This window comes from Mus caroli, unplaced genomic scaffold, assembly GCF_978045245.1.
Source record: "Mus caroli unplaced genomic scaffold, Mus_caroli_1 scaffold_8, whole genome shotgun sequence".
Classification (NCBI taxonomy): domain Eukaryota; kingdom Metazoa; phylum Chordata; class Mammalia; order Rodentia; family Muridae; genus Mus; species Mus caroli.
The window spans coordinates 86877545-87165902 of record NW_028227263.1 but is presented as its reverse complement, the minus strand read 5'-3'; the positions used below and the strand labels follow the sequence as shown (position 1 = coordinate 87165902).

Here is a 288358-nt window from a genome sequence, read left to right as displayed (position 1 = left end):
CTGTAAGTCTCATGCTTCCACCGAGTCCATCAAAGTGCTATCAGTCCTGGTACACAGGTAAGTGTTTAAATGTGGTGCAATCTGACCAGTGAGGTGCCTGTCACCACCTCCATTGCTTAGCTCCTTCTCTATTTCCAAGGCAATTGCCCGAGAATCTTACAAGCCACCAGGGACACAGAGGCTTCTGTTCACCACCTGAACAGACCACAGTCACATTGTCTCAGTTACCTGCTACTGGGTCAAGCTACAATCTACCTGCAGCCTGAAATCTATTGACTCTCTAAAGCAATGCAACAGGGTTAAAATTCATATCAGGGCTTCTGAGAAGCCTGAATCCACTGCCAGATATTACCATGTGAAGAACCAAACTTTGGTGCCACTGCCACTGCTACTTTTGCCTAACAGTCTACTTTCCACAATGGCTTGGGCCCTATCCTTGGACCTAGCACGACTCCCTACTGAGTATCTGCCAAGCATCTCCTCAACAGCAAAGTGAGCATGCCACCTGAGCTTTAGGAGCTGCAGTGTCCTACGCCATGCTTTTTGGCAGAGTAGGGCAAGCACACACCTGTCTCTGCAGACTCTGGCTAGAGCCCGAAGATGTCACGAACAATGGAGTGGATGGGCAGCCTGTGCCTGACGCCCATAGCACCTGGGAGACCCAAGATGCTGGACCTCAGTCCCGATGAGAGTGGCGGTACAGAATTTTCACTCATTTTGTTCAGCTTTTCCAAGGAATGTTTGACTGGGAATCATCATAGATCCAAGCACATTGGAGTGCATTGCACAAAGTGGTTCCGGTACTCTGGAATGCTCTGGCTTTGGGGAGAGCAAGGGACTGCAAGACATTGCCCATACACTGCCAGGGGACAATGGGCCGAAGCTCCAAACCTGGGAGAAACCAGAGGCCCTAAGCATGCTCCATATCCCGAAGGGACTGGACGTACAGATGGCAGCAGTTCCCTGCTCCTCCAAGACCAGGACACCTAGAATACATGCAGCAATTCCCATGATCCTTACCTTTTAACTCAGGTGAACTAGGGCAAGTCAGCCACACCACAACCCTTTGCTGGAGACTCAGTTGGAAGACATCAACACTCAGCCAAAGTTGTGGGGCCATTTCCTCTATATGTTGCCATGGACCATGCTGGACTGGGAATGCAACCCTGTGAAGACAGCACAGAGAACATGCTACCATTACAGTGGGACCCATGCAAAACCAGATGGATTATGGGCTTACCATGTACTATGGGCTTGTCATAGCTCACAGGCACCCTCAACACTCCTGCTCTTACCAACCTCTTCACACTGCCCTTCCAGATCTCCTTTGCTTTTACTCTCAGGCCTTGGATGTGAACATGCCATGCCCTTGGCTCTCAGTGCTTGCTGGGTCCTCAGCTCACTCTAAGGACTTAAGGATGATATGTGAGCTGAAATACAGCTACTCAACACTTTCCCTAAAGTCCAGGCCATCAACTACCTCCACCAGTGTCCTGAGAATGTTCTCAAGGGAAAGAGAGCATCTCTCCAAGCATCCAGTCCGAAACAGCTAATAACAAGGCCAATCACTGGTCCACTTGGCTATGCTGAGGAACAATGAGGATGCAGCTCTGAATAAGTTCTCAGGCAAAATTGGGCCTCATTGGATATCTAAGCCAACTAATTTTGATCCTTTCATCATGGCACCAGTCCTTCTCTGATCAATACATCTGGGTCTTTGCATGAGGCAAAGTCAAACTCCTCTGAGGCTTCAAAATTCCAGCTCCTGGGTAGCAAGCTTAATTGGGCCCAGAAGATAACACTTCTCTCTCTCTCTCTCTCTCTCTCTCTCTCTCTCTCTCTCTCTCTCTCTCTCTCTCTCTCTCTCTCTCTCTCTCTCTCTCTCTCTCTCCCCCTCTCTCAGTCTTTTACCCCTTGACTTTTCCTTGCCCATGGAAGCTAGTACCTATTTATGTCCACCTGTCCAGTGCTCATTTAGTCTGTTGTGAAGACTTCCTCCTATCTCAAGAGATTGCTTTTGGCCATCCACCCTGCATTGATCTCTTCCTGGGAAAACTTCTCACACCATCCTGTACAGCTTCCCACACTGAAGCTCAAAAATCCCATTGTGCTGAACTATCCCAGGCCAGGGTACCACGTGAATGGAATCATCTTACTGTATCAAATTCACTCTGCATCCAAGAACTCATTTTCTCCTTGACATTTCCCATGAGTATGGGTCTAGGGTGGATTTGCAAAACACCATGTGCCCCATTGCAACCTCCTTCCTATGCACATTAGCAACTTGTCTTTCCAGAAGATCATGCCCAAAAGTCGAAAAGAAAGGTCCCACGACACCTTGGTCTCTAATTTAGAGGGTCTCTCAACAAGATGTTTCTCCTAAGGCTGTGGATGCAAGAACTGTTCCTAGACTTTCCCTTTGACCTTGCCAAGGAGGCTGCCAAGAAAGTCCAAACATTCCAAGGATATCCCTTCAACAACTTCCAAAGCAACAGAACCTACCCAAGAGGAGATTCCTACAAATGTTCTTTCAAAAAACCTATTGAGACACAGGTCTGTAAGTCTCATGCTTCCACCGAGTCCATCAAAGTGCTATCAGTCCTGGTACACAGGTAAGTGTTTAAATGTGGTGCAATCTGACCAGTGAGGTGCCTGTCACCACCTCCATTGCTTAGCTCCTTCTCTATTTCCAAGGCAATTGCCCGAGAATCTTACAAGCCACCAGGGACACAGAGGCTTCTGTTCACCACCTGAACAGACCACAGTCACATTGTCTCAGTTACCTGCTACTGGGTCAAGCTACAATCTACCTGCAGCCTGAAATCTATTGACTCTCTAAAGCAATGCAACAGGGTTAAAATTCAAATCAGGGCTTCTGAGAAGCCTGAATCCACTGCCAGATATTACCATGTGAAGAACCAAACTTTGGTGCCACTGCCACTGCTACTTTTGCCTCACAGTCTACTTTCCACAATGGCTTGGGCCCTATCCTTGGACCTAGCCCGACTCCCTACTGAGTATCTGCCAAGCATCTCCTCAACAGCAAAGTGAGCATGCCACCTGAGCTTTAGGAGCTGCTGTGTCCTACGCCATGCTTTTTGGCAGAGTAGGGCAAGCACACACCTGTCTCTGCAGACTCTGGCTAGAGCCCGAAGAAGTCAAGAACAATGGAGTGGATGGGCAGCCTGTGCCTGACGCCCATAGCACCTGGGAGACCCAAGATGCTGGACCTCAGTCCCGATGAGAGTGGCGGTACAGAATTTTCACTCATTTTGTTCAGCTTTTCCAAGGAATGTTTGACTGGGAATCATCATAGATCCAAGCACATTGGAGTGCATTGCACAAAGTGGTTCCGGTACTCTGGAATGCTCTGGCTTTGGGGAGAGCAAGGGACTGCAAGACATTGCCCATACACTGCCAGGGGACAATGGGCCGAAGCTCCAAACCTGGGAGAAACCAGAGGCCCTAAGCATGCTCCATATCCCGAAGGGACTGGACGTACAGATGGCAGCAGTTCCCTGCTCCTCCAAGACCAGGACACCTAGAATACATGCAGCAATTCCCATGATCCTTACCTTTTAACTCAGGTGAACTAGGGCAAGTCAGCCACACCACAACCCTTTGCTGGAGACTCAGTTGGAAGACATCAACACTCAGCCAAAGTTGTGGGGCCATTTCCTCTATATGTTGCCATGGACCATGCTGGACAGGGAATGCAACCCTGTGAAGACAGCACAGAGAACATGCTACCATTACAGTGGGACCCATGCAAAACCAGATGGATTATGGGCTTACCATGTACTATGGGCTTGTCATAGCTCACAGGCACCCTCAACACTCCTGCTCTTACCAACCTCTTCACACTGCCCTTCCAGATCTCCTTTGCTTTTACTCTCAGGCCTTGGATGTGAACATGCCATGCCCTTGGCTCTCAGTGCTTGCTGGGTCCTCAGCTCACTCTAAGGACTTAAGGATGATATGTGAGCTGAAATACAGCTACTCAACACTTTCCCTAAAGTCCAGGCCATCAACTACCTCCACCAGTGTCCTGAGAATGTTCTCAAGGGAAAGAGAGCATCTCTCCAAGCATCCAGTCCGAAACAGCTAATAACAAGGCCAATCACTGGTCCACTTGGCTATGCTGAGGAACAATGAGGATGCAGCTCTGAATAAGTTCTCAGGCAAAATTGGGCCTCATTGGATATCTAAGCCAACTAATTTTGATCCTTTCATCATGGCTCCAGTCCTTCTCTGATCAATACATCTGGGTCTTTGCATGAGGCAAAGTCAAACTCCTCTGAGGCTTCAAAATTCCAGCTCCTGGGTAGCAAGCTTAATTGGGCCCAGAAGATAACACTTCTCTCTCTCTCTCTCTCTCTCTCTCTCTCTCTCTCTCTCTCTCTCTCTCTCTCTCTCTCTCTCTCTCTCTCTCTCTCTCTATCTCCCTCTCTCAGTCTTTTACCCCTTGACTTTTCCTTGCCCATGGAAGCTAGTACCTATTTATGTCCACCTGTCCAGTGCTCATTTAGTCTGTTGTGAAGACTTCCTCCTATCTCAAGAGATTGCTTTTGGCCATCCACCCTGCATTGATCTCTTCCTGGGAAAACTTCTCACACCATCCTGTACAGCTTCCCACACTGAAGCTCAAAAATCCCATTGTGCTGAACTATCCCAGGCCAGGATACCACGTGAATGGAATCATCTTAGTGTATCAAATTCACTCTGCATCCAAGAACTCATTTTCTCCTTGACATTTCCCGTGAGTATGGGTCTAGGGTGGATTTGCAAAACACCATGTGCCCCATTGCAACCTCCTTCCTATGCACATTAGCAACTTGTCTTTCCAGAAGATCATGCCCAAAAGTCGAAAAGAAAGGTCCCATGACACCTTGGTCTCTAATTTAGAGGGTCTCTCAACAAGATGTTTCTCCTAAGGCTGTGGATGCAAGAACTGTTCCTAGACTTTCCCTTTGACCTTGCCAAGGAGGCTGCCAAGAAAGTCCAAACATTCCAAGGATATCCCTTCAACAACTTCCAAAGCAACAGAACCTACCCAAGAGGAGATTCCTACAAATGTTCTTTCAAAAAACCTATTGAGACACAGGTCTGTAAGTCTCATGCTTCCACCGAGTCCATCAAAGTGCTATCAGTCCTGGTACACAGGTAAGTGTTTACATGTAGTGCAATCTGAGCAGTGAGGTGCCTTTCACCACCTCCATTGCTTAGCTCCTTCTCTATTTCCAAGGCAATTGCCCGAGAATCTTACAAGCCACCAGGGACACAGAGGCTTCTGTTCACCACCTGAACAGACCACAGTCACATTGTCTCAGTTACCTGCTACTGGGTCAAGCTACAATCTACCTGCAGCCTGAAATCTATTGACTCTCTAAAGCAATGCAACAGGGTTAAAATTCATATCAGGGCTTCTGAGAAGCCTGAATCCACTGCCAGATATTACCATGTGAAGAACCAAACTTTGGTGCCACTGCCACTGCTACTTTTGCCTCACAGTCTACTTTCCACAATGGCTTGGGCCCTATCCTTGGACCTAGCACGACTCCCTACTGAGTATCTGCCAAGCATCTCCTCAACAGCAAAGTGAGCATGCCACCTGAGCTTTAGGAGCTGCTGTGTCCTACGCCATGCTTTTTGGCAGAGTAGGGCAAGCACACACCTGTCTCTGCAGACTCTGGCTAGAGCCCGAAGAAGTCAAGAACAATGGAGTGGATGGGCAGCCTGTGCCTGACGCCCATAGCACCTGGGAGACCCAAGATGCTGGACCTCAGTCCCGATGAGAGTGGCGGTACAGAATTTTCACTCATTTTGTTCAGCTTTTCCAAGGAATGTTTGACTGGGAATCATCATAGATCCAAGCACATTGGAGTGCATTGCACAAAGTGGTTCCGGTACTCTGGAATGCTCTGGCTTTGGGGAGAGCAAGGGACTGCAAGACATTGCCCATACACTGCCAGGGGACAATGGGCCGAAGCTCCAAACCTGGGAGAAACCAGAGGCCCTAAGCATGCTCCATATCCCGAAGGGACTGGACGTACAGATGGCAGCAGTTCCCTGCTCCTCCAAGACCAGGACACCTAGAATACATGCAGCAATTCCCATGATCCTTACCTTTTAACTCAGGTGAACTAGGGCAAGTCAGCCACACCACAACTCTTTGCTGGAGACTCAGTTGGAAGACATCAACACTCAGCCAAAGTTGTGGGGCCATTTCCTCTATATGTTGCCATGGACCATGCTGGACAGGGAATGCAACCCTGTGAAGACAGCACAGAGAACATGCTACCATTACAGTGGGACCCATGCAAAACCAGATGGATTATGGGCTTACCATGTACTATGGGCTTGTCATAGCTCACAGGCACCCTCAACACTCCTGCTCTTACCAACCTCTTCACACTGCCCTTCCAGATCTCCTTTGCTTTTACTCTCAGGCCTTGGATGTGAACATGCCATGCCCTTGGCTCTCAGTGCTTGCTGGGTCCTCAGCTCACTCTAAGGACTTAAGGATGATATGTGAGCTGAAATACAGCTACTCAACACTTTCCCTAAAGTCCGGGCCATCAACTACCTCCACCAGTGTCCTGAGAATGTTCTCAAGGGAAAGAGAGCATCTCTCCAAGCATCCAGTCCGAAACAGCTAATAACAAGGCCAATCACTGGTCCACTTGGCTATGCTGAGGAACAATGAGGATGCAGCTCTGAATAAGTTCTCAGGCAAAATTGGGCCTCATTGGATATCTAAGCCAACTAATTTTGATCCTTTCATCATGGCTCCAGTCCTTCTCTGATCAATACATCTGGGTCTTTGCATGAGGCAAAGTCAAACTCCTCTGAGGCTTCAAAATTCCAGCTCCTGGGTAGCAAGCTTAATTGGGCCCAGAAGATAACACTTCTCTCTCTCTCTCTCTCTCTCTCTCTCTCTCTCTCTCTCTCTCTCTCTCTCTCTCTCTCTCTCTCTCTCTCTCTCTCTCTCTCTCTCTCCTCCTCTCTCAGTCTTTTACCCCTTGACTTTTCCTTGCCCATGGAAGCTAGTACCTATTTATGTCCACCTGTCCAGTGCTCATTTAGTCTGTTGTGAAGACTTCCTCCTATCTCAAGAGATTGCTTTTGGCCATCCACCCTGCATTGATCTCTTCCTGGGAAAACTTCTCACACCATCCTGTACAGCTTCCCACACTGAAGCTCAAAAATCCCATTGTGCTGAACTATCCCAGGCCAGGATACCACGTGAATGGAATCATCTTAGTGTATCAAATTCACTCTGCATCCAAGAACTCATTTTCTCCTTGACATTTCCCGTGAGTATGGGTCTAGGGTGGATTTGCAAAACACCATGTGCCCCATTGCAACCTCCTTCCTATGCACATTAGCAACTTGTCTTTCCAGAAGATCATGCCCAAAAGTCGAAAAGAAAGGTCCCATGACACCTTGGTCTCTAATTTAGAGGGTCTCTCAACAAGATGTTTCTCCTAAGGCTGTGGATGCAAGAACTGTTCCTAGACTTTCCCTTTGACCTTGCCAAGGAGGCTGCCAAGAAAGTACAAACATTCCAAGGATATCCCTTCAACAACTTCCAAAGCAACAGAACCTACCCAAGAGGAGATTCCTACAAATGTTCTTTCAAAAAACCTATTGAGACACAGGTCTGTAAGTCTCATGCTTCCACCGAGTCCATCAAAGTGCTATCAGTCCTGGTACACAGGTAAGTGTTTACATGTAGTGCAATCTGAGCAGTGAGGTGCCTTTCACCACCTCCATTGCTTAGCTCCTTCTCTATTTCCAAGGCAATTGCCCGAGAATCTTACAAGCCACCAGGGACACAGAGGCTTCTGTTCACCACCTGAACAGACCACAGTCACATTGTCTCAGTTACCTGCTACTGGGTCAAGCTACAATCTACCTGCAGCCTGAAATCTATTGACTCTCTAAAGCAATGCAACAGGGTTAAAATTCATATCAGGGCTTCTGAGAAGCCTGAATCCACTGCCAGATATTACCATGTGAAGAACCAAACTTTGGTGCCACTGCCACTGCTACTTTTGCCTCACAGTCTACTTTCCACAATGGCTTGGGCCCTATCCTTGGACCTAGCACGACTCCCTACTGAGTATCTGCCAAGCATCTCCTCAACAGCAAAGTGAGCATGCCACCTGAGCTTTAGGAGCTGCTGTGTCCTACGCCATGCTTTTTGGCAGAGTAGGGCAAGCACACACCTGTCTCTGCAGACTCTGGCTAGAGCCCGAAGAAGTCAAGAACAATGGAGTGGATGGGCAGCCTGTGCCTGACGCCCATAGCACCTGGGAGACCCAAGATGCTGGACCTCAGTCCCGATGAGAGTGGCGGTACAGAATTTTCACTCATTTTGTTCAGCTTTTCCAAGGAATGTTTGACTGGGAATCATCATAGATCCAAGCACATTGGAGTGCATTGCACAAAGTGGTTCCGGTACTCTGGAATGCTCTGGCTTTGGGGAGAGCAAGGGACTGCAAGACATTGCCCATACACTGCCAGGGGACAATGGGCCGAAGCTCCAAACCTGGGAGAAACCAGAGGCCCTAAGCATGCTCCATATCCCGAAGGGACTGGACGTACAGATGGCAGCAGTTCCCTGCTCCTCCAACACCAGGACACCTAGAATACATGCAGCAATTCCCATGATCCTTACCTTTTAACTCAGGTGAACTAGGGCAAGTCAGCCACACCACAACTCTTTGCTGGAGACTCAGTTGGAAGACATCAACACTCAGCCAAAGTTGTGGGGCCATTTCCTCTATATGTTGCCATGGACCATGCTGGACAGGGAATGCAACCCTGTGAAGACAGCACAGAGAACATGCTACCATTACAGTGGGACCCATGCAAAACCAGATGGATTATGGGCTTACCATGTACTATGGGCTTGTCATAGCTCACAGGCACCCTCAACACTCCTGCTCTTACCAACCTCTTCACACTGCCCTTCCAGATCTCCTTTGCTTTTACTCTCAGGCCTTGGATGTGAACATGCCATGCCCTTGGCTCTCAGTGCTTGCTGGGTCCTCAGCTCACTCTAAGGACTTAAGGATGATATGTGAGCTGAAATACAGCTACTCAACACTTTCCCTAAAGTCCAGGCCATCAACTACCTCCACCAGTGTCCTGAGAATGTTCTCAAGGGAAAGAGAGCATCTCTCCAAGCATCCAGTCCGAAACAGCTAATAACAAGGCCAATCACTGGTCCACTTGGCTATGCTGAGGAACAATGAGGATGCAGCTCTGAATAAGTTCTCAGGCAAAATTGGGCCTCATTGGATATCTAAGCCAACTAATTTTGATCCTTTCATCATGGCTCCAGTCCTTCTCTGATCAATACATCTGGGTCTTTGCATGAGGCAAAGTCAAACTCCTCTGAGGCTTCAAAATTCCAGCTCCTGGGTAGCAAGCTTAATTGGGCCCAGAAGATAACACTTCTCTCTCTCTCTCTCTCTCTCTCTCTCTCTCTCTCTCTCTCTCTCTCTCTCTCTCTCTCTCTCTCTCTCTCTCTCTCTCTCTCTCTCTCTCTCTCCCCCTCTCTCAGTCTTTTACCCCTTGACTTTTCCTTGCCCATGGAAGCTAGTACCTATTTATGTCCACCTGTCCAGTGCTCATTTAGTCTGTTGTGAAGACTTCCTCCTATCTCAAGAGATTTCTTTTGGCCATCTACCCTGCATTGATCTCTTCCTGGGAAAACTTCTCACACCATCCTGTACAGCTTCCCACACTGAAGCTCAAAAATCCCATTGTGCTGAACTATCCCAGGCCAGGATACCACGTGAATGGAATCATCTTAGTGTATCAAATTCACTCTGCATCCAAGAACTCATTTTCTCCTTGACATTTCCCGTGAGTATGGGTCTAGGGTGGATTTGCAAAACACCATGTGCCCCATTGCAACCTCCTTCCTATGCACATTAGCAACTTGTCTTTCAGGAAGATCATGCCCAAAAGTCGAAAAGAAAGGTCCTATGACACCTTGGTCTCTAATTTAGAGGGTCTCTCAACAAGATGTTTCTCCTAAGGCTGTGGATGCAAGAACTCTTCCTAGACTTTCCCTTTGACCTTGCCAAGGAGGCTGCCAAGAAAGTCCAAACATTCCAAGGATATCCCTTCAACAACTTCCAAAGCAACAGAACCTACCCAAGAGGAGATTCCTACAAATGTTCTTTCAAAAAACCTATTGAGACACAGGTCTGTAAGTCTCATGCTTCCACCAAGTCCATCAAAGTGCTATCAGTCCTGGTACACAGGTAAGTGTTTAAATGTGGTGCAATCTGACCAGTGAGGTGCCTGTCACCACCTCCATTGCTTAGCTCCTTCTCTATTTCCAAGGCAATTGCCCGAGAATCTTACAAGCCACCAGGGACACAGAGGCTTCTGTTCACCACCTGAACAGACCACAGTCACATTGTCTCAGTTACCTGCTACTGGGTCAAGCTACAATCTACCTGCAGCCTGAAATCTATTGACTCTCTAAAGCAATGCAACAGGGTTAAAATTCATATCAGGGCTTCTGAGAAGCCTGAATCCACTGCCAGATATTACCATGTGAAGAACCAAACTTTGGTGCCACTGCCACTGCTACTTTTGCCTCACAGTCTACTTTCCACAATGGCTTGGGCCCTATCCTTGGACCTAGCACGACTCCCTACTGAGTATCTGCCAAGCATCTCCTCAACAGCAAAGTGAGCATGCCACCTGAGCTTTAGGAGCTGCTGTGTCCTACGCCATGCTTTTTGGCAGAGTAGGGCAAGCACACACCTGTCTCTGCAGACTCTGGCTAGAGCCCGAAGAAGTCAAGAACAATGGAGTGGATGGGCAGCCTGTGCCTGACGCCCATAGCACCTGGGAGACCCAAGATGCTGGACCTCAGCCCCGATGAGAGTGGCGGTACAGAATTTTCACTCATTTTGTTCAGCTTTTCCAAGGAATGTTTGACTGGGAATCATCATAGATCTAAGCACATTGGAGTGCATTGCACAAAGTGGTTCCGGTACTCTGGAATGCTCTGGCTTTGGGGAGAGCAAGGGACTGCAAGACATTGCCCATACACTGCCAGGGGACAATGGGCCGAAGCTCCAAACCTGGGAGAAACCAGAGGCCCTAAGCATGCTCCATATCCCGAAGGGACTGGACGTACAGATGGCAGCAGTTCCCTGCTCCTCCAAGACCAGGACACCTAGAATACATGCAGCAATTCCCATGTTCCTTACCTTTTAACTCAGGTGAACTAGGGCAAGTCAGCCACACCACAACTCTTTGCTGGAGACTCAGTTGGAAGACATCAACACTCAGCCAAAGTTGTGGGGCCATTTCCTCTATATGTTGCCATGGACCATGCTGGACAGGGAATGCAACCCTGTGAAGACAGCACAGAGAACATGCTACCATTACAGTGGGACCCATGCAAAACCAGATGGATTATGGGCTTACCATGTACTATGGGCTTGTCATAGCTCACAGGCACCCTCAACACTCCTGCTCTTACCAACCTCTTCACACTGCCCTTCCAGATCTCCTTTGCTTTTACTCTCAGGCCTTGGATGTGAACATGCCATGCCCTTGGCTCTCAGTGCTTGCTGGGTCCTCAGCTCACTCTAAGGACTTAAGGATGATATGTGAGCTGAAATACAGCTACTCAACACTTTCCCTAAAGTCCAGGCCATCAACTACCTCCACCAGTGTCCTGAGAATGTTCTCAAGGGAAAGAGAGCATCTCTCCAAGCATCCAGTCCGAAACAGCTAATAACAAGGCCAATCACTGGTCCACTTGGCTATGCTGAGGAACAATGAGGATGCAGCTCTGAATAAGTTCTCAGGCAAAATTGGGCCTCATTGGATATCTAAGCCAACTAATTTTGATCCTTTCATCATGGCTCCAGTCCTTCTCTGATCAATACATCTGGGTCTTTGCATGAGGCAAAGTCAAACTCCTCTGAGGCTTCAAAATTCCAGCTCCTGGGTAGCAAGCTTAATTGGGCCCAGAAGATAACACTTCTCTCTCTCTCTCTCTCTCTCTCTCTCTCTCTCTCTCTCTCTCTCTCTCTCTCTCTCTCTCTCTCTCTCTCTCTCTCTCTCTGTCTCTCTCTCTCTCTCTCTCTCTCTCTCTCTCTCTCTCTCTCTCTCTCTCTCTCTCTCTCTCTCTCTCTCTCTCTCTCTCTCTCTCCTCCTCTCTCAGTCTTTTACCCCTTGACTTTTCCTTGCCCATGGAAGCTAGTACCTATTTATGTCCACCTGTCCAGTGCTCATTTAGTCTGTTGTGAAGACTTCCTCCTATCTCAAGAGATTGCTTTTGGCCATCTACCCAGCATTGATCTCTTCCTGGGAAAACTTCTCACACCATCCTGTACAGCTTCCCACACTGAAGCTCAAAAATCCCATTGTGCTGAACTATCCCAGGCCAGGATACCACGTGAATGGAATCATCTTAGTGTATCAAATTCACTCTGCATCCAAGAACTCATTTTCTCCTTGACATTTCCCGTGAGTATGGGTCTAGGGTGGATTTGCAAAACACCATGTGCCCCATTGCAACCTCCTTCCTATGCACATTAGCAACTTGTCTTTCCAGAAGATCATGCCCAAAAGTCGAAAAGAAAGGTCCCATGACACCTTGGTCTCTAATTTAGAGGGTCTCTCAGAAGATGTTTCTCCTAAGGCTGTGGATGCAAGAACTCTTCCTAGACTTTCCCTTTGACCTTGCCAAGGAGGCTGCCAAGAAAGTCCAAACATTCCAAGGATATCCCTTCAACAACTTCCAAAGCAACAGAACCTACCCAAGAGGAGATTCCTACAAATGTTCTTTCAAAAAACCTATTGAGACACAGGTCTGTAAGTCTCATGCTTCCACCGAGTCCATCAAAGTGCTATCAGTCCTGGTACACAGGTAAGTGTTTAAATGTGGTGCAATCTGACCAGTGAGGTGCCTGTCACCACCTCCATTGCTTAGCTCCTTCTCTATTTCCAAGGCAATTGCCCGAGAATCTTACAAGCCACCAGGGACACAGAGGCTTCTGTTCACCACCTGAACAGACCACAGTCACATTGTCTCAGTTACCTGCTACTGGGTCAAGCTACAGTCAACCTGCAGCCTGAAATCTATTGACTCTCTAAAGCAATGCAACAGGGTTAAAATTCATATCAGGGCTTCTGAGAAGCCTGAATCCACTGCCAGATATTACCATGTGAAGAACCAAACTTTGGTGCCACTGCCACTGCTACTTTTGCCTCACAGTCTACTTTCCACAATGGCTTGGGCCCTATCCTTGGACCTAGCACGACTCCCTACTGAGTATCTGCCAAGCATCTCCTCAACAGCAAAGTGAGCATGCCACCTGAGATTTAGGAGCTGCTGTGTCCTACGCCATGCTTTTTGGCAGAGTAGGGCAAGCACACACCTGTCTCTGCAGACTCTGGCTAGAGCCCGAAGAAGTCAAGAACAATGGAGTGGATGGGCAGCCTGTGCCTGACGCCCATAGCACCTGGGAGACCCAAGATGCTGGACCTCAGTCCCGATGAGAGTGGCGGTACAGAATTTTCACTCATTTTGTTCAGCTTTTCCAAGGAATGTTTGACTGGGAATCATCATAGATCCAAGCACATTGGAGTGCATTGCACAAAGTGGTTCCGGTACTCTGGAATGCTCTGGCTTTGGGGAGAGCAAGGGACTGCAAGACATTGCCCATACACTGCCAGGGGACAATGGGCCGAAGCTCCAAACCTGGGAGAAACCAGAGGCCCTAAGCATGCTCCATATCCCGAAGGGACGGGACGTACAGATGGCAGCAGTTCCCTGCTCCTCCAAGACCAGGACACCTAGAATACATGCAGCAATTCCCATGTTCCTTACCTTTTAACTCAGGTGAACTAGGGCAAGTCAGCCACACCACAACTCTTTGCTGGAGACTCGGTTGGAAGACATCAACACTCAGCCAAAGTTGTGGGGCCATTTCCTCTATATGTTGCCATGGACCATGCTGGACAGGGAATGCAACCCTGTGAAGACAGCACAGAGAACATGCTACCATTACAGTGGTACCCATGCAAAACCAGATGCATTATGGGCTTACCATGTACTATGGGCTTGTCATAGCTCACAGGCACCCTCAACACTCCTGCTCTTACCAACCTCTTCACACTGCCCTTCCAGATCTCCTTTGCTTTTACTCTCAGGCCTTGGATGTGAACATGCCATGCCCTTGGCTCTCAGTGCTTGCTGGGTCCTCAGCTCACTCTAAGGACTTAAGGATGATATGTGAGCTGAAATACAGCTACTCAACACTTTCCCTAAAGTCCAGGCCATCAACTACCTCCACCAGTGTCCTGAGAATGTTCTCAAGGGAAAGAGAGCATCTCTCCAAGCATCCAGTCCGAAACAGCTAATAACAAGGCCAATCACTGGTCCACTTGGCTATGCTGAGGAACAATGAGGATGCAGCTCTGAATAAGTTCTCAGGCAAAATTGGGCCTCATTGGATATCTAAGCCAACTAATTTTGATCCTTTCATCATGGCTCCAGTCCTTCTCTGATCAATACATCTGGGTCTTTGCATGAGGCAAAGTCAAACTCCTCTGAGGCTTCAAAATTCCAGCTCCTGGGTAGCAAGCTTAATTGGGCCCAGAAGATAACACTTCTCTCTCTCTCTCTCTCTCTCTCTCTCTCTCTCTCTCTCTCTCTCTCTCTCTCTCTCTCTCTCTCTCTCTCTGTCTCTCTCTCTCTCTCTCTCTCTCTCTCTCTCTCTCTCTCTCTCTCTCTCTCTCTCTCTCTCTCTCTCCTCCTCTCTCAGTCTTTTACCCCTTGACTTTTCCTTGCCCATGGAAGCTAGTACCTATTTATGTCCACCTGTCCAGTGCTCATTTAGTCTGTTGTGAAGACTTCCTCCTATCTCAAGAGATTTCTTTTGGCCATCTACCCAGCATTGATCTCTTCCTGGGAAAACTTCTCACACCATCCTGTACAGCTTCCCACACTGAAGCTCAAAAATCCCATTGTGCTGAACTATCCCAGGCCAGGATACCACGTGAATGGAATCATCTTAGTGTATCAAATTCACTCTGCATCCAAGAACTCATTTTCTCCTTGACATTTCCCGTGAGTATGGGTCTAGGGTGGATTTGCAAAACACCATGTGCCCCATTGCAACCTCCTTCCTATGCACATTAGCAACTTGTCTTTCCAGAAGATCATGCCCAAAAGTCGAAAAGAAAGGTCCCATGACACCTTGGTCTCTAATTTAGAGGGTCTCTCAGAAGATGTTTCTCCTAAGGCTGTGGATGCAAGAACTCTTCCTAGACTTTCCCTTTGACCTTGCCAAGGAGGCTGCCAAGAAAGTCCAAACATTCCAAGGATATCCCTTCAACAACTTCCAAAGCAACAGAACCTACCCAAGAGGAGATTCCTACAAATGTTCTTTCAAAAAACCTATTGAGACACAGGTCTGTAAGTCTCATGCTTCCACCGAGTCCATCAAAGTGCTATCAGTCCTGGTACACAGGTAAGTGTTTAAATGTGGTGCAATCTGACCAGTGAGGTGCCTGTCACCACCTCCATTGCTTAGCTCCTTCTCTATTTCCAAGGCAATTGCCCGAGAATCTTACAAGCCACCAGGGACACAGAGGCTTCTGTTCACCACCTGAACAGACCACAGTCACATTGTCTCAGTTACCTGCTACTGGGTCAAGCTACAGTCTACCTGCAGCCTGAAATCTATTGACTCTCTAAAGCAATGCAACAGGGTTAAAATTCATATCAGGGCTTCTGAGAAGCCTGAATCCACTGCCAGATATTACCATGTGAAGAACCAAACTTTGGTGCCACTGCCACTGCTACTTTTGCCTCACAGTCTACTTTCCACAATGGCTTGGGCCCTATCCTTGGACCTAGCACGACTCCCTACTGAGTATCTGCCAAGCATCTCCTCAACAGCAAAGTGAGCATGCCACCTGAGCTTTAGGAGCTGCTGTGTCCTACGCCATGCTTTTTGGCAGAGTAGGGCAAGCACACACCTGTCTCTGCAGACTCTGGCTAGAGCCCGAAGAAGTCAAGAACAATGGAGTGGATGGGCAGCCTGTGCCTGACGCCCATAGCACCTGGGAGACCCAAGATGCTGGACCTCAGTCCCGATGAGAGTGGCGGTACAGAATTTTCACTCATTTTGTTCAGCTTTTCCAAGGAATGTTTGACTGGGAATCATCATAGATCCAAGCACATTGGAGTGCATTGCACAAAGTGGTTCCGGTACTCTGGAATGCTCTGGCTTTGGGGAGAGCAAGGGACTGCAAGACATTGCCCATACACTGCCAGGGGACAATGGGCCGAAGCTCCAAACCTGGGAGAAACCAGAGGCCCTAAGCATGCTCCATATCCCGAAGGGACGGGACGTACAGATGGCAGCAGTTCCCTGCTCCTCCAAGACCAGGACACCTAGAATACATGCAGCAATTCCCATGTTCCTTACCTTTTAACTCAGGTGAACTAGGGCAAGTCAGCCACACCACAACTCTTTGCTGGAGACTCGGTTGGAAGACATCAACACTCAGCCAAAGTTGTGGGGCCATTTCCTCTATATGTTGCCATGGACCATGCTGGACAGGGAATGCAACCCTGTGAAGACAGCACAGAGAACATGCTACCATTACAGTGGTACCCATGCAAAACCAGATGCATTATGGGCTTACCATGTACTATGGGCTTGTCATAGCTCACAGGCACCCTCAACACTCCTGCTCTTACCAACCTCTTCACACTGCCCTTCCAGATCTCCTTTGCTTTTACTCTCAGGCCTTGGATGTGAACATGCCATGCCCTTGGCTCTCAGTGCTTGCTGGGTCCTCAGCTCACTCTAAGGACTTAAGGATGATATGTGAGCTGAAATACAGCTACTCAACACTTTCCCTAAAGTCCAGGCCATCAACTACCTCCACCAGTGTCCTGAGAATGTTCTCAAGGGAAAGAGAGCATCTCTCCAAGCATCCAGTCCGAAACAGCTAATAACAAGGCCAATCACTGGTCCACTTGGCTATGCTGAGGAACAATGAGGATGCAGCTCTGAATAAGTTCTCAGTCAAAATTGGGCCTCATTGGATATCTAAGCCAACTAATTTTGATCCTTTCATCATGGCTCCAGTCCTTCTCTGATCAATACATCTGGGTCTTTGCATGAGGCAAAGTCAAACTCCTCTGAGGCTTCAAAATTCCAGCTCCTGGGTAGCAAGCTTAATTGGTCCCAGAAGATAACACTTCTCTCTCTCTCTCTCTCTCTCTCTCTCTCTCTCTCTCTCTCTCTCTCTCTCTCTCTCTCTCTCTCTCTCTCTCTCTCTTTCTCTCTCTCTTTCTCTCTCTCTCTCTCTCCCCCTCTCTCAGTCTTTTACCCCTTGACTTTTCCTTGCCCATGGAAGCCAGTACCTATTTCTGTCCACCTGTCCAGTGCTCATTTAGTCTGTTGTGAAGACTTCCTCCTATCTCAAGAGATTGCTTTTGGCCATCCACCCTGCATTGATCTCTTCCTGGGAAAACTTCTCACACCATCCTGTACAGCTTCCCACACTGAAGCTCAAAAATCCCATTGTGCTGAACTATCCCAGGCCAGGATACCACGTGAATGGAATCATCTTAGTGTATCAAATTCACTCTGCATCCAAGAACTCATTTTCTCCTTGACATTTCCCGTGAGTATGGGTCTAGGGTGGATTTGCAAAACACCATGTGCCCCATTGCAACCTCCTTCCTATGCACATTAGCAACTTGTCTTTCCAGAAGATCATGCCCAAAAGTCGAAAAGAAAGGTCCCATGACACCTTGGTCTCTAATTTAGAGGGTCTCTCAACAAGATGTTTCTCCTAAGGCTGTGGATGCAAGAACTCTTCCTAGACTTTCCCTTTGACCTTGCCAAGGAGGCTGCCAAGAAAGTCCAAACATTCCAAGGATATCCCTTCAACAACTTCCAAAGCAACAGAACCTACCCAAGAGGAGATTCCTACAAATGTTCTTTCAAAAAACCTATTGAGACACAGGTCTGTAAGTCTCATGCTTCCACCGAGTCCATCAAAGTGCTATCAGTCCTGGTACACAGGTAAGTGTTTAAAAAATGTGGTGCAATCTGACCAGTGAGGTGCCTGTCACCACCTCCATTGCTTAGCTCCTTCTCTATTTCCAAGGCAATTGCCCGAGAATCTTACAAGCCACCAGGGACACAGAGGCTTCTGTTCACCACCTGAACAGACCACAGTCACATTGTCTCAGTTACCTGCTACTGGGTCAAGCTACAATCTACCTGCAGCCTGAAATCTATTGACTCTCTAAAGCAATGCAACAGGGTTAAAATTCATATCAGGGCTTCTGAGAAGCCTGAATCCACTGCCAGATATTACCATGTGAAGAACCAAACTTTGGTGCCACTGCCACTGCTACTTTTGCCTCACAGTCTACTTTCCACAATGGCTTGGGCCCTATCCTTGGACCTAGCACGACTCCCTACTGAGTATCTGCCAAGCATCTCCTCAACAGCAAAGTGAGCATGCCACCTGAGCTTTAGGAGCTGCTGTGTCCTACGCCATGCTTTTTGGCAGAGTAGGGCAAGCACACACCTGTCTCTGCAGACTCTGGCTAGAGCCCGAAGAAGTCAAGAACAATGGAGTGGATGGGCAGCCTGTGCCTGACGCCCATAGCACCTGGGAGACCCAAGATGCTGGACCTCAGCCCCGCTGAGAGTGGCGGTACAGAATTTTCACTCATTTTGTTCAGCTTTTCCAAGGAATGTTTGACTGGGAATCATCATAGATCTAAGCACATTGGAGTGCATTGCACAAAGTGGTTCCGGTACTCTGGAATGCTCTGGCTTTGGGGAGAGCAAGGGACTGCAAGACATTGCCCATACACTGCCAGGGGACAATGGGCCGAAGCTCCAAACCTGGGAGAAACCAGAGGCCCTAAGCATGCTCCATATCCCGAAGGGACTGGACGTACAGATGGCAGCAGTTCCCTGCTCCTCCAAGACCAGGACACCTAGAATACATGCAGCAATTCCCATGTTCCTTACCTTTTAACTCAGGTGAACTAGGGCAAGTCAGCCACACCACAACTCTTTGCTGGAGACTCAGTTGGAAGACATCAACACTCAGCCAAAGTTGTGGGGCCATTTCCTCTATATGTTGCCATGGACCATGCTGGACAGGGAATGCAACCCTGTGAAGACAGCACAGAGAACATGCTACCATTACAGTGGGACCCATGCAAAACCAGATGGATTATGGGCTTACCATGTACTATGGGCTTGTCATAGCTCACAGGCACCCTCAACACTCCTGCTCTTACCAACCTCTTCACACTGCCCTTCTAGATCTCCTTTGCTTTTACTCTCAGGCCTTGGATGTGAACATGCCATGCCCTTGGCTCTCAGTGCTTGCTGGGTCCTCAGCTCACTCTAAGGACTTAAGGATGATATGTGAGCTGAAATACAGCTACTCAACACTTTCCCTAAAGTCCAGGCCATCAAATACCTCCACCAGTGTCCTGAGAATGTTCTCAAGGGAAAGAGAGCATCTCTCCAAGCATCCAGTCCGAAACAGCTAATAACAAGGCCAATCACTGGTCCACTTGGCTATGCTGAGGAACAATGAGGATGCAGCTCTGAATAAGTTCTCAGGCAAAATTGGGCCTCATTGGATATCTAAGCCAACTAATTTTGATCCTTTCATCATGGCTCCAGTCCTTCTCTGATCAATACATCTGGGTCTTTGCATGAGGCAAAGTCAAACTCCTCTGAGGCTTCAAAATTCCAGCTCCTGGGTAGCAAGCTTAATTGGGCCCAGAAGATAACACTTCTCTCTCTCTCTCTTTCTCTCTCTCTCTCTCTCTCTCTCTCTCTCTCTCTCTCTCTCTCTCTCTCTCTCTCTTTCTCTCTCTCTCTCTCTCTCCCCCTCTCTCAGTCTTTTACCCCTTGACTTTTCCTTGCCCATGGAAGCTAGTACCTATTTCTGTCCACCAGTCCAGTGCTCATTTAGTCTGTTGTGAAGACTTCCTCCTATCTCAAGAGATTGCTTTTGGCCATCCACCCTGCATTGATCTCTTCCTGGGAAAACTTCTCACACCATCCTGTACAGCTTCCCACACTGAAGCTCAAAAATCCCATTGTGCTGAACTATCCCAGGCCAGGATACCACGTGAATGGAATCATCTTAGTGTAACAAATTCACTCTGCATCCAAGAACTCATTTTCTCCTTGACATTTCCCGTGAGCATGGGTCTAGGGTGGATTTGCAAAACACCATGTGCCCCATTGCAACCTCCTTCCTATGCACATTAGCAACTTGTCTTTCCAGAAGATCATGCCCAAAAGTCGAAAAGAAAGGTCCCATGACACCTTGGTCTCTAATTTAGAGGGTCTCTCAACAAGATGTTTCTCCTAAGGCTGTGGATGCAAGAACTCTTCCTAGACTTTCCCTTTGACCTTGCCAAGGAGGCTGCCAAGAAAGTCCAAACATTCCAAGGATATCCCTTCAACTACTTCCAAAGCAACAGAACCTACCCAAATGGAGATTCCTACAAATGTTCTTTCAAAAAACCTATTGAGACACAGGTCTGTAAGTCTCATGCTTCCACCGAGTCCATCAAAGTGCTATCAGTCCTGGTACACAGGTAAGTGTTTAAATGTGGTGCAATCTGACCAGTGAGGTGCCTGTCACCACCTCCATTGCTTAGCTCCTTCTCTATTTCCAAGGCAATTGCCCGAGAATCTTACAAGCCACCAGGGACACAGAGGCTTCTGTTCACCACCTGAACAGACCACAGTCACATTGTCTCAGTTACCTGCTACTGGGTCAAGCTACAATCTACCTGCAGCCTGAAATCTATTGACTCTCTAAAGCAATGCAACAGGGTTAAAATTCATATCAGGGCTTCTGAGAAGCCTGAATCCACTGCCAGATATTACCATGTGAAGAACCAAACTTTGGTGCCACTGCCACTGCTACTTTTGCCTCACAGTCTACTTTCCACAATGGCTTGGGCCCTATCCTTGGACCTAGCACGACTCCCTACTGAGTATCTGCCAAGCATCTCCTCAACAGCAAAGTGAGCATGCCACCTGAGCTTTAGGAGCTGCTGTGTCCTACGCCATGCTTTTTGGCAGAGTAGGGCAAGCACACACCTGTCTCTGCAGACTCTGGCTAGAGCCCGAAGAAGTCAAGAACAATGGAGTGGATGGGCAGCCTGTGCCTGACGCCCATAGCACCTGGGAGACCCAAGATGCTGGACCTCAGTCCCGATGAGAGTGGCGGTACAGAATTTTCACTCATTTTGTTCAGCTTTTCCAAGGAATGTTTGACTGGGAATCATCATAGATCCAAGCACATTGGAGTGCATTGCACAAAGTGGTTCTGGTACTCTGGAATGCTCTGGCTTTGGGGAGAGCAAGGGACTGCAAGACATTGCCCATACACTGCCAGGGGACAATGGGCCGAAGCTCCAAACCTGGGAGAAACCAGAGGCCCTAAGCATGCTCCATATCCCGAAGGGATGGGACGTACAGATGGCAGCAGTTCCCTGCTCCTCCAACACCAGGACACCTAGAATACATGCAGCAATTCCCATGTTCCTTACCTTTTAACTCAGGTGAACTAGGGCAAGTCAGCCACACCACAACTCTTTGCTGGAGACTCGGTTGGAAGACATCAACACTCAGCCAAAGTTGTGGGGCCATTTCCTCTATATGTTGCCATGGACCATGCTGGACAGGGAATGCAACCCTGTGAAGACAGCACAGAGAACATGCTACCATTACAGTGGGACCCATGCAAAACCAGATGCATTATGGGCTTACCATGTACTATGGGCTTGTCATAGCTCACAGGCACCCTCAACACTCCTGCTCTTACCAAACTCTTCACACTGCCCTTCCAGATCTCCTTTGCTTTTACTCTCAGCCCTTGGATGTGAACATGCCATGCCCTTGGCTCTCAGTGCTTGCTGGGTCCTCAGCTCACTCTAAGGACTTAAGGATGATATGTGAGCTGAAATACAGCTACTCAACACTTTCCCTAAAGTCCAGGCCATCAACTACCTCCACCAGTGTCCTGAGAATGTTCTCAAGGGAAAGAGAGCATCTCTCCAAGCATCCAGTCCGAAACAGCTAATAACAAGGCCAATCACTGGTCCACTTGGCTATGCTGAGGAACAATGAGGATGCAGCTCTGAATAAGTTCTCAGGCAAAATTGGGCCTCATTGGATATCTAAGCCAACTAATTTTGATCCTTTCATCATGGCTCCAGTCCTGCTCTGATCAATACATCTGGGTCTTTGCATGAGGCAAAGTCAAACTCCTCTGAGGCTTCAAAATTCCAGCTCCTGGGTAGCAAGCTTAATTGGGCCCAGAAGATAACACTTCTCTCTCTCTCTCTCTCTCTCTCTCTCTCTCTCTCTCTCTCTCTCTCTCTCTCTCTCTCTCTCTCTCTCTCTCTCTCTCTCTCTCTCTCTTTCTCTCTCTCTTTCTCTCTCTCTCTCTCTCCCCCTCTCTCAGTCTTTTACCCCTTGACTTTTCCTTGCCCATGGAAGCCAGTACCTATTTCTGTCCACCTGTCCAGTGCTCATTTAGTCTGTTGTGAAGACTTCCTCCTATCTCAAGAGATTGCTTTTGGCCATCCACCCTGCATTGATCTCTTCCTGGGAAAACTTCTCACACCATCCTGTACAGCTTCCCACACTGAAGCTCAAAAATCCCATTGTGCTGAACTATCCCAGGCCAGGATACCACGTGAATGGAATCATCTTAGTGTATCAAATTCACTCTGCATCCAAGAACTCATTTTCTCCTTGACATTTCCCGTGAGTATGGGTCTAGGGTGGATTTGCAAAACACCATGTGCCCCATTGCAACCTCCTTCCTATGCACATTAGCAACTTGTCTTTCCAGAAGATCATGCCCAAAAGTCGAAAAGAAAGGTCCCATGACACCTTGGTCTCTAATTTAGAGGGTCTCTCAACAAGATGTTTCTCCTAAGGCTGTGGATGCAAGAACTCTTCCTAGACTTTCCCTTTGACCTTGCCAAGGAGGCTGCCAAGAAAGTCCAAACATTCCAAGGATATCCCTTCAACAACTTCCAAAGCAACAGAACCTACCCAAGAGGAGATTCCTACAAATGTTCTTTCAAAAAACCTATTGAGACACAGGTCTGTAAGTCTCATGCTTCCACCTAGTCCATCAAAGTGCTATCAGTCCTGGTACACAGGTAAGTGTTTAAATGTGGTGCAATATGACCAGTGAGGTGCCTGTTACCACCTCCATTGCTTAGCTCCTTCTCTATTTCCAAGGCAATTGCCCGAGAATCTTACAAGCCACCAGGGACACAGAGGCTTCTGTTCACCACCTGAACAGACCACAGTCACATTGTCTCAGTTACCTGCTACTGGGTCAAGCTACAATCTACCTGCAGCCTGAAATCTATTGACTCTCTAAAGCAATGCAACAGGGTTAAAATTCATATCAGGGCTTCTGAGAAGCCTGAATCCACTGCCAGATATTACCATGTGAAGAACCAAACTTTGGTGCCACTGCCACTGCTACTTTTGCCTCACAGTCTACTTTCCACAATGGCTTGGGCCCTATCCTTGGACCTAGCACGACTCCCTACTGAGTATCTGCCAAGCATCTCCTCAACAGCAAAGTGAGCATGCCACCTGAGCTTTAGGAGCTGCTGTGTCCTACGCCATGCTTTTTGGCAGAGTAGGGCAAGCACACACCTGTCTCTGCAGACTCTGGCTAGAGCCCGAAGAAGTCAAGAACAATGGAGTGGATGGGCAGCCTGTGCCTGACGCCCATAGCACCTGGGAGACCCAAGATGCTGGACCTCAGTCCCGATGAGAGTGGCGGTACAGAATTTTCACTCATTTTGTTCAGCTTTCCCAAGGAATGTTTGACTGGGAATCATCATAGATCCAAGCACATTGGAGTGCATTGCACAATGTGGTTCCGGTACTCTGGAATGCTCTGGCTTTGGGGAGAGCAAGGGACTGCAAGACATTGCCCATACACTGCCAGGGGACAATGGGCCGAAGCTCCAAACCTGGGAGAAACCAGAGGCCCTAAGCATGCTCCATATCCCGAAGGGATGGGACGTACAGATGGCAGCAGTTCCCTGCTCCTCCAACACCAGGACACCTAGAATACATGCAGCAATTCCCATGTTCCTTACCTTTTAACTCAGGTGAACTAGGGCAAGTCAGCCACACCACAACTCTTTGCTGGAGACTCGGTTGGAAGACATCAACACTCAGCCAAAGTTGTGGGGCCATTTCCTCTATATGTTGCCATGGACCATGCTGGACAGGGAATGCAACCCTGTGAAGACAGCACAGAGAACATGCTACCATTACAGTGGGACCCATGCAAAACCAGATGCATTATGGGCTTACCATGTACTATGGGCTTGTCATAGCTCACAGGCACCCTCAACACTCCTGCTCTTACCAACCTCTTCACACTGCCCTTCCAGATCTCCTTTGCTTTTACTCTCAGGCCTTGGATGTGAACATGCCATGCCCTTGGCTCTCAGTGCTTGCTGGGTCCTCAGCTCACTCTAAGGACTTAAGGATGATATGTGAGCTGAAATACAGCTACTCAACACTTTCCCTAAAGTCCAGGCCATCAACTACCTCCACCAGTGTCCTGAGAATGTTCTCAAGGGAAAGAGAGCATCTCTCCAAGCATCCAGTCCGAAACAGCTAATAACAAGGCCAATCACTGGTCCACTTGGCTATGCTGAGGAACAATGAGGATGCAGCTCTGAATAAGTTCTCAGGCAAAATTGGGCCTCATTGGATATCTAAGCCAACTAATTTTGATCCTTTCATCATGGCTCCAGTCCTGCTCTGATCAATACATCTGGGTCTTTGCATGAGGCAAAGTCAAACTCCTCTGAGGCTTCAAAATTCCAGCTCCTGGGTAGCAAGCTTAATTGGGCCCAGACGATAACACTTCTCTCTCTCTCTCTCTCTCTCTCTCTCTCTCTCTCTCTCTCTCTCTCTCTCTCTCTCTCTCTCTCTCTCTCTCTCTCTCTCTTTCTCTCTCTCTCTCTCTCCCCCTCTCTCAGTCTTTTACCCCTTGACTTTTCCTTGCCCATGGAAGCCAGTACCTATTTCTGTCCACCTGTCCAGTGCTCATTTAGTCTGTTGTGAAGACTTCCTCCTATCTCAAGAGATTGCTTTTGGCATCCACCCTGCATTGATCTCTTCCTGGGAAAACTTCTCACACCATCCTGTACAGCTTCCCACACTGAAGCTCAAAAATCCCATTGTGCTGAACTATCCCAGGCCAGGATACCACGTGAATGGAATCATCTTAGTGTATCAAATTCACTCTGCATCCAAGAACTCATTTTCTCCTTGACATTTCCCGTGAGTATGGGTCTAGGGTGGATTTGCAAAACACCATGTGCCCCATTGCAACCTCCTTCCTATGCACATTAGCAACTTGTCTTTCCAGAAGATCATGCCCAAAAGTCGAAAAGAAAGGTCCCATGACACCTTGGTCTCTAATTTAGAGGGTCTCTCAACAAGATGTTTCTCCTAAGGCTGTGGATGCAAGAACTCTTCCTAGACTTTCCCTTTGACCTTGCCAAGGAGGCTGCCAAGAAAGTCCAAACATTCCAAGGATATCCCTTCAACAACTTCCAAAGCAACAGAACCTACCCAAGAGGAGATTCCTACAAATGTTCTTTCAAAAAACCTATTGAGACACAGGTCTGTAAGTCTCATGCTTCCACCGAGTCCATCAAAGTGCTATCAGTCCTGGTACACAGGTAAGTGTTTAAATGTGGTGCAATCTGACCAGTGAGGTGCCTGTCACCACCTCCATTGCTTAGCTCCTTCTCTATTTCCAAGGCAATTGCCCGAGAATCTTACAAGCCACCAGGGACAAAGAGGCTTCTGTTCACCACCTGAACAGACCACAGTCACATTGTCTCAGTTACCTGCTACTGGGTCAAGCTACAATCTACCTGCAGCCTGAAATCTATTGACTCTCTAAAGCAATGCAACAGGGTTAAAATTCATATCAGGGCTTCTGAGAAGCCTGAATCCACTGCCAGATATTACCATGTGAAGAACCAAACTTTGGTGCCACTGCCACTGCTACTTTTGCCTCACAGTCTACTTTCCACAATGGCTTGGGCCCTATCCTTGGACCTAGCACGACTCCCTACTGAGTATCTGCCAAGCATCTCCTCAACAGCAAAGTGAGCATGCCACCTGAGCTTTAGGAGCTGCTGTGTCCTACGCCATGCTTTTTGGCAGAGTAGGGCAAGCACACACCTGTCTCTGCAGACTCTGGCTAGAGCCCGAAGAAGTCAAGAACAATGGAGTGGATGGGCAGCCTGTGCCTGACGCCCATAGCACCTGGGAGACCCAAGATGCTGGACCTCAGCCCCGCTGAGAGTGGCGGTACAGAATTTTCACTCATTTTGTTCAGCTTTTCCAAGGAATGTTTGACTGGGAATCATCATAGATCTAAGCACATTGGAGTGCATTGCACAAAGTGGTTCCGGTACTCTGGAATGCTCTGGCTTTGGGGAGAGCAAGGGACTGCAAGACATTGCCCATACACTGCCAGGGGACAATGGGCCGAAGCTCCAAACCTGGGAGAAACCAGAGGCCCTAAGCATGCTCCATATCCCGAAGGGACTGGACGTACAGATGGCAGCAGTTCCCTGCTCCTCCAAGACCAGGACACCTAGAATACATGCAGCAATTCCCATGTTCCTTACCTTTTAACTCAGGTGAACTAGGGCAAGTCAGCCACACCACAACTCTTTGCTGGAGACTCAGTTGGAAGACATCAACACTCAGCCAAAGTTGTGGGGCCATTTCCTCTATATGTTGCCATGGACCATGCTGGACAGGGAATGCAACCCTGTGAAGACAGCACAGAGAACATGCTACCATTACAGTGGGACCCATGCAAAACCAGATGGATTATGGGCTTACCATGTACTATGGGCTTGTCATAGCTCACAGGCACCCTCAACACTCCTGCTCTTACCAACCTCTTCACACTGCCCTTCCAGATCTCCTTTGCTTTTACTCTCAGGCCTTGGATGTGAACATGCCATGCCCTTGGCTCTCAGTGCTTGCTGGGTCCTCAGCTCACTCTAAGGACTTAAGGATGATATGTGAGCTGAAATACAGCTACTCAACACTTTCCCTAAAGTCCAGGCCATCAACTACCTCCACCAGTGTCCTGAGAATGTTCTCAAGGGAAAGAGAGCATCTCTCCAAGCATCCAGTCCGAAACAGCTAATAACAAGGCCAATCACTGGTCCACTTGGCTATGCTGAGGAACAATGAGGATGCAGCTCTGAATAAGTTCTCAGGCAAAATTGGGCCTCATTGGATATCTAAGCCAACTAATTTTGATCCTTTCATCATGGCTCCAGTCCTTCTCTGATCAATACATCTGGGTCTTTGCATGAGGCAAAGTCAAACTCCTCTGAGGCTTCAAAATTCCAGCTCCTGGGTAGCAAGCTTAATTGGGCCCAGAAGATAACACTTCTCTCTCTCTCTCTCTCTCTCTCTCTCTCTCTCTCTCTCTCTCTCTCTCTCTCTCTCTCTCTCTCTCTCTCTCTCTCTCTCTCTTTCTCTCTCTCTCTCTCTCCCCCTCTCTCAGTCTTTTACCCCTTGACTTTTCCTTGCCCATGGAAGCCAGTACCTATTTCTGTCCACCTGTCCAGTGCTCATTTAGTCTGTTGTGAAGACTTCCTCCTATCTCAAGAGATTGCTTTTGGCATCCACCCTGCATTGATCTCTTCCTGGGAAAACTTCTCACACCATCCTGTACAGCTTCCCACACTGAAGCTCAAAAATCCCATTGTGCTGAACTATCCCAGGCCAGGATACCACGTGAATGGAATCATCTTAGTGTATCAAATTCACTCTGCATCCAAGAACTCATTTTCTCCTTGACATTTCCCGTGAGTATGGGTCTAGGTTGGATTTGCAAAACACCATGTGCCCCATTGCAACCTCCTTCCTATGCACATTAGCAACTTGTCTTTCCAGAAGAGCATGCCCAAAAGTCGAAAAGAAAGGTCCCATGACACCTTGGTCTCTAATTTAGAGGGTCTCTCAACAAGATGTTTCTCCTAAGGCTGTGGATGCAAGAACTGTTCCTAGACTTTCCCTTTGACCTTGCCAAGGAGGCTGCCAAGAAAGTCCAAACATTCCAAGGATATCCCTTCAACAACTTCCAAAGCAACAGAACCTACCCAAGAGGAGATTCCTACAAATGTTCTTTCAAAAAACCTATTGAGACACAGGTCTGTAAGTCTCATGCTTCCACCGAGTCCATCAAAGTGCTATCAGTCCTGGTACACAGGTAAGTGTTTAAATGTGGTGCAATCTGACCAGTGAGGTGCCTGTCACCACCTCCATTGCTTAGCTCCTTCTCTATTTCCAAGGCAATTGCCCGAGAATCTTACAAGCCACCAGGGACACAGAGGCTTCTGTTCACCACCTGAACAGACCACAGTCACATTGTCTCAGTTACCTGCTACTGGGTCAAGCTACAATCTACCTGCAGCCTGAAATCTATTGACTCTCTAAAGCAATGCAACAGGGTTAAAATTCATATCAGGGCTTCTGAGAAGCCTGAATCCACTGCCAGATATTACCATGTGAAGAACCAAACTTTGGTGCCACTGCCACTGCTACTTTTGCCTCACAGTCTACTTTCCACAATGGCTTGGGCCCTATCCTTGGACCTAGCACGACTCCCTACTGAGTATCTGCCAAGCATCTCCTCAACAGCAAAGTGAGCATGCCACCTGAGATTTAGGAGCTGCTGTGTCCTACGCCATGCTTTTTGGCAGAGTAGGGCAAGCACACACCTGTCTCTGCAGACTCTGGCTAGAGCCCGAAGAAGTCAAGAACAATGGAGTGGATGGGCAGCCTGTGCCTGACGCCCATAGCACCTGGGAGACCCAAGATGCTGGACCTCAGCCCCGATGAGAGTGGCGGTACAGAATTTTCACTCATTTTGTTCAGCTTTTCCAAGGAATGTTTGACTGGGAATCATCATAGATCTAAGCACATTGGAGTGCATTGCACAAAGTGGTTCCGGTACTCTGGAATGCTCTGGCTTTGGGGAGAGCAAGGGACTGCAAGACATTGCCCATACACTGCCAGGGGACAATGTGCCAAAGCTCCAAACCTGGGAGAAACCAGAGGCCCTAAGCATGCTCCATATCCCGAAGGGACTGGACGTACAGATGGCAGCAGTTCCCTGATCCTCCAAGACCAGGACACCTAGAATACATGCAGCAATTCCCATGTTCCTTACCTTTTAACTCAGGTGAACTAGGGCAAGTCAGCCACACCACAACTCTTTGCTGGAGACTCAGTTGGAAGACATCAACACTCAGCCAAAGTTGTGGGGCCATTTCCTCTATATGTTGCCATGGACCATGCTGGACAGGGAATGCAACCCTTTGAAGACAGCACAGAGAACATGCTACCATTACAGTGGGACCCATGCAAAACCAGATGGATTATGGGCTTACCATGTACTATGGGCTTGTCATAGCTCACAGACACCCTCAACACTCCTGCTCTTACCAACCTCTTCACACTGCCCTTCCAGATCTCCTTTGCTTTTACTCTCAGGCCTTGGATGTGAACATGCCATACCCTTGGCTCTCAGTGCTTGCTGGGTCCTCAGCTCACTCTAAGGACTTAAGGATGATATGTGAGCTAAAATACAGCTACTCAACACTTTCCCTAAAGTCCATGCCATCAACTACCTCCACCAGTGTCCTGAGAATGTTCTTAAGGGAAAGAGAGCATCTCTCCAAGCATCCAGTCCGAAACAGCAAATAACAAGGCCAATCAATGGTCCACTTGGCTATGCTGAGGAACAATGAGGATGCAGCTCTGAATAAGTTCTCAGGCAAAATTGGGCCTCATTGGATATCTAAGCCAACTAATTTTGATCCTTTCATCATGGCTCCAGTCCTTCTCTGATCAATACATCTGGGTCTTTGCATGAGGCAAAGTCAAACTCCTCTGAGGCTTCAAAATTCCAGCTCCTGGGTAGCAAGCTTAATTGGGCCCAGAAGATAACACTTCTCAGTATCTATCTCTCTCTCTCTCTCTCTCTCTCTCTCTCTCTCTCTCTCTCTCTCTCTCTCTCTCTCTCTCTCTCTCTCTCTCTTTCTCTCTCTCTCTCTCTCCCCCTCTCTCAGTCTTTTACCCCTTGACTTTTCCTTGCCCATGGAAGCCAGTACCTATTTTTGTCCACCTGTCCAGTGCTCATTTAGTCTGTTGTGAAGACTTCCTCCTATCTCAAGAGATTGCTTTTGGCATCCACCCTGCATTGATCTCTTCCTGGGAAAACTTCTCACACCATCCTGTACAGCTTCCCACACTGAAGCTCAAAAATCCCATTGTGCTGAACTATCCCAGGCCAGGATACCACGTGAATGGAATCATCTTAGTGTATCAAATTCACTCTGCATCCAAGAACTCATTTTCTCCTTGACATTTCCCGTGAGTATGGGTCTAGGGTGGATTTGCAAAACACCATGTGCCCCATTGCAACCTCCTTCCTATGCACATTAGCAACTTGTCTTTCCAGAAGAGCATGCCCAAAAGTCGAAAAGAAAGGTCCCATGACACCTTGGTCTCTAATTTAGAGGGTCTCTCAACAAGATGTTTCTCCTAAGGCTGTGGATGCAAGAACTGTTCCTAGACTTTCCCTTTGACCTTGCCAAGGAGGCTGCCAAGAAAGTCCAAACATTCCAAGGATATCCCTTCAACAACTTCCAAAGCAACAGAACCTACCCAAGAGGAGATTCCTACAAATGTTCTTTCAAAAAACCTATTGAGACACAGGTCTGTAAGTCTCATGCTTCCACCGAGTCCATCAAAGTGCTATCAGTCCTGGTACACAGGTAAGTGTTTAAATGTGGTGCAATCTGACCAGTGAGGTGCCTGTCACCACCTCCATTGCTTAGCTCCTTCTCTATTTCCAAGGCAATTGCCCGAGAATCTTACAAGCCACCAGGGACACAGAGGCTTCTGTTCACCACCTGAACAGACCACAGTCACATTGTCTCAGTTACCTGCTACTGGGTCAAGCTACAATCTACCTGCAGCCTGAAATCTATTGACTCTCTAAAGCAATGCAACAGGGTTAAAATTCATATCAGGGCTTCTGAGAAGCCTGAATCCACTGCCAGATATTACCATGTGAAGAACCAAACTTTGGTGCCACTGCCACTGCTACTTTTGCCTCACAGTCTACTTTCCACAATGGCTTGGGCCCTATCCTTGGACCTAGCACGACTCCCTACTGAGTATCTGCCAAGCATCTCCTCAACAGCAAAGTGAGCATGCCACCTGAGCTTTAGGAGCTGCTGTGTCCTACGCCATGCTTTTTGGCAGAGTAGGGCAAGCACACACCTGTCTCTGCAGACTCTGGCTAGAGCCCGAAGAAGTCAAGAACAATGGAGTGGATGGGCAGCCTGTGCCTGACGCCCATAGCACCTGGGAGACCCAAGATGCTGGACCTCAGCCCCGCTGAGAGTGGCGGTACAGAATTTTCACTCATTTTGTTCAGCTTTTCCAAGGAATGTTTGACTGGGAATCATCATAGATCTAAGCACATTGGAGTGCATTGCACAAAGTGGTTCCGGTACTCTGGAATGCTCTGGCTTTGGGGAGAGCAAGGGACTGCAAGACATTGCCCATACACTGCCAGGGGACAATGGGCCGAAGCTCCAAACCTGGGAGAAACCAGAGGCCCTAAGCATGCTCCATATCCCGAAGGGACTGGACGTACAGATGGCAGCAGTTCCCTGCTCCTCCAAGACCAGGACACCTAGAATACATGCAGCAATTCCCATGTTCCTTACCTTTTAACTCAGGTGAACTAGGGCAAGTCAGCCACACCACAACTCTTTGCTGGAGACTCAGTTGGAAGACATCAACACTCAGCCAAAGTTGTGGGGCCATTTCCTCTATATGTTGCCATGGACCATGCTGGACAGGGAATGCAACCCTGTGAAGACAGCACAGAGAACATGCTACCATTACAGTGGGACCCATGCAAAACCAGATGGATTATGGGCTTACCATGTACTATGGGCTTGTCATAGCTCACAGGCACCCTCAACACTCCTGCTCTTACCAACCTCTTCACACTGCCCTTCTAGATCTCCTTTGCTTTTACTCTCAGGCCTTGGATGTGAACATGCCATGCCCTTGGCTCTCAGTGCTTGCTGGGTCCTCAGCTCACTCTAAGGACTTAAGGATGATATGTGAGCTGAAATACAGCTACTCAACACTTTCCCTAAAGTCCAGGCCATCAACTACCTCCACCAGTGTCCTGAGAATGTTCTCAAGGGAAAGAGAGCATCTCTCCAAGCATCCAGTCCGAAACAGCTAATAACAAGGCCAATCACTGGTCCACTTGGCTATGCTGAGGAACAATGAGGATGCAGCTCTGAATAAGTTCTCAGGCAAAATTGGGCCTCATTGGATATCTAAGCCAACTAATTTTGATCCTTTCATCATGGCTCCAGTCCTTCTCTGATCAATACATCTGGGTCTTTGCATGAGGCAAAGTCAAACTCCTCTGAGGCTTCAAAATTCCAGCTCCTGGGTAGCAAGCTTAATTGGGCCCAGAAGATAACACTTCTCTCTCTCTCTCTCTCTCTCTCTCTCTCTCTCTCTCTCTCTCTCTCTCTCTCTCTCTCTCTCTCTCTCTCTTTCTCTCTCTCTCTCTCTCCCCCTCTCTCAGTCTTTTACCCCTTGACTTTTCCTTGCCCATGGAAGCCAGTACCTATTTCTGTCCACCTGTCCAGTGCTCATTTAGTCTGTTGTGAAGACTTCCTCCTATCTCAAGAGATTGCTTTTGGCATCCACCCTGCATTGATCTCTTCCTGGGAAAACTTCTCACACCATCCTGTACAGCTTCCCACACTGAAGCTCAAAAATCCCATTGTGCTGAACTATCCCAGGCCAGGATACCACGTGAATGGAATCATCTTAGTGTATCAAATTCACTCTGCATCCAAGAACTCATTTTCTCCTTGACATTTCCCGTGAGTATGGGTCTAGGTTGGATTTGCAAAACACCATGTGCCCCATTGCAACCTCCTTCCTATGCACATTAGCAACTTGTCTTTCCAGAAGATCATGCCCAAAAGTCGAAAAGAAAGGTCCCATGACACCTTGGTCTCTAATTTAGAGGGTCTCTCAACAAGATGTTTCTCCTAAGGCTGTGGATGCAAGAACTGTTCCTAGACTTTCCCTTTGACCTTGCCAAGGAGGCTGCCAAGAAAGTCCAAACATTCCAAGGATATCCCTTCAACAACTTCCAAAGCAACAGAACCTACCCAAGAGGAGATTCCTACAAATGTTCTTTCAAAAAACCTATTGAGACACAGGTCTGTAAGTCTCATGCTTCCACCGAGTCCATCAAAGTGCTATCAGTCCTGGTACACAGGTAAGTGTTTAAATGTGGTGCAATCTGACCAGTGAGGTGCCTGTCACCACCTCCATTGCTTAGCTCCTTCTCTATTTCCAAGGCAATTGCCCGAGAATCTTACAAGCCACCAGGGACACAGAGGCTTCTGTTCACCACCTGAACAGACCACAGTCACATTGTCTCAGTTACCTGCTACTGGGTCAAGCTACAATCTACCTGCAGCCTGAAATCTATTGACTCTCTAAAGCAATGCAACAGGGTTAAAATTCATATCAGGGCTTCTGAGAAGCCTGAATCCACTGCCAGATATTACCATGTGAAGAACCAAACTTTGGTGCCACTGCCACTGCTACTTTTGCCTCACAGTCTACTTTCCACAATGGCTTGGGCCCTATCCTTGGACCTAGCACGACTCCCTACTGAGTATCTGCCAAGCATCTCCTCAACAGCAAAGTGAGCATGCCACCTGAGCTTTAGGAGCTGCTGTGTCCTACGCCATGCTTTTTGGCAGAGTAGGGCAAGCACACACCTGTCTCTGCAGACTCTGGCTAGAGCCCGAAGAAGTCAAGAACAATGGAGTGGATGGGCAGCCTGTGCCTGACGCCCATAGCACCTGGGAGACCCAAGATGCTGGACCTCAGCCCCGCTGAGAGTGGCGGTACAGAATTTTCACTCATTTTGTTCAGCTTTTCCAAGGAATGTTTGACTGGGAATCATCATAGATCTAAGCACATTGGAGTGCATTGCACAAAGTGGTTCCGGTACTCTGGAATGCTCTGGCTTTGGGGAGAGCAAGGGACTGCAAGACATTGCCCATACACTGCCAGGGGACAATGGGCCAAAGCTCCAAACCTGGGAGAAACCAGAGGCCCTAAGCATGCTCCATATCCCGAAGGGACTGGACGTACAGATGGCAGCAGTTCCCTGATCCTCCAAGACCAGGACACCTAGAATACATGCAGCAATTCCCATGTTCCTTACCTTTTAACTCAGGTGAACTAGGGCAAGTCAGCCACACCACAACTCTTTGCTGGAGACTCAGTTGGAAGACATCAACACTCAGCCAAAGTTGTGGGGCCATTTCCTCTATATGTTGCCATGGACCATGCTGGACAGGGAATGCAACCCTTTGAAGACAGCACAGAGAACATGCTACCATTACAGTGGGACCCATGCAAAACCAGATGGATTATGGGCTTACCATGTACTATGGGCTTGTCATAGCTCACAGACACCCTCAACACTCCTGCTCTTACCAACCTCTTCACACTGCCCTTCCAGATCTCCTTTGCTTTTACTCTCAGGCCTTGGATGTGAACATGCCATACCCTTGGCTCTCAGTGCTTGCTGGGTCCTCAGCTCACTCTAAGGACTTAAGGATGATATGTGAGCTAAAATACAGCTACTCAACACTTTCCCTAAAGTCCATGCCATCAACTACCTCCACCAGTGTCCTGAGAATGTTCTTAAGGGAAAGAGAGCATCTCTCCAAGCATCCAGTCCGAAACAGCAAATAACAAGGCCAATCAATGGTCCACTTGGCTATGCTGAGGAACAATGAGGATGCAGCTCTGAATAAGTTCTCAGGCAAAATTGGGCCTCATTGGATATCTAAGCCAACTAATTTTGATCCTTTCATCATGGCTCCAGTCCTTCTCTGATCAATACATCTGGGTCTTTGCATGAGGCAAAGTCAAACTCCTCTGAGGCTTCAAAATTCCAGCTCCTGGGTAGCAAGCTTAATTGGGCCCAGAAGATAACACTTCTCAGTATCTCTCTCTCTCTCTCTCTCTCTCTCTCTCTCTCTCTCTCTCTCTCTCTCTCTCTCTCTCTCTCTCTCTCTTTCTCTCTCTCTCTCTCTCCCCCTCTCTCAGTCTTTTACCCCTTGACTTTTCCTTGCCCATGGAAGCCAGTACCTATTTTTGTCCACCTGTCCAGTGCTCATTTAGTCTGTTGTGAAGACTTCCTCCTATCTCAAGAGATTGCTTTTGGCATCCACCCTGCATTGATCTCTTCCTGGGAAAACTTCTCACACCATCCTGTACAGCTTCCCACACTGAAGCTCAAAAATCCCATTGTGCTGAACTATCCCAGGCCAGGATACCACGTGAATGGAATCATCTTAGTGTATCAAATTCACTCTGCATCCAAGAACTCATTTTCTCCTTGACATTTCCCGTGAGTATGGGTCTAGGGTGGATTTGCAAAACACCATGTGCCCCATTGCAACCTCCTTCCTATGCACATTAGCAACTTGTCTTTCCAGAAGATCATGCCCAAAAGTCGAAAAGAAAGGTCCCATGACACCTTGGTCTCTAATTTAGAGGGTCTCTCAACAAGATGTTTCTCCTAAGGCTGTGGATGCAAGAACTCTTCCTAGACTTTCCCTTTGACCTTGCCAAGGAGGCTGCCAAGAAAGTCCAAACATTCCAAGGATATCCCTTCAACAACTTCCAAAGCAACAGAACCTACCCAAGAGGAGATTCCTACAAATGTTCTTTCAAAAAACCTATTGAGACACAGGTCTGTAAGTCTCATGCTTCCACCGAGTCCATCAAAGTGCTATCAGTCCTGGTACACAGGTAAGTGTTTAAATGTGGTGCAATCTGACCAGTGAGGTGCCTGTCACCACCTCCATTGCTTAGCTCCTTCTCTATTTCCAAGGCAATTGCCCGAGAATCTTACAAGCCACCAGGGACACAGAGGCTTCTGTTCACCACCTGAACAGACCACAGTCACATTGTCTCAGTTACCTGCTACTGGGTCAAGCTACAATCTACCTGCAGCCTGAAATCTATTGACTCTCTAAAGCAATGCAACAGGGTTAAAATTCATATCAGGGCTTCTGAGAAGCCTGAATCCACTGCCAGATATTACCATGTGAAGAACCAAACTTTGGTGCCACTGCCACTGCTACTTTTGCCTCACAGTCTACTTTCCACAATGGCTTGGGCCCTATCCTTGGACCTAGCACGACTCCCTACTGAGTATCTGCCAAGCATCTCCTCAACAGCAAAGTGAGCATGCCACCTGAGCTTTAGGAGCTGCTGTGTCCTACGCCATGCTTTTTGGCAGAGTAGGGCAAGCACACACCTGTCTCTGCAGACTCTGGCTAGAGCCCGAAGAAGTCAAGAACAATGGAGTGGATGGGCAGCCTGTGCCTGACGCCCATAGCACCTGGGAGACCCAAGATGCTGGACCTCAGCCCCACTGAGAGTGGCGGTACAGAATTTTCACTCATTTTGTTCAGCTTTTCCAAGGAATGTTTGACTGGGAATCATCATAGATCTAAGCACATTGGAGTGCATTGCACAAAGTGGTTCCGGTACTCTGGAATGCTCTGGCTTTGGGGAGAGCAAGGGACTGCAAGACATTGCCCATACACTGCCAGGGGACAATAGGCCGAAGCTCCAAACCTGGGAGAAACCAGAGGCCCTAAGCATGCTCCATATCCCGAAGGGACTGGACGTACAGATGGCAGCAGTTCCCTGATCCTCCAAGACCAGGACACCTAGAATACATGCAGCAATTCCCATGTTCCTTACCTTTTAACTCAGGTGAACTAGGGCAAGTCAGCCACACCACAACTCTTTGCTGGAGACTCAGTTGGAAGACATCAACACTCAGCCAAAGTTGTGGGGCCATTTCCTCTATATGTTGCCATGGACCATGCTGGACAGGGAATGCAACCCTTTGAAGACAGCACAGAGAACATGCTACCATTACAGTGGGACCCATGCAAAACCAGATGGATTATGGGCTTACCATGTACTATGGGCTTGTCATAGCTCACAGACACCCTCAACACTCCTGCTCTTACCAACCTCTTCACACTGCCCTTCCAGATCTCCTTTGCTTTTACTCTCAGGCCTTGGATGTGAACATGCCATACACTTGGCTCTCAGTGCTTGCTGGGTCCTCAGCTCACTCTAAGGACTTAAGGATGATATGTGTGCTGAAATACAGCTACTCAACACTTTCCCTAAAGTCCATGCCATCAACTACCTCCACCAGTGTCCTGAGAATGTTCTTAAGGGAAAGAGAGCATCTCTCCAAGCATCCAGTCCGAAACAGCAAATAACAAGGCCAATCAATGGTCCACTTGGCTATGCTGAGGAACAATGAGGATGCAGCTCTGAATAAGTTCTCAGGCAAAATTGGGCCTCATTGGATATCTAAGCCAACTAATTTTGATCCTTTCATCATGGCTCCAGTCCTTCTCTGATCAATACATCTGGGTCTTTGCATGAGGCAAAGTCAAACTCCTCTGAGGCTTCAAAATTCCAGCTCCTGGGTAGCAAGCTTAATTGGGCCCAGAAGATAACACTTCTCAGTATCTCTCTCTCTCTCTCTCTCTCTCTCTCTCTCTCTCTCTCTCTCTCTCTCTCTCTCTCTCTCTCTTTCTCTCTCTCTCCCCCTCTCTCAGTCTTTTACCCCTAGGTTTTCTTTGCCCATGGAAGCTACTACCTATTTCTGTCCACCTGTCCAGTGCTCATTTAGTCTGTTGTGAAGACTTCCTCCTATCTCAAGAGATTGCTTTTGGCCATCCACCCTGCATTGATCTCTTCCTGGGAAAACTTCTCACACCATCCTGTACAGCTTCCCACACTGAAGCTCAAAAATCCCATTGTGCTGAACTATCCCAGGCCAGGATACCACGTGAATGGAATCATCTTAGTGTATCAAATTCACTCTGCATCCAAGAACTCATTTTCTCCTTGACATTTCCCGTGAGTATGGGTCTAGGGTGGATTTGCAAAACACCATGTGCCCCATTGCAACCTCCTTCCTATGCACATTAGCAACTTGTCTTTCCAGAAGATCATGCCCAAAAGTCGAAAAGAATGGTCCCATGACACCTTGGTCTCTAATTTAGAGGGTCTCTCACCAAGATGTTTCTCCTAAGGCTGTGGATGCAAGAACTCTTCCTAGACTTTCCCTTTGACCTTTCCAAGGAAGCTGCCAAGAAAGTCCAAACATTCCAAGGTTATCCCTTCAACAACTTCCAAAGCAACAGAACCTACCCAAGAGGAGATTCCTACAAATGTTCTTTCAAAAAACCTATTGAGACTCAGGTCTGTAAGTCTCATGCTTCCACCGAGTCCATCAAAGTGCTATCAGTCCTGGTACACAGGTAAGTGTTTAAATGTGGTGCAATCTGACCAGTGAGGTGCCTGTCACCACCTCCATTGCTTAGCTCCTTCTCTATTTCCAAGGCAATTGCCCGAGAATCTTACAAGCCACCAGGGACACAGAGGCTTCTGTTCACCACCTGAACAGACCACAGTCACATTGTCTCAGTTACCTGCTACTGGGTCAAGCTAAAATCTACCTGCAGCCTGAAATCTATTGACTCTCTAAAGCAATGCAACAGGGTTAAAATTCATATCAGGGCTTCTGAGAAGCCTGAATCCACTGCCAGATATTACCATGTGAAGAACCAAACTTTGGTGCCACTGCCACTGCTACTTTTGCCTCACAGTCTACTTTCCACAATGGCTTGGGCCCTATCCTTGGACCTAGCACGACTCCCTACTGAGTATCTGCCAAGCATCTCCTCAACAGCAAAGTGAGCATGCCACCTGAGCTTTAGGAGCTGCTGTGTCCTACGCCATGCTTTTTGGCAGAGTAGGGCAAGCACACACCTGTCTCTGCAGACTCTGGCTAGAGCCCGAAGAAGTCAAGAACAATGGAGTGGATGGGCAGCCTGTGCCTGACGCCCATAGCACCTGGGAGACCCAAGATGCTGGACCTCAGTCCCGATGAGAGTGGCGGTACAGAATTTTCACTCATTTTGTTCAGCTTTTCCAAGGAATGTTTGACTGGGAATCATCATAGATCCAAGCACATTGGAGTGCATTGCACAAAGTGGTTCCGGTACTCTGGAATGCTCTGGCTTTGGGGAGAGCAAGGGACTGCAAGACATTGCCCATACACTGCCAGGGGACAATGGGCCGAAGCCCCAAACCTGGGAGAAACCAGAGGCCCTAAGCATGCTCCATATCCCGAAGGAATTGGACGTACAGATGGCAGCAGTTCCCTGCTCCTCCAAGACCAGGACACCTAGAATACATGCAGCAATTCCCATGTTCCTTACCTTTTAACTCAGGTGAACTAGGGCAAGTCAGCCACACCACAACTCTTTGCTGGAGACTCGGTTGGAAGACATCAACATTCCGCCAAAGTTGTGGGGCCATTTCCTCTATATGTTGCCATGGACCATGCTGGACAGGGAATGCAACCCTGTGAAGACAGCACAGAGAACATGCTACCATTACAGTGGGACCCATGCAAAACCAGATGGATAATGGGCTTACCATGTACTATGGGCTTGTCATAGCTCACAGGCACCCTCAACACTCCTGCTCTTACCAAACTCTTCACACTGCCCTTCCAGATCTCCTTTGCTTTTACTCTCAGGCCTTGGATGTGAACATGCCATGCCCTTGGCTCTCAGTGCTTGCTGGGTCCTCAGCTCACTCTAAGGACTTAAGGATGATATGTGAGCTGAAATACAGCTACTCAACACTTTCCCTAAAGTCCAGGCCATCAACTACATCCACCAGTGTCCTGAGAATGTTCTCAAGGGAATGAGAGCATCTCTCCAAGCATCCAGTCTGAAAGAGCTAATAACAAGGCCAATCACTGTTCCACTTGGCTATGCTGAGGAACAATGAGGATGCAGCTCTGAATAAGTTCTCCAGCAAAATTGGGCCTCATTGGATATCTAAGCCAACTAATTTTGATCCTTCCATCATGGCTCCAGTCCTTCTCTGATCAATACATCTGGGTCTTTGCATGAGGCAAAATGAAACTCCTCTGAGTCTACAAAATTCCAGCTCCTTGGTAGCAAGCTTAATTGGGCCCAGCAGAATAATACTTCTCTCTCTCTCTCTCTCTCTCTCTCTCTCTCTCTCTCTCTCTCTCTCTCTCTCTCTCTCTCTCTCTCTCTCTCTCTCTCTCTCTCTCTCTCTCTCCCCCTCTCTCAGTCTTTTACCCCTAGGTTTTCCTTGCCCATGGAAGAAGCTACTACCTATTTCTGTCCACCTGTCCAGTGCTCATTTAGTCTGTTGTGAAGACTTCCTCCTATCTCAAGAGATTGCTTTTGGCCATCCACCCTGCATTGATCTCTTCCTGGGAAATTTCTCACACCATCCTGTACAGCTTCCCACACTGAAGCTCAAAAATCCCATTGTGCTGAACTATCCCAGGCCAGGATACCACGTGAATGGAATCATCTTAGTGTATAAAATTCACTCTGCATCCAAGAACTCATTTTCTACTTGACATTTCCTGTGAGCATGGGTCGAGGGTGGATTTGAAAAACACCATGTGCCCCATTGAAACCTCCTTCCTATGCACATTAGCAACTTGTCTTTCCAGAAGATCATGCCCAAAAGTCGAAAAGAAAGGTCCCATGACTCCTTGGTCTCTAATTTAGAGGGTCTCTCAGCAAGATGTTTCTCCCAAGGCTGTGGATGCAAGAACTGTTCCTACACTTTCCCTTTGACCTTGCCAAGGAGGCTGCCAAGAAAGTCCAAACATTCCAAGGATATCCCTTCAACAACTTCCAAAGCAACAGAACCTACCCAAGAGGAGATTCCTACAAATGTTCTTTCAAAAAAACTATTGAGACACAGGTCTGTAAGTCTCATGCTTCCACCGAGTCCATCAAGGTGCTATCAGTCCTGGTACACAGGTAAGTGTTTAAATGTGGTGCAATCTGACCAGTGAGGTGCCTGTCACCACCTCCATTGCTTAGCTCCTTCTCTATTTCCAAGGAAATTGCCCAAGAATCTTACAAGCCACCAGGGACACAGAGGCTTCTGTTCACCACCTGAACAGACCACAGTCACATTGTCTCAGTTACCTGCTACTGCGTCAAGCTACAATCTACCTGCAGCCTGAAATCTATTGACTCTCTAAAGCAATGCAACAGGGTTTAAATTCATATCAGGGCTTCTGAGAATCCTGAATCCACTGCCAGATATTACCATGTGAAGAACCAAACTTTGGTGCCACGGCCAATGCTACTTTTGCCTCACAGTCTACTTTCCACAATGGCTTGGGCCCTATCCTTGGACCTAGTAAGACTCCCTACTGAGTATCTGCCAAGCATTTCCTCAACAGCAAAGTGAGCATGCCACCTGAGCTTTAGGAGCTACTGTGTCCTATTCCATGCTTTTTGGCAGAGTAGGGCAAGCACCTACCTGTCTCTGCAGATTCTGGCTAGAGCCCGAAGAAGTCAAGAACAATGGAGAGGATGGGCAGCCTGTGCCTGACGCCCATAGCACCTGGGAGACCCAAGGTGCTGGACCTCAGTCCCGATGAGAGTGGCGGTACAGAATTTTCACTCATTTTGTTCAGCTTTTCCAAGGAATGTTTGACTGGGAATCATCATAGATCCAAGCACATTGGAGTGCATTGCACAAAGTGGTTCCGGTACTCTGGAATGCTCTGGCTTTGGGGAGAGCAAGGGACTGCAAGACATTGCCCATACACTGCCAGGGGACAATGGGCCGAAGCTCCAAACCTGGGAGAAACCAGAGGCCCTAAGCATGCTCCATATCCCGAAGGGACTGGACATACAGATGGCAGCAGTTCCCTGCTCCTCCAAGACCAGGACACCTAGAATACATGCAGCAATTCCCATGTTCCTTACCTTTTAACTAAGGTGACCTAGGGCAAGTCAGCCACACCACAACAGTTCGCTGGAGACTCAGTTGGAAGACATCAACACTCAGCCAAAGTTGTGGGGCCATTTCCTTTGTATGTTGCCCATGGACCATGCTGGAAAGGGAATGCAAACCTGTGAAGACAGCACAGAGAACATGCTACCATTACGGTGGGACCCATGCAAAACCAGATGGATTATGGGCTTACCATGTACTATGGGCATGTCATAGCTCACAGGCACCCTGAACACTCCTGCTCTTACCAACATTTTCACCCTGCCCTTACAGATCTCCCTTGCTTTTACTCTCAGGCCTTGGATGTGAACATGCCAACCCCTTTGCTCTCAGGTGCTTGCTTGTTCCTCAGCAATCTCTAAGGTTTAAGGATGGTATATGAGCTGCAATACAGCTACTCAACACTTTCCCTTAAGTCCGGGACATCAACTTCCTCCACCAGTGTCCTGAGAATGTTTTCAAGGGAATGAGAACACCTCTCCAAGCATCCAGTCCAAAAGAGCCAATACCAATGCCAAACACTGGTCCACTTGGCTATGATGAGGAAGAATGTGGAGGCAGCTCTGAATAAGTTCTCCAGCAAACTTGGGCTTTAATGGATATCTAAGCCGACTACTTTGGATCCTTCCATCATGGTCCAGTCCTTCTCTGATCAATACTTCTGGGTCTTTGCATGAGGCAAGTCAAACTCCTCTGGGGTACAGAATTACAGCTCAGGGGAAGCAGTCTCAATTGGGCACAGCAGAAAAACAGTTCTCTCTCTCTCTCTCTCTCTCTCTCTCTCTCTCTCTCTCTCTCTCTCTCTCTCTCTCTCTCTCTATATCTCTCTCTCTCTCTTCCTCCCCCTCACCTGCTCTCATCTTTTACCCGGAGACTTTTCCTGGCCCCTGGAAGCTAGTACCTATTTCTGTCCACCAGTAAAGTGCTCATTTTTTCTGTTGAGAAGACTTCCTCCTATCTAAAGAGTTTGCTTTTGGCCAAACACCCTGCGTTGATCTCCTCTTGGGAAAACTTCTCAGACCATACTGCACAGCTTCCCACACTGAAGCTTGAAAAATGCCATTGTGCTGAACTATCCCAGGCCAGGAGGCCATGTGACTCTAGTCATATTAGTGTATCAAATTCACTCTGCATCCAAGAACTCATTTTCTCCTTGACCTTTCGCATGAGCATGGGTCTAGACTGGATTTGCAAAACACCATGTGCCCCATTGAAACCTCCTTCCTATGCACATTAGCAACTTGTCTTTCCAGAGTAGTCACGCAAAAACTACAAAAAGCAAGGCCCCATTTCACCTTGGTCTCTAATTAAGAGGGTCTCTCACCAAGATGTTTCTCCTAAGGCTGTGGATGCAAGAACTGTTCCTTGACTTTCCCTTTGACCTTGCCAAGGAGGCTGCCAAGAATGTCCAAACATTCCAAGGATATCCCTTCAACAACTTCCAAAGCAACAGCCCCTACCCAAGAGGAGATTCCTACAATCGTTCATTCAACAAATCCATTGAGACACAGATCCGCATATTTCATGCTTCCACCGAGTCCATCAAAGTGCTATCAGTCCTGGTACACAGGAGAGTGTGTAAATGTGGTGCAATCTGACCCGTGAGGTGCCTGTCATCACCTCCAATGCTTAGCTCCTTCTCTATTTACAAGCCCATTGCCCGGGAATCTTACAAGCTGCCAGGGACCCAGATGCCTCTGTTCACCACCTGAACAAAACACAGTCACACAGTCTCAGTTTCATGCTACTGGGTCAAGCTACACTCTACCTGCAGCCTGCATTCTATTGACTCTCTAAAGCAATGCAACAGGGTTAAAATTCATATCAGTGCTTCTGAGAAGCCTGAATCCACTGCCAGATATTACCATGTGAAGAGCCAAGCTTTGGTGCCACTGCCACTGCTACTTTTGCCTCACAGGCTACTTTCCACAATGGCTGGGGCCCTGTCTTTGGACCTAGCAAGACTACCTACTGAGTGTCTGCCAAGCATCTCCTCAACAGCAAAGTGAGCAAGCCACCTGAACTTTAGGAGCTGCTGTGACCAACGCAATGGTTTTTGGCAGAGGAGAACAAGCACACACCTGTCTCTGCAGATTCTGGATAGAGCCCGAAGAAGTCAAGAACAATGGAGTGGATGGGCAGCCAGTACCTGACACCCATAGCACCTGGGACACCCAGATGCTGGACCTCAGTCCCGATGAGAGTGGCAGTACAGAATTTTCACTCATTTTGTTCAGATTTCCAAGGAATGTTTGATAAGGAATCATCATAGATCCAAGCACATTGGATTACATTGCACAAAGTGGTACCAGTATTCTGGAATGCTCTGGCTATGGGAAGAGCAAAGGAGTGCAAGGTATTGACCATCCACTGCCAGAGAACAATGGGCCAAAGCTCCAACCTCGGAGAAACCAGAGGCCCTAAGCATGCTCCATATCCCGAAGGGACTGGACATACAGATGGCAGCAGTTCCCTGCTCCTCCAAGACCAGGGCACCTAGAATTCATGCAGCAATTCCCATGTTCCTTACCATTTAACTCAGGTGACCTAGGACAAGTCAACAACACCACAACTCTTTGCTGGAGACTCAGTTGGAAGACATCAACACTCAGCCAGAGTTGAGGGGCCATTTGCTCTGCATGTTGCCCTTGGACCATGCTGGAAGGGTAATGCAAACCTGTGAAGACAGCACAGAGAACATGCCACCATTACAGTGGGACCCATGCAAAACCAGATGGATTATGGGCTTACCGTGTACTATTGGCTTGTCATATCTCACAGGCGCCCTCAACACTTCTGCTCTTACCAACCTCTTCACACTGACCTTCCAGATCTCCCTTGCTTTTACTATCAGGCCTTGGATGTTAACATGCCAACCTCTTTGCTCTCAGGTGCTTGCTTGTTTCTCAGCTCTCTCTAAGGTATTAAGGATGATATGTGAGCTGCAATACAGCTACTCAACACTTTCCCTTAAGTACGGGACATCAACTTCCTCCACCAGTGTCCTGAGAATATTCTCAAGGGAATGAGAGCACCTCTAAAACCATCCAGTCCAAAAGAGCCAATACGAAGGCCAAACACTGGTCCATTTTTCTATGCTGAGAAAGAATGTGGAGGAAGCTCTGAATAAGTTCTCCAGCAAACTTGGGCTTTAATGGATATCTAAGCCGACTACTTTGGATCCTTCCATCATGGTCCAGTCCTTCTCTGATCAATACTCCTGGGGCTTTGCATGAGGCAAACTCAAACTCCTCTGGGGTTCAGAATTACAGCTCATGGGTAGCAGGCTCAATTGGGCACAGCAGAAAAACACTTCTCTCTCTGCCTCTCTCTCTCTCTCTCTCTCTCTCTCTCTCTCTCTCTCTCTCTCTCTCTCTCACTCTTTCTCTCTCTCTCTCTCTCTCTCTCTCTCTCTCTCTCTCTCTCTCTCTCTCTCTCTCTCTCTCCCTCTCCCTCCCCCTCTCCCTCTCTCATCTTTTACCCGGAGACTTTTCCTGGTCCCTGGAAGCTAGTACCTATTTCTGTCCACCCATACAGTGCTCATTTTTTCTGTTGAGAAGTCTTCCTCCTATCTGAAGTGTTTGCTTTTGGCCAACCACCCTGCGTTGATCTCTTCTTGGGAAAACTTCTCAGACCGTACTGCACAGCTTCCCACACTGAAGCTTGAAAATCCCATTGTGCTGAACTATCCCAGGCCAGGATGCCATGTGACTCAAGTCATATTAGTGTATCAAATTCACTCTGCATCCAAGAACTCCTTTTCTCCTTGATCTTTGGCATGAGCATGGGTCTAGACTGGATTTGCAAAACACCATGTGCCCCATTGAAACCTCCTTCCTATGCACATTAGCAACTTGTCTTTCCAGAGTAGTCATGCAAAAACGTCAAAAAGCAAGGCCCCATTTCACCTTGGTCTCTAATTTAGAGGGTCTCTCACCAAGATGTTTCTCCTAAGGCTGTGGATGCAAGAACTGTTCCTAGACTTTCCCTTTGACCTTGCCAAGGAGGCTGCCAAGAATGTCCAAACATTCCAAGGATATCCTTTCAACAACTTCCAAAGCAACAGCCCCTACCCAAGAGGAGATTCCTACAATCGTTCATTCAACAAATCCATTGAGACACAGGTCCGCACATCTCATGCTTCCACCGAGTCCATCAAAGTGCTATCAGTCCTGGTACACAGGTAAGTGTGTAAATGTGGTGCAATCTGACCCGTGAGGTGCCTGTCATCACCTCCAATGCTTAGCTCCTTCTCTATTTAAAAGCCCATTGCCCGGGAATCTTACAAGCTGCCAGGGACCCAGATGCCTCTGTTCACCACCTGAACAGACCAAAGTCACACAGTCTCAGTTTCATGCTACTGGGTCAAGCTACACTCTACCTGCAGCCTGCATTCTATTGACTCTCTAAAGCAATGCAACAGGGTTAAAATTCATATCAGGGCTTCTGAGAAGCCTGAATCCACTGCCAGATATTACCATGTGAAGAGCCAAGCTTTGGTGCCACTGCCACTGCTACTTTTGCCTCACAGGCTACGTTCCACAATGGCTGGGGCCCTGTCTTTGGACCTAGCAAGACTACCTACTGAGTGTCTGCCAAGCGTCTCCTCAACAGCAAAGTGAGCAAGCCACCTGAACTTTAAGACCTGCTGTGACCAAAGCAATTGTTTTTGGCAGAGTAGAGCAAGCACACACCTGTCTGTGCAGATTCTGGATAGAGCCAGAAGAAGTCAAGAACAATGGAGGAGATGGGCAGCCAGTGCCTGACACCCATAGCACCTGGGACACCCAGATGCTGGACCTCAGTCCCGATGAGAGTGGCAGTACAGAATTTTCACTCATTTTGTTCAGATTTCCAAGGAATGTTTGATAAGGAATCATCATAGATCCAAGCACATTGGATTGCATTGCACAAAGTGGTTCCAGTATTCTGGAATGCTCTGGCTTTGGGAAGAGCAAGGGACTGCAAGGCATTGCCCATCCACTGCCAGAGAACAATGAGCGGAAGCTCCAACCTCGGAGAAACCAGAGGCCCTAAGCATGCTCCATATCCCGAAGGGACTGGACATACAGATGGCAGCAGTTCCCTGCTCCTACAAGACCAGGGCACCTAGAATTCATGCAGCAATTCCCATGTTCCTTACCATTTAACTCAGGTGACCTAGGACAACTCAACAACACCACAACTCTTTGCTGGAGACTCAGTTGGAAGACATCAACACTCAGCCAGAGTTGAGGGTCCATTTGCTCTGCATGTTGCCCATGGACCATGCTGGAAGGGGAATGCAACCCTGTGAAGACAGCACAGAAAACATGCCACCATTACAGTGGGACCCATGCAAAACCAGATGGATTATGGGCTTACCGTGTACTATGGGCTTGTCCTAGCTCACAGGCACTCTCAACACTCCTGCACTTGCCAACTTCTTCACACTGAACTTCCAGATCTCCCTTGCTTTTACTCTCAGGCCTTGGATGTGAACATGCCGACCCCTTTGCTCTCAGGTGCTTGCTTGTTCCTCAGCACTCTCTAAGGTTTTAAGGATGATATATGAGCTGCAATACAGCTACTCAACCCTTTCCCTTAAGTCCGGGACATCAACTTCCCCCACAAGTGTCCTGAGAATGTTCTCAAGAGAATGAGAGCATCTCTCCAAGCATCCAGTCCGAAAGAGCTAATAACAAGGCCAATAACTGGTCCACTTGGCTATGCTGAGGAAGAATGTGGATGCAGCTCTGAATAAGTTCTCCTGCAAACTTGGGCTTTAATGCATATCTAAGCCGACTACTTTGGATCCTTCCATCATGGCCCAGTCCTTCTCTGATCAATACTTCTGGGCACTTTGCATGAGGCAAAGTCAAACTCCTCTGGGGTTCAGAATTCCAGCTTAGGGGTAGCAGGCTCAATTAGGCACAGCAGAAAAACACTTCTCTCTCTGCCTCTCTCTCTGTCTCTCTGTCTCTCTGTCTCTCTCTCTCTCACTCTTTCTCTCTCTCTCTCTCTCTCTCTCTCTCTCTCTCTCTCTCTCTCTCTCTCTCTCTCTCTCTCTCTCTCTCCCTCCCCCTCTCCCTCTCTCATCTTTTACCTGGAGACTTTTCCTGGCCCCTGGAAGCTAGTACCTATTTCTGTCCACCCGTACAGTGCTCATTTTTTCTGTTGAGAAGACTTCCTCCTATCTCAAGAGTTTGCTTTTGGCCAACCACCCTGGGTTGATCTCTTCTTGGGAAAACTTCTCAGACCATACTGCACAGCTTCCCACACTGAAGCTTGAAAATCCCATTGTGCTGAACTATCCCAGGCCAGGATGCCACGTGACTCAAGTCATCTTAGTGTATCAAATTCACTCTGCATCCAAGAACTATTTTCCTCCTTGACCTTTCGCATGAGCATGGGTCTAGACTGGATTTACAAAACACCATGTGCCCCATTGAAACCACCTTCCTATGCACATTAGCAACTTTTCTTTCCAGAGTATTCATGCAAACACGTCAAAAAGAAAGGCCCCATTTCACCTTATTCTCTAATTTAGAGGGTCTCTCAACAAGATGTTTCGTCTAAGGCTTTGGATGCAAGAAATGTTCCTAGACTTTCCCTTTGAAATTGCCAAGCAGGCTGGAAAGAACGTCCGAATATTCCAAGGATATTCCTTCACCAACATCCAAACAACATTCCCTACCCAAGAGGTGATTCCTACAATCGTTCTTTCATCACATCCTTTGAGACATAGGTCGGCACATCTCATGCTTCCACTGTGTCCATCAAAGTGCTATCCATCCTGGTACACAGGTAACTGTGTAAATGTGGTGCAATCAGACCCATGAAGTGCTGTCAACACATCCAATGCTTAGCCTCTTCTCTATTTCCTCGTCCATTGCCCGGGAATCTTACAACCTGCCAGGGATCCAAAAGCCTCTTTTCAATACCTGAACAGACCACAGTCACACAGTCTCAGTTACATGCTACTGGGTCAAGCTACACTCTACCTGCAGCCTGCATTCTATTGACTCTCTAAAACAATGCAACAGGGTTAAAATTCATATCAGTGCGTCTGAGAAGCCTGAATCCACTGCCAGATATTACCATATGAATAGCCAAACTTTGGTGCCACTGTCAATGCTACTTTTGCCTCACAGTCTACTTTCCACAATGGCTGGGGCCCTGTCTTTGGACCTAGCAAGACTACCTACTGAGTGTCTGCCAAGCATCTCCTCAACAGCAAAGTGTTCAATCCACCTGAGATTTAGGAACTGCTGTGTCCAACTCATTGGTTTTTGACAGAAGAGCGCAAGCCCACACCTGTCTCTGCAGATTCTGGATAGAGCCCGAAGAAGTCAAGAACAATGGACTAGATGGGCAGCCAGTGCCTGACACCCATAGAACCTGGGACACCCAGATTCTGGACCACAGTCCAGATGATAGATGTGGTACAGAATTTTCACTTTTTTTGTTCAGATTTCCAAGGAATGTTTGATAAGGAATCATCATAGATCCAAGCACATTGGATTGCATTGCACAAAGTGGTTCCAGTACTCTGGAGTGCTCTGGCTTTGGAAGAGCAAGGGACTGCGAGACATTGCCCATCCACTGCCAGGGAACATTGGGCCAAAACTCCAACCTCGGAGAAACCAGAGGCCCTAAGCATGCTCCATATCCCGAAGGGACTGGACATACAGATGGCAGCAGTTCCCTGCTCCTACAAGACCAGGGCACCTAGAATTCATGCAGCAATTCCCATGTTCCTTACCATTTAACTCAGGTGACCTAGGACAACTCAACAACACCACAACTCTTCGCTGGAGACTCAGTTGGAAGACATCAACACTCAGTCAGAGTTGAGGGGCCATTTGCTCTGCATGTTGCCCATGGAGCATGCTGGAAGGGGAATGCAACCCTGTGAAGACAGCACAGAGAACATGCCACCATTACAGTGGGACCCATGCAAAACCAGGTGGATTATGGGCTTACCATGTACTATGGGCTTGTCATATCTCACAGGCACCCTCAACACTCCTGCACTTACCAACTTCTTCACACTGCCCTTCCAGATCTCCCTTGCTTTTACTCTCAGGCCTTGGATGTGAACATGTCAACCCCTTTGTTCTCAGGTGCTTGCTTGTTCCTCAGCTCTCTCTAAGGTATTAAGGATGATATGTGAGCTGCAATACAGCTACTCAACACTTTCCCTTAAGTCCGGGACATCAACTTCCTCCACCAGTGTCCTGAGAATGTTCTCAAGGGAATGAGAGCACCTCTCCAAGCATCCAGTCCAAAAGAGCCAATACCAAGGCCAAACACTGGTCCACTTGGCTATGCTGAGGAAGAATGTGGAGGCAGCTCTGAATAAGTTCTCCAGCAAAATTGGGCTTCAATGGATATCTAAGCCAACTACTTTGGATCCTTCCATCATGGTCCAGTCTTTCTCTGATCAATACTTCTGGGTCTTTGCATGAGAGGGCATGAGAAAATACTAGAAAAAAAAACATTTAAATTGGGGGCATTTCAAGGTCAATATGGAAATGTAGTTCAATGGAAATTCCATGAAATCTATTACCATAACCTTAGCAAAGACTCCTAGTAATGAGGGACACAAGGCCTGAACTAGCCTCTTCTTAAAAAGGTAAGACCTAAATTTGGGTCCTGAGACATCAACATGATCACAAAACATTCAGCCTCTGGTTTACCCTTCCTCAAGAATATGATGACACCAGTGCATTGTAGAAAAAGGATCAAGGAGAACAGAGACATTTCATGCCGCAACTGATAGGAGCATATCACAACCAAATATTTGGCAGATCTTGCGAAGTCCCTCTAATAAGGATTTGAAAAATTAGGAGGATCGGGGGATAGACCAAGAGATTACACCCCATAGAATCAATGGACCAGGACTTGCGGGATCTTAAGGGATCAAGAACTTGAAGCGAGTAGGACCACAGGCCTCTTCCGGCCAGACCAGCACCGGGGTAGCTAAAGCGCTGGGTCGGCTGACACCCACCAGCTACCCACGACCCCTGCCACAGGATTTTGAGACTGCTGGTGAGTGGAACACAGCTTCTGCTCCAGTCCAATCACGCGGGACCTGAGACTGCTTTGGTTGGGGAGGCAGAATCCGGCCTCAGTAGGGCCAAAAGCCTCTCAGGTTAGAAAAGCGCCGGGATAGCTAGGGCGCAGGGTCGGCTGACACTCGCCAGCTACCCACAACACCCGCCACAGGATCTTAAGACTTCTGGTGAGTGGAACACAGCTTCTGCTCCGATTCAATTGCGAGCGGGACCTGAGACTGCATTAGTTAGGGAAGCAGAAAACCGGCCTGAGTAGGACCACACGCCTCTTCCGGACGGACCAGCACTGGGGTAGCTAGAGCGCAGGGTCGGCTGACACCCGCCAGCTACCCACGACCCCCGCCACAGGATTTTGAGACTGCTGGTGAGTGGAACATAGCTTCTGCTCCAATCTTTAAACAGTGACAACGACGACAACTAACCCCAGAGATTACCAGATGGCGAAAGGTAAACGTAATAATCTTACTAACAGAAACAAAGACCACTCACCATCATCAGAACCCAGCACTCCCACTTCGCCCATTCCAGGGCACCCCAACACACCGGAAAAGCTAGACAGGGATCTAAAAGCATATCTCATGATGATGGTAGAGGACTTCAAGAAGGATTTTAATAACACACTTAAAGAAATACAAAGGAACACTGGTAAACAGGTAGAAGACAGTAAAGAGGAAGCACAAAAATCCCTTAAAGAATTGCAGGAGAACACTGCTAAAGAGTTACAAATCCCTAAAGAAAAACAGGATAACATAATCAAATGGGTAGAAGTCCTTACAGAAAAACAGGAAAACACATCCAAACAGATGATGGAATTGAACAAAACCATACTAGACCTAAAAAGGGAAGTAGACATAATAAAGAAAACCCAAAATGAGGCAACACAGGAGATATAAACCCTAGGAAAGAAATCTGGAACCATAGATACGAGCATCAGCAACAGAATACAAGAGATGGAAGAGAGAATCTCAGGTGCAGACGATTCCATAGAGAACATCTGCACAACAATCAAGGAAAATGTAAAATGCAAAAAGATCCTAACTCAAAACATCCAAGAAATACAGGACACAATGAGAAGACCAAACCTACGGATAATAGGAGTGGATGAGAATGAAGATTTTCAACTCAAAGGACCAGCAAATATGTTCAACAAAATAATAGAAGAAAACTTCCCAAATCTAAAGAAAGAGATGCCCATGAACATACAAGAAGCCTACAGAACTCCAAATAGACTGGACCAGAAAAAAATACCTCCCGACACATAATAATCAGAACAACAAATGCTTTAAATAAAGATAGAATACTAAAAGCAGTAAGAGAAAAAGGCCAAGTAACATATAAAGGCAAGCCTATCAGAATTACACCAGATTTTTCACCAGAGACTATGAAAGCCAGAAGATCCTGGACTGATGTTATACAGACACTAAAAGAACACAAATTCCAGCCCAGGCTACTATACCCAACCAAACTCTCAATTAACATAGGTGGAGAAACCAAAGTATTCCACGACAAAACCAAATTCACACATTATCTCTCCACGAATCCAGCCCTTCAAAGGATAATAACAGAAAAAAACCAATACAAGGACAGGAACCATGCAATAGAAACTACAAGAAGGTAATCCCTCAACAAACCTAAAAGAAGACAGCCACAAGAACTATCAATCCTGAATATCTATGCTCCAAATACAAAGGCAGCCACATTCATTAAAGAAACTTTAGTAAATCTCAAAGCACACATTGCACCTCATACAATAATAGTGGGAGACTTCAACACACCACTTTCACCAATGGACAGATCATGGAAACAGAAACTAAACAGGGACACAGTGAAACTAACAGAAGTTATGAATCAAATGGATCTGGCAGATATCTACAGAACATTCTATCCTAAAACAAAAGGATATACCTTCTTCTCAGCACCTCATGGTACTTTCTCCAAAATTGACCAGTAGCCAACATCAAAGTAAATGGTCAGAAGCTTGAAGCAATCCCTCTAAAATCAGGGACTAGACAAGGCTGTCCACTTTCTCCATACCTATTCAACAGTGTACTTGAAGTCCTAGCCAGAGCAATTCGACAACAAAAGGAGATCAAAGGGATACAAATTGGAAAAGATGAAGTCAAAATATCACTTTTTGCAGATGATATGATAGTATATATAAGTGACCCTAAAAATTCCACCAGAGAACTCCTAAGCCTGATAAACACCTTCGGTGAAGTAGCTGGATATAAAATTAACTCAAACAAATCAATGGCCTTTCTCTACACAAAGAATAAACAGGCTGAGAATGAAATTAGGGAAACAACACCCTTCTCAATAGTCACAAATACTATAATATATCTTGGCGTGACTCTAACTAAGGGAGTGAAAGATCTGTATAATAAAAACTTCAAGTCTCTGAAGAAAGAAATTATAGAAGATCTCAGAAGATGGAAAGATCTCCCATGCTCATGGATTGGCAGGATCAACATTGTAAAAATGGCTATCTTGCCAAAAGCAATCTACAGATTCAATGCAATCCCCATCAAAATTCCAAATCAATTCTTCAACGAATTACAAAGTGCAATCTGCAAATTCATCTGGAATAACAAAAAACCTAGGATAGCAAAAACTCTTCTCAAGGATAAAAGAACCTCTGGTGGAATCACCATGCCGGACCTAAAGCTCTACTACAGAGCAATTGTGATAAAAACTGCATGGTACTGGTATAGTGACAGACAAATAGACCAATGGAATAGAATTGAAGACCCAGAAATGAACCCACACACAGGCGGTCACTTGATCTTCGACAAGGGAGCTAAAAACATCCAGTGGAAGAAAGACAGCATTTTCAACAAATGGTGCTGGCACAACTGGTTGTTAACATGTAGAAGAATGCGAATTGATCCATTCCTATCTCCTTGTACTAAGGTCAAGTCTAAGTGGATCAAGGAACTTCACATAAAACCAGAGACACTGAAACTTATAGAGGAGAAAGTGGGGAAAAGCCTCGAAGATATGGGCACAGGGGAAAAATTCTTGAATAGAACAGTAATGGCTTGTGCTGTAAGATCGAGAATTGACAAGTGGGACCTCATGAAACTGCAAAGCTTATGCAAGGCTAAAGACACCATCAATAAGACAAAAAAACCACCAACAGATTGGGAAAGGATCTTCACCTATCCTAAATCAGATAAGGGACTAATATCCAATATATATAAAGAACTCAAGAAGGTGGACTCCAGAAAGTCAAATAACCCCATTAAAAAATGGGGCTCAGAAATGAACAAAGAATTCTCACCTGAGGAATACCGAATGGCAGAGAAGCACCTGAAAAAATGTTCAACATCCTTAATCATCAGGGAAATGCAAATCAAAACAACCCTGAGATTCCACCTCACACCAGTCAGAATGGCTAAGATCAAAAATTCAGGTGACAGCAGATGCTGGCGAGGATGTGGAGAAAGAGGAACACTCCTCCATTGTTGGTGGGATTGCAAGCTTGTACAACCACTCTGGAAATCAGTTTGGCGGTTCCTCAGAAAATTGGACATAGTACTACTGGAGAATCCAGCAATACCTCTCCTGGGCATATATCCAGAAGATGTCCCAACCGGTAAAAAGGACACATGCTCCACTATGTTCATAGCAGCCCTATTTATAATAGCCAGAAGTTGGAAAGAACCCAGATGTCCCTCAACAGAGGAATGGATACAGAAATTATGGTACATTTACACAATGGAGTACTACTCAGCTATTAAAAAGGATGAATTTATGAAATTCCTAACCAAATGGATGGACCTGGAGGGCATCATCTTGAGTGAAGTAACACAATCACAAAAGAACTCACACAATATGTATTCACTGATAAGTGGATATTAGCCCAAAACTTAAGATACCCAAGATATGAGATACAATTTGCTAAAAGCATGAAACTCAAGAAGAATGAAGACCAAAGTGTGGACACTGTGCCCCTTCTTAGAATTGGGAACAAAACACCCAGGGAAGGAGTTACAGAGACAAAGTTCGTAGCTGTGATGAAAGGATGGACCATTTAGAGACTGCCTTATCCAGGGATCCATCCCATAAGCAGCTTCTAAATGCTGACACCATTGCATACACTAGCAAGATTTTGCTGAAAGGACCCAAATATAGCTATCTCTTGTGAGATGATGCCGGGGCCTAGCAAACACAGGAGTGGATGTTCACAGTCAGCTATTGGATGTATCACAGGGCTCCCAATGGAGAAGCTAGAGAAAGTACCCAAGGAGCTAAAGGGATCTGCTACTCTATTTTTGGAACAACATGATGTACTAACCAGAACCCCGGAGCTCTTGTCTCTAGCTACATATGTATCAAAAGATGGTTTAGTCGGCCATCAATGGAAAGAGAGGCCCATTGGACTTGCAAACTTTATATGCCCCAATATAGGGGAATGCCAGGGCCAAAAGAATGGGAATGGGTGGGTAGGGAAGTGGGGGGCGCTATGGGGGACTTTTGGGATAACATTGGAAATGTAACTGAGGAAAATATGTAATAAAAATATTAAAAATTAAAAAAAAGAAGACAGCCACAAGAACAGAATGCCAACTTTAACAACAAAAATAACAGGAAACAACAATTACTTTTCCTTAATATCTCTTAATATCAATGGACTCAACTCCCCGATAAAAAGACATAGACTAACAAACTGGCTACACAAACAAGACCCAACTTTTTGCTGCTTACAGGAAACTCATCTCAGAGAAAAAGATAAGACACTACCTCAGAATGAAAGGCTGGAAAACAATTTTCCAAGCAATTGGTATGAAGAAACAAGCTGGAGTAGCCATTCTAATATCTGATAAGATTGACTTCCAACCCAAAGTCATTAAAAAAGACAGGGAGGGACACTTCATACTCATCAAAGGAAAAATCCTCCAAGAGGAACTATCAATCCTGAATATCTATGGTCCAAATACAAAGGCAGCCACATTCATTAAAGAAACTTTAGTAAATCTCAAAGCACACATTGCACCTCATACAATAATAGTGGGAGACTTCAACACACCACTTTCACCAATGGACAGATCATGGAAACAGAAACTAAATAGGGACACAGAGAAATTAAGAGAAATTATGAATCAAATGGATCTGGCAGATATCTACAGAACATTCTATCCTAAAACAAAAGGATATTGCTTCTTTTCAGGACCTCATGGTACCTTCTCCAAAATTGACCACATAATTGGTCACAAAACAGGCCTCAACAGATACAAAAATATTGAAATTGTCCCATGCATCCTATCAGATCACCATGAACTAAGGCTGATCTTCAATAACAAAATAAATAATAGAAAGCCAACCTTCACGTGGAAACTGAACAACACTCTTCTCAATGATACCTTGGTCAAGGAAGGAATAAAGAAAGAAATTAAGGACTTCTTAGAGTTCAATGAAAATGAAGCCACAACATACCCAAACTTATGGGACGCAATGAAAGCATTTCTAAGAGGAAAACTCATAGCTCTGAGTGCCTCCAAAAGGAAACTAGAGAGAGCACACATTAGCAGCTTGACAACATACCTAAAAGCACTAGAACAAAAGGAAGCAAATTCACCCAAGAGGAGTAGATGGCAGGAAATAATCAAACTCAGGGGCGAAATAACCCAAGTGGAAACAAGAAGAACTATTCAAAGAATCAACCAATGAAGGAGCTGGTTCTTTGAGAAAATCAAAAAGATAGATAAACCCTTAGCCAGACTCACTAGAGGTCACAGGGAAAGCATCCTAATTAACAAAATCAGAAATGAAAAAGGAGACATAACAACAGATCCTGAAGACATCCAAAACACCATCAGATCCTTCTACCAAAGGCTATACTCAACAAAACTGGAGAACCTGGATGAAATGGAGAAGTTCCTAGACAGATACCAGGTACCAAAGTTGAATCAAGATCAGGTTAATGATCTAAACAGCCCTATATACCCCAAAGTAATAGAAGCAGTCATTAATAGTCTCCCAACCAAAAAAAGCCCAGGACCAGATGGGTTTAGTGCAGAGTTCTATCAGACCTTCAAAGAAGATCTAATCCCAGTTCTTCACAAACTATTCCACAAAATAGAAACAGAATGTACTCTACCCAACTCATTCTATGAAGCCACAATTACTCTGATACCTAAACCACAAAAAGACCCAACAAAGATAGAAAACTTCAGACCAATATCCCTTATGAATATTGATGCAAAAATCCTCAATAAAGTTCTTGTTAACTGAATCCAAGAACACATAAAAACAATCATCCATCCTGACCAAGTAGGTTTCATCCCAGGGATGCAGGGATGGTTCAATATACAGAAATCCATCAACGTAATCCAGTATATAAACAAACTCAAAGACAAAAACCACATGGTCATCTCCTTAGATGTGGAAAAAGCATTTGACAAGATCCAACACCCATTCATGATAAAAGTCTTAGAAAGATCAGGAATTCAAGGCCCATACCTAAACATGATAAAAGCAATCTACAGCAAACCAGTAGCCAACAACAAATAAATGGTGAGAAGCTTGAAGCAATCCCTCTAAAATCAGGGACTAGACAAGGCTGTCCACTTTCTCCATACCTATTCAACATTGTACTTGTAGTCCTAGCCAGAGCAATTCGACAACAAAAGGAGATCAAAGGGATACAAATTGGAAAAGATGAAGTCAAAATATCACTTTTTGCAGATGATATGATAGTATATATAAGTGACCCTAAAAATTCCACCAGAGAACTCCTAAGCCTGATAAACACCTTCGGTGAAGTAGCTGGATATAAAATTAACTCAAACAAATCAATGGCCTTTCTCTACACAAAGAATAAACAGGCTGAGAATGAAATTAGGGAAACAACACCCTTCTCAATAGTCACAAATACTATAATATATCTTGGCGTGACTCTAACTAAGGGAGTGAAAGATCTGTATAATAAAAACTTCAAGTCTCTGAAGAAAGAAATTATAGAAGATCTCAGAAGATGGAAAGATCTCCCATGCTCATGGATTGGCAGGATCAACATTGTAAAAATGGCTATCTTGCCAAAAGCAATCTACAGATTCAATGCAATCCCCATCAAAATTCCAAATCAATTCTTCAACGAATTACAAAGTGCAATCTGCAAATTCATCTGGAATAACAAAAAACCTAGGATAGCAAAAACTCTTCTCAAGGATAAAAGAACCTCTGGTGGAATCACCATGCCGGACCTAAAGCTCTACTACAGAGCAATTGTGATAAAAACTGCATGGTACTGGTATAGTGACAGACAAATAGACCAATGGAATAGAATTGAAGACCCAGAAATGAACCCACACACAGGCGGTCACTTGATCTTCGACAAGGGAGCTAAAAACATCCAGTGGAAGAAAGACAGCATTTTCAACAAATGGTGCTGGCACAACTGGTTGTTAACATGTAGAAGAATGCGAATTGATCCATTCCTATCTCCTTGTACTAAGGTCAAGTCTAAGTGGATCAAGGAACTTCACATAAAACCAGAGACACTGAAACTTATAGAGGAGAAAGTGGGGAAAAGCCTCGAAGATATGGGCACAGGGGAAAAATTCTTGAATAGAACAGTAATGGCTTGTGCTGTAAGATCGAGAATTGACAAGTGGGACCTCATGAAACTGCAAAGCTTATGCAAGGCTAAAGACACCATCAATAAGACAAAAAAACCACCAACAGATTGGGAAAGGATCTTCACCTATCCTAAATCAGATAAGGGACTAATATCCAATATATATAAAGAACTCAAGAAGGTGGACTCCAGAAAGTCAAATAACCCCATTAAAAAATGGGGCTCAGAAATGAACAAAGAATTCTCACCTGAGGAATACCGAATGGCAGAGAAGCACCTGAAAAAATATTCAACATCCTTAATCATCAGGGAAATGCAAATCAAAACAACCCTGAGATTCCACCTCACACCAGTCAGAATGGCTAAGATCAAAAATTCAGGTGACAGCAGATGCTGGCGAGGATGTGGAGAAAGAGGAACATTCCTCCATTGTTGGTGGGATTGCAAGCTTGTACAACCACTCTGGAAATCAGTCTGGCGGTTCCTCAGAAAATTGGACATAGTACTACCGGAGGATCCAGCAATACCTCTCCTGGGCATATATCCAGAAGATGTCCCAACTGGTAAAAAGGACACATGCTCCACTATGTTCATAGCAGCCCTATTTATAATAGCCAGAAGCTGGAAAGAACCCAGATGTCCCTCAACAGAGGAATGGATACAGAAATTATGGTACATTTACACAATGGAGTACTACTCAGCTATTAAAAAGGATGAATTTATGAAATTCCTAGCCAAATGGATGGACCTGGAGGGCATCATCTTGAGTGAAGTAACACAATCACAAAAGAACTCACACAATATGTATTCACTGATAAGTGGATATTAGCCCAAAACTTAGGATACCCAAGATATAAGATACAATTTACTAAACGCATGAAACTCAAGAAGAATGAAGACCAAAGTGTGGACACTGTGCCCCTTCTTAGAATTGGGAACAAAACACCCAGGGAAGGAGTTACAGAGACAAAGTTCGTAGCTGTGATGAAAGGATGGACCATATAGAGACTGCTGTATCCAGGGATCCATCTCATAATCAGCTTCTAAACGCTGACACCATTGCATACACTAGCAAGATTTTGCTGAAAGGACCCAAATATAGCTGTCTCTTGTGAGATGATGCCGGGGCCTAGCAAACACAGGAGTGGATGCTCACAGTCAGCTATTGGATGTATCACAGGGCTCCCAATGGAGAAGCTAGAGAAAGTACCCAAGGAGCTAAAGGGATCTGCAACCCTATAGTTGGAACAACATGATGAACTAACCAGAACCCCGGAGCTCTTGTCTCTAGCTGCCTATGTATCGAAAGATGGCCTAGTCGGCCGTCACTGGAAAGAGAGGCCTATTGGACTTGCAAACTTTATATGCCCCAATATAGGGGAATGCCAGGGCCAAAAGAATGGGAATGGGTGGGTAGGGAAGTGGGGGGCGCTATGGGGGACTTTTGGGATAGCATTGGAAATGTAACTGAGGAAAATATGTAATAAAAATATTAAAAATTAAAAAAAAAAGAACTTGAAGCTATCTCACCAAGTCCTCTAATCTATGCCATGTGTAGTCTTGTGGAAACACAAATCATAAGAGCAGGATCTGTCCCTGACTCTTTTCCCTCCTTGTAGGACCCTTTCCCCTTTACTGGATTGCCTTTCTAGCCTTGATATATTGGTATGTACCTGTTCTTATTATAGCTTCTTAAACCATATTTGGTTGGTACCCCAGGAAAGCTGTACTGGCTAGTTTTTTGTCAACTTGACACAGCTGGAGTTATCATAGAGAAAGGAACTTCAGTTGAGGAAATGCCTCCATTAGATCCAACTATAAGGCATTTTCTCAATTAGTCATCAAAGGGGAAAGGCCCCTTGTGGGTGGGACCATCTCTGGGATGGTAGTCTTGGGTTCTATAAGAGAGCAGGCTGAGCAAGCCAGGGGAAACAAGCCAGTAAGGAACATCCCTCTATGACCTCTGCATCAGCTCCTGCTTCTTGACCTGCTTGAGTTCCAGTCCTGACTTCCTTGGTGATGAACAGCAGTATGGGAATTTAAGCCTAATAAACCCTTTCCTCCCCAACTTGTTTCTTGGTCATGAGGTTTGTGCAGGAATTTAAACTCTGACTAAGACAGAAGCCTAGTATTATCTAAGGGCAGCAGAGGGGAATTTTGTGGAGAAGGGTGGAAAATGGGGAGTTTGGGGCACAGGGTGGAGACGAAACTGCGTCAGGATGTAATATATAAGAACACACACACACACACACACACACACAAAAGAAACAAGAAAAAAAGACCTCCCAGAAAACACTGAAAACTAAGTACACTATTAAGGGAGATCTCTTCCCAATATCTACTAGCCAGGAGCTAGAAATCAACACTCACCATGTTCACTAGTGAAACCATACCTTCATGAACAGCTCTTCACATTACTTGGGCTTCTGACTTCTCATTTGCTATTGTGTTCAAAACTCTGTCCTAGTAAAGGGAAATGGTTAACCTGCTCAGCAGCTTACTCTTACATTTCACCCAACAGTAATGAGAAGATTGTCTAGGTCAATTTGTCAACAACAATCTGCTCTCTTTCTGTTCCTATCATGCTGCTCTGTCTCTGTCACTTGCTCTGTCTGTCTTTCTCTGTGTGTCTCTCTTTGCCTCTGTTTCTTTGTCTGTCTATGTCTCTCTGTATCTTTGCTTCTCTGTCTCTCTGTCTCTCTGTCTCTCTGTCTCTCTGTCTCTCTGTCTGTCTCTCTCTCTCTGTCTCTCTCTCTCTCTCTCTTACACACACACACTAATACTCTCTCTGACATTGAAAAAAATTGGTCAAGCCTGTTTGAATGATCACTAGAAGTCAAGAAACTTCAAAAAGATTCTGAAACATTCAACATTTCTTATTGCCACAAGAGCCAAAGTCAAGTACAGCATCTTCTTAAAGATGTCAATGACCATGTGGTAATGTTCAAGCCTAGTCTTGAATCTGTGGCAGCTTGTGTGTCATTTGACCATCTTCTAATGAACCTATACCTAGCAACCAAACATACCTTAGGAACACACAGGATTACTCTTGCTCTCTTCCCAAGCAGGGTACATGGAAAAACATCCTGGTGGTCAGCACCACAGTCTGCCTACTCAGCTACAAAGGAAGTTACCAACATTAAACACACACACACACACACACACACACACACACACACACACTCACTCACTCACTCACTCACTCACTCAGGCCTTAAGAATTTATGCACCAGTGCAAATCACTCCTGTAGCCTTGATTAGAGTGTCTTTCTCTGAAGCAGCACTGCAGGGCTCCAATAAACTTCAAGGTTTCTAAGAAGACTACACACAAGGCCTAGAATCCCCTGAGTGTAGATTCAAGCTTTGGGAGCACTGCTACTCCTATTTATTTATTTATTTATTTATTTATTTATTTATTTATTTATTTATTTTTTATTACGTATTTTCCTCAATTACATTTCCAATGCTATCCCAAAAGTCCCCCATACCCCCCCCCACTTCCCTACCCACCCATTCCCATTCTTTTGGCCCTGGCATTCCCCTCAGTACCCCGGAGCTCTTGTCTCTAGCTGCATATGTATCAAAAGATGGCCTAGTCAGCCATCACTGGAAAGAGAGGCCCATTGGACTTGCTACTCCTATTTATGATTCAGAGTCTGACCTCTGCCTGCAGGCCACTCCTAGAAGCTACCAACACTACCATTTCTGTCTTGAGAATGTACCTCACCAAGAGCATGGGGATGTTACCAGCAAGCCCTATATGGATTGTTTTCATGAATACTACACATGATAGCAGAGTCCTAAAAAGATTGGCCTCTCATCAAGGTGTCTGACTATAAATAAAAAAGGACACAAAGTGTAATGGATTATAAGCCTATATGACTCCAGGGGATGTGGGTGACTCAATGTGATAAATCTCAGTCCGAAGAGAGTGGCGGTATTAAGTAATCAATCATTTTGTTCATCTTTCCAGAGAATCTTTTGGAATCATCATTGATCAAGACACACTATAGTACCCCTTCACAAAGATTTTCAAGTTACTATGAAGAGTGTATATATTACTGAGTATGAGAAATTCCAAAACTTTCATCATCAAGGGACTTTCATAGTCACTAAAACTGACAGAAAATGAAAAAAGCTTTCAAAGTCACTAAAAGTGCTGTAGGTCCTGACAGGAGTGGATAAAGTTATGGTACATCCTTGCAGTTCCAGCAAAAATGCTAGAATCATTAGTAATTAGAGAAATTCAAATACATCTTACCTTTAAACTCCATTGGTCCTCAGGTAAGACAGACATACCAAGCAACTTTTCTGGAGTCTTATTCTAGTATTCTCAGCCCGCATCCAAAGATGTTGACCATGTATCTCTTCACTGTGTCTATGGGCACCACAGAATGTGACCTTGAGAAGACAGATCAAAGCACATACCTCAGTTATATTGGGCCAAATGCAAACTGGTGTAACCCTGTCTCCATTCCTTGCCTTCAGGATGACCTCTGTACATATCTGCAGTTACAAAACTAATTCCAGGAGATAGAAGACATCAAATCACTCCAAACACCTACCTAAACTTGCAGAAAGACCACAGGCACTCCTACAAAGTCTTAATTCCTAATACATGCTGAGAAGCTTTAGACCAGTATTTTCAACTTTTTATCCTATTTTCCTTCTAGTTTCCCAGCAGTAAGTGGCATACTTTCTAATATGAACCAAACTCCACTCTCTTTGTCTTTATTTATATTGGCCTCTTTATGTCTTTCTCTGTATCTATCTACCAATATGTTTCACTAGGTAATTTTTCAATTGGCCACCAAACTGGAGACCAAACAACCCTTCTGAGACATATCACCAAAACTTCAGATCATAACAAAATATGTTGCCATTCTTCCTATAAAGTTCATTCAGACCCAAAAGAGACCCCCTGGCACAATGTGGGTGTGATAGAAAATACAGATCAGTCCCATTCTCTGGCCCAAATCTTGCCTTCAAGTTTTAAATATGCAAAAGGAGTGATGAATTCTAAATTGCTGGAACTCAGCAGCTATCATTGACATTCTCTGTCAACTTAGGCAGCCCCTATGAACTCTCCATGATAAAAAGGCTCAGAACAAAACAGAAATATGTACAAGGCCTATAAATATGAAAACATAGACATGTCACTATTCTGAGGTCCACATTATTAGGTAGCCTCACTGTGACAACCATCAAAATTTTTAAGGCTTGTTCAAGACATGTACTGTCACAATTTAATACAAACTCCATATCCATCACTCTCATATCTTTGTTTTGCTAGATTCCTAATGGAAGCCACTTTGGTGAGCCAAAGATTTCCAGGGAACTACCATGACTATGTTAAGTCGATATGTTATCTATATTATTTATATGGTCGTTATTATTTCTATACAGAATGATACACTTGCATCATACAGAAATTCACAGATCTTAATATTATTACCTGTTTACTCTGAAATTCAAGACTAAATTCTAGGTGCACATGTATTGGTGTAAGTCAGGGAAACAAGCATGGATATGGATGCCTTCCATGTTCCCCTTGCTCTCTTTTCAAGCAGTTTCACCTAACTATTTTCAGTTTTTCAACAACACAAACAGCCTATTTCATCACAGGACTGTTTTGGCCATCTGATAAAAAAGCACTCAACACAACAGGCCAAAGATTCCATGTCCCACAGCAGAGTCCCTCCAGACTTTACCAGCTTCAGACATGGTCTCTTGATCTCTTTTCATCTGTGGAGTGCAAATCATGTTCTGACATTCAGGGACCCACACTTTTCCTATTTATTACCAAGGCAGATGTAGCTCATCAATATGGATTACACTAATAATGCCCCCAATAAAGCAAATTCTAAGACAGAGTCTTATTTCAATGCATTTCTTTGACACACTACTCCATGGTAACTAACAAATTCAAGCCTGGTAAAATGTCCATACAGAAAATATATACTTTTAGATGGTAGGTAACTATGCATCTGCTGCTTGTGTTTGTGACTATGTTATCTTATTTCTTGCCACTTTTGCCTACATAGAAACATTACCACAGGGAGCTTCCTAAGTACCCAAAGTATGCTCACTTACTACAAACATGCCTGTTTATCAAGAAATGTAAAAACATAGGCCCTTCTGTAAGGTGACTTTGCCAAATCTGGTGGTCAGCAAGGGCAGTGCAATGACTTAGAAATATCTGTATGACTTGTACAGTACTTAGATGAGTAAATGTGCTGCATTTTAGTCATGATTATAATGGTGATAATGAGTAATCACTTATTTGGTTAGGCACTTACAAATGAATGTTTGACTGGAAATTACATTTTGGCCAACTAGCAATTGTTGGGTGCTTGCAATCAGGTGGTTGGTATACTCCTAAAATTGCAGAAATATGATAAGTATTTTGAAAATTAAGACCTTCCACTTTTCCAAAGTAGTAACTGTCAGAAGCTTTAAATGTGGGAGATGGTAGGATTTGACAAGTTTGTGCAATTTTAGGTCATAACACTTCTAGAAAAACCTTAAGAATCATGAAGTCTTTGAGAAATTCAAATAATGCTTACCAGTATCCTCTACTTTCTTCTGTGGAACCTGCACCTTGGACCATATTGCATGAGACACTATTAGGTGCCTTTCTCCATCCATAAATGATTGGTTCTTCCTCTTATTGGACTGAAGGTATGACTCATGGGAGTAAAAGTTTGAGGTGAAAACATAAGCATATACAATCTCTACAGAGGGATACATTGTGGTGGCGTTGCAATGCTCCAATCTGACTGGGAACACCAGGTAAACCTATTCCTTTCCTTCCCATGATCTCTCTACACCATTTTATCAGACTGCAATGTCAGTAATTTTCCCAAGGGTTTCTGCAGATGGAAGTGGTTTAGTCTCAAGGTCTGGCTCCCCAGTGGTCTCTCTGTCTATCCAAAAGAAATGTCTTTGTATCATTTTGACTGTAGTCACTGACAAAATCCTAAGGCTTCTAATACATCAAATACTTCCAACCAACACAAATGAGTACTAAATTTTCATCAGTGGTCTTCGTCTGACAATGTCTCTCCTATTCGATATTCATTCACTATTGGACTTTCCAAGGACAAGTTTATTAGGTTTCACTGACCTGTGCTATCCCCAAAGCAAGGCATTTCCCATAATGAAAATATCCAAAACATCACCTTCAAATAGTATTCCTCCATGTTGTCATTATCTCCAAATGGGTGAACATTTCTCTACCTTGTTTTATGGAGAATGGTCAGCCTGATACACTAGTAGCACTTCTACCTCCCTATCAATATTCTTCATACCATCTAGGTTTATGAGACACCAGAAATGTTTCTGTCTCCCTGCTGTCTCTTTGTCTCTCTTTGTGTCTCTCTGTCTCTATCTCTGTCTGTCGATCTGTCTGCCTGTCTCCTTTCCATCTTTGCAATCAATGCACAATTCATTAATTTGAGAAGACTGCAATCCATTAACTTCATAAAAGTTTTCTTGTCTATGGTGTCTCCCCACACCTGTAGACTTCTGAGTCTTCAACTTCTCAATACATTTTGGCACAGACAATGCTGCTTCTGGACCACTAAATTGAACTTGGTGTTTTAATATTCATGTGATGATATCTCTGGGATATCTTCAACTACACCTTGTTTGACAAGAAGCTGACTGACCAAGTCACTGAGGACTGCATGTTTCCAACTATCCTGCCTCCATTTCTCAGAGTAAATCATATTAATACTCAGTTCTTCCAATATAAACCTAGGGAAAGAGAAGTCAGGAAGGTATTGATAATGGAACTAAAAATATAGAGAAGGAGTATTTTCCTGCTAATAGTCTGCCTTATAGGTCCTCAGTACAATTAAAGGGCTATGTAAGCCAGGCCTTTACCTTCAGAGCTACTATATGACTGTCAATGATCTGCCTACTCAGGTTTTGGGGCTGACAATGACATGAAAGATGCACAATAGGATACAAAGACTACAATGATAGAAACAAAAATCTGTACCTTTTCCAGAGATCTATCTAAAGAGGATCCCTTCACAAGGGGCAGCTGGGTGCATTCATGAGGTATGTACAAAGCAATGATAGTTCTTCAGTGACTATGAAATTCCACAGTGAATTCCACCATGGCTGTACATATAAGACAAAAAGTATAGTTGGATCTCCGGGGAAGGCAGTCTCTAGATGGTCCATCCTTGCGTCTCAGCTCCAAACTTTGTCTCTGTAACTCCTTCCATGGGTGTTTTGTTCCCAATTCTAAGAAGGGGCAAAGTGTCCACATTTTACTTCCAATTGCTGACACCATTACACACACTAGCACGGTTTTGCTGAAAGGACCCAGATATAGCTGTCTCTTGTGAGGCTATGCTGGGGTCTAGCAAACACAGAAGTGGATGCTCACAGTTAGCAATTGGAAGGATCGCAGGGCCCCCAATGGAGGAGCTAGAGAAAGTACCCAAGGAACTAAAGGGGTCTGCAACCCTATAGGTGGAACAACAATATGAACTAACCAGTACACCCCCTCCCCCACCAGAGCTCCTGTTTCTAGCTGCATATGTATCAGAAGATGGCCTAGTCGGCCATCATTGGAAAGATAGGCCCACCGGTCTTGCAAGCCTTATATGCCTCAGTACAGGGGAACACCAGGGCCAAGAAGTGGGAGTGGGGGAGGAGGGGAGTGGGGGAGATGGTATGAGGGGACTTTTGGGATAGCATTGGAAATGTAAATGAAGAAAATACCTAATTAAAAAAAAGTATAGTTGGAAATGTTGGAAAATAAATAATTTCCATAACTATATTCACAATACTATCATCAGTATATAACATTTTTCTCCATATCCTTTCATATTGCTTCATGACATTAATTTGTACTGATGTACTCTAGTATCCCAAGGTACTTCTAGTTTACATTCCCCTGATGGGTATGGATATTGCATACTTTTAAAATAGTTATTGACCATTCATATTTCTTTCATAAACTGTCCTACATTCAAGGGTCTACTTTTAACCTTCCACAAAAGAGAATTAAAGATGTAACTAACATTTGTCCCAGCTATTTATCTCCTAGGTATATACCTAGAGAATGCCACATGCTATCATAGAAAATGGTATTTGACCAAAGAAGTGGAGCAAACCTAGTGGATGAAACAACAATGAACATTTGGTAAATTTGTTAAGGTTCATAATATGAGATAACCATTCGGGTTTTAAGAAAAATTAAATCAGAAAGTTTTTAGAAAATATATGTAAAATATACAATATTAAGTGAAGTTAGAGATATCATGAGGAAAAGGTCCTTAAGAACTATAGAAGCAAGTTATCAGCAAGTTCTTTACAGTTAAGTTTTAACTTAAAAATGAAAAAGGGTTCGAGTGAATAAGAAATGAAAGGTGAAAATAGTATCATCATAGAACATATATTTCAGTGATTAGCTTATGTAAAATCTGAACATAAGATAATGAGTTAAACTGGACAAAAACACATTGCAAGGTATGTTTATGGTATTTCCATCTGGTCAACTAAGTCTTCAAATATTTCAGAACTCCATAATAAGAGACTTAATATCAAAAAAAAATAATAATAATACAAGTGGAAGAAGAATGTGAAATAAAAAAAAAAGAGGAAAGAAGCAATAGAGTGAAATAGTGATGTCCCTACTTCATTTTTTAAAATGTTATTCTATTTGTGAGTATATTGGGGTGGGTGGGGGTGTAAGTAAAATTTAGGTTGTCAGTCTTGGTAACAAGTAGTTTTATCTACTGAGCAATGGTGCTCCATCTTCTTTTTATAGAAAGGAAATTACAACACAAAAATATAAATATGAGGAAAATAATGACAAGAAATCATTATAAATAATTTAAAATATCCATTTGAAAAAATTGGTTTATTTACCACATAAAGAAGCATATTCATGTAACATTTGATATGAATAAATACATCAATGTTTCAGACATAAATGGTTCTCAGCAAAAATGAATGAACTTTTCAATCTGGGACCTTTGCCAGCTAATTTTAACATACATTATCATAATAAGTAGACATAAAAAATTAGATAAATAAAATTATGATTGATAACATATATATTAATAATAACAAACATAATTATTCACTATGATAAGTACTCTTAATGCTTCACATATTTTAAACTTCAAATTACATACTATAAGTGATTTTCTAAAAGTAAAATCAGTGATAAAAATATGCTAATTTTCATCATATATCTCTATCTTAATTAGTTTTTCAATATTATCTGGAATTTAAATTGTTTAAATTTTGTTTGCAAATATTTCATTGAATCTCATAGGTGAAAAAAAAGAAAATTCATTTCTTAATATATCTTTTATAATTCCAATCTTATTTTATATGACAGTTAATCCTTTAGTAAAAAAATGTACATAATTGAATATATTTTTATGTTTGTGGCCATTTATAACACATTTATGAATCATTCATTTATGTACTTTTTCACTTTTTCCTATTATGCTTACTTTTCCAATTGATTTAAATGAACCTTTCACAAAATATGCTAAGCATATTTTGAATACATAATTGATGGAAAAATAAGACTTAGTTATAAGTTGATCTTAAATTAATAATTCTAGAACACTCTAGCATTAACCTTTAGAGCCAGACCACATAGAAATGAGGAAATTTGTAAAATAGAATATAATTAGAATGAATATGATGCATTGGTTGCATATATTGTTTAGTCTAAATTTAATAGGCTAAATATTTCCCTTTTCAGTAGTCATTTTGTTACAAAGTGTGTTAATCATTGTTCAAGTGATACAGATAAAAACAATATTGCTAAGAAACAAGACTTACATATAAATGTGATGAATAGAAAAATATAAAAAAAAAAGATAATGCCCATTAGATTAGGAACTTCAAAGAGCAATTGTGGTGGCCAACCAATAACTGGCACAACTTGAGCTATATCACATAGGCAAGAAAAAAACCCTAACACTATAAATGATATGGTTATGCTTATCGAGAGGAGCCTAGCAAAACTGTACTCTTAGAGTCTCCCCCAAAAGCTAACAGAAACAATGCAGAGACCCACAGCTAAAGATTAGGTGGGGTTCACAAAGTCTTGTGGAAGAGTTGTGAGGATTGAGGAACCCAGAGTGAGTAGAGAATCCACAAAATTGACCTGGAACATTCAGTGTTACAAGAGACTGAACCACCAGCCAAAGAGGCTGAATTTATTCCTCTGCCTCCTCACACACACACATGCTGCAGACATGCAGCTTGAACTTCATGTGGGTACCCCAACAACTCAAGTGGGTGGATTGCCCTGTCTCTGTTTTGACTTCATATCCAAGGTGGGGGAAGGACGGGGAGAAAAACCAGGGTGGGGACTTCCCCTTCTATGAAAAGAATGGGCAAGGTAATGGGTCAAGAGATTTGTCAGGGTAGGTTGTGGGAAGAACTACAGATTTGGGGTGAAAGAGAGAGAGGGAGGAGGAAGGAAAGAAGGAAGAAAGGAAGGAAGGGAGGGAGGGAGGGAGGGAGGGAGGGAGGGAGGGAGGGAAAGAGAGAAAGAGAGAGAGAGAGAGAGAGAGAAAGGAAGGAAGGAAGGAAGGAAGGAAGGAAGGAAGGAAGGAAGGAAGGAAGGAAGGAAGGAAGGAAGGAAGGAAGGAAGGAAGGTTGCCATGTAATAAGTTCTCAAAATAAGTCTCTATAAAACTAATTCCCTGTCAATGGAGCTCATTTCTCTAAAATCATAAAGGAAATAAGAAACAATCACAGAAACTAGTTAATGGATTTTTTTAGTTAAATAATAACTCATTTACTTTGTTAAAACCTCATATTCTGTTTTAACATGTAAAACGTCACTTACTACTACCTGCTAAGGCAACTACTCAAACAAAGAAATTAATACATTTTACCTATAGTATTTCACAAAAGCCACATAAGCATGGAATACATTCCAAAGATTCATGTTCATCCTAAACTATACTGAAATTCATCATCCAAAGGATGAGAAGAAAATCACATAAAGGAACATGATGTGAACAAGTATTTTGCAATAAATAACTAGCTATGAAAATCTTAAATTGGAGGAAAATGTTATGATGAACAAATATTCAAATGTTCTCAGACTTTCAATCAATGTTAACAAAATTCTATAAGCAGCAATTACCTTTAAAGTGCTATAGAAAATTTAACCATAAACTTATGTTTCAATAGTGAATTTAAAAGGGGAATATTAGGATAAAAGAGAGCTGATTGTTGGTACTGGCTTGCAAGCCTAGTATTTGGAAGCAGAGGCAGACACATTTTTATGAGTCTGATATCAACTTGGTCTACAGAGAGAATCTCATGCCAGTCAGGTCTACATAGTGTGACCTGGACAATCTTACAGAAAAAAATATTAAATATAACTAAACATAATTATACCCAAAAATCTTAGAGGCAAGCATACTGGCATACATTTGGAATCTCAGCACCTGGGAGGGAAGACAACAATTTAAATGTGGGCTACAAGGCCAGTGTGTGATACATAAGGGAAAGGCAGAGTGGGTATGAGAGAATAAGGATGAATTATATCACCTGAAATATCATAATAGACGATGTCTTTCAATAAACAATGAATTAGTATTTAAGTATGTTTACAAATTGAGAAATATCAGAAACATTAAATTTTTACTAAGATCTAAGTTCTAAAACTAGGCATTCAGGTGTCTCACAATTGTTTTAAGTATCAATGGAAGCAGCAAGAATACCCCTTCACTTTCATTGTTTCACAAAATTCCCAGAAATTTTTCCCTGACAACTTCATAAATCTGGAGAAAAACCTAAAGTGTCTTCTGTGATAAACTCTCAAAATTCTCTACTACGACTTAGAAGAGTTGGAAAAGATGTAGTTGTCAACAAGTAAGAATTAGACACCGGGGCTGGAGAGATGACTCGGCGGTTAAGAGCACTGACTGCTCTTCTGAAGGTCCTGAGTTCAAATCCCAGCAACCACATGATGGCTCATAGCCATCCATAGTGAGATCTGATGCCCTCCTCTGGTGTGTCTGAAGACAGCTACAGTGTTTTTACATATAATAATAAATAAAATAATAAATAAAATCTTTTAAAAAAAGAATTAGATACCAATTCACTAACCAAATATAGAAATAAAACTGAAGAGGAAAAAAATCACTATGATTTACAAGTTCCTCAAAATCCTATCAAACATGCATACTACTAGATGACTATAATTACATTTTTCATAATAGCATTTCTAACAAAACATAATTCTGCTTTTTACAAATGTTTTTTTCACTCCTTCCTTTATCATTTTATTTTGTAAACTTTAACCAAAATCTCTCCTTTGGAAATTACAGTGTAAGATAATAGAAAGAAAATGATCCCGGTCAAGTAGGAGTTCATTGTATTTCTTTTGAAGAAAGGGGACAAAATATTACATGTGAACATGAATGTTTAAAAACGTGAAGTAAGGAGTAAAAATGAAGAAATGACTAAATACCTACAATTATTTAAGGCATCTTGATCTTTCCTGTATTTTATATCTCACTGCTTTTCAATAAATCACACCCAATTATACAAAACCAGCAAAATGTCCCCAAACAAAAATTTCAACACTAGATATAAGAAGGACATGTATGGGATCCCACACAATATTATCAATGAAGATAATCATAAATTAATGTGAAATGTTTTAGTAAACCTGGTACTATTCAAAATTGAACTAAAAGAATCAAGTTTTACAAATGTAATATTAGGAAAATACTAATTTTACTTAGAATAGTTCATAAGACACCAATAAACTCAATGCATATAATAGTACCAAATTTGTTATATACTGCTTGTGTGGCATCTTGCTGTTTCTAGACTCTTAAATTTTTCCAAAAAGAAGAACATTCCTTCTCTTTTGGACAAACAACCCTTTTTTTTTCTTTGTCATATGGTATATTCATTTGAATAATTGTGGCCAACATAGATTCATGTTTGAATGATTGGGCCATAGAGGGTGGCCAACAATGTGTGGCCTTGTTGGAGTGGGTGTGGCACTGCTGGAAAGTGTGTAACTGTGTGGGCAGCCTGTAAAGCCTGGAGAATGCTCAAGCTACATCCAGTGTAGCACACAATCTCCTGCTACCTTCAGATCAAGATGTAGAACTCTTGACTCCTTCAACATGATATTTAGCTGCATGCAGCTATGCTTCAAACCATAATGGCAAAGAACTAAACCTCTGAAATTCTAAGCCAGCCCCACTGTATTTTTATAAGAGTTGCCTTGTTCATGGTGTCTCTTCATGGCAACAAAATCCAAACTAAGACAAATGGTATCTAATTTATAACACACTAGTTGCTGTTTTTTTTTGGGGGGGGGTTGTTTTGTTTTGTTTTGTTTTGTTGTTTTGAGATAGACAGAAACTCATTATGTTGATTTGACTGGACTCAAACTCACAGAGATCTGCCTGGCTCTGCAGTGCTGGAATTAAAAGCATGTGCCATGATAACCTACTAAGTATATTCTCATCTGTCATACATCAGTAGATGTGTGTTTAGTACTAGTTGAATTCCAATACTAAACACATGTACTGACTCAGAAAATGAAATGAAAATAAAGTACTTTAAGGAAATGCCTACCATGGAATGTGAGAAACCTTGGCAAATAAAGTTTAAAAACTTAGATCAGGGTTGGAGATGTGTGTTAGTAGATTAGAGCATTTCTTTTATAGAGCACATGACATCAGTTACCAGCACCTTTGTTGGCCAGCTCACAGCTTCCCTGTACTACCTGTACTCCAGATTCAAGTGCCCTGATACCCTCTTCTATCTCCAGAAGCACCTATATTTACACATACATAGATACAAATAATCATAAAAAATACTCAAGTAATTTTTTTAAAAGTTTAGGTCAAGAATTGCAATAAACACATAGCACTAAGTGACACATGAATAAAGTATCTGAAGTTAGACAGTGTTAGAAGTTGAACTACAGTGTTTGCTCTAAAGATTTTTAAAAAAAAGTATTCTTGGTGACATAGTGTGTCCTGCATTGTCTTACCAATGACTCATTTCCAGCCTTTCTACAATAACTCCCAAAAGAAAATATTTAAAATACAAGAGTTTAAGTAGAGCTAAAATGACTCCTTTAGTAGGGACCAAATAGCAAATATAAAAGAGGATAATAAGCAGAATATGTGATTTATATTTCCAGAGTTAAATGACTCTTAATTTGTAATTAAGAGCTCAAAATCTTTAGTCTTCTAAAAAAAAAGTAAATAAATGAAAGATAAAATGAATGAAAAAGAAAATTTGAGATATAATTCATATATTATGTGGTATAAATATTGATACTCTTTGAAAATAGGTACTCATTTATAAGCCACTAAGTAGAAAATAATTTATAATGCATTTCTGGAAATAAGGTTCACAATTTTCTTGGCTCACTTGACAAGAATATCTTCCATACACGTACTTTCGCCTAACTCTACTTATTACTGTTGGTCAGCAATAATATTCTAAACTAATGTGGACAAAATTCACCTTGCCCTACTAGAACTTCTATCAAATTCTTCCTTATGTACATTCTATACTGTGCTACTTCCTTGATTTCTAGCATCATATATCTTGACTCCTTTAGTCACTTATTAAAATTGGTAGTTTTCATTTTGGTTGACCTTTCATTCATTCTATTACTCAATAAATCTTCTTAAATTTTCCAAAAAAACATATTTTTAAACAGTGCAAAAACTATGCCTCAAAAATATAATTCAATGCATGCAAGAAGTAAAAGAAACAATGCAAATGGGAATAAAATGATATTAGATTAGTTTTAGAATATTGAAAGATTATTATAATGCTGTGATGTTAAATATACTCAGTTATATATTTATTTAACCAACATGGAATGCCAAAGGAAATGTGAAATAGTACACATGTAATATACTAATATTTTTGTATCTACTCAGAGATGAATGTGATAACATTTGGCGGATAAGGGTAGGAACTATCTGGGAGAAGTAATGGAAGGAAACATATTATCAAAGTTATTTAATTTTTTTATTGTCTTGCTGGTTGTTTTGGTTTTTTGAGACCTGGTTTTTCTATGTAATCCCAGATGGATGGGAAGTCATTCTGTAGACTAGGCTGGCCTTGAACTTAAAAAACAAAACAACAAAAAAAAAAAACCTGCCTGCCTTTGTCTCCTCAGTGTTCAGATTAAAGGCATGTGCCACCACCACCACCATCACCCAGATCCAAAAGGTTCTATATGGAACATCTAAGTAACTTTTTAAAAGAACCTGACAATATGTGAGCATATTTCTGGGCTATGATAATATAGATGACATCATCAAAGCATAATATATCTATTCAAAAGTATACTAAGATTTAAACTTGACCTTTTTCTCCCTTCTCTACACAACACTTTTACATAAAACAGTGATGTAAGCTATATTTGTAAACTATGTCTTTCATTGGCATACAAAATCTAAATACTATCCCATTACCTTTGAAATTTATTCTTAATATACCTTAATATCCACATATACCAGATTTTTCTGGTTTCAATGAGTAGATATGGAAAAATCAAGAACTGAGCTTTCACATTCTACAATGCAGACCAAAACAATAAAAGGGGAAACTGACATGAGGAAAATATACAAAGGAATGACTGATTTCTCAACTCCTTCATGCTAAAGTATCCATGGTAGTGCTTCAAGCAGCTTTTCCTCTTCTTATATCAACTGTCACTAGATCTTGTATTTGCTTGTATGATCACAAGTAAATCATACACTGAATAATACAAACTATTATTTCTCTCTCTAAACTATCAAGAGCTAAATTCTTACTTTAGAAGTTTTTGTTAAGGGATTAATATAATAGCAATCTCTCAAAATCCCTTTTCCTCTCTTTGTCTCTCTGTCTCTGTTTGCTTCTCTCTGACACACACACACACACACACACACACACACACACACACACACAAAATCAATAAACGAATCTTATCCAATATAGTGACAAGTAAATGATGTCAAATTTTCCCAGGTTTTAATGTTTTGGTTTTTATTATTTCTTAATAAATAGTATGGGTAGATATCCCTGTTACATATGAATCTCATGGTATTCCTGTCTTTGCTTCTACACATTAAGATAACAGGTATGTGCTAACCTGTCTGGCTGTTAACTCAGTTTTAAAGAACCTTGTAACATCTAGTAACATGGTAAGGGTGTATCTCAAAACAACAACAACAAAAACAAAAACAAAACAACATAAAAATAGCACAGACAAATGACTAGGTGATATAGTTTAAGAACCTGAAAAAATATGAATAAGTCACAATGGATTGTAAGAAAAATAAAAGCAAAAATAATATTTTAAAAATACACATATTTAATTTTACAGTATAAAAATAAAGCAGAAATTGATGAAGCATGAAAAAATATAATGGGTCAATGACTCATTAAGCTGAATTTTTGAAATGATGAACAAATTTAATGTACACAATTGACAAAAAGAAGAAAGTGATGGCCTAAATAACTAGAATCAGATATGATCAAGGAAACACATCAAACATTTAAAAAGTCAAGGATAATAATATAAGGGAACACTTTAGAAATATATGCTCCATTATGTCAGAACTTAAAACCTAGATCTAAAAGAACTGGGTGAATTTAAAATTTTTCCAGTCTACCAAAGTTGAACCAAGAGTTGTCTTCTTAACAAACTGGAAATACACTATGAAAGAAACAGTAGAATAAAACCTCTGACAATAAGAGATATGGGAGGATTTAGAAGAGGGAAAACTGTTATCAAAATGTATTACATAAAAATAAATAAACAAAATAGTTTAAAAAGCCCTGGATCAGATTTATTCATAGAAGAGTTCTACCAGATGTTCACTGAAAATGTGCTGTCAAATTTCTTATAGGATTCAAAAATAGAAACACAAAGAAAATTTAAATTGATAGGGTTAAAGTTTGATTATAAAGAAATCTATATATTTTCAAATGGTCATTGTATGTAATGTTTATTTAGAAAGAACTTCAACATTAGAGAAAGTTGTCACATTGAATTACACTAATGATCATCTATTTTGGGACAATAAGCATTTAAACTTGACATGATTTATTGAAGGTAACACACATTTATTCTGAAGTTTTTCTATGACAAATATATGTCCTCCATCCTTTTACAAGGAAAAAATCAGAAGCTGAGGGCTCTTGAAATCTAAATGGTGGTATTTTCAAGAAATTCAATGCTATGAATAACCAAAATAGTCTACAGAATTGATTCAGATTAAACAATATGAAAGCGACATGGCTTTTGCAAATTCTGTTTTATCCCACAGAATAAAACACAACTAAACCAACTAATGAAATGTAAATATGAGCAATGCATACGGCATACTCTTAAACTAGTCATAATGCATCTGATATTCTTAAATTTTATTCTGCTTTCTTTTATAGATATTTTCTCACAAAATATATGATAATTATATTTCTTCTCCCTCTAATTATGTTTCATCACCACTCCTTTTCTTAAATGTAACCACCCCTTTCTTTCTTTCTTTCATTAGAAAAGAAACAGGAATCTAGAGGATAACTATATAATATAATATAATCCTTACCAAAATACTATAATATATTATAACATATTACATTGTAATATATTATAATATAGTTAATATTATAGTTTAACAAGACAATCAACATTTCTTACATTTTAATCCAAGATTAAAGGAACATAAGCACACTTATATGGTTATAAAATAATCACAGAAAAATTTTGGCCAGTGTGAACTGCATATCTTAAATGAAAACAAAGTTCTGTGACATGTATAAACAGAAATAAGATGAGAAGAATAGGGAGGGAAAGAGTAATGGAAATAATAAGTGAAATGAATGCAGAGCATAAGTCAGATTATATAAGAAGCATGTGGTTCTATAATTACATCAAAATTAAATATAAAGAAAAACTTGTTACCATAGTGTATAATTAAGCAATTTATGAAAAATGCAAACATTGAGACAAGGTATCACTATGCAACCTTTGCTGTATCACTATGTAAACTTAGCAAAATTTGGAAACTTTATGTTGCTTCTACAACTAAAAATCTATTTAGTTTTATAAAATCATGGCCATTAAGCATTTAACTTAGTCTTAATTTAGGCTTTAAAAATATTATTTCACCTATTAGATTGGCTGTTATTTACAAAGCTATTGAAACTTAGTAAAAACAAAACTATGAAAATTAGCACTATATAACACCACTGCTCTGGCTTAACCCACAAAACATATGCAGGTAACTTCACAATATTGACAGAAACCAAAGACATATACAGATGATGATTTAATATTACCATACTTGGAAAACTATTATATAAGCAGGAACTCAAAAATATTATCATAGTTATATAATTATACACATCATCAACATCATCACAAGCATCAGCAAACATATTTTTGTAAACTCCATAAACCACTATGATAGATTAAATGGAAAAATCATTAATACAAAGATCTTACATCTAAAATCTCCATGTACATTTATATAAACATAAGAAAGTTACTGACTAGTATATACACCATGAACGTTTATCCCTTATTATAAGCTGCTATGGAACTGGAATAGCAGATTAGCAATTAATGACCAAAGAATTATTTAATCACAATACATGTTGATATTATATTGAACTAAAACATCTAATTTTAAAATAGTTAATATGACAGTCCTTTAATACATCTCTTCACATAATAGGGACCTCCCACCATCAAATTATTTTTAATGCTACTTCATAACTATGATTGTGCTACTGTTATGAATTATAATGTAAAATATCTGTGCTTTACAATGGTCTTAAGTGACCCCAGTCAAAGGTATATTCAACCCACAAAGGGGTTGGGACCTATAGGTTGAGAATCACTCATGTAGAGCATTCAGAAACTTGTACAAGAAAAGATACTCTTTCTGTACCTTCTAATCCTAAATCTACCAAAGTCTGTCTGGATGAAACTAGACCTATACAACTGACTACAGGTTAGACAACTATCTGCTAAAATATAAATATAACCCAAGATTTGTGTATTGCAACTATTTATGGGGGCATAGTTTAATGATTAGCCTTAATTGTTTTTGTACTACAAGAACAGATTCCTAGTTTCAAAAATATGGTCTGTAAATCTAGAGTTTTACAAAGTTTTGTGGCCCTTAACACAAACTGACAAGTTGTAGTGGTGTCTGATTAGTCATAAGCAATCTGACCTCAGAAAATGTAAACATGAGAGACTAATTGAAATACACTAATTTAACCTTGCAATTAAAACAGAAAAACAACAGTGCATATAAAATAAATGAGCATTATAAAAAGAATCCAGGATGCACCTCAGGATATCGCTAAAATGTAATAATAATATAATGAGTAAGGAGATATGGATTGTACTACAAATTTATGAGACTAAAAATAATCTGTGAAGTGTCCTGTTCTCAGCTATATTCTGTCTTACACATAACCTGGGTTCCAGTGATCCAACTGGAATTCCCAGTTGGCTTTTTCCATTGAGCTTTCTTACTGACACCTTTTAAGTAATGTGTAAGGAAACAATTCAAGCATTCAAAATATGATTATTATATAATCTTGAATTTCATTTCTGACTTCTACAGACACCTGACACACACATACACACATGCAGACATATATATCCAAACACTTTAAAATTCTTACCAATTATTTTCACTCTTACAATTATTAAAACCGATTGAGAAAGGCAGACAGTCGTTTTCAAATGAACTGGTGACTTATTGTCTAGAAACACACAACTAATATTGAAAACAATCACTACTTCACATTACTTAGTTTAAGGAGATTAACATAAAAAACCCACATTATACAGAAAACTAAAAATCACTTTGAAACATTGAGATTTTACTCACACCTGAAAAGTGATATCAAAAAAATATGATGCCACACATCTACAATATAGCATCACTATGTCTCTCCTTATTATTGCAAGGACATTTCTCAACCCACTCAGTTACAAGGGCATCAAAGTCTCCAGTAGTCATATTGGAGAAAAAGCAAACCATAGAGACGCATATTGCTGCCCTAGACAGAGACCTTAGTATCAGCAAAAATAGCACCAGAGCATCTTCTCTAAAGAACACCACTGTGCCAATCTTCTTTAGGGCCTGCCTAAAATCTGAGTTTCTTATTCAAAGGAGGAAGAGGATATCTCACAAATGATAACAAAACTGGTATAGAGGGAGATTCAATTAGTCAAGAAATGTTGCTATAATCTGAAGTATCATAAAAATGTTTATATACATTAGCTATGCAACCCACTTAGAAAAGTTTCTCCCATTTGCAAATTAAAATATGAATAAAAGATAATAAGCAACAAACAATATGAGAGTCCAAAATATACTGAAAACAGAAGTATTAAACATTTTAGGCAATTACTTGCCAAGAGCAGGTCATTTCTATTCCTTGGAAATCTTCTATACAATTTGTGAGATAATAAAGGTAAACTAATACTCCAGAAACAATAAATATATAATGGTATTTGGGAGATGCTGTAGATGAAACTTTCAGAAAGGCATATTTGATGTGTATCTGAAGATGTTCACCACCTAGGAGAGTACATAGAAGTAGACTTTAAGTGAAAAAAGTAACATGTTACCAGTTTTTCAATAAATAAATATCATCCTCAAGATTTTACAAGAATTCCACTGAAGCAGCATCTAGTTCTGAAGGCAATGACAAATTATATATATATGAAATGGCTGTTATCATTTTCCTCATTTATTTCTTATTTTACATATTTTATATGCTATTTAATCACTTTATTTTTTTACCCTAGTATTTTCAATATAGGACCCTTAGATTCTATATCCTAGCAACTAATAGATTAAAATATGTACTATATTCAATAATATTTTATGGAAATATTTTTTTAAAAAATACAAATCCTAACATCAGTGAATCAACAGCAAAAGGATTACTTATTGCTTGCAACCTATAGTGAACTCCATCTATTGGAAGAAAAAAAAGAGAGAGAAAATAAATATCTATTGTATCTGAAGTCCTAAAAGCTTCTTTCACAACCTTTGCAGTGATTTGAAGAATAATATCTCCTGCCAACTGCCATGCTTTCACCACCTAAGACCCTAATGAATGGTTTCTTTTAAAGTGGCCTTACTCATGGTGTTTTGTCATAAAAATCAAAATGCGACTAAGACAGAAGTTGGTACCAAGAGTGAAGTATTGCTCTGATAGTCCTTAGCACACTGTGTTTTGAAAGTATATGTAAAAATTTAAGACTTTGGACTTGGAAAGCAGTTGGATGCTGTAAGCAGGGTTTAACAAGTCATTCTAGCAGAAATTTGGAAGATAGTAGTGATGAAGGCAATGTGAGCTATGGAGCCCTATCAAAAGTTTACACAGTGGAAACAATATTAGCAACTAGTCTAGATACCATCTCATGTTATTTTGGCAAACAATTTGGTTATTTCCCTTTCTCATAAGAATCTTCCTGTGGGCCAAGAAGTGGGAGTGGTTGGGTAAGTGATTCGGGGGAAGGGCACGGGGGAACTTTTGGGATAGCATTGGAAATGTAAATGAAGAAAATACCTAATTAAAAAAAAACGAATCTTCCTGTGGCTGAACTAAAACAAAATTAGATTAATTTCTTTGCTAGAAGAGTTTTTAGGACAGCCTAATATAGGTTCTGTCACTTGGTTATTAGTGATTACTCTAGTATAGGTCTATAATGAGAAAGAACAAGCAAGACAAAAAAAATTAAAATAAAAACATAGTGTGAAGAGAAAAAGAGCACCAAAAAAAAATCAATATTGGAACTAAGGCTTGTACTGAAAAGATAAGGAGAGTCATGGAGGGAATTGAATAAAGGGTGTAATACCCCCAGGGTCTATCAAGCTAATACTGCAACTTGTGAAAGAAAAAGGCCAAGGAATTTTCTATTCCTAGGAAGCAAAAACAAATAAAAATGTGTGCAAATATAATTCAAAGGGGTCATACTTTATATCAAGCAAGTAGCTGAAGTAGGTAGTTTAGGAGATATGGTTGTGGCTTTAGAATCATGGAGAATACAGGAATAAAATGGTCACAGACTCTTCCTTCTTTGTTCTGGAAAGCAGCTGATGCCAGGCTCAAGGTACTATAGTCCCTGCAGTTTTGAGAGGCCATGGCATGAAGCTGTGAAAGTGAGACTGCAGGATATTAAAGGTGTCAGAACAATCATGGGCTTTCTGTCAAGCAGGGCTGCAGGCATGGAGTGAAACTAGACCACGAGAAAGAAGTATGCTTTATTCAACAAAACTTGGAAGAGAAAGGCATGTAAGCACTGTGGTATAAGACATGGAAGTATAGGAAATGTACTTTGCTGGGTTTCACTCTTACTCTGATCCAGTATTTTCTTACTATGCTTTCATTTCTCTACGTCTAGAAAGATAATGATTTCTGGAACTGTGTATTGGAAGCATATAACATACTTTTTGACATTTATAAGCTTTATAATTAAAAGAATGCCTTGATTTTCATATGAAACTTTGGACTTTTAATGTGTTAACACTGTCAAAGTCTATGAAGTGATTTAAAGTAGGAGTAAATTTTGAATTTTCATATAACCAGAAGCTTTTGTAGGCCAGAGAATGCAGTAGTTTAAGTAAGAATGGCATCTGTAGGTTCACATATTTGAATTCCTGATTCGTGTTAATTCCACTGGGCAAGAATAAGAGCTTTACCACAATTTTTGAGCTAAATCTGAAGCAATCTTTATTAAATACTGGTCACCATATCACAGCAAATTACATTATGGAGGAATTTTAAAGGTAAAACCCACAAAAGACTGTGTAATTCCTGCCTTTGTCCAATTAGTGGAAAGCAAACATCTAGATATACTTTCTGCCTCACTACCTCCTGCCTACATGTGATCAAGTATATGCTGTATAGTTGGGAAAACCAATATTGTTTATAGGAGCAAAAAATAAGGATTGTTATCATGAATAAACTACAGCCTTCAGTATTCCAAGAATTTATCTGTCCTTGAATAAGTGGGGCTAACATGTTAGAAACATTTTATAGATTTCTCAAGCAGAGTAATTTAAACTTAAAATATAATTTTATCCATTACATGCTCAGTTGGTGGAACTATTTAGAAAATATTGGGATGTATGCTTTTTGGGAGAAGGTGTGTCACTGGTGGTAGGCTTCTATGTGATACCTCTCTGCATTTTGCTAATCCATTCAGATATCAGATATCAGCTACTGCTCTAGTACCATGCCTGCCTGCTTGCTGCCAAGCAAGAATAATCATGTATTAATCCTCTGAACTATAAATGCTCAGTAAATTATTACCATTATAAGTTCCACTGGTCATGGTAGTTTATTCACAGCCACTGCAAAGCGTAAATCCCTAAGGGTAAGAAAATGTTTTTATTTCAAGTATCAAACTCATGACATGCTATCCTATAATAACAAAATTACTTTTACTAAAATATAGTTTATCAATATATTGGCCACAGTGTATGTTTATAAAGAAAAAATTGAACAGCTGCGGCACAAATATTTTGTTTTATTTTATTGAGACTGGTTGTTTTGGGTGTCTTGGAACTCTGTAGCCCAGGGTGGCCTTGAACTCAGTGACCCAAGAGTGCTGCAAGAGTATTGGGAATAAAGATATGTACCTACACTTCCTGCTATGTAATTACTTATAAACAATGTAGACAGGGGCTGGTGAGATGGCTCAGTGGGTAAGAGCACCCGACTGCTCTTCCAAAGGTCTGATGTTCAAATCCCAGCAACCACATGGTGGCTCAAAACCACCCGTAATGAGATCTGATGCCCTCTTCTGGTGTGTCTGAAGACAGACAGCTGCAGTGTACTTACATATAATAAATAAATAAATCTTAAAAAAAAAACAATGTAGACAAATAAATATAATATATGCCTTCATGATCTTTCCTATAGCAGGTGTTTATATGGTGTTTGCTGTTAAAAGAGGTGAGTAAAAAGAAATTAAAGCATGTTTCAAAATACATGAAGGATGTATTCATAAATCAAATAAAAAGGTATTAGCAAACTATTTTCACCTCAAGACCTGTGTACTACCTAATATGGCTAGCAGCATATAGAAACATGCACATGGAATTAATATTTAAACTTCAAATACTTCATGTTACATGTAGCAAATGTAATATCCCAGTACATTTTTTGACATATATCTATACTCCTTTCAGTTCTTCCTTTCAGTTCTGCCACCTAATTATCTTCTATTCATTTACAATAGATTTATTCTTAAACATATATTGATAATTAATATTTTAAATTTGCTGAGTATACAGATAAAAGATTATGGGCTCTATACAGATACTATCACCTTTTATTGTTGAGATGGGAAGAAGATGTTTCAGTGTTGTCAAGGTGACCTCAAATGTGCAGGCCTCCTGTGTTGTCTCTTAAGTAGATAGGAGTAGAGTTGGGCCACACTACTCCTGGATCAGAGAAAAACCACATTCTATAGAAATAACAGACAAATATAATGAATCAAAAGTTATATAATGTTCGTGTAGAAACTGAATCAAAGTTATGAAGCACTCCTTTCTTCTATTAAGACTGTAATCATTTCACTATCTCATACACAGTATGTTTAATGAAATTTAAATAGGATATGTTTTATCCTCAAATATTATAAATGTAGTAGATTTAATATAATACTAGACAAATATTTACAAGTAATACAACTGAGGTATTGATGCATGGCAGCTTTTTTGAAAAATAAGGTCTACACATAGTAAACATTCTAACATGGAAGTGACAGACTATAATCATCTATTTCTTGAGAGATGCTTTCTGGATGCAGTCTAGACTATTCTTGAATCAAAAATGGAACTGCATAATCCTCCCTGTATCTAAATTTCCAGGTAGACATGAACATATTGAACTTATTTCTTTTTTTTTTGTTTTTTTTGTTTTTTTTTTTAAAGATTTATTTATTTATTATATGTAAGTACACTGTAGCTGTCTTCAGACACACCAGAAGAGGGAGTCAGATCTCATTACAGATGGTTGTGAGCCACCATGTGGTTGCTGGGATTTGAACTCTGGACCTTCGGAAGAACAGTCGGGTGCTCTTACCCACTGAGCCATCTCACCAGCCCCCTTGAACTTATTTCTTATATTGAAAACCATTTGGGAAAGTAGAAAAGATGAACGAAAGTTGGTACATACGATGCCCAGAATGTAGTCAGAAAGTTGTTGACTGACATGCACAACATCTAAAGAAATATTCAAATTGTGATTTTATGTATTTATTATTGATCTATTATAGCTACTTTTATACATAGTCTAACTCTGTATCCAAGCCTAATCTGGAACTCAGTATATACCCCTGACTGTCCTTAAATCATCAGTGCTCCTTCAACCTTAGCATGCTGAATGTTGGGATTAAAGGTGGAAGCCACTATGTCATGTGGTTACATAGTTTAAAATGGCCTGGAACTCTTGTGATCTTTCTAGACTAACATCCTGAATACTGGGAATATGGGAATCAGCATGATAACAAGCTCTAAAATATAAAAGTTTACCTTTAGCTAGAGATATAGTAGTTCAGTTGATATAGAAGTTATCCAGCCTGAGGGAATCTCTGAATTTGAATGCCAGAACCAAATAAACCTGGTGTTCTAATATTTGACTGTAATCCCAGAATACTCCTAAAGTAGGGTTAGGGGAATCAAAAGTTAAAAGGTTATTCTCTGCTATATAATCCATTAAAGGTCAGCCTGGGATACATAAGAATATCCTCTAAATAAGTAATTATAATTTTGATCAGAAACAAAATCTTAGTTTGTGAATTAGCTAGTAATTTTTCTACTTTAATTAACTTTTTACTAACAAAATACTTTGTTTAATTAACACTTCTATGATTTCACTTTTTTAAAGATATCTTTATTTTAAATATGTGAGTACAGAGTTGCTATCTTCAGACACATGAGAAGAGGATATCAGATCTCATTACAGTTGGCATCGAGATTTCACAACATGAAAAAATGGCACTAAGCAACATTTAATCTGAAGATAAAAATGATCCCTTTATAATGATTAAGAAGCAATTCATGTATTATAAGTTAAAACAAGAAATTAATAGTCTCACAGCAAAACTAAAAGGAGAGAATTACATAAACATACTGCCATCTACAACAACAAAAATAACAGAAATTAACAATTATCTGTCTTTACATAAACAGACTCAATTTCCCAATAAAAGGCATAAACTAATAGACTGGATATGCAAACAGAACACAGCATTTTGCTGCAAATAAGAATCACACCTCATCCTTTTGTCTCAGCTCCAAACTTTGTCTCTGTAACTCCTTCCATGGGTGATTGTTTCCATATGTATCAAAAGATGGCCTAGTCGGCCATCACTGAAAAGAGAGGCCCATTGGACAGGCAAACTTTATATGCCCCAGTACAGGGGAACGCCAGGGCCAAAAAGTGGGAACGGGTGGGAGAGTATGGGGGACTTTTGGGATAGCAGTGTAAATGTAATTGAGGAAAATATGTAATAAAAAATATTAAAAAAACAAAAGAATCACACCTCAATAACAGACACTACCTCATAGTAAAAGTCCTGAAAAAAAATCTTCAAAGCAAATGGTGCCAAGAAACAAGCAGGAGTTGCCATTCTAATATACACCAGACTTTCTACAAAAGTTATCAAGCAAGATGAGAAAGGACACTTCATGTTCATCAATAGAAAGTCTCAACTCTGAACAACTATGCCTCAAATTCAAAGGTACATACATTCATAATAGAAACTTTACTAAATTCCAAGATTCATATTGAACCACATACAATAATAGGGAGAGACTTTAACACCCCACTCTCATGATTGGACAAGTCATTGAAACAGAAACTAAACAAACACACAGTGAATTAATAGAAGTTATGAACCAAATGGGTTTAGCAGATATTTACAGAACATTACCGCTAAAACAAAAGAAAATACCTTCTTCTCAGCACCTCATGGTATCTTCTCCATTATTGATCATATAATCTGTCACACACCAAGCCTCAACAGATACAAGAAGATTGAAATAATCTCGTGTATTCTATAAGTTCAACACTGACTAAAGCTAGACTTCAATAACAACACAAACAACAAAATACTCACATACCTGTGGAAATTGAACAAGTCTGTACTCAGTGATAACTTGGTCAGGGAAGTAAGAAAGAAATTAAAGCTTCCTGAAACACAAAGAAAATGGTAATACAGCGTACGCAAACTTATGGGACACAATGAAAGCAGTTGTAAGAGGAAATTTTATAACACTAAGTGCCCTGGTAACGAAATTGTAGAGACCACACATTAGCAACTTAACAACACAACTGAAAGCCCTAAAATAAAAAGAAGCAGACACCCCTAAGAGGAGTAGAGGGCAGGAAAGAGTCAAACTCAGGGTCAGACTCAACCCAATAGAAACAAAGAGAATGATACAAAGAATCAACAAAACTAAAAGCTGATTCTTTGAGAAAATCAACAAGATATATAAACCAGCAGGCAACCTAACTAAAGGGCCCGGAGATAGTATCCAATTTAACAAAATCAGAAATAAAAAGAGACATAAACTGAGGACATTCAAAAAAAAAAAAACCATCATATTCTACTACACAACCATATACTCAGCACAACTGGAAAATCTTGATGAAATATATAATTTTCTAGACACATATAACATACCAAAGTTAAGAGCAAAAAACCTACCTAAATAGGACCTATCCCCTAAGGAAATTAAAGAAGTTATTAAAAACCTCCCAATCCAAAAAAAGCTCAAGGCCTGATGGCTTTAGTGCAGAATTCTACCAGACCTTCAAAGTAGAGCTAATATCAACTCTTCTCATACTATTTCACAAGAGAGGGAGAAAAGCAACACTAATTCCTTCTATCAATATACAATTACTTTGATACCTAAACCACACAAGGATCCAACAAAAAAGAGAACTTCAGACAAATTTTGCTTATGAATATTGATTTAAAAACTCAATAAAATTATCACAAACTGAATTCAAGAACACATCAACAAAACCATTATTCATGATGATCAAGTAGGCACCATCCCAGGGATATAAGGTTTATTCAATATAAAAAATCCATTATTGTAATACACTATATAAGCAAACTCAAAAAAAATCACATTATCATCTCATTAGATGCTGAAAAGGCCTTTGACAAAATATAACACCCCTTGCATGTAAAAAGTATTGGAGAGATCAGGAATTCAATGCTGATACCTAAATATAATAAAAGAAATATGCAGCAAACCAACAAACAATATCAAATTAAGTGGAGAGATACTTGAAGCAATCACACTAAAATCTGGGACAAAACAAAGATGTCCATTATCACCATATCTATTCAATATAGTATTCTAAGTTCTAGCTAGAGCAAAAAGACAACAAAAGGAGATCAAGGAGATATAAATTGGCAGAGAAGAAGTCAAAGTATTCCTATTTGCAGATGAGAGGATAGTATATATGAGCAAACCCATAAATTCTACCAGATAACACCTAAACCTGATAAACAACTTCATCAAAGTGGCTGGATAGAATATTAACTCAAATGAGTCAGTAGCCTTCCTTTATACAAATGATAAATGTGCCAGGCAGTGGTGGTGCATGCCTTTAATCCCAGCATTTGGGAGGCAGAGGCAGGCAGATTTCTGAGTTTGAGGTCAGCCTGGTCTACAGAGTGACTTCCAGGACAGCCAGTGCTACACAGAGATACCCTGTCTTGAAAAAACAAAAACAAAAACAAACAAGTGAAAATGATAAGTGTGTTGAAAAAGAAATTAAGAAAAGAACACTCTTCCTAATAGTCACAAATAATGTAAAATATCTTAAGGTAACTCTAACCAAACAAGTGAAAGTTCTGTATGACAAGAAATTGAAGTCTCACAAGAAAGAAATTGTAGACCTCAGAAAATGGAGAGATTTCCAATGCTCATGGATTGGCAGAATTACCATAGTAAATATGGCCTTCATACCAGAAGCAACCTACAGATTCAACACAATTCCAACACAATTCTTCAAAGACATGGAAAGAACAATTTTCAATTTCATATGGAAAAAAAAAGTCAGAATAGCAAAATCAAATCTTAAATATAAAAGTTCTGGGGAAATCACCATGCCTGACCTCAAATTCTACTATAGAGCAATAGTGATAAAAACTGCATGGTATTGGTACAGAGACAGACAAGTTGTTCAATGAAATAGAATTAAATACCAGAAATAAAACCACACAGTTCTGGACATTTGATCTCTGACAAAGAATCCAAAAATATACAATGGGAAAAAAAGAAAGCAATTTCAATAAATGGTGCTGGTCAAACTGGAAACAGTATGTATAAAAATGAAAATAGGACCAATCAATATGGAAAAAAATGAAAATAGGTCCATATTTGCCAGCTTGCATAAAGCTCAAGTCCAAGTTTACTGAGGACTTCAACATAAATCCAGATAAACTGAATCTAATAGAAGAGTAAGTGGGAAATAGACTCAAATTCATTGGCACAGGAGTAAATTTCCCAAACAGAACTTCAAAGGCTCAGGACTCATAATGAGGGACCTTTGATGAAATGCTTAACAATAGGGAGAGGGAACTTATAGAGCCCACCTCCAGCAGGAAGACAGGAGGACATCAGGTGAGGAATGGGGTTGCCATCCCACAGTCACACCTTTGACCCATAATTGTTTCTGTCTGAAAAAAATTACAGGGATGGAAATGGAGAGGAACCTGAGGAAAAGAAGGTCCAGTGACAGGTCAAAAGTGGGATCCAGCTGAAGGGGAAGTCCCAAGGTCTGACACTATTACTGAGACTATGGAGCACTCAGAAAAAGGGATCTACCCTCCGAAAGACCCAACAAGTGGCTGAAAGTCAGATGCAGTTATTTGCACAAAAACAAAGGACAGAATCAGCCGACCCCTGTTGTTGAATTAGGGAAGACTGAAAGAAGCTGAGGAGAAGGGAGGAGGACCAGCTGTCTTAATTAATCTGGACCTATGAGATCTTTAAAACACTGGACCACCAGACAGCATACACAAGCTGATATGAGGCCCCCAACACACATACAGTAGAGGACTTCCAGGTCTGTGTTCATTAAGAGATGATGCATGCACCTAACCCTCAAGAGACTAGAGGCCCCAGGGAGTTTAGAGGTCAGGTAGGGTAGGGTGGGAAGGAAGTGTGATAAATGGGACCTCATGAAACTGAAAAGTTTATGTAAGAAAGAACACTGTCAATAAGACAAAATGGCAATCTACATATTGGGAAAAGATCTTAAAAATCCTACATCTGATAGAGGGCTAGTATCCAATATATACAAAGAACTCAAGAACTTAAGACTCCAGAAAACCAAATAACCCTATTAAAAATGGGGTATAGAACTAAACAGAGACTTCACAACAGAGGAATTTCAAATGGCCGAGAAGCACTTAACAAAATGTTCAAAGTAGTTAGCAATCAGGGAAATGAAAATCAAAATGACTCCAAGATTTCACCAAACACCCAACAGAATGGTTAAGCTCAAAAACTCGAGTGACAGCACATGTTGGTGAGAATGTGGAGAAGAAAGAACACTACTCCATTGATGGTGGGGATGGAAACTGGTACAACTACTCTGAAAATAAATATGGAGGTTCCTCAGAAAATTGGAAATAGATCTATTCAGCTATACCACTCTTGCGCATATACCCAGAAGATCCCCCACCATACCACATGGGTACGTGTTCCAATATGTTCATAGTGGCTATATTTGGTATAGCCAGAAGCTGGAAATTACCCAGATATCACACAACAGAAGAATGGATACATAAAGTGTGGTTCCTTTACACAATAGAATACTTTTCAGCGATTAAGAATGTGGACATCATGAATTTTGCAGGCAAATAAATGAAACTAGAAAGTATCATCCTGAATGCAGCAACTCAGATCCAAAAGTACATACATGGTATGTACTCACTAATAAATGGGTATTGGCCAAAAAATTATAGACTACCCAGGATACAATTCACAGAACTCAAAAAGGTTAACAAGCTGAAGACCCCAAGTGAGTATGCTTCAATCTCACATAGGGATAGAGAAGAAAGCAATCATGGGTGTAGAGGGAGGGAGGTACCTGGGTGTGAGAGGGAACAGAGATGGGAAAAGGGGAACAAGATCATGTATTATAGGAGGAATCTGGAGTTAATCCCTGAGGACAAGCAGAAAGAATGAAAACAGGCTACTTAGGTAGGTAGGAGGTGGGGTAGCCTTTAGAATGTACCAGAAACCTAAGTGGTGAGAGATGTTTAGGAATCAAAGAGAGGGACCTTAGATAAAATGCTGAACAGTGGGCAGTGGGACTTGTAAAATTCATCTCCAGTATAAAGACCTGGCATCAAGTGCAGGTATGGTGTTGCCATCCCACAGTCAAAAACTCTGACCCAGAATTGTCCCTGTCTAAAAGAACTGTAGGGACAAAATGATGAAGAGACTGAGGGAAAGGAGGTCCAGCGACCATCCCAAATTGGGATGCAGTTCAAGGGGAGACTATTATTGATGTTACAGTATTCTTACAGACAGGAGCCTAGCATGGCAGCCCTCTGAGAGGTCCAACAGGATGCAGAAAGAGTCAGATGCAGATATTTAACACGCAACCAATGGACAGAAGTTGGGTAACCCTATGGTTTAATCAAGTAAAGACTGGAAGAAGCTAAAGGATGAGGGAAAACCCATAGGAAGACCAACAGTCTCAACTAACCTGGATGCCTAATATCTCTCAGAAAATGAGCCACCAACCAAACAGCACACACTAGCTGATATGAGACCCCCCCAATACATATAATACAGAGGACTGCCTGGTCTGGCCTCAGTGAGAGAAGATGAACCTAATCCTAGAGAGACTTGAGGTCCCAGGGAGTGGGGAGATCTGATGGGATTGAGTGTTTGGGAACATCCTCTTGGAGATGGGGGAGGAGGAATGTAATAAGGAAGTTTTGGAGGGTGAACCAGGTGGTGGATAACAACTGGACTGTAAAAAAGTTTAAAGAATAATAAAATTTAAATTTATGCCCATATGTATATGTCCTTCTATATGCTTCTGTACATGACTGTAGTGCCCATGGAAACCAGAAAAGAGCACATGCTCTTGTCTGCTGAAACATCTCTCCAGCCTCTTTGTGTTTTGCTATTTGTAATTTATTTCTATTTTATGTATATGAGTACTTTCCTTGCAAGAATGTATATGCCTATATGGAAGACATAAGACTGCATAAAGGTATCCTGGGATTGGTGTTACAAGTGACTGTGAACTATCATATAGATGCTGGGGAAAAAAAAACCTAGATTCTGTGCAAAAGCAACATATGATGTATACATATGATGTGTACTTGTTGTCTTTGCAGAGTTAGCCTTCTAAGTGTTGGGATTGCAAATACAAATTATTACCCTCTGATGACCTTCCATTCCTATCAAATTCAATTTGAATCCTATAAAGCATCTATTCTAGTCAGCTTGAAGTCAAAGAAGCCTTTTATATCTACATATGATAAAATTAAATTATAATTCTAAAGAATACCCATTGACTCTCATAGCATCATTATTCCACGTGGTAATACATTATTCCAAAGCAATAATATTTTTGGTACCTTTTGTCAGTTATCCATTTAAAATGGGTTACCTACTTGTAACACCTATGATAGTCATCAGAACGACAAGATATTAGTAAGCATAAAATAAAGGATACTCACAAGTCGCTCTTAAAAACCAGCTGTCTAATTGAATTTAAGGCAGAGAAAAGAGTGAAGAAATTACAGGTACTGGAAAATTCCTGAATCAAATGACATTATTATAATTATTATTATTATTATTTGACTTTTTTGAGACAGGGTTTCTCTGTATCCCTGGCTGTCCTGGAAGTTACTCTGTAGACCAGGCTGGATTTGAACTCAGATATCTGCCTGCCTCTGCCTCCCAAGTGCTGGCATTAAGGGCATGCACCACCACTGCCCAGCCTCAAATGACATTATTATCCTCAGAAAAGAATCTTCTACTTCTACTACTACTACTCATACACACATGCATGCAATACACACACTGTGTGTGTAGAGATGTGTGTGTATATGTGTATGTATATTACATGCACATGTATATATGTACAAATGTATACATATATGAATAATATCATATGTGGATATATGTATGTGTGTGTATTTATATATAGATATACACACATATATATGAGATCTGATGTATCTGCAGATTGAATTTCAGGACAGCCTGGGCTACACAGAGATACTCTGTCTTTAAAATAAACTAAAAAAAGAATTTATAATTGCCATATGATTCAGCTATACCACTCCTGGGCTTATACCCATATGTATTTATCTATATATGTACTATGCATATAATTTTGGGGGTGCAGGTTGGGTGTGTGTATAGTTAGAAAGATTATATTTCACAACACAAAAAGGGCAACCAATATTGTGTAAATCTCATACACACTGTTGTTTTTTTGTTTGTTTTGTTTGTTTGTTTTTCGAGACAGGGTTTCTCTGTGTATCCATGGCTGTCCTGGAGCTCATTCTGTAGACCAGGCTGGCCTCAAACTCAGAAATCTATCTGTCTCTGCCTCCTAAGTGCTGGGATTAAAGATGTGCGCCACCACTGCCCGGGTTCACACTGATGTTATAAAATATGAACTATCCCAGACAACTTCCAAAGCACTCTGGTTACAAGACATACAACTATCAGCAGGGTAATTGTGGTGAACACTTTAATCACAACACTCAGGAGTATAGACAAGCAGATATGTGAGTAAAAGACAATTCATCTCTACAAAGAGAGTTCCAGGGCAGCAAGGGGAACACAGAGAAAATATACAACTGTCATATGATTTAGTTATACTACTCCTGGGCATATAACCAAAGAACTTTATGTAATACCCTAAGGAATATTTAGACATCTCTGTTCCCTGCTGCTCTATCCACAATAACTAGAAAGTGGAACATAGATGTTCATAAACAGATGAATGACAGGAGATGACTATTAAACCTGTACTACGGAATATTGGTGTTAAAGAAAATTGAAATTTTGTAAGTGATAAATAAATCGAAAGAATTTAAACAAGACTAAGTAAGATAAACAGAGTTTTCCCCTACATGACTACTATTTCTTGTTTGTGTGTGTGTGTGTATGTGTATGTGTGTGTTTAACATGGAACACAATTAAAGGTCTGAGAAAGGAAAAAGGCATTTGAAAGATAATATGTTAAGAGCTAAGGAGTAGTGCTGGCAAGATGGCTCAGCGGGTAAATGCTCTGACTGCTCTTTCCAATGTCCTGAAATCAAATCTCAGCAACCACATGGTGGCTCACAGCTACCCATAATGAGATGATGCCCTTTTCTGGTGCATCTGAAGAGAGCTACAGTGTACCATTTTATAGTTTTATTTTTGTTGTTTGTTTTCTTTTTCGAGATAGAGTTTCTCTGTATCACCCTGGCTGCCCTGGAACTCTGTAGACCAGGCTGGCCTTGAACTCAGAAATCTGCCTGCATCTGCCTCCCAAGTGCGGGGATAAAAGACGTGCTATAAACTATAAACAGGCTGGGCATGGTAGTTTTTAATAAATAAATCTTTGGCTGGAGAGAACAGGGACTGAGTGTGAAGGGCTGACCAGAGCAAGTGGGGCTGACTGGAACTAGTAGAGGTCCTAAAAGTCAATTCCCAACAACCACATGAAGGCTCACAACCATCTGTACAGCTACAGTGTGCTCACATACATAAATAAATAAATCTATAAAAAATAAGAGCTAAGGGGTAGAGGTTGTAGTAACAACAATAATTTCTGAAGTTTAATCCTGGTAGAGGAAAGGCCTAATCAGAGTATGTTCAAGTATAGAAAAATCAGGCTGAAGGAGGCACATAAATACACTTCACAAAAATATGACAAGAGATAGTAACAAATAATGTAGTCAGGAATACTGAGACTTAAATAGTTAAGCAGGACTCATGGGTTCAAAGAAGAAATGGGGATAGTGTGTGTTCAACAGACTAATGATTTATGAAAAAATATATTTAAAACACACTACTTAATCTGTAAGCATTCAAGGAAAATTACTTTTTATGGCTAAACAATGTTCCCATAAGATAGGGGTTGCTAAATGTTACTATCAGCACAAGATAGGATATGTCCCAAACAGTTAAGTCAGAAAGATCCCAGAGGTTTACAATCCAACACAGACTTTGGTAACCCACCATAATCACATGGAAAGACCTTATGTTAAAAGATAACACATACTTCAGGGAATGTACAGAGATATCAGTATCAAAGGAAATATAAAAATTTCTCCTTTATTGATAGTATTACTGAACTAAAATATTAAAAGTCATGGGATACAGCACTATTAATTATTGGCCAAAATGTCTCCAGAGCTCTAAAACAACAAAAAGTGACTGACATTTCCCCTAGTTACACAGAACTACTTTTTAAGACGCTACTGCAAATCACACATAAGACCAAATGGAAATCAATCTGAAAACTGGGAGACTTTGTTCATGCTGGCAATCTTCACTGTTGTTATAATGTTCTGCTGAGAGCTACTAGGGGAGAAAACATATCAACTATCCCACCCAATGGTAGACCCTATAGGCTACAGTATTGATCTTCAACAGCAGCATGACAATTACAAGCAAGTTGATAGACTGTTACACTAGAGGTAACTTGATGCCTGGCAGTGTAATCCTCAAAATACAAGAGATCTTAAGTCATAGGATACAAATGCTATTGCAGTTTTACTAAATAATAATTATGCCAAATTCTCTTTTGAATAGTTATCATTATGCTTACAAATTAAGGCCAATATCAGCTTAGGTCTGGGTAGTTTCTTTTTACAGTAGACAGATGTTAATGGAAATATATACAGTTTGTTTACATGTTGAGGATAAGAAAGACTGGATGCCCAGCTCCACATAGGACTAGTATATTATTACCACCTCCACCGAGGCTTATGGACATTACATAGAAGGAAACAAAAAGATATAACTGACAAGGTTGTAGAAGAGTATTGTGTAATTATTGTCTTGAGGTAGGGGGAAAGTAAGTAAAGAAAAAAAGAGAAAAAATTAACACTTATTAATTCAAAGAAGCCATGACTATCTGCAAAACATCAGTCCAGACAAAGTCTCACAATAGATGGAGTATATATAGATTATCTTCAAAGCCCAATAATTCCTGGGGTATTATTGACAGTTAATAATTGTTAGAAAAGGGCGAATAAAGATTTTCATAGTAAACACTAGAAGATTTCCCGTGCCTCATGGAAGGTAGCACACCCATTCACATCATAGGTTTTTGTAAGCTATATATCCAACTTTTTCTGCTGTATCTATCCTGTTTTTAATAACCAGAGTAATTGACCTTGCTCTTATCTTAAACTATGCTACTTTTTTTATTTTTTGCTTTTGTTCCTATCTTTCTCTTTTTTTCCTTTCCTCCTCTATCCTGTTTTTTCTCTAATCGTATGAGCAAATTACATATTCTGGCCATGGTCTTCTGGGTCGTTGTGCCTCACACTATCAAGAGATATCTGACTGCAAAGCTTTACCTCTAAATTTTGAGCACCTCCTTATAGTTACCTCTATTTTCATCTCTCCTCCCCTACTTTCATCATTTTCCTGCTGTTATATACCGTTTAAAATATTTTTCTTTTTTTAAACTTATATTCATTGTGTTAATATACATTTACTCCTTGAACTAGTGACTAAGAGATGACCTTTGTATTTTCAACTATTATTCTGTTTTCCTATTAAGTGAGGCCTTTGGCAGTCTTGCAAGTGACTAATATTATAGTGGAGGTCTGGGGAGATCTTTCCCTAAATAAATAAAAGTGAATAAATATTGAAACTCAAAAAGAAAACAACAAAGAAGATAGGATAAAATAAGTTAGTTAAGGATATATAATTTTATTAAATAAGGGCAAGTAATATGAATACTACAGAAAATTTAAATTATCCTAGAAATGAAGTACTAAACAAGTCAAATACAGAGTACAGTGAAAATTGCGATAGAAAATGAAGGCAAGGCGGGGCAGTGGTGGCGCTCGCCTTTAATCCCAGTACTTGGGAGGCAGAGGCAGGCGGATTTCTGAGTTCAAGGCCAGCCTGGTCTACAGAGTGAGTTCCAGGACAGCCAGGGCTACACAGAGAAACCCTGCTGCATATGTTGCAGAGAACAAATAGCCTTATCTATGGGTGGAGAGGTCCTTGGTTCTATGAAAGCTCCATAGATGCCCAAGTGTAGGGGAACTGAGGGTGGGGATGTGGGAGTGGGTAGGTAGGTAGAGGAACACCCTCATAGAAGCAGGGGAAGGAGAATGGGTTAGGGGGCTTCTGGGAGTGAAACAGGGAAAGGGGATAACATTTGAAATGTAATGAAGAAAATGTCCAATAAAAACAGGAAAAAAGCAAAAGAGAGGAGGGGAGAGAAGGGGAGGGGAGGGAAGGGGAGGGGAGGGGAGGTGAGGAATGAAGGAAGGAAGGCAGAAATTTGGTACATTTCAAGGAGAACTTTAAGTTTAAATATATATATATATATATATATATATATATATATATATATATATATATGTATCTTAAAGGTATGAATTATGGACATAGAAGAATGGAAAAAACTGCATGCAAAAAGAAATAGAAAATATTTTCAGTACTATCATTGTAAACAAAATTATGCTCCAATTGAAGGAAAGGATGTTTATTCTGAGACAAGATACATGTAGAACAGCAGATAGGTTTGTGACAAAAAACAAACAGAAAAATGGTATATTGAAAAATGAAATAGGGAAACATGAGGGCATATATAAAAATAGGCCTATCAGAAAACGAAAAAGCAGAATTGTGCTGAAAAATGCAATTCAAATCCTGAAAGGACACATTTGTGAAACCCAGCTATTTAGCTCAGCAAAATAACTATGACATTGGAATGGTAATTAAAACATTCTATGACATATGCAGATTAAAGAATTATATGATAACAAAGTTGACCCTATATAGGGCAGTAGAAGTAATCCTTATCCTAAAATGAAAGGTAAAACTACCCAAGAAGGCACAAAGAAAAAAGTAAATTATATAACAAAATGAGAACTAAGAAATTATCACAAACAATAAAATTATAGGAATACATGACACATAATAAACATAATGGTCAATTGTCCCCCAAGTGACTGAGCAGCACATAGCACACATATGACTGAAAAGGCAGCATTAATTGAACTTAGTATGCTAAAGTCACAAAGAGGACAAGATGATGGAAGGAGTTCATGAGACTAAATAGATATAAATAAGAAACATACTTTGTATTTATTCATGAACTATTATATTAATCAAAAGATTTCATCCAGTTGCAGTCTCCAAGAAACATATCTTGTCCTAAAAGACTGTTACTATCTCTGTGTATAATGTTGAATACCCTTACCAAAACAATGGAATGAATAAATTAATTAGCTGGCATAAAAATTAATTCTACAATGTGAAAAAAATGGTATTAAGCTGCTTTTAGTCAAAAGAGATAAAAATAGTTCCTTCAGAATGATTAAGAAACAATTCTTCATTAATGTATCATGAGTAAAACCAATAAATTAATTATCTCACAGCAAAAAACAAAAGGAAAGAATCACATATTAATCATGCCACCTACAACAACAAACATAACAGGAACTAACCATCATCTTTAATATCTCTCAATATCAACAGACTCAATTCACCAATAAAAGGACATAAGCTAACAGACTGGATACAGCAGGAGCCAGTATGTTCCTGCGTACAAGAAACACACCTAAATGACAAAAATAGACACTACCTCAGAGCAAAAGGCTGGAAAAGTCTTCCAAGAAAATGGTCCAAAGAATCAAGCCACAGTTGCCATTTTAACATTCAATAAAATAAGGGCCACAAGCCTCTTCCGGTCAGACCAGAACCAGGGTAGCTAGGGCACAGGGTCGGCTGACACTTGCCAGCTACCCACAACACCCGCCACAGGATCTTAAGACTTCTGGTGAGTGGAACACAGCTTCTGCTCCAATCCAATTGCGCGCGGGACCTGAGACTGCATTAGTTAAGGAAACAGAAAACTGGCCTGAGTAGGGCCACAAGCCTCTTCCGGTCTGACCAGCACCGGGGTAAGTAGAGCACAGGGTCGGCTGACACCCGCCAGCTACCCACTGACACCCGCCAGCTACCCATGACACCCGAGACAGGATTTTGAGACTTCTGGTGAGTGGAAAACAGAGTCTGCTCCAATCTTTAAACAGTGACAACGATAACAACTAACCCCAGAGATTACCAGATGGCGAAAGGTAAAGGTAAGAATCTTACTAACAGAAACCAAGACCACTCACCATCATCAGAACCCAGCACTCCCACTTCGCCCAGTCCAGGGCACCCCAACACACCGGAAAAGCTAGACCCGGATCTAAAAGCATATCTCATGATAATGGTAGAGGACATCAAGAAGGATTTTAATAACAAACTTAAAGAAATACAGGAGAACACTGCTAAACAGGTAGAAGACATTAAAGAGGAAGCACAAAAATCCCTTAAAGAATTGCAGGAGAACACTGCTAAACAGGTAGAAGATATTAAAGAGGAAGCACAAAAATCCATTAAAGAATTGCAGGAAAACCAGACCAAACAGGTGATGGAATTGAATAAAAACATCCAAGACCTAAAAAGGGAAGTAGAGACAATGAAGAAAACCCAACTTGAGGCAACACTGGAGATAGAAACACTAGGAAAGAAATCTGGAACCATAGATGCGAGCATCAGCAACAGAATACAAGAGATGGAAGAGAGAATCTCAGGTGCAGAAGACTCCATAGAGAACATCAGCACGACAATCAAAGAAAATACAAAATCCAAAAAGATCCTAACTCAAAACATCCAGGAAATCCAGGACAAAATGAGAAGACCAAACCTACAGATAATAGGAGTAGATGAGAATCAAGATTTTCAACTCAAAGGACCAGCAAATATCTTCAACAAAATTATAGAAGAAAACTTCCCAAACCTAAAGAAAGAGATGCCCATGAACATACAAGAAGCTTACAGAACTCCAAATAGACTGGACCAGAAAAGAAATTCCTTCCAACACATAATAATCAGAACAACAAATGCACTAAATAAAGATAGAATACTAAAAGCAGTAAGGGAAAAAGGTCAAGTAACATATAAAGGCAAGCCTATCAGAATTACACCGGATTTTTCACCAGAGACTATGAAAGCCAGAAGGGCCTGGACAGATGTTATACAGAAACTAATAGAACACAATTTCCAGCCCAGGCTACTATACCCAGCTAAACTCTCAATTAACATAGATGGAGAAACCAAAGTATTCCACGATAAAACCAAATTCACACATTACCTTTCCAGGAATCCAGCACTTCAAAGGATAATAACAGGAAAAAACCAATACAAGGACAGAAACCATGTCCTAGAAAAAGCAAGAAGGTAATCCCTCAACAAACCTAAATGAAGACGCCACAAAAACAGAACGCCAACTCTAACAACAAAAATAAAAGGAAGCAACAATTACTTCTCCCTAATATCTCTTAATATCAATGGACTCAACTCCCCAATAAAAAGACATAGACTAACAGGCTGGCTACAGAAACAGGACCCAACATTTTGCTGCTTACAGGAAACTCATCTCAGAGAAAAAGATAGACACTACCTCAGAATGAAAGGCTGGAAAACAATTTTCCAAGCAAATGGTAGGAAGAAACAAGCTGGAGTAGCCATTCTAATATCTGATAAGATTGACTTCCAACCCAAAGTCATCAAAAAAGACAAGGAAGGGCACTTCATTCTCATCAAAGGTAAAATCCTCCAAGAGGAACTATCAATTCTGATTATCTATGCTCCAAATACAAGGGCAGCCACATTCATTAAAGATACTTTAGTAAAGCTCAAAGCACACATTGCACCTCATACAATAATAGTGGGAGACTTCAACACACCACTTTCACCAATGGACAGATCATGGAAACAGAAACTAAGTAGGGACACAGTGAAACTAACAGAGGTTATGAAACAAATGGATCTGACAGATATCTACAGAACATTTTATCCTAAAACAAAAGGATATACCTTCTTCTCAGCACCTCATGGTACCTTCTCTAAAATTGACCACGTAATTGGTCACAAAACAAGCCTCAACATATACAAAATTATTGAAATTGTCCCATGCACCCTATCAGATCACCATGGACTAAGACTGATCTTCAATAACAAAATAAATAATAGAAAGCCAACACACACGTGGAAACTAAACAACACTCTTCTCAATGATACCTTGGTCAAGGAAGGAATAAAGAAAGAAATTAAGGACTTTCTGGAGTTTAATGAAAATGAAGACACAACATACCCAAACTTATGGGACACATTGAAAGCATTTCTAAGAGGAAAACTCATAGCTCTGAGTGCCTCCAAAAAGAAACTAGAGAGAGCACACATTAGCAGATTGACAACACACCTAAAAGCTCTAGAACGAAAGGAAGCAAATTCACCCAAGAGGAGTAGACGACAAGAAATAATCAAACTCAGGGGTGAAATCAACCAAGTGGAAACAAGAAGAACAATTCAAAGAATCAACCAATCGAGGAGCTGGTTCTTTGAGAAAATCAACAAGATAGATAAACCCTTAGCCAGACTCACTAGAGGGCCCAGGGAAAGTATTCTAATTAACAAAATCAGAAATGAAAAGGGAGACATAACAACAGACCCTGAAGAAATCCAAAACACCATCAGATCCTTCTACAAAAGGCTATACTCAACAAAACTGGAGAACCTGGATGAAATGGAGAAGTTCCTAGACAGATACCAGGTACCAAAGTTAAATCAAGATCAGGTTAATGATATAAACAGTCTCATATCCCCTAAAGAAATAGAAGCAGTCATTAATAGTCTCCCAACCAAGAAAAGCCCAGGACCAGATGGGTTTAGTGCAGAGTTCTATCAAACCTTCAAAGAAGAACTAATCCCAGTTCTTCACAAACTATTCCACAAAATACAATCAGAAGGTACTCTACCCAACTCATTCTATGAAGCCACAATTACTCTGATACCTAAACCACATAAAGACCCAACAGAAATAGAGAACTTCAGACCAATTTCCCTTAGGAATATTGATGCAAAAATCCTCAATAAAGTTCTCGCTAACCGAATTCAAGAACACATCAAAACAATCATCCATCCTGACCAAGTAAGCTTCATCCCAGGGATGCAAGGATGGTTCAATATACGAAAATCCATCAATGTAATCCATTATATAAACAAACTCAGAGACAAAAACCACATGATCATCTCGTTAGATGCTGAAAAAACATTTGACAAAATCCAACACCCATTCATGATAAAAGTCTTGGAAAGATCAGGAATTCAAGGCCCATACCTAACCATGATAAAAGCAATATACAGCAAACCAGGAGCCAACATCAAAGTAAATGGTGAGAAGCTGGAAGCAATCCCACTAAAATCAGGGACTAGACAAGGCTGCCCACTCTCTCCCTACCTATTCAACATTGTACTTGAAGTCCTAGCCAGAGCAATTAGACAACAAAAGGAGATCAAGGGGATACAAATCAGAAAAGAAGAAGTCAAAATATTGCTTTTTGCAGATGATATGATAGTATACATAAGTGACCCTAAAATTTCCACCAGAGAACTTCTAAGCCTGATAAATAGCTTCGGTGAAGTAGCTGGATATAAAATTAACTCAAGCAAGTCAATGGCCTTTCTGTACACAAAGGATAAACAGGCAGAGAAGGAAATTAGGGAAACAACATGCTGCAGATTATACCACATGTTTTTGGTATAGAACATACATATTCAACATGCAGAAACTGAAAAATGAATCTATACTGGCTTTCTTCAGGATGGAAAGTGCTATGTGCTACAAATTCATTCTTGTTCACAGCAAGCAACCAACCATACTTCCAAGTACAATGAGCCAAAGGGTACAAATATGGAATGAGTTAAGTTAAACAAGTGCTTCTAAATTTATTTCATGTAAGAGAAGCATCATTTTAGCATCAGTGAAACAGTCAATACTGAGCTGTAACCATCTTTGAGCAAGTGGCTTTGAAAGGTAAGTTTCAAAATTTAAGAGCAAAGTGCTCACAAATGCTGTCATCGGGACATGAAATGGCTTCTGTACAAATGGCTTCACAGCACCCATAGATGGGTAATGTAAAGCATAAATCTGTGTTCGATTATTTATGGGGTGTGTTTCATAGAACCGTACACTTCTTGGGAATCTATATGCAATCAACAGTTGCTAGGAAGAAGTGATACAGTGGCACAGCCTGATTTAAGTTAAAAAAATAATGCTGTAATCAGGATCACTAACAAAAATCAATAGACCAATAAACAAAAACAAAAGTAGGTAAGGCTTTCATGTTAGGAGAGCATGATAAAAGTGCATATTTTAAAATGAGGAATATAGAAATATTCCCAAAATATAAATCCCACATTTTTTACAAATAAGTTAAAATTAAATTGTATGTGAAAATTATACATAATTTACTTTTTAAAAAAACGGAAGAATGACACAACTGTTTTACTAATTTTTGATACATGTGTGTCAAATATGAATCATAAAACATCATTACAGTAGTAATAAAAAACTGAATAAGGCTCACAAGTATGAATAAGGCTTATTCATTAGTTAGTATTGATATATCAATATTATTTCCTGAACTTAGGTAAACACTTCAGCATATGATAAAGATCAAAACAAAATTCTGTACACAACTACTTTAAACTTTTATGTTTACTGCTCAATTTTGGGAGAGGCCTTCATCCAGTCTGGCATCAAAGTACTAATAGTCCTACATAATGATCAAAAAGAGGTTGTAAGTATATACCATTACACCCTTAAGTTTAACAAGCTATAATCTAATTAAACTATTCCATTTAAATAGTCTCAGGAAAAAAAAAAACACAGAAATAATGTCAAATACAAACATACAAAAAAATGCAGTTGCTTAGGAATTCAGACTTGTTAAATGGTATACTTTTAAATATTGCTACTATGTGCCTGTGTGGGGGATTGTGAACATGAGTCTAAGTTCCCAGAGAGGAGAGATATTGTATCTTGCAACTGTAGCTGCAGTTTCAGGCAAAGTGGAACTTAATCTATACAAGTAGTAATTACTCTGAATTGCTTAGATATCTCTCTAGCCCAAAGAATAAAATTGAAAAATACTCAACTCTCAAAAATCTTAACTTTATTTGAGGGAGGTTGTGAGGAGATGGATTCTTGCAAGTTCAATTTCAACCTGAACTAGATTGCAATGTGTCCCAGGCTATATTTTAAACAAGATTGTTTAAGTCCAAAAATATTTGAACCAATACAGACTTTGCAGAAAAAATAGTATGGAATATTAATAAGAAAATATAACAGTACTTCATGCTTGTATACTCTAGAAATAATTCCTAATCCATTTACTCATAATCAAATGATAGTAAGGATTTCACCATTTTAGAAATTCAATGGAGACTACTGGATAAAGATCTGAAAATGAATTTCATATACCAACATATTGACTTGATGTTATCAAACATTATACTAGTGAAATATATGGAATGCACAGGTACGAAATCATTTAGTTACAAAGAGAAAGACATACCTTGAGGTTGTAAATGAAGACTCAATTTAAAGCAATCTAGTCTCTAATCTAGTAAGTGTGATGCAAATAAAAGTAAAAGTGAATTTTTCCAACTTGACAAGTATTTGTAATCATCAACTCTGAGGAAAAAATTGACTACATACAGTGAATATTCTGAAAAATAAGAGAAAATAGTCTGAACTATATAGAACAGATAAAAATAGAAAGAAAACAGACATAACGCAAATTTTGTGTTCTAATATGCTTGAATTTGAGAAGTAATACTATTATTAAAATACGCATTATTAAATATTCTAGCACATTAATAATGAGGAAAAGGAGAGGGCAAAGTATCTGATGAAAAACTAGGGAGATAACACAAATAAGTATGATATGACCAAAAAGATGCTTACAAAAGAAAAACACAAAACTATGACATAAGAGAGAGAATATTTTGTATTTAATGCATAATTTATATACAACTTAGTAATAAAACAGAGAGTAGAAAACACAGTATTTTATCTGACATACATGATGACCTGCTTATAGACTTATTTACAAATGTACTTATGAATAACAAATAATTAGCATGGAAACTCAAACAATGAGCAGAAATGAACAGCATGATGATTTGATAATAAATAAATAAATAAATACATACATACATACGTACATACATATATAAATACACAAATGAGAGGAATGTTGACTAAAATTCCTTTAGTTTCAATGGCCATATTCATTAATCCTGCTAAGTCTACATTTAATCAAATGTAGACTTGATATACCTAGCCAATGTAGTTCAAAGTAATAGAATTTTGACACATAACTGTAATATTATCATCTCAACCCATAATCAGCTGCTCTTATAATATTTATAAATAAAATACAATAAAATGTACCAGAAAACCCCAAAACTTTGGCATGCACTATAAAAGTAAATCTTCACACAATACAGTCCTAACAGTACCTGGTATATTTCTAAAAATGTTACCACTCAAGTCAGACTATGCTACATATTACTTAAACCCTTTGAAAAATAGAAAAATCAATTGAAAAAAATTCTACAACTAACTTCAAAAGTACCATGAAATACACTTCATACTTATGACAACACTGAGACGATTCCAAAGTCAATTCAATCATACAGTTCTTCTCCATGTAGTAATATCTCCACTTCTTGGGTTAATGCAAAAGCAGCAATGAGAAAATCTTTATAAAAGTAATTGTCTTCAAATCAACATTCCAGTCTCTATCTAATTAGTTGAGTTCTATTATGATTCCTGAAAGTGTTCATGAAAAATATTCAACTTTTCAGATCATTATAGTGGCTGTAGAACCAACGGCTATTCAATTCGGCAACCACCTGAGAGAACACAGGAAGAAAACCACAACTATTATTTCATTATCAAAGAGCACCATTTATGCATTTTTATTATAAAAATATAATATTTTTAATGACACGAGATTATTATCTCATTTATTCAAAATGATTTTACTTATAGAGGTAATTTATAATATTACTCTTTAATGTTCTGATTTGGGCTGTCAGTTTTCTGTTTTGTTTAGTTATTTTAATTTTTTCATTGTATACAGTAATTATCCTTGCTACTTTGACAAAAAAAAAAAAACACTTTCAAGCTATACTTATGGATTATATCTTGATCCTATTTTTCCCCACTCATTATCCCTATGATCATTCTCTAACTTCTGGCTAAGGATATAAAGTGACCACCAGCATCATGCTCCTGGTGCCATGCTCTCCCGTAAGATTCTCGAGTGCCATTAAACTTTGAAGCCAAATAAATACACATTGCTTGGGTCAAGTTTTTAAATAATTATTTATTACTTTAATTATGTGTCTTTGCTTGTGCATATGTTTGATACTCAGGAGTTACAATGCATGGATGCTAGGAACGAAAATTGGGGACTGTGCACAAAAAATACTCACTAACTACTATCTCTAGAACTTTGTTAATCTTGTGTTTGCTTTGTTGTACTGTTAGATTTTTGAAGATTTTCTTTTATGTATGGGAGTACTCTATGGCTTTCTTCAGACACATAAGAAGAGAGTATCAGATCCCATAACAGATTGTTGTGAGCCACCCTGGGATTGCTGTGAATTGAACTCAGGACCATTGGAAGAGCAGTAAATTATCTTACCGCTGAGCCATCTTCTTTCCAGCCCTGTTAATGCATTTTTTTTTAACCAAGAAATAGGTGAAGTAACTATTGGAATATAGGAATATATTAAGACAATTTACTAAAGGATAACATGTATCCATGTATTGAATCATTATTTTATTATGATGAAAGTTCTGAAAATATTGCTAGCTGGTACTTTTTAGGAAAGAACAAATGCGTCAATTCCTGCAACTGCATAGTTCAGGAATGAGGATGTATCTCTCTAGTCCCAGTGTATGAGACTGGTAGGCAATGCTATCAGAAGTTTACATTTATCCTCAACCACATAGGGTATTTGATGATAGCCTACTACACCTTTCAAAAATTTTTAAAAATAATAAACTGATTCAAACTACAGTTGTAGTTTCTTTATGGAACTCTTGGTTTAGTATATGGGAGGCGCAAGTTCCACACCAGTCACAAAGAAATTAATTTAACTCAGAAAATTAGAATGCATGGGAATGTTTCAAATTGTATTTCCTTTCTTAACCTAATGGGGGAAAAAAAAGTCAAATCCTTTCTTACCTCTAGTTTTCAGGAATGTAAATTTTCTCAGCAGTTTGCAGGTTCGGACTAGTCATCATGAGCACCTGAAAAAATAAAGTACCCAATATAGAGTAGGATGTATATGAAAAAAATGAGAATTAGCCTGGTCTTGAAAAAAAAATTATATTTAATACCAAACACTTCTATCCATTTTCTGTTTGTTATGTGTATGTGTACCCTCATAGAGCAGAGGTTTCAGATTCTACAAAGATAGATGTGATTAGGTGTGGAAATCCTAACATAAGTCCTCTGAAAATGTAGTGTATGTTGTAAATTTAGCTTTGACCCTAGCATCTTACTTTACATTCAAGTGCATGTACCTGTACATGGGACAGGTGTCTGAGGCAAGATGTACCCTGGAGCTGTAGTTGTAGGAAGCAACTGATAGATGGGAACAGATCTAAGGTCATTAATAAATACAGTTGGTGTGCATAACAGCTAAATTATCTTCTTGAACACTCCAAGTTTTATTTAAATTATGTCACTATTTAAAGTGTCCGTTGGTACATTTGAAAGGAGTATGTATGTATGTATGTATGTATGTATCTCTCTATCTATCTACATCTACATCTGCATCTGCATCTGCATCTGCATCTGCATCTGCATCTGCATCTGCATCTGCATCTGCATCTGCATCTGCATCTGCATCTACATCTACATCTACATCTACATCTATATCTATATCTATATCTATATCTATATCTATATCTATATGAATATATACTGGAAATCCCTCAGGCAAATCAAACACATCCAACAAAGTAAGCACAATCCTGTTATTTAGTTATATAATTTATATATTAACAGGCTGGGCAGTGGTGGAACATGTCTTTAATCCCAGCACTTGGAAGACAGGGGCAGGCAGATTTCGGGGTTCGAGGTCAGCCTGGTCTAGAGTGAGTTCCAGAACAGCCAGGGATATACAAAAAGACCATGTCTCAAAACAAAACAAAACAAAACAAAACAAAACAAAACAAAACAAAACAAAACAAAACCAAAAAGTAATTTGGATGATTGGAAAAGTGGTTCGGCCTGTTTCTGATCCTGAGTTATATTCTAAGAAAATTGTAGTAGACAACTTGCAACTCATCCTAAATGTGACATAACAAAAACATAAGATACAGCATGATATATTCATAAGTATGACTGACATTACCAATATTTATTCCTGAATACTTTTTCGTTTCTATGTGTGATATTTTGAACAGGAATTGTCACGTAGATTCATGTGTTGTATGTTCAGTTCATAGGAAATGACATTATTAGGACATGTGGCCTGTTTGCAGGGGCAGGTTTTGAGGTATCCTATACTAAAGCAATGCCCAGCAGGGCAGCACTCCTTGCTGCCTACTGATCAAGATGTAGAATTCTCAGCTCCTCAAACACCATATCTGCCAGAACAATGCCATGTTCCCCATTATGAGAAAAAATGAACTAATTTTCTAAAACTGTAAGACAGCACCAATTATTCCCCTTTATAAGAATACTCACATTCATGGTGTCTCTTCACAACATTAAATCCTAGCTAAAACATTATATTTCACTCATGTGTCACTAATACTTACCAGAACTTTTATCTTCTCTTTTCCATTAGTTAATGCACTACTCTCTGCTGAAGCAGAAGACTCTGGAGATACGAACACTCCTCACAAATTGTTTGAAAAACCTTTATACAGAGTTGGATAGGCAGTCCAGCACTACCATGATGTCCTGGCACAAAATGTCTCTTTAATATCTTCTTCTTGTTTTTATGCTTATTTGCAAATACCCTCATAAAGTACAAAGACAGGCAAATGGCATCTTCTTTCTATTTACAAGTGTTAAAATTTTAACATTCTTCCTGAACATGTTTTCTGTTTACATAAACTGTTCATCAAGATGGTCCCATGTGGCAATTTCCAAGCATGTATAGTTTAATTAACTTGCACAAATCTTCAATTATTACTGTAAAATAATACATATTATGATACAAAAGTATTAACTTCCTAATGACACAAAATATGCATAATCAGGAATTTCTTATCTATTTTAGTATGAACTAAAGTATGTCTACAAGAAGGCAACTTGTTTCTTTTTTTTAATTTATAATACAACACCCCACTTCTAGAGAACATATCACTGTTAAATTACATTCACCTTAAGCTGCAATCCTTATGTTCATTTCGTAGATCTGGTATTTGACTATCTTATTGTCCAACAAAAAAATCAAATTACGTTTGAGAATCACAAATGATGAAATATTAGTAGATAACCTAAAATTTCAACAAAAATACATATTCTTACAATTCCTCTTGTGTTGAAGGGATGTGTTCAGCTTTTCTTTGTTTTCACACTTTCTTTTGACACAAGGCCTAGTGAGCCCAGGCTGTCCACAAACTGAGTGTGGAGCTGTGTATAATCTTGAAAGGTGCTAGGATAAATGTTACTTATCAATCCTAACTCTGATTTTAATTTCTCTTGATTGCTTTTAATGTGATACAGGCTGTTTTTTCGTACAGTACACTAGGTACTTATTTTTAATAATACTAGATGAAAATATACAAAATTTTAAAATTGCTTAAAGATATAAAAACACATAAAAACATTTAGAAAAGTTACAGGATATGTATTTACCACAAATTGAATTTAGCCATAACATTGAGATTGCAGAATTAACTGAATTATAAATAAAATACTATCTTTATAAGTTGTAAACCAGAATATAAATCAAAATCCACAATATAAACATAATTAAAAAGTATTTAATCTATATACTATGATAACTTAGATATGTGAATGCAATCACTGCAGGTAAAAGTAAATAAGTGTGCCAATGGTAAATCGTGGAGTAACAATGATTTTGAAAATTTTTCTAATTATCATAAAATTTATAAATAGTTTTTCAACAGTTTATCTATCTTGAGGATAAAATGCACCTAATTTTTTCTTGTAATTTTGCTTCATGTAAACAGTATAGAAAAACTGGCTTATTCTTCTCTACATGAGAAACTATTCATAAACAGGTTTTTTTTTATTTTTTTTATTTTTATTTTTTTTTGGTTTTTCGAGACAGGGTTTCTCTGTGTAGCCCTTGCTGTCCTGGAACTCACTTTGTGGACCAGGCTGGCCTCGAACTCAAGAAATCCGCCTGCCTCTGCCTCCCGAGTACTGGGATTAAAGACGTGCGCCACCACTGCCCGGCCATAAAGAGTTTTATACTTGATATTTTAATAGTATTTATCTATTCAATCGTAAAAGAATTTACTGGTATAATTTAATTAATGTTAGGTCACAATGAAATATTTACAGGCTTATATTCTGTTAAGAATGCATCTGTAAAAAAAGATATTTCAAATTGGCATAAATATATGTATATATTTACAGTATGTCTTGAATTCTGTCATGTACCGTAAATATAATACTGTAGTAACTCAATCACAAATGTAGATGGAACTCATCCAAGACATATTTCCTATAATGCCTAAATAGAAATGTTTAGATAATGACCTTTTATTACTACAACCACATGACTATAATGTATGCCATTATAAACAGTCTTGTATGTCCAATAAGCCTTACACTAAGGTTAATGAAATTTTTCCAGGAGATGCGTAGCCAGTGTTGAACTTAAAATACTTTTTCTCATTCTTCTATGCTATTTATTAACAAGTAACAAACAAGATAAATTTTAAAAAATCACACTCAAAAAATTTTAAAAAGGATGAAAGCTGATACTGATTTATTTACAAAATTATACCCTGTGACACTCTATACATCTAGAAATACTAGATGATAAAATTTTGTATTTGACTATTATTTACAAAGTTGTCTTGAATATTGTCATGCAATAAGGGAACACATACAAAATTTTATATGTGTTCCAAGAGGTAGTACAAAATCTTCATGAATGTTGATTATTAAAAAAAAAAAAAAATTAATCATTAGCCTCATTAAGTCTCAGAAAGCCAACTGAATACCCAATGTATCATTCTTTTTTTTTTTTTTTAAATGTGTAATTCAAATGACAAAACAGTCAACTGTTCTGAGAATAAATATATAGTGTTTATAAATTGCTCCTCTGGGATTCAAACAAATACGAAAAATTCTGAGCTCCATGATCGCTTTATAAACTCTCAATGTGTCATCTTCATTGTAAAAGACAATGAGTTACAATATATTTATAATTTTAAAAATCACGAGTCTCAATATTTCTGCAACTACTAGATGATTGGTATAAAAGCCTTACGAATTAGAAAGTTCCATGTTTGCCATGTATCAGATGACTACAAAGCATGTAATTCTGATATATCTTGATAATTTGGAAAAATAAATTATATCATACATTTTAGTGACTAGAAAAATAAAATGAAACTTCATGTCATTTATATAGCATACATACTTTTCAGAAAACAGTGACCCTATAATTCTTGTACTTGAATTATACTCAGAAATAACTACCTTGATGCCATTAAAGAATATACAGACACTATACATATATATATATATATATATATATATATATATATATATATATACACATATACATATGTATGTATGTATATAAAGAAAGAGAGAGATCTTTTAACAAAACGCTCAGGTACTTTAGCTTTTGCTGTCACACCACCACAATGAGCCTTACATAAATGTCAAGTAACATTTAACAGCAAAAATAAACATGTCTTTTCATACAGAACACTTAAAACCTGAAAACTGGCCAAATGTTTTTAAATACAGCTATCCATAAATACAAGAAATATAATGTATTAACATGTTCTCTATTAAGCAAGTTTTTTTAAACAAAGTCACTACACACAGTTCAAACATTTTACTCATTAAACATATAGAGTAATGTCATGTGTTTTATGGCAGTTGAAGGTACTTTTGTTTCTACAAAGATAGGAACTCTATAATTTTTCAGTTATCAATGCTTTCAGGTCTGATTTAAAATAAATACATGCAAAAACAAGCTAAGAGTTAGACTGATAAATGGACTTGACTAAATTGGCAATTTCAAAGTATGATCCAGCAATTCTAATTTATAAAATAATACCTTTCCTCTGCTTAGCAGTTCCTAATTTAACCCTTAACAGAGAAATGTTGCTGCATCATACTACTTAAGAATCCATATAATATATTCTGTTGATCAACAAAGTTCTAATCTTTTATTTCAGTGTCCAACTCCAATTTAAAATATAAATTTTTTTCTGTGATATAAATAACTGTATATTTGTATATAAAATAAATCTGAAAATAAAGTGTGACCAGAAATTTCTTATTCAATATAAATGCTTTTGTATCTTTTAGATATGCATTAGCATATTAAGGGTATAGTGTGTTAACATCGAATTCACTCACAATATTTATTGACTTCTTATTGGAGTAAAACTATGTGAAGTTGTCACATAGATCACCCCTTACAAATGGTTTTATGTCATGAATTTTCTTTACTTGCCATAAAACAAGAAAGTCTAGAAATTCCAGAACAAGCATTCTAGTAATTTTGTAATTTGTTTGTCTAGAAATTTCATTATCTTTAAGTATCTTGCAAAACACAATCCATTACTTTTCTTCACAAGATTAAATTAACATGGTGCACTAAAGGGTATGTAGGTCAATGTTACGCTATACAACAGTAGATGTCATAACAGGATGTATTTTGTAATTGTATCATGACAAAAAAAAAACTTCTCTTATATAAATTAACTTAAGATTCTCTCAAGAACCAAGAATTCTATTTATAAATAATGCTGAACAAAACTCCATAGTAACAAAGGTTAAAATATAATAATAAAAACTGTTCCTTGAAAGAAAGCCACACTAACCAGGTAAGATTATAATACTACAAGGATTCAACTTTTATTTCTTCATATCAAGAAAATGCCAAACTGCTCACTTTCTTCTTTCTTGCTCTCTTGTTTACTTGCTCTTCCCTTCCCCTCTCCATTCCTGCTCCCCCCCACCCTCTCCACATGTTCATAGCCTGGTTGGAGGAGAAGTAATAGATTCTTTTCTCCTCCACCCACTCTGCTTCTACCACCCTCTTACTTCCCCTCTTTATGCCCTGAATTAAACTCTATTACTTTCCAAAAAAAAAAAAAAAGAAAGAAAAAGAAAAACAGAAAGAAAGAAAATGCAACCCATAAAACTGGAATGACTTCTCAAATGTACTTAAAATGGTGATTTTTACTATTTATATTTAATACACATTATAGCCCCTTGTTTAACACTATTCTTAACTATTCAAACATTGACATGTCTCCCATAAATTTTATAAAATCATTTACCAAGTACATTATAGAAATTTCCCCTGTGATTAATTATAATAAGATCATTCAATTTAAAACACGTTAACCTAACAAATAGGTCAAAGTCTAACTGATTTTTACTAATTAACCAAAACGTAAAGTCCTACAAAAGTATGTTTCTAGCTTATCTCTGAACCATGTAAGATATTATAATCATCATTTCACATGTTTCACTAGATTATGTCAATAAAGTTATTATATATTTAAAATAAAGCTATATCACAGCAATAAATTTGCCATAACCAACAGATTAAGAATTGTTTTAAAATTATATAGGAAAATAAATCTATTGCTGTGTATGCATGTAGATATGCAAAGATCCAGAAGTAAGTATTACAAAGGCAGAAGGATACCACACAACAAGCAATCACTACAGCAGTAGCTAATATACAAAGCTCAGGAAAACTCACACTTCAGAGGAACAAAATCAAATTGGTATGCAGATTATCCTGACACCACCCAACCAAGTGTTTGAAAACAGGAATAGTAAGTGATCTCACTAGCAAAAAATTAAACAAAATTTACCAAATATTTCTCATATTCAGTAGTGGCAATTAACAGAGTGACTACTCCATCAATGCTCTATGATAAGAAAGATAGATTAACCTCTCTGGATTATCCTCAGCATTTGGACAAAACATAAAATTCCTATCTTACAAAAAAAAAAAAATCAATGAACAATACAGTCAAAATGACTAGGAACATGCTCAGAGAACTATCACACAGGGTACATTTTGGGTAACTGAGCGATACCCTAACTTTCAAGTTCTTTATTTCTAGAATTTATTATATGGAAAGGAAGGTGAAAAAGTTATGGTGTTTGAAACACAAAGGCACTTTACAAAAATAAAATGAAATAGGTTTAAAACCAATGTTGCTATATTGGAAAAATCTACAGCTCCAGTCTCCTTGAAAAAAATCTTGTTTCATATTCCAAGAACTTAAGTTGTTACCTAAGTTCTTAAACTGACACTTTGGCTAGACTTCAGAGTAATCATTTTGAGCATCATTTCATCATGCTCAGTAAACATAGCTCATCATAAGTCCAGCCAAAGTCCTTCAGAAGGGACTTTTTAAAAACTGTAAAAATGGAAAATGGTATATGGTTACATGGTACTGATATAGTAGGAACATGAGTTTGAGAGGCCTGTGTTAGAGAAAATACTCACGATTTAGGGGAACACTTTCATTACAAAGCTATTGCTTCACATAAAACTATGAGCTAGATTAACAGCTTAAAAATATGCAGTTTAGTTGTAAAATATGTCCTTTGGAGTTGTGCAGGGGGTGGGGGACACACAGATACACACTAATGAACGAGTGAATGAATGAAAAAATAGGTGTGTGGCGGTGAGCCTATAAAATAAGCACTTGCAGCATCCAGGCAGGAATATTGTGAATGGGATGCCAGTGTGACTCAGTTACATAATAAGACCCAGTGTCAAAAGGCAAAACAAAGAAACAAAAACCCAAACAAAACAAAACAATGAAACCAAACAGATCCACACAGCCGGACTTGTCAGTTTGATCCTAAGAAAGAAACTATATACAATGCCCTAGGGTTTAAACCTCAGCATAAAAAAATAGCCAATTTAACAAAGCAAACAATCTACCCTGTGGTATTTTTACCCACCTTGAAAAGTGATTCATTTAACACCCTTATGTCTAACTGAACATTTTGATGATTACAAAACTTTTCAAATGTGCTCTTAACAAATTACTATTTTTAAAAGATATGGATATCATTAATTATGCATGCCATTAATCCCACATCTCTGTAATTTCCACTGTCATTTTTAAACTACTACAGATATCGCAACAGCAACAATCCACTAGAGTCAGTATGACTGTTCTATAGGTAAATATACATAATCCTTTATCTGAAAAACTAAGTTTACTGATTCCAAGAACCATTCTTCTTTTTGCTTCTTAACTACTTTCTTAAACATCTTAGCAAATGGTTCTCTAACACTCCCTAATTAACTTACTTTGCTTATCAGATCGATCCTAGTTCCTACTACCTTTCTCTTTTAAGTAAAAATATCCCATTTAAGCTTGTAAAGATTCTCTACTCCAATAAAATTGATGGCATTTGTGTTATACCTATTAAACAACGATAACTAAAATATTCCTACCAATACACTGTAAATGTCAATGACAAGGTTTAAAAAAAAGTCACAGCACAAAGGCAGTGAAATATTTAAGCACTGAAAGAATTGTCAGCTAAATAATCAGAATATGGATGCAGCTACCAACTAGTCATGGGTTCTTAGTATTATATACCAAGAATGTATATAATACCTAAAATTTATTTTCTAAAATTAAAAAGACTTTCTAAAATAAGGAAGAACTGCTATATAGTCAGCTAATAATTCTACAGTGACACTGGCTAATCAAATGTAGCCACCAAAAGAACAGCTTGACATACTCACCACATTCCAAATGTACATGCTCCATAAACATTACCCTTTTCTCCTGATTGATATACCTTACAAATCTAGAAAGGTGCTCTCCATTTTTTTTCATGAGTTGGGAACGCCATTTTATGAGGATCCATGTCACCAGGCCTTGTGATCCAAGGACATTTCATTTTTGCTTTCAACAAATATAAAATGCAAGAAAAGCCCACACATTACTTTTAAATAGTTATATAAAAGATATTACAGAAAATAGAAAATGGCACAACTCCATTTTTTTCTGAGGATGCAATGTTCTCACTTCAAAACTGATTATTTGCTTTCCTTTTCTATGAGGGCCTGGAAATAACAATCTTATCACAGCATCCCAAGGGCTGTGACTACAAGTATGTACCACTAGAGTGAGGCACATTGACCAGATTTCAGTCACTGTAAGCTCAATTTTTGAAATCATTATATTCAGACAAGGTCCTATATCATCATAAATCCAGTCAAGGTCTCCATAAAATGTTCTTATTTTTCAACAAAAGATTACATTACCTTGGATGGTTTATGTTTCTGTCTTAAACTGCGATATTAGGATTTACAGCTTTGTTATAATACTACAGGGTGGTGGTCAAGTCATGAAACTTCATAACATTCATTGAAAATTTCTTTCTTCAGTCATGAACTAAATTGACAGAAGGACAACACATGAGACTAAAATAATATGAATACAGATATAACATATTTCAGAATTGGATACTGATCTACAAAAAGCAGGCTTTAATACATTTTATAAAATTCATGTTCTGATGACACATATAAAGAAAAAGAATGAACAGCTTCTTTGAAAGGTGATAAAAGAAATAAGAAGCAATTTCAAAATTTTAACTGAATGAACCTGTTTAAATCAGTAGATAACAGAAGCAAGTCTGTAAAATATTAGACAATTATTTCATTGTATCTTATAACTTGTGCAATTCACTTCCACCACCAATATCCTACTATACATAATAGTCTCTAGGAAACCAGTTTCCAATACATAAACAGACAATCTTTCAAAAATTAAGCTATAATAATTAATGACTAAAAAGTGGAAAATCTTTATTTTCCAAGTAATCCTCAAAATTCTGACGTTCAGACAGGGTTTCATTATATAGCCTTGAAACTACTGATCTCCTTGCCTCAATTTCCAGTATGCACCAATGCAATTGGTTTGTTTTTTTGGAATCAAACACACCTTCATACATGCTAGGCTGAACTATCCTACATACAAAAACTCGTTCCAATGTGTGTTTGTGTCATATTGTTTCTATAATAAGCTTCTTCATGCTCTGGTAAAGAAAGATAAATGATGTCAAATTATTTAAGGGTTCATAAAAAATAACTATGCATATTAAGAAATCAGAGAGCTAATATCAAACTGTTTTAGGACGCATGTGCTCATCTATATATTAGAATTAGGATGAAGTAGGGCATGATAGAAATAGCTGTAATACTAGAACTTAGTATATTGAGGCAGAAGGATGAGAGTGCAGTCATCTTTGCCCATAAGGGAAATGTGAGGTAAGGCTAGGCTATATGAGACCTTGCATCAAATTCCCCTAAAATGGAAACTGAAAGATGTCTCATCAAAAGATCTTCCATAGACATTTATAGACTGGCATGCTGATGTAAATTCTAACTTGTAAAAATTCTTAAGAAAAGTGTTTTTAATCATCTATAATCCATAGTTTAGACTGATATTTACACTAGCAAAACAATGTTCATTTCACAACTCACCTCTGAGTGGTCACTTTTAGCTCAAGAATAAGATCATAGATTTTCTTCAAATTTGTAGTCATCACTCACATCCAAATATCAGAGCCTCCTGTTTACCAACCTCCAGAATATGGGAGGGAGGGTTAATTAGCAACTCCTAGACATGAAAGAAGCTGCGCAATACCATCACCAGACATACTGACATGGATACTGGAAATTTCATAAGGCCCCACACACATGAAATATCATTCACTTCTGAGAATGAGTATTCTTCAGGAAAAACATTTTATAATTTATTTAATACTAATTAATGAACCTAAACAAATGTATGTACAAACTAAAACCAAAATGGACCCAGTACATGATAAATGTCTGTGTGTGTGCGTGTGCATGCATGGAATGCATGCGTATGTGTGTATATGGATGTATGTATATTTGTAAACATAGGATAGACTGCTAAGTAATAGAATATGTTTGGAAGATTGGAAAATACCCTGCATTCCATGTTTTAATTCATAAGCAATAATGACATACCAGTGCCATAAATGATGTGAATTTAAATATCTGATTAAGTATCTTCACACACCGTTAAGCGAAACATATTTAATTGACCGGAATGGCTTGTAAATCTTAGCAAATGGATCTTGATTTTTCTTATCTGTAAGGTTTTGAGCCAATGCTTGAAGTCAATGTCAGAAATCAGGAAAATATTTCAACCATCTGATCCTAAGAAACTAGCTTGAGCAAATGTCTTATCTGTGTTTAGTTAATATAAACTTAATATAGTAATCTTTAACAATAATTTCACCACTAAAACACATTTGGTTTCACTCTAACTAACAAAATCAGCAGACAAAGAAAAACCCCAAATGAATTGCTCTATGTATTTATTATCTATAGTTAATGCAGTAAGAGGGGTCAAAAAGCTTGCAGGTACACAATTTCACAAGAAGCATTGTAGGGGAAGAGAAGGGCTGAGATTTATCAACTGTATCTTAGGGTCTTGGTGGGCGCATTCCTGGGGGAGGTGGGCCTAGAAAGGAAAAATTAAAAAAAAATTCCATTAATGTTATTAAGAGCATATAAATACTGAAGGACCTGGATGTCCTAACATAACCACTAACCTCTAATTCCTGGTGGAGGGGGTCTCATTCCTGGAGGAGGCATGCCTATAGGTGTCCCTCGAGCAGGGGGAAGCCCAATGGGTGGGCCCATGGGTGGTCTCATACCAGGTGGAGGAGCCATAATGCCTGAAAATTTGACAAAAATAAGTAAACACTTCATGTCAGCTCAGTAAAGCTGTTACAATTTAGAACAAAACAGTGGTTAAAGAAATGAGCCAACAATGGGAATGAGAAAAGAAGTTTCTTATACTATAAAACCTGAGTGCCACATTAATAACAAATAACCTTTCATTTACAAAATGTCAACCAATCATCAACCAAATGATCTAAAAATGTGACATGGCTGAAAGAGGCACTGCTGTGATAGTGACAAAGCTTGTGGGAGTAAGCGTTATCTGACATGGTTTAAGTTCTTCTCCTTCAGATGAAACTAAGCACAAACAGCTCCTTAGATGGCCAGGAATCTGAGACTAAATTGGCTACAAACCTAGGGGACAACAAATTATTGGCTCTGCTAAAGGAATGTAGCACTAATGACATTCTGCCATACTGTTAGATCAGTGATTTGTGAAGCCATTAGAGAAGCTTCCTCAAATAGATGGAAACAAATACAGAGACCAACATGCAGCAAACGTGCACAGAGACCTTGGAATACTGGGCCTCCTTCAAATCCCTGAACTAAGTCCTCAGGAACCCTACTGAAGAGGAGGAAAGAGTTTTTTTTTTTTTTTTTTTTTTTTTTTTTTGGTTTTTCGAGACAGGGTTTCTCTGTGTAGCCCAGCTGTCCTCGAACTCACTCTGTAGACCAGGCTGGCCTCGAACTCAGAGATCCGCCTGCCTCTGCCTCCCAAGTGCTGGGATTAAAGGCGTGCACCACCACGCCCGGCTCAAGGAAAGAGATTTTAAGAATCAGTAAAGATGGATGACACCAAAGAAAGAGGTCTGTCTAGCAAGAAGACTGAAGAACAGGTAGTATTTTACCAAGCTTGCACTTGTCTAAGTAACACTGGGTCATCGTGGAAGTGAAAATAAGCTCCCATCCTACCCATTAAGTTATCTCTAGTTGGTAACCACTTGCAAAAAAAAAAAAAAAAGTCTCAATGGATATATCAACACACTTAAAGAGAAGCCCATGCCTATCTGTTGATGGCAAACAATACTATCTCTACAGTATATGTGGAGTTTGTCTCATAATCCTTTGTCTGAACTCCTACTACTTTTTATCTTTTGCTTAAATACTATATTTTCTGTTTTGTTTTTAATGGGTTTCCTATGTGTTAGAGGAATGTGTCTTAGTATATGTTTTGTGGGGTTTTTTTTGGGGGGGGGATACTTTGGCTGTTTCATATTCATTTTGGCCAAATCTGGTTTGCATTCTAATTGAGAATAAAGAAAGTGTGTCAATTTAGGTGAATGGAGAAACAGGAAAAACCTTCATCAGCATATATTTAGAAAGAACACTGTTTTCTCCAGGCAGTGGTGGTGCACACCTTTACTCCCAGTACTCAGGTGGTTGAGGCAGACAGATTTCCATGAGTTTAAAGCCAAACCTTGACTATACAGAGCTCCTAGACAGTCAGGGCTACATAGAAAACCTGTCTCCAAAAAACAAAAACAAAAAGCAAAAACAAACACATCTATTTCAATTCATAAGAAATTAAAAGTAGCCCTGAAATTCAATAGTTCCTAAATTCTTAGCAAGACAATGAGATGATGCCTTTTCCTCCATCAGAGTACTTAAGATGGTATTTCTTCAAGGTTATAGAATCAGAATCCAAATCATTCTATTATTCATCACAAAACCCTTACCTGGAGGTGGGGTTGCTCTGCCTACAGGTGGAGGTGGAGTTCCCCGTCCTGGCGGGTATTGGGTTGGGGCTCCTGCAATGCTAGCAGTAGCAGCAACAGCAGCAGCTGCAACAGTGCCTCTTCCTTGTGGGGTCATGACCTGTGAAGTTATGCCAAGAAGACAAAACACCTTTTTAAGTCTCTTTTTCCAAAAGAAGAGTATTAATACTAAATATGTTCTATTACAAATGTAGTTACTGTGTCTTATTTATCTTATTCTATTTCTTTTAAGTTAACAGAGAATAAATCCAGGGATTTATGCATATTATGCAAATTTATGCAAATGCCCGTTCTGAGTGCTGAGACAACAGTCTGGAACTTTTGTTTTGTTTGTGGGTTTCTGTTTGTTGGTAGGTTGTTTCTTCTGTTGTTTGTTCTTTCTTTGGGACAATGGTCTCTCCATCTAGTATTCCCAGCTATCATGGATTCCTTGAGATGTATCTGCCTCAGCCTTCAGAATGCTGACAGTGAAGGCATGCACTACTACATCTAGATTTAGTCTCATGTTTTTAAATCTTAGCATATTAACATTTTCTAAGCTTGTGATTTTCTTCATTCTGGCATATATAACTGAATATTTAATTACATAAAATCAAAGTTTTTTTTTAAGCTAGCAACTATAAGTCCCTTCCATTTACAGTTGAGTATCACATCTTTTTAGAACATATACAACTTAAATAGTATAGACATAGCTTCATGTTTCCACATTTGATCTTTCTCAGGCTCTACTTATATTTTCTCATTAATAGAAAACATTTTTGTGATTCCTACCTGCTGGGATGGGCCTCCAACTCCTCTGACAGGGCCTGCTAATCCAGCAGGAGCTTGGGGAATAGGTACACCTGCTGGTACTCCTCTGCCAGCTGCTCTTCCAACCCCAGGGCCACCTGCAGCGCCAGCAAGAGGCACACGAGCAATGCCAGTCTAAAACAAAAATGTATATAGCTTACATAGCAGGTTGAGTTTGTTCACAACTTCATTTATTGAAAGACAAATTCTGTAACTAATTTTTATAAAACACCTATCTCCAATCGCATTATATACAAATGAAAGTGATGTTCTAATACAACAAATACTCTTCTGCACCCTTCAGATTTTGAATATATACCCTAAGAGTGTATAATCTTGCATAAACATAAACAGGGCAAACCCTGAACAACTTCTTCCCCAAAAATTTCATTTATACTTCTGTCCTTTATAGATATTTCATTCACTTTACCTTCTAATAAATGTAGCCTGTTGCTATCAGAGGACAAGCATTGCTTTGGTCAAATCAAAATGCATGTGCTTTCTTACTACACTAGAAAAAAGTAAAGTATACAAGTTCAAGGCTAAACTTTAGTGATCTTCCATAAAGATACATGCAAATGTGAGTGGGTGTACAGGTTTTCCAGTGATTGGACAAAACATATTATGTGTTTGATAATTATTGACAGTTGTCCCACAAAACCTTGTGAAAACAGAGTAACCCTAAGGAATAAAAAAAACTCAATTCCTTACCATAACTTAGGGAGTATCCAGTACATAGGTGCATAGGTGGAAGCATAAATAAATCCTTAATTCCTAAGGCTACAGATGAACCATGTACTGGTATTAAGTACTAAGTATATTTTAGTGTTCTTCTACTGTATACCTTAAAATAACAATGTCCTCCACATTATAGATCAACCTTTTGTATATAAATTAAAAATGAAAGTCAAAAACATGCATGCCCTGTTCTGCATCTTCCTTACATCTTTAGGAGGTGGGCCCTCCACAGTCATGGAAACCAAGTTCTCCCCACGTAGCAAGACGAGACCCAAAACCCGTTTTTCTTCACGTTCTGGCTGTTTTGCATTCTTTGGCCTACACATCAGAAGTAAATAAACATTAGTGAAATCATTTTGTAATTCTTATCAAAGGTTTCATTTAAAATTCAATGAAATATTTCCCAAGCAATAGTTTATTTGCCTGTTTATTATGAGGACTTAGTCATGTAAAAATAGTAAAATTAGTTTTCTGTGAATGCTTGAATATTATAAAAATATGCAAAAATTACATTCTTTTGCACAATTTAGATACAGATTACATGACAGGACCTATTTAAATAGGCATAATTTAAGCCTCAATTATAATAAAATGATAAATCTATTAAAAATATAACCAAATAATATTGACATCAGATTTATTTTTGCCAGCATAATATGCATGCAATGCCTATGATGCAATGTAAGGATTTGACAGAATCCTGAGAAAGGGCTAATAGGTAAGAGCAAAACTGACACATTAAAGTGTCTGTATTCACTACAGTCACTCTAAGGTATATTGCTTTAGCTCAAAACTTCCCTCCATCTCCTTCCTACCTCCCACATCCATGACCCCAAACCGACTTACTTGATCTTCCTGAACTCATCACAATCACAGAGGATCAAATTCATATGCTTGTCAAAAGCCTTAAAGGTGCCAATGAAGATTCTCCCATCTTGCAGGATACATCTCATTCTATAGTCAATGTGCTGCAGCATCTTGCTACTCTTACCCACAGTCTGTCAATTAAAAGGGAACATCAATGTTAAGTGTATCTGTAACCCAGTTTTCTAACATTAGCTTATTCATTACCTACATTTATAATCATGTTTCTTCAATAGTTTTTTTTTCAAATGTTTTCCAATTACTGAAATATAAAATTGAATTAGGATCAATATAAATATCTCTACACTTCTCAGAACCTTAAAGTATTATCATATCTAGAAAGATTAATAGAATTTACTCCTAAATTGAAAACCTTTCAACCTAGTATCTTGTTATAGTTGCTATTTCATTCAATGTTCAAGCTTTCCTTCTAGAAGATTACATGAACTTCTAACAGAGCACCTCGTCCTGTGAATTATTTTGTAAACATAAAAAAATTACCTCAACAAATAACTATGAATACTAGCTCAATGAACTTACATTGTTCCATTGGAACCCCAAAAGGCACCCAGATCCATCAGACCCACATCACTATTATTAAAGAAAATTAAATAGGATCAGGGTTACAAGACTGATATTGGACTTCATACACACATAAAGATCATGAGCCCCTATTCTTCATGCCTCCAACACCAAAATGCTGGTTTTAGGCATGAGTCATTATGCTTAAATCTGAGAGTATCATCTTCTCCTTTATAAATCTGTGCCCTTGACTTTCAGAATCACAGTAATCTATAGGACAATTTCTCTTTATCCAACTGTATTTCTGTTAATTGAAAGCTGTTCTTTCCCAATAGGCTGTGCTTGTGATATGCAATTTGATCTCAGAGTCATCTATCTACAAGTTGGTCCCTTAAAAGATTTAGTCGTTGAATAAAAATTACATAATGTATGCATTCCTTGGTACTCTTTCCAAAGCTTTTAACCACCCTATATAGGGTAAGCATAGGTCATCTTTTGATTGATAAGCAGTGAAATAAGCATCCTTCTCTAAAGATAAATCCTTATTTCAAATTTTTTTTACCAAAATAAAAAACTCCATACATTGAGAAAACTATGATGTGGGGTCATTAAATTAGCTATCCAACCCTTTGCTTAATTAAATGTACAACTTACCATGATTGCTGTTCCACAATAGCCGTTGTCAACACTAAAATTTCAAGATCCTTAAAACTTGGGGAAGGGCTATAAATAAAGGTTCGATGCAGGCTATTAACAAACAATGTAAGCTTGACCAAAGTTTCACAAACAGCGGATGGGTCCTGCAGAGGAAAACATACATTTCTACCTCAATCCATGGCTTAAAGATCAACCATTTTCAAACAGTACAACTTCATAAATATCCATGCTCTCTCTCTTGTCCAACAATGAACAGTTCCAGTCCTCCATCGTAATACTACTGCTACCCAACAGATCTCTGACACCCATTGCCACCAGTATTGGGAAGGTTTCTGGGTTTGTTTCTGGGTGTATTTATAGGTCAAATAGCAGTGCTACCTTCCTTTGTGACTAACATGTGATCAGAGTATATGTTTTATGCTTGAGAAATCCACCTCTTGCCACTCAGCAATGATTTACAGATGTCGCCTATAATTTTATGTGTTTTGTCTGCACACTTATCTTTGTATTATGCATGATTTTTGTGCTCAAGGTTAAAAAAAAGGTATCAAATCCCTTAGAATTTAAGTTATAGCTAGTTATGAGGCTCCATGTGAATGCGAGAAAGGGAGTCTTCTACAGAACCCACTGAGACATCTCAAAACATTATTACCAGGTTTTTATACAATTGCTTATAAAATTAGATCCTCTTTCTTGGGAGGAGAACACTTATACTGGCCATCTTCACATTAAATATTTATTTTTATAATATTAGAATATTATATGTGTGTGTGTGTGTGTGTGTGTGTGTGTGTGTGTGTGTGTATGTGTGTGTATAAAACACCCACATTTTTCAGTTCCCAACATTTATCACTATCTCTACTTTTGGCCCCTCTTAAAGTCACGATGGATAACCTTCCTCCACAAATCAATGAGTGTGTCATTGAACAGCACAAATTACAAAAGCTGAAAACTGACATATAGTTACAATAAAAGTATACATAATGCTGAGGAAGAATTCAGTGGCTCTATGGCAGGAACAGTCTTACAGAAAGCTTGAAAACTTTTTAAGTATTAAAAAAATATAAATGTAAAATACAATAAAGGCCTAAGAATATAGCCCGTTCTTAGAGACTGCACGTTAAAGCATAAAAATTTTTCCCTTCCCTACCAAAAACAAAAACAAAAAAGAAAAAAACAAAAAGAAAACCATAACCAACACAACAAAAACTTATATGGTTAAATGCCTATGAGAACTTGGGAGAGGTAAGGCAGGATAAAACAATGCTTAGAATTCAATGCTAGCCTGGAGTACATAGGAAAACGTCTGGATATCTCCAAGCAAAACAAACAGAAAAGCTGCCAGATAGTTAAATGTATCAAAACAAATGTTTAAGACCATAATACTTCATATTATATTTTGGGGGAATTGTAGACTATCTGTATATATAAAATTATCTAGTTATAAAATTAGATGCTCTTTCTTGGAAGGAAAACACTTATACTGACCATCTTCACATTAAATGTATGTATGTATAAAATTTAAAATCTGTTACATTTTGCCAGGAAATGGTGGCAAATGCCTTTAATCTCAACACTCATGAGGCAGAGGTGAAAGGATCTCTATCTATGAGTTCAACACTATCCTCATCTACAGAGCAAGTTCCAAGGCAGCCAAGGTTACATAGAGAAATCCTGTCTCGAAATAAACAAACAAACAAACAAATAAGAAAGAAATCTGCCTGTCACTGAATTGCTATGATAAAAGGCATTTGCTACTATATGCACAGCTATGTCAAACTCCCAAAACTGCTTTTCTTACTCTGAAGTTTAAGTAGCTCTCAGTCTTGGATGAATACTTTTAATTCTTCCTATAGCCTTTTCTTTCTTATCTTCAAGTATCACTAGTAACTCAAAAAACAAATTTCTCTTTTGAGACATATTTCACAAACAAAGGCTAGCAAGCTGTCCTTCCATGTGACATTTTTCCTTGGCGTTTTGTTTTGTTTTTTGAGATAGCCCTGGCAGTTCTGAAACTCAAAGTAAACATAGCTGGCTTCAGAGATCTCACTGCCTCTGCCTTCTTTGTGCTAGCATTAATGGAAAGTATCATCAAGGTCAGCATGATCTTACCATTTCATATCATTAAACAGCCATAATGTTTAGAACTGCCAATGTTAATCCAAGTGAAGTCAAACTCATGGATAATGATGTGTGTGTAAAGGAATGCCTGTATTCCAAAAATGTATTAAAAGTTATTAGCTGGACAGAGGTGGTACACACTTTACTCCTAGTACTCAGGAGGCAGACTGACCTACATTTAAGACCAGCCTAGTCTTCCAAGAAAATTCTATTCTAAGACATCCAGGGCTATACAAAGAATCCCTGGTTAAGAGTAATATTACATACATTTAAAAATATAGCTATTATATAAAGAGGGATATATATATATATATATATATATATATATATAGAGAGAGAGAGAGAGAGAGAGAGAGAGAGAGAGAGTTAGCTAACCACAGGATATAAGGGATAAGGTTTAGAATGGCTCAACTTGGAAAGTACCTGCTCCCAAATATGAGGCCTGAATTAGGATTCCTAGAAGCCAATATAAATAATAATTGGGCAGGTGTGACAGCATACTCAAATTAGCAAAAAAAAAAAAAAAAAAAAAATACAAGGCACAATTTGAACCCCTCCTGTGAGGGGTTATTATTACTCTAACATCAAAGCCAGGTATAGACACACAAATAAAAAATGAATAGATCAAAATCCATAATAAACATGTGAACCATATACCTGCAAATCAAATAAAAACACACATCAAAAACATAATCCAATGCAATCAAGCTGGCTTTATCATAAAGCTATAGGTTCGATTCAACATACACATATCAATACATCTATAAATCTCCTATGTAGAGATAGACAAGTCACAGGACCATCTCAAAATATTTAGAAAATTCAATATCACTTCATGAATATATATATATATATATATATATATATATATATATATATATATATGTATTTTAAGGAACAAAGTTTCACAAAACAATGGCTATAACAATTTGACAATGAAAGCTATCTTAAATAGAGAAAAAATGTCAAAGCAACCCCAATCAATAAGAACAACAGGGTTGCCTACTATCTTCATTATTATTCAGCATGGGTAATTCACAGGCACTAAATGCATAGAGTATGTATATAAACATGCAGGTAAAAACAGTCATATACATTTAAAAAGAGAGAACCCAGTTATTAATAGGCTTTAGATATTAATAGAGTTCTCAAAAGAAACAGAAATATCTTTAAAAATCTTTAAGTGTTTAGCAGGCCTGCCAAGATGGCTCAGAAGTTAATTGCACTGGCTGTTCTTCTAGAGGTCCCGAGTTCAATTCCCAGCAATCACATGGTAGCTCCCAACCATCTATGAGATCTTTTGCCCTCCTCTGGCCTTTAGGCATACATGCAGGCAGACATACATACATAATATATACATAATAAATAAAAATGTGGGGGTATCAATCAGGAAAATGAAAATTAAAACCATTTTGGATTTCATTATGCTCCTGTCATAATTGCTAAGAGAAAACAACAAAAAAACAATGTGTAGGAAAGGGTTATTCAGTGCTGTCAGAGTGCAAACTACAGACAGCATGCCAAACAGGATTGTATTGCCTTTTAAATCTCTATTCAAGTATATAAACCTTAATGATCCTGCTATTCCACTCTACAACATATATGTGTACACTGTATCCTACACTCACTTGTTTAACAATGCTAATTGCTGGCGATTTCTTTTTCAGCTATAAAGAAAATGAAATTCACAGGGAAATAGACCAAACTGCAAAGAATAATAAAACATAAGTAGTACTCTGGTAATGCAGAAAACAAATCCAACAATCAATACTGCAATCTCACAAAACTACATAGCTTCTGTACAGAAAAGGACACTTAGTAGAATACATAGTCAGGTCTCAGAATTGCAAAATACCTTTGCTTGTCATATCTGACAGAAGAAAACTGTCTAGAATATATAAAGAACTCCAGAGAACTGAAATCAGTAAAATAAATGGTCTGAAGTGATGATTAAATAATCTTAAAGGACCTGTTTCTGGTCCTTGCATCCAAATGACACACCCACTTACATACACGTGTATGTGTATGTGAAATAAAACATTCATTTTGAGTTACATGGGTTTGAAGATGTTCCTTACCAAACCCATAATGTATCAAACAAAACAACCACTGTCAGGTGTGAATTACCTCCCCTTGAGTTGGTACAGTGTGGTGCAGACTATCTCCTCCTCAATATAATATACACTAATGTAATTGTTTTACATTTCCAACCAAAACCTGATAACAAGCACCCATTGCTTAAGATAACTACGTAATTTATTTGCAGAGAGCAGACATATCTAATTAGATTGTGCCAGAAGCTTCCTAACTGCTGGCTATACAGGATGCTGAAGAAAATCCATTCCTATTCTGTTGTGAATCCTGCGAGCTACAATAACGATATGTCTGTTAGGATATGACCATTGGTACAAGGATTTCATGGTTACTATGGGAGTAGTCAACATGTTTCTAATTTAGTTGTATATTTTTAATTGGCTAATTCTTTTCTGACACAGAGTCTCTCTACATAGCACTGACTAGCCTAAAACTCATAATTTAGGCTGACTGGCCTGGAACTTACATAGGTCTACTTGCCTTTGCCTCCTGATTGGTGAAATTAAAGGCAAGAGCCACCATGCCTAGCTTAATTGATACAGTTTTAAAAACTGAAAACAGGAAGATAATTGGCTCTCTGTTTATGAGATGCTACTGTACTTTTGCACAGGATCCTAGTTCAGTTCTCCTAGAACACCAGTTCTCTTAAAACACTGTCTACACCTCTAGTTCAGGGAATTGTGATACCTTCTCAGGCCACTATAGATTCCTATAAAAATACTTAATGTTTATTTTTTAAATTAATAAAATAGATGAATGCATGCAATACAGCTGAGAATACAGGCACTATAGGGGAAGTTACAACTATTGTTAAACTGGTATAGCATAAAATGACTGCCCTCTACATACTTTATACCCATATATTAGTTCATATCAGAAGATTCTCTCTACAATGAATGGTGCTTTATAGACTTGCAATTGAACAAAGTGCAGAAAATAAGTGAACTGGAGGGCTCTGTCATAAATTATATCACAGCACTACCACCCAAGTCTAAGAATCCATCACAGAGGGGCTGGTGAGATGGCTCAGTGGGTAAGAGCACCCGACTGCTCTTCCAAAGGTCCGAAGTTCAAATCCCAGCAACCACATGGTGGCTCACAACCACCCGTAATGAGATCTGATGCCCTCTTCTGGTGCGTCTGAAGATAGACAGCTACAGTGTACTTACATATAATAAATAAATAAATCTTAAAAAAAAAAAAAAGAATCCATCACAGAATGGGTAGAAAAATTATAAACCAGACATCAGTGCACTTCTGGGAAATAATGTCTTCTTGATATTGTAAGATTATTATACCTATGAACTATCACAATAAGTACGTATGGTTGCCTGCACAAAACTTAGCCAATCAACAGTCCAACATGCATGGGGTAGGCTTATGAGGCTGCCTCCTTAAATTAAATTACAGGTCAGCCAAGATCATATAATGAGATCTTGCCTGAATAAATACATTAAACCTGTAAAAAAAAAAAAAAACTCTAGTATGTATACACATATAGTAGTACAGATATATAACAGTTAAGTCATAGAAACAGAAAGATAAGAAATCCAGGCTTTCTTGGCCAAAGTGTGAAACAGAGTCTCATTTTAAAGTAGTTTATAACTCACTACATAAATTCAAACTGCCAGGCTGCTGCTGCCGAGAACATCATGGATACAAATGATACCTATAGCTGTAACACAGTATTTAATTATTTATTTGTTTGTTTGTTTCTGTTTCCTCTTAACTATACTTATGTCTCTTTTTCCCCTCTTCACATTTTTTATTTATATGCCAATTGTTATCCCTTTTCCCATTTCCCCACCTCCCGGAAACATTCTATTCCATCTCCCCTCCCTGTGCTTCTATGAGAAAGTTCCTTGACCCACCCATCCACTCCGGCCTCTGTGCCCTCAATTCCCCTACACTGGAGTATCTATCAAGCCTTCATAGAACCAAGGACCTCTCCTCCCATTGATGTCTGACAACTGATGCCTGACAAGACCATCCTCCAGCACAACATTTATAAATAAGACATCTGTTAACATTACTTCACACCATGTCCAAGAAAGCCTTGTACTCTGTGAGTACTGTATGCCCATGGAGGACAGACATACAGGTATAAAGTACCACACACACATAATATTCATAAATTAAATAAATTAATTGGCTTAAAAGAAAACCAAAGTACTACACTGTAAAATAGAATCTAAATAAAGTAAATCTAAATCCGTAAGTATTGCAATAACATTATAGATGATACTTTTATTACATGATATGCTGATTCAAAAGAAATAATTATGGTGAAATACTTTCTGTAGAATTCTATGCCTACTGATTCACAATTAAAATAATTCAGAATATTCATAAACATAATATTTTCTTGAAAGTAATAAAAGCTAATACAATACTATGTAAAATGTTAACAGGAAAATCTCACAAGAGGGGGTTCTATAAATTAACTAATAAATGAGTATATTTTTGTAAAGTAGAAAAAATAATCAATGAAAAAGAAAATAAAATTTCCTTAATGCATTCCAAAGTAGTATATGGAAACACAACATGTCAGGGAATATACATTAAGATTGTAGTTATACTGGTTTCAGTGTTATTTAATATGTGTATTTTAGAAAATCAGTGTACCTCATTCTAGGATATATATACACTATATAGAGAGACTATATATGTACTACATACACACACATAAATAATATATATATATTATACACATTTTTTTAAAAAGTAGTTTTATCAATTAAATCCTAGATACCTTATTCTTTTTACTTTTGTTCATTTTGGAATTAATTCTAACCTGTTTTCCTTGAATTCCACCACCTTGAAGTTGCAATACTGCTTTAACCACCTCTTGGTGTCTCAGCTAAGAATGCCTGTCTTAGTTCTGCCTGGAAATCCACCACAGGAACTTGCTGTTGCTGAGAACGTCGTGGGTACAAGTGACACCTACAAAGAGTACAATATTTTTAAATGACAGAAGGCATCTGTCTTTGTAGATAGCAATAAATAGGAAATTATAAACACCTTTGCTCTAAAAGAGCCTCCTTTAAAAAGTCTAACATTGTTTAAAGTATTGTTATTTAGGTATGAACATAACACTAAACAATTAAACAGGGATTTCTGCCAACAAAAATGGATAAACTACTAGATATTTGTTCAGTATGGGGATGTATCCTAATAACTAAAAAGCCAAGAGTCCTCATCTAGAAACTCTTAAGATACAACAGAAGAGGGCATCAGCTCCTGTTACAGATTGTTGTGAGCTACCATGTGGTTGCTATGAATTGAACTCTGGACCTTTCCTTGAAAGAGCAGTCAGTGCTCTTAACCACTGAGCCATCAATCCAGTTCGATAACCTTTTTTCAAAGTGTCTGTATACACATACAAGCACACACCCACAACCACATACCATAACCACAATCACAAATACAGATTAAACTAAAATAGTGATGGGCTAGACAGATGGTTTAACAGTTAAGAACAATTGTTGCTCCTAGGAAGAATGTTCAATTCCTAATAGCCACATGGTAGTTCAAAACCTTCTGGAAAATGTTAACTCCAGTCCTAGGAGACCCAAATGTCCTCTTCTGGCCTTGGATACTAGGTACATATGTTGTGCTGACATACATATACAATAAAAATAAACCTTAACAAAAATATATGCCCATGGGATGGCGAGATGGCTCAGTGGGTAAGAGCAGTGACTGCTCTTCTGAAGGTCCTGAGTTCAAATCCCAGCAACCACATGGTGGCTCACAACCACCCGAAATGAGATCTAATGCCCTCTTCTGGTATGTATGAAGTCAGTCACAGTGTACATATATATAATAACAAATAAATCTTTAAAAATATATGTCCATATATTTGACACCTAAAAAAGCTAAGTGCATTGCAATAAATGTAGAATTTTACTCAGTCATGTATATTATTGTTCTATAGAAAAAAAATTAGCAAAACACAAGAGGCATTTCCTGTCACATAACTATAATGTAAGTACTCAGAAGGCAGTGACAATTGGACTGCCATAAATTTGAAGTCAATCTGGTGTATGTAGTCAATTGTAAGACCACCAGAGATACCTGGTAAAACCTGAGAAACAGGAAACAAAATCAGAAGAAATGAACAAACAAATACCAAGAGATCTATATTCTAGTAGCACAGAACCTATGATTCTGAAGAACCTAAGGTAAAAGTGCTGCAGTTTCCAGTCCAGAGCCCATCTAATAACCCACTCCTCAAAACAGAAAAACCCAAGGCATCCTTCCCCATTAGCAAGATAGTTGTTGAAAGTTTACACACTATAAACAACATGTATGAGTCAATATTTTCTTATTTTCTCCTATTTTAAGAAAGCATTCTTAGCCAGGTATAGTGGTACTCATCTTTTATCCTAGAGGCAGGAGGTGATCAGTGAGTTTGAGTCCAGCCTGGTCTATATAGTAAGCTCCAGAACAGGCAGAGCTACATAGTGAGACCGTATCTCAAAAACACCATTTTAATCATGTCTTTTAATTGCACTGTATTTTGCATATAGCTTTAGAAGGATATATATATATATATATATATATATATATATATATATAGTATTAAATATATATATAGTATTAAAATAATTTACTGCTGTGTTGCCTATTGTCTGCAATTTTGGGGGAAAAGTCCTTTAGTATAAAGGATGCGAAACAGCAATAATATCTGCAGTATAATATCTGCAGAAACAGTAATAAATATCTGCAGTATCTGCTCCTGAATGCCAAAACAAACACCAAGTAGTCTCATAAGAAATAAATAGCCAGTCAGTGTTGTCCCACACCTTTAATCCCTACAGTTGGGAGGCAGAGGCAGGTAGATCTCTGAGTTTCAGGACAGCCAGTGCTAGTGCTACACAGAGAAACCCTGAATCGAAAACTAAAAAACCAAAACAAAAATAAATAAACAATAAAAAAAGAAATAACTATTGTTATAGCACTCAGACTCTGCATTCTATAGTCAATATACAGATGTACCAATGTAAAGGTAGCAATGGTACATTGAGAACTCAAACTTCATTTCTTCTTTTATACATCCTCAAAAGCACAAATGTAAATGCCATGAAAAAGCTCTGAAATGAGAACAATTTAAGATTATCTCTATGGAAAAAAGGAGAATGAAATGATAAGAGTTTTGAGACTAATTAAATTAAGAGTTTATACATCAATAATCAGTATATTTTAAATATGTTTAAGTTAAAGATCAAGATTCATTTATGTGTGTACATGTGTATATTCAAAGAATTAATGAAAATATTTTTAAAATTTTAGCTAAGATATACTATTCAATGAATCTAAATATATAGACAAGCATGGTAGGGTACACATTCAATTCCAGCACTTGGGATGTGGAGAAGGTCCAAGAGTCAAGGAGATACTCTGGTTTGTGATTTAATAAAAAAATAAATAAAAGAGAAAATTAAGGTTAGCATAGGCTCTCCATCTCAAAACTAATAAATTTCATTATAAGAAAGGACCAAATGTGTACATTAATGTCTCACACCAATGCAGAAAATTTTATAAGAATGCAAAATAAATACCATAACTTAGGAATTCATACTGTGAATATATAATTCTAATGGTTAAAAACCCTTATGCATGCAAAAATAAAAATAGAATACTTCTATAAATTGTATGATGCTCTAAGTTTAATTCAATCACCACAAAAATATGAGAAAGATGAAGGCAGCAACATTCCTATAATTGAAAAAGTCACATGTTGTACTGAATACCTTAATAAGGAGCCAGGTGTTTTGGTGTGTGCTGTTAATTCCAGCACTCCTAAAGTAGGAACAGGTATCATTTTAACCAGGAGTGGTTGAAATGGTAAAAGCTGACTTCTGTTCAAACAATACAATTACAGATTTTATTATTTTGTTACATCTTCTATATTAGGTATTCAATTAATATCATTGCAATCTCTTTTTTTGTATGATACTTTTCTGTTATTTGGTTCTTAACTCAGAATTCACATACTCTTGGTTGCTCAGTGAGGCTGTCCTTCGACGTTTGACCTGGACCTCGACCTCTGGCACGTGCTGTTCAGTAGTTCTTCTCAAGTGTAAGCGATCCCTGAAAGAAAAAGATGAATTAATTTATTAAAAATATTTAAATGCATTATGAGGGTTTAAGAGCTCTTGCCTTGGAATCAGGAAACCCTGGGCTCCATTCCCAGCTCTGTGTAAATAAGAGATTGTAGTACATACATTTAATCTCAGCAGTAATGAGATGAAGACAGGGTTTATGATCACAACAACCCTAAATTAAAAGTTTAAGGATACTCTCAGCTCAAGGCCAGCCTGGTCTACAGAGTTAGTTCCAAGACAGCCAAGGCTACAAGGACCCCCCCCCCAAAAAAAAAAGCAAATTTGGGGTCAGTCTAGGCTAAATGAATCCTTCCCCTGAATCATAAAGATAAGATTGATAAAATGGTTCCGTAAGTAAAGCATTGCCAGCTATGAAGACAAACTAGACAATCTGATCCCTGAACCCTTGAAAATGTAGAGAGAACCTACTCCACAGAACTATGTTTACTTCTGTATCTGCCATACCGGCATACTCCCTCCCCTTACCACAAAAAACAAACATTATACATTAAAAACAAAATAAAAGTTTGAAGGAAAAGATAAAGGCTTCACTTAGAATCTTTTTCATTTGCATAGTGAATATTAAAAGGTATTCATATTCTAATTCAAAAAAGATAAAATTATTAAAGTGTGCCTTTATTTCCAATACTCAAAAGGCAAAAGCAGGAACAAAAACATAAAAGGACAGATTTCTCTAAGTTTTAAAGCAGTCTGTTCTACATATAGAAGTTCTAAGCCAGCCAGGTCTAACATAGGAAGCCTGTGTTGTGATCAAAAAATAAGATACAATTAAAACATTAGAGTATTTTATAATTAAAAATATATTAGAATCTGGAGATGGAGATGGCTCAGCAATTACGAGCACTGTCTGTTCCTCCAGAGGTCCTGAGTTCAATTCCCAGGAATCACATGGTGGCTCACAGGCACCTATCAATATTGCAATCTGATGCTTTCTTCTGACATCCAGGTATACATGTAGATAAAGCATATGTATGTAAAATAAACATTTAAAAGATATTAGGACCTGAGATTTAAACATAATTAGGGGAGAACATTACATGAGAAAAATCTGGATTAAGATTGGGAAATGAAGTAAAAATATATTATTTCCAATTATAAATCTCAAAAAATATGTATATAGATGTAACACACACATAACCCATATATACATATACAATATGCGCCAGTCCTCTGTTCCAACAAAAATACAAGATCACTCCAAACTATTTGGGAAAATATTTTTAGATTATAATCCATTTATAAACCAGACTAACAAAGCATAAAAATTAAATTGGAAAATTATTAATTAAAATATTCATATGTACATGTAGCTGTCTTCAGGATTTATGAAGAAATAACATGTTCGCTTAAGGAAATGCTATAAACAGGCTGGGAAAATGCACTACCATGTTAAGATCTGGGAACACCTCACAAAATGGTCGTTCTGTCAAATTGAAAATAAGTAAGAGCCTCAGGGTGGCCATGTTAGGAACTGCAGAAACCATTCATAATACTGAAATTAGAAAAACACATGCAGAAAAGACAAATGGAAGGTCTTTGACAAGTCATGAAAGAATGTCGAAAGCAGAATCCAAATGCCAATTCTCTAAATTCTACCTATCTATAAAACTAGATCGATTAAGCACCTGACCAGTTAACAGTTGTTTTGTTTATAGAACCTTAACCTGTTCCAAAAAAAAAAAAAAAACAAAAAAAACTTAACTGTCCTTATGTTGGGGATGTGTGTGTATATGTGTGTGTGCGTGTACACGTACACACTTTTAAATGCCTTTCAGCAAAACTGCCTTGTAAAATCATACGACTTAGTAAACTGAAATGGGGTGATTTATTTCAAGACTAGCTTGGGCTACACAGCTATATTATCAAAATATTGCCTGAAAACAAAGAATTACTTATAAATTCTCTTACAATTATTTAGACAATAACATAAGTATAGTAATAAATGTAGCAAATTAACTTCAAAAGCTACATTTTAAATGTGAGTTTTTAAAGTGAAGATACATTCATGAAAAGAGGAAGGAATAAAAAAATCTAGATGAAAAAATCTAGAATGAAAAAAATGACCAAATTCAGTCATTTTAATATAAAGTTCTGTGAACAGAACAAGTAAAATAACACTTTTAATAACAATAAAGCTCCTTTAATTAAGATATGTTCATCTAAATTGAAGAAAGGACACCCAGCATTTTCCAACTCAGTATCTGGTACAGCAATAATCACAATAGTCAACTGTCTCTCGAGACTGCATTTTGAGTTAGACCCTTCCTTAAAACAGTAACAAAAGTAATCACAGCACCAAATCATTACTTAAGGCAAAGATACAGAACGTTCAGAGGCCTTGAAAAGGAGAATGCTTCATCAAAGAGATCTGATTCAACTAAGAAAATATAGTGGGCCATAATGAGCAGTTTTATAATAGTTACTAACAATAGCTGAGCCAAAATATTAGTTGAAACCCCATGTTACTAGAGTCTAAAGACTAAATTATATTATATACAATATTTTAAAGATATATTTTTGAAATCTGGCAATTGCAGTGAAGATTACAAGTTTAAGGTTAACCTTGGCTACAAGATCATACTGTCATGTCAGAAAGACAAACTTCTAAATCAAAGTCTATGTTCTAAAATTTAGCATTATTTAATATTACCATATATGACAACCATAAATACTACCTCCCAATAAATGTGAAAGAAAACAAGATTTTTTTTAAAAAAAAGCAAGCTCATAAAAAAAATCATGAAAAAATATTGAAAGTATGAAACACAGGAGTCACACTTGTGGTTTCAAGCACTGAAGGGAGAAGGTGGGGTGGATCACCAGCTCCATTGACAGTGGGATACATATCATGTCTGACACTAAATTGATTTATGTCAGAAACCTGTTTTAAATTTTTTTAAGTGTATTTGATAAAGAAATGTAAATGCAGTTATTTTGTTCATTATTCTTTCAAATTTAGAGTAGTTTCTATCAATAAAACTATCCAGTTTTAAAGCATGTACAATCCTGGTTTTTAAATTTCTGTCTTCTCTTAAAGAACGTACAACTTATATTTTTAGCTGCTACAGAGCGTTTAAATTTTTTTTAAGTAGGCATTAAAATATAAATATAAATTTCCTACCTGGTAGGTAAAGCTATCTTAACCATCACCAATAATAGGTGCTGACCTGACCTGGCTATATTGTTCTAAATTCTCACACCTATTCTACTACCAAAAAAATAAAAATAAAAATAGGGAATCACCTGCTCTGCCATACAGGAACAGGCCATACACACCTATAACCTCTATATTCCTTCTCCCCCTACCCCATCTTCCAAATACCAGAATTCATGGAAAAATTCAACTTCCTGCTTCCCCCCACCTTCCATTATCAAAGGTTTTGGAAGATAAGAATAAGACTGTGAAAAGGAACCTGCACAAACAAGTCTCCTTTTTCTCCCCTTTCCCTACTGTGACACTGCATTAAAGGAGGGGTAAAAAGATACACAGCTATCGTAGCACCAGGTTAAGGAAATGGTAGTCAGCCCCTTGATGCCAATACTGCACAATTCCTCTGCGAAGTCCCTTCTTTTGTCAATGCAGGGAGAGGTAGGTGTCACCTCTACTGCATCAGGTGCCTGTAGGGAGAGAACCAGTGCTCAGTAGGCTCAGTTCTCTAGGACCTTAAGAAAGGGTGTGGCTGAAATTCCAACACCGCAGAAATGACAAGTGTTGTTATCTCCTTAGGTTTGTAGCATAATGGGGAGGGGTCTACTGCCCTGTACACACCATGCTGCGCCTGCGCACTTCAGCACCTCTGCAGCAGCGGCCATCTTTACAGATCCTCACAATGGCGTTTGACAAGCGACAGGGCCCCTTGATAATACCAAGATGACTTTGATAAAATTCAGAATGCCATGAAAAAATAAAAGACATCGTCTTATTACCTCTACTCAATGAGTGGGTAAAAGCAAGTATTGCATAGACTTCATACATTAAACCCCCACTGTGAGGGGTGGGTGACAGTGACACAACAAGAAAATGGAACACTGAGACTAGCATCCCTATCTTGTAAATGGGAAGCAATTCTACAAAAGGAAACAACAAGAACAAAATACACAACCCAATCAGAAGGGAAGACTGCACGAAAAATCCTTAAGGTGAGGTCAGGCCATCCTACACAGGTTCTCTTCTCAACAACTCCCCCCTCCTCCAATATTGGTACATTCCGCATATCTACCTCAGTAGACCCCACCCTGGAAGCACCCTGAAGCCGACGGCCACTGGGCTGCAGGGCTAAAAATGACACCCTATGGCCTGAGTACCAGACTTTGTACATTAATTACTTCCATCCATGGGTCAGAGTTCCAAGGCCGCAAACCAAAAGCACTCTGGCCACCTGCAACCTGGACATACAATCACTTCTCTGACTTACACGTATCTTTTTGCCACTCAACCACATGACCTTGAGAAGTAGTTATAGAGGTCTCAGAGGAAATCACCCACTAACGCTCACCTTCCACCATACCATACCACCACTACACAGCTCTGACATCCTTGAAGCCACATGTAGCAGCAACAGAGCTCCCAGAACGCCCCCACCCACCCACCCACCTCGCGCGCACCCTCAGCCTAAAGGCCACAACAACAGAGCTCCCCCAAACACGAACTAAGAGGCCGCGGCAACACAGGCCGAGGCAACAGAGCTACTGCTCCCCCTACCCTAGGCTCACAGGCCGTGGCAATGGAGCTCCCACCCCCATAGCCCGCAGGCCATGGCAACAGCACTCCAGTCGCCCCCACCCTGAACACACAAGCCATGGCAACCAAGCTCGCAGCCCTCAGGCCACTGCAACACAGCTCCAGTTCCCCAGACCCCTGAAGGTGCTCCCATCCCCCCAGACCACACAAGCTGCGGCAGCCCAGTTCCCATGCCCTGTAGCACATTGGCTGTTGCTGCAATAGAGCTCCCACCCCCCAGAGAAAACAGGCTGCGGCACTGCGGCAGCAGAGTTCCCACGCCCTGTAGCCCACTGGCTGCATCAACAGAGCCCCAGCCTTGGACAACAGAGTGTCCACCCAGCCCCGAAGCCCACAGGCTGCGGCAACAGAGCTCCTGCATCCTGGAGCTCACAGGCCGCACAGTAACAGTTACAAAATCCCCGACTCTACAGGTTCCTGAAGCCGCAACAGAACTTCTACCCACACCCACCCCCAGAGCCAAAAGAGCTCGGGCATTCTGGAGGCCACAGGCCACACAGTTAACAGTTCCAAAATCTCTGGACGTACAAGTCGCGGCAACACAGCTCTGACTTCCAGGAGTCCAGAGGCCGCGACAAAAGAGGTCCCGCATCCTGGAGCCCCCATGCTGCGGCAACACAGCTCCTGCATCCTGGATCCCAGTCACAACCTCAGAGCACCATAATAAAGGCAACGCGTTACACGCAGGTGCCGCACTAACACACCCAAGGAGTCCGTCTGCCGGCTCCAAAGGATTGCTCACCAATTCTCAAAAATAAAGGTATCTGGGTTGTCAAAAATCTTAATAAGCCCAAATCTAGAATGTTTTGGTCAAATAGGGTGCACTTTCACTACTAGAATCCACAATCCCAGCTGACCTTCCTCGCTCCATTGCGTTGCAAATCACTCCTCAGAACCAAGCGTCTGGCATCTCGGGCTCCCTCTCCTCTCTGCGCTAGACTTGCCGCAATGGCTCAGGTTTATCACGCTGCTCGCTACGCATGCGTCCCAGGCAATGGCTGCACATGCGCACATTTTTGCCGCAATGCAGGGGTCTATGTCCCTCTGACCGGAATGTCCTGCCAAAAGGCAGCTACCAAAAGGAATGCTTGAGCATTCCTACTACAGAAATTTGAGCATGTATTTTTTTTTAAAAAAATTACTGTCAATCTGGAATAATGGATATAATTACCTAATTCTAAATACATTTAATTAAAAAAAATCGTTCCCAAGTGAATTCAAGTATCACACAGATTTTTACTACGTGGGAGAAGAAAAAAGGTTTGATCTCCAATATGAGGAAGACTGTGGTTTCTAGGCTATATCATTTTAAATAGTGTATCCCCCCCCACACACACACACAAAATCAAACATGAAGCCCAGCCAAATTGTCAGATGCTTAAACTTCTGTACAGAAAAAATTTATCCTGATTCCGAATTCTACATTCTACATTAATGTAGTATTACTTGTATTTTCTTTCTCTGTGTTAGAACATATGACTGGGGAGAAAAGTATTTTCTCCAAATCATGGTGTGATTAAATTTTAATAGAAAGACCATTCCATTATGAAACTTCTGTATCTGCTTCTTTTGTTGTTGTTGGTTTTGGAGACAGGGCTTACTAAATTTTGTTATGCCTGGGGCGGGGTGGAAAGTAGACACTATTTACTAACAAATATATGACCTCATAGAAATGCCATCCAGTAATTCCAGCTCTCAGGAAACTTATTCTAAGAAAGCAGTATTTTGCATACTCAAGGCCAGCTTGGGTTAAATTTGTGACAATATCTCAAAAAAAAAAACATTTTGTAGATTGTGGATACATATATAAGAATTTGTTTCGGTTACTTTTGACCTATTAATTTCCTGTCTGCCTAGTAAAAGTATTATTGTGGTAGTAACTTCAATATGCAATTATTTGTAGATTAGGAAAACAAAATGGCAAGAAGAAAACTAAGGAAGCTAAATTTACATGGGTTTAGCATACCTTAATGACTGCCTGCAAGAACTGTTAATGAGGTATTCTAACAAAGTTGAAGTTCTCTACTTCCCTTCCCCCCACTGAGCTAGCATCCAGTCCCCAAACATCCTAAATCCAACTTCAATGAAGATACATTCAGTTCTAAAAGTAACCAAAACCTGAACTTTCAAAAACAGCTGAAGAAATCTATTTACATATAACTAAAAAATTAGATGCTATTGTCAGTCACCATGGAAATGCAAATGAAAATCACAAGGACAGACTACTTATGGAAAAATGAAAAGACAATAGATTAGGGCTAGGAATGGTGGAATGTAGCTCAGCTCTGCTGGGTGTGTATTTTGTTGTTGCTTTTCTGAGGCTGGTTCTTAATCTATCCCAGGTGTGCTTGGAAATTCTTTTGTAGCACTAACTGGCTTAAAACTCAGAATAAGCCTTCTATCCTCATTACAGCAAGGGATTATCATGCCTGGTTTTGTTCTTTTGTTCTTTTTTTTTTTTTTTTTTTTTTCTGGCTGGGTAAAGGGGGTTGGGTGGTAGTAAAGGAGGGTTTTTTGTTGTTGTTGTTGTTGTTTTCCCAAGATGGGGAGATTTTGAAACAGGACGTGTCATGGTTGGGTTGGAATTTACCTTGCAGGAATTATGTGGTGCTAGAAATCAGACAGAGAGGGCACTTTGCAAGTCTGGGCCTCATTTCTGTTGTTTTAGAGGGTTGATTTTTGTTTCTTAGACAGTCTCATTATGTTGTTCTCACTGTCCTAGAATTTGCTATGTAGACTTGGCTGCATCAAAACTACTACAGTGCTTCCTAGTCCTGGCATTACAGATTTGTTAACCCTGAAAGACCCTGGTGAATATAAAATTAATGTACTTGAGTATGACAGAGACAATGACTAAAAAACTTACTACACGCTGATAAGAATGCAAACTAATGCAGCCATCTTGAGCTAAAAACACGGTGGTTTGTCTCTTTTATCCCAGAAAATCTGAGGCAGAAAAATTGCCATGAATTCAAGGGTTGCCTCCCATGAAGTTAGCAGTATTTTCCAGTTTAGACTGGACAACAGAGTTAGACTATCTTAAAACAAAACAAGCCAGGCAGTGGTAAATTACACCTTTAATCCCAGCAATCACTCACCCAAGTGAGGCAGGTTTATCTATGTAAGTTTGAATCCAGTCTGGTCTACAAAGCGAGTTCCAGGACAGTCAGGACGTTTACACAGAGAAACCTTGTCTCAGAAAAGGAAAAAAAAAAAAAAAAAACAAAGAACGAAAAACAAACAAACAAACAAACACAATTCCATAATATTTGAACTGAGTTTGTTAGAAGATTTAGGAAGACTACAGGTAAATTCTTATCACATGGCTAGTAATATTACAAGGCAGAATGATTATATATGAAGATAAAATAGAAAACATCAGCTGTCTCACAACTGCCTTTCAATCAGCCAAGTTCCTGCATGGCTCCCACATTATTAGAATCATTCAGCAATAAGAGAGATCATTTCTATTCCTGAAGTGTAGCACAATTGTCAGAAGATGCTTTATCCTCAAATTCTGTAACCCAAAAACAAAAAGAAAGAAGAAATTGGGATGCTGTGTGACCCTGACCCCCATCACTTTTACATTGTTTTAGCTTTGAAAGAAATGGTTTTTTTTAAAATCTTGCTGTATTTTTTTTTCATGGATTCCACTGCTTTTTCAAAACTTTCTTTTTAAAGCTTACTTTTGATAGCAACACTCTCATGCAATTTCAGCCACAGGTTTGTTGGATGATAGGGGTCGCTGTGGTTACAGCGTTGAAAGATTCCCAAAAATACAGTGAGGCATTTCTTTTGGGTTTTTTGTTTTGTTCTTTTTGAGATTATAATAGAAAATTACCATAGAGCCTTCCATTTCCTCATTCCAAGACCTCCCATGTACTTCCTACTCTCTTTCAAATTCATGACCTATTTCTCTTTAACTTTTGTTTAGAACTTTAAGGATCCTAAGTTTGGAGCTCTTTTGTCTCCTTCCTAGGGGGCAGTTTGATGACCTGCTGCAGGATCTTCCCATTAGATCAAAAGGAGTTTCTATCCAGATAACATTTTCTGGGGGAGGGGGTGCCTCTCTCTCTCTCTCTCTGTGTCTCTCTGTGTCTCTTTGTCTCGTCTCTCTAACACACACACACTACGGTTTATTTTATTACTTTATAAGTTTTTGCTTGTGCACCAGGGGCATGCCTCCTGTCCCCAGAGGCTACACGAGGGTGTCAGACACTCTAGAACTGGATAATTGTGACCTTCCATGTGGGTACTGTAAAGTGAACCTGAGTTCTCTGAAAAATCAGTCACTATTTTTAACCACTGAACCACTACCCTGGGAATTTTTTTTTCTTAATTGAAAGAAATTAGTTCCTAACAATATATTCTGATCATATGTTCCCCTCCCCCAATTCCTCCCAGATTCTCCCTATCTCCCTTACTTCATGCCTTTCATCTCTCTGTCTAAAACACAAGTAAAATCATAAAAAATGGAAAAAAAGATCATAACCAAAATATCCAAGCAAAGACCAATAAGACAAAAAATGTACAAATAAAACAATATAAGACCAATCATCCATAAAAGTACCACAATTATGTTTTGTGTTTTCCACCTACTCCTGGGCATAGGGCCTAGCCTGAGCTGGGGTTAACATATGCACAAGACTACACAGGTTCAAGCCAGATGGGTTCCCAGTGCTTAGTCAGAGAAATGCACAGTGGCTCCCACCAACTAGCTATTTGCAACTGATGTCCACTTGCAAAGGGAAATTAGTTTTCTCCAAAATAATGTCTATGGCCATTTTACTTGTACTTTAGACTTTCTGTTTTTTTTTTCACATCCTATTTTTTCTTCCCTTGGACGTAAAGCAAAAAAATCAGTGAAGATGGAGAAAGTAAGTTAGAAGTGAGATAGTATGTATTTCTCTTCTCTTTGAGATATATGAAAACATGGTCAAAAAATGACATATGGGGGATAATGTCTTGGGAAAAATCTAAGAGATGCTCCAGAAAAAAAAAAAAAAAAAGACTGGCTAAAGCAGACAAATTGCTTTTCTGGATTCATTCATAGGTAAATGTGGTGAGAATTGTACTGAGCCTTGAATGCCTCAGGAAAAAGCTACTATAAAGCCAAATGTTAAACTAGTGAGCTTCTGAAAGGTTTTAAAGCCTAGGCAGCAGTTTACAGACAATATGAATGCTAAATAATGCATATGATAGATTTAACTTTGAGGCTGGGTGTAGGAGTACTTGCCGTTAATCCTAGGTGATAAGAACAGAGTGTAATCTTTGTGACTTAAAGCATAGCCTGGCCTATGTAGTGTGCTCCAGGTCAGCAAGTGCTTCATAACAAGACCCTTTACAATTTTTTAATTTTTTTTTTTTTTTTAAGTCAGGTATGATGGATCTCTTTAAGTTTGAGTCTAGTCTGATCTACAGAGTGAGTTTCAGGAAAGCCATGGCTTATACAGAGAAACTCTATGTCAAAAACAAACAAACAGAAAAATCTTCAAACTTCTTTTTAGCCAGGCATTGGCGTCTCATGCCTTTAATCTCAGTACTAAGAGGCAGATGCTTTTATGGATCTCGAAGTTCCAGAACAGATTGGTCTACAGAGTGAGTTCCAGGTTAGCCAGGGCTACACAGAGAAACCCTGTCTCTGAAAAAAACAAACAAACAAACAAACAAAAAAAAAACCAAAATACCCACTACCCCACACACCTTTTTAAAATGAGATTAAGTTTGTCTTATGGGTAAACAATTATCTCCCCTGGAGTGTTGTGTACCTTTCTCCCCTGCACCAAGATAAACTAGGGCAGATGTCATTTTCCCAGTCTTATGACTGTCAGCAGTCTGTGTGCAGTCTGTTTTATCAATGGCACAGCAAGTGTTATGGTACTTCTCTGGAGTATATAAGAACTCTGGAACTTGCTTGATGGGCTTGCCTGGCTAGAGAGTATCTGTGATGGTTTAAGTGAGAAATGTTCCCCACATATTCTGGTATTTGAATAGTTGGTCCCCAGGTGATGGTTCTATTTAGTGAAGTTTAAGTGGTGTAGCCTTCCTGGAAAAAGTAAAACACAAAGAGAGGGTGTTGAGGTTTTTTTTAAACAAACAAACAAACAAACAAAAACAAACCTGTGCAGTTTCCAGTTTGCTCTCTTTGCTTGCTGCTTCATTTAAAGGTGTGAACATTCAGCTTCCTATACCAGCCACCTCTACTGAATAGAAAATTAAAGTTTATCAACACACAAAAAAATGACTATTTAAGGAGGTATAATGCTAACAAATCTGCTAAGAAAACTGTTGGGCAAAGATGCTATCATAATGTGTTGAACAAATATAGATAATTTGCATATAAAATAAGATCTCTCTTGGTCTCTCTCTCATCTCCTTCTTCTCTTTCTCTCTCCCCAGAAAGATGGATCAATATGTTAATATGCAGTCTCAAGAACCTATAGAAGGACCAGGTGGTGGTGGCACACACCTTTATTCCCAGCACTTGGGAAGCAGAGGCAGGTGGATTTCTTGGTTTGAGGCCAGCCTGGTCTACAGAATGAGTGCAGGACAGCCAGGGCTATACAAAGAAACCCTGTCTCTAAACACAAAAAAACAAAGAACCTATAGAAGGAGAGAACAAACTCTGACAATTGTCCTCTGACTTCACATGGATAGTGTAGGTATGTAAGTACACAAGCATACACACACACACACACACACATACACACACAAACACAAATAACATAATCATATTTTTGAAGATATATATATATATATGTACATACACATACACACACACATATATATACATATATATATATATATATATACACACACACACACACACACACACATAGTTTGAATAAAAAATGGTCCCCATATATAGGCTCATAGAGTTGCATAGGAGGTGTGGCTTTGGTGGAGTAGGTGTAGCCTTGTTGGGAGATGTGTTTTACTGGTTATAGGCTTTGAGGTTTCAGATGCCCAAGACAGGCCCAGTGTCACTGTCTCTTCCTGCTGCCTACCTATCTAGATGTGGAACTCTCAGCTACCTCTTCAGCACCATGTCTACCTGCATGCTGCCATGCTTTCCACTACACTGATAATGGACTAAAGATATCACGGTTATCCAGTCCCAACTAAATGTCTTCTTTTATAAGAGTTGCTGTGGTCATGGTGTTTTTTCACAGTAATAGAAACCCCATCTGAGACAGAGATTAGTATCACAGACTGAAGTAATTCTGTGATAAGCCAGACCATGTTATTTTATTTTGAGGAATGTGAACTTTGGTACTTTGCATAAGAAAACCAGTGGAATTCTTTAAGTACAGCTTAATAAGTCATAATAGTAGAAGCAGGGCAGGCAGTTATAATAAGTGTGACTTGAACATTGGGGGCCTGGATCAAGAGGTTTCAGAGAAGAATATTAATACACGCCCTAGAGGCTGTTCTTGTGATATTCTGGTTAAGTGGCTGCTTTTTGCCCTGCAAAAGTCTTCCTCGGGCTATGTTGAAGTATAATTGATAAACAGCTTGGGACATGCCAAATGGAATGTTCTTTGGTAGAGGACATTTCAGAACAACCTAGTATTTTGTTTGTGTTATTTGGTTACTGGTGGCCAGTATTTATAGATTTGTAGTGAAAAGGCATAAACTGAGCAAGAATATAAAATATCTAGTTTGAAGAGAAAAGGGGCACCAGGAAAAAGTTTAAAGAAAAGCCCAAAGCACAATGGAACAAAAAAGGTGTGGTGACTTCAGGTCAAGACTTTGCCTAGATAAACTTCTAGTTTGTGAAAAGGAATTTAAAAACATTTTAGGTACAGGTATGCTGGTACACAGTTTTAATCCCAGAACTTAGAAGGCAGAGATTGGTAAATCTCTAGGTTCAATGTCAGCATGGCCTGGAAAGTAAGATAGAGGACAGCCAAACTTAGGCAATAAAGGAAACTATCAAAAATAGAAAGCTGATAAAGATGTAATTAGAGCAAGGGGCCACATTCCTGCCCAAAAAGCAGCTGTATTTGAGTTCTTTGGCCATATAACAGGGCTCCAGACCTTAGTAGGCCTCCAGACATTAGCACAACTGACACCATATCATATCGTTCATGCTGCAAAAAGTAGGCAGCACCTGCCAATACTAAAGCAATGTTGTTTTGTTTTGTTTGGTTTTGTTTTGTTTTGTTTTGTTTTGTTTTGTTTTGTTTTGTTTTGTTTCAAGACAGGTTTCTCTGTATATCCCTGGCTATCCTGGAACTTACTTTTTTTAAAAGCTTATCTTAAGGAAGGCTCAGGGCTATGTTGGGATCTTGAATTCCCCAAGTAGTCCCTGGTTGGTTAATAAAAACTTTCTATCAGCTTAAGCTCATGTCTAAGCAGTTTTCTTTGGTGAGAGACCTACCACATTTCTGGAGGTTCCACCAAAACCTCAGAGACCAAACCTCAAGACACCGTGTATCTCAGAATCACTTGGAGGGATGTGATGGCCAAGGGACTTCTAGGAGGTACAGAGCCTGAGATGTTCCAGGTCCATGGGGCTCTGTTTGATCAAATGCTGTCTAATTCCTTAGAGATGTCTGATACCTCTAAGGTTTCTAAATTAGAAAGTCATCTGGTCTTTTACCTCCAGAGGTAAGTCTGGTTAAGGCACCTTCTGTTTGGGCACATAGGAGAGGTCAGACAAGGATGCTGATCCAATGTGCAGGATCCATATGAACTTCACTAGAAGCTACTGTCTGCTCAGGTGTATGAAAGTGTGTTAGCCACTTCCTGGTTATCTTTTTTGTGTCTGTGTGTGTTTTTGTCAGTTCTTTTTCCCTCTATTAACCTCTCACTTAAGACCTGTGTCCCATCCTGTTGGGGACCTGAATCCTTTTGCCCCTCCCCCTCCCATGTGACCCAGAAAAACCTAAAAAAAAAAAATCCTCCGTTTGTCCCACTCCTAGAGCAGGAGCACTTGCTTTTTTTAGTTGCTTGAATCCTGCTCACATGGTTGGTTTCAGTGTGGAGGAGGGGAGAAGCCAGGTGACTAATTCAGGGCCCCATGTCCTCAAGGCACAATGCATACAGGATGAGGAAAATAATTTCCTCAGGTGAGAATTCCCTCTGTACCAGTCATTTCTTCTCTAAGCAACCCTAGGGAAGGGGAAAATTCCTCAGGGCGGAGTTTGAAGGAAAAGACAAAGTTCCACCCCTTTTCTCTTTTATGACTGCTGTCACTGTTTCAATCAATGATCCATAAAAACACAGCACTAAAGAAAAGGAACAAAAATGTGTATGGGCTAGGCAGCAGAATCACTGTCAGACAACACAGCCTAGACAAAAGGGACTTCCCCTTCTGTAAAACCCTGACTAAGGAGACTTTATCTAATTCTCAGTGGTACTTTTTAGAAAGACAGCTGCAAAACAGGTTTCTTTTGTCACCCAGTTAGCCAAAGATATTATAAAAATGTTATAAAAGTAAAGAAAAATAAAAATCTTACCAGGCCCCAATTGTTGGAAGTAGCTCAAAGAGCATTCAACAGCTGAGAGCTGATTGGGACAAGACCTTTGAGATAGACTGAGATATATTGTCCCTTTTTCTGATGAGACTCAGACTTACAAATAACCAGGAAATTTTTGGTGTCTCACTCTCTGTCAGCATAAACCAATACCTCAGGACTGGACCAACACCAAGATCTTATAATTGTTCAACTAACTGGTTCTTCTACTTCCATTCAGATAGAACAATACCCATTGTCCCTGGAAACAACAGGGGAAATTGTAGTCCAAATTGCCTGGATTGAACAGTCAGGCATCCTGGTGCCCTGCCAGTCATCAAGAAATATGCTTTTCCTGCCTGTGAAGTAACCTAAGACTCCTGATTTCCATGAAACGGATTATTTAACAACAACAAAAAACAAAAAAACCCAAAAAGCAAAAAACCAAAAAACAGATGTACACTGTCTTGGACCTGAAAGATATGCTCTTTAGTTCCCACTGGCAGAAGCAAATCAACCCATCTTTTATTATAAAAGGATGGACTCAGTGGGAGGTCAGAGTGGGAACAAACCTAAACCAGGTTGCTCCAGGATTTAAACACACTAAATGCAGACTTTCTGCCCTTCCATCAGAGGTTTCCTGGGAAATACATTTTAAAAGGATCACTGAGGAACTGCTGCAAGAGTTACAGATCTTTTTTTTTTTTTTTTTTGGTTTTTCGAGACAGGGTTTCTCTGTGTAGCCTTGGCTGTCCTGGAACTCACTTTGTAGACCAGGCTGGCCTCGAACTCAGAAATCCGCCTGCCTCTGCCTCCCAAGTGCTGGGATTAAAGGCGTGCGCCACCACGCCCGGCTAAGAGTTACAGATCTTATATTACAGAATGCAGGATAAGAAAGCCCAGCTTTATAGAAGACCATCTACTTGGGCTACCAGCTGAAGGAAGGCAAAAGGAGCCTGTCTCAGAGTAGCAGAGGCTATCCTTCATATCTGAACTCCAAAGACTAAAAGACAAGTTTGAGAGATTGAGGCTTGAGAGACAGGTGCAGCAGATAATGCTGTTTCTGAATGCCACAGTTTGAGATAATAGCAAGCCCATTATATATCAGCACAGGGGAGTAGAGCACTAAGCCCAGAATTTGGACTAAGACTAAATAAAACATGAAAGAGTTTTGGTTTTTTGGTTTGGTTTGGGTTGGGTTTTGTTGTTATTTGGGTTTTTGTTTGTTTTGGGTTTGGGTTTGGCTTTTTTTTGTTTTGTTTTGTTTTCTTTTTTTCATTTATTTATTTATTTTGTTTTGTTGTTTGTTTGTTTGTTTGTTTGTTTGTTTGTTTCAAGACAGGGTTTCTCTGGATAGCCCTGGCTGTCCTGGAACTCACTCTGTAGACCAGGCTGGCCTTGAACTCAGAAATCTGCCTGCCTCTGCCTCTCAAGTGATAGGACTAAAGGCGTGTGCCACCATTGCCCAGCCACACAAAAGGATTTAATCCAAAATTTGGGGCCATGTGACATAACTTTGAAATGATTGTATCCTGTAGTCACAGGATGGCCCCACCTGTCTAAGAGCTGTGACAACTACTATTTTCTTTAATAAAAGAAAGCAAAAAAGTTCTGAGTAAAACTCTTATACTCACAATACTCTCCTCTGAAAAGTATCAGAATGCTGGCTGTCTAATGACTGTGTGACGCAGTACCAAGCTCTACTTCTGGCTCATCCTTGAGACTTGTTCGAGAAACACACCATTATCAATCCCAATACCCTCTTGTATGATGATCAACCCATAAGTGCTCATGTGTAACTCTTACAAAATAAAAGGCAAAATCAGATACATGGGAACTTTAATAGTTACTTCAACTGAAATGATTTGGACCCAAGTTAGGTAACTCATGTGGAGTCCACAAAATTTCTGAGTTGCTCACTCCAAGGTATGTTATCCACAGACTGAACTGCCTAGCATAGAATGTCTCAGCCAGATGCCAATTTGTACTCAAGTGAATTCTAAATAAAAAACTCTTATGTAGGAAGGGGTCCAATAGGGAGACCAACACCCCCATAATCTCTGGAAAATACCAACTTCATCAAGATGCAGCTTACTGGAGGAAGATAAAAGTGTTTGCTACATTTTTTTTTTTTTTTTTTTTGGTTTTTCAAGTGTAGCCTTGGTTGTCCTGGAACTCACTCTGTAGACCAGGCTGGCCTTGAACTCAGAAATCTGCCTGCCTCTATCTTCCAGATGCTGGGATTACAGGCATGCACCACCATGCCCGGCTTGTTTGCTACATTTTATAGATACCTTTTCCTGTTGTGTAGAAGTGTTCCTCACCTGGACTAAAACTGCTCAAATAGTAGCTAAGAAGCTCCTCCAGGAACTGGTCCCCTTATTTGGACTCCTTTTAGCAATGGGTTTTCATAGTCAAATCCTCTTGATTAATAGCTAGGTTTTAGACATAGAATGAAAACTCTATTGTGCATATAGACCTCAGAGTTCTGGCCAGATTTAAAAAAAAAATACCAACAAGACATTAAAAGAAACAACAAACCTATCATGAAAGGATGGATAGGCCTCCTTCCTTTGTTTTGCTTCAGTCTACTGTATCCATATAGAGAGGGATTTACCCTATGAAATTCAGTTTGTGAGTCCTTCCCCACTGCTTCCTATGCTCAGAGACCAGCAATTGGCAAAACTCTCTAACTATTAATTTCTTAAGTCATTAGAGACACTCTAACCCTCCATAAAGACTATCTATTCAAGAGAGCTAGCTGACCTCTGAGTGTCTACTATCAGTTTCCCCTTGTCCAGTCTAATACTACTGTGTCAGGCAAGTAGCCAAAAGTGCACAGAAATCAACTTTAAAGGATTCTTTACAGTAATTCTCTCCATTCTTATTGTGAAGACAGCTGGCATTAAACCATGGATCCACTTTATCCAAGTCAAGATAACAGAAGCCACAGATACCATTGCCAAATAAACTGTTTCTAGGTAGTTCCCACTGGGTCCTATTGGGCCCCAGGCCCTTCCACTCTCTGCTCCTCTACCTCCTCCTGAAACATGTGTTTTGTATGAATAGAGAATTGGGACATAGGGATTTCCATTACAAAAATTGGGTATGTAAAACTAACACTTCCTAAAGAAAATTCTTAAAAGATTCTGGCCTTTGGAAACAGAAAACAAACAAACAAATGGGAATCAGACTCTATGATACAGAAAGGACTCCTGGGAGTGGACATAATTATTCCTAGCCAAAAATAAGCAAGGTGTGCTGGTTATGCTGAGACAGCCTTCCCATGTAGTACTTAAGTATGGGAACTAACCAGATTGTCAATCTATTGACAAATGAAAGTCAGGTGACTATAGACAGCCCAAAGTAATGTTAGAGGACTTAAAAGAAACAAAAAACTTGCATTATATATAAAACGTTTAGTCTAGGCATTTCCCTTCTTTTGATGACTGCTATTCTGCTTTTGGGTTAATTTATTTTGACAACCACAGTATTACTGGGCCTCTGATAATAACTACCCTGATTATATGTACTAATGGTTTGACTAATGCTTTCCAAACTAAATAGATACATTAAGCAGCTTCTATTAAAAGTTTCAGTTGATGAATCAAAACAATAGTTAAATCCTCTGCCAGAGATAATTCTACAAAATTGGACAGACTTAGACTTCTCAAGAGATAAAAGAAAGATTAAATTAACAATGAAGGCCTGAAAATTACACTATAGCAAAATGAGTCTATAATTTGACTTGTTCACTAAGACAAGTGGGAAATATAACAGGGATCCAGGCCTTATTAGGCCTCTAAAACATAGCACAACTGACTCCATGATGAAAGTAACATTCAGTGTGTAAAACTCAGCATGTAGACAGCATCTGCCAAAATGAAAAAAAAAAAAAAAGCCATTATCCATTAAATCCATATAGTCCTGGCAAAGTCTCAAAATGCACCAACTTTGCACTTTAGCTTTTGTAGTTCTGCTTCTGGCTATTGTTTGCATTAACTGAAATATGTCAACCCAGAAAATGATTTTTTGTTGTTGTTTTTTTTTTTTTTCCTGCTTAAATGTTCATTCTGAGAAAGGTTCAGGGTAACACTGGGATCCTCAAGACCCAGTATAGTCACTGGTTGGCTAGTAAAGACTTTCTATTGGGTCAAATCCATCTCTGAATAGTCCTCCCTTGTGAATACCCCACAACAGGCCATGTGGTTCTGGCTTTAGAATCAAGGTTAAAAGAAAGATCTTAGGAAAACACTCTTTGCACCTATGCAAAGCCATTAAGGTCAGGTATGTGTCTGGAGTGTATTGCATGTAGGCCTAACATGGCTGTTTTTTGAAGCTGTGAAGCCTTAATTGCCATAGAGACAACAAAATTTTAAAGATACAGAACCAAGAGATACCTGCAAAGGAAAGCTGCTCACAGGCTGTGAAAGCAGCCCAACAGAGAAGAGCATGTCACTGTCAACAAAGCTAAATGAGTTGGAGGTTGCAAAAGCACTTTGACATCAGTATGAAGATGCAGAGTTTGGAGTTTGCCTAACTGGTTTTCAGCCTTGTTTCCATTCAGTATTTCTTCATAATGCTCCCTTTCCTCCATTTTGACATAGTAATGCATACCCTGTGACATTGTATATCGAAATATTTAGTCTGCTTTCTTTATGCTAATGAGATAGAGGTGCTTGTTTATTTTTACATATAAAATTAAACTAAAGCCTAGCTTAATATTTGAACCTATAAGATTCTGACATTTTCAATGCTTTTCAGTGTTGATCTATATTTTGATTATGTAATCCTCAATCCTTAAAATCAGAATTTCAGGTGGAAACACAAAGGACTTACTGTACCAAAAACATCCTGAATAATAAATTAGCAGGAAGTATCCACCATCCCATATTTCAAGTTATACTATAGAGCTAATGTAAGAAAAAAAATTAGTATGATACTGACATAAACACACTGATTAATGGAATAGAACTGAGGATTCACATATAAACCCACACTAATACAACCATGTTATTGTTCACAAAATGTAAAAACAAAAACAAAAACAAAAAAATTATGCTGGTCAAACTGCACAGAAACATATAGATGTATGAGACTATATCCTTACCTCTGACCCTGCACAAACTCAACTGCAAATAAAATGAGAACTGCAACTTAAGACCTGATATCCTGAATCTGATAGAGTAGAAAGTATGGGATACTTGAACTCACTGACATAGAAAAGCTCTACAAGTAATAAATGTGAGCTCATAAAACTAAAAAGTTTATGTATAGCAAGGATACCATCATTAAATTGAAGAAACAGCCTTTGGATTAGGGAAAAAAATCTCTATCATGTATACATTTAATAGAGAGTTTTTGGAATATACAAATCTAAAATGTAACATTAAGAAAAACAACCTTAGCCGGGCGTGGTGGCGCACGCCTTTAATCCCAGCACTCGGGAGGCAGAGGCAGGCGGATTTCTGAGTTCGAGGCCAGCCTGGTCTACAAAGTGAGTGCCAGGACAGCCAGGACTACACAGAGAAACCCTGTCTCGAAAAACCAAAAAAAAAAAAAAAAAAAAAAAAGAAAGAAAAACAACCTTGCCGGGCGTAGTGACACACACCTTTAATCCCAGCACTTGGGAGGCAGAGATAGGCGGATTTCTGAGTTCAAGGTCAGCCTGGTCTACAAAGTGAGTTCCAGGACAGCCAAGGCTACACAGAGAAACCCTGTCTCCAAAAACATAAACAAAAAACGAAACAAACAAACAAACAAACAAACAAAAACAAAGAAAAACCAACCTACTTCAAAAGGGTCTTGAGTATGTAAGTATATACATATATTCATTCAATAATAGTTATGGTGAGCCGAACGTGGTGGCGCACGCCTTTAATCCCAGCACAAGGGAGGCAGAGGCAGGCGGATCTCTGAGTTCGAGGCCAGCCTGGTCTACAAAGTGAGTGTCAGGACAGCCAGGGCTACAGAGAAACCCTGTCTCGAAAAACCAAAAAAAAAAAAAAAAAAAATAGTTATGGTGAAAGAGGCCATGGATTTCAAAGAGTTCCTAGACATTGGAAAATTGGAGGGTTTAGAAAGAGAGAGAAAATGGAGATAAATAAATTATAATCTCAAAAATTATAGAAATTTCAAACTGGGCAGTGGTGGCGCATGCCTGTAGGCCTAGCAGTTGGGAGGCAGAGGGATGTGGATTTCTGAGGTTGAAGCCAGCCTGGTCTACATAGTGAGTTCCAGGACTGCACAGAGAAAACCTGTCTCAAAAACAAAAAAAAAAAAAAAAGTAAAATAAAAAAATAAAATAAAATAATTCAAAGATGGACCTTTAAACTAAATACAAAATTCTGATTAGATGAAATACAAATGGCTGAGAAATATTTTTAAATGCATTCAACACTTACTTCTCAGGGATGAAAATGAAAAATTCTTAAGAGATTTCATCTTATATCAATGAGAATGGCTAAGATAAATATAGAAACTAAACCAATGCTCTCATAGGTACACAGAAAAAGGAACTCTGGTAGGAGTGCAAACTGGTGTATCCATTATGAAAATCAGTTCTTATCGTATAAAATAAGATAAAAATATGTTTACTACATGATCTAGCTATAACATTCTTGGTCATATATCAAAAACAACCTATATGAAACTTCTGATATCCCTGCTCATCCATATTCATTGATTTTAAATTTACAGTGCATGGGGAATGGAAAGAGTTTAGATATCTATCATTCAAGTAATAGATAATAAAAAATTTAGTATAAATGTATATAATGTACTGTTATTAAACTCATGAGAAATTGAAAATATGAAACTCATAAATGAATGGAGCTGAAAATAATTATTCTGAAGGGAGTAACAGAGAACCAGAGATATAAACTTTGCATGTTTTCTTCCTTTTGTTTTGTTTTGTTTGTTTGTTTGTTTTTGTGTGGTTTTGTTTTGTTTTGTTTTGTTTTGTTTTGTTTTGTTTTGTTTTGTTTTGGTTTGGTTTGGTTTGGTTTGGGTTGGTTTGGTTTTGGTTTTTTGAGATAGGGTTTCTCTGTAGCCCTGGCTGTCCTGGAACTCACTTTGTAGACCAGGTTGGCCTGGAAATCAGAAATCCGTTTCCCTCTGCCTCCCAAGTGCTGGGATTAAAGGCGTGTGCCACCATGTTTTCTCTTATTTGTGGGTGGTGGCTTTGAATTTTCTGAGATGTATGTTCTATTTTGAAAATCCATAAATATGGTAGTTAGTAAAGGGCAATGGAATTCAATAGAGAAGTGACAATGCAATGCAGTCGGGCTTTCTTTGGCACAACTGTTTTCAGGTGATGATTGACAGCAAGTTCTTCATATCCATAACTCTTTTTTTTTTTTTTTTTTAAGGCTGGATTTCCCATAGTAGCTGTGCCAGGCTCAGAACTTATTCAACAGAATAGGCTGGCCTCATAGACTTCCCTCTGCTTCTCCTTCCTAGCACCAGGATTAAAGCTTTTGCTGGGCGGTGGTGGCACATGCCTTTAATCCTAGCATTTGGGAGGCAGAGGCAGGTAGATTTCTGAGTTCGAGGCCCGCCTGGACTACAAAGTGAGTTCCAGGACAGCCAGGGCTATACAGAGAAACCCCGTCTCGAAAAACCAAAACAAACAAAAAAAGCTTTCTGTATCATGGCTTAGTCTGATTTCTAGAATTTGTATATTAGTCCCCAAGTTCAGTAAATATATGGGAGTTAGCTAAACAAGAAAAACAAAGCAGCTGGGCGGTGGAGGCACACACCTTTAATCTCAGCACTTGGGAGACAGAGGCAGGTGAATTTCTGAGTTTGAAGCCAGCCAGGTCTACAAAATGAGTTCTAGGACAGCCAGGGCTATAGAGAAACCCCGTCTCGAAAACAAAACAAAACAACAACAACAGCAACAACAAAAACAAAAAACAAAGCATGAGTTTTGCAACTGTTAATTTATATGGCAAGGTACATTATAAAATATAACAAATAAAGCACACTCATGAAATACACACCCTACTACTAAATTCAGAGAAAAAAATATACTTGACATGAACTATAAGATGTAGCTCATCTTCTTCTATACACTATAGTAGGAATTGCACAGATCTTTCTTCACAGATTTCAAATATGCATGGTATACCCAAGATATAAGATACAATTTGCTAAACGCATGAAACTCAAGAAGAATGAAGACCAAAGTATGGACACTGTGCCCCTTCTTAGAATTGGGAACAAAACACCCATGGAAGGAGTTACAGAGACAAAGTTCGGAGCTGTGATGAAAGGATGGACCATCTAGAGACTGCCATATCCAGGGATCCATCCCATAATCAGCTTCCAAACGCTGACACCATTGCATAAACTAGCAAGATTTTGCTGAAAGGACCCAGATATAAGCTGTCTCTTGTGAGACTATGCCTGGGCCTAGCAAACACAGAAGTGGATGGTCACAGTCAGCTATTGGATGGATCACAGGGCTCCCAATGAAGAAGCTAGAGAAAGTACCCAAGGAGCTAAAGGGATCTGCAACCCTATAGTTGGAACAACATGATGAACTAACCAGTACCCCGGAGCTCTTGTCTCTAGCTGCATAAGTATTGAAAGATGGCCTAGTCGGCCATCACTGGAAAGAGAGGCCCATTCGACTTGCAAACTTTATATGCCCCAGTACAGGGGAATGCCAGGGCCAAAAGAATGGGAATGGGTGGGTAGGGAAGTGGGGGGGGGGTATGGGGGACTTTTGGGATAGCATTGGAAATGTAATTGAGGAAAATATGTAATAAAAATAAATAAATAAATAAAAACAAATATGCATGGGGCTCTACCACCATACTAGAACGAAGCACATGTTGCCTTCCATGGCACCTATTACATAGATTTAGAACACTTCATACAGTACTAGCTCAAAACAGTCAAACAAATATATGTCAGTGGCTTTGCTCCTCTGATCTGGCCTCTGAACAGCTAATCCTGCCATGGACTAGCAACTCTTCCACTAGGATTACACAAATCCTCACCTCACTGTACTATTTCCAAAAGCAGGCCAAATTGCATCTCTTCTTGTAATCTGCTTTGTAGACACTCTGTCTTCTCCCCATTTACCACCACTAACATTGACATTTTCAGATTAGAGGATAATAATCCACCAATGAAAATATTTTCTACTGACTTTACATGAAGGAAAAGGGTGGTGGGAGGTGGCACAGAGAAGCCAGGGCAACACAGGGCAGGACAACTGAGAACCATTTATGATTTGATTCTCTAGATACAAGGAATTTAGATGTATCATTCATTTGTTTCAAAAGTGTGAGATTGCTAGTATGATTCTTGGGCTTATATGCACACATTTTGTGAGAACATAGTGTGCCAGTATTTGCTCTAAACCCAGTGATTTGAAGGAAGAAGCCACTAGACCTTAAGCATGAGAAATTCTGAGGCCTTCAGAGCAAATGAGAGGATCATGATTATAAATGGTAATTCTTAGTTTACTGCACAAAGTAGAGAGAGAGAGAAAGAGAGAGAGAGAGAGAGAGAGAGAGAGAGAGAGAGAGAGAGAGAGAGAGAGAGAGAGAGTCTGTGTGTGTAAGAGAGAAGAGGGGAGAGGAGGAAGGGAAAGGGAGAAGAAGAGAGAGAGGACTAGATTACAAATTGAATATGAAAGTGTTAAAGAGACTACTGGTTTCAAAAGGGCTTCACTGAAGCAGAGAGTCTGCTATAGATGGTGTAATCAAAAGCCCCACATGGGGCCCATGTAAGAAGCTGTATAAATATCAAGGCAGACATAAAGTTTCTCCAAGGTGGAAAGGTAGCAAATACAAATTTGGGCACTCAATCTTTTATTAGATATTTTCTTTATTTACATTTCAAATTTTATTCTCTCTGAAAACCCCCTATCTCCTCCCCTCTCCCCCTGCTCACCAACCCACCCACTTCCACTTCCCTGTCCTGGCATTCCCCTACACTGAAGCATCAAGCCTTCTCAGGACCAAGGGCCTCTCCTCCCACTGATATCCAACAAGGTGATCCTCTGCTACATATGCAGCTGGAGCCATAGGTCCCTCCATGTGTACTCTTAAAATATGGATACTTCGGTCCTTAGAATGGGGAACAATATACCCATGGGAGGAGATACAAAGTGTGGAGCAGAGACTAAAGGAATGACCATCCAGAGACTGCCCCACCTGGGGATCCATCCCATATAAAGTCATAAAACCCAGACACTGCCAGTGCCTGAAAAACACAGAGGTGCATGCTCTCAGCCAACTATTTTACTGAGCACAAGGTTCTCAATGAAGGAGCTAGGGAAAAAATGGAAGCAGATGAAGGAGCTTGCAGCCCCATAGAAGGAACAAAAATATGAACCAACCAGTACCACCAGAACTTCCAGTCAGTAAGTTTTAAGAGGGCCTTGTATCACAGTCATTAGAAACTGTTGCATACACTAGCAAGATTTTGCTGAAAGGACCCAGATATAGCTAGCTGTCTCTTGTGAGTCTATGCCGGGGCCTTGCAAACACAGAAGTGGATGCTCATAGTCAGCTATTGGACGGATCACAGGGCCCCCAATGGAGAAGCTAGAGAAAGTACCCAAGGAGCTAAAGGGATCTGCAACCCTATAGGTGGAACAACATTATGAACTAACCAGTACCCCGGAGCTCTTGACTCTAGCTGCATATGTATCAAAAGATGGCCTAGTCGGCCATCACTGGAAAGAGAGGCCCATTGGACTTGCAAATTTTATATGCCCCAGTACAGGGGAACGCCAGGGCCAAAAAGAGGGAGTGGGTGGGTAGGGGAGTCAGGGGGAGGGTAGGGGGGACTTTTGGGATAGCATTGGAAATGTTAATGAGGAAAATACCTAATAAAAAAATTAAAAAAAAAAAAGAAACAGTGAACTTTGGTATTCAGAGAATAGAAGTAGTCTGGCTTGTTGTTCAATTTAACTCAAACTATGATCAGATATGCAGAAGGAACCTCAATTGAGAAAATGGCTCATCAGATTGACCTGTAGGCAAGTTTGTGGTAGTATTTTCTTGATTAATGATTGATGCAGGAGGACTCAGGCCACTGTTTTTGCCATCCCTAGGCATTTCTACCTGGGTTCTATTACAAACAGGTTGAGCAGCTAGGATGAGCAAGTCAATAAGCAGAGTTTCTCTGCACTGTGTCCTGCTTTCAAGTTCCTAACTTGAGTGCCTCAAAGATGAACTATAATGAGAAAGTACAGACCCAATAAACCCTTTCCTCCCAAAGTCTTTTATTGTCAGTGTTTTATCAAAACAACAGAAATCTAACTAATGATAAGGTATAAATCCTCAGTTGTGGCAAATTCCATGGAGATGGTTTGTGATGAATGACCTTATGACTGGTGAGTGTGCTTTCCATAAAACAGTCCTGGCTTACTCCTGGTGTAGGCACAGATGTATGGGGGTTTGGGGAAGGGTGTTCTGGTGCTCACATACCTGAGTTTTCAGATCTTTGTAGTATGCCTCCCATATGCTCTTGATTTATCTTGAGAAATCTGATGGTAGTCATTTTTTGTGTATGTGAATAAGTTACTTAAATTTTCCTAGTGGTTCAGGCTGCAAAGACAGTGTGTGTTTACATGGAAAACCATGAAGCAGCTACATTCTACCTCAGCATTTATACCAAATAGAATATTGTTCTGTTTTATAAAATGTACTTATTTAGGGAAAGGGACAGTTTAAAGAACACGATTTTATAAAATATGGGATAAGATATGGATATAACCCTGATCTCTACAGAAAGACTCTGATCACATTCAAATCTGTTAGTTCTGTTTTTTCCTTTCTGGATAAAGTAAACAAATATATCACACAGTATTTTAACAATAATTAATGAAAGAAAGATGAAATGAATGAGAAAGAAAACAAAGAGGGTCATATGGGAGGTTTTGGAGGGAGAAAGGTAAGAGAGAAATGATATATCTCTAAAATATAAGAAAAAACCCCCAAAACTTAAAAATGAGAGTTTATAAGACAAAGGCCAACAAGATGCCTTAGCAGGGAATACTGGCTCCATAGACTTGACACACTGAATTCACTCCTCAAAACATGTATGAATGTGGAATGGAAGAATGAATCTCACAAAGTTACTCTCTGGCCTCCACATGTGTATAGAGGCATACAAACATCGATACATACAACAACAACAATAATAATAATAATAATAATAATAAAATTCAAAGGGTGTTTCTAGTGAATCTAATCACCAAAGCATATATCAAAATGAAAAAAAGAATATATTTTTACAAAGTTACTCACTGGCCTCTACATGTTTGCCAAAGCATATACACCATCCATCTATACACAAGCTCTACATATGCAGCAATAATAAGAATAGTGAAATTCCAAAAAAAAAAAGAATAGTGAAATTCAAACAGTGTTTCTAAAGGAATAAATATTGATCAATTTTCTGAATGAATATTGGATTTTATAAATTTGGTTGTTTTATATCACTTCTTTTAAAAGCATTAATGACTATTTCTATTAATAAAGAATACAGGATCTAAGGAGATAGGATACTCAATAAATTTCTTTTCTGACAAGAATGCAGAGCTTGAGTTTGATTCCTTAGAACCCATGAGAAATAGTTGTAGACAACATGTACCTGTAATTCCAAAAATAAAAAAGAGAGACAGCAGGATCTTGGAATTGACTGGCTAGTCTAGCCAATTCAGCAAGTTCTGAGTTCAGTGATAGGATCTGCCCCTTCTTAGAATTGGGAACAAAACACCCATGGAAGGAGTTACAGAGACAAAGTTTGGAGCTGAGACAAAAGGATGGACCATCTAGAGACTGCTATATCCAGGGATCCATCCCATAATCAGCCTCCAAACGCTGACACCATTGCATACACTACCAAGATTTTGCTGAAAGGACCCAGATATAGCTGTCTCTTGTGAGACTATGCCGGGGCCTAGCAAACACAGAAGTGGATGGTCACAGTCAGATATTGGATGGATCACAGGCCCCCCAATGGAGGAGCTAGAGAAAGTAACCAAGGAGCTAAAGGGATCTGCAACCCTATAGGTGGAACAACAATATGAAATACCCTGTACCACCCAGAGATCCTGTCTCTAGCTGCATATGTATAAGAAGATGGCCTAGTCAGCCATCAGTGGAAAGAGAGGCCCATTGGTCATGCAAACTTTGTCTGCCTCAGTACAGGGGAACGCCAGGGCCAAGAAGTGGAAGTGGGTAGGTGGGGGAGAGGGTGGAGGACTTTTGGGATAGCATTGGAAATGTAAATGAAATAAATACCTAATAAAAAACAACAACAAAAAAAACTAGGTGACACGGGTAGGGCTAGGGAGAAAGAGGCTGGGAAAAGGAGAAACAAGGGGAAAAAGAGGGAGAGAGAGAGATTAGAAGTTAAAATCACTTAAACTGCTTCATCAAACAATTAGAATGCAGATCCCAGCATATACATTTCATACCAAGAGGTTCATGAACCTTCTTTTCTGGGGACCTAACACTTCCTTTTGGATGCTCTGAGCATTCTAGACATGATCACATGAACACAAACATGAATAAAATAAAGTAAAATGTATAGATTTAATGCTTAACTTTGGGACAAGTTTCTATGTGACTTGAACAGTTCATTTTGAACTGAATGATATTGAAACCACAACACTTGACAGGTATGTACAGCAGAACTATATTGTTGAATAGACATTTACATATCAGAAATCATGCTGAAGTAGGCCTGGAAGAAACAAAGAAATAAAAAAAAAAAGTTGCAAAGGGGATCACTACTCCTATATGTCCTTTGAGTTAGCAATCCTTAGAGCTTCCTAAGTTACTCTTAATCAGTTGGCTGTGGAAGGCATATAGCTGTCTTCATAGCTGGTTGTACTCTGTGTGCAGGGTCATGCAGAAATGAACAACTAAGGTTCTAGTTTCTCCTTCTAGGAAGGAAAGTTGGAAAGCAATTGTAAATTCCCACTGATGATTTGGTTCAGTGTGTGCATAGTGTTTACATGTGATAACATGCATGTGTCGGGGCTGAACTTGTGGAACTAAACTATTGGTCTATTCTGTGAACTGATTTCAATTCTTCAAAATTGGCAAAAATTAGGATAACTACTAATCCAACACACCAGTCCCAGAATTCAATTATAAATGTAGTACAAGTAGTTAAACACTGAAAATGTATCTGATTAAGAGAAAAAAAATCAAAAGCTCCACAAAACAGGTTAGCAGAGGTGGTAAATTAAATAGTGGTCCTGCAAACAGAAGCTAATGAAGAAAACTGGATGCCTTAGTCAGGCTATTTTTGTGGTAAACATGATCAAAAGCAAATCAGGGAGAAGAGGGTTGGTTTTGCTTACCACTCCACATTAGGGCTTCATGAAAGGAAATCATTGCAGGCACTGCAGCAGGGCAGGAATCTGGAGGCAGAAGCTGATGAATAGAGTGTATCACAGCCCTCCTTACATGGTAAGTCCTCATGGTTTTCTCAGCCTGCTTTCATATAAAATCCAGGACCACCATCCCAGGGAAATCAATATCCAAGAATGGCTGAACCTTCTCACATCAATCACTAATTAAGAAAATGCTCTACAGCCTTGCCTCCAGCCAGAACTTACAAGGAATTTTCCAATTTTTATTTCTTCCTCACAGGTGATTTTAATCTCTGTTAAGTTTACATCAAATCAGCCGGTATAATGCTGAAATGTGTGTTGTATCTTTTCACATAAGAGAATCTTTTTTTTTTTTTTAAATTTCTGTGATCTGGAAGCAAAATCAGTGGAGAAAATTCTTGTCATAGAATACATTCATAATTTTCCCTTTAATTATTAACATATTCTTTGGTTAAGAACTACCAAGCAGAATAGCGATCAGTTTAAAACAGCAGTTTATAAACCTAAAACTCATGAAAGGTAGTTCCTTGTGTTACTTGAAAGTAAGACATATATATGGTGGAAAGGAAATATTACATAAAGCTTTGTATTTGGGGACCAGAGAGATTGCTCAAATGTTAAGTTACTTCCAAGACTAACTACCTGATTCTACATGGTAAAAATACAGAACTAACTTTTCTCAAGACCAGACATAAAACCGGCCAGTCACCTCTCTTCTCCTTGCCTCACCTTGCCCCTCCCCTCCTCACCCCTCCCCTCCTCCTTCTCCCCTCTTCTCTTCTCTCACTTCACTTACCCTCCAATTTCCTCTCCTTTCCTTTCTGCCTCTTAAACTCTCTCTTTCTATTATTTATTAGTCACATTTCTATTCCTGTGATAAAACCAAAGCAACTTATAGAAAAACATTTATTAGCGGCTTGTGATTCCAGATAGCATCTGTGGAGGAGAAGAGGTAGCAAGAAGCTATGCTGCTGCTTATAATTTTCATTTCAAGCCATAGACAGGAAGCAGAGAGAGCAAACTTGAAATAACATGAGTTTTGTGGAAGCTGAGAGAACATCCTCTGGAATATACTTTGTTTAGCAATGCCACAATCCTTTATCTTCCCCAAATAACCATCCAATCTGGGTCAAATATTTGAATACCTGTGAATAATAGGGGGTATCACATTCAAACCACCAGGTTTCACTCTTTGGCTCTCATAATATCAAAACCACACCATAATGCAAAATATTTTTAATTCAACTTCAAAATTCCTTGTAAGTTAGATGGTTATGGTGCCCAAATTTAATCACAGTACTTAAGAGACAGAAGCATGCAGATATCTGGGTTTGAGGCCAGCCTTGTTTGCAGCACATGTTCCAAGACAAACAGAACTACATAGAGTCTGTTTTGAAAAACAAACAAAATTCTTCATAATGTTTAAAAGAATCAATACTGTTTAAAAGTCCAAACTCTCTTCTAAAACTCAAGTCAATACTTTAAATGTAACCCTGTAAAATAAAAAGTAAGGTACATATTTCCAGCATACAATGGTACAGGCATATATTAATTTTTCTTTGAAATTGACTCATCTTGTCCAGAAAAATGATAAACTTCATATTCTTCTGCACCTACCTCCTGAGTGTTGTAGTCACTTGTGTGTAGAGTCCTGCCTGTATTTGTGGTGATGGCCAACCCCAAATCTGTTCATGCTAGGCAAATGCTTTAACAGGATGAAATATCACCCATCTCCTCTCCAAATTTACTTATAAACCATAGTTTCTGTAAGGATCCTGGCAACTTGATCTGGCAAAACTCCCAAATAATTGGTATAAGATTTGCTTTTTCATTCTCCAGCATTACACAAGCGATTTGAGGTCACACTTAAAATTTCTAGCCTAAATTTTATATTGTTTAATAATTGTTCATTCACTGAATCTCCTAATCTTGTCCTTGCCATAAGTAATGACTGGATTTGTTAAGCTTAATCTCTCCATATGAACAGCCTGATCCCTGTGATCACTACCTCTCTGCCATTGCTACTGTCTTTGGATGTTCTTGAAATGAAGCATTTGCATCTCAGTAGTTAATTCTTCAAAGGAGCTCTGAGGAGAGGTACATGTAATATTTCCTGAGGCGATCTATTCCTCACACAGAGTCAATGCATTATGCCAACATGAACCTTCTTACAATGCATAATCACATATTCTAATTTTCAGCTCTACCAGGATTTAAAATTTTCACAGAATACTTAAAAATAATGCACATACAGTTGAAAAACTAAAACTGATTGCTATTTGATAGTGAATTATGGAAAGTCCACACGATCATTTAAGATCAATTATAGGCATGGTATCACAGATGGTACACAAATTTCTTCATCTCTCACCTCTGTAATCACAGAAAATGTAAAAATGAATTCATACAATTAAAATTATATACCTAATGTGTATATTTGTTTATAAACAGCCAGTGTTTAAAATTAATTCAGCATAATTAAAAGGAGAATAAAAATGACCATACAAGATACTGAAAAATACTTCAAAGTAAAAAACAAACAAACAAACATAAAACCTAATAATTTACAGGCAAGGCACATAAATATGTTGCCACACAGATGATTTCTGTAACCAAATAAGTGATAAAATATTCAAATTATATGTATATTCAAATATGGTTTTCTTAAGAATGCATTGTGGAGCTACATCCAACACAGTCAGAGAAAAGCTTGATCATGGTAAGTTCTCAAAAGTCTGTACTATAAGAAATCTTCAATCTAGGGAAGAAATAACATGATGATAACCAGAATGAAAGAGGAATCTTGGATCAGAAAGGATTTTATTGTGGTAGAGGAAGGGAAATTAGGTTAAAGAAAGCAATATTGGGAGGAAAAAATAATACTAAAGAACTTTGGAAAAAGTCACGAGAGACTAATCTTTCAGAGTCTCCTAAAATATACACATTCACAGATATTAATAGTTTAAAGATTATGGGACATAATCTTTGTATATTATGGGACAACTATGCTCCTATTATATATTATAGGACTGAAAATTAAAAAGTCATGTGCATTTTTTGGTTTTACCATTTTTGGCATTGTGGAGTAGTGAAGTTCCATAGACCTGGAAAAGTATTTTTCATTGCCCTGTGTTGAAATAGTGGACTGGACTTGATGGCAGTAACAAGCTACGTTCTAACTTAAGATCCCCTTCACAAGATGAAACCTATATATAATACAATTATCAGGACTAACAACCCACTATGATAATCCGATAAAGAGATATAGAGTACTTGGTTTAGTTTGAGGGAGTTTGCTGTTATGAAGCACCACGATCATAAGCAGTTTGGGGGAGAAAGTGCTTATTTGGCTTACACTTCCATATCACTGAACATAATCAAAGAAAGTCAGGTAAGGACACATGCTCCATTATGTTCATAGCATCCTTATTTATAATAGCGCGAAGCTGGAAAGAACTCAGATGTCCTTCAACAGAGGAATGGATACAGAAAATGTGGTTCATTTACACAATGGAGTACTACTCAGCTATTAAAAAGAATGAATTTATGAAATTCTTAGGCAAATGTATGGATCTGGAGGATATCATCCTGAGTGAGGTAACCGAATCACAAAAGGACATACATGATATACACTCGTTGGTAAGTGGATATTAGTCCAGAAACTTAGAATACCCATGATACAATTTGCAAAACACATGAAACTCAAGAATAAGGAAGACCAAAGTGTGGATACTTTGTTCCTTCTTAGAATGGGGAACAAAATACCCATGGAAGAAGTTACAGAGACAAAATTCAGAGCTGAGATGGATGGAAGGAACATCCAGAAACTGCCCCACCCAGGGATCCATCCCTATACAACCACCAAACCCAGACACCATTGCATATGCCAGAAAGATTTTGCTGACAGGGCCCTGATATAGCTGTCTCTTGTGAGTCTATGCCAATGCCTCACAAATACAGAAGTGAATGCTCACAGTCATCTATTGGATGGATCACAGGGCCCCCAATTGAGGAGCTAGAGAAAGTACCCAAGGAGCTAAAGGGATCTGCAATCCTATAGGTGGAACAACAATATGAACTAAACAGTACCCCCCCCCCCCGAGCTTGTGTCTCTAGCTGCATAAGTATCAGACTATGGCCTAGTTGGCCATCAGTGGAAAGAGAGGCCCATTGGTCGTGCCAACTTTATCTGCCTCAGTACAGGGGAATGCCAGGGTCAAGAAGTGGGAGTGGGTGGGTGGGGGAGTGTGTGGGAGAGGGTGTGGGGGACTTTTGTGATAGCATTGGAAATGTAAATGAAATAAATATCCAATAAAAATTACACACAGGTAAAATAAAAAAAAAAAAGAAAGAAACTCAAATAGGGCAGAGAACTGGAGGTAGGAAGTGATGTGGTGGCCATGGAGGACTGCTGGTTACTAGGATGCTCCTCATTCTGGCTCAGCCTGAATTCTTGTAGAACCCAGGACCCCTGCCTAGATTTACACAACACACACAACTGGGCTGAGTCCTCACCAATCAATCACTACTTAAAACATGTTTTATTGGCTTTCCTATAGCACAAACTTATGGGCTGACTTTCTTAGTTGAGGATCCCTTTCCTCTGGTGACTCTATCTTCTATAAAAATTACATATGACTAGCCCACACAGTATTAAACCAAACTGTCATGTCTTATTTTTAAGACAGATTAGTGCACCTTTCAAACATCCTTAGAGATGCTTCTTTTCTTATTTATATAGTAACTAACATAGAGATTCAAAACTGGCAACTGTATAGAAAATCAGAGTCATAGTAGGGTTGGGTATGGGGGACTAATTCAAATGGATTTCTGCACAGGATATGCTTTCCAGTATAAGCCTGGAAGTTAGAAATGATATAAGTGGCAAAATCATGCAGATCTACATAGGAAGATGATATAGGTGATGTGCTTTTAGGAACAAATCCAGATATGTTTCTTAGATTTGTTAGCATGTTAAACTGGAAAAATGAGTGTTAATTATTTTTATGGTTTTGATATGAAGGTAATGAAAATAATATGCAGTTAAATTACTGGAAAAAGTCATAGACCTTATTGGGGCTGGGTTTGCAGGTATCAGCCTTGACTTTACAAATTGGCCAATATTTCCTTTTATTTTTACCTATCTTATATTTAAGTAGCACCATTTAATGACTAGAGTATGCAGAAACCAAATCTTCTCCAGATACACAGCCCAGTAATCCATAACAATCCTATGCATTGGTGTATAGTACCTGACTGCATAAAACAATTGTACTGACAATAAATATATCCAGTTAATGAAGATGGATATGTTTACACAATAATTAAGAAAATGTGCATAAAATGACACTTTTTCTCTTGGTATTTTGTTTTGTTTTGTTTTTCGAGACAGAGTTTCTCTGTGTAGCCCTGGCTGTCCTGGAACTAACTCTGTAGACCAGACTGGCCTCAGAAATCTTCCTGCCTCTATCTCCCAAGTGCTGGGATTAAAGGTGTGTGCAACCACTGCCCAACCTCTTGGTATTTACATCTTTCCTTTTTAGTACTGCTAGTAAAATTGAGTACTGTAATGATCACCTTGATATTAAAAAAAAAAAGTTACGCATCAAACTCAGCCTCCTTTTTAGGATAAGGATTTATGTTTTATCCTTATAGCTATTCTGAACCTCTGCACCATATTATCCATCTTAGTATGCATATAACAGACTGTTAAGTATGGTAATAGGACTTTCTACTTTTCAGAACACATTTTTCTTGAAAGAGAGAGACACCAATCACACTTATTTTTAGTATTCTCCCCTTTGCTGAGATTAAAGACATTTACCACTGCATCTGGCTGGATGCTCAATATTTTGTTTTGCTCTGTGTTTTTTGAAACAGGATTTCCTTTGTAACCCTAGCTGTCATGGAAGTTTCTCTGTAAACATTGCTGTCTTTGAGCTCAGAGGTCTGTCTGACTCTCATGTGCTGGGATTAAAAGCTTGTGCCACTACTGCCTGACAGGATGGATACTTAACTCTTAATTTCTGTCTAAATTAAGGATAGAGGAAGCCACACTATGTTACTTACACAAAAATGCATAGAAATGTTTTTGGTAATCAAAGCTCACATACTAGATGCTAGAGATCAACTTGTGACTAACATGTGGAAAATGAATTACGTGTGACAACCTAGAAGCCTCCAACATTTTTTCATTAGAAAATGTTATTCTGAGGATAATTTCTGGGCTTTCTCATTATTAGACATGTAGTGAAAAAATTAACTGCTCAGTCTATGTTAGTTTTTCTTCTTTGAAAAATATGGTCCTGGGGTCAGAAGTCTTGGTTTGTTACTATGGGTTAAGTACCGATGCATTGGCTTGGAGCAAATCCTAATTAGTGATATGATCAGTATAAACATGGATATAATTCTATTCCTGAAAGGATGCCAACTAAAAAGTCACATGCTATGGGCGTGGTGGTACACACCTTTAATCCCAGCACTTGGGAGGCAGAGGCAGGTGGACTTCTGAGTACTAGGCCAATCTGGTTTACAAAGTGAGTTCCAGGACAGCCAGGGCTACACAGAGAACCCCTGTCTCAACAACAACAACAATGTCACATGCATACAACTGCCACTGAATGTGGGACAGGAAAAATGGATAAAGAATAAAGAACAAGTGTGGAGTGACTCTTTGAGATATTAATCTTTAGTAATTGACTGAATAATGTCTATATAATCCATTTCAACAAAGATCTCAATCTCTCTCTCTCTCTGTCTCTCTGTCTCTCTGTCTCTCTCTCTCCCTACTTATTTATCTCTCTTAGAAACATTATCCTGGGCTGGAGAGATGGCTCAGTGGTTAAGAGCACTGACTACTCTTCTTGGAGGTCCTGAGTTCAAATCCCAGCAACCACATTGTGGCTCACAAACATCTTCAATGAGATCGGATGCCCTCTTCTGGTGTGTCTGAGGACAGCTACAGTGTACTTATATAATAAATAAATAAACCTTAAAAAAAAAAGAAACAGTGTCCTTATTGATATAATAAAAATATGATATGGTATCAGCAAACTTTCATGCATCTATTCCTTTGCTTTATTTGTTCTTTGTGAATTTCATAGTGTGGCTTGATCATATTCACCTTTTCGTTTCATTTCTCCCAGATGCAGTCGTTCCATACCCATTTAATTTTGTGTCTTCTTTAAAAACAATTTCAAGTGCCATTTACATAGCTGTGAATCAAACAAGTGGCAACATTAATAGGCCTGGAAAAATTGCCTACTGATGCAATAGGTGTATGAATGTTATGCGAATAACCAACTTACATTCTGGCTAGATTTAAGGCCTGCTCCCCAAATTGAAACTTATAAATTGTCCTGTTATATGGCCCCAAAACTGGTAACCAAACAGATCATATGCCCTAAGGGAAAGTCAGATGTTATTACTCTGCTAAATGAACATAGTATTAATCTAACTCCTAATGACTTATCTTTATACTCATAGCTAAGTGTATTTTTCAACCCTCTTGAGAGACAGTTCTTTTTTTTAGCACATTGTGCTTAGCATAGAGATCAACAGCTGCTCAAAATGCAAAGAATAAAAGATTGCTCAATTCTAGTCACTGAATAAAATGCCTATATCATACTCCTCCTCCCAAGGTTCAGGGTTCATTGTGGAAGAGAGTCTGGTAGTGTCATAAGTATTACAAACACTGAAAAATAGTACAGACAGACTCCAATGAAGAATACACACAGAATTTATTCTCTCTCTCTCTCTCTCTCTCTCTCTCTCTCTCTCTCTTTCTCTTTCTCTTTCTCTCTCTGTGTGTGTGTGTGTGTGTGTGTGCATACCATAGCCACATGTAAAGGTCAGAGGAAAAATTTGGGGAGCCAGTTCACTACATGTGCATGTATATATATTCTAGAGATCAAACTCAAATTGCCAGGCTTGAATAGCAATCACCTTTGTCTACTGAGACATTGGTTTTTATTTTTATTTTTGACAGATTTATACATGAACATAATGAACTTTAGTCACATACATCCTGTTACACGTTCTAATCTCCATACCTTCTGCCAAAGAAATGCTTATTTCCAACAAGTTCCCCTTTTAATTTCATGAAATATATGTGCTTTCATGAAGTTCTGAATGTTCAACATGACTTTATTTAACATTTGCTTTTGATTGTAAAATTTAATATTTAAAAATTATAATTCTGCTGGGCAGTGGTGGTACATGCCTATATTCTCAGCACTTGAGAAGCAGAGGTGGCAGATTTCTGAGTTCAAGGCCAGCCTGGTCTACAGAGTGAGTTCCAGGACAGCCAGTACTATACAGAGAAACTCTGTCTAAAAAAATATATATAAATAATTATATCATTTCTTCTAAGTTGGTGATAAACATCCAGGAAAACCCAGAAATGAGTAATGCAGTAGAGAGAAAGATTTTTTATAAATCCTCCATTTAAGAATATATATTGATGGGTTGGAGAGATGGCGCAGTGGTTAAGAGCACTAACTGTTCTTCTAGAGGTCCTGAGTTCAATTCCCAACAACCACATGGTGGCTCACAACTATCTATAATGAAATTGATGCTCTCTTCTGGTATTCATATACATAAAATAAATATTTTTCTTTAAAAAAAGAATATATATTGAAAAGGGAACTCAGAATGTGCAGACCAATCCAGATTCTGCCCTTTATTTCCTCCAATCCCTCCAGCTCAAACACTCAGAACTTCTAGTCACCATGGAGACAGTGACAGCTCTCAGAACAAAGCAGTTAAATCTCTTCTTGTCAATTGTAATTGTATGTAGAAGGTAATGGGGACAAGTTTTTGATATCCGTGAATTGTGCAAGCATTCATGTAAGTCTATGCACGTGTACTAAAGACTGAATCGAGCTTATCTTTGTTAATGCAGAACAGGCTCGCTGTTTAGAAGCTTTCTATCCAAACTGTCATAGATACATTCAATATTTCGCCTTGTCCTCTGCCTATCCTTCTCTCCATATAATAAACAAAACATTGACCAGAGGAGAGTCAAGGGAAGAAAAGTGAAACTGATGATAAGGGAACATGTAGAAAGTGGTTTTTTAAAAATTTATGTTCAAAGTGACCCTTGGAAATATTCATTGAAGGACAAAACTGAGATGGATAGAATATGGCCATTTTGCTGCTTCAGCAAAAAGAAATGATAAAGTGATGTTTTCATCCCATTGTAAAGTGAGGATCACAGGGTCTCCTGAAACAAGAGAGAGGTTTTCTGTTTACATTTCAACACTAACAGGAAATGTAAAATTCTAAAGACAGTCTTACATTTCTTTCTTCATCAAAAAAAGCCATATTCATAAAATGCTGAATCAATTTTCTCTTTCCAAATTCATTTTACATAGATGTTTTCTTTTTCTGATTATTTCATATAAATCTACTTTGTTGACATCATTCCATGCTTCCTTCTTCACTTTCTTATACCTCCAATGCCCTCCACTTCCCCTCCAATCACTTCTATAATTATTATTGTTACACACACACACACACACACACACACACACACACACACACACACACACAGAGAGAGAGAGAGAGAGAGAGAGAGAGAGAGAGAGAGAGAGAGAGAATGAGAACTAGGGAGAGAATATCACAAGAAGTGATGTAAAAATAGTATGAGAAAGATGGAAAGATGGCATAGGAAGTACAGGTGCTTGCTTCTAAAATTTTGCTTCTGTGATCTGAGTTTAATACCCCGAAGTCAAGTAGTAGAAGGAGATGCCTAACTCTCTCAAAGTATTCCTAAACTCTTTTCATTCTTTATGTCATGCATGCCACCCATCAACACAGAGAAATGAAAAATGAATAAATCAATGTGAGAAAAAATTTAAATATATCTCAAATGAGGAAACATGGTAATCATTGGTACTTAAAGAATAAATGATTTAATCATGCTACTTATTAAGGCAGTATGGAAATACTTTAGATAAGTAAGTGATACATAAAATTTGCTGAGTGAAACAGTGTGAAATACAGTAATACACAGAGAATATTTGATTATTAGGGTAGCAATAACTTTGGTGATGGTAATGTAACTGACTGCTTTTTCAGTTATCAATACAGGATTCTTTTTCCATTGATCAATTTATTCATTCACTTTACATCCATATTTCAGCCCACCTCCACAGTGCCCCCTCACATAGTCCATCTGCCTATCCCCCTCTTCCTTTCCCCTCTGAGAAGGGTCAATCAATCCCTGGATACCAACACACCCTAGTACATCAAGCCTCTGCAGGTTGAGGCACATCCTCTGCCACTGAGGGCAAATTTGGCAGCCCAGTTAGAGGATCAGGGCCTACAGTCAGGCAACAGATCCTTCTTCAGTTTTTGGGTGGCCCACAATAAACAATTTTTAAAAATAATAAAAAATTCTCTATGAGTATGTCACATGTGTCTGTTCTAATGACTGGCTGGAAGTTACATCATCCAAGCTTCCTTTATAGGCCTGCATATCACTGAAGACTATAAAGCTATGAACATGATCACAGGAAACTTAAAACTTTTTTTTCAAGAAAAGGTGTTTTATTGCTGAGAAGAGAGACCACTGCCACTACAACTATTATAATAGAAACATTTAATCCTGGCTGGCATGTAGCTTTACAGGTTTAGTTCATTGTCATCATGTTGGGAAATTTGGCAGCCTGCCAGCAGACATGTTGCTAGAAATCGAGCTGATAATTCTTTCATCTGACAAGTCTAGATGTGTCTGCATGTGACACTGTGAAGAGCTTAACCATAGGAGACTTCAAAGCCTGTCCCCACAGTGACATACTTCTTCAAACAATGACATACCTTCTAACAATGCCAATCTCTGTGGGCCAATCATGCATTCAAACCACCACACAAGAGTGTTCTGTGTAGCACGAGCTGACCTGAATCTGCGTCTGTAGACAAAACTGGCCTTGAACTCATAGAGATCCTCCTGCTTTGTCTACCAAGAGCTAGTATTAAAGGGATGTAATTCCACTGCCAGGCATTTTGTGTTACATTAAAGCACAGAAAAGATTATCACTTTCAAATGCTAATGATGAAAATGAATACCATCCAAGAGTGATCACTTTCCGGGCTGCAGCAAAAGAACATATTGTTGAAGCAGAGTAAGATGAATTGATTAGGAACAGCTCCCATAGAATCATGTATTTGAATGCTTGGTCCATAGAGAATTACATTATTAGTAGGTGTGACCTTGTTGAAGGTCATGTGTTACTCTGAGGGTTGGCTTTAAGGGCTCAGCCACTTCACTTCCTTCTGCATGTAGATCATGATGTTGAACTCTTTTGGAGATCCATATCTGCCTGCATGCCACCATGCCTTCTGCCATGACAATAATGGAGTAAACATATGAATAGCAAACCAGCCCTAATTAAATGTTTGATTTTATAAGTGTTGCCATGGTTATGTTGTCTCTTTACCACCAAGATCATCAGGAGCATTTGGAGTGGAGCCTGCTGGAAGCTAAAATCCCCATCTAAGAGAGAAGTTGTTACTAGGATTGTGAGGTATTGTGTGACAGAGCTGAACATGTTTTGAGGAGGATTGTGAAAAGATTTTGGAGATTTGGGATACAAAAGCCTTTGAGTGCTGAGAGCTCAGTGGGAGGTTCTTGAGCTTAAAAGACAAGAAAGTTAAAAACAGTGCAGAAGATGGATGTCTAACTTGTCAACTTTGAGTGAAATGTAAAGAGTATATCAGAACAGTTTACCATTTTGAATTGAGACTGTCATTCTGGTGAGCCGGAGCTAAAGGGCCAGACATGATTAACAGGAAACCAGCAACACTGAAATGAAACACTTGTATTACTAAAGCAATTGATCCTGGTTAGCTGCAGCTAAGAATTATAGTTGATAGATTAAGAAAAGGACTTCAAGTATTATATTGAATAGGTAGGGAGAAAGTGGGCAGCCTTGTCTAGTACCTGATTTTAGTGGGTTTGCTTCAAGTTTCTTTCCATTTAGTTTGATATTGGCTATAGGTTTGCTGTATATTGTTCTTATTATGTTTATGTATGGGCCTTGGAGTGGGTGGGTTGGGGAGCAGGGCGGGGGAGGTATAGGGGACTTTCAGGATATCGTTTGAAATGTAAGTGAAGAAAATATCTAATAAAAAAGAATTTTTTAAAAAAGAAGAGAACAACATCATTGCCTGAAAGCACAGAGAAGCTGTGTTCCAGAGGTAGCCAAAGTTCTATGTCAGTTGTACTGTATGTCATGTCAGTTGGAGTTCGTAATCTGTAAGAGACTCCCTGGTAGTACTGGTTTTGAAGGCATGAAGTGGCCATGAAGAGCAGCTAAGACTTGGAACTATCGGAGGCTAGGAGAGACCACTGGTGAAGGTGAGTCCTGAGTCACACTTGAAGCCCAGGACTGAGGGGGTCAGGCAAAGAAGAAGTTTGACATTAAGAAGAGAGCCTATGAGAGACTAAGTATTATACTGGGGCCCACAACTGAAATTTTAAATTTTAAAAGACTTTGGGTTTTAAAAGAGATTGGATGATTTAAAGGAACTGAAATTTTAATGGGCTTGAATTTGTAAAGTCTGTGAGACTTCTAAAATTATTTATGTTCTTAATGTGAGATGTTGGGGGTGAATAAGAAAGGGAAAATTGCACCTTGATGGTGATGTGCTTGTGGGTCAAGTGAATAAGGGGTCAGTTGTACCAGCTGGTTTTGTGTGTCAATTTGACACAAAATCATTAGAGAAGATGGAGCCTCAGTGGAGGAAATGCTTTCATGAGACCCAGCTCTAAGGTATAAGGACACAGCTATAAGGACCCAGTGAGAGAGGGCCCAGTACATTCTGATTAATAACCTCATGGAGATGGTAGTCATGGGTCTTATAAGAAAGCAGGCTGAGCAAAGCTGGTGAAGCTAGTCAGTAAGCAGCCATTCTCCATGGTCCTGCATCCAATTTCTTGCTCTGTAGTGACTTACTTTGATGATGAACAGCAATGTGGAAGTGTAAGTTAAATTAAACCCCCTTTTCTCCAATTGCTTTTTGGTTGTGGTATTTTTGTTGCAGCAATAGAAACCTTAAGACACAGAGATAACAAATTAAGAAGGAAGTCCAATTATAGTAATCCTGGCATATAGGAAAATATGTACACTCAAGTTTCCTTGCGGGCTTTGGAATTATATTACCTTCCATTTTCAGATTGGATTATTGTTCAAGAACTGTACATGTAAGTGGAGAACATATAGTAGCTATGAAAAAAATACAGAATAAGATGTGAGGAGTTTAATACCCTTAAGTATGTCTGTAAGTACTATTTTTCCAAAAGAGGTAGGAAGGTTCAACAAAAATATGTAAACTAGTTGATGGTAATAATGATGATGACGATGAAGATGGTGATGAATTTTGTGAGAAAAAGCTTCAAATCAGAATGATAAAAACCATCAACACTATGATTGATAATTCAAGAATCCTTAAAAGACATAGAAAATGGCTCTCAAAACAGAAGGACCTATACACAAAAAATGTTTTCTTCATCAAGTCAATATCATGCCCAAAATTATATGATGATTTATTTCTGGATGATTTATTTCTGGATATAACTGACCAGGAGCCTATAAAAATCCGTGATTCAGTGGTTCAGAGCATTTGTTCTTGTTGCAAAGAGTATGGATTAGGGTCCTGGTACCCATATCATGGTTTACAACAGGTCATACCTCTCATTACAGGGATTGAACACCCGTTTCTGAATTCAATGGGCACAAAGCCCATATGTAGTACATAAACATATGTGTAGCTAAGAAAAATTACACATATAAAATATATAAGTCTAAAAATACTTTAGAAAACAATTGTTTAGGTGAAATATTCTGTCTTTGTTCATTTCTTCAAAAGCAGATATACTGTTGTCCTTTCTATAATACACAATGAGAGTATTCTGTACCTGTGTATGATAAATGCTCTCCAGGATTCGTTGCAGGATGTGCAGTTTAATATCCCTGTTCTGTTTTTAAGGATGGAGTTCTAAGTCAGGCAGTGGTGGCACATGATTTTAATCCCAGTACTTGGGAGGCAGAGGCAGGTGGATTTTGATTTCTGAGTTTGAGGCAGCCTGGTCTACAGAGTGAGTTCCAGGACAGCCAGGGCTACACAGAGAAACCCTGTCTCAAAAAACCAAAAAAAAAAAAAAAAAAAAAAAAAAAAAAAGGAGTACTAAATTATTTTTACAGTTGTATGAATATTATAATAATTGTGGTGAGATATAATTATCATGGCAAACAAACATATGTATAATAAAGTAAGTATTTCAGTAAGGCAAAATTATAGCTCTCATACAAATAAACATAATTGGGCTGGTGAGATGGCTCAGTGGTGAAGAGCACTCACTGCTCTTCCAGAGGACATGAGTTCAAAACACAGCAACCACATTGTGGCTCACAACCATCCTTAATGAGAAACAAATAAAAACTCTATGGGTCAGAGCTAATGGGGCCTGGAGAGAGTGGGGACCAGAGTGAGCAGGGGCTACAGTGAGCAGAGCTGGAGCAAGAGGGAGAAAGGGAAGGGGGTGAAGAAATATACATAATTATATATAGCAATATAAGCATGTCTATGAGAAGACAGCAGCAGAAATCTAATGTAGGTAATTTATTGTCTTTCCAATGGCAGCAATAATCACAAAGGAGAGTTTCCTTTACAGTTTTGTTTCGCTTCTCTTTCTTTTCTGTCACTGTAATCTTAGGCTTCTTTTAAAGAGATAGGATAGTTAATGTGGCTCAAAGTATAAGAATTTAGTCCAAGTATTTGGGAGGCAGAGGCAGGTGGATTTCTGAGTTCAAGGCCAGCCTGGTCTACAGAGTGAGTTCCAGGACAGCCAGGGCTACACAGAGAAACCTTTTCTTGAAAAATAACAACAACAAAAGGAACAACAAAAAAGAATTCATTGAAATTGATAGATCAAATAATCAGGGTAGAACTATTTAGTGATCTGTGTATGAATTTCTGTCCTTTCACCATGATTCTCAAGTATTGTTTAAACATTTTCATCCTAAACTCTAAATTTGAGGTAAAATAAAAATACTTAACAAATATATGGCAATAAGAATTAGATTGGGACCACATATTCTACCATCAGTTGACATTGAGGATAGATTGCAAGATTTAGGATTAACTTGCCTCTTCAAAGCATGCATTTGGTAAAAAACACTAAAGAGGCCTTCAGCCCATCTCAGAATACTGCAACTATATTTAAATTGCCACTGTTTGCCTGTACCAGCTAGTGAAGACTAGAGGTCCAGAATGCTTGAAGTATTTATCAAACAGTCCTTCGTAACTGGGAGAAAAAAAAAAGCGAATTGTGTAATTACAAATTTGGGTCATACTTTCCTATGAAAAGAAAAAAAAATAAGTACAAAATATTGTGTGCAGTGGAGGTGGAAAAGTTTAAGGGAATAATTCAGATAAATTATAAAGTGATAGACTATATTAAGTCAGTATATAGAGCTGTTACCTCAGTACTTGTTTGAAATGACGTGGAGAAAGTTCTTTGTTGTAGAAGACATTTAATTCTCAGCCCAGGGTTTCTACCCTGCCTTTGGTAATTGAGTTCCTAGATTAAAAAAACAAAACAAAACAAAACAAAAAAACCACACACCCACAGCCTTTATATTTACAATAAACCTTTATCAGCACAATAGCTGGGCAGATATCTAGCCCCTATGATATTAGCATCTGCTTTCCTATTGATAACCTGCATTCATACTATGTTTCATCTGAGTTGTTCTTAGCTCTAATTAGGCAACACTCAGGGCCATGTTCTCTTGACTCTTAACCTGCTTCTCCTTCCTCCTCTCCTGCACCTTTGTCACTGTTTTCAATGCTAGACCAGGATCAACTTCCTCAGGCAAATTGGAAAGACCAATACAATGGGGAGTGAAATGGGGCAGCATGTATAACCAGGAATTCCTTTTTATCATAAAGTTATGACATTAAACATATACATTAACATATTTGTGACTTTCCACAATGTCAGAATTTATTGAAGTGATAAATTTAAAGTTTGTCATCAGTTTTTTAAAGGAAATTTTTTCCAAGTAGCCCCAAATTCCCTTTATAACAGGCAAATTAAATAGACACATTCTTTGTTTTAGAATTTATTTATTTTTTAAAGTTTAGGTATTAATGTTTGTCTATATGTATGTCTGTTCAGCACTTGTGCACAGGGTCTGAGGCTGCTAGAAGAATTCTTCAGATTCCTGGGAAATGGAGTCACAGGTTCTTGCAGTCTTGTGAGTTCTGGAAACTGAATATAGGTATTTGGGAAGAGTGCTCAATGCTCTTAAATACCGAATCATCACCCAGGGCACAAGACAGGATTTTTAAATGCCAATCTTTTTTTTAATTGGACAGTTTATTTGTTTACATTTAAAATGTTATCCCCATTCCCAGTTTCCCCTCTGTAAACTCCCTATTCTATCCCTCTTACCCTGCTTCTATGAGGGTGCTCCCCCACCCACCCACCCACTTCTGCCTCACCACCCTAGCATTCTTCTACACTGGGGCATCAAGCCTTCACAGGACCAAATGCCTTCCCTCCCATTGATGACAGATAAGGCTCCTTCAGCTCTGTAAGTCCTTCCCCTAACTCCTCCATTGGGGTCCCTATGCTCAAGTCAATAGTTGGCTGTGAGCATTCACATCTGTATTGGTCAGGCTCTGGCAGAGCTTCTCAGGAGACAGCTGTATCAGGCTCCTATAAGCAAACACTTCTTGGCATCAGCAATAGTGTCTTGTTTGGTGTCTGCATGTGATATGGATCCCTAGGTGGGGCAGTCTCTGGATGTCCTTTCCTTCAGTTTCTGCTCTACTCTTTGTCCCTGTATTGCCTTTCAACAGGGACAATCCTGGGTTAAAATTTTGAGATGGGTGAGTGGCACCATTCCTCAACCAAGGAGACATAGCTAACTTCTGCATATGGTCTGATAAGTTCTCCTGCCCCTTTTGGGGGTATTTCAGCTAATGTCATCCCCATTGGGTTTTGGGAGGCTCTTGCTTTCCTGGCATCTGGGACTTTCTGGTTGATACTCCTAGTTCCCCATTACTACACACCTCTGTTTAAAGCTTTTTATTCATTTATTTTTATTTATTTTTAGTTTTTTATTTTTCGAGACAGGGTTTCTCTGTATAGCCTTGGCTGTCCTGGAATTCATTCTGTAGACCAGGCTGGCCTCAAACTCTGAAATCTGCCTGCCTCTGCCTCCCAAGTGCTGGAATTAAAGGTGTGCACCACCACTGCCACACCTCTGTTTAAATTCCTGACCCTCTGTACATCTCCTCCCATACCCGATTCTGCCCCTCTTTTTCCCCTCTCCCTTCTCTCTTCTTCCCAAGTTCCTCCCTTCTAAGTAGGACTGAAGCATCCACTATTTGACCTTTCTTCCTCTTGAGCTTTATGTGGTCCGTGAGTTATATTGTGGATATTCCATGCTCTTGGCCTCATATCCAATTATCAATGAGTACATATTGTGTGTGTTCTTTTGTGACAGAGTTACCTCACTCAAGATATTTTCTACATCCATCCATTTGCCTGTGAAATTTGTGAAGTCATTGTTTTTGATAGCTGAGAAGTACTCTATCATGTAAATCTACAACATTTTCTGTATCCACCCCTCTATTGAGGGGCATCTGGGTTGTTTACAGCTTCTGGCTATTATAAATATGGCTTCTGTGAACATAGTGGAACATGTGTCCTTATTACATGTTGGAATATCTTCTGGGTATGTGCCCAGGAGTGGTATAGCTGGGTCTTCTGGTAATTTCTGAAGAACTGCCAGACTGCTTTCCAGATTGGTTGTACCTGCTTGCAATCCCACCAAGAATGGAGGAATGTTCCTCTTTTTCCACATCCTTGCCAGCATCTGCTTTCCCCTGAGTTTTTGTTTGTTTAATATTTTTTCCAATTTATTGCAACTAAATTATATACAACATTGGTACTTATAAGTACCAATCACCCCACCTGATCTTTAAACTCCCTCAGGCTACAGGGAAGGAAATGGAGAGAAGCCCAAGCAAAACAGGTCCAAATTGGGATCCAGCTCAAGGGGAGGTTCCAAGGTCTTACACTATTACTGAGGATATGGAGTGCTCATCAAAAGGGACCTATTATGACTGAAACACCCAACAAGCAGCTGAAAGAGTCAGATGCAGATATTTGTACCCACCCAATGGACAGAAGCAGTTAACCCCTGTTTTTGAATTAGGGAAGGTTAAAAGAAGTCGAGGAGAAGGGCAATCCTGTAGGAAAACCAGTAGTCTCAGTTAATCTGGACCCGCAAGATCTCTCAAACACTGGACCACCAATCAGACAGCATACACCAGCTGATATGAGGCCCCCAACACATATACAGTCGAGGACTTCCAGATCTGTGTTCATTCAGAGATGATGCACCTTCCCCTGAGTTTTTGATCTTAGCTATTCTGACTGGTGTGAGGTGGAATATCAGGATCATTTTGATTTGTATTTCCCTGATGACTAAGGATGTTGACCATTTCTTTAGGAGTTTCTTGGCCATTCAAGTTTCCTCAACTGAGAATTCTCTGTTTAGCTCTGAACCCCATTTTTGATAGTGTTATTTGGTTCTCTGGAATCTACCTTCATGAGTTCTTTGTATATATAAGCCTTCTATTGGATGTAGGATTGGTAAAGATCCTGAATGTAGCAAAATGCTGGGTCCTGTTTACCTATCCAGTCTGTTAGTCTATGTCTTTTTATTGGGGAATTGAGTCCATTGATTTTTTTAAGAGATATTAAGGAATAGTGACTGCTACTTCCTGTTATTTTTCTTATTAAAGGTGGAATTATGTTTGTGTGGCTGTTTCTTTTTGCATTTTTAAAAAAGAAGATTAATCTCTTTCTTTTTCTTGGATATAATTTCCCTTGTGTTGGAGGTTTCCATCTATTATCCTTTTTTTTAAATTTTTAATATTTTTATTACATATTTTCCTCAATTACATTTCCAATGCTATCCCAAAAGTCCCCCATAGCGCCCCCCACTTCCCTACCCACCCATTCCCATTCTTTTGGCCCTGGCATTCCCCTATATTGGGGCATATAAAGTTTGCAAGTCCAATGGGCCTCTCTTTCCAGTGATGGCCGACTAGGCCATCTTTCGATACATATGCAGCTAGAGACAAGAGCTCCGGGGTTCTGGTTAGTACATCATGTTGTTCCAACAATAGGGTTGCAGATCCCTTTAGCTCCTTGGGTACTTTCTCTAGCTTCTCCATTGGGAGCCCTGTGATACATCCAATAGCTGACTGAGAACATCCACTCCTGTGTTTGCTAGGCCCCGGCATCGTCTCACAAGAGACAGCTATATTTGGGTCCTTTCAGCAAAATCTTGCTAGTGTATGCAATGGTGTCAGCATTTAGAAGCTGATTATGGGATGGATCCCTGGATACGGCAGTCTCTAAATGGTCCATCCTTTCATCACAGCGACGAACTTTGTCTCTGTAACTCCTTCCATGGGTGTTTTGTTCCCAATTCTAAGAAGGGGCACAGTGTCCACACTTTGGTCTTCATTCTTCTTGAGTTTCAGGCGTTTAGCAAATTGTATCTTATATCTTGGGTATCCTAAGTTTTGGGCTAATATCCACTTATCAGTGAATACATATTGTGTGAGTTCTTTTGTGATTGTGTTACTTCACTCAAGATGAGGCACTCCAGGTCCATCCATTTGCCTAGGAATTTCATAAATTCATTCTTTTTAATAGCTGAGTAGTACTCCATTGTATAAATGTACCATAATTTCTGTATCCATTCCTCTGTTGAGGGACATCTGGGTTCTTTCCAGCTTCTGGCTATTATAAATAAGGCTGCTATGAACATAGTGGAGCATATGTCTTTTTTACCGGTTGGGACATTTTCTGGATATATGCCCAGGAGAGGTATTGCTGGATCCTCCGGTAGTACTATGTCCAATTTTCTGAGGAACCGCCAGACTGATTTCCAGAGTGGTTGTACAAGCTTTCAATCCCACCAACAATGGAGGAGTGTTCCTCTTGCTCCACATCCTCGCCAGCATCTGCAGTCACCTGAATTTTTGATCTTAGCCATTCTGACTGGTGTGAGGTGGAATCTCAGGGTTGTTTTGATTTGCATTTCCCTGATGATTAAGGATGTTGAACATTTTTTCAGGTGCTTCTCTGCCATTCGGTATTCCTCAGGTGAGAATTCTTTTTTCAGTTCTGAGCCCCATTTTTTAATGGGGTTATTTGACTTTCTGGAGTCCACCTTCTTGAGTTCTTTATATATATTGGATATTAGTCCCTTATCTGATTTAGGATAGGTGAAGATCCTTTCCCAATCTGTTGGTGGTTTTTTTGTCTTATTGATGGTGTCTTTTGCCTTGCAGAAGCTTTGCAGTTTCATGAGGTCCCACTTGTCAATTCTCGATCTTACAGCACAAGCCATTATTGTTCTATTCAAGAATTTTTCCCCTGTGCCCATATCTTCAAGGCTTTTCCCCACTTTCTCCTCTATAAGTTTCAGTGACTCTGGTTTTATGTGAAGTTCCTTGATCCACTTAGACTTGACCTTAGTACAAGGAGATAGGAATGGATCGATTCACATTCTTCTACATGTTAACAACCAGTTGTGCCAGCAGCATTTGTTGAAAATGCTGTCTTTCTTCCCCTGGATGTTTTTAGCTCCCTTGTTGAAGATCAAGTGACCATAGGTGTGTGGGTTCATTTCTGGGTCTTCAATTCTATTCCATTGGTCTATTTGTCTGTCACTATACCAGTACCATGCAGTTTTTATCACAATTGCTCTGTAGTAAAGCTTTAGGTCCGGCATGGTGATTCCACCAGAGGTTCTTTTATCCTTGAGAAGAGTTTTTGCTATCCAAGGTTTTTTGTTATTCCAGATGAATTTGCAGATTGCACTTTCTAATTCGTTGAAGAATTGAGTTGGAATTTTGATGGGGATTGCATTGAATCTGTAGATTGCTTTTGGCAAGATAGCCATTTTTACAATGTTGATCCTGCCAATCCATGAGCATGGGAGATCTTTCCATCTTCTGAGATCTTCTATAATTTCTTTCTTCAGAGACTTGAAGTTTTTATTATACAGATCTTTCACGTCCTTAATTAGAGTCACGCCAAGATATTTTATAGTATTTGTGACTATTGAGAAGGGTGTTGTTTCCCTAATTTCTTTCTCAGCCTGTTTATTCTTTGTGTAGAGAAAGGCCATTGATTTGTTTGAGTTAATTTTATATCCAGCTACTTCACTGAAGCTGTTTATCAGGCTTAGGAGTTCTCTGGTGGAATTTTTAGGGTCACTTATATATACTATCATATCATCTGCAAAAAGTGATATTTTGACTTCATCTTTTCCAATTTGTATCCCTTTGATCTCCTTTTGTTGTCGAATTGCTCTGACTAGGACTTCAAGTACAATGTTGAATAGGTATGGAGAAAGTGGACAGCCTTGTCTAGTCCCTGATTTTAGAGGGATTGCTTCAAGCTTCTCACCATTTACTTTGATGTTGGCTACTGGTTTGCTGTAGATTGCTTTTATCATGTTTAGGTATGGGCCTTGAATTCCTGATCTTTCCAAGACTTTTATCATGAATGGGTGTTGGATCTTGTCAAATGCTTTTTCCGCATCTAAAGAGATGACCATGTGGTTTTTGTCTTTGAGTTTGTTTATATACTGGATTACGTTGATGGATTTCCATATATTGAACCATCCGTGCATCCCTGGGATGAAACCTACTTGGTCAGGATGGATGATTGTTTTGATGTGTTCTTGGATTCAGTTAGCGAGAACTTTATTGAGGATTTTTGCATCAATATTCATAAGGCATATTGGTCTGAAATTTTCTATCTTTGTTGGGTCTTTTTGTGGTTTAGGTATCAGAGTAATTGTGGCTTCATAGAATGAGTTGGGTAGAGTACCTTCTGTTTCTATTTTGTGGAATAGTTTGTGAAGAACTGGGATTAGATCTTCTTTGAAGGTCTGATAGAACTCTGCACTAAACCCATCTGGTCCTGGGCTTTTTTTAGTTGGGAGACTATTAATGACTGCTTCTATTTCTTTGGGGGATATAGGGCTGTTTAGATCATTAACCTGATCTTGATTCAACTTTGGTACCTGGTATCTGTCTAGGAACTTCTCCATTTCATCCAGGTTCTCCAGTTTTGATGAGTATAGCCTTTGGTAGAAGGATCTGATGGTGTTTTGGATGTCTTCAGGATCTGTTGTTATGTCTCCTTTTTCATTTCTGATTTTGTTAATTAGGATGCTTTCACTGTGCCCTCTAGTGAGTCTGGCTAAGGGTTTATCTATCTTGTTGATTTTCTCAAAGAACCAGCTCCTTGATTGGTTGATTCTTTGAATAGTTCTTCTTGTTTCCACTTGGTTGATTTTGCCCCTGAGTTTGATTATTTCCTGCCTTCTACTCCTCTTGGGTGAATTTGCTTCCTTTTGTTCTAGTGCTTTTAGGTATGTTGTCAAGCTGCTAATGTGTGCTCTCTCTAGTTTCCTTTTGGAGGCACTCAGAGCTATGAGTTTCCTCTTAGAAATGCTTTCATTGCGTCCCATAAGTTTGGGTATGTTGTGGCTTCATTTTCATTGAACTCTAAAAAGTCCTTAATTTCTTTCTTTATTCCTTCCTTGACCAAGGTATCATTGAGAAGTGTGTTGTTCAGTTTCCACGTGAAGGTTGGCTTTCTATTATTTATTTTGTTATTGAAGATCAGCCTTAATCCATGGTGATCTGATAGGATGCATGGGACAATTTCAATATTTTTGTATCTGTTGAGGCCTGTTTTGTGACCAATTATGTGGTCAATTTTGGAGAAGGTACCATGAGGTGCTGAGAAGAAAGTATATCCTTTTGTTTAAGATAGAATGTTCTGTAGATATCTGCCAGATCCATTTGATTCATAACTTCTGTTAGTTTCTCTGTGTCCCTGTTTAGTTTCTATTTCCATGATCTGTCCATTGGTGAAAGTGGAGTGTTGAAGTCTCCCACTATTATTGTATGAGGTGCAATGTGTGCTTTGAGATTTACTAAAGTTTCGTTAATGAATGTGGCTGCCTTTGTATTTGGAGCATAGATATTCAGGATTGATAGTTCCTCTTGGAGGATTTTATCTTTGATGAGTATGAAGTGTCCCTCCCTGTCTTTTTTAATGACTTTGGGTTGGAAGTCAATCTTATCAGATATTAGAATGGCTACTCCAGCTTGTTTCTTCATACCATTTGCTTTGAAAATTGTTTTCCAGCCTTTCATTCTGAGGTAGTGTCTATCTTTTTCTCTGAGATGAGTTTCCTTTAAGCAGCAAAATGTTGGGTCTTGTTTGTGTAGCCAGTTTGTTAGTCTATGTCTTTTTATCGGGGAGTTGAGTCCATTGATATTAAGAGATATTAAGGAAAAGTAATTGTTGTTTCCTGTTATTTTTGTTGTTAAATTTGGCATTTTGTTCTTGTGGCAGTCTTCTTTTAGGTTTGTTGAGGGATTACCTTCTTGTTGTTTCTAGGGCTTGGTTCTTGTCCTTGTATTGGTTTTTTTCTGTTATTATCCTTTGAAGGGCTGGATTCGTGGAGAGATAATGTGTGAATTTGGTTTTGTCGTGGAATACTTTGGTTTCTCCATCTATGTTAATTGAGAGTTTGGCTGCGTATAGTAGCCTGTGCTGGAATTTGTGGTCTTTTAGTGTCTGTATAACATCCGTCCAGGATCTTCTGGCTTTCATAGTCTCTGGTGAAAAATCTGGTGTAATTCTGATAGGCTTGCCTTTATATGTTACTTGGCCTTTTTCTCTTACTGCTTTTAGTATTCTATCTTTATTTAGAGCATTTGTTGTTCTGATTATTATGTGTCGGGAGGTATTTCTTTTCTGGTCCAGTCTATTTGGAGTTCTGTAGGCTTCTTGTATGTTCATGGGCATCTCTTTCTTTAGATTTGGGAAGTTTTCTTCTATAATTTTGTTGAAGATGTTTGCTGGTCCTTTGAGTTGAAAATCTTCATTCTCATCCACTCCTATTATCCGTAGGTTTGGTCTTCTCATTGTGTCCTGTATTTCTTGGATGTTTTCAGTTAGGATCTTTTTGCATTTTACATTTTCCTTGATTGTTGTGCCGATGTTCTCTATGGAATCTTCTGCACCTGAGATTCTCTCTTCCATCTCTTTTATTCTGTTGCTGATGCTGGTATCTATGTTTCCAGATTTCTTTCCTAGGGTTTCTATCTCCAGTGTTGTCTCATTTTGGGTTTTCTTTATTGTGTCTACTTCCCTTTTTAGGTCTAGTATGGTTTTGTTCATTTCCATCAACTGTTTGGATGTGTTTTCCTGTTTTTCTGTAAGGACTTCTCCCTGTTTGATTATGTTATCCTGTTTTTCTTTAAGGATTTGTAACTCTTTAGCAGTGTTCTCCTGCAATTCTTTAAGGGATTTTTGTGCTTCCTCTTTAATGTCTTCTACCTGTTTACCAGTGTTCTCCTGTATTTCTTTAAGTGTGTTATTAAAGTCCTTCTTGAAGTCCTCTACCATCATCAGGAGATTTGCTTTTAGATCCGTGTCTAGCTTTTCCGGTGTGTTGGGGTGCCCTGGACTGGGCGAAGTGGGGGTGCTGGGTTCTGATGATGGTGAGTGGTCTTGGTTTCTGTTAGTAAGATTATTATGTTTACCTTTCACCATCTGGTAATCTTTGGGGTTAGTTGTTGTCGTTGTCACTGTTTAAAGATTGGAGCAGAAGCTGTGTTCCACTCACCAGCAGTCTCAAAATCCTGTGGCTGGGGTCGTGGGTAGCTGGCGGGTGTCAGCAGACCCTGCGCTCTAGCTAACCCGGTGCTGGTCCGGCTGGATGAGGCCTGTGGCCCTACTCAGGCCGGTTTCTGCTTCCCTAACTAATGCAGTCTCAGGTCCCGCGTTCAATTGGATTGGAGCAGAAGCTGTGTTCCACTCACCTGAAGTCTTAAGATCCTGTGGCGGGTGTTGTGGGTAGCTGGCATTTGTCAGCCGACCCTGTGCCCTAGCTACCCCGGTACTTTTCTGACCGGAAGAGGCTGTGGCCCTACATAGGCCGGATTTCTGCCTCCCCAACCAAAGCAGTCTCAGGTCCCGCGTGATTGGACTGGAGCAGAAGCTGTGTTCCACTCACCTGCAGTCTCAAAATTTTGTGGCGGGGGTCGTGGGTAGCTGGCGGGTGTCAGCCGACCCTGCGCTCTAGGTAGCCCGGTGCTGGTCCGGCCGGATGAGGCCTGTGACCCTACTCAGGCCGGTTTCTGCTTCCCTAACTAATGCAGTCTCAGGTCCCATGCGCAATTGGTTTGGAGCAGAAGCTGTGTTCCACTCACCAGAAGTCTTAAGATCCTGTGGCGGGTGTTGTGGGTAGCTGGCGAGTGTCAGCCGACCTTGCGCCCTAGCTACTCCGCTGCTTTTCTGACTGGAAGAGCTCCATCTATTATCCTTTGTAGGGCTGGATTTGTAGAGAGATATTGTATAAATTTGGTTTTGTCATGGCATATCTTGGTTTCTCCATCTATGGAAATTGAGAGTTTTGCTGGGTATAGTAGCCTAGCCTGGCATTTGTGTTTGCTTAGGGTCTGTATGGCATCTTCCCAGGATCTTTGAGCTTTCACAGTCTCTGGTGAGATGTATTTCTCATGACTGTAATTCTGATATACCTGCCTTTATATGTTACTTGACCTTTTCCCCTTACTGATTTTAATATTCCTTCTTTGTTTTGTGCATTTGGTATTTTGATTATTATGAGACAGGAGGAATTTCTTTTTTGGTACAATATATTTGGAGTTCTGTAGGCCATTTGTATGTTTATGGGCATCTTTTTCTTAAAATTAGAGAAGTTTTCTTCTATAATTATCTTGAAGATATTTACTGGGCCATTTAAGTTGGGATTCTTTACTCTCTTCTATGCCTATTATCTTCTCATTCTATTCTGGGGTTCCTGGATATTTTGGGTTAGGACCTTATTGCATTTTAAATTTTTTTTGACTGTTATGTCAATGTTTTCGATGATATATTTTGTACCTAAGATTATCTCTTCTATCTCTTACAATTTCTTGTCCTTATATTCTTCTATCTGGTGATGCTTGTGTCTATGACTACTGATCTCTTTCCTTGGTTTTCTATCTCCAGGTTTGTCTCCCTTTGTGATTTCTTTATTGTTTTTATTTCCATTTCTAGATCCTGGATGATTTTGTTCAATTCCTTCACCTGGTTGGTTGTGTTTTCCTGTAATTCTTTAAGATATTTTTATGTTTCCTCTTTACGGGCTTTACCTGTGTTTTCCTTTATTTCTTTAAGGGAGTTATATATGTCCTTCTTAAAGCCCTCTATCATCATCATGAGAAGTGATTTTAAATCAGAGTCTTGCTTTTCTGATGTTTTGGGGTATCCAGGGCTTGCTGTGGTGGGAGAACTGGATTCTGGTGATGCCAAATAACTTTGGTTTTTGTTGTTTATGTTCTTGCACTTGCCTCTTGACCATTGGTTATCTGTTGTGTTAGCTTGTCTTGCTGTGGCTTGTCTCTCCTGTAAGGCTCTGTATCAGCACTCCTGGGGGACCAGCTCTCTCCTGGTGGTGGGATTTGGGTATTAAAATCTGTGGCACGGGGTCGGTTCCAGGCTCAGCTAGAAACCAGAAAGATCCTGTCCCAGGGTACTCCTTGGTTCCTGTGTCCTGAGGGCTCCAGGCAGTTCCCTGAGTAGAAGTGGTAGTATTACCTGTGTTCTCAATGTGTCAGCACTCCTGGGATACCAGCTCTCTCCTGGTGGGATTTCAGTATGGAGAGTTCTGGCACAGGGTCAGCTCCAGGTCGCAGACAGAAACCGGAAGCTAAAATGCCAATCTTAATTACTAGTATTAACCTTCCATCTTTTGGTCTTTTCAAGTGTTTATCTTGATCAAAAACACTTTAAAAACTCTATCACCTTCGGAGTATATTGGAAATGAAACATCTGTGTCTACAAGTGGAAGGTTGAGTGTAACAGGCCAGAGATATGTATTCCTATCTAGATCAGAGGAGTAATTTCATCATCTGTGATACAAACGCATAAAACATGGTTACATGGAACATACCATACAAGTCCTAGGTCTAGTTGGAAATGACTGAGAGTATAAAGAAAAACTTCGTATAGAGATAGAAATGTCGAAATGCATTACTGACAGTTTTCTCACAATAATGAGAGGAAATCTAAATCTCTCTCCTCATTCCTAAGCTGTGTTATCATTTATAGATATTATGAAATTAAGTTATAGTAAATAAATATAGATATTGAGCTATCAGCTCAATTCCCCCCCTGCTCCAGAATCCACCTGTCTTTTAAATCTGTCCACTAATTGAAGCATGATATGGTACTTTCCCATCTGTAGAGCACTAGTTTCATAAATTCTAGTGACAGATAATGTTCAAGTAATTCTGACCTCTAATTTCAATTTTCATTATGCTCATATTGAGAGTCAGAATAAAATCAAATCAGATAAAACTTACATTTGATTTTAGAAGTCCTAAAAAGATATTATCACTCGTTACTGGAAAGAGAAGTTGTAAGTGGAAAGTGAAGCTATTACTTAAAACAAATATAGCCCTAAATTTTTGGAAAAAATAAAAAGAGTGTTCCACACTAGTAGATAATTTGACAAGATTGTTCAAAGATCTGGAGTTTGATCCTTGAAAGTATAGAAACAAGAAGAAAAAAAAAAAGAAAAAAATGTACATATCCTGAATATGACATACTTTCTTTCCTTAATCAAATTTCATTCATGACTATTAACTTCTTCAGGATACTGCACTTTTAAATATAAACCCTTATTTAGCAAAATAATCTTTCAGTGAACAAGCACCCAGCAGCCTCTACACCTGAGTATGTTTCATATCCCTCCCTGTTTTCAACAGCTAATGTTGCTCTCAGTCCTTAGTAATTTTCCATCCACTATTCCTTCACTTGCTTCTTGGCTATAAACAAATTCTCAGTAACCTATGATGTCCTCAGATACAACATTTATGTGAAGTTTTCACAGTAATACTGAGTAATTTTTTAAAAAGTAAAACATAGATGCTCAAAATAAATGAGACTACACTCACACACATTTCCTGTGTGTATGTGTGTGTGTGTGTGAAAATGGCCTGATACTTTAAGATGAATTATGTAGTAACAAATATCTTCTATAAAGTTTTGTATCTCATTTCTCTGTTAGAGATATATTGGTAGAAAAAATAAAGAACACTAGAACTAAAAGCAAAATGTATTCCAGACGTTCATATTTTATTTAAGGAATAATATCAAAATTGATTTTTAAAAATGGATCATTCAAACCAGCAGAAAAATAAAACACAAATATTTCCTTGGGTAAATAAAAGGTAAATTGACACATTAGATGACTTTTACAATCACAGAATTAATACCAAACTCTTCATTATTTATAAAAGCCAATCTCTTTGTAGGACAGGCATGTAAAAGTATATTTAAAGAGAGCAACCTTAATATAAAGAGGTGAGTCTTGAAAAAATATATAATTGTAAATTCATTATTTAAACAATCAATTTCTAAACCTGGAAATTGAAGCAACAAATCATCTCTACGTCAGTCCCCATCCACCACACAAAAAAAAGGCAGGCTAGCATTACAAATGTTTTTCAGCTTGAGGAAATTGTAAGCCCAGACAAATATTGGTCCATGTGATTTCCTTATGCTTCCTCTGCAACCAAGTCCAACCTGTATGAAAAGTTGTGATGCACTTTTTGTTGCCAGTACTCCCAAGAGGAGCACAACATTGCAATGGGATTTTAGTGAAGTTGGAAGGTACTGAAAAGGAGAGGAAGTACTCAGATACTCAGCTTTAACGTTAGCTTTCAACACTCTGTGTGGTAGCAAACATCTTTCTAAATTTGCTGTGTTCTAAATCCATGCCTCAAAATTGTCTAGGAGTAAGATTCTAAAATAATCTTAAGGCAAAGATAATATCTACCATAAAGAACCTTGTAAAGAAGTAGTCATGGATGGAGGAATAATGTGTTATATAAAATATAACCATATTTTTTCAATGAAGTCTTGTTTTAATATTTTAATATAAGTTTAGGACTTGAATAATTTCTGAACAAACATTGCAATGTTGGCATTACTTCAAGGCTTTTCCCTGCAAATTGGTGAAACACTGTCACAAACAAGAAAGAGATTCAAAAATAAAAGTGACACTCCTCCATTGCTAGTGGGAGTGCAAATTTGGACATCACTTTGGAAATCAATTTGGCGGTTTCTCAGAAAAGTGGAAATAGTTCTCCCTCTAGTCCTCACTATATTCCTGGGCATGTACTCAGAAAATGTTCCAACATCCCATAAAACACTTGCTCAACTATGTTCATAGTAGCCTTATTCATAATCATCAGGAACTAGGAAAACCTAGATGTCCCTCAACTGAAGAATGGATAAAGAATATGTGGTACATCTACACAATGAAATACTATTCACCTATTAAAAACAAAGACATCATGAATTTTCCAGGCAAATGGATGGAACTTGAAAATATCATCCTGAATGAGGTAACCCCATCCCAAAAGGTCATGAATAATATGAACTCACTTAAAGTGGGTATTACCCATAAAATACAGGTACCATGCTGTACTCCACAGACACAAAGAAACTAAATAAGAAGGAAGGCCCAAGAAAGGAAATTTGAATCTCACTTAGAAGGGGGAGTAAAATAGAAGAGGTAGAAGGAGGGAGGGGACTGAGAGGTAGGGGGATGGAGAGGGGAATGGGGGGCGATTCAGGATCAAGCGTTGGGAGGTCAGAAGAGATGGCTAGATGGTCATGAAAATCAATGGAAATCTGCAACTGACAGGAATAAGGAGGTAAACCTAGGGTGAGGGAGGCACCCAAGAATCAATGTGTGAATCACAACACTGGAAATATGGAGCCTGAAGAGACCACCTCCTATAGCCAGGCAATGACCCCAGTGGAGCATATAGAGACACCAACCCACCCACAAAACTTTCCACCAAAATTTACCTGGTCTACAAGAAATACAGGCATGGGTATGGAGAAGAGTCTGAGGGAATGGCCAATCAAAAATAACAGGCTCAACTTGACATCCATCCCAATGGCAAGCACAAATCCTTGACACTGTTATTGATACTCTGTAATGCTTGCAGACAAGAAAATGTTGTCCTGTGAGTGGCTCCACCAAGCAGCCAACTCAGACAAATAAAGAAACCCACAACCATAGAGTGGATGGACCTTGGGGACTCTTATGGAAGATTAGGAGAAATGATTGCAAGCCCTGAACGGGATAACAACTCCACAGGAAGAGAAACAGAGTCCACTAATCTGTATCCTTAGAGCTCTCAGAGTCTTAACCACTAACCAAACAGCATACACCATCTGGATCTTGGACTCCCCACACATATGCAGCAGATATGCAGCTCGGTGTTCATGTGGGTCCCAAACAACTGCCTGGGCTAGCCTAAAGCTGTTTCCTGTATGTGGGATATGTTCTTCTATTTGGGCTGCCTTATCTGTCCTCAGTGGGCGAGGAAGCACATAGCCTTGCAGAACTTGAAGTGCCAGGGTGGAGGGATAGCCAGTCAGCCCCCACCTGCTCAGAGGAGGAAAGGGGTGATGGGAGAAGGGTTTTGGTAGGGGTGGTGAATTGGGAGGGGGACAGTGTGTAGAATGTAAAGGGTAGAAGTAAAAAAATAAAATTGAAATGTAAAAAGTGGCAAATGATTTTCAGATATATATGTTCTAGTTAGAATAAATATATAGATCAGGAAAGTAATAACATCATAGATCTGTATTTAGAGGGGGGAAGTGTTTAGGAAACAATGGTATAAATATTAAGCAAAACTAATGATACAGACTAAATATCTTAGGGTTTTACTGATATGAACAGAAACCATGACCAAGGCAACTCTTATAAGGCTGACATTGATTGGGACTGGCTTACAGGTTAAGAGGTTCACTCTGTTTTCATCAAGGTAGGAACATGATAGAGTCCAGGCAGATGTAGGGCTGCAGGAGTTGAGAGTTCACCTCTTGTTCTGAAGGCAGCTAACAGAAGAATAGCTTCCAGGTAGATGGGACAAGGGTATTAAAGTCCATGCTCATACTCCTTCTAATAGTGCCATTCCCTGATGCAACCATCACACTGAGTGGAGGGGAATCAAAGTTGATGTTTGAGGAGTGAATGTGAGGAAGGAAAAATATTCCTAAAGTTATTTTGAAAAAGTCATGTGGAAGCAAACTACTGTAAGAGAGGCTTTACTGTATAAACATACATATAAACATTTTTCAAATATGGTTAACTAGTAACAAGACAATGATTTCTCCACTGGGCATTATAGAATAACAAATAGATAGTCCAGTGCCAGGACTGGGTTGTCTATTTTGACATCTAAAACTCTCCATATTGTGGTCAAGCAATACTTAAAAAAAAGGGGTTGTGGAAACTAAATAAAAGCTAGAGGACAGGGAGAAATGCTGTGGAATGTCTCTATAACATGGCTTCCTACAGTTAGGGTTACATGTGTATCCCTCACAAGATTGAGCACAAGTTCAAGTAAGGAAGAAGGAGGGCTTCTCAATATTCCAACCCTACCCACACACATTCTTATTGACATAGATGGCTACTAGGGTAGCAAGTGTCCTGTTTCCTTAGAAATGTGGTCACTGGTAAGGATAAACAGAACTTATTTCAGAATGATAAAACTACACGCAACAAACTCAGAGCCAGTATCATGCTAAATGGAGAGAACTCAAAGCATTTTCATTAAAATCAGGAACAAGGTAAGGACATTTATCCTTTCTGTCTTATTCAGTACGGTATTAGAAGACTTAGGAAAGCAACAGGAATGAAAGGCAGCAAGGAGATACAAGTTTGAAAGGAAGAAGTCAATGTATTTTCTCTTGAATATGATATGATTCTACACACAAAATGTCCTAAATGTGCCATCAGAAACCTCATAATGCTGATAATTACTTTCAGCAAAGCAGCAGTATAAACAAATTAATAAAAAAAATCATATCTTAAAAAACCAAATATTTTGAGGAACAAACCATAGAAACAATATCATTTGTAAAATATGTATTATATAACTATATATAATACTGTTATATATAATATATAACACCAACATGCTCCATAAAATATTATATATGTATACATATAATCACCAATAATATCCTTGACAAAAATTAAGAAATATAATTGTAAAAAAAATAAGAAATATAGTCGTAAAATTATATGGAGACAAAAAAGACTCACTGTAGAAAATAACATGAATTATAAATGGAATTCAGGAGCTATCAGCATGCCAGATTTCAATTTATACTATATAATAGCTGAAGTATCAAAATTGTATTATACGATGCTACTCTTTATCTGTATTAACACCTCTTCAGAAGCAACAAACTTCACCAAGCTGTTGGCTTGGGTCAACACAGGCTTGCACTTTAGAAATACCTTAAAAATCTTAAAACCAGACAAAATTCTGAAATGAAAAACAAAATACAATGACAAAAAGCAAAGGTCATGTCTCTGGAGATCTCTGTGTTCCAGAGCCTACCACAGTCTGCACTGGGTCCTCTGTATATATGTTATAATATTCAGTTAAGTGTTTTTATGGCATTCCTGAGTTAACAAGTGGGTTTCTGATTCTTGTGACGTTACTGTGGACTTTACTTTCTGTTGGATTGCCTTGTCTTAATGTGATGGTTTTGTTTATTTTATTATATTTTATTTTGTTAATGTTTGGTTGTTATCTCTTGGGTGTTCTTTACTAGTGAGAGACAGAAAGGGAGCAGATCTCGAAGGGAGGGAAGTTGGGGAGGAACTGGGAAGAGTAGAAAAAAGGAAAACTGTAATCATGACATAAATACAAAAATTATAAATGGAAATGAAATATTGGGAAAAATTATTTTTCAATAAATATACACCATTTTGTAATGAAAAACAAAATACAATTCCAAACGGACCGAGAAACAAAACCAAACAACAACAAAAAATAACAAGTGACAAGACACACCGTTCTGAATTTATCTAATGGAGGATGGCCAAAAAATAAAATCTGCAGGCTATTTTGCATATCTTATAAACCTCATCCAAATCTGGGGATCAAATTATAGATTCAAAGAAAGTTCTTTCCAATCTACCAGTTTATTGTTGAATCTGGGCAAGATTTCAAATAAAAACATACTAACAACACATATCTAAAGACACTGAAGCACTATCAAACTAGACAAACTATATCACCTTTATGAGATCACAGAAAAAAAAAAAGGTTTATTATTCTGTACCACTGTATCTGTATGTAAAGACACCCCATGTTTCTACAAGTTGGCACTTTACACATCTGAATTCTCTCTGTCCAATATTCTTTCTTAAAGCCAGTTTGGAAACCCCTTTCCTTTATTATAACTATCACAGCATCAAAACTCATACTTCTGTGATTCTCTCCTAGCCATTCAGAAACTGGAAAGTGCAAACCACAATGGTTTGTTGAGTCTTCCCTCTGCTGATAATCTGTATGTTAACTCACAAATGCTTTCATCCCCTCACATCCTTCAGTTCATGGCAGACACCAAGATACCAATTTAAGTTCCCTTATGAATGTTATTTTTATGCAACATCCACGTATAAAAACAAATGTTCTTTTTCTAATCTGGCTGCCATTGCTCCCACACACCAATAATTCACAATACTGTCAGCTTTTTGAAATGTTAATGTTCACCCTGCAAGAGAACTGAACTAATGTGACAGGGCAGATTGAAGGCTCAAGGGAGGGGCACTGCAGACAACACAACACAGGACAAGACAAAGGAAGCCAGTTCCTGATCTGATAGCATTCTCATCTGAATCTTCAGAGTCAAAGAATTGAGATCTATAGAATAATGTTCTAATTCCAACAAATGTGCAATACTTAATGTGAAAAGAAACATGAATAACTATGAAAGAAATGAGGGAGCTATGAGAGCTGACCTTGGTTGCTGCATTGCCTTGCTGACCATTCCTAGGTGGATGTGTCAGGCTCCTTTGGCTGCCTCTTCTCTGAGCAGGACCTGCTGCACTGACTTGACTAATCACACTCCCAACCCCCAGTTTGCGCTATTGAGCTAGCACACCTTCAATCACGCATGTGTGCATGTTTGCCAGGCTGCAGGGATTCAAAATCTTTTCTAAAGCAAATGACATAATGCAGGCAACCATGAGCTGTAAGCTCTCCTATCACTAATATGAAAGAGGAAGGTCTTCAAAAACCCCTATATAAATTGTTCAGGAATAAATTCAAGGTGTTTTGTCGGCAATGGTGACTACACAATATTGGTTTATATTCACCTTTTGATTTCAATACAAAGGAAAGAAAGAGTGCTTAGGAAAAATGTAACCCCAACTATGGAATTTACAAAAGCACTAGATACTTATAGTACTATCAGGAGAAATCACTAAAGATTAAAAGATGCTACGTTTAACAACATTCTGCATTAATCAGATTTTACTTGATTAGGTGTATTTTTAAAATTTCCTATGTGTTCATGTAAATGAATCCCTATGAACATATTATTTGTTGTTTAATAACAGTATTGATTTTTCATTGTGATGAATTTTTTCTCTCATTTTAAAAATTGTTGCTAGGAGATACTTATGTCTGTTTCTTTTCTTTCCTTCTTCTTTTTTTTTTTTGACAGGGGGGTCTTACTCATTAGAATTAGCTGGAATGGAAAGTCACTTTGTAGACTGGGCTGGCTTTGAATGCAGAGATTTACCAGCTTCTGCCTCTTAAGTGCTGGAAAGAAAGTCATGTGCCACCACAGTTAGCTAGATTTTATTAATTTTATTCATGTGTGTATATTTCTATCTCTGTCCCCATTTCTGTCTCTGTCTATCACTCAGCATTTGTCTCTCTGTTCTCTCACCCTTCTGTGTATATGTGTGTGAGTATATGTGTAGGTGCCTACAGTAGTCTACACATTACTGAAATAGATATACACACACCAAGCAATACACAAATCCTTTGATCTAAAATAGTATATCCTGCCTAAAAGATATGCTACTTCAAAGTTGATACAAAGTATGTGGGAATGACCAAGCAATATCTAATTTGTCTTAAGGGCTACTACATGAGTTAGAAACAAATACAGAGACCTACATGTATATATTATACAGAGAGTGAGAGTTCTTGGGACATTCACCCCTAAACTTACTGACTCCACCAAATCCATCCATTCAGTGCTAAGGTAACCATGAAAAAGAGGAGGCAAAACAAGTGTAATAGCCAGAACACATGGGGAACACCAAGAAAACAAGGGGTTCTTAAACAATATAATCTGAGATCATATGGACTCTCAGAGTGTCCGTACTTTGTCCTCTGCATATATTATAGCTTCCATTTTAGCATTACTATAGAATTCCTGAATATGTGAGCTAGTGTGTCATTCTTCTTGTGCACTTTTCTTGGAATCTTTTCTTTCTTGTTTGTTTTGTCTATTTCCATTGTGTTAGCATTTGCTTTATGGTAGGACAATTTCTTATTTTTATTTTACTTTGTTTTTCGCCCTTAGAAAAGTTTTGTAATAACAGAAATGTATGTGGCCAGGGACTGGGACTAGTAGAGGGAGAGCAACTGTAATCAGGTTTATTATTGTAGAAAAAAATCATTTTTAATTAAAAATCTCTAAAATTAAGTCCATTTCCTCAAATATTTTTAATACTCATGTTTTTTGTTTCCATTATGAATGTAAATGTGTGGAGATTTTCAGACAGAATTTAGATGTTCTCCAGTTTTTTTTTCTACCTAATAAATAAAATAAGCAAACAAATCCAAAATAACAAGTAACCATTCCTAATATAGAAACAAAGAAAACAAACAAAAAGTACTTTACTTGTTAGATTTGGGATGTAATGTAAGGAATATAGAAGAAAGTACAACTTATGAAAAAAGATGAAGATACTCCACTTGAGGTAGTAGTGAGAAGTGAATGAAATTCAGAAATCATGGAATTTTGTTTACAACGTGGCAATACAAGTTTATGTAAATACTTTAGTGTTGGAACATGTACTGAAGTCAACTTAAATCTCTGTAATTTTAGTTTGTCATCTTAAAAAGTTTGTAAATAAATATGTATAAATATGTATTTATACATTAAAATTTTTTGAGAACCACTAGATTGTCTCAGGTTGTCTATCAATTTTTGCTGTTCTCAGGGTTTGGTTAGACATGATTCATCTTGCATTCAATGTTGGTCAATGCATAAACAAAAAAAATCACTAAAAACTCCAAGTACAGGAAACGAGTACTCATTTATAGTTCGGTAATATACCTGGGGTCCATTAGCATTGATGTTTGCTAGGTGAGGAAGTGTCACATTGTTTTTTAGAAATGTGACCACTGGTAAGAATACAGAGAACATATTTTGACTAAAGAGTGACATTATATAATAAGGTAAAAGCCAGAATTGTAATAAATGGATAAAAGTAATAAATGGATAATACTTTGGAACAAGACAAGGATGTTCACTCTTTCTCTCCTACTAATTACATTATTAGGAGTCTTATTACAAGAAAAAGAGCAAAATAGAAAAAAAAAATATATATATATATATGAAACACACACACATATATATGAAACTCAGATGTTAAAATGTCGAATGTGATCTGATTCCATATTTAAAGTATCCTTAATTTGCAACCAGAAACCTGTTGCTACTGATCAAGGACTGTAACCTAAGACCTGATGCCCTGAATCTGATATAGGAGTAATTACTCAGTACATTTCAACTCACTGAAATAAGACAGGACTTTTGGAACAAGACATTTGATATCAAAAGAATAAGATAAAACTTAATAAATATATCTATAAAAATAAAGCCATAAAATATAAGTGGTGTTTTAAGCAAAATGTACTTGATACATATTGAATTATAAGAAACATGCTGGGAGGAGGTGTCTACAAAATGAACTAGTATGATAAAAAATATATTAAAAAAACTCTATCAATAATTCTCATTATCATATGGAAAAATGATAAACCAAGGATAGTTAAAACAATTATGAACAATAAAGTAACTTCTAACAAAATCACAATTCATGAACTCAAGCTGTACCTCAGAGCAATAGGGATAAAACTGCATGGTATGGTACAGAAAATAACATATTCATCAATGGAATAGAATAAAAATCACCCCCCAAAATCCCCAAAACATATGGAAATTTGATTGTAAACAAAAAAAGCCAAAACCATATCCACCCACATCCTCCAAACGAAGCATCTTCAACAAATGATGCGAGTCTTACTGATGTCTGCATGTCTAAGAATGAAAATAGCTCAATATTTAACACCCTGCACAAAACTCAAGTCCAAATGGATCAAGGACCTTAACATAAAAAAGATACACTAAATCTCATAGAAGAGAAAGTGAGAAATACTTTTGAATGCATTGGTGCAGGAGAAAATCTTCTGAAGAGAACGCCAATGGCTCTAGCTCTAAGATCACCACTTGATAAACAGGACCTCATGAAACTGTAAAGCTTCTGTAAAGCTAACTATGCTGTTAAAAAGACAAAATGGCAGTCTGCAGACTGAGAAAGGATCTTCAACAACCTTAGTTCTGACAGGAGGCTAATCTCCAAAAGAACTTAAGAAGTTAAACACAAACACCCCAAATAACCCAATTGAAAAGTAGGACGCAGAGTTAAACACAATGTTCTCAACAGAAAAATCTCAAATATCCAAGAAGCACTTAAGGAAAGGTTCAGAGTCCTTAGTCATCAGTGAAATGCAAATCAAGACAACACTGAGATTGCATCTTCCATTGGTCAGAATGGTTGATCAAAAACTCAAGATTTAGCACATTCTGGTGAGAATGTGGAGCAAGGGGAATTCCTTGATTGCTACTGGAAGTGCAAACTTGTACAACCATTTTGGAAATCAACTTGGAACTTTTCGCAGAAAACTGGTAAATAGTTATACCTCAAGACATAGCCATACCACACTCCTGGGCATATACTCAAAAGATGTTCTACCATCTCACAAAGATATTTGTTCATAGCAGCTTTGTTTATAATAGCCAGACACTTGAAGTAACCTAGATGTCCCTAAACTTAAAGAATTAATACAGAACATTTATCTTTATTTAGCTTTAAAAAAATGAAGACATCATGAATTTTGCAGGCAAATAGATGGACCTTGTGAATATCATCCTGATTGAGGTAACCCAGTTCCAATATGATGTGCACAGTATGTATTCACTCATGAGAGGCTGGTTATTAGCTATGAAATGCAGAATGACCATGCCACACTCCACAGATCCAGGAGGCTGGACAGAAAGAAGGGAAGAAGCAAGGATGCTTGAGCCTCACTTGGAAGGGGGAATGGAATGGTACTGGAAGGCAGATGGATCAAGGAAACTGGGTGGGAAAGGGAAGTGTGAGGGGAATGGAGGAATATGGGTCCCTTTGTGGGGAGGGGCAGGGTGGGATGGTCAGAGAGTCATTAGAGTGAATGGAAATCTGTAACCTACAACAGGGAGTAGGGGACATCTCCAGTAACTGATGGAGACCTAATGATCAGAATTGACTATGTATCAAAATGGTAGTCCTGAGCAGTGACTCACATCATTCCAGATATGGAGTCTGAATAGGCTGCCTTTGTAGGCCAGGAAGGAACCTCAGGAGAGCAATAGGGGCAAAAACTCACCCAAAAACTTTTGATCCAAAACTTATCCTGTCTACAAGAAATACACAAATTGTGGATGGAGTAGAAACTGAGGAAATAATCACCCAAAACTAGCCCAAATTGAGATTCATCCCATGACAAAGCAATAATCCTTTACACTATCAATGATACACTGTTATGCTTGCAGACAAGCATCTGGCATGGCTATCCTCTGAGAGGCCCAGCCAACAACTGACTCCAAAAGATGTAAGGGGCTGGTGAGATGGCACAGTGGTTAAGAGCACCGACTGTTCTTCCAAAGGTCCTGAGTTCAAATCCCAGCAACCACAGGGTGGCTCACAAACATCCATAACAAAAATCTGATGCCTTCTTCTGGAGTGTCTGAAGACAGCTACAGTGTACACACATATAATAAATAAATAAATCCTTAAAAGAAAGAAAGAAAGAAAGATACAGACACCCACAGCTAAAGAATAAATGGAACTCTTATAGAAGAATAGGAGGAGGGGATTGCAGTCCCTAAGGGAATAGTAACTTCATAGGAAGACCAATAAAATCAACTAACCTCAAATATTGGAGGATCTCAAAGATTGAAACCCCAAGCAAAGGATATACAAGGGCTGGATATAGGCCCCTCATACATATGTAACAGTTGTGCAGCATGATATTCATATGGGTCCTAAATACCTGGAGCAAGGGCTATACCAAAAGCTGTTGCATACATGGCAGTGGGTGGGGGGAGAAGAGGGGAGTAGGAAAAAAACCATATCCTGCCAGTTTGGTTCTAAAGATTTTGGATCAAGTCTCTGTAGTTCTTTGAGAATAACTTCTCTTTCTATAGAAAGGAGATTTTGGTAACTACTGAGATTTAGTGCAGATTAAATGCTTAATTTTCAGTAATCAACTTTTCATGTGACTTGAGAAGCTTATTTTGAACTGAATCTGCAAACTCTTTACCTTCAGGTCATTAAGAATGCATGTAGATCAGTGACTTATTGTTAAGTAGGCCAGGTTGAGATAGGCTCTGAAGACACAAAAAAGAAAAAAAGAAAAAAAAAAAAAAGAACTAGCAAAATGTATTATTACCCTACTTGTCCTTTCACCTAGATGTATCTAGGACTTCCTGAGAATTAACTTTAATCAGAGCACCAATGAAGATCCAGGCATTTTTTTTTTCTCTGAAAGGGTTTCTCTGTATAGCTCTGGCTGTCCTGGAACTCACTTTGTAGACCGGGCTGGCCTCAAACTCAGAAATCCACCTGCCCCTGCCTCCCGAATGCTCAGATTAAAGGCGTGTGCCACCATGCCCGGCTTAGGCATGTTTTAAGCTGACCATATTAAGTATACTTGATTACGTGGGCACAAATATTTTAAGTGCTGTTTTCTCTCTCTGGGAACCCATGATGGAGAGTAGTAACGATGAATTGTTATGCTTTCATTTTTTGATTGCTTGAGCAGAGAGAAAACATACATATATGAATATATATTAGTATATATGCAAATATATATGTATATATATTATACCTATACTCACAAACAAACATACAAACACACACAAGACACACACAAGACACACACAAGACACACACACACATACACATATTATAGAGATAAAAACACAGAGAGAGAGACAGAGAAACAGAGACAGACAGACAGACACAGAGACAGAGTGTGACAGAACATGCCCCTAATGAATAAAGGTTTCCAGGAGCCAATTGCTAGGCAAGTAGGCAGAACTTCAGGGTCAGAGAAAGGAAGAGGGGAAGAGGGACATATGCTTGGTTTTGGACAGGAGAGATGATGAAGGACAAAATGTAGGTAGCAGAAGCCCTAAGTTCAGGTCGCGGATCCATAGGGATTCACTACCAGAGCATATGTAACTTACAATAGCTTATAAATTAGGATGCTAGTTTCTGTGTCCAGCAATTGTGTTACCTGTTGATTCTAAACTAATGTGTGGTATTTTCCTTCACACAGTGACTCATCTGGTTTCCAGAGAGAAAGGTACAGTGGCAAAGCATGTGTTTGCCAGAAATGCACCCCAACTAGCTGTGGGAATTTTGAAGCTTGGTGATGACAGTGGCCAGCCATAGGAACTTAGAGAGCATGGTGTAGAGATTTCAAAGCTCTGAAAGCTAGTTGGCCTGTCTGCCCAGCAGAGAACAGACAGGCCTGTCCACAGGTGTCATGCCAGTGGTAGCATATTCTAAAATATATTTTAAGACTATCAAAGTTAGTCTAATTTATGTAAAATTAAGTGTATACCATAAGGATTCAGAAATTAATTCTGTTATTGCTTAATATATTCCTATCAATGGAAATAAAGTAATGTAATTTCTTGACCTCAGTAAATTATTTTTTTCTTTCTCTTAGTACTTAAAATTTCTGATAGGTTTGTCACCTAAATTCAGGTTTAAAATGTGGGTGCTGCCAAAATTGATTTTTTTTCAGGTAAGATACAAAATGAGTGTCTGCTGATTAGGAAATTAATTTTCTCATTTATTCTTTAAAGAATTACTTTTATGATGCCAGAGAATTCATTTGAATTGTATAATACATGAATTGTTCACCTTAGTAACTAGGTGCTCTTAAGGTTTTGTCTTTCTAGTTGTCTTATGTGCAAGCAGTTGTTATGAAACTTGTAATCCTTGGTAAATATACACTCAATCCAGTTATATTAAAGATTTATTGATTTGCTCCTAGTAGGACAAAAAAAATCTCTGAACCAAATTTGAGACTGTCAAAAAGAAAGGAGGAATATGGGAAAGAACATTTAAAGGAGAAATCCATACAAACCCTTTGAATATCTAAGCAAGCAAAACAAAAAAACAAAAACAAAAACAAACAAACAAAAGCAACCAACCAACCAACCAACAACAACAATAATAAAAAAAAAAAAAAAAACTATGCTGTTCTGTCTAGTGATTAAGGTAATCAAAAACATCTTTAGGTATCTGCACAAAAAAGTTGCAGAAACAAAAAAAATTAGTTAGTCATATAATAACTAGATAGTGATGACTTTACACTTTTGAGTGAGGCTCACTGAGTTAGGATTATCAGGACCTTATCTTACAGTTACTGGAGTTGAAAACGAATGGCTGGTGGGACTGAAGAAGGTTGCCTAAAATAAAATGTGCCTAGCTATAACACTGCCACAACATAAAGATGTTTAATGAGAGTTCATAATTTCTCCATTTCTAGATATTTTTATTTTTTTAAAGATTTATTTATTTATTATATGTAAGTACACTGTAGCTGTCTTCAGACACTCCAGAAGAGGGCACCAGATCTTGTTACGGATGGTTGTGAGCCACCATGTGGTTGCTGGGATTTGAACTCTGGACCTTCGGAAGAGCAGTCAGGTGCTCTTACCCACTGAGCCAAATCACCAGCCCTCTAGATATTTTTAAAAGGAAGATTCTATCATTTAGAAAATTATAAGGGCATATGAAAAATACTTTGATAATTAAAAATATCTCAATATAAAACTATTTATGAAACAGTCTAAAAGCAGTGTTATTTATTAGAAATATCATGACAGTGCTGTTGTATTGTTACTTGGACAGCTCAAATATATTTGTATTTGAAGATGAGTGACATGTAGCTTTGCTGAAGACATCATGGGTATGTTCTCAGGTGATAAAAGCTTGAGATGGAAGAATAGAAATATACATTATTTTCTTGATCTTTTGAACCATAAGAGGAGATAGTTATAGTTAAAAGTAGCTACTATATTCAGGGAGTAATAAAGACACACACACACACACACACACATATACACACACACACAGACAATTATATATGAAAATTGTCAGAGAACAGGCAGGCCTATAGAGCAAGATATTGGGCAGCTGGTTTTGTATAGATAAATCTTGTTTTGAAACCCAAACCAACCCTCTAACATCTGCTATTGTACATTATATCACACACACACACACACACACACACACACACACACACACACACTATTGTGGATTATATTGTTGTGTATGAGATGTGACCTCAAGTGTGGTCTATATAACAGTGCAAAGCCATTAATTATATAATTTTTAGAGTTTTTGCTCAACGTGAACAAAAACCGTGGTTATATCCATAAACAGGGAGTTGTGGTGTACAAATCTCATACTTGGATTCATCTGGTGCAGTCATGGGGATCATGACATTGTAAACTCTAGGCCAGTCTGTGATATAAAAGATCCTGTTTTTTTTTTTTTTTTTTTTTGAGAGAGAGAGAGAAAGGGAGAGAGAGAGAATAGAATGAAGAGAAGAAAGGAGATATAAAGGAAAGAAACAAAGATAATAAAGAAAGAAAAAAGAAAGAAAGGAAGATAGAAAGATAGATTTTTGTTTTGGAGAGTAAATACAGTTTTCAGCTGCCCATGTTTACACTTGCCTTTAATCCCAGAACTCACAAAGCAGATACATGTGGATCTTATTAAGTTTCAGAAGAGGCTGATCTATGAAGCAAGATCCTGGATAGCCAGGTCTCTACAGATAAACCCTGTTTTGAAACCCAAACCAACCATTTAAAAATCAAAATAAATTTTAAATCAATATTTGAAGATGACATCATGAATAGTGAATGCACAACCCACAGAATTTGACAAAGATCAAATAATTTTTAAACAATACCCTTTATTTATTTAATGTCAGTGCATTATCATATATATATGTGCATACACAAACACACACACATGAATGCACATACAAATTAAATGTCCATGTGTTAAAGTCTCAGTACCACTTAAAGTAGGCATTTCTCTCCATCTCCTGGATCACAGAGATTAAAATCAATTTTTTTTGACTTGGCAGCAAGCCCCTTCTCCATCTGACCTATCTTTCATGGGCTTAAATAGTGATATATTTTATGTAAAATTAAATTTTTAATACTTTTTAGTTTATGAAAATAGATTTTTCATCCATTTCTTCAAGTATTCCTACATCACCATCCAGTCTCTTCACTAAATTAATGATGTCTTTTCTCCGTATCCAAATTACTGGATGCATATATTTATACATAAATATATTTATATCCATGTATTTTTCTATATATAACCTGTTTTGTCTGAATAGTGTTACTTGTATATATTTTCAGGACTGAACATTTGCCATCAAACAACAAATTGGTGTGCTTATGCCTGGCAAAAACCACCTCTCAGACTCCCAATTTCTTACACTTGCCTAAAATATTTTGTATAGGGTTGAAACTTCATGTGTTTCTCTGCATGTGTTTGCAACTTCTGGTGGTATCCTTGTTAAATATGGCTGTTTGTCATACAATATATTTTGATGCTATTTTCCTCCAAAACTTCTAATCCTCTCCACCTTGCACCCACATTAGTCATGATCCTCTCGCCCATTCAATGATTCTAAAGGAAAAACTTTCTCATCTATGAAATAATATAAATAAATCTAAAATATATAGAAGAATACTCATTGAAAACATAGTGAAGAAAATTCAGATATAAGTTATTGAACACAACAGTTCATGCAGCAAGATTGATGAACTGATATTATCAAAGATACGGTGGGGGAGTATTGGTTCTATGGCTTTTATATGACAAAGGAAGTATGTAAACAGTGGTGACATGACTAAAGTTGACATGTACATGTACAATTTCTGACAGGTGCTTATCCCCAAGTGCCATGGAATGATGTGCCTCTTTCCTACTTTGACAGTAGTATATTCCTATGATGAGTATGATCACACATCATTATGTTGAAGACATCTGTGAATGGAATGACCTTAGGGATAATTCCAATTTGTACATTTTCCTATACATTGTATAGAAATGTATTCCTATCGCTTTTTGGCCTTTTGGCTAAGATCAAGTGTAAAAATGTATTCCTCTGTAATGAATAGGGTCTACATTGTAAGTGTGGTGATGTCACTAAAACTATTGATTGACTAATTTTAGTATCACCATCCACAAATGTACTGCACATTGATTAAGATCATATGCAATATCTGACAGCTGTTGAGTGGACTTTTTCTTGGACAGTAAGCCATACAGCTATATAAAACTGTCTATATAGAAAGAGTTTGCTCTGTGAATGATAAGTTGCTGTGGGGAAAAAGATGCAGATATTCTTTTAACCTATGATTTGGCAGAAATATGTAAAAATTAAGGGTAGGTTGTTGACTTCCTATTTTCATTTGTTTGTTCAATTTTAAAATAGGGTCTTACTTTATAGACCTGTGTAACCTGGTAATATGTGTAGCAATGTTGTCTATGTTTACCTCACATGCAGAGAGATTCACACGATTGTCTTGTTCAACCCTGGGTTTAAAGGTGTATGTGTTCCCAACAGAGCAATTGCTGTTTTTAAACCTGTCAGTATACAAGGAAAAGAGAATAAAAAATTCTATGTTTACTAAAGTTCATTCTTTTGGGACCAAAACCTTGCAACCCATGCAAAGAATCAGACAGTGAAGAGGTAGACATTGAGCTAGGAATGAAAAAAAAAATTCTACAGAGGTTCAAATTCCTTATTACATAGATAGGGATAGTATATGAGTCATAATATAGCCAGGGACCTAATGATGAACAAGTAGAGGAAACTATCATAATTAGTGTGTATTTTACATAAGAATTGGTTAAGTTGAGAAAGATTTTTGTCGATATTGATCTTGTTGCTATTGTGAGACAGGAAGATGTGGCTGGTCTGTAACTTTCTCTGTAGATGAATTTAAGTAAAGGAGATCTACCTGCTTATGCCGCTCAGCTAATTAGATTAAAGGTAGGCTTTATATAACAATACCCCAATGGCAAGATATCCAAATAAAAATGAGAGTCTCTTAAATCCAGCCCAATGATAGTATGTGTCCTGGGATTGGATGTGGATATTCTTCTGAGAGTTGTGAAAGTGAGGAAACCAAGTGATATATAAATTATTCCTCTTTGAGATAAAAGCTGTCCAATGTGTGTCAAATGAATTTCTCAATAATAAGAATCATTACATCCACTTGCAATAGAAAGTCCCCAAGAGTATCAAGTAGTGGAAAACATGCGGGGGACAGGTATTACCATAATTACTGAGAACATAAAAGTAATATTTCATATCCCTGTGAAATATTAAGAGTACATACAAGTTAGTCAGTAGAGGAAGAACAATCATTATTGCATAGATTGTAGATAAGTAAGATCATGCTCAAAGGGCTTAGACTAGCATGGGACTTAGCTGCATGAAATTCCAAAACAACCAATAGGGCACCAGAAACTTTCCCAGGAAGACAAAATTCCTTTCAGTGTTTATGCCTGGACCAGTTTGAAAGTTGAATAGTGAATGTGTCCATGAGTATCATTAACATTACAGTATAAACTGATGAAGGCCTTTTCTGGAGTCAGTAATTACTCAGTTCACTTTTCTCTCAAGGAAGGAAGAAGGAATTACTCAGCTGGCACTTCTCTTCATGAAGTCATCTTAACACCAAAGCAGTATTTCTTCTCTCATTGATTATCAAAGTTTAAACAAACCAGTTTGTTGTAGCAAGTTTTGTCCAATGCCCAGAAGATGACAATTTGTATTCACCCAGAAACAAATCATCATGTATCACATGACTTATTCAGGCACATTGAATAATCATCTATTCTCTGTGCTTTTAATTCAATTATTTCCTCTTTATTCATAACCCTGTCTTTCATAGTGCATACCAAATCCTGTGGCTACCTCCATAGATAGAAGGATCCAGAAATTCAGAACCAACCTGCAAGAATATGTTTTTTTTTCCTTTTCTCTATTTAATCATTAACTAGAACCAAGGCTATTATTCTAAACCAAGTACAATTCCATGCTTTCAAGAAATGAAAGGTCACTGTACTTCTTTCTTAATCTATGTAGTCCTAACTATTCTACAAGGGATGAAACACAATCTGCTCTCAATTCTAACTTTATTACATCATTCTGTCAACATAACAACTTCACAACCTTCTTAATATTTCTATAAAATACTATAATGTCTTAAATCTATTTGAATCAAATCATTAATTATTAAAATCAAATAATTAATCAATTATTTAAAATCAAGAATTCATCTATACAATATTTTATGAAAGTTTACCTTAACATTGATCTACAGGAATATTGTCCAATGCAGTGGATTATCTTCCAAGAGGGAATCACAGCAGATTGTAGGCAGTGAGAGTCTCCCCAGTCCAATCACACCTGGTTAGATATATGAAGAATATAACAGTGATAAACATGAAAAGGTACAAGCAGCAATGAATAGCAATCAAGAGACAAGTCCTTGGGGCTTTCCCTTTCTAAGCTATACCCATTGAATTTGAGCAAAACCATGGACTGTATTCAGGAAGCTCACTCACTACTTCTAACCCTACATGGTATCCACCATGAATACCTGGGAGAAATGTTATAAAAAGTCCACAGTCTGTATTACCAACCTAATGGAAGATTTTTAAGCATCTGTTGCAGTTTTTAGAAGACATGCATGCCAAATAATGCTGAAGATAATGCTGAAGAATGGTGGGATATGTCTTTGAACCCAGGATATGGAAGACTGAAGAAAATCCCTGTGAGGTAAGGACTAGCCAGGTCTACATACTCAGTACAGATTAGTCAGGGCTTCACAATGAGAACATTATTTGCTGAAAAAATTGTTTTTAAAGGTTTTATTTGTCCTATGGGTAGGCAATTATCTATCCCATAAGGTGCAGTGTTCATTTATTTCCTGCACCAAGTTAAGCTGCGGGAAGATATTACTTGCACCTCTACCTTTTCAACATTTAGTTTCCTTAATGGAATGACAAGGGCCATGATATTTTTCTGGAGAATATGAGAGTGGTTAAACTGGATTGGCAGGCATTACAGGACAGGGTGTAGTTCTGATAGATTGAATAAGAAGTGTTCCTCACAGATTCTAGTATTTGAACACTTGGTTCCTAGGTTGTGGATCTGTTTGGTGTGGTTTCCATGGTGTAGCCTTGCTGATAGAAATATATCAAAGTCTTGTGCTCACTCTTTTTTTTCTCTCTACTTAGTGATTACATTTAATCTTGATTACATTTTGATCTTTCAGCATCCTATACCATTGATCACCTGGGGAGCACATTGAATTTCATCATCATAAAGATACTATAAATGTTTCAGAAAATATAAATGTTTACTCTGTTCCCTAGATGACAATTTGTTATACACAGATCTGTTCACATGGCTCCAACATATATGTATAATTTGTACATGAAAATAAGATCTCTCTCTCTCTCTCTCTCTCTCTCTCTCTCTCTCTCTCTCTCTCTCTCTCTCTCTCTCCCTCTCTCCCTCTCCCCCTCCTTCCCTCCTCTTTTTCCTTAAATGTTCCTGAGAAAATGTGTATAGCTCAAAAACAAACATTAGAGGAAAAGAGATTTATGAAGGTTTTTCATCTGACTTTGCATAGGTACTGTTGGTACATGTGTGTTGGTACATGTGTGTGCGATACACACATGTACTCACACACATGGGTAATTAAAATGATAATGCTTTTCATATATCTATTTTAAAAATATGTATGTGATACCCATATGCAATTAACTCATGTTCAAGTGTAAAGGAATGAAATTTTCAGGTAGATAGATGGAAATGAAAAGAGCCAGTAATAGTGAGTGATAGCATTCAAACTTTAAAAAGACAAATGCTTTCTGTTCTCTCCCAATGAGGCTTCTACATAAGGTCTTTTGCTTTGTCATGTTTTATAGAGGCCATGTGAAAAATATGATATTTAAAACTAGTCAATGGCATAGATGAATGCATTTAGAGAGGAGCAGCACTATAATACTTAGCAAATGATAGTAGAAAGGGGATTTCTGGAGGCAGAAGTTTTATGTGGATAATGGTATGATAGGGTTTGGAAAAATAGTGGTTTATCGCACGGTTTAACCGAAGTGAAATGTACATATATAAGTTAATTGGGAACTTATACACTAGCTTATACTATTTAACACAATAGTAAAAATACTAGAGTATATGTGATATAAAATCATATAGAAAGAGGACTGGAAGCTAAACGTTTAATCGAGAATCAAGATAGGTCCTGAAGAGTTGTGTAAAATAAGTGGAGTATGTTAAGTAAGACTAAGGATGTATGAAGAATCTTTATGAAACACATACATACACACACACACACACACACACACACACACACATTATATGAGTTACATAGATACTTTATCATAGTCATATATTTATTAATATATATGCAAGCAACATAAAACTTTCAAATTATAATATGTAATATATGTTTTGTAATACAAGATAAACTAGATATATAACTACAAAATATAAAAAATAGCTACACTTGACTGGAATTTGAAAATATTTATATGAGTATATATACTTTTTATATATAATATATATAAAGTATTCTTCATATATTACATAAAGTAGTATATATACATATACAAATATATGTGTATATGTATGCTTACTCATATTACATACATATCTCCATATTTGAATCAAGTACAACTAGTCCATATTTAGTAGTTATGTGTACACTTTATTATGTAATATAATATATACTTTATTGCATAGTATAATAATAAAATTTACACATATTCATATACATATATATAAGAAATATATTTATGAAGTATTTGTATATAAGCATTTACATATATTTTTATATATTTGTATGTGTATATTTGTGGTAGTTCAAACAGAAATACCTAATTTAGTGAAAATACTACTCAAGCAGATATGAGTTATTAAAGAAAATCTTAGTGATAGACAAAGATTAATTCACTAAAGTATATAAATCAAAGAATCCCAGAAACCATATGTAATTATACATATTCAATGTAAAAAATCAATGATATACTTCATCCAAATTAATCTTATAAATGTGACTTTATATGGAAACAAAAAAAACTTCAGTGTAGATAAAAACTTAAATAATAAAAGAGTTCAAAGAGGTATTATCATACCAGATTTGAATTTATGCTGCATAGTTAAAGTAACAAAAGTTGTATGAGATGGCATTGCTATGCATTGATGAGCACCACTTGAGAAGCAACAACCTTCACAAACACTTAGTGTGTGGGTGGCATGAGTCACCACATGATTCTACTTTGGAAATACCTTAGAAATCCTAAAATCCAAACAACATTTTGAAATGAAATACAAAATACAATGACAAAAAGCAAAGGTCTCTGTGGACCTCTCCCTTCCAGAGCCTCCAACAGTCTGAACTGTGTTTTCCATAAACATGTTATAATATTCACTTTAGCGTTTTTATGGGATTCCTGAATGTGTTACCAAGTGGTTCTCTGATTCTTGTGCCTGCTCCTGTTGCACTTTTAATTTTGTTGAGTTTCCTTGTTCACTCTCAATATGTCTTTGATCTTATTATATTTCATTTTGATTTGTTTGGTCATTATATCTTGGACATGCATTTCTAGTCAAAAATAAAAAGAGAGCTAATCTGGAAGGGAGGATAGGTTGGGGAGGATCTAGGAGGAGTAGAAAAAAGGGAAACTGTAGTTATGATATATTGTATTAAAATTATTTTCCAATAAAACTTACATATAAAACCTTTTGAAATGAAAAACAAAATATAATTCCAATAAGGCCTTTAAACAAACAAACAAAAAATAAAAAGCAAGGCACACTCTTGTGGATTTATATCAGAAAATGGTCAAAAAAAATTCTGCGTGCTACTTTCTATACCTTATAAACATCAAAATCAGGTGGTCAGAACACAGAGGAATAGATTAAATTTTCAAAAGAAATATTACCCAAGTCATCAGTTTCTTTTTTAATCTGGGCCAGATTACAAAAATAATAAATAACAAGTACCTAATGACACTGAAGAAGTATAGCAATATCAAAATGCACATTAAAAATGACAGAAATAAAGGTTTATAATTCTACCACTGTGTATGCTATAGCTCTGTATCTAAAGATACCCTACATTTCCACATGTTGGTAGTTCACACACCTGAATTCACCCTATCCACTATCTTCTTTAATGCCACTTTGGAATCCCTGTTCCTTTATTATAAGTATCATAGTATCAAAATTCATACCTTTCTAATTCTCCTATCCATCCAGAAATTGAGAAGCACAAACCACTGTAGTCTTTTGTGTCTTTCCTCTGCCGATAAGCTGTATGTTAACGTTTAAGTGCTTTTATCTTTTCCCATCCTTCATGGCAAGGAAGAATCTTATTTAAATTTCCTTAAGAATAGTATTTTTATGAAACATCCATATACCAAAATAAATGTTCTTTCTTTTCTATCTGCCCTTTGTCCCGCACACCAATAATTCACAATACTGTCGTTTCTTTGAAATGTTAATGTTCACCCTGTAAGAGAACTAAACTGAAGTGACAGGGCAGATTGAAGGCTCAAGGGGAGGGACACTGCATCTAACACAACACAGGACAGGACAAAGGATTCCAAGTCCCGATCTGATAGCATTCTCATCTGATTCATCACTCAAAGATTTCAGATGCATAAATTTGAAATACTTAGTGTGCAGAAAACATGTCTAACTATGAAAGAAATCATTGGGCTATGAGGGAGCTGACTTTGGTTGCTGTATTGCCTTGCTGACCATTTCTAGGGTGGATGTGACAGGCATCTTTGCCTGTCTCTTCTCTGAGCAGGACCTGCTGCACTGACTTGATTAATCACACTCCCAATCCCAGTCTGTTCTTGTGAGCAAGCACAACCCTCTAATCACGCATGCATGGATGTTTGCCAGGCTGCAGGGATTCAAAATCTTTTGTAAATCTAATGACATAAGGATGCAGCCATGAGTTTTATGGTATCCTATTGCTACTATGAAAGAAGTGGGTCATCATAAACCCCTGTTTACATTGGTCTGGAATAAATTCAAGGTGTTTTTGTGGGCAATGGTGACTACATAATATTGAATTGTGTTCAATTTAGATCTCTTTACAAAGGAAAAAAAGTGTGCTTAGAAAAAACTTTACCAAAACTAGGTAAAGTACAAAAGCACTAGATAATTGTAGTACTATCAGGAGATATCACTTAGGAATAAAAGATGCTACCTTAACAACGTTCTGCATTAACTGGGATTTACTTGATTAGGTGCATTTTTAAAACTTCCTATGTGTTCATTTTAATGAAAAACTTACCATGAACATAATATTTGTTGTTTACTAAAAGCCTTGGTTTTTCATTCAGTGAGGAAATCTTTTTCTTGTGTTTCCAAATATTGTTGCTATAAGATAGTTTTTTGATTGTTCCTTTGTTTGTTTAATTTTTAGACAGACTCTTATTTGTTAGAAATTCCTGGACTGGTAAGTCACTTTGTAGACTGGGCTGACTTTGAACTCAGTGATTTACCTGCTTTGCTCTCATAAGTGCTACAAGTAAACTCTTGTGCCACCACAGTTACCCAGATTTTATTAATTGTAATCCTGTGTGTATATTTCTGTCTGTGTCTCCATCTCTGCCTCTGTCTATCACTCAGACTCTGTCTGTTCTCTCCCCACAAACCCCCTCCTGTATGTGTGTGTGTGTGTGTGTGTCAGTATATGTGTAGAGCTATGTAGATGCCAAAGTCTGTATATTTCTCCAGATCTGCAGTTACATGTAGTTTTAGAATCCTGACATGTCTTCTGGGAAATCTTCTTGCAGAACAGTATCTGTTTTTTAATCACAGAAGCATCACTCAGGCTCTTCTATGAACCTTTAAGCCTCTGTGATTTAGATGACTGCTGAATATGCAAATAAAAATACCAACAAAAAATGTAGAATGGCTCCTGATTTTAAATGTTCATACTTTCAATTCTTTTCCAGTAAATGTAAATATAATATTGACTTAGTAATATCATTTTCTGCATGTCAAAGTCTATGTGGGAAAGGGAAAACTATCTTTGCATAAATAACTCTTATGGCCAAGAACATGCTGTGTAGAATACACTGGCTTTAAAGAAAAAGTGTCCCATCTTTATCTGCCACCTAGCAGGTTAAGGCTAAAGGTTTTTATATCATGGCTATCCTGTCTTCTATTTTATATAATATATACAAAAGTCAAGGATCATATAGGGTTAGCTAAACTAGAAAATGAATCCAACCTTTTCTGCATCTATCAATATTCTATGTGTCAAAGTGGGAATAGGACACTGAAAAGACCTAAAGCAAAATCTGTGTTTTTAAATAGATTGCATTTTTATCATACAACTAATAAGTAATTGTGGATGTACATGTAAAATTATCAGTCTCTAAACTTTGGGTTGTAGCATTCTTGCCTGCAACACAGAAAGCAAATTTGTTAGTGAAGAGGCCAGTGCTGAGGATCCTCAACCTGGTCCTACCCAAAAGGACAGGTTATCCTACTTCAATTAATTAACTAAGTTAATCCTGCTCAAGGATGACAGAGGCTTGCATCTCAGGTGATTCTATGTCATGTGAAGTTGAAAGAGAGAATAATTATCTCAATTATATCTAAGAATAAAAACTTGTAAGATGTGTGCAGTAAAACTATCATGTTCTATGAATTAAAACCATGCCTTAATAATCTGCAATTTGATTCTAATTCTAGCATTGATATTGTTATTTTAGAAACTTATGAAAATTTCTGTGTACTGCTCATCATATCTTTGTAATGAAGAAAATTATACAGGCCCAATTCAATAGATACTTAATGTGGGCAGTTAGAAGTGTTGTAGCAATGTGGAATTCATAGATCTTAAAAATAACCCAAAGGACATGAGGTACACTATCTGGGAATATAAAGAATTGTGTACTTACTGTTTTTGTTATTTTTCTTGACAGAAGTTTAATCTTTATAGCCTCAGTTTTTGCAAAACCCCTACTTTCCATAGCATAGGATTCTAGTTTACATGTGATCATCATTTTACTCCAGTTTCTTGATTTTTTTTCATTGTTTCTGATTATTGGAGTCCTCTCATTCTCCTTCTCTTCCTCCCCCTCCTTTTTTTTATCCTTTACTTAATTTATTCTTTTGTTCATATCCTTTTTTATTTTTGAACTTGTGAGATAGTGTCTCATTCTCTAAATTAGACTGGCCTCAAATTTCTAGTAATCCTTTTGCATATATCTCTAGAATGAAATGGATAAAGGCATGAGTCAATATAGCTTGAATGCTTTTTATTTAATTCTTAAATGTGCATTTAGGTTTGATCATTAATAACTTTTACAGTTAAATATTTTTGTGAAAAAAGAGCACATACACTTTAATCTAACACCTGAGGGGAATAAGCAGAGTTCACATTGAGTTTAACTACAGCCATGATAGCATTTTGGAATCCTATAGTAACAACAATATATTCATAAATTTAAAATTGTAGTAGCAAAATATTATTTCCAGTCTTTTGTATCTTTAGTGGCAAGTAGCAGTTTGCTGAATTAGCAACTTATATCTCAAACCACAGAGGGCAAGCAGAAAGAACTCTTTGAAACATCAAACATCAGGGATATCTTTTGTCTAGCAATCCTGCATCTCCTAATCTTCCCCAAACAGCCATCAACTAGGAGTTTTAAGTATTTAAAAATGGAGACTAATAGGGGGCATCTCATTCAAACCACTGTATTCTATACCTTTTCTTTCACAAGTATATCATAAAAAAATATACTGTACAACTTTAAAAGACCCCATTATCATTCATAGAATGAACATTGTTTAAAAATTCAATGTGTTTTCTGAGCCTCAAGTCAATTGTTTCAATGAAATCCCTGTAAAATCAAAAGCAAGTTACATATTTCCAGCACACAATGGCACAGAGCATATATTACCTTTCCTCTGAAATGGACTCAGGCTGTTCTGACAAATGCTTAGGATGGCCTTGAGCTTTATATTTTTACTGCTTCTGTCTCCTGGATGCAGTAGTTTCTTCTGTGTACAATTTAACCTTCACTTAGGATGAAGATCAAACTCAAATCTATTTATGTTGGACAAGTAATTTACCACAGGTTGAATATCAAACATATCTGACCTGAGACTTACAAAGACCCACATTGTTGCCAAAACAAACACTTTAAAAATTCAGTAAGTTAAAAAATGCAACACTTCTTAAAATCCAAATCCTCTATAGAAAAATGTGCTCTTGTAAAATTAAAAAAAATAAAATTAAACTACCTTCTTACTTCAAGAGAGACGAATTAAGCAACAATTTGAACAAAGCAAAATCAAACCTCAGTGGTGTTAATAACTCAATATCCTAATATCTGTGGTCTACTTACTATTTTTTTGGTGGTGGGGTGGGTCACCACACCATGCAGCGCTTTTATGACTTAGTTCCTGCAGCATGTCTTCTGACTAGAGCAGGAAGCTGCATTAAGATCTTAGTTATTGTTGAGGGTACTAAAAGGAAAAGGATGTTCTCAGCTTGAATGTGGGTTTATTCTAGTCGGTACTGTGTAGAATTCATCTTCTGCAAATTGGCGTGGTTGTAAATCCACTCATCAGAAAATTCTAAAAATGAGATTTAAAAGTATTTATTAACAAAGAAACATACCATCCAGCATAATGAACCCTTTCAATTACTTCATCCTGAAGCAGTTAAATCGCTGATGGTTTCTTCACCCAGGATGGCTGAGAGGTTTTCGTCCTACCCTAAGTGTAAACTCTTTATGCTAAGGTAGTATGTTTTCCTGACATATCCTTCTGAAACCATTTTTTTTTAAGGGAGTGGAAGCAGTGGATCTGGATAAGAGGATAGATATTGGGGAGACCTACCTGGAGTGATTTGTGGAAAATTTGGTGATGTAATGAATGAGAAAATAAGCAAAGAAGAAAAATGATGGAAAATCTTAAATGTAAGGCAATAGAAATTGAATACCACCAATACTGATAAAAACAAGAATTAAAAAATTTTGGCTCAAGGCCATGTAAGCATATATAATAGGGTAAAGACACTTTAGAAACAGAATTATGTGTATTCTAGGAAACACTTGTCTTATCGGCTGTTGGTAGAAAGGTACAAACCAGAGTACAACATCAACAAACAAGGTAAATAGAACTTTTAAAGTGGTGGATTAGTGTTATGCTCAAATTGCAGGGACCCCCCAAAAGACCATATCAGAGCCAATTCCAATATAAATACATAATGGTCTTCATTATAAGCTATAGATCACGGTCCCCCACAGTTCCTGTCACAGCATGTCAGAGTGAGAGTCCCCAATCTAGGGTTTTAGTGTTTTTATTGTTGTTACAGCAAACTTGGGGACTTTTTATAACGGTTATGACATTTAAAATATCTATTTCTGGTGTACTCTGCAGGACTGAAACATGGGGATAAAACCACCTGATGAACAGGATATCCAAGTTACCTATCTCTTGTGGTAGCTGAGGTGGGATGCAAACCTCTAGAGTTTCTGGATCCGAGTCACAGTGCACCAATGCTGTGATCATAAAAAGAGAAAGAGCTATAAGAATATGTTCTGATGGGATGTGGGGGAAGGGGGTGCCTCAGTGGGTTCATGCTAAGTCATCCCTTCCCCCTAAGTGACCAGTCACAGGTGGTATAGTAAGTATATAATAGAGTTTATTTAGGGCACGGGGTGGCAAGTTAAGAGAGTAGTAGAGGCAGAGACAGGCAGAGAGAAGAAGAGAGTAGAGAAGTAGAGACCAGCCATAGTCCTGTGGAAAAAGGGGGGAAGGGATGTAAGAGAGAGGTAAGAGAGCCAAGAGTGTAAGAGATGGAGGAGCTGTCAAACAGCTAACTTTATAGTAGGCCATGCCTACCTGGCTGTTTCCAGGTAACTGTGGGGAGGAGCATACCTAGATATTGCCAGGTATCTTTGGGGGTGGTGTCCAGACAGAATTCCAACATATAACTTGACTCTGCTATTTTAGCCTGACTGGCTGTTGGTAAGGTTTCTATAAGATGTTTGCTCAGTGGATTTTGCGATTTTCTTCTTAGAGTTGGAGCTTAGCCCCTGGTCTCTCACAAAATGAGATGTCTTATAAAAAACAAAGTTGTTAGGACTTTACAACATGTTGACAATTTTGATAAGCAATCATGCTAAGGAGACTGGTTGATTTAAGGAGGAAAAGTTTGATTTAAGTAGCAAAAGAAACCCATGGTGGGATGGGCTTGTCTTCAAGATGACTTCTGAGCACTACCTGCATCCAGAAGCTAACAGGATCCACCTGCTGACACAACTGCTTCTGATCATTCAGAAGTATCCCTATTGCCTACCACCCCCATGTACAGAGCTAGTTGCTCAGCCCTAATGAAAAAATAGCACATTTCCAGATCAATTCAAAAGTGCTAAGGAGCATCATTGAAGGCGATAATTAAAATTACTGTTGGCAGAAGTACTGCTCCCTCCATTGTGGTTGAGGAAAATAAATGTGGCAAATCTCATAGTGAAGAGATATTTTAAAGAGCAACCAGCTTCAACACTTTGACTAATAAAGCCATCTTTGTTACATAAATTGTACTGTGGCTGAAATGAAAAGTGTGTGGAAGAAAATGCACCTATACAGAATGAAGTATAAATATAACATACATAATGGTCTAATAAATCAATTTCTCTTTTAAATCTGCATGTTGTATGTGCTCATGGCATCTATTTCTCTCCATCCATTTTTTAAAGTCAGTCAGAGAATCAGTCACAGGATACTCATTGATTTTTTTAACGACTGTGTTAATTTGTGTATAAAGTGATGCTCCCACTAACAGGGTCCTGCATTATTCTTCCTAAGCCTTTGAGGGAAAACATACCTTAGTAGACCCCTATAAAAACCAGGGATAGGATTTGGCTTTGAAATGACTGTTTACATCCTTTAAAACAGCACAGTTATTTCATAGTCCCTACCCATCTGCATTCTACTAAGAACGTTTTGTAGGGTTTCCATAAATCTTCCTGTTTTGTCAAAAGCTACATGATACTGAACATTGGCTTGTGGTTTTATCAACAAGAATGAAATCTGTGTCTGAGATTTAGGAGGGCTAAAGAGAGTTTCTGCCCTGAGAATACATTTTTTTTTAATGGCAATTTACTTTGATGTAGGCTGCTTAATTTCCCTACCCCATTTTTTTTTATTTTTCATATCCAAAATATGCCCATGACGTTTAGAGTTTCATAGTTTCTTTTCCCTGACTTATAAATTAGATGTTTCGACAGGATTTTGAGACTTCTGTTGAGTGGAACACAGCTTCTGCTCCAGTCCAATCACGCGGGACCTGAGACTGCTTTGGTTAGGGAGGCAGAAATCCGGCCTGAGTAGGGCCACAAGCCTCTTCCGGTCAGAACAGCACCGGGGTAGCTAGGGCCCAGGGTCGGCTGACACTCGCCAACTACCCATAACACCCACCACAGGATCTTAAGACTTCTAGTGAGTGGAACACAGCTTCTGCTCCAATCCAATTGCGCATGGGACCTGAGACTGCATTAGTTAGGGAAGCAGAAAACCAGCCTGAGTAGGGCCACAGGCCTCTTCCGGCCTGACCAGCACAGGGGTAGCTAGAGTGCAGGGTCGGCTGACACCCGCCAGCTACCCACAACCCCCGCCACAGGATTTTGAGACTTCTGGTGAGTGGAACACAGCTTCTGCTCCAGTCCAATCACGCAGGACCTGAGACTGCTTTGGTTGGGGAGGCAGAAATCCGGCCTGAGTAGGGCCACAAGCCTCTTCCGGTCAGAACAGCACCGGTGTAGGTAGGGCCCAGGGTCGGCTGACACTCGCCAACTACCCATAACACCCACCACAGGATCTTAAGTCTTCTGGTGAGTGGAACACAGCTTTTGCTCCAATCCAATTACACGCGGGACCTGAGACTGCATTAGTTAGGGAAGCAGAAAAACGGCCTGAGTAGGGCCACAGGCCTCTTCCGGCCTGACCAGCACAGGGGTAGCTAGAGCGCAGGGTCAGCTGACACCCGCCAGCTACCCACGACACCCGCCACAGGATTTTGAGACTTTGGGTGAGTGGAACACAGAGTCTGCTCCAATCTTTAAACAGTGACAATGATAACAACTAACCCCAGAGATTACCAGATGGCGAAAGGTAAACGTAATAATCTTACTAACAGAAACCAAGACCACTCACCATCATCAGAACCAAGCACTCCCACTTCGCCCAGTCCAGAGCACCCCAACACACCGAAAAAGCTAGACACGGATCTAAAAGCATATCTCATGATGATGGTAGAGGACATCAAGAAGGACTTTAATAACTCACTTAAAGAATTACAGGAGAACATGGCTAAAGAGTTACAAGTCCTTAAAGAAAAACAGGATAACAGAATCAAACAGGTAGAAGTCCTTAAAGAAAAACAGGAAAACACATCCAAACAGATGATGGAAACGAACAAAACCATACTAGACCTAAAAAGGGAAGTAGACACAATAAAGAAAACCCAAAATGAGGCAACACTGGAGATAGAAACCCTAGGAAAGAAATCTGGAACCATAGATATGAGCATCAGCAACAGAATACAAGAGATGGAAGAGAGAATCTCAGGTGCAGAAGATTCCATAGAGAACATCGGCACAACAATCAAGGAAAATGGAAAATGCAAAAAGATCCTAACTCAAAACATCCAAGAAATACAGGACACAATAGAAGACCAAACCTACGGATAATAGGAGTGGATGAGAATGAAGATTTTCAACTCAAAGGACCAGCAAACATCTTCAACAAAATTATAGAAGAAAACTTCCCAAATCTAAAGAAAGAGATGCCCATGAACATACAAGAAGCGTACAGAACTCCAAATAGACTGGACCGGGGCTGGTGAGATGGCTCAATGGGTAAGAGCACCCGACTGCTCTTCTGAAGGTCCAGAGTTCAAATCCCAGCAACCACATGGTGGCTCACAAACATCCATAACGAGATCTGGCGCCCTCTTCAGGAGTGTCTGAAGACAGCTACTTACATATAATAAAATAAATAAATCTTTAAAAAAAAATGTCTAATAAATAGACTGGACCAGAAAAGAAATACCTCCCGACACATAATAATCAGAACAACAAATGCACTAAATAAAGATAGAATACTAAAAGCAGTAAGAGAAAAAGGCCAAGTAACATATAAAGGCAAGCCTATCAGAACTACACCAGATTTTTCACCAGAGACTATGAAAGCCAGAAGATCCTGGACAGATGTTATACAGACACTAAAAGAACACAAATTCCAGCCCAGGCTACTCTACCCAGCCAAACTCTCAATTAACATAGATGGAGAAACCAAAGTATTCCACGACAAAACCAAATTCACACATTATCTCTCCACTAATCCAGCCCTTCAAAGGATAATAACAGGAAAAAACCAATACCAGGACAGGAACCACGCCCTAGAAACAACAAGAAGGTAATCCCTCAACAAACCTAAAAGAAGACAGCCACAAGAACAGAATGCCAACTTTAACAACAAAAATAACAGGAAACAACAATTACTTTTCCTTAATATCTCTTAATATCAATGGACTCAACTCCCCGATAAAAAGACATAGACTAACAAACTGGCTACACAAACAAGACCCAACATTTTGCTGCTTACAGGAAACTCATCTCAGAGAAAAAGATAGACACTACCTCAGAATGAAAGGCTGGAAAACAATTTTCCAAGCAAATGGTATGAAGAAACAAGCTGGAGTAGCCATTCTAATATCTGATAAGATTGACTTCCAACCCAAAGTCATCAAAAAAGACAGGGAGGGGCACTTCATACTCATCAAAGGTAAAATCCTCCAAGAGGAACTATCAATCCTGAATATCTATGCTCCAAATACAAAGGCAGCCACATTCATTAACGAAACTTTAGTAAATCTCAAAGCACAAATTGCACCTCATACAATAATAGTGGGAGACTTCAACACACCACTTTCACCAATGGACAGATCATGGAAACAGAAACTAAACAGGGACACAGTGAAACTAACAGAAGTTATGAATCAAATGGATCTGGCAGATATCTACAGAACATTCTATCCTAAAACAAAAGGATATACCTTCTTCTCAGCACCTCATGGTACCTTCTCCAAAGCTGACCACATATTTGGTCACAAAACAGGCCTCAACAGATACAAAAATATTGAAATTGTCCCATGCATCCTATCAGATCACCATGGACTAAGGCTGATCTTCAATAACAAAATAAATAATAGAAAGCCAACATTCACGTGGAAACTGAACAACACTCTTCTCAATGATACCTTGGTCAAGGAAGGAATAAAGAAAGAAATTAAGGATTTTTTAGAGTTCAATGAAAATGAAGCCACAACATACCCAAACTTATGGGACTCAATGAAAGCATTTCTAAGAGGAAAACTCATATCTCTGAGTGCCTCCAAAAAGAAACTAGAGAGAGCACACATTAGCAGCTTGACAACACACCTGAAAGCATTAGAACAAAAGGAAGCAAATTCACCCAAGAGGAGTAGAAGGCAGGAAATAATCAAACTCAGGGGCGAAATCAACCAAGTGGAAACAAGAAGAACTATTCAAAGAATCAACCAATCAAGGAGCTGGTTCTTTGAGAAAATCAACAAGATAGATAAACCCTTAGCCAGACTCACTAGAGGGCACAGGGAAAGCATCCTAATTAACAAAATCAGAAATGAAAAAGGAGACATAACAACAGATCCTGAAGACATCCAAAACACCATCAGATCCTTCTACCAAAGGCTATACTCAACAAAACTGGAGAACCTGGATGAAATGGAGAAGTTCCTAGACAGATACCAGGTACCAAAGTTGAATCAAGATCAGGTTAATGATCTAAACAGCCCTATATACCCCAAAGAAATGGAAGCAGTCATTAATAGTCTCCCAACCAAAAAAAGCCCAGGACCAGATGGGTTTAGTGCAGAGTTCTATCAGACCTTCAAAGAAGATCTAATCCCAGTTCTTCACAAACTATTCCACAAAATAGAAACAGAAGGTACTCTACCCAACTCATTCTATGAAGCCACAATTACTCTGATACCTAAACCACAAAAAGACCCAACAAAGATAGAAAACTTCAGACCAATATCCCTTATGAATATTGATGCAAAAATCCTCAATAAAGTTCTTGCTAACCGAATCCAAGAACATATCAAAACAATCATCCATCCTGACCAAGTAGGTTTCATCCCAGGGATGCAGGGATGGTTCAATATATGGAAATCCATCAACGTAATCCAGTATATAAACAAACTCAAAGACAAAAACCACATGGTCATCTCGTTAGATGCGGAAATGCATTTGACAAGATCCAACACCCATTCATGATAAAAGTCTTGGAAAGATCAGTAATTCAAGGCCCATACCTAACCATGATAAAAGCAATCTACAGCAAACCAGTAGCCAACATCAATGTAAATGGTGAGAAGCTTGAATCAATCCCTCTAAAATCAGGGACTAGACAAGGCTGTCCACTTTCTCCCTACCTATTCAACATTGTACTTGAAGTCCTAGCCAGAGCAATTCGACAACAAAAGGAGATCAAAGGGATACAAATTGGAAAAGATGAAGTCAAAATATCACTTTTTGCAGATGATATGATAGTATATATAAGTGACCCTAAAAATTCCACCAGAGAACTCCTAAGCCTTATAAACAGCTTCGGTGAAGTAGCTGGATATAAAATTAACTCAAACAAATCAATGGCCTTTCTCTACACAAAGAATAAGCAGGCTGAGAAAGAAATTAGGGAAACAACACCCTTCTCAATAGTCACAAATAATATAAAATATCTTGGTGTGACTCTAACTAAGGAAGTGAAAGATCTGTATAATAAAAACTTCAAGTCTCTGAAGAAAGAAATTATAGAAGATCTCAGAAGATGGAAAGATCTCCCATGCTCATGGATTGGCAGGATCAACATTGTAAAAATGGCTATCTTGCCAAAAGCAATCTACAGATTCAATGCAATCCCCATCAAAATTCCAACTCAATTCTTCAACGAATTAGAAAGTGCAATCTGCAAATTCATCTGGAATAACAAAAAACCTAGGATAGCAAAAACTCTTCTCAAGGATAAAAGAACCTCTGGTGGAATCACCATGCCGGACCTAAAGCTTTACTACAGAGCAATTGTGATAAAAACTGCATGGTACTGGTATAGTGACAGACAAATAGACCAATGGAATAGAATTGAAGACCAGAAATGAACCCACACACCTACGGTCACTTGATCTTCGACAAGGGAGCTAAAAACATCCAGTGGAAGAAAGACAGCATTTTCAACAAATGGTGCTGGCACAACTGGTTGTTAACATGTAGAAGAATGCGAATCGATCCATTCCTATCTCCTTGTACTAAGGTCAAGTCTATGTAGATCAAAGAACTTCACATAAAACCAGAGACACTGAAACTTATAGAGGAGAAAGTGGGGAAAAGCCTTGAAGATATGGGCACAGGGGAAAAATTCTTGAATAGAACAGCAATGGCTTGTGCTGTAAGATCGAGAATTGACAAGTGGGACCTCATGAAACTGCAAAGCTTCTGCAAGGCAAAAGACACCATCAATAAGACAAAAAAAAAAAACCACCAACAGATTGGGAAAGGATCTTTACCTATCCTAAATCAGATAAGGGACTAATATCCAATATATATAAAGAACTCAAGAAGGTGGACTCCAGAAAGTCAAATAACCCCATTAAAAAATGGGGCTCAGAACTGAACAAAGAATTCTCACCTGAGGAATACCGAATGGCAGAGAAGCACCTGAAAAAATGTTCAACATCCTTAATCATCAGGGAAATGCAAATCAAAACAACCCTGAGATTCCACCTCACACCAGTCAGAATGGCTAAGATCAAAAATTCAGGTGACAGCAGATGCTGGCGAGGATGTGGAGAAAGAGGAACACTCCTCCATTGTTGGTGGGATTGCAAGCTTGTACAACCACTCTGGAAATCACTCTGGCGTTTCCTCAGAAAATTGGACATAGTACTACTGGAGGATCCAGCAATACCTCTCCTAGGCATATATCCAGAAGATGTCCCAACCGGTAAGAAGGACACATGCTCCACTATGTTCATAGCAGCCCTATTTATAATAGCCAGAAGCTGGAAAGAACCCAGATGTCCCTCAACAGAGGAATGGATACAGAAATTATGGTACATTTACACAATGGAGTACTACTCAGCTATTAAAAAGAATGAATTTATGAAATTCCTAGCCAAATGGATGGAACTGGAGGGCATCATCTTGAGTGAGGTAACACAATCACAAAGGAACTCACACAATATGTATTCCTTGATAAGTGGATATTAGCCCAAAACTTAGGATACCCAAGATATAAGATACAATTTGCTAAACGCATGAAACTCAAGAAGAATGAAGACCAAAGTGTGGACACTGTGCCCCTTCTTAGAATTGGGAACAAAACACCCATGGAAGGAGTTACAGAGAGCTGTGATGAAAGGATGGACCATATAGAGAGTGCCGTATCCAGGGATCCATCCCATAATCAGCTTCTAAACGATGACACCATTGCATACACTAGCAAGATTTTGCTGAAAGGACCCAAATATAGCTGTCTCTTGTGAGACGATGCCGGGGCCTAGCAAACACAGGAGTGGATGGTCACAGTCAGCTATTGGATGTATCACAGGGCTCCCAATGGAGAAGCTAGAGAAAGTACCCAAGGAGCTAAAGGGATCTGCAACCCTATAGTTGGAACAACATGATGAACTAACCAGTACCCCGGAGCTCTTGTCTCTAGCTGCATATGTATCGAAAGATGGCCTAGTCGGCCTTCACTGGAAAGAGAGGCCCATTGGACTTGTAAACTTTATATGCCCCAATATAGGGGAATGCCAGGGCCAAAAGAATGGGAATGGGTGTGTAGGGAAGTGGGAGGCACTATGGGGAACTTTTGGGATAGCATTGGAAATGTAATTGAGGAAAATATGTAATAAAAATATTAAAAATTTTTTAAAAAAAGAATAAAGGACCTAAGAAAGTGAAAAAACAAAAACAAAAACAAAAAAACAAAACAAAACAAAAAAACCAAAAAAAAAAAAACAACAGAACTAGTGATTCTTTCAAAATGGAAATATTCCTTTTTTTTTCTTTTGTATATACAGGTTACATAAAAATAAGTGTATGCTAAGCATAAAAAATTAAATAAATTATATGTTTCTTAAATTCATTAACAGCGTTGCATTTATCCACTGGCTGGCCTCTCTTATGGTGATTAAAGAAAAAAACTGTGCACACACACACATGCACACTCACACACAAAATGAACTTGATTAACTCCTCTGAGGTATATCTCAAAGGTTTAGGTGCCATACTTGCTATGTTTTCTATCTGAATACTGAACCTTACATTGTGCTCTGTACCTCTATTTTCCATGGCTTTCTCCTACATAGCAATTTTATATTCAAGTATAAATCCCTTCCTCTAATGACTCATAATTTACCATTCAAAACTTGATTCACTGGTATCAGGCAGAACTGAGAGATCTATGTCTTCATCTGTAGGCTGCTAGCAAAATACTGCCTTCCAGGAAGCTAGGATGAGGGTCTTAAAGCCCATACCCACAGTGACACACCTACTCCAACAGGGCCACAAGTTTAATATTGCCATTCCCTGAGCTGATCATATACAAACCATAACATTTTATTCCCTGGCCCCCTTAGGCTTGTCCAAACATATGAGTCTATGGAGGCCATACCTAAACATAACATAATGGAAAATACATTTAGTCCAATTTCCAAAGTCCCCATAGTCTATAGCACTCTCAACAATGTTAAAACTCCAAAGTCCAAGGACTCTTCTCAGATTTAATTAATTACTTAACTGTAATTCCAAAGCAAGACGGGAAACCAGCTGGAAAAACTGCAAAGTATGTATGTCCTTGTTTGATATCAAAGTGGTTTTCAGATCTCCAAGTCTTTTTTTTTTATCTTTGTTGAATGCAACAAACTTCTTTCTTCTCTGCTGCTTCCACTCCCTGTTAGCAGCTTTCAATAACAGATAGCTCATGGCTCTGGCATCTCCAACATCTTGTGTTCCCCAAGGCAATAGCAATGTTACAGCTTCTTGCTTCAATGTCTAGGATCTACCCATTATCTTCTGTGCTCCTCCAAAGGGCTAGCACCACTTCTCCAGCTCTTCCCTGTGTAGCCCTCTAAGCTCTGCCCTCTGCCCTCTAAGCTAAGGTTGATCCTCTCCATTGCAGCTGCTCTTCTTGATGATCAGTCCATAGTACTGGCATCTCCAATATGCTGGGTCCTTCCAATACAATTAGGCTTCACCAATAACCTCTCATAGGTTCTATTCATGGTGTCAATGGTCAAAACATTTGCCAGGCCACTTCATTCCTGGGCTGTCACATAGAACTGAGGATTCACCTTCACCAGTGCTTTTCCATGGCCCCTTCCAGTGCCAAGCATCAGCTGTTCTCCATGACCCCTTCATGCCTTCAAAACTAGTACCACCTGGGTGAGTCTTACACATTACCAAGTACAGCTGCAACAAGAGGTACAACCTTGCCTATCTCTAGAACACAGCTTCTTTGTCCTCTCAGAAAACACTTCTCAGAAGATTTCCACCAGGGGTACTGGTCTCCTCTTAACCACTGCTAAGTTCTTAGCTCCAGCTAACCAGCATCAATTGCCCCAACAATCTCCTCCTCTTGACTATAAAAATAGAGCCCACTGATCAAATCTGTTGAGTTCTGCTGCTCACTGCATCTAGAACTTGGTCCCTTGTTATATTACAGTTTCACCAGCTTTCTGTTTTCCAGCTCATTCACTGCCTAAACTTAGCTCTTCTGGAAATTCCCCTGTAGACTGACTTTGAACTCAGAGATCTGCATGCACTGCTCATGGGATTAAGGGTCTGTACCACACCTGGATTTAAACTTTCCTTCGACTAGAACTTGCTCAGTCCCAGGCTGTCTTTGAACTTAGAGATCTGCTTGGCTTTGTATTCTGAGATTAAAGGTTTATACCACCATACTTGTATCTAAACATAGCTGGGTAGGATCTTGCCCCAGACCCCTTAATCTGTTTTCTCCTAGCACATAGGTTTCAGTCCCATTTCAGTTCCTGGAGTCCCTTTAATACTTGAACCATATATTTTATATTGTTTCTTTCTAAGATCACTATGCTTGTTCCAAATGCTCTTCATCCCTTCCGGTTCACTGCAGCACTGGGTTTCCTGGCCCGGGGAGTCTCCGGACACCCGCAAGGACCCACACAGGATCCCCCACGGGACCTTAAGACCTCTGGTGAGTGGAACACAACTTCTGCCAAGAGGCAGGTTCGAACACCTGATATCTGGGCACCTTCCCTGCAAGAGGAGAGCGTGCCTGCAGAGAGTACTCTGACCACTGAAACTAAGGATAGAGCTAGTCTCCAGGTCTGCTGATAGAGGCTAACATAATCACCTGAGGAACAAGCTCTAACCAGAGACAACCATAACAACTAACTCCAGAGAACACCAGATGGCAAAAGGAAAACGTAAGAATCCTAGTAACAGAAATCAAGATCACTCACCATCATCAGAACGCAGCACTCCCAACCCACGTAGTCCTGGGCACCCCGACACAACCGAAAAGCTAGACCTGGATTTAAAAGCATATCTCATGATGATGGTAGAGGACATCAAGAAGGACTTTAATAACTCACTTAAAGAAATACAGGAGAACACTGCTAAAGAGTTACAAGTCCTTAAAGAAAAACAGGAAAACACAACTAAACAGGAGGAAGTCCTTAAAGAAAAACAGGAAAACACATCCAAATAGGTGATGGAAATGAACAAAACCATACTAGACCTAAAAGGGGAAGTAGACACAATAAAGAAAACCCAAAGTGAGGCAATGCTGGAGATAGAAACCCTAGGAAAGAAATCTGGAACCATAGATTCGAGCATCAGCAACAGAATACAAGAGATGGAAGAGAGAATCTCAGGTGCAGAAGATTCCATAGAGAACATCGGCACAACAATCAAAGAAAATACAAAATGCAAAAGGATCCTAACTCAAAACATCCAGGAAATCCAGGACACAATGAGAAGACCAAACCTATGGATAATAGGAGTTGATGAGAATGAAGATTTTCAACTTAAAAGGCCAGCAAATATCTTCAACAAAATTATAGAAGAAAACTTCACAAACCTAAAGAAAGACATGCCCGTGATCATACAAGAAGCCTACAGAACTCCAAATAGACTGGACCAGAAAAAAAAAAATTCCTCCTGACACATAAAAATCAGAACAACAAATGCACTAAATAAAGATAGAATATTAAAAGCAGTAAGGGAGAAAGGTCAAGTAACATATAAAGGCAGGCCTATCAGAATTACACCAGACTTTTCACCAGAGACTATGAAAGCCAGAAGAGCCTGGACAGATGTTATACAGACACTAAGAGAATACAAATGCCAGCCCAGGCTACTATACCCGGACAAACTCTCAATTACCATAGATGGAGAAACCAAAGTATTCCATGACAAAACCAAATTAACACATTATCTTTCCATGAATCCAGCCCTTCAAAGGATAATAACAGAAAAAAAAACCAATACAAGGACGGAAATCACCCCCTAAAAAAAGCAAGAAAGTAATCCCTCAACAAACCAAAAAGAAGACAGCCACAAGAACAGAATGCCAACTCTAACAACAAAAATAAAAGGAAGCAACAACTACTTTTCCTTAATATCTCTTAATATCAATGGACTCAATTCCCCAATAAAAGGACATAGACTAAGAAACTGGCCACACAAACAGGACCCAACATTCTGCTGCTTACAGGAAACCTATCTCAGGGAAAAAGACAGACACTACCTCAGAGTGAAAGGCTGGAAAATAATTTTCCAAGCAAATGGTCTGAAGAAACAAGCTGGAGTAGCCATTCTGATATTGAATAAAATCGACTTCAAACCCAAAGTTATCAAAAAAGACAAGGAGGGACACTTCATACTCATCAAAGGCAAACTCCTCCCAGAGGAACTCTCAATTCTGAATATCTATGCTCCAAATGCAAGGGCACCCACATTCATTAAAGACACTATAATAAAGCTCAAAGCACACATTTCACCTCACACAATAATTGTGGGAGACTTCAACACACCACTTGCATCAATGGACAAATCATGGAAACAGAAACTAAACAGGGACACAGTGAAACTAAGAGAAGTACAGAAACAATTGGGCTTAACAGATATCTACAGAACACTTTATCATAAAACAAAAGTCTATACCTTCTTCTCAGCACCTCACTGGACCTTCTTCAAAATTGACCATATAATTGGTCACAAAACAGGCCTCAACAGATACAAAAATATTGAAATTGTCCCATGCATCCTATCAGACCACCATGGACTAAGGCTGATCTTCAATAACAACATAAATAATCGAAAGCCAACATTCACATGGAAACTGAACAACACTCTTCTCAATGATACCTTGGTCAAGGAAGGAGTAAAGAAAGAAATTAAAGACTTTTTAGAGTTTAATGAAAATGAAGCCACAACATACCCAAACCTATGGGACACAATGAAAGCATTTCTAAAAGGGAAACTCATAGCTCTGAGTGCCTCCAAGAAAAAACTGGACAGAGCACACACTAGCAGCTTGACAACACATCTAAAAGCTCTAGAAAAAAGGAAGAAAATTCATCCGAGAGGAGTAAACAGCAGGAAATAATCAAACTCAGGGGCAAATTAACAAAGTGGAAACAAGAAGAACTATTCAAAGAATTAACCAAAGGAGGAGTTGGTTCTTTGAGAAAATCAACAAGATAGATAAACCCTTAGCTAGACTCACTAGAGGGCACCGGGACAACATCCTAATTAACAAAATCAGAAATGAAAAGGGAGACATAACAACAGATCCTGAAGAAATCCAAAACACCATCAGATCCTTCTACAGAAGGCTATACTCAACAAAACTGGAAAACGTGGACGAAATGGACCAATTTCTAGACAGATATCAGGTACCAAAGTTAAATCAGGATCAAGTTTACGATCTAAACTGTCCCATATCCAATAAAGAAATAGAATCAGTCATTAATAGTCTCCCAGCCCCCAAAAAAAAAAAAAAAAAAAAAAAAAGCCCAGGACCGGATGGGATTAGTGCAGAGTTCTACCAGACGTTCAAAGAAGATCAAATTCCACTTCTGCACAAACTATTCCACAAAATAGAAGTAGAGGGAACTCTACCCAACTCATTCTATGAAGGCACAATTACTCTGATACCTAAATCACAGAAAGATCCAACAAAGATAGAGAACTTCAGACCAATTTTCCTTATAAATATAAATGCAAAAATACTCCATAAAATACTCACTAACCGAATCCAAGAACAAACTAAAGCAATCATCCATCCTGACCAAGTAGGTTTAATTCCAGGGATGCAGGGATGGTTTAATATACAGAAATCCATCAATGTAATCCATTATATAAACAAACTCAAAGACAAAAACCACATGAACATCTCGTTAGATGGGGAAAAAGCATTTGACAAGATCCAACACCCATTCATGATAAAAGTCTTGGAAAGATCAGGAATTCAAGGACCATACCTAAACATGATAAAAGCAAACTACAGCAAACCAGTAGCCAACATCAAAGTAAATGGTGAGAAACTTAAAGCAATCCCACTAAAATCAGGGACTAGACAAGGCTGCCCACTTTCTCCCTACCTATTCAACATAGTACTTGAAGTCTTAGCCAGAGCAATTCGACAACAAAAGGAGATCAAGGGGATACAAATTGGAAAAGATGAAGTCAAAATATCACTTTTTGCAGATGATATGATAGTATATATAAGTGACCCTAAAAATTCCACCAGAAAACTCCTAAACCTGATAAACAGCTTCAGTGTAGTAGCTGGATATAAAATTAACTCAAAAAAGTCCATGGCCTTTTTCTACACAAAGAATAAACAGGCTGAGAAAGAAATTAGGGAAACAACACCCTTCTCAATAGTCACAAATAATATAAAATATCTTGGCGTGACTCTAACTAAGGAAGTGAATTATCTGTATGGTAAAATCTTCAAGTCTCTGAAGAAAGAAATTAAAGAAGATCTCAGAAGATGGAAAGATTCCCGATGCTCATGGATTGGCAGGATCAACATTGTAAAAATGGCTTTCTTGCCAAAAGCAATCTACAGATTCAATGCAATCTCCATCAAAATTCCAACTCAATTCTTCAACGAATTAGAAAGAGCAATCTTCAAATTCATCTGGAATAACAAAAAACCTAGGATAGCAAAAACTCTTCTCAAGGATAAAAGTACCTCTGCTGGAATCACCATGCCTGACCTAAAGCTTTACTACAGAGCAATTGTGATAAAAACTGCATGGTACTGGTATAGTGACAGCTAAGTAGACCAATGGAATAGAATTGAAGTCCCAGAAATGAACCCACATACCTATGGTCACTTGATCTTCGACAAGGGAGCTAAACTCATCCAGTGGAAGAAAGACAGCATTTTCAACAAATGGTGCTGGCACAACTGCTTGTTATCATGTAGAAGAATGCGAATAGATCCATTCCTATCTCCTTGTACTAAGGTCAAATCTAAGTGAATCAAGGAACTTCACATAAAACCAGAGACACTGAAACTTATAGAGGAGAAAGTGGGGAAAAGTCTTGAAGATATGGGCACAGGGGAAAAATTCCTGAATAGAACAGCAATGGCTTGCACTGTAAGATCGAGGATTGACAAATGGGACCTCATGAAACTGCAAATCTTCTGCAAGGCAAAAGACACTGTCAATAAGAGAAAAAGGCCACCAACAGATTGGGAAAGGGTCTTAACCTATCTTAAACCCGATAGGGGACTTATATCCATATATATAAAGAACTCAAGAGGGTGGACTCCAGAAATTCAAATAACCCCATTAAAAAATGGGACTCAGAGGTAAATAAAGAATTCTCACCTGAGGAATACTGAATGCTGAGAAGCACCTGAAAAAATGTTCAACATCCCTAATCATCAGAGAAATGCAAATCAAATCAACCCTGAGGTTCCATCTCACACCAGTCAGAATGACTAAGATCAAAAATTCTGGTGACAGCAGATGCTGGCGAGGATGTGGAGAAAGAGGAACACTCCTCTATTGTTGGTGGGATTGCAAGCTTGTACAACCACTCTGGAAATCAGTCTGGCGGTTCCTCAGAAAATTGGACATAGTACTACTGGAGGATCCCGCAATAACTCTCCTGGGCATATGTCCAGAATATGTCCCAACCGGTAAGAAGGACACATGCTCCACTATGTTCATAGCAGCCTTATTTATAATAGCCAGAAGCTGGAAAGAACCCAGATGCCCCTCAACAGAGGAATGGATACAAAAAATGTGTTACATTTACACAATTGAATACTACTCCGCTATTAACAAGAATGAATTTATGAAATTCCTAGGCAAATGGTTGGACCTGGAGGGCATCATCCTGAGTGAGGTAACACAATCACAAAAGAAACAAATAATCTGTACTCACTGATAAGTGGATATTATCCCAGAAACTTAGTTCAGCGAGATATAAGATACAATTTGCAAAACAAATGAAACTGAAGAAGTACGAAGACCAAATGTGGACACTTTGCCCCTTCTTAGAATTGGAAATAATCGCCCATGGGAGGAGTTACAGAGACCAAGATTGGAGCTTACACAAAAGGATGGACCATCTAGAGACTGCCATATCCAGGGATCCATCCCATAATTAGCCTCCAAACAATGACAGCATTGCATACACTAGCAAGTGTTTGCTGCAAGGTCCCTGATATAGCTGTCTCTTGTGAGACTATGCTGGGGCCTAGCAAACACAGAAGTGGATGCTCACAGTCAGCTATTGGATGGATCACAGGGCCCCCAATGGAGGAGCTAGAGAAAGTATCCAAGGAGCTAAAGAGATCTGCAACCCTATAGGTGCAACATGATGAACTAACCAGTATCCCGGAGCTCTTGACTCTAGCTGTATATGTATCAAAAGATGGCCTAGTAGGCCATCACCTGAAAGTGAGGCCCATTGGACATGCAAACTTTATATGCCCCAGTACAGGGGAACGCCAGTGCCAAAAAGATGGGAATGGGTGTGTAGGGAAGTGGGGGGGGGAGGGTGTGGGGGACTTTTGGGATAGCATTGGAAATGTAATTGAGGAAAATATGTAATATAAAATATATATATAAAAAGAAAACAATCCCCATCAACCTTTCAGGGCTGGGTGTGGCTCACTTGCCTATGTGCATGGATCTCCGAGTTAAGTTTCTATCTCTGAGAAACATGAAGTAAAAGAAGCAAGACAGAAAACAAAAACAAAACAAACAAAAATACCATCAAGAATTAAAACAGGACAACCATCTCTGCTACTGAGGGAGACCTTCCCCTAATTCTCAGTACCAGTGAATTTTCCCCTTAAACTTTCCTTCACTTCTGTAAGCTAGTGTTCAATGGAACGGTACATATGTTGTTTTAGCTCATTGAGTTCGGCTTACTTAGCTCTTTCCACTAAGATATGGAATAAATCTTTTTGTTTTTAACTGGAAATGTGTTTTACTCTAATACTTGATTCGATAGTTACCACAGCATAACACTCTTGGTAGAAAATAAGTTTCCTTTAGACCAAGGGGGAAAAAAATGCTCATCATGAGACTTAATCAGAGATCAAAGTCTCTGCTGTGCTTTTTTTGAGACTTCCTTTGTCACTGCAATTAATATGAATCTCATTACCTCAGCCTCAGGGAGACTATACAAACAAAGGTAAAAAGGAGCCAAAATACCACAAAAATAGTCTCTAGGCCAGATTCTGAAATTCTTCTCCACTGAAACCTTTTGGGCTATGTCCGTATAGTTCAATCATATTCAGCAACAACATTTTCCATATTCCTAGTAGAATAAGTCATTAATCCCAACTTAAACCATTGCACTGCTTTCCAAAGTCCCAGAAATCCATATTACTCCAAACAAAAGCATGGTTAGTTCTATCACAAAGATACTTCAGTCCTTGGTACCAACTTTTATCTTTGATGGGGTTATGCTTCTGTAAACAGACACCATGACCAATACAAGTCTTTTTTTTTTTAACAGTTCAGTCTTTATCCCTCTCCCAGTCATCCCTCATACCGTAAGTCCTCCTCTCCCTTGTCTCCAAGAGGATTTCCTTACCCTACCAGACCTCCTCACTCCCTGGGGCCATATGTCTCTTGTGGGTTAGATGTGTCTTCTCTCACTGAGTTCAGACCAGGCAAGTCTCTGCTATATAGGTGTTAAGGGCTTCATATGAGCTGGTTATGCTGCCTGGTTTGTGACTCAGTGTATGAGTCACAAACACAGAAAACACAGAAGTGGATGCTCACATTCAGCTATTGGATGAATCACAGGACCCCCAATGGAGGAGCTAGAGAAAGTACCCAAAGAGATAAAGGGATCTGCAACCCTATAGGTGGAACAACATTATGAATTAACCAGTACCCTGAGCGCTTGACTCTAGCTGCATATGTATCAAAAGATGGCCTAGTCGGCCATCACTGGAAAGAGAGGCCCATTGGACATGCAAACTTTATATGCCCCAGTACAGGGGAACGCCAGGGCCAAAAAAATGGGAATGGGTGTGTAGGGAAGTGGGGGGGGGAGGGTGTGGGGGACTTTTGGGATAGCATTGGAAATGTAAAGGAGGAAAATACCTAGTAAAATATTTTTTAAAAAAGAAAAAAATATTAAGATAATGAAAAACCCTCACTAACCCCACATCTGATACAGGGAATATATACATACATATATATATATATATATATATATATATATATATATATATATATATACTCGAGAAGCTAACCACTAGGAAACCAAACAACCCAATCAAAAAAATGGGGTATAGAACTAAACAGAGATGTTACAACAAATTTATCTTGAATGGCTGAGAAAAGAAAAAGAAATGTTCAAAGTCCTTAATGATCAGGGAAATGCAAATCAAAAAAACCCTGAGATTCTAACTTACACCAATCAGAATGGCTAAGATCAAAAACTCAGGTGAAAGCAAAAATTGGCAAGGACGTGAAGAAAGAGGAATACTCCTCCATTGCTGGTAGGAGTGCAAACTGGTAAAACCACTCTGGAAATCAATCTGGAGATTCCTCAGAAAATTTGAAATAGATGTACCTGAGGACCCAGCTGTACTACTCTTGGACATATACCAAAAATGATCTACCATTCCACAGGGGCACATGTCTACTATATTCATACTGGTCTTGTTTGAGAGACAGAAGCTGGAAGCAACCCAGATGTCCTACAATATAATAATGGATACAGAAAATATGGTTTATTTGCACCGTGGAATACTATTTAGCTATTAAGAACAAGAACACCATGAGTTTTGTAAGCAAATAGATGGAACTAGAAAATATCATTCTGAGTGAAGTAACTCAGACCCAAAAGACATTCATGGTATATACTCACTATAAGTGGACATTAACAAATGCAGGTCTTATAAAGGACATTTAATTGGTGCTGGCTTATAGGTTCAGAGGTTTGATACATTATCATCGAGGCAGGATCATGGCAGTGTTCAAGCAGGCATGGTGCAGGCAGAGCTGAGTGTTCAACATCTTCATCTGAAGACTGTTAGCAGAATACTGACTTCCAGGCAGCTAGGATGAGTGTCTTAAAGCCCAGACCCACGGTGGCACATCTACTCCTACAGGTCCATACCTTCTAATAGTGACATTACTGTGTTGAGCATAGAGCACATACAAACCATCACAGAAAGTTTCTTTAAAGGTGATAGATAATATGAAACAGAATTCAGGGTATACAAAACATTGGTAAAGGTATTAAGTAAGAAATTTCAGGATCATATTAATATTAATTAATCTCATGATCCAGGTGTGACTATCACTCTCTTCTGCTGTACTTGACATTATATTTATATGCACTATAGAACAGGATTATTGTACATGAAGGTATAACAATAATTACCATAGTATGAATAACAGAAGTAGCAATAGCAATTTAGAGAAGCAAACATTCTATCTACTCACAGATTCCTTGTGTTATCACATACCTTATCAACATTGACTTTGTTATTTCTGTTGTATATACAGGTCTTCATATTTTAGGAAATATTATAAGTGTAGGTCATGCAAAATAATTTATCCTTGTTTTAGATTTCATATTTTTCATTTGGGTAGTTTATTTTATTTCCAAATTTACCAAAGATTGGTCTTAAGTAGCAATATTTTTGTAACTGGTGTTTGTAAGTAATAATTTTATGTGAACCATTTTTTTGTCTTGATCTATTTCAGTATAGAGATTTTAGAGCAAAGATTTGGAGCCAGAAAGGAATTACCTGGGGGAGCCAGTCTGGAGGAAGAATGAGTTCAAGACCTGTCCAAACCCTGAAAATCTCATCCTTGCTCTGGGCCTGCATGTCCCAGTGCACATAGGTCTTATGCCCCCGCCTCCATCACCTTTGAGGTAATTACTTAGTCTGTTGACCAAATTACTGGTCAAACTTCTCTCAGTGTAAGGATGTAGAAGCACCTGGAACCCTTCTTTATGCAAATGAAGCATTCCTAGCACTTCAGCCACAGTTAATAGTATATACTCACCCCCTCCCCAAAGCTTTATCTCTGCCACAAGGTTTATATAATTCTTCTTACCCCCAGTAAACAGGTGCTGTTTTGGTGAAAAACATCTCTGGAGAAGGCCATTTATCCAACACTCATGCAGACCAATTTCCTCTCAAAACTACCTGGCCCAGTTATGATTCATTCTTTGCATTCCAGCTTGGTGACCTAGGGAGCCTGGATACCCACAGGGCACATGAAAATCCAGGCCAGTAGATAGTTAAATTACAGAAGAGATAAGATAAGAGTATGTTATCATTCAAATGCCTCTCTTGGGAAAAGATGAGCCTAAAGGGACTAAACCCAATGTCCAGGCAAGAATGTAAGTGGAGGGATAAGGTGTTCAATCCACAATGAAACCTTTCTACCCAAAATATGTCCCATGTACAAAAAATGCAGGGATAAAGATGGAGCAGATATCTAGGGAATGGCCAAACAAGAACCTGAGCAACTTGAGACAAATCCCAGGGCCAAGCACTAATCCTTGACACTATTAAGTATACTCTGTTATGCTTCCAGATAGAAACCTAGGATTATTCTCCTCTGAGAGGCTCTACACAGCACGAGACAGAAACAAATACAGAGACCCACAGACAAACATTATTTGGCGTGCAGGATATATTTTGAATGAATTGGGAAAAGGATTGAAGTCCAAAAAGGTGATAGTTAATCCACAGAAATATACTGGGATCTCTCAGAGACTGAACCACCAATGAAAAAGCATTCATGTGATGGACTTAGCCCCCCACATCTGCATATATGTAGCATATGTGGAGCTCAGTCTTCATCTAGATTCCACAACAAATGGAGTGGATGCTGACACTATTTGTGGAATCCATTCCTTTGCCTGGCTTCTTTTTTGTCCTCAGTAAGAGGATGTTCTTAGCCTTTCACAGACGTGAGGTGGCATGGTAGGAGGATACCCAGGGGAGAACCCACTCTCTCAAAAGATAAGGGGATCTAGGTATGGAGGGAAGTCCTGTGTGAAGGTCAGACCAGGAGAGGGGTCAGCAATTGGTATGTAAAATGAATAAATATATAAATTAATGGGAAAAGATGCGAATTGAGTGAGAATATATAACCATGTCATGCCATGTAACCCAGAGATGAAAAATCAAGGGCTACTTGATTTCTCAATACAAGTCAATCCAATAAGTCAAATCATACCATTTTTGGTGCCATATAATAATAAAGCATAGATGTATTCTGAAGGAAACCAAAAGAAATGTCTTAAAGAGAGATTATTCAAGGTCTTCCACAAACCATTGGAGAAAACAGACTCTTCCACATTGATCCTTGTAACAGCACAATTCCCTATCCACAGTGCAATTTCTTTCCACTATTTCAGGGGTTTGGCAATGTAAATCATGCTTTTCTTCCATGTAAGAGTTATAGCAGACTTCACAATATATGCTTTGTTTCAAGTCACAATTTTATACCCTGGTATAATATGGTAAGAAGTTTTCCTTGATATTATTAAAATAAAAACACTTAGAATATTTACTTGTATGTTCATAGTTCTTGGAGGACCCTGCGTCCATATGTAACAGCCTGTGGGCCTTTGAAAGTAAAATATATCTAATAAAAATTTTAGTAAGTGAAATTAGTTTCCAAAAGTTTAAATTAGAATATATTGACAATCTGTATCACAATGTTTTAAGGAACTGACTCCCATTTCCAGTTGTTGGAAACTGTCCTGAAAATAAACCATAAAACACACATATATAATGAGAATGATGTGGTACTTAACTATGTGTATTTAACTAATTAGTGTAAAACTGTTAATGGAAAGAGGCCAGTGAAATTTATGGACATCCAAAAGCTCTTGCCATGCAAGCTTAGACACCTAAATTTGTTATCTGGAAGCCACATAGAAGAAACTGAACCAGCACTCAAAAGATATCTTCTCAACTTCAAGCCATACATACACACAATGTGGTAAGAATATAATCTATATTTATTTAATTAATGGAAAAGTTATAAAGAAATGCTCAACAGATGGAGTATTTGAATAGATTTTATTATCTTTCTTCTTTATTTTAAAAGTGCATTAAAAAGTAATTTGAGTTTGGCATTTCCAAAGATTTATAAATATTTATGTAAAGAAAGGTAAAAACCAGGAGGTTGTTGTAGGTTATTTATATAAAATCAACTGTTCATTGAATTGTGCTTTGTATTTGGACTTTGAAATCTGGTCCACTGGCCAAAAGTATATATCAATTATGTAAACATATTCCTTAATATATAAAAATATGTATTTGGTATATTATATGTACATATTATTTTGCTTATTTTTTTGTCAACTTGACTCAATTTGAGTTTTCTGGGATTAGAGAACCTCAGTTGAACTGTGTCTACCAGTTTGTCTATATACCAATCTGTGGGGTAATTTTCTTAATCGATGATTGATGGGGAAAACCCAGTCCACTTTGTGTGTTACCACAACTGGTCAGATGATCCTGGTGTGCATAAGGAAGCATTCTGAGATAGCCACATGGTGAAAACTGGCAAGCAGCAGCATGGCTTCAGCTTAAGTTCCTGCCTCCAGTTCCTTTCTTGAGTTAATGCCTTGTCTTCATTCAGTGATGGTGTGTGACTTAGAATTTAAAGATGGAATAAACCCTTTTCTAACAAAATATGTTTCTTTTACTCATGTATTGAATATTACTAGTAACAAATCTGTTATCCAAATGTTAGACTTATAAGAAATCAAGATAACATAGATTGTTGTGGATACATTTTGGGACAAAGCCTTATACCTTATGTCATGAATCAGACAGTAAAGATTAAGAATACATGGGTTATTAAATACAAATTTCATTGAAAGACAAAGATTACTTAGGTAGGAGTTACTGGACATTGAAACCAAAAAGATTCTACAAATAACAGGATAGTGCAATTATTTTTGATTCCCCATTAAAATATGAAGAGCACATTGTTGATGGTATCACATATTTCATTTGCTGGATATTTAAAAAAAATCAAGCTTGGACTAACCTGAAAATTGTTTCTGTTAGATATATTTAATACTACAAGAAAATGCTATTTAGGTTGTTAGCAAGAGAAAAGATAATGATTTTTTTTATCTTCTGCTGGACATTGCTACAATTTTGAAATGAGAAGTAAAGTGTACCAAAGATACAGTAGCAGTGAAACTGTACTAAGGACTAAGCAGCCGCTTCTTTATTTCATTTGAGACTTTCTTTAAGGGTGAAAAATCAGGCATGGCAGTGCAAACATAGTTAAAAAACATGAGGAGGGAAGTTGTAGGTCCTAGCATAAAATCATTTGTTACTATTCTAAATGGTCATTTTCAGACACACAAAAAAAGACATTTCTGATGATATCCGTCAATTTGTGATGTTCTCAGGGTTTGGTTAAACATGATTCTTGTTGCATTCAGTGTTGGTCAATACATAAATGAAAAAATCACTAAAACCAAGTACAGTAAATGAATACTCATGTATGGTTTAGTCATATACATGGGGGACCATTATCATTGATGGGTGCTGGGAGAGCAAGTTTCACTTTTCTTTAGAAATGTGTCCACTTGTAAGGATACAGAGAACACATTTTGACTTAAGAGAGATAATATATATCAAGGTAAAATCCAGAAATGTAATAAATGGAGATAAGTATTAATGACAATACTTTGGAAAAAGACAAGGATGTTCACTCTACACCTCCTATTTATTACATTATTAGGAGTCTTATTTCAAGTAAAAGAGTGAAGGACAAAGACATGATACAGCAAGGAAAGTAAGATGTTAAAATATCTTAATTTGAATAGGGTGTGTTTCTATTTATAAATTGTCCTTAATTTTCAACCAGAAACCTGTTGCGACTGATACCCCCAGCAAAAATTACAGGATTAAAATTTAGTGCATAAAATTTAGTAGGCTTCATATACAACTAAGGTAGTATTTAAGAAATCATAGAAACAATGCCATTTCCAACACAAACATACACACAACTGAAATGTAAAAGGCTACATTGACAATTTATGTAACTAGAAAAGTTAATTGAAGAAGAAATTACAGGCTAAAGTGCCTCCATGGTAATAAAATTACAGAACTATTACTTTACACATGGCCCTTCTTCCAAAAGCAAATCACACATTTAGTGTAATCGCCAAAAAAATCTTCATACAAAATTAAAAATTTAATTTTAATTTCATATGGGAATAAGAAGTTTCACCTTAAAAAAAATTAAATAAAAAACAAAACAACACCACCACCAAAAAAACTCTAAAATCCAACAACAACAACAAAACCCCAAGCCAAAATAATTGTAAAAAATCTGAAATAATTGGACAGAAAGAATTATCAGGTTCCCAGATTTCACATGGTGCTAATGTGACAAAATCTACACAATATGGCATAAAACTTACTACATTGATCAATTGAAGTGAAATAATGACTCACATATAATCCCACACTGATACAATCACCGGTTTGTTGAACAATATTTAATTTTTTTTAACTAAATGGTTCTGATCAATCTGTACAGCTACAGACAGAATAATGAAACATATACACACACATGTGAATAATTAATACCATCATGCTTTCCATATATTTATTTTAAAACATATATGTGGTGCACATATACAGTTAAATAATGTTCAATAGTAAAAAAGTGAAATTTGCAGGTAGACAGGTGGCAATGAGAAGAACCAGTAGCAGTGAGTGATGGATAAAATCTGAAAGAAAACAAATGCTCCCTGTTTTCTACACATGAGGTGGCTACATAAGATCTTTTGTTTTGTATGGTTTTATGGAGGCCATGTGAAAAATATGATATTGGATACTAGTCATTGTCATTGAGGAATGTGTTTATAGAGGCATGGGATTATAATACGTAGTAAATGAAAGTAGAAAGGGGATTTCTGGAGGCAGTTTTATGTTGATAGTGGTATGATTGAGTTTAGAAAAGTCAGAGTCAACATCAAGGTTTAGCCAAAGTGAAATGAACATATAGAAGTTACTTGGAAACTTTTATGTTAGCATATACTATTTAATACAATATTAAGTAAGAATATTAACACATATGTGACATAAAATATCATAGAAAGAGTACTGGAAGCTAAATGTTTAGTCAGGAATGGGGATAGGTCTATCTATTAAGAATGAGGACATCCTAAGTTTTGCAGACAAATGGATGGAACCAGAAAATATCATCCAGAGTGAGGTAACTCAGACCCAAAAGAATGTGCGTGGTATGTACTCACCAATAAGTGGATACAGCCAAAAAAGTACTGAAAACCCAAGATACAGTCCACAGAACTCTGAGTTCTAGGTCAACAAGCTGAAGTGCCCAAGTGAAGAGTCCCCAGTTCCACTTGGGAGAGAGAAGAAAGCAATCACAAGTTGGGAGGGAAGGAGGGACCTGGGAGGGAGGGACCTAGGAGGGAAAGTGGACAAAGAAGGAAGAGGGGTGGGGGAGAGGGAAACCTGATCTGGTATTGGGTAAAGGAAAAGGACTGAAGCCCTGAGAGCCAGCAGAAAGAATGGAAACAAACAACCTCAGGAAATAGGAGGTTGTAAGGATCCTCCAGAATGCACAAGAGAACTGAGATCTAAGAGACTCTTAGGACACAAAGGGAGGGGTTTTAGATAAAATGCCCAACAGTAGGGAGAGGGAACTTAAAGAACCCACCTCCAGCAGGAAGACTGGACATCAAGTGACAGATGGGGTTGCCATCCCACAGTCACATATCTAACTCATAATTGTTACTGTCTGAAAGAATTACAGGGATGGAAATGGAGAGGAGCCTGAGGAAAAGAAGGTCCAGACACAGGTCCAAAGTGGGATCCAGCTCAAGGGAAGGTCTCAAGGCCTGACACTATTATTGAAGCTATGGAGCACCCACAAAATGGTACCTATCATAACTGCTTTCTGAAAGACTCAACAAGCAGCTAGAAGAGTCAGATGCAGATATTTCCACCCAACCAATGGACAGAAGTAGCTGACCCCTGTTGTTGAATTAGAGGAAGCTGAACTGAAAAAAGCTAAGTAGAAAGATGATCCTATAGAAGGACCAGCAGTCTAAATTACCTGGACCTCCAATGTCTCTCAAAAACTGGACCACTGTGGGGAGCAGGTGTGGTGGTAGTCCCAAGATGGTGCTCGGGACTGCAGCCAAGTCTTATGTGCTTTTTTTGAGACTTCCTTTGTCACTGCAATTAATATGAATCTCATTACCTCAGCCTCAGGGAGACTATACAAACAAAGGTAAAAAGGAGCCAAAATACCACAAAAATAGTCTCTAGGCCAGATTCTGAAATTCTTCTCCACTGAAACCTTTTGGGCTATGTCCGTATAGTTCAATCATATTCAGCAACAACATTTTCCATATTCCTAGTAGAATAAGTCATTAATCCCAACTTAAACCATTGCACTGCTTTCCAAAGTCCCAGAAATCCATATTACTCCAAACAAAAGCATGGTTAGTTCTATCACAAAGATACTTCAGTCCTTGGTACCAACTTTTATCTTTGATGGGGTTATGCTTCTGTAAACAGACACCATGACCAATACAAGTCTTTTTTTTTTAACAGTTCAGTCTTTATCCCTCTCCCAGTCATCCCTCATACCGTAAGTCCTCCTCTCCCTTGTCTCCAAGAGGATTTCCTTACCCTACCAGACCTCCTCACTCCCTGGGGCCATATGTCTCTTGTGGGTTAGATGTGTCTTCTCTCACTGAGTTCAGACCAGGCAAGTCTCTGCTATATAGGTGTTAAGGGCTTCATATGAGCTGGTTATGCTGCCTGGTTTGTGACTCAGTGTATGAGTCACAAACACAGAAAACACAGAAGTGGATGCTCACATTCAGCTATTGGATGAATCACAGGACCCCCAATGGAGGAGCTAGAGAAAGTACCCAAAGAGATAAAGGGATCTGCAACCCTATAGGTGGAACAACATTATGAATTAACCAGTACCCTGAGCGCTTGACTCTAGCTGCATATGTATCAAAAGATGGCCTAGTCGGCCATCACTGGAAAGAGAGGCCCATTGGACATGCAAACTTTATATGCCCCAGTACAGGGGAACGCCAGGGCCAAAAAAATGGGAATGGGTGTGTAGGGAAGTGGGGGGGGGAGGGTGTGGGGGACTTTTGGGATAGCATTGGAAATGTAAAGGAGGAAAATACCTAGTAAAATATTTTTTAAAAAAGAAAAAAATATTAAGATAATGAAAAACCCTCACTAACCCCACATCTGATACAGGGAATATATACATACATATATATATATATATATATATATATATATATATATATATATATATACTCGAGAAGCTAACCACTAGGAAACCAAACAACCCAATCAAAAAAATGGGGTATAGAACTAAACAGAGATGTTACAACAAATTTATCTTGAATGGCTGAGAAAAGAAAAAGAAATGTTCAAAGTCCTTAATGATCAGGGAAATGCAAATCAAAAAAACCCTGAGATTCTAACTTACACCAATCAGAATGGCTAAGATCAAAAACTCAGGTGAAAGCAAAAATTGGCAAGGACGTGAAGAAAGAGGAATACTCCTCCATTGCTGGTAGGAGTGCAAACTGGTAAAACCACTCTGGAAATCAATCTGGAGATTCCTCAGAAAATTTGAAATAGATGTACCTGAGGACCCAGCTGTACTACTCTTGGACATATACCAAAAATGATCTACCATTCCACAGGGGCACATGTCTACTATATTCATACTGGTCTTGTTTGAGAGACAGAAGCTGGAAGCAACCCAGATGTCCTACAATATAATAATGGATACAGAAAATATGGTTTATTTGCACCGTGGAATACTATTTAGCTATTAAGAACAAGAACACCATGAGTTTTGTAAGCAAATAGATGGAACTAGAAAATATCATTCTGAGTGAAGTAACTCAGACCCAAAAGACATTCATGGTATATACTCACTATAAGTGGACATTAACAAATGCAGGTCTTATAAAGGACATTTAATTGGTGCTGGCTTATAGGTTCAGAGGTTTGATACATTATCATCGAGGCAGGATCATGGCAGTGTTCAAGCAGGCATGGTGCAGGCAGAGCTGAGTGTTCAACATCTTCATCTGAAGACTGTTAGCAGAATACTGACTTCCAGGCAGCTAGGATGAGTGTCTTAAAGCCCAGACCCACGGTGGCACATCTACTCCTACAGGTCCATACCTTCTAATAGTGACATTACTGTGTTGAGCATAGAGCACATACAAACCATCACAGAAAGTTTCTTTAAAGGTGATAGATAATATGAAACAGAATTCAGGGTATACAAAACATTGGTAAAGGTATTAAGTAAGAAATTTCAGGATCATATTAATATTAATTAATCTCATGATCCAGGTGTGACTATCACTCTCTTCTGCTGTACTTGACATTATATTTATATGCACTATAGAACAGGATTATTGTACATGAAGGTATAACAATAATTACCATAGTATGAATAACAGAAGTAGCAATAGCAATTTAGAGAAGCAAACATTCTATCTACTCACAGATTCCTTGTGTTATCACATACCTTATCAACATTGACTTTGTTATTTCTGTTGTATATACAGGTCTTCATATTTTAGGAAATATTATAAGTGTAGGTCATGCAAAATAATTTATCCTTGTTTTAGATTTCATATTTTTCATTTGGGTAGTTTATTTTATTTCCAAATTTACCAAAGATTGGTCTTAAGTAGCAATATTTTTGTAACTGGTGTTTGTAAGTAATAATTTTATGTGAACCATTTTTTTGTCTTGATCTATTTCAGTATAGAGATTTTAGAGCAAAGATTTGGAGCCAGAAAGGAATTACCTGGGGGAGCCAGTCTGGAGGAAGAATGAGTTCAAGACCTGTCCAAACCCTGAAAATCTCATCCTTGCTCTGGGCCTGCATGTCCCAGTGCACATAGGTCTTATGCCCCCGCCTCCATCACCTTTGAGGTAATTACTTAGTCTGTTGACCAAATTACTGGTCAAACTTCTCTCAGTGTAAGGATGTAGAAGCACCTGGAACCCTTCTTTATGCAAATGAAGCATTCCTAGCACTTCAGCCACAGTTAATAGTATATACTCACCCCCTCCCCAAAGCTTTATCTCTGCCACAAGGTTTATATAATTCTTCTTACCCCCAGTAAACAGGTGCTGTTTTGGTGAAAAACATCTCTGGAGAAGGCCATTTATCCAACACTCATGCAGACCAATTTCCTCTCAAAACTACCTGGCCCAGTTATGATTCATTCTTTGCATTCCAGCTTGGTGACCTAGGGAGCCTGGATACCCACAGGGCACATGAAAATCCAGGCCAGTAGATAGTTAAATTACAGAAGAGATAAGATAAGAGTATGTTATCATTCAAATGCCTCTCTTGGGAAAAGATGAGCCTAAAGGGACTAAACCCAATGTCCAGGCAAGAATGTAAGTGGAGGGATAAGGTGTTCAATCCACAATGAAACCTTTCTACCCAAAATATGTCCCATGTACAAAAAATGCAGGGATAAAGATGGAGCAGATATCTAGGGAATGGCCAAACAAGAACCTGAGCAACTTGAGACAAATCCCAGGGCCAAGCACTAATCCTTGACACTATTAAGTATACTCTGTTATGCTTCCAGATAGAAACCTAGGATTATTCTCCTCTGAGAGGCTCTACACAGCACGAGACAGAAACAAATACAGAGACCCACAGACAAACATTATTTGGCGTGCAGGATATATTTTGAATGAATTGGGAAAAGGATTGAAGTCCAAAAAGGTGATAGTTAATCCACAGAAATATACTGGGATCTCTCAGAGACTGAACCACCAATGAAAAAGCATTCATGTGATGGACTTAGCCCCCCACATCTGCATATATGTAGCATATGTGGAGCTCAGTCTTCATCTAGATTCCACAACAAATGGAGTGGATGCTGACACTATTTGTGGAATCCATTCCTTTGCCTGGCTTCTTTTTTGTCCTCAGTAAGAGGATGTTCTTAGCCTTTCACAGACGTGAGGTGGCATGGTAGGAGGATACCCAGGGGAGAACCCACTCTCTCAAAAGATAAGGGGATCTAGGTATGGAGGGAAGTCCTGTGTGAAGGTCAGACCAGGAGAGGGGTCAGCAATTGGTATGTAAAATGAATAAATATATAAATTAATGGGAAAAGATGCGAATTGAGTGAGAATATATAACCATGTCATGCCATGTAACCCAGAGATGAAAAATCAAGGGCTACTTGATTTCTCAATACAAGTCAATCCAATAAGTCAAATCATACCATTTTTGGTGCCATATAATAATAAAGCATAGATGTATTCTGAAGGAAACCAAAAGAAATGTCTTAAAGAGAGATTATTCAAGGTCTTCCACAAACCATTGGAGAAAACAGACTCTTCCACATTGATCCTTGTAACAGCACAATTCCCTATCCACAGTGCAATTTCTTTCCACTATTTCAGGGGTTTGGCAATGTAAATCATGCTTTTCTTCCATGTAAGAGTTATAGCAGACTTCACAATATATGCTTTGTTTCAAGTCACAATTTTATACCCTGGTATAATATGGTAAGAAGTTTTCCTTGATATTATTAAAATAAAAACACTTAGAATATTTACTTGTATGTTCATAGTTCTTGGAGGACCCTGCGTCCATATGTAACAGCCTGTGGGCCTTTGAAAGTAAAATATATCTAATAAAAATTTTAGTAAGTGAAATTAGTTTCCAAAAGTTTAAATTAGAATATATTGACAATCTGTATCACAATGTTTTAAGGAACTGACTCCCATTTCCAGTTGTTGGAAACTGTCCTGAAAATAAACCATAAAACACACATATATAATGAGAATGATGTGGTACTTAACTATGTGTATTTAACTAATTAGTGTAAAACTGTTAATGGAAAGAGGCCAGTGAAATTTATGGACATCCAAAAGCTCTTGCCATGCAAGCTTAGACACCTAAATTTGTTATCTGGAAGCCACATAGAAGAAACTGAACCAGCACTCAAAAGATATCTTCTCAACTTCAAGCCATACATACACACAATGTGGTAAGAATATAATCTATATTTATTTAATTAATGGAAAAGTTATAAAGAAATGCTCAACAGATGGAGTATTTGAATAGATTTTATTATCTTTCTTCTTTATTTTAAAAGTGCATTAAAAAGTAATTTGAGTTTGGCATTTCCAAAGATTTATAAATATTTATGTAAAGAAAGGTAAAAACCAGGAGGTTGTTGTAGGTTATTTATATAAAATCAACTGTTCATTGAATTGTGCTTTGTATTTGGACTTTGAAATCTGGTCCACTGGCCAAAAGTATATATCAATTATGTAAACATATTCCTTAATATATAAAAATATGTATTTGGTATATTATATGTACATATTATTTTGCTTATTTTTTTGTCAACTTGACTCAATTTGAGTTTTCTGGGATTAGAGAACCTCAGTTGAACTGTGTCTACCAGTTTGTCTATATACCAATCTGTGGGGTAATTTTCTTAATCGATGATTGATGGGGAAAACCCAGTCCACTTTGTGTGTTACCACAACTGGTCAGATGATCCTGGTGTGCATAAGGAAGCATTCTGAGATAGCCACATGGTGAAAACTGGCAAGCAGCAGCATGGCTTCAGCTTAAGTTCCTGCCTCCAGTTCCTTTCTTGAGTTAATGCCTTGTCTTCATTCAGTGATGGTGTGTGACTTAGAATTTAAAGATGGAATAAACCCTTTTCTAACAAAATATGTTTCTTTTACTCATGTATTGAATATTACTAGTAACAAATCTGTTATCCAAATGTTAGACTTATAAGAAATCAAGATAACATAGATTGTTGTGGATACATTTTGGGACAAAGCCTTATACCTTATGTCATGAATCAGACAGTAAAGATTAAGAATACATGGGTTATTAAATACAAATTTCATTGAAAGACAAAGATTACTTAGGTAGGAGTTACTGGACATTGAAACCAAAAAGATTCTACAAATAACAGGATAGTGCAATTATTTTTGATTCCCCATTAAAATATGAAGAGCACATTGTTGATGGTATCACATATTTCATTTGCTGGATATTTAAAAAAAATCAAGCTTGGACTAACCTGAAAATTGTTTCTGTTAGATATATTTAATACTACAAGAAAATGCTATTTAGGTTGTTAGCAAGAGAAAAGATAATGATTTTTTTTATCTTCTGCTGGACATTGCTACAATTTTGAAATGAGAAGTAAAGTGTACCAAAGATACAGTAGCAGTGAAACTGTACTAAGGACTAAGCAGCCGCTTCTTTATTTCATTTGAGACTTTCTTTAAGGGTGAAAAATCAGGCATGGCAGTGCAAACATAGTTAAAAAACATGAGGAGGGAAGTTGTAGGTCCTAGCATAAAATCATTTGTTACTATTCTAAATGGTCATTTTCAGACACACAAAAAAAGACATTTCTGATGATATCCGTCAATTTGTGATGTTCTCAGGGTTTGGTTAAACATGATTCTTGTTGCATTCAGTGTTGGTCAATACATAAATGAAAAAATCACTAAAACCAAGTACAGTAAATGAATACTCATGTATGGTTTAGTCATATACATGGGGGACCATTATCATTGATGGGTGCTGGGAGAGCAAGTTTCACTTTTCTTTAGAAATGTGTCCACTTGTAAGGATACAGAGAACACATTTTGACTTAAGAGAGATAATATATATCAAGGTAAAATCCAGAAATGTAATAAATGGAGATAAGTATTAATGACAATACTTTGGAAAAAGACAAGGATGTTCACTCTACACCTCCTATTTATTACATTATTAGGAGTCTTATTTCAAGTAAAAGAGTGAAGGACAAAGACATGATACAGCAAGGAAAGTAAGATGTTAAAATATCTTAATTTGAATAGGGTGTGTTTCTATTTATAAATTGTCCTTAATTTTCAACCAGAAACCTGTTGCGACTGATACCCCCAGCAAAAATTACAGGATTAAAATTTAGTGCATAAAATTTAGTAGGCTTCATATACAACTAAGGTAGTATTTAAGAAATCATAGAAACAATGCCATTTCCAACACAAACATACACACAACTGAAATGTAAAAGGCTACATTGACAATTTATGTAACTAGAAAAGTTAATTGAAGAAGAAATTACAGGCTAAAGTGCCTCCATGGTAATAAAATTACAGAACTATTACTTTACACATGGCCCTTCTTCCAAAAGCAAATCACACATTTAGTGTAATCGCCAAAAAAATCTTCATACAAAATTAAAAATTTAATTTTAATTTCATATGGGAATAAGAAGTTTCACCTTAAAAAAAATTAAATAAAAAACAAAACAACACCACCACCAAAAAAACTCTAAAATCCAACAACAACAACAAAACCCCAAGCCAAAATAATTGTAAAAAATCTGAAATAATTGGACAGAAAGAATTATCAGGTTCCCAGATTTCACATGGTGCTAATGTGACAAAATCTACACAATATGGCATAAAACTTACTACATTGATCAATTGAAGTGAAATAATGACTCACATATAATCCCACACTGATACAATCACCGGTTTGTTGAACAATATTTAATTTTTTTTAACTAAATGGTTCTGATCAATCTGTACAGCTACAGACAGAATAATGAAACATATACACACACATGTGAATAATTAATACCATCATGCTTTCCATATATTTATTTTAAAACATATATGTGGTGCACATATACAGTTAAATAATGTTCAATAGTAAAAAAGTGAAATTTGCAGGTAGACAGGTGGCAATGAGAAGAACCAGTAGCAGTGAGTGATGGATAAAATCTGAAAGAAAACAAATGCTCCCTGTTTTCTACACATGAGGTGGCTACATAAGATCTTTTGTTTTGTATGGTTTTATGGAGGCCATGTGAAAAATATGATATTGGATACTAGTCATTGTCATTGAGGAATGTGTTTATAGAGGCGTGGGATTATAATACGTAGTAAATGAAAGTAGAAAGGGGATTTCTGGAGGCAGTTTTATGTTGATAGTGGTATGATTGAGTTTAGAAAAGTCAGAGTCAACATCAAGGTTTAGCCAAAGTGAAATGAACATATAGAAGTTACTTGGAAACTTTTATGTTAGCATATACTATTTAATACAATATTAAGTAAGAATATTAACACATATGTGACATAAAATATCATAGAAAGAGTACTGGAAGCTAAATGTTTAGTCAGGAATGGGGATAGGTCTATCTATTAAGAATGAGGACATCCTAAGTTTTGCAGACAAATGGATGGAACCAGAAAATATCATCCAGAGTGAGGTAACTCAGACCCAAAAGAATGTGCGTGGTATGTACTCACCAATAAGTGGATACAGCCAAAAAAGTACTGAAAACCCAAGATACAGTCCACAGAACTCTGAGTTCTAGGTCAACAAGCTGAAGTGCCCAAGTGAAGAGTCCCCAGTTCCACTTGGGAGAGAGAAGAAAGCAATCACAAGTTGGGAGGGAAGGAGGGACCTGGGAGGGAGGGACCTAGGAGGGAAAGTGGACAAAGAAGGAAGAGGGGTGGGGGAGAGGGAAACCTGATCTGGTATTGGGTAAAGGAAAAGGACTGAAGCCCTGAGAGCCAGCAGAAAGAATGGAAACAAACAACCTCAGGAAATAGGAGGTTGTAAGGATCCTCCAGAATGCACAAGAGAACTGAGATCTAAGAGACTCTTAGGACACAAAGGGAGGGGTTTTAGATAAAATGCCCAACAGTAGGGAGAGGGAACTTAAAGAACCCACCTCCAGCAGGAAGACTGGACATCAAGTGACAGATGGGGTTGCCATCCCACAGTCACATATCTAACTCATAATTGTTACTGTCTGAAAGAATTACAGGGATGGAAATGGAGAGGAGCCTGAGGAAAAGAAGGTCCAGACACAGGTCCAAAGTGGGATCCAGCTCAAGGGAAGGTCTCAAGGCCTGACACTATTATTGAAGCTATGGAGCACCCACAAAATGGTACCTATCATAACTGCTTTCTGAAAGACTCAACAAGCAGCTAGAAGAGTCAGATGCAGATATTTCCACCCAACCAATGGACAGAAGTAGCTGACCCCTGTTGTTGAATTAGAGGAAGCTGAACTGAAAAAAGCTAAGTAGAAAGATGATCCTATAGAAGGACCAGCAGTCTAAATTACCTGGACCTCCAATGTCTCTCAAAAACTGGACCACTGTGGGGAGCAGGTGTGGTGGTAGTCCCAAGATGGTGCTCGGGACTGCAGCCAAGTCTTATGACTTGCACCTGACTTCCTCATACACCCGAAAATAAGCCACATCCATCATGAGAGCTGCACAGGCGCACCATGACACAAGATATGGCCATTTGATGAAGGCCAATGAACTGAGATTATGTGGACTGGGCTGATGGGGAGTGGATGAAGGGTTATATAAGGGATTGCAATTGGGAGCTAGGAGAGATTCCTGCTTGCATGTTGAAACGTTCCTGAAAAAACTGCTTTGAGAAGAACACTGTGTCGTTGCTCTTTTCTGCTGGTCAGAGACAGAAGCAACAGACCACCAAACAGACAGCATACACCAGCTGATATGAGACCCCCTAACACACATACAGTAGAGGACTTCAGGGTCTGTATTTATTCAGAGATGATGCACCTAACCTTCAAGAGACTGGAGGCCCCAGTGAATTTATAGGTCAAGTAGTTTGGGGGTGGGGACATCCATGTGGAGAGAAGGGGTGGGGAGGAGGTATGGGATGTGGAACAGTTGAAGGGTGGATAGGTGGGACAAAGTATAGAGTGTAAAAGAAGTCCCAACATTTTGAAATGAAAACCTAAATAAAATGACAAAAAGCAAAGGACATTCCTCTGTGGACCTCTGTGTTCCAGAGCCTACAGTAGTCTGCACTGGATCCTCTGAATTAATGTTACAACATTCAGCCTAGTGTTTTTATGGCATTCCTAAGTGTGTTAACAAGTGGATCTCTGAGTTTTGTGCCTGCTCCTTTGGACTTTCCCTTCTGTTGGGTTGCCTTGTCCACCCTTCATATGATGGTTTTTGATCTTACTATATTTCATTATGATAGGTTTGGCTGTTTTTTCTTGGATGGGATTTTTTTTTTTTTTTTTTTTTTTTAGTATGAGACAGAAAGAGAGCTGAGCTGGAAGGGAGGATAGATGAAGAACTTGGAGGAGTAGAAAAAAGGGAAACTGTAATCATGATATATTGTATTAAAATTAAAGGAGAATTCCAGTAAGACCTGTAAACAACCAAACACAAAAAACAAAGACAAGGCTCACCCATGTGAATTTATCTCTTTGAGAAAGTCACCCCCCCCAAATTATTTGTGAATGCTCCTTTGCATATCTTATAAGCTTCATCAACATGAAGAGAGTAGAGGAGAGAATAGATTAAGTGTTCAGAGAAATTACTTCCAAATTCACCAGCTTTTTGTGAATCTGTAGATTACAAAAATTTAATAAGTAACAATACCTACCAACACAGAAGCAGTATAACAATATTTAAAATAGATCACATTACAAGATGACAGAACAAAGGTTTATAGTTCTGTAACACTATGTATGCCATATCTCTGTATGTAAAGATACCTCATGTTTCCACACATTGACTTTTCACACACCTGAATTTACTTTGTACACTAACTTTCTTAATGCCACATTGGAATCCCCTTTCCTGTATTATAAGTATCAACGTGTCAAAACACATATTTACCTGATCCTCCTATCCCTTCAGAAACTGGGAGCTGCAAATCACCATTATCTGTTGTGATTTCCTTCTGAAAATAATCTGCATGTTAACTCTCAAGTGCTTTTATCCCTTCCCATCATAATTATATTCACAGCAAGACACAATATAATTTCAATTCCTTTAGGAATATTATTTTTAATGCAACATCCATATACTAAAACAAATGTTCTTTTTTTTCTGTCTACCTTTAATTTCCACACACCTTTAATCCACAATACTGTCTGTTCTTTGAAATATTAATGTTCACCCTGTAACAACACAGGACAGGACAAAGGAAGCCAGGTCCTAATCTGGTAATTTTCTAAACTGATTCTTCAAAGACTTTAAATGTATAGGATAATGTTCTAATCCCAACAAACTTGCACTTCTTAATGTGCACAAATCATATATATCTATTAAAGAAACAAGGGGTCAAAGTGGGAGCTGACCTTGGTTGCTGCATTTCCTTGCTGACCATTCCTAGGGTGGATGTGACAGGCATCTTTGGCTGAGCAGGACCTGCTGCACTGAATTATCTAATCACACTCCCAACCCCCATTTTGTGCTAGTGAGCCTGCACAGCCCTCCAATCACGCATGCGTGCATGTTTGCCAGGCTGCAGGGATTTAAAAATCTTTTCTAAAGCTAATGAAAGAGCAGGCAGCCATGAGCTATGATCTGTACTATTGCTACAGATCATACGGGGGGGGGGGGAGGGGGGAGTCATAAACCCCTGTATAAAATGGTCAGGAATAAAGTCAAGCTGTTTTGTGGGCAACGATGACCACATAATATTGAATTATATTCACCTTTTGATTTCTATACAAAGGAAAGAAAGAGTGCTTAGAAAAAAAAAATGTAAGCAAACTAAGGAAAGTCCAAAAGCAGTAGATACTTGTAGTACTATCAGGAGAAATCACTAAGCAATAAAAGATGCTACCTTAACAACGTTCTGCATTAATCAGGTTTACTTGATTAGGTATATTTTTAAAATTCCCTATGTGTTCATGTAAATGGAACCCTTACCATGAAAATATTATTTGTTGTTTTATGAAAGCATTGGTTTGTCATTCAGTGATGAATTTTTGCCTCATGTTTTAAAAAATTGTTGCCATGAAATACTTATATATTTGGGTTTTTTTCTCCCCTCAGGGTTTTATTTGATAGAATTTGCAGGCACTTTGTAGACTGGGCTGGCTTTGAAATAAGAGATTAACCAGCTTCTGCCTTTTAAGTGCTTGAAAACTTGTCATGTGCCACCACTTTTAGCTTGATTTTATTAATTTTAGTCATGTGTGCATATTTCTCTCTCTGTCTCAATCTTTGTCTCTATCACTCAGTCTCTGTTGGTCTGTCCTCTCTTTCTCTGTCTCTCTGCCTCTGTTTCTGCCTGTCTTTGTCTTGCTCTCTCTCTGTCTCTGTATCTCTCTCTGTCTCTCTCTCTCTGTGTATGTGTGCATATGTGTGGAGTTATGTAGGTGCCAAAAGCTGTATATGTTATGAGATTGGCAGTTCTATGTAGTTTTGGGATTCCTGACATGAGTTCTGGGAAATACTCTTACAGAGCAGTACTTGCTTTTACAAGCAGAAATGTCACTCAAGAACTTCTATACAAATTTAAGCCTTGGTGATTTGGCTGCCCACTGAATATGGAAATTAAAGAAAAAACAAAAATGTAGAATGGCTCCTGATTTAAAAGTTCATACATTCAATTATTTCCCAATAAATGTAAATATGATATTGACTTAATAATATTCTTTTCTGCAAGGCAAAGTCTACATGGGAAAGGGGGGTGAATACAGAATTACTAAATGTGCTTTGAAACTGGACAATCTGCAGAGTGCAGAACAAAGTCACTGAAGGAAAAATTTTGGAAAAACGTAAAGGTGTCTTTGAATGCAGATGAAAATACCCTGCTTCCCTTTCCCATGGCAGAACTTTCAGAAGCTATCGCACTGTGGCTAAATTTGCTTCAACTGAGGAGATAAATGTGGTAATATATCAATTCATGCCATACTGAGAAAAGGGGATGACCACCCTTAAACAGGTTATGTTACTCCAGATCAGTCCCTCTGCAGCTTCTGTCTATGCTGGAGAAGTTTAAAGCTTGCTGAAAAGATGCTTCTGCCATCTTGAATTTCAAAGATACCTTTCAAATATTGATTCCTATTAGAAAAAAAGCAAGTGATACTACAATTATGTAGTACTGTATTGTCTAACTTGTCAGAGGATGCCTGGCAGCCAGTACTCAGTAAGACATACTGATTTATTATTTTTAAAGACAATGTTTACATTAATAGCTCTTTCTGTCCAGGAAGATGCTGTTTAGAATAGATGGCATTTAAACATACAGCATTCCATCTTTATCTGTCACCTAGCTGGTTAAAGTTAAAAGTTTTTATATCATGGCTAGCCTGTCTTCCATTTTATACAATATATACAAAAGTCAAGGATTATATAGGTTTACCTAAACAAGAAAACAAATAGAAAAATTTTTTTCATCTATCCATATATTGTGTGTCAAAGTAAAATTAGGACATGGAAAATACCAAAAGAAATTTTTGTGTTTTAAAATAAATTACATTTTTTATCATACAAGTAATTCGTGGATGTATATATAAAATTATCAATCTCTGTACTTTTTTGTTTTAGAGTTCTTACCTGGGACCCAGAAAGCCATTTCATTATGGAAGAGGCCAGTGCTGAGGGTCCTCAACCTGGTCCTACCCAGAAGGACAGGTTCTTCTGCCTCCATTAATTAATTAAGTTAACCCTGCTCAAGGATGACAGAGCTTGCCTCTCAGGTGATTCTAGATCACATCAAGTTGAAAGAGAGAATAACCATCTCAATATTATCTAAGAATAAAAATGTGTATGGTATGTCTTCAGTAATCTATGCTATGGTATTCTATGGATTAATCTGTTCTGTCATAATCTGTGATTTGACTCGAAGTTAAGGATTGATAGTGTTATCTGAGAAACATAAAGTTCTGTGTACAGTTTACCATATCAGCATAATGAAGAGGACTTATACAGGCCAAATTCAATGGTTACTTGACGAGCATTTAGAAGAGCACCATCAACAGCAAAACACTTAAATATCTTAAAATTTCCATGTATTTTCCTTCCTCAATCAAATGCCATTCTGTATGTAGAACCTAGTATTTAGGATATATGTAAATATTTCCCATATAATTCTATTTTAATAAGAAACATTTTTCTATGAGCAAGAATTCACCTGACTACATATCTGAGTGTTTCCTGTGCCTTCTCTTTTCTTTTATTTATTTTTCATTGGATATTTTATGTATTACCATTTCAAATGTTATCCCTATTTCCCAGTTTCTCTTTTGGAGTCCCCAATTTCCCCTCCCCTTTCCCTCTCATTCTAAGAGGATACTCACCCTCCCACCTACACACTCCCACCTCACTGCCCTGGCATTCCCCTACACTGGGGAATCTGGCCTTCACTGGGACAAGGGCTTCTCCTATTAATGCCAGACAATGCCACCCTCTACTATATGTGCAGCTGGAGCCATGGTTCCTTCCATGTGTATTTTTGTGTTGGTAGTTTAGTCACTGGGAGCTCTGGGGGGGATTGGTTGGTTGATATTGTTGCTCTTCCTATAGGGTTGGAAACACCATCAGTTCCTTCAGTCCTTCCCCTAACTCCTCCATTAGGGTCCCCATACTCAGTAGGTTGGTTGGCTGAAAGCATTCGTATCTCAAGTGGTAAGGCTTTGGCAGAGCCTCTCAGGAGACAGATATATCAGGCTCCTGTCAGTGAGCACTTCTTGACATCAGAATAGTGTCTGGGTTTTGTGTCTGTATATGGGATGGATCCCCAGATGGGGCAGTTGCTGGATGGCCTTTCCTTTAGTCTATGCTCTACACTTTGTCTCTGTATTTCCTTTAGAACTGAGACCTTATGATTTAAGAATTTGTAGATTAGTGTGTGGCCTCATCCCCCAACCAGTGGTCTTGCCTAACTTCTGGATATGGTCTCTACAGGTTCTCCCTCCCCTTTTTTTCGGCATTCAGCTAATCTGTTGGTTCATGGGAGCCTCTTGCTTTCTTGGCATCTGGGAATTGCTATTGGCTAGCCGTAGTCCTCCATCACCCATTGTTACACACCTCTGTTCAAATTCCTTATCCTCTGTATATCATCACTGACTCCTCTCATACATGATCCTGCCCCCTTTCCCCCCTCCCCCTCTCTTCCTCACAAGTCTCTCCCACCCTCTACCTCCCTTGAGTATCTTGTACCACATTTTCTGTACCCATTCCTCTGTTGAAGGACATCTGGTTCTTTCCAGCTTCTAGCTATTATAAATAAGGCTGCTGTGAACATAGTGGAGCATGAATATCACCAAAACTGAAGAACAAGAATTAAAAATTTTGGCTCAAGGCCACGCTTCATGTAAGTATATATGAGAGAGGAAAGACACTTTAGAAATAAAATTTTGAAAAATTTTGGAAAGATGTGTCTTATCAGCTGTTGTTAGAAAGTTACAAAGTAGAGTTCAACATCAACAAACAAGGTAAATAGACATTTTTAGATAGTGGGTTACAGTGTTATGCTCAAGTTGCCGGGACCCTAAAAGACCATAGTGGAGCCAGTTCCAATGTAAACACATAAAGGTCTTTGTTATGAGCTCTAGATCTCCCACTGTCCCTGTCACAGCATTTCAGAGTGAGAATCCCCAGTCTAGGGGTTTAGGCTTCTTCATTCTGGTTACAGCAAACTGGGGGAATTTCATAGGTCAGCAAGTTAATATTTTAAAAACTGCATTTCTGGCATACTCTGCAGGAGCTGAACATGGTGACAATACCACCCGATGAACAGGATGTCTAGGTTATTTATTTTCTTGAGGATGTATTAAGATATTTGTATTTACATTGACTCTTCTATTGTAACCTGACTGGCTGTTTCTAAGGGGGTTGTCATAGGATGTTTGCTCAGGTGGACTTTGTGATTTTCTTCTTAGAGTTAGAATTTAGCCCCTGATATCACACAAATTTGGATTTCATAAAACAATAGAGTTGGTTAGGCTTTACAACAATTTGACCATTTTGATAAACTATCATCTTAAGAAGAGTGTTTAATTTAAGGAGGAAAAGATTTGTCTTCCTTTAAAAAAAATAATAAGGTGAGATGGGCCTGCCTTCATGCTTGCATTCAGAAGCTAACAGGATCTACCTGCTGACACAACTGCTACTGATCATTCAGAAGGACCTTTAATACCCACAACATCACTGTACAGAGTTAGTTGTATAACCATAATGAAAAATTCCTGGGTCAATCCAGAGTGGTAATAACCACCACTGTGGGAGGTATCTGCAATTACTGTTGCTAGAAGTGCTGCCTCCTCCATCATGGCTGAGGAAAGTAAATGTGACAACTCTCACAGTGAAGGGAAATATTAAAGAGCAACAAGCTTCAATATGTTGACTAATAAAGTCCTTTTTGTTATATAAATTGTAGTGTAACGAAAATGAAAAGTATGTGGAAGAAAATGCACCAATAAAGAAGGAAGTATAAATATTATATACACAATGGTCTAATTAATCAGGTTCTCTTTTAAATCTGCATGCTGTATGTGCTCATGGCGAATATGTCTCTCCATCCATTTTTTAAATTCAGGCAGCTTCACAAGATTCCCAATGATGGCCTACTAGGCCATCTTCTGCTACATATGCAGCTAGAGACACGAGCTCTGGGGGTACTGATTAGTTCATATTTTTGTTCCACCTATAGGGTTGCAGACCCTTTTAGCTCTTGGGTACTTTCTCTAGCTCCTACATTGGGGGCCCTGTGATTCATCCAATAGCTGACGGTGAGCATCCACTTCTGTGTTTGCTAGGCCCAGGCATATCCTCACAAGAGACAGCTATATCTGGATCCTTTCAGCAAAATCTTTCTGGCGCATATGCAATAGTGTCAGGGTTTGGTGGCTGATTATGGGATGGACCCCTGGGTGGGCAGTCTCTGGATGGTCCATCCTTTCGTCTTAGCTCCAAATTTTGTCTCTGCAACTCCTTCCATGGATATTTTATTCCCTATTCTAGGGAGGAAAGAAGTATCCATGCGTTGGTCTCCTTTCTTGATTTTCTTGTGTTTTGAAAGTTGTATCATGGGTATTCTAGTTTTCTGGGCTAATATCCATTTACCAGTGAGTGCATATAAAATTAATTCTTTTGTGATTGAGTTACTTCACTCAGGATGATATCCTGCAGATACATCCGTTTGCCCAAGAATTTAATAAATTCATTGTTCTTAATAGCTGATTAGTACTCCATTGTGTAAATGTGCCACATTTTCTGTATCCATTCCTTTGTTGAGGGACATCTGGGATCTTTCCAGCTTCTGGCTATTATAAATCAGGATGCTATGAACATAGTGGAGCATGTGTACATATTACCAGTTGGAACATCTTCTGAGTATATGCCCAGGAGAGGTATTGCTGGATCTACCAGTAGTACTATGTCCATTTTTCTGAGGAACTGCCAGACTGATTTCCAGAGTGGTTGTACCAGCTTGCAATCCCACCAACAATGGTGGAGTGTTCCTCTTTCTCCACATCCTCGCCAGCATATGCTGTCACCTGAATTTTTAATCCTACCCATTCTGACTGGTGTGAGGTAGATTCTCAGGGTTGTTTTGATTTGCATTTCTCTGATGATTAAGGATGTAGAACATTTTTTCAAGTGCTTCTTAGCCCTTCAGTATTCCTCATATGAGAATTCTTTTTTTTTTATTTTTAATATTTTTTTATTACGTATTTTCCTCAATTACATTTCCAATGCTATGGCAAAAGTCCCCCATACTCTCCCCCTTCCACTTCAGCTCTGTACCCCATTTTTAATGGGGCTATTTGAATTTCTGGAGTTCAGCTTCTTGAGCTCTTTGAATATATGGGATATTAGTCCCCTATCAGATTTAGGATTGGTAAAAATCCTTTCCCAGTCTGTTGGTGGCGTTTTTGTCTTATTGACAGTATCTTTTGCCCTACAGAAGCTTTGCAATTTTATGAGGTCCAATTTGTCAATTCTTGATCTTACTGCATAGGCCATTGCTGTTCTGTTTAGGAATTTTTCCCCTGTGCCCATATCTTCGAGGCTTTTCCCCACTTTCTCCTCTATAAAATTCAGTGTATCTGGTTTTATGTGGAGTTATTTGGTCCATTTAGACTTGAGCTTTGTTAGGAGTTAAGAATGGATCAATTCTCATTCTTCTATATGATAACCACCAGTTGTCCCAGCACCATTTGTTGAAAATGCTGTCTTTTTTTACCTGGATGGTTTTAGCTCCCTTGTCAAAGATCAAGTGACCATAGGTGTGTGGGTTCATTTCTGGGTCTTCAATTCTATTCCATTGATCTACATGTCTGTTGCTGTACCAGTACCATGCAGTTTTTATCACAATTGCTCTGTAGTACAGCTTGAGGTCAGTCATGGTGATTCCCCTAGAGGTTCTTTTATTGTTGAGAATAGTTTTTGCTATCCTAGGTATTTTGTTATTCCAGATGAATTTGCAAATTGCCCTTTCTAACTCACTGAAGAATTGAGTTGGAATTTTGATGGGGACTGCATTGAATCTGTAGATTGCTTTTGGCAGGATAGCCATTTTTACTATATTAGTCCTGCCAATCCATGAGCATGGAAGATCTTTCCATCTTCTGAGTTCTTCTTCAATTTCTTTCTTCAGAGACTTGAAGTTCTTGTCATACAGATCTTTCAATTCCTTAGTTAGAGTCACACCAAGGTATTTTATATTATTTGTGACTATTGTGAAGGGTGTTGTTTCCCTAATTTCTTTCTCATTTTGTTTGTCCTTTTTGTAGAGAAAGGCCACTGATTTGTTTGAGTTAATTTTATATACAGCTACTGTGCTGAGGTCTTTAACTATTGCCTTAATTTTTATATAGTGTGATGTGACAGCTAACAGGTATCTATATTATTCTTCCTATTTTTCTGAAGGTAAACATACCTTCGAGGGCCTATGTAGAAACCAGGGATAGTATTTGGCTTTGAGATGACTGTTTACATCCTTTTAAAATGACACAGTCACTTCATATACCTTATCCCTCTGCATTCTCCTAAGAACTTTTTGTAGGGTTTCCATCAATCTTCCTGTTTTGTCAAAAGCTACATGGCACTGTGAGCACAGAGGTAATCATTCTTTCAGGCATCACTTAGCTTGTGGATTTAGGGCTAAGAATGAAATCTCTCTGAGATATAGGGGACAAAAAATGTTTTTGCCCTGAGAATGCATGTGAACAAGTTTAATTGCAATTTACATTTCTGTAGATTTCCTGACCACATTTATTTTTCCCTATCAAAAATCTGCCCATGATTCTAAGAGCTTCATAGTTTTTTATCCCTGACATATGAACTAGATGTTTCTTAAATTAACAAAATTGTATTCATCAGGTGGTTGGCCTGTCTTATGATGATTAAAGAACAAAACTGCACACACACACACACACACACACACAATATCATTCCCCTACTTATACCTTTGGTTTTCACATATAAATCCCTTCCTCTAATGACCCTTAATTGACCATTCAAATATTTGTTTCACTAAAAGAAAAGTTCAAAACTCTTAGTAATCAGGAACATGCATATTCAAATCACATGAGATTTAATCTTCAACTAATCACTATGGCCAAGATCAATAAATGAAATGACCCCACATGCTAGGGAATATGGAGAGCAATAAGAATCCTTATCTACTATTTTGGAAATGAAAAGCAGTTCATCCCTTTTGTAAACCAGCGTGATTTTGCACTGGGACCCTGGGAATTTTGGACCTCAAGATCCAGGTATACCATTTTGGGTATACCATATCCAAAAAAAAGGAGTCTATATCCTACTATATAGACACTTTCTAATTCCTATTCACTGAAAGCTTATTCATATGAGAAAGAAGAGGAGACAGCCTACCTGTCCATGAAAATGTGGTACACTGCACAATGGAATATTACTTAGCTGTGAAGAAAATAATAGTACTCGTGCTTGTTTCAGCAGCACATACACTAAAATTGGAAAGATACAGAGAAGATTAGCATGGCCCCTGCGCAAGGATGACATGCAAATTCGTGAAGCGTTCCATATTTTTTCTATCAGAATTACACCAGATTTTTTACCAGAGACTATGAAAGCCAGAAGATTCTGGACATATGTTATACAGACACTAAGAGAACACAAATGCCAGCCCAGGCTACTATACCCAGCCAAACTTTCAATTACTGTAGATGGAGAAACCAAAGTATTCCATGACAAAACCAAATTCACACATTATCTTTCCAGGAATCCAGCCCTTCAAAGGATAATAACAGAAAAAAAAAAAAAACCAAAACAAACAAACAAACAAACAAAACCCAAAGAAACAATACAAAGATGGAAACCAAACCCTAGAAAAAACAACAAAGCAATCCTTCAACAAACCAAAAAGAAGACAGCCACAAGAACAGAAAGCCAACTCTAACAACAAAAATAATAGGAAGCAACAGTTACTTTTACTTAATATCTCTTAATATAAATGGACTCAATTCCCCAATAAAAAGATATAGACTAACAGACTGGCTACACAAACAGGACCCAACATTTTGCTGCTTACAGGAAACCCATCTCAGGGAAAATGACAGACACTACCTCAGAATGAAAGGCTGGAAAACAATTTTCCAAGCAAATGGTCTGAAGAAACAAGCTGGAGTAGCCATTCTAATATCTAATAAATTTGACTTCCAACCCAAAGTCATCAAAAAAGACAAGGAGGAGCACTTCATACTCATCAAAGGTAAAATCCTCCAAGAGGAACTCTCAATTCTGAATATCTATGCTCCAAATATATGGGCAGCCACATTCATTAAAGAAACTTTAGTAAGCTCAAACCACACATTGCACCTCACACAATAATAGTGGGAGACTTCAACACAACACTTTCACCAATGGACAGATCATGGAAACAGAAACTAAACAGGGACACAGTGAAACTAACAGAAGCTATGAAACAAGTGGATCTAACAGGTATCTACAGAATATTTTATCCTAAAACAAGAGGATATACCTTCTTCTCAGCACCTCATGGTACCTTCTCCAAAATTGACCACATAATTGGTCACAAAACAAACCTCAACAGATACAAAAATATTGAAATTGTCCCATGCATCCTATCAGATCACCATGAATCTTCAATAACAAAATAAATAATAGAGAGCCAACATTCATGTGGAAACTGAACAACACTCTTCTCAATGATACCTTGGTGAAGGAAGGAATAAAGAAACAAATTAAGGACTTTTTAGAGTTTAATAAAAATGAAGCCACAACATACCCAAACTTATGGGACACAAAGCATTTCTAGGAGGAAAACTCATAGCTCTGAGTGCTTCCAAAAAGAAACTAGAGAGACAGCACACTAGCAGCTTGACAACACACCTAAAATTTCTAGAACAGAAGGAAGCAAATTCACCCAAGAGGAGTAGACGACAGGAAGTAATCAAACTCAGGGGCGAAATCAACCAAGTGGAAACAAGAACTATTCAAAGAATTAACCAAATGAGGAGCTGGTTCTTTGAGAAAATCAACAAGAAAGATACACCCTTAGCCAGACTCACTAGAGGGCACAGGGACAGCATCCTAATTAACAAAATCAGAAATGAAAAGGGAAATACAACAACAGATCCTGATGAAATCTAAAACACCATCAGATCCTTCTGCAAAAGGCTATACTCAACAAAACTGGAGAACCTGGATGAAATGGACCAGTTTCTAGACAGATACCCGGTACCAAAGTTAAACGAAGATCAGGTTAATGATCTAAACAGTCCGATATCCACTAAAGAAATAGAAGCAGTCATTAATAGTCTCCCAGCCAAAAAAAAGCTCAGGACCAGATGGGTTTAGTGCAGAGTTCTTTCAGACCTTCAAAGAAGATCTAATCCCAGTTCTTCACAAACTATTCCACAAAATAAAAGTAGAAGGTACTCTACCCAACACATTATATGAAGCCACAATTACTCTGATACCTAAACCACAAAAAGACCCAACAAAGATAGAGAACTTCAGACCAATTTCCCTTATGAATATAAATGCAAAAATACTCCATAAAATACTCACTAACCGAATCCAAGAACACATCAAAACAATCATCCACCCCAACCAAGTAGGTTTCATTCCAGGTATGCAAGGATGGTTCAATATATGGAAATCCATCAAAGTAATCCAGTATATAAACAAACTCAAACACAAAAACCACATGATCATCTTGTTAGATGCGGAGAAAGCATTTGACAAAATCCAACACCCATTCATGATAAAATTCTTTTAAAGATCAGGAATTCAAATCCATACCTAAACATGATAAAAGCAATCTACAGCAAACCAGTAGCCCACATCAAAGTAAATACTGAGAAGCTGGAAGCAATCCCACTAAAATCAGGGACTAGACAAGGCTGCGAACTTTCTCTTTACCTATTTAACATTGTACATGAAGTCCTAGCCAGAGCAATTCGACAACAAAAGGAGATCAAGGGGATATAAATTGGAAAGGAAGAAGTGAAAATATCACTTTTTGCAGATGATATGATAGTATATATAAGTGACCCTAAAAATTCCACCAGAGAACTCCTAAGCCTGATAAACAGCTTCAATGAAGTAGCTGGATATAAAATTAACTCAAACAAGTCAATGACCTTTCTGTGCACAAAGGATAAACAGGCTGAGAAAGAAATTAGGGAAACAACATCCCTCTCAATAGTCACTAATAATATAAAATACCTTGGCATGACTCTAACTAAGGAAGTAGAAGACCTGTATGATAAGAATTTCAAGTCTCTGAAGAAGAAATTAAAAAGATCTCAGAAAATGGAAAGATCTCCCATGCTCATGGATTGGCATGATCAATATAGTAAAAATGGCTTTCTTGCCAAAAGCAATCTACAGATTCAATGCAATCCCCATCAAAATTCCTCCTCAAATTCTACAACGAATTAGAAAGGGCAATCTGCAAATTCATCTTGAATAACAAAAGACCTAGGATAGCAAAAACTCTTCTCAAGGATAAAAGAACCTCTGGTGGATTCACCATGCCTGACCTAAAACTGGAGTACAGAGCAATTGTGATAAAAGTTGCATGGTACTGGTATAGCCATAGACAAGTAGACCAAAGGAATAGAACTGAAGACCCAGGAATGAACCCACACACCTATGGTTACTTGATCTTTTACAAGGGAGCAAAAACCAGCCAGTGGAAAAAAGACAGCATTTTCAACAAATGGTGCTGGCACAACTGGCGGTTATCATATAGAAGAATGCTAATTGATCTTGTAGTAAGGTCCAATCTAAGTGGATTAAGGAATTCCACATAAAACCAGAGACACTGAAAATTATAGAGGAGAAAGTAGGGAAAAGCCTCAAAAATATGGGTACATGGGAAAATTTTCTGATAGAAGAGCAATGGCTTGTGCTGTAAGATTGAGAATCAATAAATGGGACCTCCTAAAATTCCAAAGCTTCTGCAAGGCAAAAGACACTGTTAATAAGACAAAAAGGTCATCAACAGATTTGGATCTTTACATATCCTAAATCAGATAAGGGACTAATATCCAATATATATATAAGAACTCAAGAAGGTGGACTACGGAAAATCAAATAACCCCATTAAAAATGGGGCTCAGAGCTAAACAAAGAATTCTCACCTGAGGAATACTGAATGGCTGAGAAGCACCAGAAAAAATGTTCAGCATCCTTAATCATCAGGGAAATGCAAATCAAAACAACCCTGCGATTCTACATTCCACCAGTCATAATGCTAAGATCAAAATCTCAGGTGACAACAGATGCTGGCGAGGATGTGGAGAAAGAGGAATACTTCCCCATTTTTGGTGGGATTGCAAGCTTGTATAACCACTCTGGAAATCAGTCTGAACGTTCCTCAGAAAATTGGACATAGTACTACCAGAGGATCCAGCAATAACTCTCCTGGGCATATATCTAGAAGATATTCCAACTGGTAAGAAGGACACATGCTCCACTATGTTCATAGCAGCCTTATTTATAATAGCCAGAAGCTGGAAAGAACCCAGATGCCCCTCAACAGAGGAATGGATCCAGGAAATGTGTTAAATTTACACAATGAAGTACTACTCAGCTATTAAAAAGAATGAATTTATGAAATTCCTCAGCAAGTGGATGGACCTGGAGGGCATCATCCTGAGTGAGGTATCACAATCACAAAAGAACTTAAATGATATGTTCTCACTTATAAGTGGATATTAACCCAGAAACTTAGAATACCCAAGATATAAGATACAATTTGCGAAACACATGAAACTCAAGAAGAATGAAGACCAAAGTGTGGACACTTTGCCCCTTCTTAAAATGGGAACAAAACACCCATGGAAGGAGTTACATAGACAAAGTTTGGAGCTGAGTCGAAAGGCTGGACCATCTAGAGACTTCCATATCCAGGGATCCATCCCATAATCAGCTTCCAAATGCTGATACCATTGCATACACTAGCACGATTTTGCTGAAAGGACCTAAATATAGCTGTCTCTTGTGAGACTATGCTGGGGCCTAGCAAACACAGAAGTGGATGCTCACAGTCAGCTATTGGATGGATCATAGGGCCCCCAATGGAAAAGCTAGAGAAAGTACCCAAGGAGCTAAAGGGATCTGCATCCCTATAGGTGGAACAACAATATGAACTACCCAGTACCACCCAGAGCTCATGTCTGTAGCTGCATATGTAGTAGAAGATGGCCTAGTTGGGCATCAGTAGAAAGAGAGGCCCATTGGTCTTGCAAACTTTATCTGCCTCAGTACTGGGGAACACCAGTACCAAGAAGTGGGAGTGGGTGGGGGAGCCGGTGGGGGATTTTTGGGATAGCATTGGAAATGTAAATAAAATAAATACCTAAAAAATAAATAAAATTTAACAAAGAAAAGAAAATAATACAACTCGTAGGTAAGGAAAGCAGAAATAAATCATCCTGAGTTACCCAGTACTCCACACACATCTCAGACAATTGCCTAAGATGTTGATTGCTTGATTCAAATCAATGATGGCTCTATTATAGATGATAACACTTACATTTCTATTGAACATAGAGAAGACAAGCAGGTGTCTAATTAAAGTCTTCATCTCCTGAATAGTATTGGTGATATTGAAAATATTCTGCATTGTACCTGAGTGGAAATTTAAACACCAACCCAGCTCAATACAATTTGATCTACCACAATAAGGTATGATATGTATCAATAAAAGTATTTCAAATTACATTAGTATACCCATACTTTAGTATATTTTGCACCTTCATCATAGAAGCAATACTTAGAGTAGATGGGGCTAGATACAGAGACTCTTAACTGGACAATGTGCATAGCAAAAGACCTTGGTTCATCCAATCATAAATTACCATACAAATTTCTCCTCCGTGGATCAGCAAAATATTGAGAAGACATTGTAGAATGATACTAAGGCCAGTGGTGCTGGAAGGAATGCCAGCAAGGCAACAATACCTTCCAGATATACTAGGGCTGATGAACAAATGAACTTCTACAGAGAATGACACAAGCACAGTGTCTGTACTGGTCAAAGCTATTTGGGGCCCATGCATTGAGAACAGGAATAATATATGACATCTCATCCCTCACCAAGGAGATATCTCCATTTAATGAATTTTCCAAATGGAAAAGCTAGTTTACCCCACTAGTACCTTATTGAGTATAGAATCCACAGGATGATGCAGAATCCTCATTCCATGTAGTAGACAGACAACTCATGTGAATCAACAATAATTTTGGGTTATTATTTTTGATTCATAATGGACTATATTTTAAACAATACTGTGATTTTTTCGTACATTATAACTTATTAAAATGTGTCTTTATGTTTGGGTATATGTCTGTATGGTTGTGCTTCTTGTAAGTTTTCTTTTTGATTCCTTTGGTTGTTAGATTCAGTTTATTTTGGTTAGTTTTTTTTTTTTTAATTTGGTTGTATATTTTCTAAGGGGAGAGAGAGAACATGAATATTTAGGTGGTTATACAGGTGGCAAGAATCAGGTAGGAGAAAACAGAGGGGCACACAATGAGAATATATTGTCTGAGAAACTATTTTCAAAAATTAGTAATTAAAAACAAATATAGATTCCATGTTCATCCATCCTAAGACATTAAAATTAATTGAATCTACTTTTGGGAGGATGTACCTTTATTGGTGAGAGGAAAATATGTGGAAATCAATTCTCTACTTTTGCCAGGATGCTTTCTTCTATGAAACATTGGTAATTTGGTTTGACTGGAGTTCATTTCATCTTCTCTACCCACTCACTGGTGCCTCAAATTTATTTTTTATTAAAACACTTTGGTTTCAACTCAGGAACTGTAACATACTAAGTATGCATTATTACTTTAATCCACACCTGTATTTCTCAATGGATTTGAAAATACTAATACTCATCTGATTTCATTTGAATTGTCTTTTTGTTCAGGCATGTAATAGTAACTGATTACGACAGCTTTTGCCTAACTGATGATATCTTAGATAAATAAAATTTTGTTCCCTTGTAAAATTTTCCCCTGATTTGCTATCAGTTCTTTTGGTGTTTTTGATACAGAGTCCAAAACTGCAGCCTAGGGTTCCTCATGACTATTGTAATCTAAGTGGTCTCAAATAATTGTTACTGGAAGTTTATCTTTCCTAAGGTGGAATTACAGATAAAATTTAACAAGGTAAATTTCATGTACTTTTTCTTTTTAAAAAAATTATAATTATTAATTATTTTATTTACTTATATCCCAAATGTTGCCCCTGCCTGGTCCCTCCCTCTCAGAGTTCTTACACACATCCACTCTCTCCTTCACCTCTGAGAGGGTACTCCCCAGACATTGCCCCCCTCCCCCTGGAGCATCAAGTCTCTACAGGATTAGTTGTATCCTCTTCTGGGGCCAGACAAGGGAGTCCTCTACTCTAAATGTGCCTGGGGCCTTAGACCAGTTTCATGTGCTCTTTGGTTGCTGGCTCAGTCTCTGTGAGTTTTCGTGGTCCATGTTAGTCAACACTGTTGATCTTCCTATGGGGTTGCCTTCCACTTCAGCTCCTTCAGTCCTTCCCCTAACTCTTCCATAGGGTCCCCCAACCTCATTCCAGTGCTTGACTGTGAGTGTCTGTTTCTGTCTCATTCAGCTGCTGGTAGAGCCTCTGAGAGGACAGCTATGCTAGGTTACTGTTAGCAAGCACAACATAGCATCAGTAATAGTGTAAGAGTTTGGTGCCTACCCATGGGATCAATCCAAAGCTGTGTTGGTTACTAGATCAGTCTCTGAGACACTCCTTCATGAGTGTTGAGATTGCAAACTGGTACAAACACTCTTGAAATCAATCTGGTAGTTCCTTAGAAAATTGAAGATAGTTCTACCTGAAGACCCAGATCTACTGGCATATACCCTAAAGATAATCCACAATATCACAAAGATCACTGCTCCATAAAACTCATGCTTTAAATGAAATGAATTAATTAAATTGACTGGTAAATGAACTGAACTAGGAATTATCATATTGAATGATGAAAACCAGACCCCAAAAGATAAATGTGATATGTAGTTGGCTTATATGTGGGCAATAGCTATTGAGTCAGTGATAAACAAACTGTAACCTGGAAAAAACAGATTGGGTTTAGAGTAAGGCACTAGGAGTGACAGATAAGTCTCCTTAGGACAGATAAATTAAATAATTTGATATGGATAGGCAGAACAGGGATTGGAAGAGGAATAACAAGGAGTGAAATGGAGAAGTGAGTAGAGGAGGGTATATGGGGATACACAGTTAAAATTAAGGACCCTTTGAGGATTAGTATGGAAGTAAATAGTAGACTTTCATGAATATATGCATATATGAATGTATGTTGAATGGAATTGCCACATAATATAAAAGTTAAAGGTAGAAATAGATAACTCTGTTACCAAATGATCTTTCCAGTAAGAAGAGTGGGTTACACTTACTAAACTCATGGAAAAATGAGATGTTGAGCTCATACCTACTTAGAGCCCACATCTCACACTCCAATCATGTTCTACTGTCCTTGATTCAAGAATGAAGTCTACATGCTACTGAAACAGGAATATACACAATAAGCAAGCCATAAATCATTTGATTTACAATAGTATCTTGCCTGAAAGATATGCTACTGCAATGGTGAAAGAAAGCATGTGGGAGTAAACAACTAACATCTAATTTAACTTTAGGGCTTCTTCATGAGTTGGCAACAAGTACAGAGACCCACATTGTTACAGAGAGTGAGCGTTCTAGAGACACTCATCCCTAACCTTATTGACTCCACCAAATCCATCATTTCAGCATTAAGGTAACCATTGAAAAGATGAGGCAAATGAAGACCAAAGTGTGGACACTGTGCCCCTTCTTAGAATTGGGAACAAAACACCCATGGAAGGAGTTACATAGACAAAGTTTGGAGCTGTGACGAAAGGATGGACCATCTAGAGACTGCCATATCCAGGGATCCATCCCATAATCAGCTTCCAAATGCTGACACCATTGCATATACTAGCAAGATTTTGCTGAAAGGACCCAGATATAGCTGTCTCTTGTGAGACTATGCCGGGGCCTAGGAAACACAGAAGTGGATGCTCACAGTCAGCTATTGGATGGATCACAGGGCTCCCAATGGAGGAGCTAGAGAAAGTACCCAAGGAGCTAAAGGGATCTGCAACCCTATCGGTGGAACAACATTATGAACTAACCAGTACCCCAGAGCTCTTGATTCTAGCTGCATATGTATCAAAAGATGGCCTAGTCGGCCATCACTGGAAAGAGAGGCCCATTGGTCAGGCAAACTTTATATGCCCCAGTACAGGGCAACGCCAGGGCCAAAAAATGGGAATGGGGGGTAGGGAAGTGGGGGGGGTATGGGGGACTTTTGGGATAGCATTGGAAATGTAATTGAGGAAAATACGTAATAAAAAATATTAAAAATTAAAAAAAAGAAAAAATAAAAGAAAGAAAAGAGGAGGCAAAAAAAGTGTAAAATCCAGAACACATGGGGACCACCAAGAAAACAAGGCTTTCTTTAACAATATAGTCTGAGCTCATATGAACTCTGAGTGTCTGCACTTGTTCCTCTACATATATATTATGTCTTCCATTTTAGCATTTCTATTGAATTCCTGAAAATGTGAGTTAGTTTGTCTCTTTTTCTTGTGCTTTTATTTATTTATTTATTTATTTTGGAATCTATTCCTTCTGCATGTTTGCTTTGTCCATTCACATTGTGTTGTTAATACTTGCTTTATATTAGGACAATTTCTTATTTTCACTTTAATTTAATTTTTGCTCTTAGAAAAGATTTGTAAAAATAGAAATGCATGTGAGGATGAACTCAGACTAGTAGAGGGAGAACAACTGTAATCAGGTTATATTATTATGGAAAAATATTCTTTTTAATAAAAATCTCTAACATGAAGTCCATATCCCCCAAATACTTTTAATACTCATGTTTTATTTTTCCACTACAAATGTAAATGTATGGTGATTTTCTCCATTCCTGTAATGCTAACATATGATCCACTAAGTCAGACAGAATTCAGGTGTTCACCAATTTTGGCTACATAATAATTAATAAAACAAACAAATCCAAAATAGCAAGTAACCACTCTTAACATAGAAACAAAACAAAGAAACAAAAATTTACTTGGTAGATTTTGGATGAAGGTTAAAGAATAAAGAAGATATTACAATTTATGAAAAGTTATGAAGACACTTAATTTGCAGTAGAAGTGAGAGGAAATGATGGAATTTATTCAGAAATCATGAAAATCTAATTCAAATGATTAAATTATTTGCACACTATGATTTCATCTTAATTGTTGATATTATTTTCCACATAGAAATTGACCTAATATTTTAGAAGAAATTTATATCTATTTTGGTATCCAATAATAAAATAAACTATGGTAATATTTTCCCAATTATTGTGGGAAGGCAAATACAGGCAAATTGGAAAGGGTAACGTGATAAGTTCTTATAATATCATAGTAAGAATTAGGTTTAATAGAATACAGAGAGTTTAGACCTTTAGAAGTATTTTGGCACTTTTTTTTGTATATAAATTTTACTTGAAAAGAAAAAAATAGATTATTTACTGTTAGCTAAATATGGATGTCAGCATTTAGGAACACAGATTTAGGATGATTTCAATATATGTTCCAACACTAAAGTATTTACAAAGACTGTATAGCTACATTTTAATACAATTCACATACTAATGGGTTTTACAAGTATTTTTCTGAGGAAAATCTACTGTAGGGGTGTGAAAAATGAGAAAATAACTACTTTAGATTTTATATAACACTTGATGATAGGTCTATCTTAGGTTTTCCCTGTCTGTTCCTTAGCTAGTGTTCTTATAATAAATTCCAAAAGTTTTACCATCTAATTGAAAGTATGTTAAATGAGAGATATTTGGTTGTTAAGTTGCTAATAAGGGCACTAAACACCCAAGATATTTTGGAAATAGGCCTTTAGCATTTCAAATATAATATATTGCAAAGTTCTTAGAAGTCATTCAAATTTCTTAAACATTTAGATGCTATCTTTTTCCTTTTTTTCTGTGAGCTTTGTTGAAAGTTTCCCCTGTTGACTAAAAATGACATTCTGTACACTCAACAGTCTAATGTTGTTATATTTCCCATGATTCTAGGAAACATTCTTAAAAGCTAATATATGAGACAGAATTCAGAGTATACAATTAATTGGTGAAGGCATTAAGAAAATCCTGGATCATATCAATATTAATTATGTTCCCAATCCAGGTGTGATTATTACTCTCTTCTGCTGTATGTGACTTTATATTTATATGCAATGGTTGAACAGAATTATTACACATGAAGGTATAACACTAAAGACCATAGTATGAATAAGAGGAATAACAATAGCAATTTAGAGAAGCAAACATCCTATCTACCCACAGATTCCTCTCCTTGTGCCATCGCATATCTTATCAACAATGACTATGTTATTTGCATTGTATATATAGTTCTTAATATTTTTTGAAATGTTGGAAGTGTAAGACATTCAACATCACTTATTCTAGCTTTAAATTTAGTACTTTTCTTTTTTAAAATAAGGTATTTTCTTCATTTTTCTTTTTTTTTAATTAGACATTTTACTTATTTACATTTCAAATGTAATACCTTTCTCAGTTTCCCCTTTGGAAACCACCTATCCCTCCCCCACTTCCCCTGCCTCTATGAGAGTGCCCCCCACCCTCCCACTCCTACCTCACCACCCTAGCATTACCCTATACTGGGGCATCAAGTCTTCAGAGGACCAAGGGTCTCTCCTCCCTTTGATGCCATCCTCTGCTACACATGCAGCTGGAGCATGTGTCCCTCCATATGTACTCTTTGGTTGGTGGTTTAGTCCCTGGGAACTCTGGGAGGTCTGGTTGATTGATATTGCTGTTCTTCCTATGGGGTTAGAAACCTCTTCAGTTCATTCAGTCCTTCACCTAACTCCTCTGAGTCCCCATGCTCAGTAGGTTCCTTGGCTGTGATTATCCACATATGTATTTCTCAGGCTCTAGCAGAGCCTCTTAGGAGACAGCTATATCAGGCTCCTGTCAGGAAACATTTCTTGTCATCATCTGTAGTGTCTGGGTTTGTTGTCTGCATATTGGATTGAATCCCATGTGTGGTTGTCACTGGATGCCCTTTTCTTCAGTCTCTGTTCCACACTTTTTCTGGGTTAAAAATTTAGAGATGAATGGGTGGTCCCATTCCTCAACTGGAGGCATTGTCTAACCTATGGATATGGTGTCCACAAGCTCTCCCTCCTTTTTGGTGGGTATTTTGGCTAATGTCATCCCTGTTGGGTCCTGGGAACCTATTGCTTTCCTGGCATCTGGGATGTTCTGTTGGCTACCTACAGTTCTCCATCCCTCATTGCTACAAACATCTGTTCAATTTCCTGACCCTTTGATTATCACCCACATCACATATCTTATCAACACTGACTATGTTATTTGCATTGTATATACAGTTATTTATATTTTAGAAAATATTGGAATTGTAGGGTATGCAAAATAATGTATCCTTATTTTAGGCTTAGTATTTTTCCTTTGGGTAGTTTATTTCATTTCCAAATTTACCAAAGACTGGTCTTAAGTAACAATAGTTTTATTAGTGTTTTATAACTAACAATTTGATTTGATTCATTTTTTTTGTCTTAGTTTCAGTATGGAAATGTTAGAGGATTGTTTTCAGGCCCAGAAAGGCATGCCCTTGGGGGAGCCGGTGTGGAGCAAGTGTGAGGTCACCGAAAATCAGTAAGAGTAGGACTGTTTTCTAACTTGTTCTGGACCTGTTTTCCCCAGAGAACATAGGTTTTAAGGCCCCACCTCTATCACCCTTGAGGTAGTCACTTAGTCTGGTAGCTAAATTACTGTTTAAACTTCTCACTATGAAGATAGGTCTAGCAGGCACCTGGAATTGGTCTTTATGCAAATGAAACATTCCTAACACTTTAGCCACAGCTAATGATTCATAATCACCCCCCAAACCCCTATCTCCTCTGAAAAGTTTATATAACTATTCTTACCCCCAATAAAGAAAAGCTGTTTCGCTGAAAACCATCTCTGGAGAAGGCCATTTATCTTACACTCCTGCAGACCAAATTCCTCTCCAAACAACCTGGATCAGCTTAGCTTCATTCTTTCCATTCTAGAATTCTGAACAAGGAAGCCTGGGCACCCCTAGGGCAGTAGCAGACCCAGGACAGTAGATAGTTAAATTAGAGAAGAGATAAGATAAGGATGTGTTATAATTTAAATTCCTTTTTTTTGTGGGATGTAGAGCCTGAAGGGAAGGAGTGTAAGTGGAGGGACAAGGAGACCAAACCACACACAAAACTTTTGACTCAAAATATGTTCTATCTACGAGAAATGCAGGGAGCCAGGAAATGACCAAACAATAACCTGACCAACTTGAGACATATCTAATGGGCAAGCACCAACTCCTGACACTCTCAATGGTATTCTGTTGTGCTTGCTGACTGAAATCTAGGATGACTCTCCTCTGAGAGGCTCCACACATCATGAGACAGAAACAGATGCAGAGCCCCATAGACAAACATTGCTTGGGGCTCTGGTAATCTTATGGAAGGGTTGGAGGAAGGGTTTAGGGCCAATAAGGGGATAGTAAATTCACAGAAAAATGAACAGAATCAGCTAACCTGGATACTGGGGTCTCTTAGAGCTGACCACCAACCAAAAAGCAAACATGGGCTTGATTTAGGTCCTCTGCACATATGTAGCATATGTGGAGTTCATTCTTCATGTGGGTCCTAGAATAACTGAAGTGGGGATGACCCTAAATCTGTTGCCTGTTTGTGGAGTCCATGCCTTCCACTGGGATTATTTTTTGCCCTCAGTGAGAGAGGATGTACCTTGTCTTCATAGATTTGAGCTGTCAAGGTAGGGGGATCCCAGTGTGGCCTCCACTCACTCAGAATATGAGAGGAAGGAGGTTAGCAGGGGAGGACTGTGTATACAGTATTCCAGGAGAAGGTCAACAATTGAGATGTAACATGAATAAATAACTTAATTAATGGAAAAAAGAAGTGGATTGAGTGAGAACATGCCATGCCATGTGTACTGGCTAGTTTTGTGTCAACTTGACACAGTTGGAGTTATCACAAAGAAAGGAGCTTCAGTTGAGGAAATGCCTCCATGAGATCTAACTGTAAGGCATTTTCTCAATTAGTGATCAAGCAGGAAAGGCCCCTTGTGGGGGGGACCATCTCTGGGCTGGTAGATTTGGTTCTATAAGAGAGCAGGCTGAGCAAGCCAGGGGAAGCAAGCCAGTCAAGAACATCCATTCATGGCCTCTGCATCAGCTCCTGCTTCCTGACCTGCTTGAGTTCCAGTCCTAACTTCCTTGGTGATGAACAGCAGTATGGAAGTGTAAGCTGAATAAACCCATTCCTCCCCAATTTGTTTCTTGATCATGATGTTTGTGCAGAAATAGAAACCCTAAGACATCATGTGATTGAGAGATGGATAAGTGAGGGCCACTAGGTTTCTCAATACCAGCCACACCAATAAGTCAAAATACACCATTTTTCTTTCCAAATAGCAATAAAACCTATGTGTTTTCTGAAGGAAACCAAAAGAAATTCTTAAATACATATTTTATTCAGTAAGCTCCACAAAATATTGGAGTAAAAAAACTCTTCCACACAGTCTCTTGTGACAGCACATTCTCCTATTCACAGTGCATTTTCTTTCCACTATCAGTAGTTTGGCAACAAAACTTGTTCTTTTCTTCCATTTAAGAGCCACAGCAGATTTCAAAATAATTGCTATGGCTCAAGTGACTATTTTAAGCCCTGGTATAATATTGTAAGATGTTTTTCCTGTTTTTATTAAAATAAAAAAATAGGTAAAATTATTACTTGTATATTTATTGTTCTTGGAGGACTCTTGTGCCCATATTCTACAGCCTGTGGGAATTTGAAAGTAAAACATATGTAATAAGATGTCAAGTAATTTAAATGATTTTCAAAAAGCTTAAATTACAATATATTGAAGTAAATTGAACATGCCTCATGAAGTTTTAAAGTATTGACTCCCATTTTAACTTGTTGGATATAGTCCTGAAAATAACCATAAAATGCACATATATTACCAGGATGATGTGGTACTACCCTTATGTGCATTTAACTATTTAATGCAATACTGATAATGGAAACAAGCCAATGAATTACCTTAGCATCATAAATACCTGCCATACAAGCTTAGAGACCTAAATTAAATACCTGGAATCTACATGGAGGAAACTAAACCAGCTCACAAAGATCATCGTCTGACATTCACAGGTACACAGTTTAATTAATATACCTATCCTTACATAGAATTCATACATATACACATAGAGTTAATAACTACGATGTATATCTATTTAACTAATGGAAAAGTTATAAGCAAATGTCCTTCAGTTCAAGTATTTTATAGATTATATTATCTTCCTTTCAGTGATTTTAAAGTGCATTAAAAGTAATTTTAGTTATCTGAAAAGGTTTACAAATAAACGTGTATTAGTACATTTAAAGAAAAAGAAAGTTGAGAAACATTAAGTTGTCATAGGATAGGGTTTGTTTGAAAAATCAACTGTTCATTAAATTTTGCCTCATTTCTGGACTTTGAATTAGAACTCACTCATCAAAAGTATATATCAATTATGTAGATAAATTTTGTAATGTATAAAATATGTGTTATGTACACTATATGTGCATGTATTTCTTCTTAATTTTTGTTATCTTGTCTCAAGCTGAGTTATCTGGAAACAGAGAATCTCAGTTAAACCGTGTCTATCAGTTTGCCTGTGTATAAGTCTGTGCATCATTTTCTTAATTGACGATTGCTGTGTGACAACCCAGCCCATGTTGTGTGGTCCCACACCTGGTCAAACGACCCTGCTGTGTATATGGAAGCATTCAGAGTAAGCTACAAGGAACAAATTGGTAATCAGCATAATGGCTTCTGCTTACATTCCTGCCTCCAATTCTTGCCTTGAGTATTTAATGCCTGTTATTCATTCAGTGATGGTGTGTGTTTTGAGAATTTTAAGATGAAACGAACCAATTTCTAACAAAATGAAAATGATTCTTTTACTCATATATTGAATATTACTAGTGACAAATCTGTAATCCAAATGTTAGACTTATAAGATACTAAGATTACAAAGATTGTTGTGGATACTTTCTGAGGACAAGGCCTTATACTGGGTGCAATGAATCAGAGAGTGAAGATCAAGACTCTATGTGTTAGTAAATACAAATTTAATTGAAAGACAAAGATTACATCTGTAGGATTTATTGGTCATAGAAACCAAAAAACATCTAAAAATAAAAGGTTAGTGCAATTATTTTCTATTCCCTTTAAGAATACCTCTCCTGGGCATATATCCAGAAGATGTCCCAACCGGTAAAAAGGACACATGCTCCACTATGTTCATAGCAGCCCTATTTATAATAGCCAGAAGCTGGAAAGAACCCAGATGTCCCTCAACAGAGGAATGGATACAGAAATTATGGTACATTTACACAATGGAGTACTACTCAGCTATTAAAAAGAATGAATTTATGAAATTCCTAGCCAAATGGATGGACCTGGAGGGCATCATCTTGAGTGAAGTAACACAATCACAAAAGAACTCACACAATATGTATTCACTGATAAGTGGATATTAGCCCAAAACTTAGGATACCCAAGATATAAGATACAATTTGCTAAACGCATGAAACTCAAGAAGAATGAAGACCAAAGTGTGGACACTGTGCCCCTTCTTAGAATTGGGAACAAAACACCCAGGGAAGGAGTTACAGAGACAAAGTTCGTAGCTGTGATGAAAGGATGGACCATTTAGAGACTGCCGTATCCAGGGATCCATCCCATAATCAGCTTCTAAACGCTGACACCATTGCATACACTAGCAAGATTTTGCTGAAAGGACCCAAATATAGCTGTCTCTTGTGAGATGATGCCGGGGCCTAGCAAACACAGGAGTGGATGTTCACAGACAGCTATTGGATGTATCACAGGGCTCCCAATGGAGAAGCTAGAGAAAGTACCCAAGGAGCTAAAGGGATCTGCAACCCTATTGTTGGAACAACATGATGTACTAACCAGAACCCCGGAGCTCTTATCTCTAGCTGCATATGTATCGAAAGATGGCCTAGTCGGCCATCAATGGAAAGAGAGGCCCATTTGACTTGCAAACTTTATATGCCCCAATATAGGGGAATGCCAGGGCCAAAAGAATGGGAATGGGTGGGTAGGGAAGTGGGGGGCTCTATGGGGGACTTTTGGGATAGCATTGGAAATGTAATTGAGGAAAATATGTAATAAAAATATTAAAAAAAAAAGAATATGATGACGAGACTACATTGTTGAAGGTAATCACATATTTCATCTGCCAGACATATAAACAATATCAAGCTTGAACTAACCAGAAAATGATTTCTGTTACTTATCTTTCATAGGACTTGAACCTGCTATTCAGGTTGTCAGAAAGAGAAAAGTTACTGATTTGTATCTCTTGCTGGATCTTGCAGGCTAAAATAATGGCAAGAAAGGCAAAATGTACCAATGGTGCAGTAGTGCTGAAACTTTTTATTGCACTGGGTAAGCACTTTCTTTATTGGAAATGAGGCTTTCTTCAAAGGATGAAAAATCAGGCATGACACTGGAAACAGTTAAGACACATGACAAGGCGAGTTTAGGTCCTAGAATAAAATAATTTCATGCTATTCTAAATGGTCATTTTCACACACAAAAAAAGTATTTCTGATTATATCCAGCAATTTGTGCTGTTCTTAGGGATTGGTTATGCATAATTCATATTACATTTATTGTTGGTCAGTACATAAATGAAAAACACAAAAACCTCCAAGTGCAATTAATATGTACTCATCTATAGTTTGGTTTTATACCTGGGGGGGGGGCACTAGCATTGATGTCTGCTGGGTGAGCAAGTGTCACTTTTCTTTATAAATGTGGCTACTGGTAAGGATACTAAGAACATATTTTGATGTGAGAGAGACAATATATAATAAGGTAAAACCAGAGAGGTATAAATGATGATAAATATTAATGAAAATGTTTTGGAACAAGACAAGGATTTTACCCTACCCTTCTACTTACTATATTATTAGGAGTCTTAGTGCAAAAAAAAGTGAAGGAGAAAAATATGACACAGATTGTAAAGTCAGAGTTTAAAGGATTCTTCATTTGAATATGATGTGCCCATTCATTAGAATATAGTGTCTTTAATTTTCAACCAGACACCTCTTGCAACTGATACACCCAAAAAGGTGACAGGATAAAAATTTAACACACATAATTAAATAGGTTTTATATACAATCCAGTTACTATTTAAGAAATCATAAAACAATGCTATTCACAATGCACACACATAAACACACACAACTAAAATGCAAAAGGCAATACTGATAATTTAAGAAACTAGAAAAGTTTACTGAAGAAGAAACTAAAGGCTAAAGGGCCTCCTTTCTTAGGAAATAACAGAGCTATTTACAAATGGCTGTTCTTCCATAAGCAATTCACACATTCAATGTAATCTAAAGCAAAATATTTTATACATAATTAGAAATGTAATTGTAGCCGGTGGTGGTGCACACCATTAATCCCAGCACTTGGGAGGCAGAGGCAGGTGGATTTCTGAGTTAGAGGCCAGCCTGGTCTACAGAGTGAGTTCCAGGAAAGCCAGGACTATACAGAGAAACCCTGTCTCGAAAAGAGAGAGAGAGGAGAGAGAGAGAGAGAGAGAGAAAGAAAAAGAGAGAGAGAGAGAGAGAGGGAGAGAGAGAGAGAGAGAGAGAGAGAGAGAGAGAGAGAGAGAGAGAGAGAGAGAGAGAGAGAGAGGAGAGAGAGAGAGAGAGAGAGAGAAAAATATAATTGTAATTTCATATGGGAACAAGAAGTTTTACTTTGGCCAAAAAAAAGTTAAAAACAAACAGAAAATATAACACAAAACAACAACCACCACAATAAAGCCAAAACCAAAACAAGAAACCCTGTATAACAAAGCAGAAGTAATTATCAGAATTCCAGTTTTCACATTGTGCTACACAGCTGAAGTGACAAAAGTCTACACAATATGACATAAAACTTAAAACACTGATCAATTGAATAGAAATGAGAACTTACATATAATCCCACACTGATACAGCCATCTGTTGAAAAAAAAAATTTAAATTTCACTAAACTGTTCTGATCAATCTGGATAGCTACAGATAGGCAAGTGAAATTAGATCTTTATTGATTGCCCTCCAAAACTCAACTGCAAATTAATCAAGGACTGTAACCTAAGACCTGATGCCTTGAATCTAATAGAGGACTAAGTAGTGAGTAATTTGAAATCATTAACATAAGATAGAACTTTTGAACAGGACATTTAATATCATAGAAATATAAAAATTAGTAAATGCACCTATACAAATAAAATTATAAAATGTAAGTGGAAATTTAAGCATTTACTTGAAACATGTTGGCTTATAAGAAAGAAATACTTGGAGAGAGATATCTGTAAAATGAACCAGTACATCAAACAAATATATAAAAATCTCTAGCAATGTTTTCCAACTTCACATGGAAAAACAATAAACCCAGGATATCCAAAACAATCTTTATCAATAAGATAACTTCAGACACAATCACCATTCCTGACACCAAGCTGTACTACAGAGCAATAGTGATTAAACACTACATGGTATTTGTACAACAAAAGACACACCTATCAATAACATAGAATAAAAACCCCAGAATTAATCCCCCATACTGAGGGACATTTGATTTTCAACAAAATAACCAAAGAAAAATATCTTCAACAAATGGTGCTAGCATAACTGAGGAGTACATGTAGAAGAGTGAAATAGTTCCATATCCATAATCCTGCACAAAATTCAAGTCCAATTGGATTAAGGACCTCAACATAAAACAAGATAAACTAAACATAACCTTGAACACATTGTTGCAGGAGACAATTTACTGAAGAGTACACCAATGTCTCAGGGTCAACATTGAAAATGAGACTTCATGAAACTGCAAAGCTTGTGTAAGGCCAAGAACACTATCAATAAAACTAAACAGGAGACTACAGATTGTGAAAGGATCTTTACCAACCCTACATCTTACAGAGCCCTAATATCCAAAAATATTTTAGAAAAACAAGAAGTTAAACACAAATGAGCTCATCACCCAGTTTAAAAAAAAAAACTGGGGCACATAGCTAAACAGATGAGTCTTAACAGAAGAATCTCGAATGGCCTACTATTTGTAGTTGAAGATGAGTGTTATTTAGCTACGCTGAAGCTATGGGTGTGTTCTCAGAAGGTGAAAAAAGTTTGAGATGTAAAACTGAAATGTATAGTTTTTTTTTTTTTCTTGATCTTTTGAATTAAAGCAGAGATGGGTGAAAGTAACTAATATATTTAGGTGCATATAAATGTGTGTGTGTGTGTGTGTAATTTGAGAGTAGCCAGTTTGAGACTAGGCTGGTCTATCGAGCAAGATCTTGGACAGCTGGTTCTATACAGAAAAATACTGTTTGAAAAGCCAAACCAATCCTCTAATATTAAAAAAAATTAATTATACATATATATGCTAATGTAGATTATTTTGTACAAACACACACATATGTATTTGTTTGTACAATATGTTGTTATTGGCCATTGGGTGCAATCCTAAGTGTGATTTATATAACCAGTGCAATGACATTGTATAGATTTTAACACTTCTTACCTAGTATGCAAAAAAATTGGTTATCTATACTCACAGAATAATGGTAAACTCCTCTTGTACTTGAATTCAAGTGGTGTTGGCAGGGGGATCATGAGGTCAAAGTCATGTTTCTACAAAGTAAATTCTAGTCTAGCTTCTGTTTCTGTGTGAATGTGTGAATGTGTGTGTGTGTGTGTGTGTGTTTGTGTGTGTGTGTGTGTGTGTGTGTAATTTGAGAGTAGCCAGTTTGAGAGTAGGCTGGTCTATTGAGCAAGATCTTGGACAGCTGGTTCTATACAGAAAAATACTGTTTGAAAAACCAAACCAATCCTCTAATATTAAAAAAATTAATTATACATATATATGCTAATGTAGATTATTTTGTACAAACACACACACTTATGTATTTGTTTGTACAATATGTTGTTATTGGCCATTGGGTGCAATCCTAAGTGTGATTTATATAACCAGTGCAATGACATTGTATAGATTTTACACTTCTTACCTAGTATGCAAAAAAATTGGTTATCTATACTCACAGAATAATGGTAAACTCCTCTTGTACTTGAATTCAAGTGGTGTTGGCAGGGAAATCATGAGGTCAAAGTCATGTTTGTACAAATTAAATTCTAGTCTAGCTTCTGTTTCTGTGTGAATGTGTGAATACGTGTGTGTGTGTGTGTGTGAGTGTGTGTGTGTGAGAGAGAGAGAGAGAGAGAACAAAAGAGAGAGAGAGAGAGAGAGAGAGAGAGAGAGAGAGAGATTGAAATTTTGCAGGCTAAATACAGTTTCAGCCTGGTGTGGTTGCACTTTCCTTTAATCACAGAACTCACAAGGGAAATGGACATGAATCTTATTGAGTTTGATAACAGGCTGGTCTACAAAAAAAGCAAAAACATAACAGCCATGTCTATACAGATAAATCCTGTTTTGAAACCCAAACCAACCATCTAAACTCAAAATACATTTCTTCTTATTGTTCTTTACTCTTTTTTTTTTTTTTTTAACAATCCAGTTGTTATCCCCCTCCTAGTTGTCCTCCAACATTTCCTCAACCCATTCCTCCTCCTCTTCTTCAAGAATGATTCCCTCATGCCTCCACTCCACCAGACCTCCCCACTCCCTGGGGTCTCAAGTCTCTTGAGGGTTAGTTAGGACCAGGCTGTCCTTTTCTGCTGTATGTGTTGGTGGCCTCATATCTGCTAGTTTGTGCTGCCTGATTGATGTCTCATTTTTTTGTTTGTTTGTTTGTTTTGATTTTTTTGTTGTTTTTTTGTTTTTTTCCGAGACAGGGTTTCTCTGTATAGCCCTGGCTGTCCTGGAACTCACTTTGTAGACCAGGCTGGCGTCAAACTCAGAAATTTGCCTGCCTCTGCCTCCCAAGAGCTGGGATTAAAGGCATGTGCCACCACACCCAGCTCGGTTTTAAAATAATATTAAATATACTATTTGACGATGACATTATGCATAATAAATGAACCCAAAACCACAAAGTTTGAAAAAAAATCAAATTAGAGGTCTTAGGTCCTGTGAAAGTTCTATGTCCCAGTATAGGAAATGCCAGGACCAGGAATGGGAGTGGGAGGGTTGGGGAGCAAGGGGACGGGGGAGGGGGTAGGGGCTTTTCAGAGGGGAAACTAGGAAAGGGGTAACATTTGAAATGTAAATAAATAAAATATTTAATAAAAAATAAAAATGTAGCTTATTTATTTAATATAATTGCACTATAATTATATATGTATACGCATATGGATAAACACACACATGTACATGCACACACAAATTTCAAGTCCACATGTTAAAGTGTTAAGTACTATTTAAATTAAGCATTTTTCTCTTTTCATCAAGTGGATCTCAGAGATTAAATTCAAATTTTCTGTCTTGGCAGCATGCCCCTTCTACAGCTGATCCATTTTTCATGAGTTTAAATAATGACATATTTTTATGTAAAATAAATAATTTTAATATATTTTAGTTCATGAAATTAATACATTTGCCATTCCCTCTCTCAAAATATTCCCTCATCACCCTCCAGTCTATTAAATCAATGATATTTTCCAACAACCAAATTACTGTATGCATATATTTATGCACACACACACACACACACACACACATCCATGTGTTTTCTTGTTAATAACCTGTTCAGTCTGTATAATGTTACATGTCTATGTTTTCAGTGGTGAACATTTGACATTGATCACCAACTGACATGCTTATCCCTGGCAAAGTCCACCTCTCACATGCCCAACTCCTTACATGTGCCTATAACACTTTGTACAAGGTTGAGGCTATATGAGGTTCTCTACATGAGTTTGGCTCTTCCAGTGGCATCATCCTTGTTAAACATGTTTGTTTGTCATACAATATATTTTGATGCTTTACTACCAAATTTCTAAGTCTTCTCTTCTGCCTATCCATGTAATTCATGATCCTCCCTATCATTCCATGATTCTAAAGGATTAAAAAAAAATCCTCTTGTCTGAAATAGTGTAAATAAGTTTGAAATATATAGAATAACACTTCTTGAAAATATCATGAGGAAGATTCGGACATTAATTATTGAAAACACTATATCATGCATTTTATTGAACCATAAACTACTTCCAAAGCAATTTTTGTCTTCCAAGTACAATTACATGCTTTCAACAAATAAGAGCTCACTGTACTCTTTTCTAACCTATGCAGTCCTAAGTATTCTATAAGGTATGGAGCACAATCTGCTCTTAATTCTAACTTTGTTATATCTTTCTGGCAACACAGGAAGCCATCTTCTTAAACTTTCTATATTCTACTCTAACTTTTAAAACTATTTTAATCAAAAAATGCATTATTAAAATCATAAGTTCATCTACACAATATTATTTTATGGAAGTTGACCATCACATAGATCTACAGGAAAACTACCTAACTCAGGAAAATGACCCATGTTGTGGGCTATCTCACAGATTCTAGTATTTGAACACTTGGTTCCTAAGTGGTTGATTTGTTTGGTGTGGTTTCGGTGGTA

General features: G+C 38.8%; 2 protein-coding genes, 2 long non-coding RNA genes, 23 other non-coding genes and 1 pseudogene across 30 annotated transcripts in view; 1 reads left to right on the top strand and 27 right to left on the bottom strand.

Moving 5' to 3' along the window:
- The window catches only part of LOC147002987 (uncharacterized), a 20563-nt gene extending 16874 nt beyond the window's left edge, over window positions 1-3689 (bottom strand). Inside the window, exons 1-2 of the long non-coding RNA XR_015047740.1 lie at window positions 3576-3689; window positions 1021-1166 (exon numbers count right to left, since the gene is read on the bottom strand). This is a non-coding gene — a long non-coding RNA (uncharacterized LOC147002987). The remainder of the gene's footprint in view (window positions 1-1020; window positions 1167-3575) is intronic.
- On the bottom strand, window positions 672-765 carry LOC147002989 (small nucleolar RNA SNORD116). The gene has a single exon (XR_015048214.1). It is a non-coding gene; the product is annotated as a small nucleolar RNA SNORD116 (small nucleolar RNA).
- Window positions 3227-3320, bottom strand: LOC147002988 (small nucleolar RNA SNORD116). Its single transcript, XR_015048213.1, has one exon. It is a non-coding gene; the product is annotated as a small nucleolar RNA SNORD116 (small nucleolar RNA).
- A 2088-nt stretch (window positions 3690-5777) lies between the features above and the next one.
- Window positions 5778-5871, bottom strand: LOC147002986 (small nucleolar RNA SNORD116). Its single transcript, XR_015048212.1, has one exon. It is a non-coding gene; the product is annotated as a small nucleolar RNA SNORD116 (small nucleolar RNA).
- A 2463-nt stretch (window positions 5872-8334) lies between these two features.
- LOC147002985 (small nucleolar RNA SNORD116) lies at window positions 8335-8428 on the bottom strand. Its single transcript, XR_015048211.1, has one exon. It is a non-coding gene; the product is annotated as a small nucleolar RNA SNORD116 (small nucleolar RNA).
- A 2469-nt stretch (window positions 8429-10897) lies between these two features.
- Window positions 10898-10991, bottom strand: LOC147002984 (small nucleolar RNA SNORD116). The gene has a single exon (XR_015048352.1). It is a non-coding gene; the product is annotated as a small nucleolar RNA SNORD116 (small nucleolar RNA).
- Window positions 10992-13533: 2542 nt separating this feature from the next.
- On the bottom strand, window positions 13534-13627 carry LOC147002983 (small nucleolar RNA SNORD116). The gene has a single exon (XR_015048209.1). It is a non-coding gene; the product is annotated as a small nucleolar RNA SNORD116 (small nucleolar RNA).
- Window positions 13628-16141: 2514 nt separating this feature from the next.
- On the bottom strand, window positions 16142-16235 carry LOC147002982 (small nucleolar RNA SNORD116). The gene has a single exon (XR_015048208.1). It is a non-coding gene; the product is annotated as a small nucleolar RNA SNORD116 (small nucleolar RNA).
- Window positions 16236-18721: 2486 nt separating this feature from the next.
- Window positions 18722-18815, bottom strand: LOC147002981 (small nucleolar RNA SNORD116). Its single transcript, XR_015048356.1, has one exon. It is a non-coding gene; the product is annotated as a small nucleolar RNA SNORD116 (small nucleolar RNA).
- Window positions 18816-21282: 2467 nt separating this feature from the next.
- LOC147002980 (small nucleolar RNA SNORD116) lies at window positions 21283-21376 on the bottom strand. The gene has a single exon (XR_015048207.1). It is a non-coding gene; the product is annotated as a small nucleolar RNA SNORD116 (small nucleolar RNA).
- A 2495-nt stretch (window positions 21377-23871) lies between these two features.
- LOC147002979 (small nucleolar RNA SNORD116) lies at window positions 23872-23965 on the bottom strand. The gene has a single exon (XR_015048336.1). It is a non-coding gene; the product is annotated as a small nucleolar RNA SNORD116 (small nucleolar RNA).
- Window positions 23966-26439: 2474 nt separating this feature from the next.
- On the bottom strand, window positions 26440-26533 carry LOC147002978 (small nucleolar RNA SNORD116). Its single transcript, XR_015048355.1, has one exon. It is a non-coding gene; the product is annotated as a small nucleolar RNA SNORD116 (small nucleolar RNA).
- Window positions 26534-29009: 2476 nt separating this feature from the next.
- On the bottom strand, window positions 29010-29103 carry LOC147002977 (small nucleolar RNA SNORD116). Its single transcript, XR_015048351.1, has one exon. It is a non-coding gene; the product is annotated as a small nucleolar RNA SNORD116 (small nucleolar RNA).
- A 2478-nt stretch (window positions 29104-31581) lies between these two features.
- LOC147002976 (small nucleolar RNA SNORD116) lies at window positions 31582-31675 on the bottom strand. The gene has a single exon (XR_015048354.1). It is a non-coding gene; the product is annotated as a small nucleolar RNA SNORD116 (small nucleolar RNA).
- Window positions 31676-34139: 2464 nt separating this feature from the next.
- LOC147002975 (small nucleolar RNA SNORD116) lies at window positions 34140-34233 on the bottom strand. The gene has a single exon (XR_015048353.1). It is a non-coding gene; the product is annotated as a small nucleolar RNA SNORD116 (small nucleolar RNA).
- Window positions 34234-36703: 2470 nt separating this feature from the next.
- On the bottom strand, window positions 36704-36797 carry LOC147002974 (small nucleolar RNA SNORD116). The gene has a single exon (XR_015048357.1). It is a non-coding gene; the product is annotated as a small nucleolar RNA SNORD116 (small nucleolar RNA).
- Window positions 36798-37070: 273 nt separating this feature from the next.
- LOC147002969 (uncharacterized) lies at window positions 37071-67679 on the bottom strand. Of its 2 annotated transcripts, XR_015047937.1 has the most exons (7): window positions 65402-67679; window positions 63097-63236; window positions 49942-50088; window positions 47341-47487; window positions 44728-44874; window positions 42170-42316; window positions 37071-37198 (listed from the first exon to the last, which is right to left on the bottom strand). It is a non-coding gene; the product is annotated as an uncharacterized LOC147002969 (long non-coding RNA). The 2 variants fall into 2 exon arrangements; XR_015047936.1 differs by having other exon boundaries at window positions 63097-67679.
- Window positions 39256-39349, bottom strand: LOC147002973 (small nucleolar RNA SNORD116). The gene has a single exon (XR_015048206.1). It is a non-coding gene; the product is annotated as a small nucleolar RNA SNORD116 (small nucleolar RNA).
- On the bottom strand, window positions 41821-41914 carry LOC147002972 (small nucleolar RNA SNORD116). The gene has a single exon (XR_015048205.1). It is a non-coding gene; the product is annotated as a small nucleolar RNA SNORD116 (small nucleolar RNA).
- LOC147002971 (small nucleolar RNA SNORD116) lies at window positions 44381-44473 on the bottom strand. The gene has a single exon (XR_015048203.1). It is a non-coding gene; the product is annotated as a small nucleolar RNA SNORD116 (small nucleolar RNA).
- On the bottom strand, window positions 46994-47086 carry LOC115030290 (small nucleolar RNA SNORD116). The gene has a single exon (XR_003835877.2). It is a non-coding gene; the product is annotated as a small nucleolar RNA SNORD116 (small nucleolar RNA).
- LOC147002970 (small nucleolar RNA SNORD116) lies at window positions 49596-49688 on the bottom strand. Its single transcript, XR_015048359.1, has one exon. It is a non-coding gene; the product is annotated as a small nucleolar RNA SNORD116 (small nucleolar RNA).
- Window positions 62748-62835, bottom strand: LOC115031606 (small nucleolar RNA SNORD116; annotated as a pseudogene).
- Window positions 67680-114511: 46832 nt separating the features above from the next.
- Window positions 114512-114578, bottom strand: LOC115031667 (small nucleolar RNA SNORD64). Its single transcript, XR_003837332.1, has one exon. It is a non-coding gene; the product is annotated as a small nucleolar RNA SNORD64 (small nucleolar RNA).
- Window positions 114579-116366: 1788 nt separating this feature from the next.
- On the bottom strand, window positions 116367-116436 carry LOC115031675 (small nucleolar RNA SNORD107). Its single transcript, XR_003837339.1, has one exon. It is a non-coding gene; the product is annotated as a small nucleolar RNA SNORD107 (small nucleolar RNA).
- A 217-nt stretch (window positions 116437-116653) lies between these two features.
- Window positions 116654-124375, bottom strand: LOC110297807 (small nuclear ribonucleoprotein-associated protein N). The gene is made up of 7 exons (XM_021166812.3): window positions 124231-124375; window positions 123037-123188; window positions 122397-122508; window positions 121435-121587; window positions 120625-120763; window positions 118816-118941; window positions 116654-118724 (listed from the first exon to the last, which is right to left on the bottom strand). The coding sequence occupies exons 1-7, from the start codon at window positions 124231-124233 to the stop codon at window positions 118687-118689; spliced, it is 723 nt and encodes a 240-aa protein (XP_021022471.1). The 5' UTR covers window positions 124234-124375; the 3' UTR covers window positions 116654-118686.
- Window positions 124376-131242: 6867 nt separating this feature from the next.
- On the bottom strand, window positions 131243-256546 carry Snurf (SNRPN upstream open reading frame). 3 transcript variants are annotated; one of them, XM_085841690.1, is made up of 4 exons: window positions 256467-256546; window positions 209903-210006; window positions 134449-134544; window positions 131243-131391 (listed from the first exon to the last, which is right to left on the bottom strand). In XM_085841690.1, the coding sequence occupies exons 2-4, from the start codon at window positions 209908-209910 to the stop codon at window positions 131286-131288; spliced, it is 210 nt and encodes a 69-aa protein (XP_085697816.1). In that variant the 5' UTR covers window positions 209911-210006; window positions 256467-256546; the 3' UTR covers window positions 131243-131285. The 3 variants fall into 3 exon arrangements, with proteins under 3 accessions (XP_085697816.1, XP_085697815.1, XP_021022473.1); XM_085841689.1 differs by lacking the exons at window positions 209903-210006; window positions 256467-256546 and adding an exon at window positions 145441-145500; XM_021166814.3 differs by lacking the exons at window positions 209903-210006; window positions 256467-256546 and adding an exon at window positions 140178-140295.
- Window positions 256547-265034: 8488 nt separating this feature from the next.
- Window positions 265035-265141, top strand: LOC115031690 (U6 spliceosomal RNA). The gene has a single exon (XR_003837349.1). It is a non-coding gene; the product is annotated as a U6 spliceosomal RNA (small nuclear RNA).
- The last annotated feature ends 23217 nt before the right edge of the window (window positions 265142-288358 follow it).

What these genes read in the sequence shown, in the direction of transcription:
- LOC110297807 (XM_021166812.3), bottom strand. An exon ending in GATGAGTTCAGGAAGATCAA is followed by an intron (nt 122,509 to 123,036) that starts GTAAGTCGGTTT and finishes TCTGATGTGTAG; the next exon opens with GCCAAAGAATGCAAAACAGC. An exon ending in CCCTCCACCAGGAATTAGAG is followed by an intron (nt 118,725 to 118,815) that starts GTTAGTGGTTAT and finishes TTTCCTTTCTAG; the next exon opens with GCCCACCTCCCCCAGGAATG.
- Snurf (XM_085841689.1), bottom strand. Translation starts at nt 145,481, where the DNA reads ATGAAGCAGCAAGCAAAGAGAGCAAACTGGAAACTGCACAG. An exon ending in GCAAACTGGAAACTGCACAG is followed by an intron (nt 134,545 to 145,440) that starts GTTTGTTTTTGT and finishes TTTTTCTTTCAG; the next exon opens with GGATCGCTTACACTTGAGAA. An exon ending in GCCTCACTGAGCAACCAAGA is followed by an intron (nt 131,392 to 134,448) that starts GTATGTGAATTC and finishes TACTCTTTGTAG; the next exon opens with GTGTCACTTGTACCCACGAC.